Genomic DNA, 288,358 nt, shown 5'->3' with positions numbered 1-288,358 from the left:
AAGTCAAAGCACAGACATCTGCCTCTGTGTGTATGATACTTGCAGTACAAAAGCAGCGATGATATCCAGAAAGATCACAGGCATGTTAAGCCAGCTCAAACAGCTTGATGCCATTATTTCAACATCATATGTTTAAAGAGCAGATATTCTTTCCCACACATAGTCTTGTGAATGTTAAATAGTATTTATAATTATAGACTCCCCAAATACATACTCTCTTTCCTTTTCACATCCTTCATGGTGGAGCTAACACAAACACAAAGTGAAAGATCAGGGCAGATGAGGTTTGACTTCACCTTAGCTTTAGCAGCTGGAAAGCAGCAGACGGAAAGCAAACTAAGGCGAAGGGTCAGTTATGAAGATGCCATAGATTTCTGGGATGATTTCATGAAGATTTTGCCCACCTGGGAAATCCTGTGATATCAAACATTACTGGACTCCTTTCATGCATGGTTAGGCCTTTCAACTTCCAAGATACCTAATGATTTTAAAATCAGCAGTTTGCTTTCCATGTCATCTTCACCTAGAGTTCTCAATGCACTCTCTAAACAGCCAGGGTAGAATAAGCAGAGTCTAACCCCTAGAAGGAGAAAATACTTTAACTCCTCTTCAAGCTGTTGATTCAATATGGGTCCATCTTGTATTTTCATTAAAAGTAAAGTTCCTGTGGCCTCTAGCAAAGAAGAGCATGTTTGTGTTAGTTTTTCATGCTGAAAGATGGCCAGGTAAGATGGTGACTAAAGGTGAGAGACCTGAACTCAGCCTTCTCATCACTTCTCAGTATTCTTCTGTGTATGTAATGAAGAGGGTTTTATGGTCCAGCCAAATATTTGATGAATAAGCTGTCTGAGTGCAGTGCTAATGTGTGACCTGGCTCTGGCTTTGTATCCTGCTTTCCAAAAGGCCACACACAACTATCGCTGCCTGTAAAATGCCACAGAAATCTTCCAGTTGTAAGAGCAAGGACTTTGTTTTAGCTAGTCATATTATTCAGGTCACCAGAGTATGTCATATTTTGAAAGCACAATCTCCAAGCTATGTATGGAAATGGGAAATGTTAAAAGCTGTAATTTTCACTCTCTGACTCAGGGTTTCACCACTGAGAATTTGCATGCTTTTTATTGTTGTTGCGGTTTTACCTTACTTGGGTTTTGCTTTTTTCTTGTCCTTCAAGTAGCAAAGACAACAAATCTCTATTTAGGAACATATCTACCTAACACACTGAAAAGGGGAAGATGACATCCATTTTCTAGCGTGTGCCTTCCCTGCATTCTCCTCTGCTCCCTGAAGAATCATTCCCACTGGCGTTCGATACATTTGTGCTAAGGCATACTTCGAGCAACAAGGAAAAGCCCCAGACAGCAGAGGCTGTTGAGGCACGTTCATGTCATACATTGTTCCAGCCTGGTTCTTTAGCAGGGAGAGCTGCTTCAGTGAGAAGGAAGCCACAAGACCTGCACGCGTGTCTGAACTGGCCGTACCAGCTGCCAGAGGACCAGGACCGTCTTTGTTCTGCCTCCTCCAGTAACTATAAGCTCACCAACCTTCAACAGCTTGCTTCACGGGAGAGGATCTTAGATACGTCCCGGTGGGCAGCTTGAAGAGGCATAAAAATGCTTCTGTCTTTTAAAACTAACAACAGCTTGGATGGGCAGACATTTCCTTACTTGTCATTATTTTATGTTCTTCTGGCAAGAATTCTACAGTTTATGTTATCATATATAGCCTATTTCTCTTATTAATGCAGCATGGGTTTTTTATTTATAGAACTGTACTTTGCAGTGAGCTCCAATAAATATTTGTGGCAGTGAGTTCCCAGAGTTAATCACATGTTGCGCAACAAGCATTTATTTTTATGTTTCCATTTTAAATTCAGTTAACATTTAATTCCATTGACTGTCCTGTGGCTGTCTGGCCATTTTTATGTTGCTGATTTCTGTAAAAATATACACTTCTATGATTTTTAATTCCTTCTCCTAAAGAAATTTGTTCTGTCCTCCCCTTCCAACTGCTGCAGAGCTCAGACAAAGACAGCAAGAGGAATGGTCTGCAATTAAATGCCAGGGAACAGACCTCTGTTGGAAGAGCCAGACTCTCTGGGGATAGTTTCTCAGGAAAAAAAATTCAAAAATTGCTGCACTGAGCTACCTTTTCCCTTTGTTTCATAAAATGTAAGGTAAAATCAACAAGTACCATTGCAAGTCATTTTCTATGGGTGGGAACCCTCTTGCCTCCTTAACCATTAGCATTAGATTTCCAACCTAAGCTGATTGATTTGCTGAAAAGAAAAAGTATGTCTATCCTTGATTAAAACAATACTAGGACTTGACGCTTCGTGCCACATTTTCCCTCTTTGTCATATGGAGGATATAGATGTTGCGCTATAAGGGCTACCTCCAGGAAAGGCTACTGTAGGTCTGGAAGCTTTAAGTAAGAGTGTATGCAGTCTGCTGCTTTGTGATACCTTTGTATATAAGCAAAATGCAGAGCCTAGTGAGACTATAAATTCATTAATGTTTGTGAAGTGCTGCAAAAACTTAAATAGAAAGTGCTTTTGAAATCAGCATCACTCAGGAAGATATTCACCTAACCCTTTGATTTTATTGGTCAATAAACTGGCAATCACCCTCCCACACTGCCAAATAGATCTTTGCTTTTCTTCACTCATGTTTCTAGTTTAACAGCAATATGCCCCAGAGCAGTAACTATGCTCTTCCTTGTCAGAGCTTGGATTGTTTTTCTCCAAAGTAATATTCCAGGAAGATCATTCCGTCATAACTGGATTTTGAAGGCAGTTAAGAAGCTTTGGTTGATTCCCATTTCTTATTACCAATAAATGCAAAAGCAGATACAGAATAACATTATCATATTGTTTTCCACAGCAGTGAAAGGTAAAATCAGGCAATCAGAATAGGAATTAGGGTTCCCAACCTGAACTTTGTACCATTTATTATTATTAACTTCTGCAGTTGCTTGAGAGTTGCTTTCTCACCCCACAACAGCTGGAAGAAAGTTGTCACATGAATCCATCTCTAGTTCCTGCTGTGACCACACCAGTAATGAAATCTCATGTATTATCAGTGTTGATTTGAGATCCATGGAAGGATTTTCTCCAGTCATAAACATCTTAGAGTTTGCAAGAGTGTTTTGACTGATTTTTCAAAGGCAGTCACAACTCTGTCTCCACCTTTATTTTAAATAATTTATAATGATTTTTAAGTTTTTTGTGAACTAACTTGAGGAAGGGGGAAAAGAGAAGTAAGCACAGCTATATGGCAATAAATTATATTTAGCCAGAAACTGACTTTGAAAGTTGTTATTTTGTAACCTGATGCTACAGTTGCTACAGTTGTTGAATATGTCTGGCTAAGTCAGACTGCGATCATAGTTAAGTCAGAGTTAGCATCTTCCAGCTGAATACTATTGTTATTACTATTATTAATTCCAAAAGTTTTGCTTTTAAAAATTAAAACCCTCAAATGTGTAGCAAAGCAAATGCAGCATTGCTTCAAACGATATGTATCTGTTGTAAGAACATTCTGTAGTTCGTAACAACATCCCTAATCTATTACGAGTTGTGCCTGTAAAACCCACGTTGGAGCTGGGAGGAGAGGACAGACGGGGAAGCTCTAGGCTACAGTCACTAGTCAGCAACTGTTCTGACAGGACCAACTTCAAAGTTCCTGAGCATGACAAAAACCAGCTGGCTTGCATCTACGTGTGTGTTTGTCTGAGAAATCAATGACAAAAGCTTCTACAGGTGAGAGCCAGAACTACCACATTTACCAACAGTCCCTGCAGCCTGCACTACCTACAAGGACAAGCAGACAAGGAACCAGAATGTTACTTCTAGATTGTCATTAAGGTTTAAATTTTTTTAAAAAAAAAAGAGGGAAAAAAAAAAAAGAATGGTCTACATTGTCCTCTCAGTGCTGCTGCCCAGCTAGTGATCACAGATAGCTCTTTTATCAGTCCTTCATTTAGCTAGAAAGGACTGAAAGGAGAAAGCAGCATATTACATTGACCAAGCTCCCATAGGTCCTCAACAACTTTGCTCCCTCTAGCATCTTTCAATCTCTTTATGCAAAAAGAGAAGGTACAGTTCCTTCTACCATAGCAGCAACCATAAGGACTCAATGCTGGGAAATGAAGAAGAGAATACTCTGCATTCACAGATCTATGGAGAAACTGCATCAGCCTCAGAAATGCTACGATGCTATTATCCAGTTTCCCCAGGAACTTCTCATAAGATATGATTTTTGGCTCACACAGACTTTTCATGGATTTACCAGGCACAGTCCAGCTAGGCAGCAGTTACAATATTAAGTATGAATTTATTCAACTCTTTGGTTTGCTAGAAAGTCCTTCAGAAACTGTCAGGAAAGAACACTGAAAAGTAGACCTGAGCCTTCTGCCCAGGGAGAATAAACCTGAACATTACTGGCTTAGGGAGGCAGGTGATGTTAAAGCAGTTTGAAGCCAGTTCTGCTGCCCAATTGCTCTTCTAAATGCCAAATAGAACTTACTCAACAGCAGAAATTAAATTTCCACCAGGCATTTCATTTATTAGAAGACTGTAAACCAAGAAAAGCTTCGAGAAATTATTTTTTCAAATTATCTTAATGTTAAAAAAAAAAAAGAAGGAAAAAATAAATAAAAAGAAAATCTGTTTTGCTGGTCCAATAGTTTTCCTTGCAGAGTATACCTGCTAAGCTGCAAGAATTCACAGCTTCTGACTACAGGTATCAACACCACTGAAAGTCTGCTGTAAAGAGCTAATAATGTGTCTTAGTCTGCCAGCAGCATCTGTCCTCAGAACAAATCAAACCAATTGGACCAAAAATTATAATGCATAACAGCTTAATTAAGTTGCAGATCCTAATTAGGCACATTTAAAGACATTTCTGGCCACAATGCCTGCTCTCTTTTTCCCTTTGAAACCTAATGCTGCACAGTGAAGTGCTTTTCCAGTTCTCTGAGCCCTCAGCGCTCCACCACTGTAATTAACACCTTTATAGCTTGTTGTTGATGGTTTTGTCACTTAGTATGGAGAGTGTGTGGTTCACAAACAGTACAATAAGGACACTGTTGCCAGACCTGTTTTTTTGCAATTGAAGGGAATTGTCAGATATTCCAGTATAATTTTTCCCACAATTTTTTAGGCCAATGCTTAGAAAATCCTACTTGCTGGCTTCACTGCATTAAACTTTATCTAGGTGTCCTTATTTGTCTAATTTCTTTTGTCAGTTTTCATCAAGTGAAGTACCTTTGGTGGCTGGATCTTCTTAAATTGCCATCGGCAGACTGTGGAGCTTTGTGAGGTGTGCATTACAGGTGGGCTAAAAAATCAAAGTGAGGTAGCCTGCATATAGCTGAGAAAATGACATTTTCCTGCTTCCTGTGAAAAATGGGATATGAAGAAAACTTGTTACCTTGAAACAATAAACAAGTAGTGACTGGATAAACACAATAAACCAGATGCTAGGGTTTTCCTTGGTTTTGCTTCTCATGCAGTAACAGCTTCTCAGAAAAGCTGTATGCAATTCCTTTAGTCAAAGTACTAGAAAATAGTATTAATGCCTGCATATCTTGATGAAAGCTAAGCCTAGCCCTTGCACAGGAAACTATGTAAAGCAAGGATTTGCATTTACATTCTCCATGTAGTGACCTGAAAAATCTGCCATCACACTTCACTTAGGTATTCATACATTACAAAGCCAAAAGCGGCACTGCAGGGTCTCAGTAAAAATTCGTATCACAGATGCGAGTGAGTTTTGTTTCTCTGAATATAATACTTTTAAAGAAAAGTAGATCCATATTGATTTGATAATTGCTAAGAATATAAAATCTGCTATAGCCATCAATGTTTTCCTCATGTTACAGACCTGTTTGTTACTTCCAGTTGGAATTTATCAAGCTTCAACTTCTAGGTAACAGATCATGGACTATCTCTGTCTTCCTACAAAAAGGAAGCATCAAAGTTGGTTTTACCTGCGGTTGATGTTTTTTTCTTGACATTGCTGTTTGTAGCACAAGATCCAGTCACACTTTGACACAATTAATAAAGGTAGCTGGAGTTTTATTTAGCCTTTTAGAAATGGTAAGGGATATTTTTTCAGGCTTCTTCACTTTTTGCATGTATTTTCCTGAACTTTCTGGCTTTGTTGATGTTTTGTTCCTGTGTAGAGGTTCCTGGTAGGGCTGTTTTGCAATTTGCCTTACAACATATGTTTATGAACTTGCCTGCTGCATAAACAATTTATTACGCCTTGAGTTAAATGTCTCTGCCAACGTGCAGCCCCCTAAGGTAACCTACCACATGGTGGAAAGAAGAAATGTTAAAGAGCTTTGGAATTCATCATGGACTGTCCACTGGCATATACTGCTTACATTTATACAAATGAAAGTACAGTTTAACTTAGCAAGAGCTTAGACGCCCTTTGTCCTCACTCTTCATGTCAGTGCAAGATGAACACAGTCAGGAATCCAAGCACTGTGAATGTGTTGACTTGTTCAGTACAGGGATTACTGAGGGAGGTCATCTGTCCTCAAAGAACCATACTTTAAGAAAAGACGTTTGAAGGCAAAGACCTTTAATGCCAGTTCTTTTAAATTTAACATCAATTCTCTTATTTGTAATAACTTCCTTCAGCTAGCTTCTTTTCTTCTGCGTGTTTAAAGAAATCACAGTTTGTATAACACGAAAGAGCTGAGAATGCAGAAAGATTATGTTCCTTGTCAGATGCCTATTAAGTTAGCAGTATGACCACATCTGCCTTGATGTCAGTCACAGTTTTATCATCAGCTGCAATGGGATCACTGCAGATCCAGGACCATCTGTTCTGGGCCAGTGCAGCTCTCATGGCTAGCAACAGACTGACTTTGAGGGGAGCTGGCTTGTACCCCATTGGAAAGAGTCTCAGTTGGCGTTAATCTCAGCTGATCCTATATTGCTCAAACCACCAGGAAATCTGACTCCGTTCTCATCCCATACTTGGTATTCATTGCTATCAATTTTAAGCATAGCATCATAGTATCAGAGAATAGTTTGGGTTACATTACCAGGGGGTGACGAAAGTGCTCATTTCTGTTTATCCTTCCTGCAATGCCTTAGAAAGACAGACGCTGGGAGCCATGCTCTTCTAAGTAGCTCATTGTGATCCACACAGCCATCTTGAGTTGTGTGGATTGCAATGAGCTAGACACTAGAGGCATGTGTCATTCCTCTAGGTCCTGGTTCAACTTTGACCCAGATCAATTCAAATTTGGCTTTGTAGAACCCAGATTACTGCAGTGCCCTGGGGTGGACAGAAGAGTTTTTATATGGTTCTGTGGAGCTCTAAGAGTGTTCCTTAGAAAATACTTCAGCCAACTCTTAGATCTAATACAAAACTAACTCTATTGTATAGCTTGTTAGGTTTTTGTTTTAATTATTCTGGAGAATTCCAAAGCATTTTTTTGTACAAGATAAGGCCCTTTGAGAAAGGGATACTTATTACATACTGTGCTTTTACCCCATAACCAACCTCTGGTCACTTTGAAGATTAAGAGGACTGCTAGCGCAGGAGAAATTCCTCTTTCAGGAAGAGCTTTGGACAGAGAAAGGCCATGGTTAAGGCCTGAGCCACTGGAGACCACTGCGTCAAACTGTGGTTGCTTTCTGAAAGTGCTATACAGATGTTACCTCTCTTCAGTAAGCTGGCAGCTTCTCCATCTATTGGGGTTCAAAAAGCTGAGCATGGTTTTGCACAGTATTTAGTGTGTAACTGTTTGTGGAATTTCAAAAAAAACTTAAAGCTGACGTTCCTTTGTGCTATTCATGGAAAACATATTTTCCTTGTTTTCTAATACAATTTATGATCTTAACACATGGTTGGAAAGGATATTCTTGTCATTCTGCTTTTTCAAGATCTGATTTGATCCTTGACCAGAACATATTATCTGATGAAATTTTACAGGATACAATAAATGATGAATCAGTGCAAGTTTTGTTGATTGGACTGGGAAAAGTCAACAGGGTACCAGTCAAATGAGGGATGAATATCAGCAATGACACTCAAATTCCATACAGCTCTCAATGCAAACCCACTGCAGTCGGTGGGATATTCAACTCAAACTTGTATCAAGTTGCTAGATCACAGAGGAGAATAAATTCCTGCTGGCTCTGCCAAATTACTCATCGGCTTCCCAGTGAAACTGAATGCTATAATGACAACCAAGAGAAACACAAACGTTTGGAAACATAGGGCTTAATGCAAAACCTGCTTTCAGCTGGTTAGAGTTCATTTATATCATACTAGGATTCCCCTCAGCCATAACTGCCAAAGAAACAAACCATAGCCAGTGACTGGCTCAGAAAAACCAGGACTGAGCACCAGCTCCACATGGTTAAGTAGTTTGCACCATACTCTGATATGTAGTCATCTCTCCTCACCGTTATAAAAACATTTCCAAGTGTTTTGACAGAAGGAGGCAACATGGAACAGATATAAAGAATGAAGGATGGAACCTCCACTCTCAGGAAGTCAAACATGCTGTTAAATATTAACCAAAGTATGAAACATTGGAACATAGGAACAAAAACTATTAAGGTTCAATTAAAACTTGGTTAATATTTTGCAACCGTTTTGTTTTTCATTTTATGTGCCCTAATTGTCTGGAACAAGAAAGCCCTGAATTCTAATCTTAGGCACATAATGGTATACAATTAGGGGTACATATATTGTCAGTGTACAGATTTTGCAGTCCTGCTGTATCTGATCCAAACTATTTACTGCGTTTCAGCCCAGAAGATAAGCAATAGTATTGCCATGGAACTGGTCCTGGCATATAAACACAGCTTTAACCTCTGCAAAACTTGGGCACTGCAGAGTACCACAAAGGGGGACAGCTGACTGTGGTACTCCAGTTCCCTCTCAGCGTTCCACTGCAGAAGCTGACTTTTGCATTCAGTTGTGATACGTAGACAACCAAATGTGGGATTGGAGCCACTGATCACAGCTAATTAGAGAGCAGAAAAATTACCAGGAACACAACACCATGTGTTAAGTTATACAGAACTGCTCTGGTCTGAGTTTGTCTAATTCAAGGCAGATCCTTGATGACTCAGAATCTGGAGTTAAAAAAGAAAACATCTGTTCCAGCCAAAGGAAAAACCTCAGTATTGTTTATGCCGTGAAGTATACTGGAAACAGACCCAAGACCTCCTTTTTGCCATGAGGAAGTGGTATTAATGCTAGTGCATTACCAGAATTACAGTACCATTCATGTCCCTACTGCCCCACGCAATCCTAGTCACTGTTACACTACAAAAATTGAACAAATTAGCACATTCAAATCTAATTTTCCAGGTTCCTAGCCAACTTGGGCATAGCGCTGCTGACTTTTTTCACAAATGGCAGGTGTTTTGCCTTAGACTGTGGTAGTGGGAGGGCTAATTCCAGAACCATCTGGTTGAATCTGGCAAATTTATTTGAAAACACTGATCTGGCTACAAGTCAAGATATTTGGCTCCACCTATTGGACCAAAGACTTAATCTGAATGTGTTTATTTTTAAAAAATAAATTATGTGTAGGCTCCTGCCATTGCAAATCTTGACTTATATATTTTGTAAGTAAAACCTAAAAGCTTTTATAAAGTTAGGCTGGCAGATCTATACTTTCATATCTAAGTATGAATTTAAAAGCCAGTTTCAGATCTGTTTCAATGGAAAAGCAGACAGAGAGGTCTAGAGTAGAATAACCAGCCTTGCTTACAGGCAGACACCATATCAGAGGCTTGTACATCCAGTTGCTTCCCCCTCGCTCCTACTTCTCTAACCTCAGGAGCCCACTCACTCGTGTGTCAAGGAAAGACAGGAAGGGAAAAAATTAGCTTTACCCAAACAGTAAGCATCTGTTTTGCTTATTGCCTTAGCAATTCTTACTAACATTATACAGCAACACAGTTCCCATGAGATTAAGATGTAAAATGTTTTGCTTCCTAATAGTCTTTTATTTTCCACATAAACATTGTGTTAATGGATTAAAGCCTAATAAATAAGTTCTTCTGAATGTGATGATTAATTAGTTATGAGTTACTTGGACCTTTTGGTTGAGCAACGTTTGCTGAAGTAAAAGGTCATCAAAATGCTGTGCTATCTGTACTGATCTCTCCTCCAGGACCTGTGTTATGAGAGGCAGCACTGTCAGTGGCAGTCTGCAGTTTCAACAGTGGTAAAGCCGCAAAGTTCTCCCTAGCAAAGTCCAGTATTTTTCTCATTTCTTCTCTGCAGAGTGGCTCAGCATCAGTCTGAGTAAGCTGAATTTATAATTTCTATTCAAATCATGATCACTTATCAATAGCTTTCCTGATCTCTACCACACCTGGGATATGGTCATGAAAAAGCAAGCTATTTCTATGTGGGAATTATAGTCCCTGGTTAGAAAAAGGTGGGAACAAGCTTCTGGCACTGGTCCATGCAGGCCAGCTAACTTGTGAAGGCACTCTGGAGCCAGTATTGCTCATGCTGGGGCTGAAGAATTCTACAACTGGATCACATTGGACCATTTTTCTTAACTTAAGAGTTGCAAGCAGAATGCGACACATCTCTTCCATTCTGTCATGAGTCGAGTGTCTCCAAATCTGAATCAGTGTTGACCCTCAGCTTTACTACCTCTAGCAGACCTTTTTGTCTCAATCCCTTCTTGTCTACCACATAACCTTCTCATGATGCTGCTTATAACAGCTGTCAGTATTTTGGGCTGGCAAAATTACATGAGGACAGTCAGGCTGCCCCAAAATGCATCAGGAAGAAACTCATACAAGTCTACTTTCAAAGGCGTAAGTTCTGAAAGATAAGCATCACACAATTTTTGAGAGGTATGGGGTGGGTGCAGGTACTCAGGGTTTGGGATCTCTCAGAGAAAAGCCATTTGGATAGGCAAAGCACATGACTTAGTACATATGTGAAGCCTTAGCAATATATGGCTGCCCATCTCTCAGTATAAACATATCCTAAATATCAGGAGAATTCCACAGTCATTTGTCAAAAAAAAAAAAAAAAAAAAAAAAAGGCAAGCTCGTTTTCTAAATCATTGTATTCCTTTTCTGATCAACAGTGAAAGGGATCGATTCAAGTTATTGAACAGGATATATCAGACAAATGCACTAAGTTCTGCCAAAGCCAGAATGATTAACGTATTACGCATGTTGGCTCAGACTTACAATTTGTTTTACAAGATAAATACCCATGACTTTAGGATTTTACCCTCTGTTTTTCATTCAGCACAGGAGTCAGAGTAGTTATACATTTTATATTGCTTATAGATGTTTTGCTACTATAGAGCTAAGCATATCCACTGAATATAAGCATTACTTTGAACAAAAAGAAGCATTTAATCACTAAAGACAATAAAAATGCAGTTTTCTTGAAGTGTTATCTGTCACTCAGTGCATAGAAATCAGAGCTGCAAAGAACTTTCAAGCCAATGAGCTTCTCTTTACATCAATTAATCTAGATTCCTGCCCTTGCAAGATTTTTTCTATGTTATATTTACTACCATTTTATCGAAAATGAGATAAAGACATCATAAATTACAAATCTCTAGCAATTAGTCTGGCAGATAATTCCTGAAGTCTCCTATTGTCGGAATGCTTTTTACACATATTCTGCCAAAACGTCTGTGTTACTGATCATTAATCAGAACAGTAAACACTAAAAAATGAAACATACCTAGCAAGCTTTTTTCCTTCTTTTACTATTTCTGTTGATATTGCCAACGAATTGAGATGAAACTATTTTACAGACACCGGTTCTTCCATAATCACTTGGGAGTTGTGGATCACAATTTTATGATCACACAATATTATGCTCCTAGTCAATAGCTCCAAGACACCTATCAAAGCAGGCTCTCTTAGTGAAGGGTTTACCGAGCCCCAGGACAGCTGGCTTTTCAGGTTGCCAGCACTTTTTATGCTTCGCTCATTATCACCTTCATGTTATGGATATATCTACAGAGCACTTCTGGCATTGGCAGCCTGATGTATAGGATGGCACAGGGTGATGTGATGGACAGGCACCAGCACTTGGGACTGAATGGTGTGCATGCCTCAGCACGTGAGTCCGTAAGACGGCTAAGGGCCACAGTGCTTACAACATCCCACTGCCCAGGGTACAGGATTCAGTGGGCCAGGTGTCAACTACAGGGTCCTGGAGGGGGACATATGATGAATACAGGGTGGAAGTCAGAAAACTGACTGCCACGCTGAGAGCAGGCAATCAGACAGATCTGCACATGAGCAGGGTAGCTTGACATCTGAGTTACTCAAGCAATTCTGCTTGAGAAACCCAAGAAAGACAAAAAATTGAGTTTATGCCCTTTTATGAATACTACCCCTGTAGCCATAGCAGGAGTACAAAACAACAAAACAATTTATTTAGTAGCTGAGAAAGCAGATCTAGATGCAAATACTAGCAAATTATTTGAGTGAGAAATTCCCATATCAAAACTCTTTCAAAGGTAGCATGGCCCTTGACACTTATTAGTTAATTACTTAGTTTTTTCATATTGGCCTGTGCAGCTATTTCTGCAGATCCCCTGGCTTTTACTGAATGTGTTTAGTCTTTCCTTGTTGATAAATTCTTGGTCTGATAATCATCCTGCCCACTTGTTGCTACCCTTTCCCTACCCACATCAGTAGTAAATATATTCAATTTCCTTATTGTATGCTGAAAATAAACAAGCCTGGGATTTAAAAAGACCATTTGATTTCTGCTTTATGGTCCCAACATCCAAACACTCTATTGAAAAACTCAGTGTACAAGAACTTTTTACTGATCCAGCCTAAAATGGGAAGGGGTGGAATATGAGGGAGAAATATTTAGCAGAAAAGTTAGAAAACTGCAGAATACTGGTTTGTGAAAATTACAGTGAAGTTTATTTCTTATTGTTCCATTTAAAATCTTTGCTTTTTACTAATAAAAACTGAAAAAACAAATTCTTTAGAGAAAGGTGGATGAAGATGATTCCACAGAAAGCTATTTTTTTTTAAGAAAAATTCAGGCACACTGTTGTATTTTGTTATCCATCTAAACGGTACTGACAAAGACACAGCTTACTCCTTTTACTGCCCTGTCATCACTGTGCCACAATCACAATCACACTTACTCAGAGTGCTAAAATCTTACTACAGCCATTTAAAACACGAATGACCTTCTGGGCTTTCCTTCCTAGTGAGAAGAGTGTGGCCCAAATCATTACAGCTCTGAGCTTTTCCTGTCAGATCCTCAGCAGACTCATGGCCTCAGGAATAAGAGAGCAAATCTTTATCGGAAGACCTACAGTAACTTCAGAAGATCTTATTCAGCCTCAGCTACACAGCCATCTGCTATATTTATGTCAGGTCAAAACAACATCAGCCCTAACCCTCCTTGAGCAGTGAAGGCTCCCTGTCACGCTTCCAAACATTACACATTTGGCCAAGCTTTACTCTTTGCTATGCTGCTAAAACCTCAAGTTTTATCTCTTTTTATTGAAGTAGCAAAAGAGAGCTATCAGATGGAGGGCAGGGGCTGATGGAAAGCTGGGGCTTCAGAGAGCACTTTCTGGTGGATATTGTTTACAGCTTTCAGGCCAGTTCGGTATCGTCTCATTGAAGCAGGAAACAACCTCCGAGACAAAGATCTCACTGCTGTCCTGGCAACGTGGTGACAGCACCAGAGCACTGAACAGAGGCCCATGGAAATGTAACTCTATAGGAAAAGGTTCATCATAACACATAGTGTGTAATTACACCACTCTGGAAAAAGCAGATATTTATGTTTGAGTAAAATGCATAATCAATAATCAACAGGTCGTTTCAGCTCATAGCTCTCCACCCACAGTGTACTGTGTACCACTCAGTGGTACTGAATAACAATGATGTTTCGATGCAATAGCTCCAGGCAACACTCTGAAATGCAGTTTGTTAACATAAAGTCTTCTGTTAATCTTATTTTTCTGAGGATTAATATATTTGCAGGTTTTCCTTGATATGAAATTAACTATACTTATGGTCTGTACTCAGGTTTCACATACAGGGTCTTCCAAGTATTAAATCTTGGAACGTTTATGCATGTAAAAACAGCAACAAAAAGGCAAAAATTCCAATAGGCACTTTTTGTACTAAATTAGATTAGTCATTACTAGTTCTCATAAACCAGGATTATTTCAATGCTAGGAAATTTAAACCATCCCTCTAGTTAGTAAAAGGTCATTTATTTGCTGATTTTTCAAGGTGAACAGTACCTTTTCTTTTCATCAATAAAAAAAATCAAAATTTAAAATTTGATCAGTTATAATCTTGACTATTAAAGCACAGCTAACATTGATTGGCATCAATTGTCTGATGAACTGTTGTACAGTCAAGTTGATTTAAAGCCTGGACCCAGTACTGCTGGCAGCAACTTTTGAAATTCACATCTTGTATTTTGTATATCCATTTCTGTACTGCTCCAGGCACAAAAAGATCTATAAAACTGATTATTTAACTTTTACCTCACTCCTGCTTCTTTTGTCATTTTTATCATTAATTTCACATCAAATAAAAATTAAGATAAATTAAGCACACTAAATAGTTTAAAACTAGTTGAAAGTTGATGCACATTACCTTTGTTTAGTAAAAAATAGAACCTGTTGAAGCATATGCATCCTATGTGCATGAAAGGAATAAGAAAAAAAAATGCCTGAATAATATATCTGTTCAAATAAATGCAAAATAGTCCTCACTGATTTTGCAAATTCCTGACAGGAACATACACTCCCTGGGGTTTCTCAATTCAAATTTCTCAAGTCAAATCCTGACTCAGTGGTTCCACAATAGTCCACCTATCTTTTTCATTGCACCACTTTAGAAAATGAATGGACTCAGTGCTTGAGCAATACGTTACCTAGACATTCTCCAGAAGAAATCTTGCTTTGATTGCAAGGCACAAAGCTTTTATAGCTCACACAGCTATTCATAGCAATTGCATAGCAATTTCCATCTGCAGGTCGCCATAGAGATTAACAACTGATCTGTATCAATTTTCTCCATCCAAGCCTCCTCATGATTCATTGCTTCACGAAGCTTCCTCAGCATTCTCTGTGATCACAATCCAAGACACCTGGGCCAGAGGGTTCCCTTACAGCATGCCTCCCAGTGCTGAGCAGTTTTTCTGTCAGCATCAGGAGGTGAGCCCCTGAGACCAGCATCCCAGCACACCCCTCATCAAGTCTTCAGTGCTCTGAAACAGGACCTCACACTGGGCAGCTACATCCCCCAGTACTGCCTGTGTTGCCTGACTGACTGCCCCAAGTTTTATGAACATGAATCTTTTTTACTTTCCCTCCATAATTTATACATAAACATACTGCACATGAAATAAAAGAGCTCATCTGGGTGCCTATGCTCATAATTCATAACCAGAACAGTATTAGTGCCAGGTTTGCTTTTTTGAGCATTCACGCATGTAGGCAGTTCACTAGCAATGAAAAGAAGAGATCAGGACACCCAATAAAAGGAGTTGAATCAGATCATTTTTCTTGTATTGACCCAGCGTATTGGATCGAGTGACCAAACCTCCTTTACAGAGACAGTTCATTATCACACTACCGTGCAGCTCCAGAGGGAGCATTATGCGGTCTGCTCCCACAGTCTCTTCCAGCTCATGCTTGAAAGCTTTAAAGTTTTAAACCTATGTTAAATGTGTTACAAAATGTCACTGGTTGCAGAGTACAGCTAATCCCACCCCTCCAGTAAAGCAAGGTGAAAGACCCCAGAGTTAGCTGGGCTCTCAGCAATGGACTCTGGCATGATGACTAAGAATAAAACCTGCACATACTGTCTCATCTCTAGGCTGAAACAAAGATCTAATGCATCAAGAGAAATTACATCTTTTTTTCTTTAAAGGTGCATATTCACTCTGTTAATTGAAGAGCAGACACTGGAAATAATCAGGTAATTGGGTCTAGCTGTAAATGATTTATTGGGCATTGTAATAAATATAGCAGCTCTTTCTGCTCTCAGTCCACAGCTTTACCTTGCTGCGCTAGCTGTCTTTGCATGCAAATATATTTGTATTATATGAGTCTTTCCGTTAATGCTCTGACATTAAACGTCATAAAATCAGATGTTTTTTCCAGTAACACTTGAAAATGTAGTACTAGAATTACAGCAATGACTGCAATGATGCAGATGTAAACATGATATACTGCCCTGAAGAGAGAAGCTGGAATTTTTTATTGATCTTAAAAGCTTCCACATGGTTTAAAGTTAGTGTTACAATAGCAATAACAAGATTCAGCAAAGAATTTAACCCAAAATCACTTCAGCATCTACAGCTAGTGCCAGAAAATGACCATAGTGTATATAGTTACCTAGATCAAGGTGAACCATATTGCACATATAAATATACGTACATATAAATGCACACACATAACAGCTTTCAGTTTTTAAATTGCTGCTCTGAGGAGAAGGACCTGGAGGTGCTGATGGATGAGAAGCTCAACATGGCCCAACAATGTGCACTTGCAGCCCAGAAAGCCAAATGAATCCTTGGCCATGTCAAAAGAAGCGTGGCCAGCAGGTTGAGGGAGATGATTCTGCCCCTCTACTCAGCTCTGGTGAGACCCCACCTGCAGTGCTGCATCCAGCTCTGGGGCCCCCAGCACAAGGACATGGACCTGTTGGCGCAAGTCCAGAGGAGGCCAGGAGGATGCTCAGAGGACCGGAGCACCTCTCCTGTGCAGACAGGCTGAGAGAGTTGGGGTTGTTCAGCCTGGAGAAGAGAAGGATCCAGGGAGACCTTACAGCGGCCTTATGCCTAAAGGGGGCTTATAAGAAAGATGGGGACAGACCTTTTGTTAGGGCCTTTTAAGGACAGGACAAGGTGAATGGCTTTAAACTAAAAGAGGGTAGATTTTGATTAGATATTAGGAAGAAATGCTTTACTGTGGGCATGGTAAGATGCTGGAGCAGGTTGCCCAGAGCAGCTGTGTGTGCCCCATCCCTGGAAGTGTTTAAGGCCAGGCTGGTGGAAGGTGTCCCTGCCCATGGTAGGAAGGTAGGAACTAGATGATCTTTAAGGTCCTGTCCAACTCAAACCATTCTGTGATTCTATGAACTGAGCTACTTTGTACCCTCTTAAGAAAACACACGAGAGATGAAACAGTACCATATCTCCAGGATGCATTTAGAAAATCCCTTTGCAGCTGAAAAAATGCAGTGCTATCTGCTAAATTAAGTGTGGCTCTTTCAAGGAGGCAGCTGACTTCCAGCTGCTGGAGAAAAGGAACACTTATTTAGGAGACAAAAGAACAGGTGAAAATATATTTATTGTATTACCTAGAGCCTTTTTCACACATCTTTTGATGTGTTTTCATGAGATCCTAGTAAACTATTAGGAACCAGGGCACAGGGTGAAATCAGGAGCCCATCCAGCCCAGGACACAGTGCCTCAAAGAAAACCATGAAAGAGGAGACTGAGTCTCCACGGGCCAATATTCCTTGCAGTACCTTGATATTCAACCAGGTTGTTTTTCTTGCTTCCTGTTTTATTGAGGGCTACAAATACCATCTGCAATCGAAATCATAGGGCTCATCATGAACTGAAGGACCCCGAGCCCTTGCCATAGACTCAGAGGCTGTCTGACCATGCTCCCCTACGTGGTGCCTCCCTGAATGAGCTTCCCTGCTCACTGCTTGATCATGACTCTCCAGCCATTGTTCTCCAACAGTTCTGACAATTTTTTCGTTGTGTAACTTCAGGAACAAAACCAACAATCATTGTTGAAAAAGGAAAGAGTAGGAAAGTCACAAATACTACTATGAAACAGTAGTTCTGTAAAGAGCAATCTGAGCATTCAACGTCACCAACCACAAGCCCAAATCAAACCTCTGTTGGAGTACAACCCTGCCTCTCAGCCTAGAAAACTGGTTTTCATCAGCTGAACTATTTCATAGAAAACACGAATGCAAATATGACATTAGGTAGGGAAGCAGATGTATTGGGTGACAGCCTTGCAGCTGTGAACAAGAGTCATGTAACGTAACATCCTTTCAATTATTGTTCTAATTATCACTTCCAGATACTGAAAACCAGTGTTTTTCACCTGGAAAATAACCAGAGCTGGAAGACATGACTGTTACCATACTGCCTTTCTTTCTCATTTTTAGAATAGAGTTAAGAATTTAATCACAGTGGAAACCAAATCCTTGTGTGTGTCCCAAAAGCTACACATCTATCAACAGTACTCAAGGACACGTATGCACCCTGGGTGAATAAAATGCTTTACCCTAGTCTGTGGGCTCATGCTAATGAAGACTGCTTCAGGATCCTTGAGCGCTGCTCTGCTAATATTCCCAAAAGAGATACTAACTTTGGTACTTTTTCATGGACTAAATCACACAAATCATCTTTTCCTTCTCTTTCTCTGTCATCTATAGAAAAATCCTTGAATCCATCTATCCTTAATCACACTGATTATAATTCAGTTCCAAATTAGTGAATAAAAAACAATGCAAGGACTGGAACAGGACAGAACGTTGGCCCAGAAAACTAAAAATCTATGACAAATATCACTGTTCAACAGCTGTCCAGATTTAATTTTAGGATAAACATTAGAACACACCTCCTCTTGTTCTGCCTAGCACTGATTTAATACTTGCAGTACTAATTTAAATCATTTAATTTGCAGAACTTTTAGGTCCATCATCTGTTCCCACAGCTCAGTCAATAGAGTGGCTCAGCTCACACAAGAAATTGATCTGCAGACCACTCTTCACAAGACAGATTAATTTTTGTCGATAGATTGATTGGCTTCTGTCTGCTACACATACTAATTTTGGAGCATTTAAAGCTCATAAGGCTTTATATTGAGATTCATTGATTTCAGAGTAACAAAATGATGAATGGGTGTTCAGCCAAGAGCAGGCAACTGATGCAGGCTTGAGGAGAGAGGCCAAAATAACCCTCACAGAGTGGAAAGTGCAGAATTGCAATGCCATCTCTGTTTCTGCTCAGATTTTTCCCAGGTGGCTGGCAGTTCACTCTTCCAACCCATGCACACCGAAGCAATATTTAGGGCAACTTCAGGCACTTTTACCAGATCTGTACCTCAGGGGGTGCTCTGCTGCCCCCCCAGCCCTAATGTTCAGATAAAGATCTCCTTGGTTAAACACAGCTGGAAGAGCCAGCCTGTCCCTGGCTCATAGAGGGTGACAATGGACACACACTTTTTACAGCCTTTGCTTCTGTCTCTTTTATCTCCTAGTGGGGAATATTGAGAATTCTGATCATTCTTTGTTAATGCTCTAAAATCACATACCTTCCCTGGAGATCAATTTAAGCATTACCGTTATTGACCTATGATTTCATATACACATGCAGTACACATGCCCAAAGGTAACCAAAATAACATGCTTTCCTGATAACATTTCATATATTTACAAGTATTTTCATGTGAAGAAATTAAGACATTTGCTAATGTTTGAGAAGGTTTTGTATTCATTCAGTTATCTCCTAAATTTTCCCAGTTAACTGAAGAACTGATCTCACCATCCATTTATATGTGGTCAGCCCCATCACAACGCAGCTGGGCAACACAAATCTGAACATTTACTCCGTGTTTTTTCCAGGTAGGGTTTAAGGTATTAACAAAATCTCTAGCACATATAGGACTGCTGAGGATCTAGTTACTGCAGGATACTAGCTGAGACTGCCTTCCTTCTGCAACTGCATTCAGTTTTCCGGTATGGATGGAGGGCTGTTTTCCAGAGGGGGAGCCTCATTTGGATCTTGTTTCTCTTAGCAGTCTGATGTATTCAATGTCCTTCAGCTTACAATGTTAAGATGTGTAAATTATGTCTTCAGTTTGGACTTTGTAGCTTGGCAGTATTAATAACAATGAATCTCTCTTCAGCATTCCACAGTATTTTTTATTACAAAATCTGGATGCTTAGAAAATAAGCACTATCACAATTAAATAATAAACATATGAATCTGAAATATCAAGCAGCACCTGGACATATAAAGTATATGTCAACCAGAGGAAAATCATCCAGCTCATTCTCTGTTGGAATCTGCAGAATTATTTTGGTTCAAGGAACCTGAACTGAAGCCTCTTTCCTTCTGCTGGTTATAGTGTCAGAGTTTATTTTCAGACAATCTGTTAAGTATTTTGTATGCTCCCCACAGAAATATCCTTGGAAAGAGATTTCTATATATATAGCTTCTATAAGCACGACTGATTCATGCAGGTCTCCACAACATGCTGCTTCAATTTTATGTTGTTGCCATACCATATGTTTTTTGAACTACCGCTTCAGCCCACTCCAAATTCCATCAAATAGCTTCAAAGTAGATGACAAATGGCCAAGGAGGAAAGCATTTCTTTTCTAAGCTACACTTTGTAAATGAGCAGTAACTCTTTTGATTTCATTGCAATTACTCTGATTTCTACACCAGCGTAACTATCTGGGCTCTTCATTTTCCTCTGACATCAGAGACATATGTATACATTTTGTATTTAGAGATTCTGTCATGCGGAAAAATAAATCTTCCACACAACTTCCTGCTGGTTTCATTTGAAATGGAACTTATTAATGGGCATATCATTGGACTATAGCCTTTCCAATTAGACAATGTTTGCAACTCCAACTAAACTGTTGATTGATATTACCACCCCCAAATTACCAGATTTTTGTAGATACAAATAAAAGGCAAAAATACAGAAGATCCAGAATTAATAAAAAAATAGCAGCAGGTTTTCATTTTCAGACTGGTGTTTGTATCCTTTAAGGACAATTATACTATACTGGCTGACTGTCCCAAGAATATATACAGTTATTTACTTTATTATTATTATTACATTGTCTTTGTGTCCTCTGAAATTAGGATACTGTCTCAAACAAAAGGTATACAACCAAGTATTAACAGGACTCCTGGGTCTGCCTCAGAACCTGGAGCTAGAATTTCTTAAAGCCTGCCAAAAAGGAATGTTCCTCAACCTCTTCCTATTAAAAAAAGTCTCTGAAGAAAAAAAATAATCTATCACTTGTCTTGTGCAGCACCAGCACCACGGTACTCATTTATAAACAAGTAAAAATAGATCTTCTGTTCTAGCTTATCAGATCTTGTTTATTTGCTGGTCGCATGCATAGGAATGTGTGTATGCAGTTGCCACTGCACATTTTCAAATATTTCACAGGCTGTTTCTCCACATCTTACATGTTGCTAGTCCTGCTTAGTTCTGTGTTCTTCAGAAGGCCAGAAGGTAAGGCTGGGACCCAGCAGGACGAGCCCAGCAGGTTGACCTGCCTGCTCTTACCACTGCTCATGCTGGAGGAATTCTTTCCCTGGGTGGCAGGCTGGCACTCCTGCCCCAAACAGGCTGCAACGTACACAGGTGCCCACTACTCTGGCTTTGGTCTGCTCGGGTATCTGGTACAGAGCAGGAAGAGGTTTTGCTAGGGTGCCATAATCATGCATTTACCCAGGCCCTTCCTGCTCACTTCCAGAATCTGACAGCCTCTAGCTAGGAGGGGGAAGAGATTATGAGCTGTAGTTAGAACTCTTACAACTCACACCTAATTTAAGTGCAACCACAGGATCTAAAGTCAGGAAAACAGTAAGATCTGTACAGTCCAAGGAGAGAAAACAGAGTGGTATCTAAACTATACCTTTCTAAAAGGTAATCTGCTTCTCACTAGAATGCTTGTCAAGTTCTAGAGAGGGAGACTGACATACACATAACAGACCTGAAGCATCAGCCTGGCTCAAGGTCCCATTGCAAGAGCCTTTATCCTTCAACACATCAAATGGTGGAGATCTGCTGTGTGATGGCTGCGCTCTGCCTCCCCTGTCAGAAAGCAGCAGTGACCACCGGCAGGGAAATCCCCCTGTGCAGCATGGTGGCCAAAGGAGGAATTCTGGGGTGCCCACTGCAAAGCATGAGCGAGCCGAGAACTCTGAAGAAACCATCCCCTTTTGCACAGGGAGAAAAGCACCAGCCCTGTCAGAATCCTTGATGTACAGGAGTCACAGGAGACAGTCATTTAATCCTTCCTCTTTATAAGACAGCAGCAAAAGAAAAGAGTGGGGGATTTAGAGAAAACCAAGGAGGTAGACAGTGGATATGGGTCATAAAATAAGATCCAAGGTAGTGAAGACCTCTTTACTTGCATATATCTGATTTTAAATTAAGTTTATAGGCTATGTTAGAATTATTTTAGCATATAGAGTCTAGCTGTGCATCAGGGTATATTCAAATAGCTCACTACCCTGCTGGGAAACTGTCTGAAGACATTGGAGCAAAGGTAATATTGTGGCTCCCACCACAGAGCTCGGAGAAAGCTATGCTCTCCCATCTTGGCTTTGCCTCTTGGCCTCTCCAATCTTGTGAATGTAGTTCCCTACTTTAAAAGGAGGATATTTAATTATAGCTGGATATTTTAAGTTCAGGAGAGAGAAAGCAGGGGAGAAGCAAACAGTTTTAAAGATAAAACAATACCTTTTTTTTTTCTTTTATATGGGAATTTTACTGCCTTGCTCTTATTTACTCTTACTTTAATTTAACATGATATTTATATGTAAAACAAACAAGCAAAAATAATCTGCATGTACTATCAAACACTGAGAAAATAGAAAAAATGCTGACTAATAAGACCTTCTCAAAATACTGTCACAGACAGGATAGTTGCCTGGGACCCAAAGATTCTGTATTTTGCATCTACTCATACAACTGTTTTGCCACTGGGACACATGGAAGTTGAAGTAGTATTACTAGCCTATTTCATTAATTGCTTGGAGACCAATGGATAAAAAGCAGATGAGAGCAGGAATATAATTAAACAAGGATCCAGCATTTTTCTTGTTCCTTTCCCCAGCTCTCACACCAGTACGATTTGGCATCAGGCAAATGGAGAGGTTTATTCACTCTAAATCCTTAGTTAGACAGAATAAATCAACAGCTACAAGCCATATGATAGAGCCACATCCCCTGTCACAAGCAGTACCCTTGAGACAGATGAACTTTCTGGCTGGAGACCTGCTGCACGCAGCCCATTCCTCAGCAGGCTGGGTTGCCTTCACACCGTGTAAGGCAGCAATTAGTAGCATATAGCCTGCAGAGAGCATCTGGGACATCCTCCAGGCTTGCTCATGCCATGGGAAATACTGTATTGAAACTGAGGCTGACAGAAAGAAAAAACACTATATCACCTGTGGTATGCTATGGATTAGGTGCTGGTGATCACACATGTCGGGTGTGTGGGATGGGAAGGGCAAAACAAATGCTCTCCATGGAAAGCTCTGCTATTCAGTGTCAAAGTGAAGAACACGAGTCTGTGCTGGTCTACTGCATCAGTCCCAAAATAACCATCCTTCACACAGGCACATGCAGAAAAACCTGGAATGGGGCTGGGGGTTTCTTTCTAGTAGGGACAGAAGTTCAAATTCAGCATTTTAATTTCAAAATCTCTAAAACTGCTATTAATGGGAATCTTTGTAGTATAGTATGGCCAGCAAGTAGAAATCATGTAGAAAAGTTCACTGCTTTTCTCCTTCTTTTTTTCTAATGAAATTACTGCAGGTAGTTGACTGTTTGAAACCTTCCTTAATCATTACAATAGCATCCCGCAACAGAAGTTACTCTGCTGAAATCCACAAAACTGTTAATGGATTTGGATACTGCTTAATAAATAGCACGACCTGAGGTTAGGTAACTTTGAAAGTGGCAAAAATGCTTTTCTTGGGTACAAACCTGTAGTATTGGGGAGTTACAGGCTGGGAGTGTAACAAAGACCGTTTCACAAGCCTCATCATATAGTCACTGTTGCAGAACCATAAAACTATATATTAAAATTTTATCTGAATGGCTTTATTTTACTTTCCTTTCACCTCTCCTATAAATGTATCAGAAGCAAGTACAATAAACAAGGAGGAAAATTTATCACCTTCATTCCTTTAACAAGATCTTTACATTAGCCTTTTCTAATAAAATTACAATATAAATGTGATTAAGTCCCAAGGTATAAAATTATGGAAAAAGTGCTGAGGTTCAAAGCTATGTCATTAATGAGTGATATTTGTGCAGTGCAGGACCAGAGAAGATGGGGAGAACTTAAGGTCCAAGAACATAAACCTGCATTTTATCCAGAATTAATTTCCTCTAATCACATTCTCAGCAACTAGATGACTATTTCTCTACAGCTGAGAAGCTTTGTTAGCCAAGCTAAAAGTCTCTTAGATTGAAAGAGTGAAAATGGGCAGCTTTCCATACTACTACCAGTAAAGAACTGAAAAAGCTGTAGAACAGATTTTATATTGTCAGAGGTGTTACCAGGTTAACGTGAAAAGTTGCTCTGAATTAAAACTACAATTAAGGAAAGAGGAGAACCAAAATACACTGTTATTGTTACTAAAGAACACCTTCACTAATACAATTTTCAAAGACATATCAAAGATATAAAGGATTGTGGGCTGGCAGCTAATTTTGAAGTTACAGTGTTAACTAGGAGCAGTAATAAAAGAGTTGGCTTTTTGATTTTATTTTTGTTTAGAAAAAGAATACAGTATGACTAATCACTAGATTGTTATCTATTTCTCCTGAAATACAGTATGTCTGGCTTATCACTTAACCTCTAAAAATTAGATGTAACAGAGACTAAATACATTTAAACATGCTGGGAAGATACCACAAAAACATATAATGGAATGTTTTTTTTCAGACACTCAGGTAATTTCATGTCCAAATGTGATAATGCTTTTTCTGATAGGATTTTTTATATGTATAGCCTACAAAGCTATAATAGACCTCAAAATTTAAAGGAAGGTTAAATTCTTGGGCATCTTTAGTTCTGGCAGTAACAGCTGGTATATCCCCACACTGGAAGCCCATTTGTCTGGTACATATTTAGAAGCTAACATGCAGATATCAACATCTGAGTTAGTTATTTAGACTCCCTTCAATATTAGAGGGAAAAAACTGGCATTCCTAAAGGACAATTCATTCAGTATTTTAAACTTCTACTCTAGGAGGAGAGGAATCATCCCATAAAGATGCTGCTTTGCCAGTGAGGATAACATGGACAAAGAGCTGATGAACACATGACAGATATCTGAAGTTAGGGGATATGAATTCCACTATAAACCTCTATGTCCAACATCTTCCTAGTACAGGAGGTTTATGATTAATTCTTCTTAATATGAACATTTGCAGCTGGCAAGGAGTCCAACACACAGTGTTTACGTACAGATATTATTCTCCCAGAGAGAGAAAAGTAAGCAGGCCAAAGATCGGCTATGTGCATTACACATTTTGCTGTACTGTGCTATTCCTATCTAACATTTTACAAAACTTCTATCAAAGTCTTCTGGGACTACAGTTTTCATTCTGGGCTGAAATAGCTGTTCAATAAAGATAGGAGGCATCTGTGATTCTGAGCAAATATATGCTTTGGCTCAGAGGCACCAGAGTTCTGAGATGCTGCAAAGTGGCACATCATTGCCTTCTGGATCTGACAGGTGTCACTTATGAAGGGAGCTAAAAGAAATGCTGAGAGCCTGCTGACATTGACAGGCAGAGGTTCACAGGTGCAGTAATGCTGCCTCTGGAGTTCAGCTTATAGGAGGTGACAGACAATGAGGTGTAGCCTGAGAAAGGCCTCCTTTGGGAAAAGCCTTCTGAGAGAGCTTTCATCAACACAGAGCATGGTTCTTCTCTACGTTTCAATCCCACTGCTTATTATTCTATGCGACTTTCTTGCCAAAAATAACCACAAAAGGGTCAGAAGCTAAGCCAAAGGTCCATCTAAGCACGGCTAACATTTACTTGTTCACAAAGTTTTCGAAAACATGCACATTACCAGCCGGGCTCTGACAGCAGAACTTCAGCATATGGAAAAGAAAATCCACTTTTTCAAACTAAAAATAAACACAAGATGTTCTGCTGCTTACTTTAACTGCCAGCATTTCTGATTCTTCCTTTTGCATTCTGTAAATTCGTATCTTAAATTTAGAATAAGGGTGACAGACAAATCAGGCTGGAAAAAAGGGAGGTCCCACATCTCAGCTTCAACTTTGCTTCACATAGTTTCAGAAAGCAGGCGTCAGCCAGTACTTGTCCTGTGTGTAAATATGGGAGATAGGCGACACTGAATACAAAGTATCCCTGCAGTCATAGAATCACAGAATGGTCAGGGTTGGAAAGGACCTCTGGAGATCACCTAGTCCAACTCCCTACTCAAGTGGGTTCCTCTCAAGCAGGCTGCACAGGGTCATGTCCAGGTGGGTTTTGAATGTCTCCAGAGAAGGAGACCCCACAGCCTCCCTGAGCAGCCTGTTCCTGTGCTCTGTCACCCTCAAGGTGAAGAAGTTCTTCCTCATACTCAGAAGGAACTTCTTGTGTTTCAGTTTGTGCCCATTGCCCCTGGTCCTGTCACTGGGCACCACTGAACAGAGCCTGGCCCCATCCTCCTGGCACTCGCCCTGAAGATATTTGTAGCCCTTGGTAAGAACCCCTCTCAGTCTGCTCTTCTCCAGGCTACACAGGCCCAGCTCTCCCAGCCTTTCATCCTTCCAGCCATGTGGCCAGCTTCGGGCACTTTAAGGAGAGAGCTCATACTGCTCTAGAAAGTGCTAACAAAATAACAGATGTTCCCTTAGCTTCTCCCCAGTAAAGCCCAGCTTTGTGAACACAGCTGAAGACACGGGACCTTCATAAACATCACCTAAAGTGCAAGGGATGAGTATGGTACGAGCCCTCTCTCACACTCTCTATCCTTGCCACACACTCTTCCAGCAGAAAAAAAGCCATATAGGAGGGCAACAGGAAAATGTAAAGCTGTTGATTTTGAACCAATCTGTATGGAAAAGGACACTTCTCTCATGTTGCAGTTTCTGCCGGAATGGTTATTTTACAGAGGGATGCACTTACTGAGCTGGGCCACCCAGAAACTCATAAAAGATGACAAAGAAGCCAAAAGCCGTGACTAATTTCTCTATGCTGACCACCACCTTCACAAAGCAGAGGTAGCACACTTGTGAGGAGTGGAAGGGCTTCCTTCTGCGAGTGTGCAGCCGTTGGTTTTCCTTCCAGAGGCTGCACAAGTCACACTCCAAAGGACAGTACAAATGTGGAGCTAAACACCACAACCAAGAGGACAGGATATTCCACGTTTTTATACAGCAAAGGACATACTCTATTTACATTTTTCATCATCTCACTGCTTGGAAGATGCAAGTAAGTTTTCTGATAGCGTTTCTTTGAGTGATGCCATTTTTTACCTCATGAAGTCTGGAGCAGCACTGCCCATCATGGAATTACAAAAGAGGAAAATTTGGAGACGTAACATTCAATTCAAAATATTAGTCAGATTTGAGCAGCAAAAATAAAATGGAAAAGAAGCAGTACTCTCTGAAACATTATATATACTTAAAACATTCATCCCATTGTGACAGGACTGTGGCCAAAGCATTTTTTATAGCAAATCCTGTTGCCTCAGAGACAGTAACATCAGAAAAGTAGATTTAGATCTCTATAATATTCATGAAATTATTTTATTTCTTAGTCCATTAAAATGATCTCTAGCTACTTAAACAGTAAACGTCTCTGAAAAGAGCTAGAAAATGTGTTTACATATTTGACAATGTAATTATGTTCATATCTAAAAGTCTTAATTAATGTTTCTGATTGTTTAAGTATTATGTTAAATGAAGAAACTGAACTATTGTAGAGTATTTCAGTTTTAACAAATTAAGAAAAATGCAATATCTCTAAGTAGTAATTCAGGAAATAATTCTAGCAATTAAAAAAAATTGCTTCCTTAATTGTCACAGATTGCCTTCATCAACTTTAAAGTAGCCTGCTTCTGCCATAGTAGATTATTTTATGTTAAACACACACATACACACAACTAATTCCAACATAAAAATTATTTTCAGCCTTTCTCTGTGTGCAGATTAATACATCATTTCTCCAGAAACATTTGAAGTATGTCAAGAATAGCAGGACATACTTTGTTTTTATCCAAAACATTTTAAAACTGTCATTTGTGAATATTTAAAATCATTCTGAGAGTGGGAGGGGAAAATTCTTTCACTGGCTGTAATGGTGGATGAAAAATGTACGTGCTTCAGGGAAAAGGAAATTGTTCTAATATGAACTAAGGCATCTGAGGACAAGGGCAGAGGAGAGCAGGGGGCTGTTTGTTTTTGAACATTTCCTAAAAGACAGCATCTATAAACAAGCTATGTCTACTAATAACTAAAAGAGATTGCAAAGTTGGAAAGAGTGGAAAAAAACTCTACAGTATTCAGATACAGAGTTCATCTGGTATTTGGCAAAAGCAATCAACTGTGAATTTTGTGCCAGTGATATATTTGCTAAAATCCAGCACATGGCATTGCTTGCAGTGAATCCACGCTCCTCAAAACCTATAAAAGGCCTTTCTTCCAAAACACAGATAACGTATTTCAAAGACATGTAAGACTACCCAGAAGAAAACACGTTGTTTAAAGCAGCAGTGATTCATCTAGAAATGAAATCCTGGTACCCAGAACAAATACAGAAGTGCCACTGCTAGAGAATCACTAACGGTTGGATACAAGCTCTGCATGCCTCTGGTCCAGCCCCTCACTCATGTTACATCTGGCTTCAAGGTCAGAACACAGTTCTCAGGGCTGTGCCTCTTCCAGGTGTGGCCATTGCCAAGGATAGAGGTTCTCCTTCCTCTCTGGGCAAACAGTTCTAGTCTAAATGTCAGTTACGTAGAGCTGTATGTTTGTGCACATCTTGGTAAAAGAGAAAATACAATGTTCCTGTAAGAGCGGAGCAGTATGGAGGTTGTAACTATAAACAGGGAGAAGCTCAGGTGCTGGGATGTCTTGGCAAGAATCTGTAGGAAGCTGAACTGCCAGCTGTGGCTTACCTTGGCAATGAAAGTCTCTGGCTTTATTCAGTCTTCTGCCTTTCCCAAGAGCACTGCATGTTCCAGATACATCCGTGTTAGAAGACCTGGGAAAAATAGACATCTATCAGATGAGCAGACAGCATTTAATGAGGGGTTTGATGGGCAGCAACCTTCTTTTAATTAATGTAGTATTAATATGCAAATTAGCAAAGTGCTTAGCAGAAGGAAATCCAAATAAAGCTTAATCATCTTGTGCATGTAAATTATTTCATATTACATGGACTACTCAGTCCTTGCAGGCTCACATTAAACAAAAGGGAGAGCTTTCTGCAATGTCTCTAAAATGACAGGTGCTTCCAGTTCCCTCTAGTTATTATGTTATGCTCCCCCTGGGCTGAAAACCAGCAACATTAATCCAGAGAGTAAATGGGAATATTTATGACAACTAGCTAAATAAAAAAACTTTTATCAGAAGAGCAGGTAAAGAAATAGTTACAATGACCGGCAAGACTGTTCATTGGACAATAGGATAGTAGAATAAACAGCGTGTAAATTAAGTACACTTATTTTAGAAAATTAATTACAAAAATCACTTTCAAATGGGGCTATAGGTATGTGGAGACCTATCTGACTGAGACAGCAGAGATAAAAGCCCTGGGATCATTCATGAATCCCATTAGATTTAATTCATTAAGACTGTGAACAAATATGCAGGAAGAATGTAGAGATTTTGGCTTCTGTCCCAGTTATTTTCTTGGGGGCTTTCCTCTAAGGCAATATTTATGTATCACAAATACTGTTGACTGAACTTTTTCAAAGTCAAGTTTTCTGGTGACCCTATGCCCTAATATTTACTATAAAAGAAAGAACAAGCTTATGTGCAACTGATAAAAATGATAAAGCTGCAATATTTATTTTTGTGGCTTGACTTTAGAGGTTAACAGAAAATAGTTAATCCTGAGACAGATGGTGGGAGGATGAAGGAATGCTTTAGAGTGAAACACAGTTTTTGGTGGCCTCTTCTTCCAGTGCCAATTATCTTTTATTCCACCCTTTAAGGGTTATCCCTCACTGGTTGTGAAACACCTCCAGTGGTAATCTTGTTAATATGTAAACCTCCTTTGGGTACATATTGCCTCAGAAATTTTAGAAATAGGAAATACTATTCAGATCATAGACTCATACTCCAGCCCAGCCTAGTTCATTGTATTTTATCCAGTAATTTCTGAAGAGAGCTCAACAGTCTTGAGCTGAATTTAAGACTATAGACAGACATCAGTTCGGAATCAATTGCCTTTTAAGACAAAGAAACTACCAGATCTGCGGTTGCAGGGTCTCATTACTCTCACTGATAACATTATTTGCATTTCTTTACTTCTTGATCCTTTATTTATTACACAATTTAGGAGTGGAAAAACAACATTTTATTTGAGCCAAAGGTTACACAAGTTGTCCTGGAATCACTGGCAAAGTTATATCTCAGCTTTCTGTCATGCTTGTAGAGAGTGAATCATGGGACTGTAAGCCTTCAGCTAGCTTTTACTTTCAAGATAATACTTACCGTCTGACACAGCAATCCAAGAAGTGGTGAGGAAGAATGCTTAGTTACAAAAATATTTTTTTAATATTACGTGAGCTGATAAAACTCATGTTACTACAGAGAAAGGGGCAAGAAATCTTAAAAAGGGAAATTTTCTTCTTCCCAAAAGATAATTTATACTGTGAAGCATGAGGGTTAACTGATTTTTCAAACTTGTATTAATTTGGTTTCTTATGATGGTAGCATTATTCATATAAAATATATTAATAAGTCACAACTTCAGATGATGTATCTGACAGAGCTAAAATTCTAAGACAGCTGTATGGGCTGTGGGGAATAAAGCAAGCCATCAGCTCCAAACCTTTTCCATTAGATAACCAGAATAATATGTGCACAATATGCTTCCTTTATCAAAAACGATGATGTGATGATCTTGTTTTTAATTCCACGCTGACCCAGATGTGAGTACACAATAAAGGATGATATGGAAAACTCTTTACATTCTCTTTTATGAGCTCAGCTTTGTATCTAATTGAGTGATGCCATCACAAGGGTAATGAGGATACAAACATCATCAGACATCCTGAAAATCCCAGAGTGCAGTTGTTTACTTGATAGTAGCTTACTTTGGTTTTACTAGGTTGTAAAAAAATAGCAGTACCAAAAAGGTACCAAAATACCCAAAAGGCTGTCCTAATTAAGATACAATGAGTTTCAGTTCAATTAAGAAGAGTTAGCATTCCTTGATTTTTAGATTACCCTGAAAACAACTTTTGAATGAAGAATCTATGCAGCTACATAAGATATGTAAAATGTGCTGGGGATCTGTACAACAATGAGATGTACCCATTTCTCTTAACCTGTGTCTGGTATGGTTTCTGTGTGACACTCAATCAAAGCAACGCAGCACAGTGACCCAAGAGTCCTAACTCCCCTGCTCCCTCAGAAGAGGTGGAGCTTCTCTTTGAAAAAAATTTTATTAGAAATGGCCATGATGAGGTGGCAGAGGTTTCCATGACACCGGCTGTTACCACTTAGTATCTTTAAAGATCAATAAGAACACCAATAAATATTTCATAATGCTTAATTTACAAAGGCATTTTCATGGAAAGTGGTCATATTTGAGTATCTTCCTCCGCAATTTTGTAAACAGTTCAAGGTACAATCAGATTAACTTGATAGGACACATGTAATTCCATTTGTGCTTACACAGCAACATTTTTTGCCTTCAAAATGTGTGTTCTTTCTCTCTCATTGATTGCTGCCCTGAAACAATCTGGAATATTCTCAGAATCTTTCTCTGCCAGGAAGCACAAGTCTTTAGTAAAAGTTGATTTATTCTTCCACCTTTGATCTAATTCTGTAGATCACTTTTCTATGTTTGTTCTGTGCTCCTGATAAAAACAAGTAATTTTCCTATCTAGTGCGCAGCGGAACAATGACATTAGGCCAGTGCAGACCCTGCACACTGGCAATCACGCTCGGCAAAGCAGAATATTCAAAGGGTGTTTCAGTCAATCTTGTCTTATGCAGGTGGTTGGGAAATAAAAGAAGTGAAAATGAGAAGTGGACTAGGATTTGATTAGTGCCAGCATCCAATATTTGAATACAGAATATTTCTATTAGATAAAACACCTGAGCTCAGGTAAGGCTAGTATTTCACAAGACAAATTTACTCTTGCCTAGTGTCCACATGAGGCCTAACAGAAACAGGTTCGTGACTGCAGGCAGGATGGAGGGAGACAACTTCAAAAACAGAGGGTACAGGAATCCATCCTACTGCCCCTTCACAATGACAATGAACAGAAGGTGTAGCTCAGTGTCCCATTTGGGGTCACGGGACCTTCTGTTACAGCTGACATTAGGAAATTGCACTCTGAAATGGCTTAGCAATGTGGTAAAATAGTCACCACTTTCATTATGTGGGAAAGTACTGGTGTGTTCTGAGCACAAAACTGGGGAAACCATATTTATCAGTACCCTTGTAAACAGCCAGTAAAGAACAAGGTCCGTACCTGCATGGAGAAGCATGTTCAGCACAAGCAGTTCCTAACTATCAGATTATGGAATTTCTGATTCTGATTCTCTGTAACTTTTAGCTTCACAGTAAAAACTGATGTATGGCTACAGCCTTTGCAATACCTGTTTTCTCTTGTTGCTGTTTAATTCAAGTCCACATATACAGCGTTCAGCTTGCCAAAAATGCCACAAAAATTGGTACTTTAATTTTCCTTATAAAACATAGCGTAGACTACAATTTGCAAGTTTTATGTATTTCTGTGACTACAGCAGAAGACGCATTCAACAAAGCAGTATTAGAACTTCATAAAGATCAGGTTGATTTTAATGGCAGAAAATCTTTCCCTGTCACCAGCAGAGGACTGAGCTCCAAATACTCGAAAACCTCCTCATAGGAAAGGAAAATGTTAGATGCTTTCTCAAGAGCAGCACTTGAGCATTCACTGTTCACAACTCTGAATATTTATGATTTTTGAAAGATTTGCTGGAAAAATAATAGTTGTTGGCCTGACTTTAAATTGGACTTTAAATAGAGGATTGCTTCATAAATCACTAGTTTATGTTTGAAGCACGTTGGTAAAGCACTGAACGTGATTTGTCAGCCAGTCTATGGTTCTCTAGCGATATAAAACTGACTGAAGAGGTGCTGAAAGAAAGCGATTAAGAAGCAAAAAGTAATGTTTGGTCCTGCATGTTCACAAGTTGTCAGTGAGCTGCTGTATCAGCACAAGCAGGGCTTACCCAGCACGGAGAGCAGCACACAGTTCCAGCTGTTCTACAGCACACAGCCTCTTAAGTGCCTGGTCTTACTGCTCCAGCACAGATATGCCTGAAAACAGCAGTGAAAAAACACCATTATCCTATTTTGCACCGTTAACTCTCTTTTGCCATAGCATTTAATTGCAAACGACCTTTTTCAAAAAGCAAAGAACTCACTCATCAGTATTTTAGCACTAGAGAACATGCTGGGATTGGGCCACGGCAGGATGAAAATAAAGCAAAGAGATTGCTTTTTAAAAAATACATTATTAATGCTATAAATTTAAATACCCTGCACACTGGAATGAGAGTGGAAACAGCACTGATTAACATTAAAATAATTGGGAATTAAAAGAGCTATTAATTTACCATGAAATCAAGAACTGTAGTGTTATTTTATTTCTATAGTTCATCTTTTGCCTCTTTTTAAATATAGTTCATTTGTATTATTGTATTCAGTTTTGAGGTTGTAAACATTTTTCAGCTAAACTTTATTAATAATTTATTATTAGAAAGAGACATCTAAAATATCCAAAGCCACCTCAACAGCCGAGATGCCTAGTGACACTAATTTTAATGAAAAAAAAAAAAAAAAAAAAAAAAATCAGAAAAATCCAGCCTTTCAAAGTACAGCTTTACATTGCAAAATTAGATTGTGGGTTTGGACATAATGTTAAATTAAGCTGTAGCTTTGTGGAAATGTTAATAGGCTGCAGCAATATTTTCATCCTAAATAATTTTTATTAACAGTACCAGTGCATAGCTGTAGCTAAGGTTGAAGTGGCACTAGCATATGAAATCCCTGGGGCATTTCACTTTATGAAGTCAATTTTTTTTTCCTGCAAATTTTCCACCAAAATCAAGTTTTTTAATCATTTTGAGTGCTGTGCATTTTAACAGATTGGCATTTTCTGATAGGCTATGTCACTTGTGCCAGTTATTTCTCATCCAGGGAAATAAAATAAGAACAATTACCATGAATTGGGGCAGCTTTAAACTGAAGGTATGGTGAGTGCTCATACTGAAGAATCAAGTGTAACCATTTTTGCATAGAAACTCCAAACCCACCCCTTGGCTGGGACCCTGTTATGGACTAAATCTTCTTGAGCAATCCCCCTCTTGCCCTTTTGGCAAGACAGCTGCTGCTGAAAGTTATGGATCTTCCGTAGAGGAAACATTTACAGAGACTAGGAGCCCTCAGCCTGGAAAAGCTCAGGGAATGGGCTATAAAGACCTGGTCACCACGAGTGGTACAGAGGGAGCAAAGCAGGAATGAGTATACGCTGGACTTTCCAAAACAGGAACAAGGGAGCATCTAGCAAAACTAGCAGTGGACAGATTCAAAATAACTATACTTCTTTGTATCATGAGCTTGAATTCCTTGCATGGGATGCAACAGATGACAGATTTTTACACGGATCAAAATGTCATTGAAAAACTCCTGGGAGAAAATCCATTAAAGGTTCACGTCAGATGTGAATGCAATGTCTGTTACTTTTTCTCATTTCTTTTCCCCATGAATGATCCCTAAGCAAAGTTAGATATAAACTTCACTCTTTCTTTTTCCTTTGTTGTGTACATGCAGATTTTACATCACTTCACAAGATAGCGTTTTACTTGTCTTCAAGGCCTGAAGCTAAACCCAGTGGAATGGCCAAGAAGGGCAAAGACAGGCTGCTGCAGAACCGCACAGGGAATTGGATCCATCCCTTCTCTTTAGAAAATTTAGAATTAAGGAAATCAAGTTCCTTCTAAGAATGCAAACTAACCTTTTTCTGGATAAAATCCTACACCATGTCTGCTCCGACAGACAGAGAAGAAAGGACCACCACGAGAAGAAACACTGGCAAAAGAGAAATGGCTTTGAATTGCTGGATTGCTCCCCCAGAGAAACAGGCACAGGCAGATCTGGCAGGCTGAGGAGAGGTGTTTAAACAAGTCAAAAATCAGGAATTGTAAGTGAGGATGGAATCAAAACCCAACAAGCAGGAAAGCAGAGTTCATACATTATCAGTGTTTCATTTGCATTATAGGAACCACACGTAGTGAATAGCAGCTATGGATTTATTTGACAACCTTTGTAAATCTAAGAAAATGTGATTTGTTATTAAATATCTCTAGAAGATGAACCTCAATTCCATTTCTTTCCAATCCCTTTCAGTCCCTGATTTCATTTCTTTCTAATAGCTGCTGCCCTCAATAACCTAACTGATGCCTTTCTAAGCCAAGAAAGTTTTTTTCATGCCTGAGCCTGTAGCTTCCACAGAACCATCAGCTCCGACTGAAGGATTAAGGCTCTTGCCAATATTTGCAGTTGTAAAAGGAAACACTGCCAAGGTTTAAAAGTTGCCATCATCACCCTCATCAGGGAGAATTTCTGAAGGACTGTGAAATGCAGATTGAACAAAATCTGCGGTGGGCAGGCCATGAGGAAAGCTCGCTCATAAACGTCCCCGCTTAAAAATGCACAAGTATAGGTGACGACTGCCTGATTGGGGCAGAAACATCCACGTGTAATTCATATTCCACGTCACTCCCTATGCTATACCTCTGCCACAACGGTATTTCAATTAATATTAGTGATAGTGGTACAAGACAAAACCAGTAGCAAGTGAGGAAGCTTCTCCATATTTGAAACATCTGGGGCACTTATGAAAGACACATTTCTTTTCTGAGTTACTGGACTAAAGTTGAGGCCAGCTTGTACTCGGCAGTGCAGCCAGCATGGCAAATGTTTCTCTGAGCAGGCAGTGCCAGGAGCAAGCTCCAACAGAAGGGATCCAGCAGGACACAATCGCTATGTAATTCCTAGCAAAGCATTTTAAGAACATTCTTTTCTTCCGACACCGTAAGGTACTACTTCCAGCCAGCTTCCTGCTGCTTAGTAAGCAGTAAAGATTGAAAATGGTTGAAGTAGGTTTTTTGACACTATTCTTTGTGTTGACTGTTATCATGGGTCACGAGCTGCCATTCAATGTCGCAACCTTTTTCCTTTCATCAGATGAGAAGCAGTACTGTTTCCCAAAACACTGTCTAACCAAAGAGTTCCTGGAAAAAACTTGTAGCTCATATGGCTGCAAAGGGATGTTGTGCAGCTTGAACTTAAAAAACACCAAAATCAAGCTGCTGCCCATACTGTCATGGACATTTCTTTAACTCTGTTTACACAGTTCAGCGGCTCAGTATATAAACTAATCAACTTGAAAGAAGTTGTGCTATTGGGATTATTTTTAGCCAGCAGACACAAAAGGGTAAACGAGCAGACACTATTCTTTTTGAAGATGTTTTGTGACTAAGCAGCAGTCCTGTTTTCTTGCACTGGATATTTACTAGGTAACATTGAATAATTAAAGTATACTGTAAAAGACACTTCAGGACACTCTCATCATGCTATCTCATTGAAAAGCCACCTTTACATATCACCCAGAAGAATGTCAGTGTAACCAGCTGATGAGTTCCCCTTTCCAAACTCCCTTAATTTATGAAAAGCTGCCACAGAAACAGAGCAGGTTTAGCTTGGCCTTGATTAACGGGTCCATTGTGAAAAACAAAGTAGAAACCTGATCTTGCTATTGATTCAGCAGGAACAATTTTCAGGCTGCCAGCTTTACACATCAAAGTATTTCTGCAATAATGAAAGTTTCCAGGTGTTAGGCAGATGTAGTATAAAACAGGACAGAAATAACAGTATCTAAGAGTATTCAAGCCATCACGTTTCCAGCACATAGCTTCCACTTCACAAGCCACAGAACTCTATTTGTCCAGGATTTCTAAAACTGACACAGATTACCAGGCATTATTATAAAATAAATGTAATATTTTTTACCAATTATGGTGCTGTCTTGAAAGAAATTTGCATGACAAGGTTAGACTTTATTGCTTTTTGTTGCTGTTGTTCCATCACTTATATACACACTTTTCCTTTAAATGTAGACTGAATTTGCCATTACGAGCATCTTACATAGTTGACCTGAAAATATTGTACCTTAGAGTACAAGTACATGTATTTAAACACATATTAAATACATGTATTAAAACACGTAGAACTGTATTTTCTGGATTCCCTACAAATGCTTGTTAGTTTATGTGCTTGAAAAAAGCTGCTAAACTGCAATTACCAAAAGTCACTAATTCTTCTCTGGAAAAGGCCAATGTACTTAAAATTCTGCTCTTGAAAAATGCCTGGTGCTCACGGACAACTCTCTCAAGCATGTGCCAAAAAACATGTAATGTCAAACTTCTTAGCAGTCTCCTGTGTGGTGTGTAAGTTAAGTGGAACCCAACAGCATGCAATTAAAGTAGGATTTTCTATTCTAATTAAGCCATCAAATTATTTTCATTATTAAATATAATTTAGTTATTTCCCTATGCTTGCAGGTTTTCAAAATTCCACTTTGTAAAATTTCACTTTCTGGAGTGAGTGAATCTGATCCATGTCCCCATTCTGTACATCCTGCTGTGGATGTGCCCAAACCTCCTTGTGCAACCTAAATTTTAAAATGAAGTAGATTGAGTATCTGATTTACCCTTTCAAAATGCATCTTCTGTCCATCATAGCCAAGATGAACTCACCTAGTAAAAGGAACATTTTCCAAAATAGTGTTTAAGCAAACAGAAGTGCCACAGAAAACTTATTTTGAATATGCAGTTCTGTGTATCGACGCTGATTTCAGAAGTCCTGCCAACCTCACAGGGGCTCTTGCTCCCAAGCTATGCACATCAGGCCTGAGGACAGGAAAGTCAGCAACAACCTCCCAGCACTTTTAGACATATTCAAAGAATAGGAAGTAAAAAAGAAAGCCACATAACAACTTTCTGAATAAGATAAACTTCTATATGGTCAGCAGGAAAAGCAACTGTGAACAGAATCCAGTTGTTTTCATTTGGGGGATTTACCTTTAAAGCAATGAGACTATTAAAATACTTTAATGAAAGCATGCTACCTTTTGACAAAACATGCTGGTGGCTGAGAAGTGGTTACTGACATTTTATTGACTGTACAATTTATGCTTAAAGGTACTTTCTTTTTAGTTATGTTAAAAATTTGTGCACATGTACACAGTACAAAAAATATTACAGAAAATATTAAATTAACTGTTTATCACATGACCCCATACTGACAAAGATAACTGGCTAATTATACAACTACGGAAATTTTAATAGTTATATTTTCTGATAAACTTCTGCTATCTTGGATGACTTTATATGCCCCATGTCTAACATTTGCTCAATATGAAATTTTAATGACATGTCTGTTTACATACTATAATCTGCCGGAAAATGTGCGTTTTCTCTCAGGTTTTGGGAGTATTTGTTTTCCCCTGAAAGAATGCAAAAGAAAAGACAGAAAGTCTTCTACAATTTTCTATCTGTGTTCAGCCTCAAATTCATGCATTATTTAAACAATATTTGCCAGGTCTTTCTCAAGTGTCTTGTAGTTCATGTGTCTCTGCTCTCCTGGCCCTTGAATCTGTTGTCATAATGTTTTGGTAGGTTTCTATTCCTGCTTCTGGGCAGGCTCACAGTGCTGTATGAATTTTTTCCCCCATGATTTATTTTATGTCCTAAGAAAAGCCAGTACCTTAGAAGCACAAACAGGAAAACACAGTAAGGGAAGAAACTAATCCATGTGTTCAAAAAAACCCACTTATCAATAACTATTGTATCTAAACTATCACTCACACAAACTTTGCCATACGTTTGAGGAATGAAAATGAAATTCTGGGGTGGGTGTCAGGCAAGACTGCTCTGACAGGACAGGAATGCGTTACTGAGCGATCAGAAGGGTGTGTTGCCTGATGGCACATACAGCTATCCTTCACAATACCTCTCGGCCAAGCTGACATTCAAAGCACCTGTCCAAGTACTTCATGGGTTATTTTTCATCATCCTTAATGTCCGTATTTGTGCTCCCTCCAACCTCCCCCTCTGCCATGTCCTGGCACTGGGCAGCCTGTACTCAGACCCTGTCCATGCCCAGTTAGCTAATGCCGTGACTGGGCTGCCTCCAGCTTGGCAGCAGGCTATCACTTAGAAAGCTGATTTCACAGCTGTCTTGTCTCCTTATCCCACGTCCTTTCTGGTCTGGCCCCACGATGTTTAAAAGGAAACTAAAAATAATACAGTTGGGCTCTGGATGTTATTGACACAACCAGTTCTCAGCTTCCTTGGATTGATGATGATGATGGATGTGTCTGCCTTGACTCTGGTGCCAGATCTAGTTATTTTCTTGCAAGTTGCATAGTACCTCCTTAAGGCCCCAGCTGTGTAATTATGTGAGAAAGCCAGCAGCAGTTGAAAAGAAAGTTTCTAGGCTACATGTTTGTGGTGAAAGGTTTGAAAACACAAGGAGCTTTATACCCTAAGGCTCCAAAAAAGGCAAAGCAAAAAAAAATTCCTGTGTTTTCTTTTTTCTTCATTACTTAGAAATTCATTTTGTGAATTTTCTGGGCTCTGAACTCACTTTTCAGGGCATGGATTTGGCATTGCTAATGTAAATAGTAATTAGCACAAAGTGTCCTTTTATTTTGGAATCTAGTAAGTCAGTTATGAAAAGTATTTCCAAATGTGAAAGAGTCTTCAAGTATTATAGCACTACGTACTATATCAGTACTCAAATAACAAGATCAATCTTATAAATTGTCATTTCAAGACTCTATATTATAATAATGTGCTTAAGACAGATAATGCTTAAGGATCCATTGTGGCTAAGTGGTTTCTCCAGATTCCTAGAAACCAATCTCAAACACTGATACGTTGTTGGTTTTCATATTTTGTTTGTTATATTGCATTAATAAGGAGAGAAACTACAATTCACATTACCATGTAATTGTAATTCTAAGGTATGAACTGCTTTTTATTGTAGACTGAGCTGAAGTAATTGAACTAATTCCACTTAGGCTGGCCTTTTCCAAGCTGCAAAAGGTGGTTTTCTACTGTATCTCCCCTTCATGGTAGAATGGATGCTTCTGCAGTTATCTAACTAAACACCGCTCTTTAATCATTCTCTCCTCTTCTGCCTACTAGCTGATACCATACGAGCGAAGCCTTACAGAGAAATCTCTCAAATTATACTCCACATTATCTTACATCTACCAACAGTATCCTTTCTGGAATTATCATGAGAAATGCATAATAATTCACATCAAAATTTTGAGGCTGCCTTTTGGTGCTGGGTACGTAATTTTGTATAGGTATTTGAGCAAAAAATCCAACCCTGTGTACATATTCATGTCTAGAAGTTTCCTTCCAGTTGGTGGACACTGCACTGACTGGGAATCCAGCAGTGTCCAAAACTGAATCTGTTTTGTTGCGTTTGACCATATCAGTTCCTTTGTACATAGCCACCATTCCTGTCCCACTGAACATTGTGCTTAAGCATAGCTACAGATGGAAGTACACTGAGCACTGCCAGTACACAAAGCCCTTCTAAGCAGGGATTCTGAACCATAAACCATAATGGCAAGTGAAATCCCACTAACACACATCTGAATGATGTGAAAAATTAATGCTTTGGCCTGCTTGAATGTTAATTACATGTTTCTGAAATCACAGAAGATCAAGGTTAAACGAAGCTTGCAAGTTACCACATCAAAACAGCCTGATGTGACACACAGGAGCACTCTGAAGAGACTGGCTAAATTGATTTGTCCCTAGGAATTTCCACATAGTACACAAGACTCGCATCACCTTGCTGTGTAGAGCACATCCCGGGCATGCCCAGGAGATGTTCATCAAGTTGCACATAATAACAGATTTTAGCAACTACCACCTTAGTTAGACTTTCTTAACTAGTTATTTATTAGTTTACTATTTGTGCCCTAAGATACAGCTAATTTTGGCTGTAATACAAGCCTTCCTATAAAATCTATTGTCATGCTGAAATTTAAGGGTGGCTCTTGCAACATGACAGACCGACAACAGAAAACAGGTATGGTTAAAAGCAAGCCTACAGCTTTATACTTTGAAAGTCAGATTTGTTAATTTAATGTCGGTTATCTCAAGTTATACATCTAGTTCATTGTCTGGGCACTCTCGACAAGCAATGAGGAGACACATTGTAAAGGCCACCTCTATCCCTGCAGGTCAGGATGTGGTGAGTCTCCCCTCAGGGTGGCTCTTGGGTAGGACCACTCCCAAGACATGCTATGCAACCACATTGAAAGGTCACTCTGATTTCATTTTAATTCTGTTCACTAAAAGCAAAACAAAAAAACCCACAACAAAAAAAAAAAAATTCAGCTGAGACAGTAATTTGGGTTAAGTATATCACTTCATACTTAAATTGAAATCACTCTGCTTCCACAGGTATTAAGTTGAATTATGAGCTCCAAGTGAAAGTTGATAAAAAGATTCCTTTGCATTCAGAAGGGTGATTAAATTTAATCCATTAACTTCCTATTACATATTCACTAGCTATTCCCCTCCTTCGGGCATCTTTCACTAAGACATGCTAGCTGGCACAGTCCAGATGGAGGCCTGGGCAGGATGTCAGAGGTGTGACAAGCTGTCTCAGATGAGGGTACTAGAATCTGTTCTGGGACATTTCAACCTGCTAGTACAGATCCAGCCTAGTAGCAATAGAGTTGTGCTCATTGCAGAATGCAGGAAAACACAGAGAAGGAAATTTACCTAGGCATACTGAACTCAGCTGTGGTTAGTCAGCGTGCCAAGAGGAGCATCTTTTATTCTATCATTACAAAAGCACTTACAGAAGCTATTATGATTAATATAGGAACTTATGGAAGAAGCCTATTTCTATTTATAGTATGTATATATGAACAGTAGAACTTCAGTTCTTGACCTTTTTCAGTGGCAATTTCTTGCCTGGCTCCCTAGAATTTATAGAAAGGAAAATGTGCACCCATCTAAATGTACAAAAGCACACTACTTGCTTCTTAATAAAATCATGACTCTGACAGTCATCCAAAAGCAAAATGTGACCCTCAGTATATTAACAGTATTTACAAGGCACTAGGTAACTCCAAGACAAGCTGTGTTTGCCAAAAACATAAAACAATAAGCTGTCAGGAAAGGTTGGTGAAGGTCTTTTACATGGCGTGGCATAACAGCGTTAAGCATTTTCAAAGCAATTTGCATCACTTAAAGAAGTTAACTTATGTTGCTGTAAACAGAGCTTTTTCCTGCATTACAGGAGGTGGTACATACAAGCAGATAGGCTGAAGACAGTTTTCCTAAAGTTTTTTCCTTCGCAGAAGTACATAATAATCTCTCTGCTGTATGCCAACGACAGTAAAATATTCCACTCATTTCTAAGAGTCCTCCACTCCAATGCACCCTCCCTCCTTCCTTATGTGCAGCTGCCACTCAGTTCAAATGACATTGTTGTTATTCTAGTTGTCAAGGTTTTAGAAGGGCAATACCAAAAAAGGTATTTGGTTTGGAAAATATGTGTTCTTGGAACTGCATGTAATTAGTGACCTCATGACTTTAAATATAAACTCTGAAACCTAAGAATTTATCTGAAGAAATAGTAAGATTTCATGCACATTTTGTTAATGTTAACATGCTCATTCAGAGCGACTTGAGGAAATTTCTCGGTTTGTCCCTTTTTTCTTAGAATTTGTTCCTGAGTAGTTGACAGCACCGGCCAGTGCAGAAGGTAGCGGGAAAGCATCTACATGCTTCCCTGCCGAGGCTCTGATCCAGACCCCTATGCTATCCAGTCCTACCTGAGAGCACCTCTGCCAATATGCTTCAATCTCCATCCACACTCCTAACTCCAATGCTCTCCTCTTCCACCTGTCCTTTGTAGGCTTTGTCATTTACTTTGCTATTGGGATGCTGTCCAGGACCAGGACACAGATGACTTCTCCAGAGGGATGGCTATAACAAGTGAGACCAAAGGCCACATTCAGCATCTTTTAAGCACAGCAGATGCTTAGAAAAGGAACATTAGTAGGGCAGGATGGGCAAAGGAAGACTCTTCCCTGTCCCGGAAGCACTATCATCATGTCTTCAGTTCATGTGCACGTACACATACCCTTATTTCTATATATTCTCAGTGCAATTTGGATCAGGTTGGCTTTCCATTACATTATGAACATTATTGTCTAGTAAAAAATGCCTCAAGTACAGCTACCATTCTCAAAGCCCCATTTACTTATAGAATGCGCAGACCAAATCTCAGGATGTTTACAGAGACACAAACAAGAGACAGGTTCCAATGACTGAAGCCATTATCTGTGTTTTGGGAGAATATGAGGCAGGACAGGACAAGTCTGTCAGGCCTCTTCTGCTCAAGCCCTTTGGAAGAGGAGGTGATGTTGCTGTCCCTGTGCAGCAGAAGGGCTCTGTGCACACACTCACCGAAGGAAAAGAAGTGAGAACTGGCACCGAACACGTACTCCTCTTGCAGAGACTTCCCTGGCAGCCTGCAGACAGGGCAAGCAAGAGGCAATATCATCTTAATTATAGACCACTGCATGGACAGCACTGCATGCTGAGGGAACGGCAGGGTTTAGTGTAAAAGCTCCTCCTGCTCCCAGTTTGGCTGCATCCCATGCCTGACTGTAGCCCCAAGGAAGACTGTTACTACTTACATAAGCATACATGGATAGGAGGAGAAACAGGTTTCACTTTACCCTTTATTTGAATTGAGCTGGGCAGATTTTCTTGTCTCATCAGCACTGGATGGGATAAATACCTCTTGTCAGTGTACTAACACAGACCATACTGTACATCACGATTAAGGTTTCCCTGCTACTTCTAGTAACCACCGTGTGGGTTTAGCTCTAAATACTTAATGGCTTTTTGTGTTTCCTAACTGGACTATTCTCTCTGTTTTCATTCTGTAAGGTTGCAGTTGTTCAGTAAGTGTAATATGGTCACTCAAAAAAACTGACTAATTATAGAAACTGCACACAGGCACACTTTTTTTTTTGTTAAATTGCTTTGTCTCTTTGGTTCCTGGATTGTGGTCTTATAGTTTTTTAACTTGTAATTTTAATTCCCATTTCTTACTCACGTTGTTTAGTACACAGTATCTGAACTATGCTTTGCCTTTTGATGAACATTCCCTCTGGTAAAAACAGCAGTACAAGAGGCCAAACAGCCACTGTCAGCTGAACCAACTCCTGCAGTTGGAAGCAGAGCCACTCTTATTAGTATAATTAAGTTTTGCAGCTTAAAAGAACATGCACCCTCACTGATCTACAGTACACAGCTGGTGATTAAATTCCAAAAAATTCATTTCACCAAGACATTTTGTTCTATTCCAGTTCTCCTGGGAAGATCACATGGTCATTCAAAAATTGTTGATATGCACCATTCTGTCATTTTAAGGAGCTGAGAAAGCTCCTGATACAGAGACATGGATTATTTCTTTTGAATCGGACTACAACAGACATTCTAAAAATAGCCAAGGAGAAAACAACATCTTAAAAGCCAAAAAAAGTAAAGTAAACAATAGATAAACCTAGCCAAGCAGCAAAAACAACACATGCCAAAAAAAACTCAAAAAAACAAATAACCCCTCCAAACAATAAAAAAAACCCTGAGTAATGACTGGAAAAAAAAAAAAGTTGTAAAGTGTCACTGGAGACAGTTGCAAGGGATGGTGAAGTCAGAAGTGCACTACAACATGAACAGAATAATAACTTCAGCTGTCTGCAGAGTAGCTGGTGGGGAAAGGGAAATCTGGCTGGGAAGACCACCTATCTGTGTGTATCTGTTGTGGCTACAGAGGCACCACTTAAAGCCAACTCTCTCCCTGTAATTTCTATACCTTGTGGGCCCTGGATGTGCAATAGATGTTCAGATATTTCTTTTTAAACTATCAAACAGGTAGGATTTTCTATGGCATTCCCGGACATATCACTACTGCTTCATTGAACTGTATTCATTATACATTTCTTCAATGAAAGAAATAGTCACTGTCCTGCAGAAAAAGACAGAGATCATTGACAGGCACTTCTGTGTAATAACTAATGATTAGAAGGGGCTCTGAGTCTCATCTGATTGTTAAATAAAAAAGGAGAAAGGTAAGCCTTTGAAAGTCTGTTGAAGCTTTAGCAGAGATGACTTAAAAATCAGGTTGAAGGAAATTATATTCCTGGATATTCATAAATCAAGGAGCTCTTCTCCAAAAGCATCTACTCTATATGAAAAATATGGCTTTTACTGCCATTGAAAAACTGCCTGAAAAGCAAGTAATTTTCTCCTGGAAGCTAATTTTGTCAAACACAAGTCAGTAATTTTCACTCAGGTTCATCACCAGCATCACACTGAAGCTTAAGTTGAGTAGCATTCACCCTTTCTCATGGATGCAGGCTTTCCTCCTGGATGTCTTGGGAGCAGCAAGTTCCACCACACGCTGCCTCCTCTCACCCAGAACCCCAGCTTGGGCAGCATGCTGCCACAGGGAGGTAATCAGGCTGCATCCATCCCATTTAATTCAGACTGCCCTTCTAGCTTCTACCCTACCTTGCTCCCTGCAGGTCAGATAAGCATCCAAATGTAAATAGTTTTGTAATGCCAAGGGCTCACCAAAGACTAGTATCTTTCTTTTGCACCATATGTGTGTGTATCGTGCAAATTCCTTGCCACTCTGTCATCCTATCCTTTCAGCTCTTCCCTCTTGTCTATTTTTTTCTTGGTTTTTTGTTTTTTTTTTTTTTTTTTTTAAAATAGAGCCCTTGGAATAAGCTTCAGTTTCTTGTCTGAGGCTGCTGCTTCAGTCCCATACACCCTGTTTTATTAGTCTTTTGCTACAGGCATTTTCTTGACAGTTCACTCCTGGTCTTCTGCTACAAATATTTGTTTTGTCTCCTTATCTCTTTGACTGTAAGTTTTTTAGTGCAGGAACTCACTGATTTTTTTCCATTAAATAACTCTCTTACTCCATCCACTGCAGACTTCTATGCATATATTGTACATATGGATTTATAGCACAGAGATACTGAACAACTTTAAATCTTAAATAGAACTCATGGTATATTCCCTGTTTTGTAATCACATTACGTTATTAATCAAATAATACCTGTCTTGCTGAAATTAAATAATAGATTTATTTTTTTTTAAAGTCTCACCTATAGCCACATGTCAGTCACTGCGGAATGCTTGCTTGGAAGGGAGAAAGACCAGAGAAGCCAACAGAAACATTCTACCCATTGGTGAGAGGTAAAATAAAAGACCCGGTTGCCTTAAACTGAAACAAGCAAATAAATTCTGTACTGCCCCAAACTCTGTCTAAACCTTAAAAAAATGTTAACATCTTACACATGTCAAGAGGGTTATTTATGAAACTATTTTCTTGTCAGTCGCTGCAGTACATTCCGTCCCTTTCCTAAGATACTGTAAATTCATGAATGATGAGTAAAAGTCTTACTTTGGCAGAAATATTTATATTTATCTAAAAAAGAAAATTATCAACTTGCTTCAATGCAGAGATAGTCTTTCAGTGACTAGTGGTATGCAATCATACCATGCTCTCTTCCCTGCACTAGGGCTCTAATTGGCAGCAGAGGGTGTTTGTTAGTTCAATAAAGGATTTCAGTTTGACTGAAGCAGATTTTCTTCCCCAACAGCTTCACATTTTTCTTCTACTATTAAATTTCCAGGCTTTGTGCTCGTGCTTTCTATTGTGTCAACTGTTTCTATTGAGCAACTGTTCATATCCCCCCTGCAGGGAGAGCTGGGTGCTAAAAGCACGGTGATTGCCAGCCTGCCCCACGGCTTCTGTGCATGGGTGCCCAAGCTGGGGAAAGCAGTGCGCTCTGCTTGTAGAGCTGCGCTTGTAGCTCACTTGCTGCAGTTCCGGCTGAGGCACTCAAAGCTGAAACATTACCAACAGGTTTTCAAGTAACAGCCAAACCACACTCTTACCAGCTGAGATCAAAGAAAGCTTCCTGCCCAAAATGATGGTTTTCAGTGGACCACGACGATATATACCAAATTTTTGCCTCTCCATAGTATCATGAGCTAGAAGAAGGCTGGTGTCTGGGAGACAACTGTAAGTGTAAATAGGCTCCATAAACCAGTCTTACAAATAAGCCAGTCTCACAGATGCTTTCACTAAAGCAAAGTATGTTTTGTTTCCTCCTCCAAGTCATAAAACAAGCTTTTTATTGTTTAGGGGGCTGAAACCGGATGAATTTCTGCAGCCAGTGTTAGTCTGGAGGATGAACACAATGATCTAATTGTCCATCTGCCCATTAAAACTATGATTCTATGAAACACAAGATGTTTTTCAAAGAGTGAGCTAAACAGCCGCTATTTGAGAATGGCTCTACAGGGCTCTCCCCCTATCACTCTGAAGAGATTAAACAAACACAAGGGACACAGAGACCACCTTTTATGCTGCATCCCAAACACCTCCCTAGGTGAAAAGTCCAGAGCTGGCTCCTCTGAAACTAATCTTTGCATTTCAGAGATACCAGAAGTGGACACTAATTTTCTCTGGTTTTGTTTCAAACCATAGCATAATAGTATTTGCTGTTAATAAAAACCAAATCGCTAAAAGCTTCAGCATTTCATTGCAATAATTAATCCTGAATGGTAGATGCTCCTAGTCTAGCACAGACACGGCAGTATTACAAAATGAGCCCAACACTCCCTGTCCCAGAAAGCGAGGTCCAATCAGGAGCGGTGGTCCCTTCCCTTAAAACTTGTTAGCAGACTGGTATACACTTGAGAATGGAATGGGAAAGATTGATATAATTAAGTTTCCATTAATGGAATCTTAACCTCCTTGTTCATCAGAAAGAATGCAGATCATGACTTTATAAATACATGTCTGCAATTACAATCATAATGCTTTATAAAAAAGAACAACTGTTCTGGCTGGAAATTGGCTGTAAATTTCCACACAAACCTGAAATCTATTTTAAGTGCAGTATGTGATCTAACAAATCTCAATTCAGTACATGCTTGCAAGAAGTCAAATATAAATGCGGGTGATGCTTTCAAGTAGTCATTTACTAGCAATGAATTGAATATAAAAAAACGGGGGGGGGTGTGTGTGGAGATTTCCCTGGGACCAAACACAATTCCAGCTCATTAAATCCTCTTTTTTTTTTAATGCAATGTTTGTTCTCATTATTTATCTTCATTTCATAACAGAGCACTTGTTCTCATGAAAACATAACTTTGTTCTCACACCCTTTCACACTGCATGCCAAACTTTGTTTCTGACATATTTAGTTTTGTTGGTATTCCACTACAACTCGGAAAAAGTAGTTACTGAATGACATGAGGGAGCCATAAACTTTAGCAAAAGATGATCACAATGCCAACAAGTTATCTGTAAGATCTGTTACAAAGTTAGCTGAGCTTCTGACCATTTGAAAAACAAACACTGATGAAACTAACACACACACAGACAGCATATGTTTACTGTTATCAGAAAATCTTCAGTATTTAGACAGGGAAACAATCTCAGATTTATAAGCATTTTCTCACAGAGCAGATCTTTCATTTTTACCAGATTCAGTAACCAGGTAAATGCATGTTTGTAAATTAGCACAGATATTTGTATTCACAATTTATACCAACTAGAACAGTTATTGTTTCATGGAACCACCACGAAAAGATGATGTGCTTTGGGAAAGAAGAAGTTGAAACCTATCTGATAATTTCCAAAAAGAAAAATTCAGCTCCGCTTAGCAAACTCAGTTCTATAAGTTAGTATGAAGAGCACCATTTTCAATACTCCCAAAGCCAAAAGCTAAGAAGGTATCTCCGAGAACCTGTTTTTACTACTCTTCCCACTGTTGTTGGTTCTTCTCTTTCCAGTTTGACCAATTCAGACTCTTTTTACTTATTTACAGATTTTAAACAAACAAAACTTTGCCCACACAATATGCAATACCCATGAGATATAATTGAGGCTAGTGATTAAGATAAGAAAATCTAACAAATATATAATTCCTGACCTCCCATATATTTAAAAAAAACAAACAAACCAACACCAAACCTAAATCAAAATTACCATAAACCAAAACAAACTCCAGCAACTTCTAGAGATACTAATAGAGGCTTACTTTGCCACTTCAGGGTTCTTTCAAAATATAGATTTAGATCACTTCATAGCACCAAAAGGAAAAAGCAGCAATGAATGTACCTTGAGAATTATCTTGTGTACTTATGTACACTGAAGTACATATAGCTGTATCCCAATTCACACAAAATAATGATGCAGAACAGTTGTGCAACTGGGGAAACAAATTATTGTTTCGATTCAGAAATAAACATGGAGGTCTGAGCCAAGCTGTCATTGCCAAGTACCTCTGATCCATACTCAAATCTGAGTTCCTCACTCTGTTTTTTCCTCCCCCTCTTTATCTGAATCCAGAAGATGAATAAAAACTATTCATTTCCCTAAAAGTTTATATGTTTAAAATTCAAGTCTCATTCTTGTGTCTCGGCCCATTTCTAATTAATATCGGGTTTACTGTTTTCATGTTTTCCATTTCACTGAGCAAAACAGATTGCTGATCAATCCATCTTATTCCTGAAACAGATACGAAGCCAAAAAACAGATAGTCTTTTCGTTTATTCAATCATCCAAGAAATTATAGCCCTGCACTCAGTCTTTAAGATATCATTCAATTTTATTCTAGTTGGAATATGTTAATAATAAAATATATTGATATTCCTATAATCAGTGAATATTCATTAATGCAAAATCACACAGCAATTCCTTATATTAATATGAAGTGTCCAAAGCATTGACCATTGAAGGAAATTACAATTAAAGTTACTAAAATGAATTCGAAAAGGAGATAGTAATTAAATCCCAGTTGCTGGATCATAAAACTGCTCTGAAATCAAATAATACAGATGGCTCCTCCAGAAAGAGGAAAGTTGGTAACATTTCTTTCCTTACAGTTATTCAAAATTTAAGCTGATTTTTATGGTAAGTAAAGGATAACATTCTTTACCCAACAAAGTTTTTCTAAGATTATTACACTGATGATTTCTGTGAAATGCATATTGTTCAAGTCTTTCCTTTACAGGAGAGACCACCGCACTAACAGGCATGGTAAAACTCCACGGTCTTACCACCGGCTGCAAAAATAACAACATGGTGGTAAAGTTAATGCCAGAAGCAAAGCAATTCCTCCAAGAACTACTCTTTTTCAAATGTAAGTCATAACAACTAATACTCTTCCTTATCTTCATCTCGTCAGATTTACTGCAGCGAAGATCTGTTTCCATTTTCCCAGTAAACACTCACAGTAATAGGCTCTCTTCGCTAGTCTCCCTCTGGCTCAGTAAATAAATTCTCTCGGAGCACACACAAGCTCAGGCCACAGCAGTGAACGAAGAGCTTTCCACACTGAAGGGAGGGAAGGGCAAGCAGTTTGCTGCTTTGCTGAGAAAGCAAGCTAGAATTTGCTGGCTTTTAGTGAATACCCTCAGTTCACTGAGGCAGATCTCTCACGTTCTCCATGTCAGGCACCATTTGCTCTTCTGAATGTTTTTCCAGGAAACAGTTGCCTTTTCGCATTCAATCTGCTCAACGGAAGATTCAGTCCTGTATATAAGAAAATGAATTTCAGATCCCTACTTCCATAAAACATGAGCGCATCCTTGTTTGTGTTTCCAACTGACAAGTTAATCCTAGCTATCAGAAAACTCAGTGCTCCAATCTGAACCTCTGAGATGAAAGGGGTTTATACACAGAAACTAAGTAAAACATTTTATTTTCCTGGGTATAACAAAGTCAGCCTGTCATTTTTCAAGAAAAGTCATACCATAGTTGCATAGACTAGAAACGGTAAATTACATATAAAAACAGGAATTAACTGTCTTCCAAGACTTCCCACATTGTTGTTAACTACCTGGAATATAAACACAAAAATGTGAAACTGGTTACGCTGCAGAGCCATGGAAGACTAAAAGTGTATCTTTAGGAGTAACAAAATCACTTCAATGTTATCGCATCAGTTGTGACTACTGATGGAAATATTGATTCATTGTCCGTTGTTCAAATAACATTTGAAGAACATTCATGTTCAGGGGAAGAAAAAAACCCTTCCCCCCTACAATGTCTTTCTCAGCCATGAATAAAAGTATAACAAGTAATACAACCCCTGATTAAACATGTTGTGCAACAAAGCTTAGATTTATGTTTAGCTCCTGCATCAATACACCAGAGGATCTGGTGTCTGCTATTGATAATTCAGAAGCTAGAAAACTCACCAATCAAAGAGACAAGAAACAAATACGCATTGATAGAGAAATTAGCACAGGTCTGTTATGAAGATTTTTGTTGTAATTTCTTGAGGAATAGGACTCTTGAGTAACACAACTTTTGGAATAAACCGATGCAAGCATGTCTGCAGTCCTGGCAAGACAATAATGTTTTAAGGAGAACGCTGCATGTCAGCACTTTGAATTTATTCCATGAGAACACGAGGAGTGCCACTGTCCAAAAGACACTGGGAGTGGGCGGAGAGTATTGCCCCACTTCGGTACTATGTGTGTTGCTCTTCTACTGACCCAGAAGTGCACACAGCTGAGGCAGAACCTAATTCTTTAAAAAGCCAAAGGTGTTCATGGGAGACCGCCATGAGTGGTTGGCCTTCTGAACTCTTACACACTCTAAGAGTGTGGTATCTCAGGTTTTGTTCCTCAGTCTGATTGGCAAATGTGCAGGCAAAAGCAGTAAAATGGAGCCTGGGCTGATGAGGACCAACCAACAGGTTTGGACAGCTACAGAGAAGTTTGCAGAACAGCTTTGTCTATTCTGTGCTCGCATCCTTATCTGTTTGTTATCTCCATCTCCTCACTTGAGCTTTAGATTTTGCACTCACATCTTCCCACCACTTCTCATCTTCCAGAGCTTTCTCCTTCCTCATCCCCTGCTCCCCAAAACAAGCAATGCTGTCCTTCTGTCTAGCATCCCCTCACTTGGAGCACGGTGGAAGCAAAGCAGAGCTCTGCTGCCTTGAAGGAATCAGGCACAACCAACCTGTGTGTAGGGTGCTCCTGAGGAGAAGCACAAGTCAAACCGCAACAGCATTATTATAGCTGTTCTGGGAATGATTTTGTGACACACACAACCATTATTCCTGCTGTCATGCTCACCAGCTGACCAATGGCTCCTGAAAGCCTGGAACAAAATGCTAAGGCTAACCTTGTTCATAAGGAATTCATTTTAGTGGGGTTTATGTTCACAAAGGCCTCTAGAAGAGGCCCGGTGCTGACCGAATTATGCTTGTTTTGTTGGGATTTCTTCAATAGGTCTAGCTGTCTTTTAAACTTTCTTACTTCAGCTAGATTTGAATATATTCCCAAGACTGACTCTCTCTTAGTAATGCTATAATTTCAGAAAAAATATCAGGAAAGAAAAGCAGCCCTTTTGTTGGATAGATTATACACAATATTTTAAGTACGAGGCAGAAGAAATTGCTCCTTTTGAAACAAGAAATCCCTACCACTTTTTTTTGAGGCAAGACTACTATTCTTTGTGAGTGTACATGGCCATGTTTATAGATCTTCACCAACAAATCAGCCTGACATAAGCCTGAAATAACACATCTGAAAGTACGTCCCCTCTTCACAGTAACCACTATCACCTTGCAGCCAGTGAAAAGGCATTCAAACACTATAGGTAGTCATTGGTTACCTTTCCCTGAAATACCAGCTCAAGGAACAAAATGGTGAGAAGTTTTCTTGGCTTTTGGATGCTAATCCAAGTCCTTTGGAAGCTCAGCTGTCATCTTACTGTTTTGGAAGAAACACAGATTGCTCTCATACTACCTTACTGAAACTGGATTCTGACCACTTTGTAGTACACTCTCTGCTAAATTAGACTGTGAAAAACAACTGATTTTTTTGACAGCTAAATGCACACAACAGAAATCAGAAATTCTGAATTCTGTGACTGGCATATGTTGAAACTCCACAGTTTTTGCTTTGAAGTCAGTAAAACACGTTTAATAATTTCACTGGCAGATGACACTGCCATCTTTAACACTAAACAATGGAATATAAAATACGGAAAACTTTAATCATCACTAAAGATGGATTTCCCATAGCCTGATATTGACAACAGCTTAGCTACAGGAACCAAGTAATTTCTAGTGCTATTACAAACATTTTGGTAGTATCTCTTTTCTCCCGAGAGAAGAGAGGTTGATTACTTTATACTCTTCCCTTTTGAAAAAATACGTGTAACTCAATTTATGGAAAATATCTTCAGTGAAACTCAGTGGCTCCTATAGCTGTAGAAACATTCTTGCTTGAAAGAAGACACGTCTGAATGATAATACACTCTTACAATAGACTAAGGACCCTAAAGCTGTTGTAACAATGGCATAAGAAAAGCAGTCTGGCTAGTAATACATCATAATAAACTCTCATGTTTTGAGCCTATTAACTTATATTGTTCCAACTGGCTTAAACAGTTTCATTCTTTGGAGAAGATAAATTAGTGTCTTTAAAGACAAAAGCAAATGCATGCTCATGTGGTACTTACTTTGCCAGTAAGCCTTTTCTACTAGATTTTGTATTTCTGCAAGTAGCTTATTTAGAAAATCTAGCATAGTCATAATACATCTGACTCAGAATATTGAAAAACATAACTTGATTAGTTTGAAAACCAAACTAATTCTTTCTGCGATGTTTTCCCCCCATCCAGTCTCATGACCTCATCCTGATATTCAAAATAATATTTTCCCACAGGTCAGGGGATACAAAAATAAATATATTTCCACAGACGCAAGTTGAAACTATTTCAACGACTATACCTCACTTTAGAGACATGCTCCAACAGAAGCTTGTACTGATCAGTAAAACAAAGCAAAGACACTCTAGCTAAGCTCAGCTGTTAGAACAGACACAAACTCATACTTCGGGTTAACTGTAGCAGCAGGTACAGCCACAGGGAAATACCTAGTGAAATGATGGTTTAAAAAAGCTTTTGACTCTTCAGGTGACTTTCTTATGATCCCAGAATTATTTCTGGCAGCTAACCCTCTAATACATTATTCAAGTTTAAGTAAAGAAAAGGCTAAGATTACTCGCTATCTCCTTGTAACGACCAGAAGAGTTTCAGATACAGCTAAGTTTTAAAAGCAGGTATTTTACTCTTGGGCTTATTTGTTAGACACAATATAGTTTGCACATGGTATAACTGAAAAGTTTCTTAGCAACATTTGCATTGAATCCGATTGTTTTACCAAGCTAACAGATGGCTTTCCTGTTCAGCTCTGTCAAAAGCACAATGATGTGAAAAATAAAATGAAATTAGGTTTCCTACCATAACCAGTGAACCCTCTCTCTGCCAGGGGGTGAAAGTTTGGAAGCAGCAGACCACAGAAACATATCATCAGCAAAGCTTCTGTAGGTCCCTTGATGCCACTAGGTCCAAGAAATAGCTTTTAGGCAATGAACTTCCACAAAGGTCATGAGATATCTGTGGGTTTACAGGCCAAAGCCAGCTTCTCTTCCTATTCAGCAAGGGTCAAGCAGATCCCAAAGGAAATGACTGACATGTGTTGCCAGGAGCTATTTACTTGTACTATTAATCCACCTCTATCTGTATCCTTTCTCCCACATAGCCTCCCCATTTTATAGAATTTTTACAGTATTTTAAACTCTAAGGATTTAATTCATTCAAATAAAGCCAGCCTGAGGGCAGACAGCTCTGCTGGATAAGCAAGAAACATCCTGTAACTCCTAACCACAAACAGGAACAGTTAGGAGTTTTACTTTCTTGCACTTAGATTTCTTTTAAAAACTTAAGGACTGCTGTTTCCTGGGATTTTGTCATTTTAGACACAGTTTTTGAGACTCACGGCAAACATGCAGAGGAAAGGCAGAGACTACAGAAAAGGTTCTAGCAGAGCAGCAACAGATTAGACAAAAGAAACGCCCATTGCACTGCTTGATTGCTTGCTTTGAGAACTAGCAAGTTTTCCCGCAGCATGCTTGTCCTGTCCACACTAGCTCAGGCCCACCAAAGCCGGTAAGTCTCTCTGCTACCTGCAGTAAACATTACAGTAGCCCCTAATCATCTCCAGCATCCATTATCCCAGGGAAGAATCTTTCTGAACACAGCATCAACATAAAGTGAAATTAGCTTTGTAAGACCTACATCTATAACACGTAAAATACTTCAAACACACACAGTGCTCTCAAAACAGAATACCAAAAGAAGACAAAACTTACCCTTCCCCAAGCAGGGAGAACATCCACCCAACCCCAAATTCAGCCTGATAACAGCTAACACCACCTCAGGTGCCAGGCTGTTAATTGATTCCTCAGGTGGAGTGAATTTGAGGAAAATCTTTCCTAATCCCTGATTGCTGGGCTGCAGTGTGTGCCACAAGGTTTTATAGCCTTCCAAATCTCTGCTTTTTCCCTCCAGTGTTTACTATCACTTTTTCATTTCATATTTTCATTATATTCCATTTACAAACATTGGCTAAAGTTTCATCCATGCTGCTCTTACACATTTTGAAGAAGCGAAAACTGCATATGGGAACAACAGTGAATGCCTGCTCTCAGCCTTCTCTTCAGTTTCGTGTTACATGTAGAAGAGAATCCCATTTCTTGCTGTCACTCTCAGCCCTTTATTTTGGTTGCCAGCAGTGTCAGTACAAAAAATGAGGATGTCCTTGCACTCTGCAGAGCTTCACTTCACATCCTTTGACATGGATGCTATCGTACCACTATGAAAATCTTAACATCTACTACTCTGAAGTACAGAGAAATGCGGTGACTTCCCTCACAGCTGCAAACAGTTTCATAGTTTAGGCTACAGGTTTGATCCCAGACCTGACTCCAAGTCCTTCATGATAATTAGTAGTCTACTTTTCCTCATCTTATCATACATACACTGAAAATCAAATTTAAATGAAATTAATTTCAATTCCGAAGTCATCCTGAAGGATAGAAATGCTACATGTATTCAAGCTGGAGCTAACTTTTTCTTTATTCATTCATTTTGAAAATTGAAGGAGACAAGGGTATATGCTAAAAAGTAAATGTAATTGCTGCCACATGATTATGATAGACTGATAACTCCTACTATGACTGCCTGAACTGCATGTGTGATGCAGACACATTAAAAGGAAAATTCATCCCACCTCCTCTCCTTAATTCATTGTTCCTAGGATCCCCTATTGCAGGTGTTGTGCCAAAGCGCAAAAGTGGGAGGCTGGGAAAATAGTGTGTGTATGCTGTTGTAAGACTACTTAAATCAGGTTTGGGCTTTGTCCTTACAGCCCTCACTGCAATTCATACTGCTGCTGATCTCAGGGGAGGAGGATCCAAGTCTGTGTCTAGCTGCAGTGTTTGTAGTTATCAGCCTGCCAATATTTTCCTGGAAACCTTAAGTGAGAGAAGAAAACTAATGAGTTTTTTAGTGTTAGTAAAACAGCTAAACCAGAACTGCCTAGAAGGTGGAAGGGTGCAAAGGCTTTTCACCCTGCTCAATGTCAAGCCTCCTCTGCAAACAATGGAGATGTTAGAAAACCTTTAAAAAAAAAAAACCAGTTTGCGAGAATACTTCTATTATCAAAACTGTCAGACGCTTAGATGCTGAGAGCATGCTGTAGCACTGCCTCAGGAGTATGGCTGCAGAGCATTGGTCAGTAACTGTACAGCACAGATTGGTCACCCAGCCTGTCCTGAAGGTGTCTGGGGATGCACATGAACACATGCAACAGTGTAAACCACTCCACTGACAGATACAGATCTAGTTACCTGCTAGAGGCAGCGCCGTGGGCCCTCAGCGAACGAGCCAGCACTGAAAAACTTGTAGGACACTAAAGGAGTTTCCATGGGTTACTCTTTCCCATGCCCCCATTCCAGGCCTGCTCTGGAGAGTCCTCTAGATGAAGGGCAGCCAGCAGCATAGCTGTCCCTTGGCTCAGTTGCTTTGGGAGACTCAGTCCAGGACAGACACTAGATAGTCTTGAGTGTAACCCAGGCACTTCTGTTTAGAGAGAGAAAAATACACCCTCTCCCCCGAACTGCAGTCCCGCATCACCAATACAATGTCTGCCTGTAACACTGACTCTTACTTGTGTAATTTTCTGAAAGTCCCAAAATCTTGGAATCTTACTCACTTTTCCCAGATACTGTCTTGGCATCAGCACAAGGTTTCAGTGTGCTGAGACTTCATTTATCATTCTTAACTGATCAACAGTAGATAATAAATGTTATTCCTCACAACTGGCTAAAATTGTGCACTATATTCTCACTTTCAGAACAAACATTTCACTGCATTTGTATCCTTCTGGCCTTACGTCATGGTGCTCAGAAAGAAGATCCTATTCTAGAAGAGGAAATTTGCAATGCACTTTAAGCTATCCTTACCACAAATTTGTAGATTATTACTGCTCCTTGCAACCACAAAACATTAACTAAGTTTATTTTAATAAAATTTTCATTAAATTGCTTTTAGATACAACCCAGAACATCCATACGTCCGTTAAAGTATCTGCCATAAGTCTGCTGAAAACTCATCTAAGTAAAAACCCATCATACTCATTATTCAACCCACAAATGTCTGAATAAAAAGTGGAGGAGAATGATGAATCAGAAACAGAAGTCTGTGGAAAAAGCAGTCTCAAGCTGTGAGTCGCACCAGCAGTCTCCTCATCAAACGTAAATCACTGCTGTGTTAAACCAGCTTGATGTAGCCATGACTTGAATAAAGCGATAGGAAAGAAAACAGTAGTCATTACAGTACAGAATGGGTAAAACACAGGAATGAAACAATGTCTGGAGAAGTTCAACCTCAGGGGGGTAATAAACTTGGACTAATTTCATTAAATAGAATTTGAAGCTTTAGGAAAGCAAGCAAGAGACAGTTTACAAGTTACAAGAACAGAGGGTTGAAATGACACTGTCAGGTTTTTTTGCTGGCACCAGTTCTTAAATAAACTCAGTTTCTGTCAGCCTTTCCGCATGAGCTCAGAAAGATGTCATGGCCTCGTGACTCCATACTCTAATACAAGCACTACTAGCTCTCCTAGTTCTAGGATTTGTTGAGTCTTTTTGATGATTTTATTCAAAGTGTATCTGATTTTGTTGGCTGCCACAACATCAGTGTGCTCACAGACTCACACTGAGAGGTCTAGGGCTGCTATTTTTCCCTCAGTAGCTGTGGTTTTGGCACACCCTGATCTGGCCTAGACATATACAGGCAGGTCGTGGTGGGAATGGGTACTACTCAGGATGAGACACAGGTGACATTTTCAGAGGTTCATGTCCTTCAGGGCACTGACCTATGCAGATACCAAAGTCTTCATCATCCAGATGTTCTGCATCAGAAGTGCTGCTTTTGTATCTTACAAGCCTATGAATTAGAAATCCCAATGCCTTTGCAGGGCACCTCTCCCAGCAGCACTGGCAAAGTTCTTGAAAATAATTCTCAATTTTGGCTGTCCTTTCCCAGAAGCTCTACGTGTCAATCAGCTGAAATCCCCAGCTAGACTGAAGTAGCATGCTTAGCAAAACCCTCTGAAATGTGGGACAGCTCATAAACAAAAAAAGCAAAAAGCAGTCTGCATCATATCCTTTGGATGAACAGACCATTTTGGATGAAGCAGACCAGTTTGGAGATATCTAGTCGGGTATAATTTCTGTTTCTGTCAAACCAAGTAAGTCAACATCATGTCTACAGATGACACAGCATGTTATCATTGCTTAAACCTCCATAAAACATGGGACAGCTGGCATAATGCTTAAAAAAATAAATATTATGACATGAAAGGCTAACATTGCTCCTTATCTAAGAACATTAATAATGCTTTGTATCTATTCATCCGTGTCTAGGAGCCAGGAAATACATATGTATATCTATTAGAGGATGGAAGGATAAACAGTAACAAAAACTTCGCAGGAATGATGGAACAGAGTGACAGGATAGGAAACAGGCTTTCAGTATTCATTAAATACTGCACTGCAAATTTAAACTGAAAGCATTTTGAGATACAGAAAAGAAGCTACCATATATATGGTGTAGTATAATGTTACATTGAATGCTGCTTGCAATCCTCTACAGTCATTACCATATCTACCTTCACATAGAGGAATCCCATTTCCTTGACATCTATAAGAACAGGAGCAATGAGGAGCACTGGTTCATTCATTCACACAGTTTCTTTTTTGCTTGTAACCTATCTACGCAGTATTTAGAGGCAATATTGAAATCATTGTATACAAATAAAACATTGCATCTGTGTATTGATGGGCACAGAGAGACGAACAACCCAGGTTCCAAAACCAAAACCATTCCTATTCAGAACGCTGTAGAGAAGGTGACCCTAGTCAGAATGTGAGGTTTGTGTATAATAAACATTATAGCATCAAGTTATTTAATTTCTAATGCAGTTTTTTTAAAGATTTTATTGGTAGGAACTGTACCTGCTATATTTAATATATATTTCAGCTAGCCAATTGTACTCACATAGGTGGCAATAAAGAATAAAGGAATAAAGCAGGCTGGTATGACATGAACGATAGTCATAAGAAAATAGCTTTATTATTTGCTATCAGTTGTTCAAAGACTCTGCCATTTACGATTATTAATTTTGTGAAGCTTACCCTCATTCTACTTAACTAAACTTGTTTTTTTCTAGATGAAGCAACAAGAAAAGCAGTTAACAAGTAAAAATTACACCTTTCTCCTTAAAATGCATTTTTGTAACAGTTATACTCAAGTATTTTTAAGGTATGCAGAGATAACATTTGTAAGTAGAACATTAACAAATGCAGGCCAATTATTTAGTTGAAGATAGTGTGTTCAGTTAACTAAGTTCATATATATAGGACTAAATCCACTGTTTTCAAAAAATAGGAAAAATCCATTTACTATAGAAAACCTCTTTCTAAGACATATAAGATCCATTTTCCTACAAAAGTGTTTTCATCTAACATACAAAAGATCAAAGAAAGCTTTGTGTCTTCTGAAAGGAAAGTTGAGACTAATTTACGGGAAGTGTGGCTACATATAAAAGGAAAAAAACCCACTGAAATGAGTGTAATGACAACATCACAGCAAAAATAAAATAGGTGATAAAAATGTTCTACAGTGAAACATTTTATTTCTGACACCTTTATTTCCTTTTGTTGAATAAATTAAAACATTATTTCCATTACATTTCCACTTACTTACAGGGCCAAAATTTACCTGGAAAACTAGAATTAGATTATGCACTTAGAAGAGTCCTAAGAAAGACAAAGAATATATTTTATAATGAGTGTCCATGATGCCAAGATTAAGGAATACCCAGGCTCTGGCATAAATTCTCTAAATACAACTCTACCTCTCAAAGCAAAATTAACACTATGTAATTGTACTGCTGTTTGTGAGAATACCAGGAATAAAAGTCACACCTTGTCATTTTGAGAAGATTGTTGTGGGTCAGACTGTTCTAAATGATCATGCCAGAGTTCCGGATCTCCATGTCTAGGTGGACAGCTGCTAAGCAAACAGCTTCAGCCTTTCTGCTGAACTCTCACTCACCTAACAGTGAATTGTAACTAGACTGAGAACTCCAGCATTCATCTGAGCAGTTTAATCAGTTCAATTCTGAATAAATGCCAACAAGGAGAATTTTACCAAAGTATTGTTACTTTTAATTTCACTTGAACAGAACAAATAACAAGCCAATCAAAATAAGTCCATAATGCTATTCTATGAGCTTCTGTTCTGTCTGTGTCCCTGCATATTACCTCCTTTCTAAACCTGTAATAACTTCAGGCTAATGTAGTCCCATGTATTCAGAATATGCTTAATTTATCTTTGTTCACTTGCATGAATAAAAACCCCCAATCTCAAAGATATTTATTGAAGATATATGTTTTGTTAATATAGTCTTTTCAATGTTTGCAAACTACTTTCTGACTTTTGGCCAATAATGGCAAATAAGAACTTGGGAGATGCAAAGCTTTGGAAAATTGGAATATGCCTTAGGTCATGAAAATTTAATGAGGTTCCTTATTACCACTTACAAAAAATCTCAAAATTAATCAGGTTCATTGTACAGTATTTAATGATCTTTTATGTTACTGTTTTTTAATGTAAGTTCAGACATGGATCTGCAAATTATACATTGTTTCTGCTCTCTACTTCTCCTTTTATAATAAGGAACATTTTAGACAATACTCTGCTGCTCTTAATTTGCCAAACACATGATCACAGTCGCTTGCTCTGGGGCTTCCCTTGCTACTGCAAAAATAGTGCCTGGGCAATCATTTAGTGGATGATGGAAGATCACACTGGAGATACTAGAAGAATAGATCTTTAACTTCCAGCAACAGCAAAACACATTAACTGTCCATCTGATGTTTCCCACCAGAGGAGTAAGAATTACTGTCAAACACTACCTGGCAGTGGGAGTTTCTAAGCTTCCCTCCCACTAGGCTTCACCATTACAGTACCCCCCACCCCAGTGCCTCCCTTCAATGCCCTCCACAGCCTGTGGCTTTGCCTCACCTGCAGGCAGCAGCTCCTTCTCAAAATACAGCAGATAAATTAGGACAATTCCGGCAACCTTATGGCAAACCTATCTGGGCACTAGCAGTGACCTCCACACCAACCTCCGCATGATCACAGATCAGCAGCCTCCACCACCTTTGGAAGTCTCCAACAGCTCCCTTCCAGTACATATCTTCCCATATTCCTGGGGACATCTAGCTATTAACAAGCTCTACGATTTCTTCAGTCTAAAAGAAAAAAAAATGCCCTTGTTTTCACCCTGCTCCAGGTACAGCTAAATGTTGAGCTACCCCTTATCTGCTCGCTGCTCCAACGTTTCTCCAATCTTTCTGCAGCCATGGTGGGGAGCGCATCTACTAGCCAGGTAGAATGGTGCCAGCCAGGAACAGGCAGGCAAAAAGGAGAAAACTGATGGAAGGAAAATCTCTTGACAACCACAGGAAAGTGAAATATGAGCACCATATGGGTGAGCAGTTGGATGTCCCACTCTGAGACAGGTAGAAGAGGAATTTGAATGCTGGCTTAGCCATAATTCAGATGAATAACATTGTCACAGAGCTAGCTCATGATGGGCCTTTATTTCTCTGATACTAATCAGAACTTCTACACTGCCACATAACAGTAAGTGAATGTTTAGCAAAATACCCTTGTTTCTATGGCAAGTTTGGATTACAAAGAACTTGAAAGAATTTGTAAAGATTTCAAAGAATTTGTGATGAAAACTGTTTCACTGGAAAATTCCAATCAGCATCTCTAAAACATTTGTTTACCAGACACATAGTTTATGTTTCCAACATATGGAAACCTCTTATGGTACAATCCAGCAATAAGCAGGGAAAAAAATAGCTATTCCCCCCTACTTTGGAGTTACCTTCATTTCTTCTACTAGCAGTTTACATTCATCATGCAGCTGCTGCAAGTGAGACTTGCAGTTTGAGACGCATCATATATTCGGCAGCACTGAGATCACAGTGACGTGCAAAGCAAGGCGAGAGAATCACCCCTTCATCCATTCCAAAAATACTCCTGTTACAGCCAGCAAGAGCACGCGCTGCAGCCGATCCATCCACCACCAAAAAGACCCAAGTTGTATTTCCAACCGCTCCATTTTTCCAAGAATGAAGGACATCACAGAGACAGGTACATCGCTAAAGTTCTCAGTTGCTCATTTATTTTTAAACATTGATGTTATTTCTCTCTGTAATAGCCTCAGAGTCACACCACAGACGAACAGGCACTCACCCTGTTAGTATGCGTAAAAGGCTACAGAGGCTCTGTGAAAAATTCACTCTAGCAGAAGGAGAGACACAGGAATCATGACTGTAAGTATAAACAGAAGAAAATCCCACTTGTAATAGAGTATGAATATATATTTGCAATATATACTTTATATATATACATATATGCATGTGGGAAGGGGGAAAGCTTGGGTGTTCACAAAATTATATTTTCCTCCCAGCTAGTAATAGTATCTTTCTGATATATTGCTTTTCAGCTAAATGTCAAGGTATTTTACTTACAAGACAGGCATCATCATTTCCTTGTGAAAGGTAGAGAAACTCGGGCACTGGGAGAGTGCGTGACTTGTTTGAATTCACCCAGCAACCCATTAGAAGAGCTCAGACAACAATTACTACCTCCTCATGCTCAGGACCGTGCCCTGTTTAGTAGCAACATTGCTTCTCCACACCAGACCCCAGAGGTGGGTTGTATCAGACAACTAGTCCGATCAGAGGACATCGCAGCCCAAAGGCTGAGGAATGCTGGTGTGACATTTGTGATATTCTTAACGTACATTGTACCGCTATTAACTTCAGAGTGCTTTTCTGTTACATATATACACAGGCAAATAATTCACATAAAATCATGCAAGTCTTTGTTTTCATTAAATAACATGCATGACCGAACTTTTCTCTCACCATCAGCTCTGGAGAAGTCCAGGATCTATTTTCTGGCTGCAGTTACTCTATGATCACAGTCAAGATGACAGTGACAGATATGTTACACTGAGGCAGTCTGATTTTATCCTTGCAATAGTAAATACTTTTTGTCCCTTAATATATCCCTTAATATATTTCATTACATCTATGGTAATAGCACACTCTGAGGTGGTAGGACTGAAGAAAACAGACACAAAGATGAGATGCAGACCATAGTATTTGTAGCTTCAGATTTGTAGCTGTTTCTATTATAGACATCTCCTGCACCGCTTAGATGGGGGTAAAGACAACAAGTGAAACCTTTTCTCCAACATATATGCCAAAAATTCTTGCAGGGCTCTACAGAATTAAAACTGTCTTAGCTTTTTTGCAGTTTTGAGCACTACCATAATGTGCTCATTTAATTTGTGATGGAAATAGCATGTTCAAGTTATCATTATTTGTAACTTCAGCTTCTTCTACAGTTTCATTTGTCCTCCTGCAACTCTCCATTGAGTTTGCTTAGGCTATAAATAAAGATCTCCTGGGATCCTGGATCTTGCCTTCTGAACAAAAATTTCAGTGAGTCATTCTCATACATATTTTCTTCCATTATCTTCATCACGGACAAATGTTCATGCTCGTTTTAAAAGGTCAGAAGGAATGAAGCTGTGACTAGCTTCCTGTCAGAAGTAGGTCAAAATGCTCTTTCCTTAGATGTCCTTAAACAAAGGTGAGTTATTTTTTAACCAACTACTGTTGGAGTAGTTTCTGGTTGCACCTAAACCTCCTTAAGCCCCAGAGATGTTGGGTGATTCCTTAGCAAAAAGGGAAAGTTGCTAATCAGAAGAGTGGTGCCAGACAGACTGACAAGTCTAATGACTTCATTTGGCATCACTAACTTGTAAGCTAGTTGACGCCTTACTGAACTGTTTTTTCTAATGGATATGTGTGGTGCTGGAGTCCAGAATGTCATTCTTAATTACAACAAATATTAACCTGAGTAATAGACTTGGAATGGACAAAGTCTGCAGAAGCACTGCCTAGTGGGGACAAAAGTTATCCAAACAACACTCATATATCAGCTCATCAACAGACTGTTTCTAAAGATTAATTTCCTATTTGTTGGAAACATGTATTTTGTATAATTAAAAAAACCTCAGGGACCAGAAATCATTGGCAATATCTGAAAGCATGAATTTCTGAAGGTGCCATCCAGTGCCTAGTCCTTTTTCACACATTGCAATGTACCTTTGCATTGCGTACTTTGGTGCATTCAGCTTTTCCAAAAGACTCGTATTGTATATCCCTCCACATGCTGCTGACAGATGCATGCAGACAGTTTCACTCACAGATCTCTCAGGTATTTATCTGATCTTTCCCCAGACAGAGTTATAGTCCTCCTTCATCATTTACCTCTTTACACCAAACACTATAAGATAATGAGATGTTCTCCAGGACAGGTGGTTATGACTGGCTGTGGATCATGTATTGCCTGATGATGGTGGGGGGCAGCTTGTAGACTGATCTTGTGAAAACTCTCTGAAAGTGAAATTATTCCCGATGGGTCAAAACTGCTGCCTTTAGCTCACTTTTATTTCTGACTCACAGGGACTTCTGACACTTTCAAGAGTAGCTCCTGTAATGAGCATGTAAAAAATGCTTTGCTTTGGGTAAATAAATCCAAGAGTAGATATTTGTGCGGTTATAGGACTTTTCAGGAAAAGGCCCGTATCTTGTATGCCTGATGTTACAGCTATATTGTTTATGTAAGAAAATGACAAATCGATAACTCTGTTTAATAAATTATTGATAACTTTGTGAGGAATTTAGAGTACTACTGAACTGCGCAATCCCTGCTCTACACTAACCTCTACAGTGCCGCCAGTAAACCTCCAGTTATAGTCAAGGTGCTGGCTACAGACTATGAAGTACTTAATAGCTTGAATTCCATCAGCTTTCCTTCCCTGTCCTGCTGTAAATCTGCATCTAGCACTAGAATGCTTAAGGCAACTGTCCCAGTGATGAGACTTCAGAGGGTCTGGGACATGGGGTCAAGCTGCTGGCTGGCAGCGTTAGCCAGAGTTGGCAATAGGAGCCACGGTTCTTGATAATGTTCACAACATTTTTCTCCTATTGAAGAGTATTTCTTGTTGCTGCCTAGTTTTAGTTGCTGATGCTGAAAAGGATTATAGAACATAAATTCTGTATAATGGTAAATGTTTCCAACTCCAAATTATGCATAACAAACCTGGGCACTGCACTGGTAGCACAGCATTCCTGTGCAATCCCTAGTAGGCATTTAGACTGCTCAGGTACCTGTCAAAGTAGTTAAATAATCAAAATGAGACCTGCAAAGGTGGGTTGCAGGTTTTCTTCTTTCTCTCCTTTGCAATATGGAGAGATCAGGTGATTTCCCTGGCTTGAACCAATTTATTCAATGATTCTAACACCATCTGCACTCTCCTGATTTGCAAGGCCACAGGACATGCGTGGATAAGCAGCAGCCAGATCTCGCATGTCCCCCTGTTAAACCACAGGAATATGAAAGCAGTTTATTTTAGTTTATTTTAGAAAGTGATTATTTTAGTTCTACAAAATAAAGCTGTTCTCATTGTTCTCTTACACTGCCATCAACTATTAGACAACACACAATGCAGCTCACTTTCATATCTAATGCACACTTAATTAGAATTAAATAGCATTAGGCCTTTTCCCAGTTCCTTTAATAGTAGATATAATTATTCCAAATCTTGACAGGAAAAAGACAAGAAATGGATGCTCCCTTTCACCTGATTTTTCTCCAGAGAAATAAAGGGTGGTTATAGATTTTTATGGCTTCTCACAAGAACAGAATGTGGAAAAAGTATCAGATTCATGAGTATTTGACATTAATACAAAGAAGAGCTCAGTGCTCATTTCAGCAGAAGATACAAGCCAAACTCACAGTTCCACCCATTAGTATGTGCTCTAGCTACTGAATGCTCAACTGTCACTGATGCACTGGGTAATACTGAAAAATTCATTTATTTCTCCTCCTACACTCATCTCTAAAAGATGGAGTAGCATGCAGTTCTTTTATTTACTCTGAGGGGTGTGAAGCCACTAGTGCATATTTTAAAGTATTATGAGATATTTATAGGCATTCAAAATACTATTGTGAAGGAGGAGAATCTGTAACACTTAAATACCTGGCTCACAAGCTGAGTCTTAATGAAGTACTATGAAAGAGGGAATATCTTGATTCACTACTTAAGCAGGAGTCTCTAATTGTCCTTATAAGAAAAGACACAAAAGAGACAGTTTCTCTCAGCAAGTTGCAGACTACAGAAGGGTGCAAAACTTTATTCCTCCTGCTTAGATTAACAGACTATCAGGAGTGGCACGTTTGAGGATGTGAAAGAAGTCACTGTTGCAGTTCTTTTTGCTCTTTGCTAGAAAGTTCTCTTTCTTTCATTCCCTCTTTACTTCTGTATTATCTTAATGTTTTCAACACTGGACCAAAGAAGCTTTCTATCCATTTGCAATCACTTCTCCAAGCAATTCTGCCATTTAACATTTTTGTTATTGCTTCAATGAGTTCAGCAAAGGAAAAACTAGATAATTATTGAGATATAGAGGAGAAATATAAGTTTCCAGCTTCTCTAGGATTTTTAGCTGAAGCAGGGAACCAATGAGACAGGAAGCCTAGACGTGCTTCCTTTTCTCAGAGATACCCATATTTTAACAAAACTAGAAGTCAAAAATACTTCAAGAATAAAAAAATGGCTTGATTACAATGAAGATATCCTGGAATATATCTAAATACTGATTTATGAAAAGGAACAGATCAAATTAGATGATAAATTGACATAGATTCCTTTGAATGAAGATCTAGGGTCAATATTTTAAGGCCTGCATTACTGCACACATAAAACTCAGCCACTGACTCTCCCAGGCATTTTCATCAAGGCAAAATATCACAATGGATTGGTATAACACCACAGCAAGATGAATTTCAGTGTCTATCAGCAGTGAGTCCCCATCCACTTACTGGCAGTAAGATATGCTGCAAGTGCAAATTCTGAATGTCATAAAGATATAATGAAGTACTGTGCAAACCATGATCAGAACTTCAAGAAATGGAGAGAGACAAAAAATAAGTTTAAGTTTTTTAAAAAAAAGGAAATATTGGTCTTTCACAAAATTGTCCCAACCTGTAAAATTCAAGTTTAGATTTCAAATAGCCCAGTACCTTGGGACCCAAATTGCTATGACCTGCTAAAGGCAGACTAAATCCATCTAGCTATTTAAAAACAAAGGGAGGCCTATCATAAGGCTCAGAAGTAATCCTGGCTCTTGTGCACAGCTCGGGGGGAAAGTTTTCAGAAGTTTCTAAAGGCCAATAAGGTATTCTGGTGCATAAAGATGAAGGAAGCTTAAAAATATCAAGACAGGATAATTCCCCCTCAGTGCAACCACAGCACTGAGCCAGCCTAGATATCTTTGAAAAATCTCTTTCCCAGCCACATTTCTGTGTTGTTAAAGATATTACTCTAGGCTCAGCACCTAATTATTAGAATGAGGAAATGGTTCACAGGAAGGCACAGAAATGAGACTAATTACATATGACATAATCTGCCAGTATGAAAAGCTTCTATCCAGCCTGAATTTACCTTCGAGTTTATTTCTTGAGGCACGGAGATTTATAACGCTGCAGTCATCTTAGCTAGTTTATCAGCGATTTTTTTGTAGGCCACATAAATGTCTAATCTACTTCTAACTCTCACAGCTCTTGGCACAATATTACTTTATGACAGTGAGTAACATGAGTTATGTGTTGTGTTTAAAATGTTTTTCTTTTTTTAACATTTAATTACTGTCCTTTTAATGTCACGTTAAGTATTTTAAATGAAGACTAGTTTATTTAATGTAAATAAATATATCCAGCCATGTGCCTTTTTAAAAAAAGACTGTGCCATCCGTATTAATTTCAATTTTTATGATCTAGAACAAACTGTAATATGGAGATTAAAACCTCAAGTTCATTCCATTGTAATTCTATTCTAAGAGTCCAGTTATGAGATCGCTTAAATGCATAGGAAAGGAGGAGAGCCTGGTATCCCTCTCCTGTCTCACCACACAATTCAACTGCTTTACCTAGGAAGCCCAGGCCAGCATCTGACAAGCCCTGTTGTTCACCAGTAGGACTTAACGAGAGGTGAAGGTGCTCAGAGCCTTGCAAAACAGTTCATATAAAGTGTGGCAACTTTCTAAATGAATCATGATGGCATTTAGCATGGTGACTTCTGGACAGACATGGACAGACCTATCTCACTCCATTCATTCTTCTTCACCTCAGCCAGGCTGTAGGCACCTCTGGCTGAGAAGCCACATGCCATCTCCCGGAGGTCAGCATTCAGGCTAAAAAGCCTTTCTGGGAGAAACCGTGAGCTAGCTCAGCTATTATGGCTGTTCCGTTGCTAACAATCAGCCCACACAAAACATGAGCACTGATACTCATCTGGTTCCCGTAAGTGTCCCCTTATTGGATTAAAATTCTAAAAGATTGCACATGTCAAAAATTTCACCAAGCTTTAGGACTCATCTCCAGCTGGGATCAGGAAAAAATCCTCTTTCCTCAGTGCAGTTTAGCACAGCACTGTAAGGGATTTACACTTTCTTTTGAACAGCTTCTGTCCACTTTATCACTGCAGATGGGACGCAGGCCAGCCATGATAAACCAGCACACTTTTGCTGCAGGTCTATTTTATTACACTCAACAAAGACAAAATCATTCTTTTTGTAATAACTTTCTCCTATAATACTTATTCTGTGTCCTGCTGTGTTTTATTTAAAGTGTGAGTTCTCCAAATGGCCCAAGCTCTTCAGTCACTTGCACACCAAATTACGCCTGTCATGAGGTGGCACCTGACTCACAGCCAGTGTTTCTTTCAGGCACCTGAGCCATGCCAGACTTCATAGGATATACTGTTTAGACTGCTGGAGCTTAGATTCATTCTCAGCTTACAAATCAATAAGTTTTTGAAAGAATCTAAATGTACTTTAAATGCAGCTAGGAATCTGACTATTAAGGAAGGATGAAAGATAAGAAGGAAATAAAATAGGACTTCTGATTAACCAAAGCATCAACGATTATCAGAAATCCATCACAGGCAGCACTGTGTACTCTGCACTGCCAATTAACCAGCATTTGCCATGGCAAGTCCATGGCCTTAAATAAAGTTATTTAGTTTATATAAGAACCCAGAGTTTGACCCCTGTGAAAATGGCTCCTGAAGACTAAGCGAACTCCCTTTCACCTCCCACTGCCCAGCTGACAATTCTTAAGATTATCTCCATGGTTTGAGAAGGCAAATAAACTCCTAACTAATAGAGTCTCATGGAATTAGAGAGAGATTCCTGAATCTAACACACATTTTCCTTTCATCCCTTTTAATTTCAAGGCATAGTTAATAAGGAATATGACCTCTGTTTTGGGATGGAAGTGGTTTTTCTAGAAGGCATGCATATTTCAAGCAACAATTGAGAGGGCGCAAGAAAACCCTTTGAAAAATTTCCCTTTCTCCTCCTGCATTTATGGCTTTAATCCATGTTGTTGTGGTTAGCCACACTGCAGTATAATAGCAACTAAATGACCAGATTTCTAGATAGAGGAAACCAGTCAAGACTGCACATTGTACAACTAGAGCAGCAGCTCATACAGTGCAGGGGCAGTGCTATCACACCAGCTCACTAAGCGCAGGGATTTTTTGCAAGCACCTTTACGTTGATATTCTATGACAGATTTTCACTATTTTGCATTCACACAAGAAATGAGTACAATATTATAAACTACACCTGTCAAACACAGCTTCATGGGTTTTTCTTATTTTAGAAAAGATATCCTATGCTTTATATGAGTAACTTAGTAAGATTTTTTTACTGCATTATGGTTTTTCAGAACATCTTGTCAGCTAATATTATCTTCCAATAATAGCTCTGTGATCTCCCCATAGTTTGCAATCAGCTCCAAGCCAGCATGACTTCCTGGGAAAAGTCAAAGGAGACAATAAAATTAAATTTTCTTCCACCACAAGAATTTCTTTTTATGCTCCCAGAAATGTGCTATTGTTCAATGTCAGTAAGTGGACATGCTTAAAAAAGAGACCTGCCATTTGTAAAAAACACGAGTGACTGTTCCTGTAGAAAGATTTTGGGTTTTGGTTTGGGGTTTTTTGGCAATAGGGAATGTTACAGGATAGAACCATGTGCTTTGTTTCACTGATAGTCCCAGTGCAACCACAAGCAGAAAATAAGTTGTCTGCATGAACTGATAAAAGTGTCATGAATAATAAGAAAATTATATCCTGCACACCAGCCTGCCAGCAGATGATGAAGAAAAATCAGGATTTCATGAGTTTTCTTTTTTCCTCATGCTCTGGTGATATTTGTCTGATATTTATCTAGCTGTGTGATAGTTACTTCAGCAGTTTTAGTTCTTTCCTGGGAAAATACCAACAATGTTACCTTGGAGCAGGGAGGAGCATTGAGGGGTTGGGATTTTTGAAGATCAGCAACCCAATGACCTTGTTCAAGCAGCCTGCAAGCACCAGTTTATAGCTGTTCATTGGTGCTACTGGTTAAGTGATGCTTTGTTTTCATAGCAGGAGAGTGTACAGGCAAGAGTTGCTACTGGAGCTTCATGAAGATGGTAAGTGAATCTCCTGAATAGTAATGCTCTGCCCACCTCTTTCTCCCCAACTCCAGGGAGCAGAGGACAGGTGGCAAAAGAGAGCAAATGGTCATGGACCACATGATCACAACATGAAGGCAGACAAACAGAAAAAATGCATAGTTTAGATAAAAGTTAAAGAAAAGGCAGAGAGACTTGGATGTAGCACCTCATTACTCTTATTTTCTCTTGTTTTGAGGAGGATGAAACAGCTTTCAGTCATCTGTGCTTCCTGGATGCTACAGTGATACTATGTCGTGACGCATAGGGAAGGAAAAAGAGATGCTAGTGCCTGCTGAGATTAGCAGGTCCTCCCCCTGCCTTTGCTCTTTGTGGGTCTGTTTACTGCAGCGTTTGGTTGCAAACTGTGCACTTTGTGAAAGACAGGTAGGAGTCTCAGAGCAGAAGACAAAGCAGCATCTTCTCCCTTCAGTGCACTTGCAGAATGATGGTAGGGTGAGCCATGCCACAGGGACGGCAGCCCGAGGGGAACCTCTGCACCAGACTGGCCCCATGGTTTCTGATAAAGTGCAGTTTGCATTAAAAGAGCAGCATCCCTCAAAACTGTTTCAGAGACTTGTAACACCTAGGTTTGTCTTTAGAGAGGATGTAATTCAACTTTTTCTTTTTTTTCCTTTTTTTTTTTTTAAATTCAATTGCTCAGTGTTAAGTTTATAAAGGCTGACAGCATCAAGTGGGTCCATCAGCTTCCCAAGCATTTTTAAGCTGAAAACAACACACACAGACATGCACCCACTCCCACTGGAAGGAGAGAGAAGCTGTGTTATTTTCACTCTCTTTAAAGCAGGGACATACTTTATCCAGATTTCCAAATACTGGTTTTTTACCAATCCTCGTGAAGTCTGTTTCTGACATGGAGCCTATGTCAGTAACTGGTAATTTGGGGAGCCTTTAGCACAGCTCTGGCAGAAATGCACAGCTAAAGGAGTGTGAGAAAAATGTTTTAGTGTGGGAAATGGGCCTGCAAAACCTAAGTCTGGAAAAAGAATTTAAGAGCCAATGACAACACAAAAAGCATAGTATTTTAGTTAATCGAATGCATTTCACTTAGAAAACTCTCTCTACATTCTATTTACATAAAAATGACAACCACTAAATCGCCACGGAAAAAAAAAGATTATTCAAAATTGCAAACGTTTGCAATCTTCTTTTGGCAAGTTCAAGCTAATAACCTTAGCTTTTAATACAATCCCACGAAACAGTTTTTCTTACTCCAAAAATAAAACCACAAATTTTTAAATATCATTACTGGACAACTGAAAACTAGCATTTTAAATGCATTTTTTCTCTTGCCATCATGGAAATTGACACTTTCCTGAGGCTCAGGGTTTGTGTGCACACATTTAAAGGAAACTGTCTTCTGCCTAATGATTAAATGTAAGGAAACTATAGTCACCTGTATTTCAATTGTCCATGGAAATTTTTCACCACTCTGGCTAAGCCAAAGAGGTTTTCTATGAAGGACAAAGATCTGCTAATCAGCAGTAATGGAAATGAAAGAAATTTTGTGCATCACACTGTCTGTGGATTTTAAGTGTTGTCCGGTTGTCCTTATAGAAAGAAGATTTCAGAAAGAACACTTGTACCAAAACAGTCATAACATTTTGTACCATCTGTAATTAAAAAAAAACAAGCAATAAAATAAGTGTAGCTATGTAATGAACACTGAAGTTTCTGACAAAACCAAACAAGAGTTTCATCTTGTAGCATACCTTTCACGACTGACACCATCTACAAAGAAGCTGTATTATGAAGAAATAATCTAGTGCCAAACAGTGTCTCACATTTTCTCTGAGCTGTGCATACATTTTATGCACCCCAGAAGCCTACATATCCATCCACAGTCATACAAAAAACTTTCCCCAAGGCCACCTCCTCACTCTACTTCTTGGGAACATTTTAGTATCAGAGACAGTGGCAGAGAAGTTTCTACAGCTGCATCCAATGCCCTCCTCATTGCTGCTTGCTTTTCATACTTCTTTCATGGGAGGAATTATTTCTGGTTTGTACTGGTATGATGAGAACACTTGGCATCAAATATGACTGCATGTTCATACCGTTCAAATCAAGGTGAATAAGCTAAACAACTTCTGACCTACAGCCTTGGTTTTCTTTGGTCATATCTGTTTATTTCTGTGAGTTATCAGGATTTCTTATTAAATCAAAGAATTAAGAGGAATTCTATAGAACTATGTGTAGATACACTAATTTAAATTCTGTATTAGCTCATACTTTTATGTCCAATTAGAAGCAGGCTGTATTGTTATTCACTAGTGTTGCAAAAGTACTCTGGAAGTGCTTCTGCTGTATTTCTGAAATCAGATCAAAATGCCAATACATATTTTTAATATCAGTTTGTAAAAGAAGAACAAAAGGAACACAGCTCTTTACAAAACTGAGCCATGACTATAGGACTCTTTTTGCATCATTTCTCTGAGACAACAAAATAAATTTTAAAAGTTCAGCATATTTCAAATTTTGAGCTAGTCTAAGAACATATGAAGCTGTTATCAATGTTTCCTCAAAATGTATGTTCTGTATCCAGTCTTTTGCTGCTTCAGCAAGCGCTCAGCAGAAGTACATTGAATAGCTAAAGGGCAACCTGTCTTGCTGTACATCATTATTGAAATAATATTGAGTAGAATCTCCAGACTATTAAAATTACTTTTTCATAGAAAACTATGATTTATCTGAATGAAAGCAACTCTGCAGTGAACACTATCTGCACTTCTCTGATCAGATGTTTTTGATTGCACTAGCTTGAAATGCTACCTTGAACTTGGCAGAAAAAGTAGCCTATTTTTCACAGTACCTATTCTACCATTCATCCGAAGGTAGGTAAACAGTTAACATTCATGTCTGAGTTTCAATACACCCTATTATAGCACCTGCCACTGAAGATCTCAAAGCAATCTGTGAACATTAATCAGCTGAGCCTCATGACTATTCAGCCAGTATGTTATTACACAGACTGGTAAACAGAGATGTGAAAACATCAGACTTCACAGCAGGGTTGTAAAAGATGAGCAGTAGCTTTGTCTTCCTCTTTGCCACCTAGAAAAGGACTTTTCTGTCTGCTGTTTCATCTAGAGGGGCACAGAAAGCAGGACTAGTAAGGGAAGCTGAGTGGTCCCAGTACTCCTGCCATCAAAAGTTACCGAGCAAAGAAACCCATGGTTTAGTCCAATCACTACCAGTTAGAATACTTATTCCCACCCCTTCCGCCCTTTCTTGTCACTGCTGTTGGCACCGTGCCCTGGACCTTGCCAGTAAGCTGTAATCAGCTGACTCCTGGAAGTGCCTGTTGAAAGGCTATTGAAAGATCTGGTTCCGGAGGGCTACAAAATCTTAATGTAGCGCGACTAAAGCCAGGGAGCAGTTACAGGCCACTCATTATTCTTTGCAGGCTGGGCATACCCCACATGGTGCCAGCTAAAAAAGTGAAGTAGACCAGTTTACCCCCTCACCGATTCTCCACATTTTGCAGTGATTGTATTTTCTTACATGCCAAAGGCTGAAACACCATTACGTCTGGACCTAATGATCTAATCAAACTTGCTTTAATTAATGTAGCTCAAGCACCAAGAGTGGGAAAATGCAGGCTTCACTGCAGGCTATGCAATCCTACCAGGATGACCAGGCAAGCAGCTACTCCTGCTGTCCTCTGCTACCACAACTCTACTGGGAGTGGCACCGAGCCAGATGCCCTGGCCATGCACAGCTGTAATCACACCTCCTGACAGCTGTGTCTGCACCTTCAGGACAGGAGAGAGCCCCTAGCCTGAGGAATTCATGGTTTAAACAGACAAGGCAGAGAAACAAAATGAGAAATCACAAACAAAACTAAGAGTGGTTACGTGGAGTCCAGCAAGAATGGTAAGTGTGAAAGATATATGTCCAAAACCAAAGGCCACTAATTGCTTTTATTAGCAATGAAAGCTCTGTCTTGGAGACAGCAGAGGCAGAAGAGCTGAGGCTAAGCTCGTAAATTGAGTGTTTGTTCTTCTTCCCTTCAGTGATTCCATGACATGCTATCATGTCATTCTTGTAAATGTTTCAAAGAAAAGTTTTTGAATGATAGTGCTTTGCTATAGTCCCTGCTGTTGGGAAGGGCTATACAAACATCTGCCATACACTCCTAAAATAAAATTCACCCAGAGATTTTGTTTACATGTTTTGTCCTTAAAACCAGCACTCTGCTGCAACTTTCGGCCATATCTGCCTTATTAAAATTGAACCTTTTATTTTAAACACAGTACATTTTGTAACAGGAAAATCAATATACAGTAACCCCGAGTACTGCAGACAACAGCTGTAGGGCATAATCTGATGACAGAAAGTTGAGAACAGTATTTTGGCAGTTATGTGTTCAGCTCATATTTCACTTTTTGTTTGTAATGTTACTGAGCAATAAATATCTGATATTTCTCCCTACCTGGTGACTGACAAAGCTACGCAAAATGAAGAAATCAGTGTTTTCAGCATTAAAGACTATTATCTAAAAAATTAATCAGTTCTTACTTATTTTTTCCTCTATGGGATACTGTAAGAGGATAGCTCTTCCCAGAGCTACAATGAGTTAACAACAGTCTCACAGCTCTTAGCAAAGATATAGGAAGATACTTAAGCATAAAGAGTACCTTGAAAAGACTGCTAAATACTTTTCACTGCCTTCAATTTGGCTGTGGTAAGGCTGCTCAGCTCTGTTCCAAGGCTGGGATTCATGATGCACCTACGCTTGGAAAAGCTACCTAGGTAGAAAAGAGATGAAGGCACAGGTATGCCTGGTACACAGGAGTATAAAAAAACCATAAAGATCTTAATAGAGATTTTGATTTTGATCATCTGTTACTTTTTCTTTATTAAGTAAAAGTTTACAAATAGAAACAAACTGCTCCATGTCTGTTTTTATGCCATCATTAAATACTGAATCTGTGAATAAACTAGGGATTTTTGGAACCTACCTATTTGTCCTTAGAAGGTGGAATATTATTAGTTCTCTAAAATGGCTTGTGATTCACTTCGATTACAAAATAAACTCAAACACATTTCCTTGGTGAGCAAAAGGCAAAGCGCGCTAGATCATTTTGTACTCAAATTGCTTTTTTTACCACATCCCACCAAGCATATTTTTCTCAGATAATGAAACCGGTATTTTAAAGGCTTCCAATCCAGATTTCTGTGGCAAATGCTTTAATTAAGATTGATATATTCCATTTGTTTAGCTTTCAGACTTTGATACGGAAGTTTTAACTTGAACTGCATTGCCCTCTAGCGCTGCGCCGGGGCCGGCCGCAGTGATGTCACCAGCACATGCAGTGTGAGCACAGGCAGCCAGCTCATGCAGAGCTGCCTAAATGCTGACAAACCCTTCTTGGAGACGCATGTCACAGCAGCTAGACAGAGGCATCCTTCCAACAGAACCACAAATGCACAAGGGAAAACAGTAAACCTGTCTTTTATTTCAGGGACGTCATGATCAAAACAGCTACTTTTGAGCTCCAGCCAAGACTTCTGCCTTCTAATTTCTGTTTAAACGAGTTCGTATGAGAAATTAAGCAAGTTTGAACAGCCTATTATTTCTGACAGGCTTCAGAGGACTTCACGCTCTGCAAGTTTTACGGGCTCATAGCTGACAGCTTGCTGGAGAGATGAGTTCTCAATCTAAAACCGGCCGGGGCTTCGCAGCAACTTCTTGGGTAGAGAGATAACTTTCAGCTGAACTCAAACCATCTGCGTGTTTTGCAAGGGATCCAACCATAACTTGCTATGGAGGATGATTTTTAAGATGAATACCTACCTTGGTGATAAATCCAATTCATCGATACCTGGATACTTGAAAGTGCCTCCACTAAATAATGGCAATCTTTCTGCAAACAGCTCCAACGAGACAGCAAGCAATCTGGATTCACCTGCCTTGGATATAAGTAGGGCGATAATTGTGGGGCTTATTCTAGGTGCCTTTATACTCTTTGCTATTATAGGTAACATCTTGGTAATTCTCTCTGTTGCTTGCAATAAACATTTAAGAATCCCTACAAACTATTTCATAATTAACCTCGCAATAGCAGATTTGTTGCTGAGTTTCACTGTCCTTCCATTCTCTGCTACACTGGAAATCCTTGGTTATTGGGTTTTGGGGAGGATATTTTGTGATATCTGGGCAGCAGTTGATGTGCTATGCTGTACAGCTTCTATTTTAAGTCTGTGTGCAATTTCTATAGATAGATATATAGGAGTACGTTATTCTCTCCAGTATCCAACTTTGGTAACAAGAAGAAGGGCAATTTTAGCTCTCCTAGGTGTCTGGGTCCTTTCCATGGTGATTTCTATTGGGCCTCTTTTGGGCTGGAAAGAACCAGCACCCAAGGACGACAAAGAGTGCCGTATCACTGAAGAACCATTCTATGCTTTGTTTTCTTCCTTGGGCTCGTTTTACATTCCTTTAATTGTCATCCTCGTGATGTACTGTCGGGTCTACATAGTGGCAAAAAGGACTACTAAAAACCTGGAAGCTGGGGTTATGAAAGAAATGTCTAACTCCAAGGAGCTGACTTTACGGATTCATTACAGGAACATTCATGAGGACACATTAAACAGCACGAAATCCAAGAGTCACAATCCCAGGAATTCCTTAGCTTTCAAACTTTTTAAATTCTCTAGAGAAAAGAAGGCAGCCAAGACATTGGGAATTGTGGTTGGCATGTTCATCTTGTGCTGGCTACCTTTCTTCATTGTTCTGCCACTAGGTAAGTGGGTAATCAAGGGGCTGTGTGGGAAGGGGGGGGGAAGAGGGTTGGTTAGTTGTTTACTACAAAAACATCATGGAAAAAAATCAGATGAATGGTAAGTAGATATCATTTTGAGAACTGCAGCAAACAGATGAAGGGAAGTGAAAGTAATGTACTTCTGACGTTGAGTCATGCTCAAACTTTGTAAAGTGTGCAGCCTGCAGAAAGTCTGGGGCAGATGTCAAATCAGGGGACAACATCTTCAGAGTTTATATATTAAGTACCCCTTTATGGTCTTTGTTAGAATTGAATTAGGTTTCAGAAACATTTTTATAGGATGCTTTAACAAAAATCCTAGGTAAGAACACAGAGAAGAAGTTTCAGCACTGAAATGTTCTTGGTTTAGTTTACTGTTTGATGTTTCTACTGTAATACAGTAGGTCCTCTGGCATTATTAGGTGTCTTAAATGGAAATGAGTCTGATCTAATGATGAAGTGCAAAACTCCCCTGGGCTTTGGGAAGCTGAAAAAGTTCTAGTTCTCAGTTCAAAGGTCATTGATCAAAGGTCATTGATCAAATCCCAAAAGCAAACACACAAAGCCCACCGATCCCCACAGGAAGTTTCTTGTTGGTTTCAGTAAGCTTTAGGACAGGCATTTCAGGAGAATGCCATGTGAGCTTTTGGCAGTCACTTTGTTCACTTTTAACTTTATTATTAAAGTATTTGATGTAGCCTTAATACATTGTTCTGTGTTCCCAAATCCTTGTGAAATTTGCTTATATTGTCTTTAATACTAGCGCTACCCGTGAAGTGAAATATCTCAAGACGTTGAATTACTAAGCTCTCAAAAATATCTGTCCAAAATTCATTTCTCTGAGACAGAGACAATCTGGCAGCCTAAATATGGAAAGAGGTGGAAAAAGAAAAGGGAGACAAAGCCTTTATTAATGTTCTGTATTCATGTTTACTTAGTTACCCTACCAAAACATTTCTAATTGAGTGGTAAGTGAATATTTTTAGTAAGTGAATATTTTTATTCTGTTGTAGAAAACTAAATTGAGTTCAGCAACGTGGTACTGGTAAAGTGTTATAAAACTATCATTTCAGTGAATGTGTAATATCATATAGACTAGATTCTTTACTGCAAGATAACTACTTAAGCTACTGCAGGGCAACTGTATAATCTCTAGCTTATTGTATTATAAACTTGAAAATTTTTATGATTCAGAATCTGCATAAAGCTAATGTTAAGGATGTCAAAAACTCCAAACAGAATAAAAATTGTGAGCAAAGTTCTCTTTGGCTACTGAAATTTAAGTCCTTGTGCTGGCTCTTAAAGAAAGTTTATAATATAGAGGAAGTTTTCAACTACTGCAAAAATAGATACCAGTGGGTAGGACATATATTTTCACCATATGGTACCAGTAGTAGTACTAGATATGTAGCTACTAGGTCATAATCCCCTGATAAAGTAGATTCCCTCCTTGATTTTGAACTATTGAAGGAACTTTGAAGAAAAAAAAAAATGTGAATGCAGTAGAGCATATCCATAGCTAGCAGAAGCCAGTATAGCTACTGACGCTGTTCAATAAACAGAGATGCAGACCAGTCCATTAAAAACATTATGGTCACAGGGCACAAGCAACATGAGAAATAATTAAATTTCTTGAAAGATTGTCAGTTTTCCCTTTGAGAAGTTATTTCATAACTCCTGATCTTTCCTGGGAGGTTTAATGAGTCATTGCTCTAGACACCTAAGTGGAGAATTTCTCTCTTGTCACAATATGATTTTCTCTCTCATATAAACTGTGTCCAAGGCATCAGTGAGGTGACAGGCTGAGAGCCTCCACCACAGCACACCATGTTCTGGCAGAGGGGCTGAATGGGCTCAAGAGCTAAACCCACTGCTGTGAGCTCTGACCTGACACAGACTGAGTGCCTATAACCCCCAATACACTCACATCAGTGCTGTGAGCACTTGGTATCTCACAGAGCCAAGGTTCAGAAAAAGTTGCCGGTGTCAGTTAAAAGAGTGAAAAAATCAGTATTTTGGTGTTGCAATACAGACTGCTGGCTCTCCTGTCCTCTTGAGACCCTTTCAGGGGCCCAACTCTTAACTGACAGCCTTTAGTCTAAGAAAGGGGTGAAAAAAAGTATTCATAGTATCCAATATGCTTTCAAATAGTAAGTGCTTTCCCTTTGATTTTCTAACTAGGAATAGGGCTGGGTTTGTTCCTTGTACCTGATCTCTTTTTTAAATTTATTTAGCACACTCCGGAATGTTGTACTTTTTTATCTCTGTATATCAGTGCAAAGTTAATTAATGCTGTTAGGCATGACTAAAGCATTGCTCACTAAAACAGGTGGGGAAAAGACCTTTTCCTGATATGCATAATGCAACCATTAACTGGAGGAGATAGCAGAAGAGTGGAGAAAGACTTTTTAAGGAGCTTCTTGTGTGCTGCACTCTTGGTACTAGAAATCTTTTGCTTTGTGTCTTGAAGTCACAAAATTAACTGAAATGCTATTAAGAACCCTTACAAAAAGCACACAATGGTATGAAATCAGTTTCAGTGATAGGCAAACCATAGAATCCAAAAGGTACTGATGATGTACAAAACTCTCCATAGGTGACCTGGGCTGCTTTGATCACAACCCACTCGCTCATCAGTGCAGGGCTGCGAACTACAATACCTCTTCTGCTACTGAGTCCAGACTAGATACTTACATTTGCTGTACTGGAAGGATAGGCTTCTTCCTTAGCTTGTGTTTTTTATACCTTATATTTGCACCATTAACCCAAAACACAACCTCACATCCACATCTTCACTGGTTTTTGTTGCTCCCTGTTTCACTCAGTAATGCCATGGTACTGCAGAATGGAGTCGACAGAGAAGCTCTGGATTTCAGAGGATCCAATCACAAAACATTTGGCAAGTTGGTAGACGTTATTTCTGCAACATGCCAAAACCATGTCTTAACAAATCTGCTTAAAAGTAGAGGAGCTTCCTTCTTCTTAGCTCTTCTACTAGTTTCTCAGACAAAATTATAATTCTTCCACTCTGGCATTTCAATGTATTTCACAGCTACCTATTTTGATATTCCAGACAAAGGATTATTGCATCAGGTGGCAGATATATACTGGGAACTGATGCAGTGCTGAAAGCAGGGATATTGCTTGAATAAATATTCTATGACAGAGGCAAAGAAATAATATTAACACTTACAGAGTGTTTTTCAAGAACCAAAAGGCTTTGCAAGGAAAGCTCTCTGACAGAGCCCTGTATACAGCTACAGAGAGGACTTACAGCAGTGACACAATGATGCACTGAGCATCATGAAACGATCAGCGTGAAGAATGACCCACAATCTCTTTTTGTAGGACTGAACCATGCTGCCTTTAGTGTTAAGCTCCTGATGATGCAGCAAAACTGGTATCAAAGCGAATCATGTGAGAAATTTGGTTTTATTCCAGTAGCTACCAGATATTCTTTCCAGAATAGAGCTACAGAATATCCCTGTGGTACACATTCATAAATGCTCCATGGCTTTCTCTTGCCACTCAAATTTTTGTGGTACAGCATAAAAAATAAAATTAAGACATACGTGTCTTTAAGACAACTTCTTGTGCCATAAATTCAGTGACTCATCTTTGAAAAGTAAGTATGTTGCTTCTTTAAAATAAATGTTTCTTTTATCCTCCCTCATACAAATCCTTTCTTAGGCATCAAGACTATATTAAATATGCATTGCTGAAAAAACGCTGAGTAAAATAAACGATTTTTATCTAAAGACTAGAGCCCTGCAGAAATAAGGTACTCATTAAAATTCACTCCTTTAAACAAAGGAATATTAAATTTTATGCCAATACCTTCATTAAAAAAATGAATACAAAATGAAGGATCATATGTATCCCCCATGGCTACTATGTAAAGTTTAGTCTCATTCCTGTTAATTGAGATATCAGAGCTGGCTTGCCAGTCTTCTCCCAGACACACACACACACAAACCCCACAAAGGCAAAACTCACCACCTCCACTACTTTAATGAAAGCATATTCACTTCCCCAGCCTATTGCTTAACTCCAGCGGAGATCAGCAGAGCATTATTCACATCCCAGTTCAGAGACTAACTCTCCTTGCTCCCATAAAACCTGTGATCTTATCCACTAAAGTCAGAAACAAAATTCTTGTAACTTAACTGGCAGTTGGATAAGGTCTCAAGAGCCTCATAATGAATATACTACTCCTTTGACTACCATTATATATTAAGCTTTTGAAACCACTCTATAAAATAACAAAAAAGAAGACAAAAATATTCTGCATGTGACAGGTCAGCCAATACAAAATTATTCTTAAAATAAAATGTTATTCAAGTACAGTATGTAGATTTATGTTACATCAGGCCAACCTCTGCACCTCTGCACTAAGAATCCCAAATTAGGCCACTTAGTTTCCCATGGGAAACACTTCAAGGCATTAGGTCCAGTGCTGTCAATGCTACTGGGTTCTGCTTTCTGCAAGGCTTTAGGCCTGGTTTGCCTTTCATCTCATTTTAGTCGTGCCTCCTCTCCCCCTCTCTACCTGGCCTAGTTCTGTAGATTTGATGCCCCCAAGTTAATAGTTACACAGAATTTGTACAAATTAATTATATATGGGGCAATCTGACCTCTGCCCCCTTACAGGTCAATCTTTGGTACAATGTTCAATTGCACAGGTGATAGCAGGAACCTGCTCCTCCTATTTTCTAGCCAATTCCTGTAAAACAAAACATAAGGGCATTTCCTGACAAGTACAGCATGTTTTATCACATGTGGAAGACTAGATTACTTAAACATTTCATTTTACTGCTAAAATAGCGTCCCTTAAGCTGGTTCTGGTTTAAACCTTTTGGTTTGCAAGGGATGCCAATTAGCAGTTCCTTACAGACTTCTATTTTTTAGAACAAAGTTGTTATCAAAGCAGATGAAACTGCACAAATTCTGAGGTACTCCCTATGTAGGCTTTTGACTTGCAGGTCAGAGGAACAAAGGGAAATCTTAAAGTGTACAGTCTTATAAAAACAAATACACAAAGCAATACAGAAAAAATACAAAGAAATCAACTCATGTTGATTATTCAACCTCAGGGATGGCAGTAAATCCCATCTCAGGTGATGAGAAATCTCCAAAAATAAAAAATCAGGACTGAGCCACTGGGCAGCAATAGGAAATCTCAAAACTATTGAAATCTAAGAACAGAGAGAAGCATAATTTTAGAGGAAAGACTGCTTTCAGCATCCAGCATGCAGCAAGGCAGTGGATACAAGGTACTTATGCCAAAGGCATTTGCAAGCACATGCTATTGCTCAGTTAGTAGTCATGATGAAAGCACTGAGTAATGTTATACAAGTGCATATGGTTCTAGAGGCCATACCTCAGGATCTCAGCTGCACATTCTTTAGTGTACCTATCTGTGAAATACAGACATGAAAAAACATGTGATGATTCTTTTAGTATCTTCACAGAAGTCCTCCCGCATAACCCACTGCAAGATTTTGTGCTATTTTGACAGGCTTCCAAGTGATACCTAGAAACTGAAAAGCAATAACCATCAGTCTCTAACAAAAGAGATACAATATAATGGAAGTACATACAATATCTTTGTAGCTGTGTTATTCAATTCCATGGCAGAGTCCTATTATTTACCAACGACGCCCAAGGCAGATTGCCTCAGAATATGTCAGAAGTGAGAAGGGGAGAAGACACCAAAGCATGCTCAGCAATTGAAGATATTTAAGTATAATAAATGAAATGTCAGCAGACTGAGATTAGCTTTTCTAGACTCCTTTAATCAGCTAATCCTTTGTAAAACAAGAATAAGCTTGGCGCATATTCTTTCTAGTTAGCAAGCTGCAAAACTCTAACTCTTTTGGACAAAAGAGTAATAACAATAATAACATGTTTCTGTCCCTATCTACTGTCAGTTTTAGAGTACCCAACAGAATTGTAACTAAAATTGATCTGAATTTTATCATATTTATATGAGGGCAATACAATTCAAGCACAAGTGAATTCTCTCCATGGTGTAAGTCATCATCGCTATTCTGGACTGAGAGGTAGAGTTTGTGTCAAAAATGTAAGTGCTTGATGGAATTTTTCCACATCTCATGTATTTTCCATATCTTGTATCTCCATGTTTTGTTATTCAAAATATACTCAGAATTTTTGCTAATGTGACAACTATGGATGAGGCATGAAAAACCTTAATCCTATTGCTCTTTTTTATTGCTTTTTAAAAAAACTACAGCTTTCCTTTTTTTCTTTCTGGGCTGGGCAAATAAAGCTCCTATTTGTTTTTTCTATTGCACTTCTAAGTAACAACTTGCAAATGGTGTGTTGTACCATACGTTTTTAAAAACATTTTTCAGCTCTCAATTATTTAAGAATCAACACCATCTTTTGTATGATGCTGTAGGAAGGACAGTCATGGACCGCAGACCAGAGCAGGATCTCTGGAACAGATAATTATCTCTTAACTTCTGTCTATCAGAGACAATTTTACCATGCTAGGAATGCCAGTTTAGTAGCTCTGTGGTCACATATGTAGGCAATGTCCCTTTAAAAAAGCAAACATAGCTACTCTGCTTTGCAATTGCTTGTACCATAAGAAAGTTAGCAACTCTGGGTTTTAGTAAAAAGATCTGATCCCTATCTGCACTACAACTTCCATAACCAAAGCTTCAAGGAAGGTAAAGTTGTGGTTTTATTTTGGCCATTCTTGGTACATCTCCTTTTGGAGCCTTTAAAATGCTCTCAAACTTGAGCCATTGTGAATGAAGTTCATACAGGTCTCATAGAAGTGATTTGTTCATCTGAAATATAAGGTACCCTTTATCAGAGATAGATAGTGTGGATGATAAGAACTTGTGAATTTCAATTAGGATTAGAAATAGAAACAATAATTTTTTTCAGCCTACCAGACAGCAAGGAAAATGTTTTCCTTAGGTTTTGCTCTTACTCATGAGCATATCCATAGGGGGGTGTACTCTTTATGGTCAGATTCTGCATTTGTGCACGTCTGCTACTTTCATCTGCCTCCTTAAGAACTTGTCTAAACAGCATCAGGCCTTAGATTGGTATGAGTTACTGAGTTTAGTTAATACCAGTAATGTACTGGTTTGCAGACATTTATTTCCTTTTTTGAATGGGATGGAGGAAAAAGTATGAACCACTTTTACCCTGTCAGAACAGTTAGGTGAGATTTCTGTGTGACTTCCTTGACTCAGCTGGAAAACAGAGAAATTAAAGACTCAAGGGTTGATGACTGGTTGAATGATACCTTCACCACCTCTCACAAGTGTTTGCTCACTGTAGGGCCAGAAGGTTCCAGCAAAGCTAATCCAGCAACTGCTATACATAGTCAGTTCTAGGACATAAATTACTCACAACAGGACACTCTTCTTGATAGCTGACCTAGATCCTTGGACATGTATGCCATTTGCCTATTAACACAATGAAGAATGAGAACCGCTGTACTTGCAACAGCATTGTATTTGTATTTCTATATCTCCCACATTATCTTCTGCAATATCATTGTCTAGTCAGTTAGTCCTTATTTATTATATCTCCTTCCTCAACAGCAAAGTGCTCTCCCCCAACACACACACACAAGTTACCCACAAACTCGGGAGAGCAGCTCTGCAGCATGTTGGTGACTGCAAGGTTACTGGGATTCCCATGGTGTCCCCCAGCCTGGCAGCCTGGGCACTGCTGGGATATGCAGCCCAAGGCATCCCACAGAGACACAAACATGCTTGAAAACCATAACCGAATGCTAGCCATCATTACTTGTTTGTAGTAGTTACAATTTAACCATCCTTCCTTTAATTTTCTTTATTGAATTTTACCCTGTTGCTTTTGGATGCTCTTTTTTCACCATTACCCTAACCCTCTTCTCCAGAAGGCCTGCAGTCCCTCCCAGCTTGATCAATTCTTAATTTTATAACCATACTCTCTATTTCATCCTCTACTGTTCGTAAACTGTGGCTTTTTTCCTACATTAAATAAGTCCAGGGGAATGTAAACAAACATTGAATGCTGGAAGGAAAGAAATCAGAAGCTGTAGAAATCCAATTAGCTTTAAAACCTTGGCATGCTGACTTGGCTAAGCATGGGGTAAAAAGGACCGCAGAAAACTTAATAAAAGACAAACACATCCTTTCTGCATTCTCTAAACTCATAACATTCTGTTCAGAGGCAGCTTATTACTTTTACAGGGAGAATTTTACTAGCTATACACACATAGTATCTGAGCTTTCCCTGTTTATTAGGAAGTGGCCATAACTCAGCCATAAGCAGCTACCAGCAGTTACAGCTGCAGCAGGAGTCAAAGCATGAACTGCAGGAGATGCGGCGGTTCCCAGCCAGGCCATCAGCAGCCACCTACTGCCTAGCACGGGGCTCTCGCTGATCACATTACAAATTTGATCAAGTAACTTCTCATAGAAGACTGAGTTCCATCATTCCACAAATTTCTTGCAAAACAATAGTCATTTTTGGAAAAATTGTCTTCTCAGGAACAGATTGTTGGGTTTGATATTGTTGAAGCTTCCTGTTTTTCGTGTTTCAGAACTCATCTGTTATCATTTCGTATTTTGCAATGCTTTTCATCACTAGAGCAGTTTTTAAAACATTCGAATTTTCTTTTGTGGAGAATGTTGAAAAGTTCAGATTAAACTCCAGCCAGAATGACTCCAATCTGCACTAAAACGGAATGATTCTCTCCTCTGAACAAAGGAGGGTATGTTTGCCTTCCAAGGTTATCTTAACTAGATTTGACCAGACAAAACTTCCAAATACTAATTACCAATTCTCTATTTCCATGTTATAGTATTCAAACAAGAAGGTGGTTTACTCTCCAGAATACTCCCAAATCAGTGTTTCAAGTTTTGAAACACTTCATTTTCTACTTGTTATGAATGGAGACAAGTAGTTTCAAATTTTATGGCTTTTCTTTAACCTTAAGACAATGACAAAACCCTGTGCAGTGAAACTCTCTAGTTTTCTACTACTGGAATATCAACTGACAAACAGCAAAGCACTTAAACAACTCTAGACCATTTTATTTCAATAAAAGCAAATGTTGTATTTGTTCCAGTAAACAGGAACATACACTCACCCTAGGTTGGCTCTCATCTTAGCAAAACAGGATTTAGAAGATTTTGAAATGTGATTTTTTTTGTAATGGGCAGAAAACATAGCACCTGACAATGCAAAACTTATCCACAGAGACTTTTTCTCCTTAAATCCAGGAAATTTACAGTTCTCCTGCCCAACTATTATCTAATCCACATATCAAATGCTTGATTGTGAACAGAACTGATGATTCTATAGTAATGTATATACTTAATTGATAACAAATACACAACTTATTAAAAAGGAGGTTTAATTAATAAAAGACAATTGTCACAACATAAAATTAGAGAAGAGATTAGCAGTTGGAGTTAAGAACTAAGTAAGACATAAGCAGAGTAGAAATAAATATTTAAAAATTAAGAGGAAGACAGGAAATTACTGGAGAGTGAACATGCCTGGATGGAAAAAGAAAAAGCAGAGATATTAAAGAGAAAGCAGGCAGTAAAGGAGAATATGGTTAATTTTATGTTAAAAAATCATTAACAGCTTAAAATTTTCCTCCCATTGGGTACAAATAATAAATACAGGGCATTCTTGAAAATACATACACAGAGAATACCCTCTCCCATGAAGATGGCTCACACAAACATTAACATAGGATGTAAAACCATTCAAATGCCTGTCAGATGCAAACTGCAGCATACTGGGCTCTGTAACAGGAATGGAGCCAGCAGATGGAGCAAAGTGATTATGGCCTTTTACTCAACACTCAGACCGTGCCTGGAGTACTGCATCCATGCAGGGGAAGACAGCGATCAACTGGAATGAGTCCAGTGCAGGCAACAAAAACAATCACAAGGCTGGAGCACATTGTGTGAGGAGAGTTGAAGGAACAGGTCTCCTTCAGCCTGGAGAAGGGAAAGCTTCAGGGGACCTAATGCAGTGTTGACCCTGCTTTGAGCAGGGGGCTAGACAAGAGACTCCATAACTTCCCTTCCCACTGCAATAATTCTGTAGTTCTATTATGTTCTTGGCTTTCAGCCCCATCACGTATAAATATATATACATTCCATGCACAAAGGATGAAGGGAGGAAATACAACCACACAATGGAACCCAGTGATATTTCACAAATGACTGTTGTCACAAACTATTTGTTTCTTATACATTGTTATTTCCTCTGTGTGGCTTAAAATAGCACACAGAACAGAATGGCACAGAGATATCAAAGACAATTTCAAAAGTTCTAACTCATAAAGATTATCTTACAGGTTATTTTTCAGTTATAAACTCCAGCTAATCACTGTAGTATCTGATCACCTTGTATATGCACACAATTGGAGTAGCAAGTTTGCTCCCTTCTCCTGGAAGTAGTTTGGGGTGTTTTGTCTGGTTGGTTGGTTGCATTGGCAGGTCTAATTTTGATGCTAAGTTCTTCCTTCCATAAAGTGGAAATAGAAACTCATATATGTCCTGTGTATTACACTTTCGTCAAGAAGCTCGCCAACTACTACATTAAGAATCCTTAAATAGAAGTCTTAACTTTCCCATCCTCCTTTCTCTACAAATACAGCGGTCAGTTGCGAGAGGTAGCAAAGGAGCAGATATTTAGATGGAAGAAAAATAGACCAGGAAAGAATATGAGGGGTGGGTGGGTGTGCAGGTATGTGTATGCATGCATGCGTGCATGTGTGTGTTTCTCCTCTGCAGAGGGCCACATCAAAACCTCCTTCAGTGAAGAGTTTTCCTTAGTTAAGAGTATTGGGATTAAGCCAGTTCAGAAGATTTTCCTGCTGCTTACCCTGATATTTTAAGGACTCTTCCAAAGTCCACTGAAGTTCTTATGAGCCTTTACAAAGGCTTTCAAAGACTCCCACTGACTCCACTGGACTCTGAATTTTAATCTCAGTGATGTTCTGGACAGATATTCTGCAGAATATGTGAAAAAATTAATATGGCAAATTGCTTCCCACAACGCTCCTTAATTTCATTGAGGATGCTTTACTTACTTTCTGTGTAATAAAGAATTCATTGTAAAGAACCAGACTCTAATCAAAATTAGCTGTTACTAAATAAAATACTTATTGATTCCTTTTCATGATATTTGCTGCTGCTCAGTGTATTCCCAAACTGAATAGCTCTATCAACTCTGTGAGCATGGTCAAAAACAATGAAAACCGATCAATCTGATTGAGTTTCTGAAATATTTCCTGTTCTCCATTTGTTCTGGACACAGGCTTTGCAAAAGCTTCATTGGTGTCAATGGTGCAATCAGAGGATTGTGGGGCTATGTTTAATAAATCACAGGGTTTAGTGCAGAAAAGTAAGAAAGAATAGAAAATACACATTCTCTTAGAGTGAAGATGTTAAACATGAAGCATCAGGAAAGTGATCAGTTTGAGTAGGGAAGTCACTCTGGCTACCCTTGTCACAAACAAATCACTGAGGAGATAATCATATGCAAAATTTTCTAGCCATTTTGAAAAGCAATCTAAATCAGTACAGGGAAATATTTAATCTGTTTATCAGACTGCGATGGGAAAGTAGTTGGAGATTAGGGGAGGAAATATTAGTCTGATGTTTAGAGAGTGTGTCTAGTAGGCTTAGTTTTATCATTTTATCAAGGTACCAAAATAGCCTGCAGTTGTTTGCTCCTGACAGGTTAATGATGAGGTAAGGCATGTCTGCAGCTAAATAAAAGGTAATGTTGTTAATTCCAAGAACAAGGTAGGGAAAAGGGTGATGTTAAAAATATACAAGGCAATCAAAATATTTTGTATATCTTTATATGGTGAGAGGCAGTGGAGCTTTGCATAATAGTCACCAAATTAAACTATATTTAGAAGTACATGGCATGTATGGCAACATCTATCTAAACCACCTTCTGAATAATAAAGAACAGCTTCTCTCTGTAGAAAACTCAGGCTGGGATTCCACCCAGTGAAGAGGGACTGAAGACAAAAACTTAGAAACTTTCTGAAGCCCTGAAGAGAGTAAGTGCCCAAATAAGTATCTCTCTCGGACATTCCAGTTTTCTAACAGTTAATCCTCAACCTAAATAATGGATATATTTACCAAGGGGATCTAAGCCTACAGTATCTGGTAGGCTGCCAAAACTTAAGCCATTAAAGTTTTCCTGATGAAAACAGTTATATTCTGCAGAGTTAATTGGAGAAAAAAGGGACTAGAAGGGATCTGAAGAGGTCATTCAGGGCACCCTCCAACCCAAAGGTTGGATCAGCTATACATATATCAGTAGATGTGTGTCTACTCTGTTTTTAAAAGACTCCAGGGGTGGATTTTTACATCCTTCTTAGGTAGTATATTCCAGAATTTTCCTTTCTTGGAAGACAGAAAGTGTTTCCGAATCCATAATCTCAGTTTGCCTTGCCGCGATTCAAATCACTGTGCTTCATATATTTGCCACTGTGGACCTGGAAAACAATTTCATTTCCTTCTTAGCAGATAACTTATGTTTTTAAAGATGAATTGTCATGTCTGTCCTTAGTCCCTTTTCCTTCACCATGATGCAAGTCATATTACAAAACTACTACATTTCAGAGCATCTGTAGCTTTTGGTGGTAGAGGATCTCTTCATTAGCCACGGATTCCATCACAGGTGGTTTTGCTATGATCATGCAGTATAGCCTCTGCACAGCCAGCAATGTATCTGATCATGTGCATCAACCAGTTTCTGTTAATCCCAGGAAATATTCTTGAATTCTGCTTTTTCTTGGGTGGTGACAAACGTAGCACAACCCACTGAACACACTACTTGGATGTGCTGTACTACCCACTGTGAGTTCTAGTGGTTGAGAGTTGTGCCAGGTCTCCTGGTTCTCTTCCTGGTAAAACAAACTTTCTTACTTGTGAAAATTAGTTGGCACATGACCTTCAACTGATTGCTTCTACTCTCCCCCAGCTCAGATTGCCCACTGGTAAAATCAGGATGGCACAAAGTCAGGATGACAGACAGATGAAAAGTGCTACCTGAGAGCAAATGAATGGTGCTTCTGTATATGAACTTATTCTCACTGGGACTGTGGTGACCCCTTTTATTGCTAGGGCCCTCTTGGAATAATCACCTACCACTTGATTTTTGAAAAAAAATGAGAAAGTAATAGAACATTATACGATAGACAAAATTCATAAGATGAAATCCATCTCCCTTCAGAGCAGCTGCAGATAGATATATAGATGCATATATATATATATATATAAGGAAGGGTAGAGGAGTTAAGAATTCTATCCAGTTTTATTACATCAGTCTGAAATAAGATCAATTAACAAACCAGTCTATAAATCAATGGCTTATTTATCAAATTAATATTCCTTGTTCAGAAAAGCATGCTTCCTCGCCTTCTTGTGAAAACTTAATCTACTAGTTCATGTATAATTAAGAGTCAAGTAACACTTGAATTGTGCTATTTGCAGAAACAGGAAAAAGTGGAGAATGAAGTAGTGTGTAATGATCAGTGTTTTCATTAACTCCTTGAAACTTATTCCTGAATTTCTTAGTTTCAAAACTTTTCTACTATTGTAGCTAAATGTTAACATTTATTTTTAAATCACACCACCACATAGCTTTTCAAACTTATATATTTCCAAATTTTCTGGTAATGACTCAGCTAAGGTCATGATATCTTTTAAATGATTGATCCCAGTTCAGTGATTTTTCTAGATTCAGGTCTGAACACAAGGTGCCTCTGTCAGTCAGGGTTGCTATGAGGAAAATCTCTGCTCTTTTGTGCTGCTGCCCTTTAATATAAAAAAGACCTTTGAAAATGCCTTCTGCATCTGCTGAAAATGGCCTGCTGTCATTTTTTCAAATGGCATTTGAAAAATAGATTATCATGAAAGATAAGCATAAACTCCTCACCTTTTTTCCCTAGGGAATACATACTTCTTGAAGCAGTTTTAAAAGGTTAGCCATTTTGCAGCACTCAGCTTCTTACCTTTTTCCCTGCTTGGTCTTTTATTCTTTACTGTATATAGTTAAATTCAGTTCATGTGCAATATAGATTATATAAGCACAACTCTTTCATCTGCATTGGTTCCCAGTTATCTTCTTTATAGCTTAGCTCATTTTATTTCTTAGGGAATTTCACAAAATTTGTCAGTAAATGTCCTTAATATTTTTTTCTTATTTTATTAAAAACTATACCACAGCATTTACTTTGTCCATATTTAACCTGCCTAAAAATATTTTAACCTGGTAGAGGAACGTCCTGTAGATTACCAATTGTTAGAGTATGAGAGAAAGGCAAACTCATTGATCTGGAAAAATTCACCACTGCTCATTCAACATTCACACATAAGAAAAAATGGGACCTCTTTAGCCACTTCAAGAGGTTTACTGGGTTTTAAGAGCTAAAATGTATATTTTAAGGCAGTTCCATAAAAAATTAAGAATTTATCAGCGTGAGCTCCAAAAAAATCCTTGTTGTACATAATAAAGCTTTATACTTGTTCCCTGTTCCCTAAACTCAAGGGAAAATATTAGCAAATATTATTTACAGAACGAAACCTGAAAAGGTTTGCAACTGTGCATGTAGGAGATTTTGGAGCATCTTCCTCATCTTGGCTGTAATTATAAACTTATACCAACTTTTCCTGAAGCTTTGTAAAAATTTGACACCTATTTAATGGCTTATACCATAGAATCATATGAGTTATCGCTGAATCTTTCATCAACGAGTATGTAACACAAGACAGTTTTAAGTGTTTTCATTGATTTGATTTATCTGTTGGAAATTTATCAAATACAATGCATAGTTTCTCTGATGTTAGACATGTTGTTCTCTACTTTCTGTATTATCAGTCAGGACAGATGGAGGATCTCCATCAGATAGACAAAAGCATTGGTGAAACCTGGCAGATCATTTGCAGCAACAAAGCAGTAAGGGACATGGGTTCAACTTACAAGAGTCTTGTACATGGAGTAAAAGTCAGTAAAGTGCAGGAGTCATGAAAGAAATACTATAAATCTTGTAATTTAAAACCTCCATTTTAACTTTAAGGGCTAGCATGTTGCTTATTTGCGAGGCAACAGGTAGAGCTAGTGTTAGCTGGCATCATCCCAAAACACTGCCAGGGAAGAAATCTATTATTCTGGATTCACAGGATCTGTCCTGACTCCTGTTGCCCCGGTGAGCAGGAAGAAGAGATAGCTGATGCCATCTCAGCATCTTAATTTCTCTTCTTAGCCAGCTCAAGGACTAGTTGACACACTGAGGAGCACAGTGGATATGTGAGGAACGAAACATACTTACTTCCCTTTGGATTTCTTGTGAGTTAAGAAGGCTCAGACCCCTATAGTCAGCACCAGGCCAGCATTGCCATCTAAATAAACAGCAGTATCTGCTGTGGCACGAGAGCTATTTACCCACAAAGCTAGGAAGAGCTTTTGCATAGTTTTGAGGCCCAAGCCATGGCCTCTACATTGCTATGAGATGGGAAATACGCCTAGAATCATATCCCTCCCCACTAAGGCATCCTGACAGTCACAACTGACTCAGCTGCCTTCACAGGCCAGGGACTCTGAAACCACTCCAGTGTAAAAGGTCACTCTTCACAGAGATGTGACATTGAGGCTTAAGTGTCACCTTCCATTTGAAAAACTCTTTAAAATCTAACACCAGTTCTTGAAATAAGAATTCTCTCCTGCATCCCCACTCTTTGATTACTTAAGCCAGACACAAAGGTGTTTGCCCACCTGGATAACTGTTGAATGCCTAAATACTAAAAGTACATGAAATGGATTTCCCAGGATGAGTTTTTCATTTGGGCAGCCTCTGTAGGGAAATTATTTTGTGTTAACAGAAGAGGAAGTATTCATAAAATAACTTCTTTGTTCAGGTTACACCATTTTTATGAATGCCTGAGATATGGGAAGTATCATAATTAACTTCAGGTTTCAAGAGGTTTGTACTATCATAATAATCTAGATAAATGGGGTGATGTTTAGGAGCTTCCAGAGAAAGTATTAGAAGTTATAAGGTATGTCTGAACACACTCCTTCCAAGAAGCCTAGGAACAGTTAGGCCTCTTTCTTCAAAAATTACATTTAAAAGCGCTTTGAAGAAGGCACAACCTTATTCCATGTGTGCATTGTGCAACAGCTTGGACAATGGAGGTTTGATCTTTCACTGGAATCAATAGATGTTAGTGTAATAGATGTGTACATATAAACACAAGGACTGCTTTTTATTTTTTAATTCTACATTAATTATGTGCTTCCTTAGCTTTGAGATGGTGGAAAGCATTTCCTTATTAGCTGTAAAAATCACAAAAATAACATTTTATTGCCAAAAGACTGAAAATGAAAGCAACATGCATTAAAGATTTTGAATAAACAGATTATAACAGTGATCTGATGGCACATTTACCCTTCTCAAAGGCAGACAAACCAGTTATCTCAGATGTTGTCTCTGCTTGTTTCTTCTGGACAGGATCTCTGTTTTCGGCTCTGAAGCCCCCTGAAACGATCTTCAAGGTGATTTTTTGGCTTGGCTACTTTAACAGCTGCTTGAATCCAATCATCTATCCTTGCTCAAGCAAAGAATTCAAGAGGGCTTTCATACAGATCCTAAAATGCCAGTGCCACCGTCGAAAGCAGCTGGGGTGGTGGGCCTATAGCTACAGAAACTGGAATCGGTGCTCCTTTGAACACCCTAGGAAAGACTCTCTGGAAGACAGCGGGAGTTTCCTTAGTGGCAGTCAGAGGACATTATCTTCAGCATCTCCCAGCCCTGGCTACCTGAGCAAAATCACTCACCCACATATGGAGATGTGCACATTCCAGGAATGGAAAAACTCCAGCTCTTTCCTGAGCCCCTTACAGGAAGGCAGCAGACAAAAGGACCCATGCCAGTTCTTTACCTTCAATCTCTTAACAGAGCGCAATGGACATGTTCCTGCTGGCAGCCAAGTTTCCAGTAATAGAGACCATGAGGACCTCTGTGACACACTGAATGGCAAAACCGACTGTAGAGCAAACATGACGCTGGAATGAACAGATTCTAAATTGTCTGTTCTCTTTGTACACTAACCTGATTGACATTTAGTCCCAGTGAAGAAATGGACCTTTGCACAGTTTCTCAGTATAGCACTGAAAGGAAGCCAGTGAGGAACGGGCAGATTTATGTCGAACAGGCAGATTTATGTCACAAGCGCAGCACAAAATTGGGGCTAACCATATTCTGCCAGAGGCTACTGAAGCAAAAACAGAATGCAGGAAAGATGCCGCATAAACCCAGGGAAGTGCACACTGAACTATTTAGCTGTCACGGAAGTGCTGTGGAACAGCCAAATACATGTGTATATAGAAAGAATGTATAAATATGGGGTGGGCAGGAGAAATGTGTATGAATGTGTGTGTGTACATGTGTGCTAGTCGCATGTATGGGTGGCTGAGAGTGGAAGTAAGCAATGCAGTGTTGTTTGTACTCCTGCAGGGTACTAACAACCACTGATCTTGCCTGTGATTTCCTATTGTTGCTGTACTTCACTGTACATTAGCACTTTAGAAATGGAAAACAATTACAAAGATTAAAGTAATTTCGAAACAATTTAAATACTTGCACAGATTACTACAGGACTGGAATTCAGCCAAGTTCCCCCATCACAATTTTCACTTCAAAATAAAACACTCAGTGGTTAAGTTTGCCATTGTAACTCCTAGGATGCTCCTGAATCTCTCTGCAGTTGCTTCCCTTCCATGATTCCCTTATCAGCAACATATGTAACTCCTCTATCCTTCACCATGTTCTTTTTTGAAAGTTTGAAAATATCAGCAATGACGAGAGCTCATAATCTACATTTCAGCACATTAGTAAGTGTCCTGTAAACATACAGGCTACCAGAGGATTTGATTACTACAAGCAACACTCATAAATCACTCCAAATACCTCATAAACAGTGTCATGAACACAGCACAAAAGAGCAGTGACCGATGAAGGCCCAAAACCCAGCCTTAAGACAAACACACTGGGGCCCTGGTTCTTTCAGCGCACTGTGAAAATAGTACTGCACATTTAAAGGCTTTTACTTTGCCACTTGGATAAGAAGAGAAAGAGTCAAAACAATGGAGTAGTGTAAGTTTCACTGTCATTAATATTTTTCACCTCAGTAATATAGTACTCTAACAGAACTCCTGAGAATACCTTCTAGGACATTTTAGGTTATGTTTGGAAATTATTTTCATCTCTTCCAATTAAGTGTGAATCACTAAACTGATTTTTTTACATAAAGTGGTACAAACTGTGGAAAGTGGTATTTACTCTTTCCTCCAACCAAGACTTTCCTTATTAGGAATTACAGTGACATTTTTTAAAGCTTGAAATGGAGAATGAACCATAAACAGATGCACTAAAAACACTTAGGGACAATTTAACAATGCTAGGTCCCAAAGGAGAGCCATTTCCTTTTGTTTCCTTAAATGTATATTCTTTCATTAAGTAGACAGGGATGGATGTGGATTGTGGTTAGATGAAATATCCCCCAGCTCAGTGAGCAATGATAGGAAAGTCATGTTCCAAGGTGTTCCCATGGTCTTATGCTATAGTAAGAATCTCACAAATATATTTTAAGTCTTACCTTGGTTGAAGTTATGGCCAATCTCCTATTTTAATAATTCAATTTTTATTGGGGTAAGTCTGTAATTTCCTCTTAAAGGAAAAATGCTTATAAAATTAGAAGTATTATAAAACAGAAGAACAAACTCTTATTGTTCATATATTGAGGCTGCCATAAAGAATATTCTATCTAGCTATGATATACTAGTATGAAGCTATCCCCATTGGGCCCCTAAATGGCAGAGGGCTGTATTTCTAATCTATTGTTACAATTTTTGGAAGGAACCAACAGTAGTCTGTCAAACACTTTTGGGTTTTATAAAGCTTCTTCAAAATTACTGTTAATTGAAAATAGATTTGTTTAACCTAACCACCTGACAGCACAATTCAGCTAGATTTTGAGTCACACATGACTTGTACACTATAAAGTAAATCCAAGTAATGCTATCCATATTTGAAAATTTCTAAGTGATACTATGAGGTTTCAGAATAAATAGCATTCCATTACTCTAAAGCCTTTAACTATGTAGCTTTAAGAGACTGACAGTTCTTTTAATTAGTTTCTAGTCCTAACAAAGACTGTGTGATCTCCACATTATCATTTAAGCTCCTTAAACAATGTCATAATTCTCTAATTACCTATGAAATCAGATAGGCTTTTATCCCATACTGCAGTGACGTACGAGTACTTATAATCTTTGTACATTTTTACACAGAATGTAACAAAAACTGCAAGGAAAGTTCCCTTACTGCTTTTTTGAGATCTATAAAAAGAGATTTTCAGCCATTTCAGTACTGAAAAAACAGCTTTCTCTAGACACTGTAATTGATCAGGAGGAGAAGATATGCATTCACACCATGCTAGTCCATGCCATTTACAATATCCAGTGCCTCTAACCTTATGAATCATATACCAAAATCCTCAGAGAGCTAAAACCTCCAAAAACGTGCCATAAGCCTTAAAGACTGGAGAAAAGAAGGCATTCCACAGGCACAATATTATTTTTTCCCAAGAGTTACACTGCTCTTCTGTAAATTTGAGCTGGGAAGGCTGCTGGACTCTGCAGGGACAGCAACACGAACTCATCCACCCCTGCTAGCTTGCTTTCTCTCACAGCCAGCCACAGCGCTGCTGCTCTTCCCATGCCCTACCTAGCGTGGGAGACAGTTTGAACTGCATGCAAAACATATGTGGCTTAAGATGCACAGGATCTCTACCCTGTAGTGCTTCCCTTCCTCAAACCCAAGTCCAGCAAGTATATTGGGGCAACCTCCCTGGAGACATGACTTGGTTATGCTGCCTTGCCAGGAAAACAGGAAACTAAGAGAAGCTTTGCTTTGGGATTTCTGATACTAGGGAAAACAAGAAGGGGGAAAAAGTTTTTTCAACATCTTATGTTGAAGATGGAAAACAAGAAATTGGAAATAATTACAGGCAATCAAAACAAATACATTCTGGCATTTCTAAGACAGACATTTACATCAGGCTGAGTTTTCATAGCTATTCATTAGGCCACATCTTAAGGGATCATCTCATACAATCCCTAGCATCACACAGATGAAGGAATGACAAACTGTGGGCTCCAGCACAGCAAACAGTGATAACAGAAATAAGTAGGAAATTCAGGCAATACCCGATACATACTTCAGATACCACTTTAAAAGTTTGTCATTCTTAATCACTACCCAATTAAATTTTAAGATTGGAGAGCCTACAATTTGTAGCTGTAACAATTATAAGATGGAAATAATATTTCTCCAAAATACATTTCTTTTCTCCAAGCTTTTTTCCAGGTCATGTATACATCTTGCTCTGCTAGGCTCTCCATAGCCGTGCATATTACACGACTTCCCCAAAACAAATAGATGACTGCTGATCTTCCAAGCTCTTTACTTTTTGTCTTAGGAATTCCCATTTTTGTAGGGTCACATAACAGCCTGTTCTTATACACAGCAACACTGTACCAGTGGGGTGTCATTCACGCAAATGTGTTAAATTATGGAAGACTTCAAAAAAGTCATGTCACATCTGCTCATAAGCTGCCAACAACACCTACTTCACCTCCAGCCACAGCTTCAATGAAGGTACAGGCAATAAAACTGATCATAAACATGGGAAAAAAAATACATGGATCTGAGGGAGGGATCACAAAAATTAAAGAGGAGGAAGTCTGATATGCCACCTTAAAAAATGAAACCCTTGCAAAGCCACCTGACTTCTCTAGAACAAATCTATTCTAAATACCTTTATTTTCACCATTGGAATCTTCTACAACCTCCACCAGGCAAAGTCAGCCCAAATGAGGCTGTAGCAATCACCCTCTTCCCTTTGTTAGTCCTTCAGTTGTTGCAATGTTTTCCTTTAAAGGAAAAACTACTTGGGTCAGGGCATCATCATCAAACCTTGTGGGACAAGTCCATATTAGCCCATTTTTTAGTACAGACAAAATTAATTTGACAAGCAGAACATCCACAATCTAGTGAAATGGCAATTGGAACACAATGGTGATCTATCACATGCAACTATACTCCATTATGCATATTTTGATGCCTATTAACAGACCTTATGATGAACCCATTTTGTGGGCAAATAGATTTGCCTCCAAAGAGGAGTTGCTGCCATTTAGCACAGAAGGTGTTCATAAAACACTGTGAATTTCTCCAGGTTAAGCTACTATGTGGAGCTTAATCACTAACTAGGGGCTTGTACAAAGCCATTCAGCTGAGGCACAGCTGTAATGGCTCACGGAGTATTGTTACAGTCCAGCTGCACATAAATTAAACCCATTAGGTTTCAATGCACTCAGCTATCACAAAAGTGCTTCTTATTTTTTAAAAGAGTTATGGTAAAATCAATCCAACTGAATGAGACCGAAACTCTAGAGCATTCTACATTCTTTACTCTTTGGAAAAGCAGTTTTCTATTATCTTTCTAAATGTGAAAGGGAGAGAAGAGGGGACATTAATATTATAAAGTGCAGTACTAGTTTGGAAAATGTAAAAATAGCAGCTTTCTACTCAACACATGTGCCCTCTGCTCTCAGTTTCTGTGCATGACTTTCACCTGATACAAATGAGCATAAAATTGCACAACACAGGAAAAGATAATCTGCAGCAGCTATGGTATGGAAGTATTGGTATACCAACAACTGCTTATTCCTGTTAGTGGCCACAAACTAACCAGCTCATTCCCACAACAATAAACTGGATTCTGTTTTGATACACTCAACAACAGATACGCCTACCTTTTTCCAAACCATGCTTTGGATCACACACTTCATAGGGCCGAAGACAGTATCACAGGGATGGTGCATCAGACAGAGAAACACCATATTTAACCTGAAGTGGTCAAAAAGAAATACTTCAGAATATGAAGACACATCATGCTAGTTGAAGTCACTTTAATGGAACCAAAAAATGTTTCCAACCATTATGATTTTTTGGGGACTGGAAGGGGTACTAGTTACCTTCCTCATAAAACATGTTATTTGTGCAAAATGTAAGTCATGATTCCCAAGTTCAGTAAAGAACACTCGAAGCAGTAACATAGTGGTCAGGTTACTAACTTAGCAGTCCCTAGAGTGAAGAGAAAATTGAACACACAAGTCCCTCTTACAAAATGACTGCTATGTCAGCTGCCATTCTGTAACTGTTGGGCCTCTGTTTTTTTTAAAAAGACTGAGATTTGCTTTTCCCTCCAAAGAACAGCTGAAAGGGTTCACTCTCAGCAGATACATCTAGACTGTAGATCTCGAGTGTTTGGAGATACCTTCCTGCAGCATACAGCAAGGTCTTTGGACAGGTCCTTGGTTTCAGGATGCCTTCTGTCCTCCCAGCAACATCATAGCACATGCCAGCAGCTTAGGTTCTCCCAGGCAGTCTGTATTAGGTCCCACTGTCAAACACCTACTTCTCTCCATGCATTGAACACAATCCATAGACAACAGTATTTTGTTGTCTTTTGTTATCATCCTAGATAACCCTCATCTATGCAGGCATATTTTTATTTTATCAAATATTTTTCCATGTATTTGTCTTACAAGAGTTTAACCCTTTCTTGCAAACCTGTGGATAGCATTCAGCTAATATGTGAAGTATAAAATAAAACCTCCAAAGGCTCACAGAAGAAAGGGGAATGGGTATTTTACATATAAGTGTTGCATTGGAGCCTTCTGCTCAGCTGACATTACAAGCAGACAGAAAAGATATATATTCTTAAGCTCTCTCTATCCATTACTTACTATTTTAGGTTTGTATACTTCTACGCACAAACTTTTAACTCCCTCATTATTCTCTTGGGATGTGTAATTATTCGTTTGTCTGTGAAATGGAAATTTCTCCCTGAACACAGAGTAATCAAAGCATCATTAACCATGATTTCTGTGGTAAAGTGTACAGTATTTTTTTACTCCATTCTCCTGCCTGTGTAGAGATATTTGCGCCAGCCAGCTGAGAACAAGCATGACGTTCGAAAGGCATCAACAAAGTTAATATATATTGGACAGTGTGTAACATTGTCTGGGAAACAGAGAATGAAATCTAGATATAAAAATAGATGTGGTTTAGCCTATTCATAGAAAAATCTGGACTCAGGAACAGAAACCTTATTCCATTATGCAAAGCTGCTTCTATGTTTAATTGTAGGCGAATCTATGAATATATACAAAATTATGAAAATAACATATTGCTCATTAACTTGCATGAATCTTTACCCTGGTATTTTAAAGAAATGAGGCTCACACAATCATTTTGTCTGTCCATCCATTGGCTTCCTTTCTTGTCCTCTTATTAGTCTTTGAATCTCTTCATTGATTTCTACAAAATTGAACGAGAAGTTAAATTAAGAAAGGTAATCAATTATGTATTTTGAAAATTTGTGGCTGAATAGAGGGAAGGCACCCAAACTAGTGCCTTCTCTCAGGAGAAGACTTACTAAGTCTCTCTCTTGACCAATTTCAAAGCCTGCTGGCTTCTAAGCTTGTACATGCTGACTAGTCAGCACACACACAGCCCAGAGGCAGCTAGGCCACCTGCTCCCATTTGCCTGATAACAACAGGGTAATGTGGAACAGGGCATGCGGGAGGACAACATGGAAGACAAATGAGGGTGCTGAAAACACCAAATGAAAGGGAGAAGTTTTAAGAGATAAAGGTTGCAACACCACAAATCAGTCTTTACTCATCCTAATGGTTACAGGACAGCATTTATATCATGTTTATCTGACTGATTTATAACTAAAATGAGGAGATAAGCAAAGCCTCCCTGTAGCGAAAAGCAAGGCTATTACGTCAGTTTATGTCACTATGACACGGACAGATGTATCTGCATTCCTCTGTTCTCTTGCCTTGGTTGTAAAAGCATAAGGTTAAGTTCAAATTATACTCATTTGTAATCTACGAGTTGGCTTTTCCCTAGAATATCCATCATTTTAGAACACAACATTCAAACTTGAAAACACAGTTCTAATAAGACTAATTCGTAATATTTTTTTCTGCTTTTTAGTCATTCACAATGACATGCTTATTCGCTGCTTTTAATCAAGCACTGGCTTAATGTTAAAGTTGCATTTTTTAATTTATTCCTGTAATCAGTGAACTCCATAGACATTACAAACATGTCTCAGACACTTCACTTTTCCAGTAGCATTGTTGAGAGTGTAAGTCTGAAATCAGCGTAAGAAGCAGCATGCCCCAAAAGAAAGTCACTGGTAGGGCACACAATCCCACCAGATGAATCAGTGACTTCACTATGGCAAATGCTGCTTTAGATACTTTAATGATGTGAACTGACACAGTTTTGAGCTCAAATCAGACAAATTAATTTACACTGGCTGAACAATTAGCATTCTGCCTCTACAAAACGTGAAGAGTGATAAAGGCAAAGAACAGTCTTAATTAAGAGGTTGGACCCTTATCTTGGACCCTGTGAACTTGAGTCAAACTGATGAAAACAATGGAAGGCTTGAAAAAATATTGGAATAGGGTCATTCAGATAAGTGGAAGGTGACAGGGAAAGGAAAACCGGTTTTGTTACTGAAGATTTCTTATGTCAAAATATATTAGCTTGACCAATGAAGAACATACTCTCTATCTAAGTAATCCCCATAATCTTTATTGACTCCAGCTAAGATATGGAGAAAAAGAGAGTGGATGTTCAAAATGAGTTAAGAATCCTTCATAATTTCTTTAATAACTCAACCTAAAAAGCAGATGTAGTAAAACTTTAATTTACAGATGTAATTAAAAAGCCTTCAATTTTCTATTTCACAATTCCTTTTAAAATGTTATTTGGGAAGCAAAATAATTTGATTCCACTGAGATTTGTGTGCAAATGTTTAATTCTAGCAAAGAACTTGGACTTTATGTAACCTCTGGAAAATGGTAATTATTTTTCCTTTGCTTCATTTGCTGAGCTTTGGTTTCTTTACAGTAAAGATCAAAAAAGCTGTCCCAAAAAAGTATATTTAGCATATGCTGTGGAGCCTGAGGTAATTATGAACAGTTCATCCTCTTCTTCCAGTCACCTTAGAGTCCAGTCCTGCACGACTGCAAGACAGGGCAGCTTCCATCCCGATTTCAATACGAACTGGATCAGTTTTGCAAGGAAAGGAATGGGGACCTGGGTTTGAAAATCCAACATCGCCATCTGTTGGATTTCTATTCCGGGTGAAGTTCACAAATATTCCAATCCAGCTAACAGTTCCCTGAATTTTACACACACAAATTCAGCCTCTTTCACAGTAAATCGGGAAGACTTTTTCTTAAGGCAGTAAGAGATCTTAGATATCCTATCTTCAACTTCAATTAGGTCTCTTCCAGAAGTGATGAGTTCCCAAAGCTCGTTTTTGTTGAAACTTTTTACAGTAAAATCCAGGAAGGAAATTGGCAAGCTTACAGAGAAAGAAGTTAACTAATTAAATTCTGCAGATGCCTTTAAAAATCCTCTCCTTAAAGTACATAAAGTAGCAATTTGGTTTCAATAGAAATTCCCGTGTCTTGGAGTTTTATTCTGTTTTATATTTAAAAAGAGAGAATGCTTTTCAGGCAACTTGGAACTAGAACCTATAAAAAAAGGAAAGCTGTGAAAGGCACCTCTTCCTTTGACTGAAAACTCCCAGATATAACATGAATTCTTTCAGTAGAAACTCTTTCACTCAGTCTTAATTTCTAAAATAATTCACCTCTTGTGCAAAACACACGAGTTTACAGTAATAATAATAAAAAATAAAAGAGAAGCTTTTTTCCAGAATGCTGAGTTTTAGAAGCACTCAGGTGTACTGAGCTGCAGTACACGGCAGTCAGCCTGTCTTCACCCCAGCTGAGTGCAATACTTGGTATTAATCCTTGCAGTGCTGGTATTGCACCAGTACTGCACCCAGTGGGGCTTGAGGCACCTTTACATCCACGTTAACAAACTTGTTGTACGCCTGCCTGTTCATTTACATTATTACTGTCTTAAGCAGCACAAGGCCAATTTTTTCTCAAGAAATGCATACTTTTAAAATACATCAGAAGTTACCAGCAGCTTGAGCGTAGATTAGTCATTCTCACCCAACAGCAAAGGCTCCTGCTTTCATCACTGTGTAAAAATAGAGTCCAGCCTAGGGATCCTAGTGCAACACTTAAAACTGAGAGGAGCTGCACGCAGGTAGGCAACAGAGCAAGCCCAAAACAGGCCACAAAGAAAAGATCCTTTTAATATGCAAAATTCATAACCCCAGTTTGCTCTAGTCCTGCTGTGGTCCTCCTGCAAAGCTTAGACTGTGAAAACCGAGAAGCATGCATATACATTGCTCAGTTTGTGGGCCTCATGTTGGCTCTACCTTGTGAATCTTCTGCTGTAAATATTAGTATTTAAGAACATCTGAAGACTGCAAAATTCAAATGCATAACCTCATAGTCTCTGGCTGTTTGAATCCACAGGTTTTGTTCCATCTACTGGAAAAATTCAACTTCCCTTCAAGGCTCAGATCTGAAATACCTTAACACTTTTAATATTGTATGAAAACAGAACGGTAAGTGAGACTAAACAAGTTTAGGATCATCTCAAAGTTACACTGTAAAATCTATGTATTCCTGAGATATATAAACAGGAAATGTTCATCAGGGGAGCTCAGAACTGGAGTAATTCACAGTTCATGGAGACACTTAGAAATATAATGCAACTTTCTGGAAAGAAATATTAGAGAATTCTTACCCACAACGACAAATGAAACATGGGTATCACAAGTCTGCAGGAGGGAGTGCAAGCTTTAACAAGCAAAGAGCTGCTTCTATTTGTCACAAGACCTTGAATGTTTTAAGGATGATTTTTTTCAAAATGCAGGTACCTTTTTTCTTATACTCAGTTTTCTTGCTTTCTCATATAAGTCAAGGAAATGAGCAAACACATGAAATTCAGCAGTAAAGTGTCACCCAGCGTGTCCCTGAAATCAGTGTCATTATGCACACAGATTAGATGCCTAATTGTGTGCAGAGCCATCTTGCAAATGTGGCCATAAATATTGGAGCTACACTCCCAAGTTGCCAGGTACTGTTCTCAGGAGTTTGTTCAGCATAAAATCCACTGGCCTTCAATGTTTAAACTATTGTATACCTTTTGTTACATTTTAGGAACATTTTACACTTGGAAATACTAGAAATTGTCTTTGGTCTCATTGTCATCTTGTTAAGATATTTTAGTGAACTCAAAGCTATTAGGCTATGAGTTTTCATAACTTATATTAAAAGAGCAGAGTCATTTCACCAACTGCCAGTTCAGCATAGCTGCAAAACAGGGAACAACTATTATGAGTTTTAAAAATAAGTGTTTTTAACAATCTGAATAAAATGCTCTCCTCCTCCCAGCTGCCCTCTTGTCTTCTATAATAGTATTGTTATAAAAGGTAGGCAAAATCCAAGTTTGTCTTGAAAGCAGTAAGGAAAAAGTATTTGTATACAATCTACTAGAAAACTTTCATGCCAGAAAGAAAAGAATATACATCTTTCACATTGGCCCTCTCTATATTTCTTTCAGCACTACTGAGAAAGCAAAAGTAAACACAACATTCTTCACTTCCTGGCAGCTTTTCTTTTGGCACGCTACATTGTACTTGAGTCTGTTGATCATGCCAGATAACATCACCAACACCGCCCTATGGGTTTAGGAAGAAACAGAAAAAAATGTTAAAGGTTAAAAAAGTTCTTGATGAAGGAAAGTACTGAGATACAGCCTCTTTGTCTGACTTGACCTCTTCAACTTATGCCTGGCTTAATAAAAGTGTTGTAGTATTAAAGTTTTCCACTTGAGGTACTCCATGACCCTGCACTCTGCTGCGTACTTGCCCAGAGAGGTAAACCCATCCAAAACAGGGAGTAAATTTCAACAACCCAAGCTAAGGCTTCCATCACTGAACACTTATCCAAACATATCTGCTTTATTCAGGATTGTATGTTCTTGATTTTTTCAACAGGTGTTCACTTAAAGGAACATAAAGGCTCTGAAAAATCCCTTAGCACTAGCAAGGTTAAACAAATTATACTAAGTGTTCGTTTTTGTATATATACAGCCTTCAGCTATTCATACACTTCCACTTACAACAATGAATTAGAGATTCTAAAAGACTGATTAACTCAGTAACATGTTCTGTGTTTGAACAAGTAAGATTTAGTGGTAAAAACTGGCAACTGCCCTATAACCTCCAGGGTAAGTGCATATGTTTAAAAATACTGTGAGACAACTTGTTCTTGTCTTTTCTAAACATAAAGTAACCTATGAACACAACACTCCAAGTGTAAAGAGAAAGTGAGACATAAGTCATATACATTGACTACATTGGTACCTGATGGTGGGGTAGAAAGTCTCTACCTTTTCATTTGCCAGCTGGAGGATTGGTCCCCTGATGGCAGGCAGAGAACTCTGTTTCTCCTGGTGGCTGCTCTCTGAACACCAGTGAAGCCTTTGGGATTTTACTTCATAGGGGCACTGAGGAGCAGTTCCACAGCAGAGATATGCAGAGACATTCACTGAGCTGCAACTTGCTCAGGGCCAACCTCAGGGGAAACCAACAATCCTAAACAGCAGCCATGAGGCTCAAAGGTCTTTGCTAAAAAGGACTCCTGGGGACATCCCCATCTTTAATAAAGCAGGACCATGGGAAATCTTGCCTTTCTTGCTAGATCTAGGATAAAGATTCATAAAGGAATGACCACACCTAAATGACAGCAGGGAACTGGGATTCTGGAGAGTTGCATTTTTTCACCTATGTTGTGTTAGAAGAAACAAAACGCTGAAAAAAGTTCAAGGAGATCCAAAGTGTCTCCAGATCAGAGGAGATGCAGGCAGAAAATTTCTATGGTTAAATCTGCTCATTTTTCCTCACACTTCTTCCTATGAAGTCAGTAAGTGTGTTTCATCAAGTTGAGGAACTCTATTTAAAAATGTGATAAGGAAAAATTGTCAGTCATTTTGGAATAGAAACTCCATGGGACAGAAGCCAAAGGCAGCAGATAGATTTTGGATGGTGCACAACAAGGCTGGCCAGGGACCGGAGTTGGGAACCACAGCATTCCTGAAAAGCAAATGTTCCTAATCCTGGCTCCCATCAAGCTTCGAGCTGTGGGGAAGTAGAAGCCCCTGCCTTACATGGAGGCAAGGTAGCATCTTGTCAGGGATCAGCAGCAGCTCAAAACTTCTAAGCAGGTCCAATTCCTGTAGTTTTTGCTGGCAAATAAACTCTCTCTTGGAAAAGATAAAAATAAAGGCTAGCACACCATCCTGGATGAAGTGTTGACCTCTGACGTCCATACCAGTTCAATTCCTTCTGGGGATGAAACAGTGTCACTTTCTCAAACCCCTGTACTCTGCACAGCCAGAGATTTAAATAGCATTTCAGCAAATTCAAAACTGTATGGATTGATTTTGTACCACAGCTGTAATTTCCTTCTCCCTTTTCAAATGAGATGGTATTTAACAGGACAGTGAGAAGGTTCAGAAATATTTTCTGTAAGTCAGAATAAATTACACAGTGCTAGCAGAACAGCAGAAAGGCACATTTTTGGGGGCTAAATCATTGCAGCTGGGATGTTGCAGAATGCTGAATCTACTTTTATCCAGAGAGGGAGGAAAATCAGCCACAGAGCTCCTGTTTGCTTTCATTCTAACTAGCCATGCTCTTGCCAATTTACTGCAAAGTGTTCCAATCTCTTGTTAATACATCTATTACTAGCACCAACAGACTCAGTCATCTGAAATGTTCATTTAGAAGCAGTGATCAAAGAAATTAAGACCAAAAATGAATCTGGCATCTGAATCTTCAATTTCTACCCCAACTTTGGGTAGAGAAAGGAATACCCCGTAAGAACACTCCTTAACTGCCTCATTGCTTGGCATAGTGATTTTTAATTAAAAGGTATTGCTCCACACGCCTTTGACTTCAGAATTTGTGAAAATTCAGCTTTGTTTCAAAATTTGGGGACCAACATTAAAAGGAATGCATGTAAAAAAAGATGAAAGCAAATTTTATTCCACTGCTTGATTAGAAAGAGCTCAGTTTTCACATGTCACTGGAACAGAAAAACCAAAACTGAAGTCAGTGATGGAAACAACCAATTAATGGTGCCTTAGCAGTGATACGGCTATCACACGCACACTCATCACTCACTAAATGAGCCACTAGACTGAAGTAGCGCAGGCAACAGAGCCTGAAGCAACACCACCAATCTGCTGCTGTAGATATGATCCCTCTTTCTGTCGATCTATGAAGACTTTCCTTCTTTTTTTCTTCCGTCAGCTGATCACGTTTTCACCCCAATTTCTTTTCAAGCCAGGTGGTACTCGCCCGGGACCTCACTTCTGCTGTTCACCTGCACCATGCCTAGCTGTGCCCTTCATTTCCCAGTCCCCATAGCCTCCCCATCCCTCAACCGCTTCCTGGTGAGCCTGAGCAGTGCCCTTACCGCGAATGGGTGAACTGCAGCAGGGATCTACCACCCCAGGACTTGCCATAGCTTTAACTGCGCCTGATCCCTTGGGGACCCCCTGGCGAAGCAGCCCGCAGCTTCCCGTGTCCTCAGAGCTGCCCTGCACCCAGCCTAACAGGGGCCTGCCCCAGTGCTACCACAGGGGCGGTTTCAAGGCGTAACTTCTAACCTAGCAGTGAGCCTAAATAACTACAAGAGATACTCCTTCAGATGCGCAAAAAGGCTGTGCAAGCGGCCCAAGTAAAAAACCTCAGCATCCGGGCGCCAAGCACAGGCGAGAGCAGCCCAGCAGGGCGAGAGGCGCAGGGCACAAGGGCTTCCCCTCACTCAGCCCGGCTCCCCCCTCAGAGCGGCTCCCCACTCAGCCCGCCCCGCCTCAGCCCAGCTCTCTCCCCTCAGCACGGCCCCCCCATCAGCCCGGCTCCCTCCTCAGCACGGCTCCCCCCCCCCCAGCCCGGATACCCCCCCAGGCCGGATTCCCCCTCAGCATGGCTCCCCCCAGCCCGGATTCCCCCCCCAGCCCGGATTCCCCCTCAGCACGGCTCCCCACCCCCAGCCCGGATTCCCCCCCTCAGCACGGCCCCCCCCCCAGCCCGGATTCCCCCCCCCAGCCCGGATTCCCCCTCAGCACGGCTCCCCCCCAGCCCGGCTCCCCCCCAGCCCGGCTCCCCCCCCCCAGCCCGGATTCCCCCTCAGCACGGCCCCCCCCAGCCCGGATTCCCCCCCCAGCCCGGCTCCTCCTCAGCACGGCTCCCCCGCCTGAGGGGCGGCCGCCAGCCTCCCGCGCGCGTCACGCGCCCCCGCAGGACTACAGCTCCCAGCAGCCTGCGCGCGGCCTCCTCCTATTGGCCGGCGCCGGCAGGAAGCGCCCTGCGGGGTGAAGGGTCAGGAGCGGCCGGCGAGCGGCGGTGCAAGGGAAGGCGCAGGTCTCTGCCCGCGGCCGGGCGGGCGTTGGGGTGGGTCCAGGCCGGCCCCGGGGGCAGGTGGCGGTGTCCCGAGGGCGTTGGCTGCAGCCCGGCCACTTGTCTCAGGGAGCGGGATAGGGCTGAGATGACAGAGCCGGGAACGGCTACTGGGGGCCTGGCTCCGGGGGGTTGTGATGGGGCTGCAGGGGAGCGCGGTGCAGGCGGGGCCTGGGGCGGCGGTGAGGGGCTCGCTGCACGCAGGCGACAGGGGGCCGGGCTGGGCGAGGGGGTGCTGAGGCCTATGTGCGTGACTTCAGTCCTATTGCAAAAGCAAAGCCGCGGTAGCATAGTGCTGTGCCGTGGCGGGCCAGGGAATCGGGGCTCGTGAATTTGCTTGTTTATGGGAACAGCATACTGGCCCCATGTTGCTGTATAGTGCATAGAAGAAGCGTGTATAAATGGCTCCCTCCCCTGGGGAGCAATAGTTTCCCTCATGTGATGTCAGGAGTACTTGAGAGATTTCTTTGCTGACAAGGCATTTATATTATGCTTATTGAAGGGTTTTTTTCTCTTGTTTCTAAAAACCTAACCTCTCCAAGGAGTCCATCATGGAAGAGTTTAAAGATGAAAGTCCACCTGAAGAATTACTTGATCACTTAAAGCTTTCTGATCAGAAGTCTTCAGAGACTGGTCCCAAAGGTGCACAGAATCCTAAAAACATTGAAAGGGAGTGTACACCATGTTCAGCCAAAGATTCCACCGCTGCAGATGAGTGTTTCCATGACTGTCATGACTCCTTTGAGGCAAAAGAACCTGTGCTGGATGATGAAGGGAATTTACAGAATGATGAGAATAGCGCAAGGAAGCAGACAGAACTAGATGAAGAATACTTACTAGAACTAGAAAAAGATATGCCAGAGGAAGAAAAACAGGTAATGCAAAGTAGCTATGTTGAATATACAAAGATACATTTTCAGTGTCCTGTTTCTGAATGGTCTGTGACTGGCATGAAAATGGACCTTTAAAACTCTCTTATGTGTCTAGTTTTACTGTTCTTCTGCTTTTAAGTAACAAATATTTTTGTTAGCTTTCCTTGCTGTTCTGAATCATAGCATTCTGTTGCAGATTTTTGCCTACTTCACCAGTGTATAAGGTTACTGCGGCTTAGTGAGATTATAAGAAACAAAAATCTCCCTGTCTCATGTTACTTAGTTTGTGTGCATTCATTGTTTCACCTGATTAGCTGCAGAGTGCTTTTCCAAAGCTCAGAGTAGGTTTCAGGATAGTTCTCATTATCTGAAAGGTTAGTTTATGTAATACAACTACTTAGGATTAAATTTGAAAGTAACCCTATAGATTACTTAAGCTTTAATCAAACAGAACATATTAAATGTGTGATTCTTTTTTTCCTTTCAGTGTGGTTACAGTGGACAAAATGTTTGGGTAATAAACTGGATAATGTTGTGGGGAGTAACAAAATAGGTCGCGGGGGAAGTCCAACAGCCTCTGTAATGGTGTTTACTGCCCTGTAAGTCTGTGTGAAGCAGGTTTTTTTTGACCCTTAAGCAGTGGTGTCATTTGACTGCAGTTAGTTTTCAAGGTTCTAAGATATTATGGTCATCAAGTAGTTAGGGGAAAAAATATAACTTTATTTTTTTCTAACTTTGAGAAAACTTGTTAAATCACTTCCAGGATTAGACTCTGTTCACTTGAGTAATGTGGTGAATTTCTGTTGGTAATTGTGTTCTCACAGCAAATGGTGGAAGTCTTGCTACTGATTTAGGCTTTTTTTTTTCCCCTGATTTTTTTCAATTGTAGCTTGTAAATGGTGGGAGAGTAAAGCTATTAAATCTGTGTCCCAAAATCAGCTATTGCAATTTATTTTTTTTCCCCAAACACTATTTTTGACAAGTTACATAGCTTGAACAGGTCATGTTTCAAAGAACTGATCCAGCCTCTTAAAATCCGATTGAATTATCCAAACAAGCAGTTGGTTGTACTGAAAATTGAAATAGTGGTGTACTACTGTATTATTTGGCAGTTGGGAAGAAGATGGAATTCTGACGTGTTGTAACTTATGTGAAGGGAAGACTTCAGCAAACGTTATTTTATAGTCTTGTAGGCATGAATTAGATCTTATTTTAATAAAGGAAATGGAGCCCTTTCTGGAAGGCCAGCTGCACAATTTGGATCATGGGTAACACTGCATAACTGATTATGATGAGGCAAGAAGAGTGGAGTAGGGAATAGTAGCTGACAAAAGAAGGCAGGCAGCATCATATGAAAGCATTATTCACAGGGGGAAGATAGTGTGTTGTATAGCTGTATATTATATATATATATATAAAAAAAATATAGCTGTATAGTTTTTATACTGGAAACTCCCAAATCACCAGGAGCAAAAGAAATTACTACTGTAATGGACAAGTTCTACTAAAATGTGGCATTTGATGAAAATGAAGGGTCATATCCAATTAAATTTTTTTAAAGTCCTTAAAATATTACAAATGTTTCAGTGAATTTATAGGAGCTTATTACTCTTTTGTACAGGCAAGCTGATCTTTTCCAATTCAACTGACTCTGTAAAGCTGGACCATGCTTTCTTAACTGTTGGCTAGCTCTGTCTGTATGGTAAAAGTAAATAAATGTTGGCTTTACATTGCCCAAAAAAGTTGGAAAGAGGGGTTTGGCAGTAACTTGACTACACCATGGTCTTACTGTCAGCCTCTGTAAATAGAGAATGAGGGGCAGAAATATGCAGAGCTAAGATGCCAGAGGCAACCAAATGTCTAAATTGTTTGTTACAAACCAGTATACAGAAATTTAATCAAGTTGTGTCTCAAATAGTTTCCTTGCTGGTAGGGTGGGATTTCTGACCAAAATATATCAGTGAAGACAAAAAGGTAGTTTAAAATCTGTAGTACAGGTAATTATGTTAATATAGAAGTTCCTTGAGATGGAAAAGCAGTACAGGATTAGCGGGTAAGGGGAACATGGAATATAATCTCCTTGAAGTAGAATGACATAAAATGTAACACTTTTCTGCTGCTTGACCTTGTAGAAGTATCTCCCTCTCTGTGTCTCTCAATTTTGACATCTGTAAAATCGGCATAATGATGCTAACCAAGATCTAATGATGAATAATAAGAGGGAGAAAAAATCTCAAGAGGTAATCAGGTGTATCCTTTGCCTCAAAAGGGCCTCTGGAGGTCATCTAGTCCAACCTCCTCCTTGAAGTTAGGTCAAATCGATCAGCCTGCCTAGAGCCAGGCCCAGAGAGGCTGGAGACTACACAGCCTCTCCGGGCCCCTGTTCTAGTGTTTAACTGCCCTCATGGTGGAAACTTTTTCCTCGTATTCAATTAGAATTCCCTTTGTTGCAGCTTGTGACCATTGGCCCTTCTTTTTCTGCATGCTTACAGAAAGAGTCTGTCTCCATTTGCTCTAGCAATAAAGCTTCCCCAAGCCACCTTTTCCTAAGGCTGAACATACTCAGTTCTCCTAGGCTATCTGTTTAGGTCATGATCCCCCGCAGTGTGCTGACCATCTTGGAGACCATCCACAGGACTCCCTCTGGAAAGTTTATGTCTCTCTCTCTCTCTTGGGTTTTTGGTTTTTTGTTTTTTATTTTCCAAATGGGGAGAACAATAAAATTGAGCACTCTCCAAATGCAGCCTCCCAGGTGCTGAACAGAGGGCAATAATCACTTTGCTTGACCTACTCACTATGCAAAAAGCATCCCTTTGCCCTTGTGCCTTTTCCAGTTCAGACTAAACCCTCCCTTTTTTTTACTTGTATTTATTGCTGTACAGCAAGGAGCATTGTCATCATGACTCACGATGAAGCTTCTGCAGCAGCCTGTAACTTGAAGGCAACTTGAGAGTTTCATAGACAAAATGCTAAAAACTGGGGCAAAATTATGTAGTAGAATTAAACTCTAGAAAGAGCATCAGGCCTGGAAATTGGGTGTGTTAGTTTTCGTGCTGCTCTTGTTTCTGTTGGATTGTTAGGTAATCACTTAATTTTGCACATCAAATTTTGCCTTCTGTAAAATGAGCAAAAGAATTGTGAATGTCGAATACTTGCATTCAGCTTTCTGGAACTCCATTGAAAGGTGCAGTGGGAGTACAAAATAATAACTTGAAAGCTGAAAGCTGGACAGATGGCTTTGAGAAAGTATTGAGACAGCTCTCATCTTTCTGTAGGCTGATTTCCAGTGATATTTAACACTTGTGCCCTTCAGCTTGGTTTATGGTTATACCTAATGAAATGGATGGATTGGATCTCTTGGTACCACCATAACTATTAGATTGGCAATACTTACATTGTGAATTTTATGTTCCATGGAGAGCTTTCTGAGTGGATTATATAAGCAGTCTTTAAAATACAGCTATTTTTTTCTGCAACAAAATATTATTGGTATCTCTTATAAGTAGACCTTGAAAAATCCAGAAATTAGAGGGGAATTAGAAGCTTAGAGCTGTTGTTACAACTGTTGAAGTAGCCCATTTGCATGATCTCGCCTTACATCACCCTACATTCTCTGTGTAGTAAAACCATGGGGATGGGTCATTCCTGAATTGCCACTGCAGCTTTCCCCATAGTATTTGGAATTGATGGCTACAAATTTTATTTTTATTTTTTAAAGTGTTCGGTATATTTTGGTTATGAAAAGGCTCTGTTAAATGATGCAGCTTTTGGGAAAAAAATACTGCAATTACAGTCTGAAAACAGTTGCTGTACATCCATTTATTCAGTTTTTCACACATCTTAAACCTCCTTCCAATAACTCAAAAGGTCATTTTTGATAAGGGCAACATGATTTTTGTTTTTTGCAGCTGGAGAAAATGAGACAGAAATATTCAGAACTTACTTGACTGTTTAGGTTGTGACCAGACACTCAGCAGCAGTGCTGCATTTGCTACTTAGGCAGTCCTTGATCAGTTATTCTCAGCCCCCTGCTGCCTCCTTCATTGTGCTGGCACACCTCTCTGTGTGAATGTGCAGTGAACTAGTTACAGGGAATGATTCAGATGAAAAATAATGCTCTATTTTTAGATCAAGGGCGGTGCTGGTAAAAGTAGACATCAAATGTCAGCATCGTGATGGCATACAGGGGTAAATGGATTTTCTTCAATTAGACTGCTTGCCTAAATAATAAAAACTTCCTATGAACAGTGGTTGCAGCACCATAAACTATATACTCAAGTCATAAGGAGATCTGGATGTTAGCCCTGCTCAAATCAAATTTATGCAGCTACATCTTAATGTATTTTTTTTTAAACTAAGATCATTGTTGTGTGTTAGCAGCTTTAATAAATAAGTTCTTCTGAGTGATGTTCTCCAATAACTAGGCTGTAGAAAAGAAAATCTCTAATTTATTCTGGAGATGCAAAGATATTCTAGTCCTTGCTCTGTGTGTTTATGCATATCCTATATGTAACCTTTCATGGTAGCAGCTCTAAATCTCATCCATGCAGAAGCTGCTGCAGAGATCAAACTGAAGGAGTAAGCAGTTGTGTATTTTCTCTGCTATATTTCGAGAGTCCCATATAGCGAGATTTCTAATTTTAAGCAACAGGAATTGCTTCCAGGGAAACAGTACTGGTACCATAAGAAATCTTCTCTGCACAATAAAACAAAGTTAAGAACTTGAAGGGAGGGATATTAAGACACAAACCTGCAAGAACTATTCTTAAAAACACATGTAGTGTAGAGCCTGCTTACTTGCCTGGACTTGTAACTAAGCTTTTGAAGAATTAAGCAGCCTGTAATGAAATTCATTTTATAAATTTTTTGTTGTTGTTTCAAAAGCATGCTGATTGTTGCCTCAGAAGAGGCACTGAGCAGTAAATGGCTTTTGATGCATTACAAACAGATTTTTCTGGTTATTTGTCATTGACAGTGATGGCTTTGACGTTGGTCTAGTCTGCAGAATTAATCAGAAGACACCCAACAGCTGTTGCATGGTAATTGTTTCAGTCTGACCTGGTCCTCTTCTGGAGGGACACCCATTAATTACGAGTTTATCCAGCAACAGGATTCCGATTCCCTCATGCTCTTCCATCATGACAGATGTTGTCTTGTTCATTGGGCCTTATCTGGCAAAGACTTAAGCACCTGGCATAGTAAGCTCTTATTTTGGATACAGAACACTACTTTCTAGCTGCTAGAAGACCCTGGAATAACTATCTAATATTCCTCAAAAGCAGTTCCCTCCTTTGGGCTGTTGCGTGTGCGTTATTGCTACAGCTGGCTGTAGTCATGCTCAACTTTTGTTTTAACACTAGGAAATGTGTCAGCAAGACAAGGAATACAGCTCTAGTAGAGGAGATTCTGGGTTAGTATCTTGCTAGCAAATCTGTAAGAATTAAGTGAAACTGATCTTTGAGAAATAGTATTTTTGAGTTATACCTGAGATTTTTTCAGTTCTGGGCTAAACAGTAAAATTCCCTTTTTTCTTTCTTTTGTTTTTTTTTTTTTTTCTGTTTTCTCCAGAAGTTCTGGGCTGTGTTAAGAGGATGCTGTCTTAATCAAGAAAATTCCTTTAAACTGCTCCTCTCCTCACCATTTCTTCTCCATGCTTCAGGTTGATCCCATTGTTCTTCCATAAGTTATAGCTTCTGTGTAGAATTTGCTTTTCCAGGGGCTGAAGAACCAATCTGGGATTTCTTCTGAGGTGGTTTCTCAGGTGTCGTCATGCATTTCAGCGTTTTGTGTTTTCCTAGTTCCATCTGTCTAACATTATGTAATCACCTTGACTCTCAAAGCTCCTTTTTTTTCTATAGTATTTACAAAATCAGAGCTAAGGTACAAAATGGAAGATGGGATACAGTGAAGCAAGTCATATTTTGGAGCAGTCCTCAGGTGTTGATCATTTGGAGATGGTCTCAGAACTCTTTCCAGGAAGGTTTATGTGGTTGGACCAAAAACCCCCAGATTATTAGTACATGAGACAGTCCAACTGACTGCACAGCAGTAAAACTTACTACATAAGTTACTGACAAATATGAATAAGGAATATGCTTTTTGTTAACAGTTCTCATCAGCTTTCAAAAATTTTTGTATAGCAATAAAACTTGTAAGACAGTTGGGTTTTGAAGGCATCACAATGCAGTCTTGTGAAAAAAAGTAAAAGGTGATCCCCTTATTCAAATGACCTACTTTAATAACCTCAATCCTGTATACAGTAGAGCACCAGTACTAAATATGCTATTGTTTTTGTTCAAATTGGAGGAAAAAATGGATTGCTAGATTAAAACTGTCCTGTCTTATGGATTGCAAAACAGAGTAAAACATCATGTTGTATTTTCCGAGTTAAAGCTTGGAGAAGTGCATTTGAGAAGTGTACCTGTATCTGCTAGAGTAATTAATTCCAAGTGCTGGTGAGAAGAACCTTGATAAAATCTGGAGTTAGTCTCCCTTGTGTTTTGTAGTTCTTTGGATTATGTTTTTAAACAAACATAAAAGTCTTTTGCTGGGTGGCAGTTTAAGAGAAAGAGTGAGAAAGTATACCTTTCAGTGCTGCTATCTGATTTTAGTCTTAGGTTCGTTTTTGCATTTTTCTGGTAGATGTTGATACTGTCAAATGGAGGTAACTTGTGGTGGAGATGGGTTAAGTGGTCAGCTCCACTTTTCTGAGTGAGGTTGTTTCCTCTGGAACAGGAACAACTGAATGGCATGTATTGTCACTCGGGAATAGTCATATTTAGTCTGGTGTGTTAACTTCAACTTTTAGACTGTCTAGTATGGATGTGACCTATTGTCTCTGGAAGTGCTGCTTACGATTTCAGGAAAAAGGTGGTGATTTGGCCGTAGGAAGACTGGTAAGTCTTTACCGTGGAGTTACAATCAGCAGAGATTGGCCAAAGTCTAGTGATGCTTATTACTCTACCTCTTGAGTGTAGAGGGCAGATTTGGCACAGTTTTCAAGTGACAACTCTAGAAGTATTTGAAAAAGAAAATTTTTTGAGTGACTACAACCTTAAACTGAAATTCAAATACCTGAATGCATGATACAGCAATAGCTTCACAAAACTGCAGGGGGAAGCAGATGACTACTAATGGATGACTTGGAAATAGAATTGGTATTTAAAGCTGAAAAATGTGTTCTTTATCTGTTTAAATTCCTTGCTTCTGTGCACCCTTTGAACTGCAGTAATTTTAAATTGACTGCTACTTGGTGACCTTACAAACTGGTATATGAGATGATGCAGATGTGCATTGTCACATTGTATAAATAGCCTTGCAGAGAAGAGAGTGCGCATTTTCAGCTCTTGAAAAAACTGGAGCCAAGAACAGTTCCCTAGCAAAGTTAGATCAATTGATCACATAAAATGCATAGGAACAGCCAGAGGAAGCATAGTTGGAAGCATTACAAACTGAGGGTGTTTGTCCTTCAGCTCTCACCAGCTATATTTAAGGATTTTACTTCCAGCACTTTTAAATTGGTTACTTACAAAATAAACAGTGAAAATGTGTAGGCTCCTTTCATCTCTAATAGTAAAAACAAAAGCATTAAAGCCTTATTCTACCCTTGAATTTTTTGGCAGAGCAGCTGAGGTCCAAGGACTGTATTTGATGGCCTTTTTTTTTTTTTTTTTTTAATTGTGTACTTTATTGTCAGAAGGCCAAAACTGTCTTTTCTCATTGCTTCAGGTCAGGTCTTAATCTTCAGTATCTCTAGCTTGCCGGGCAGGTTTATGTTAAGATCCTAATTTCTTCAGAATATGGACAACTGTAATTCAGTATCCAAATCTGTAAACATTTCTTATCAGATCCTTTAAGAATCATATTACTAGTTAAATGTCATTATTTATTCTGGACTTCAAAAATTTTTTGACTTCGTACATAAAAATCTAACGCCTGCCACTTGGAATTTGTCATCTTTGTGTTAATAAAATCTGAAAAAAAACCAACCAAAACCAAACCCTTAACATTTTGAAGACTTTGAATAGCAGAAAATTGTAATGGAGTGTAAGTTGGGGAAGTTGTGCCTGACCCCGATATTGTATATGAGCTGCTTCAGGGAACGTAGTGGTTCAAGATACCATTTCCTCAGGCAGAGCATTCTAGGAGTTCAGCCTGACCTACTTCCCTCACCGAGGAAAGGGTAGCCTGCCCTGCAGCGACTTACATCTTTTTCTGAAAAATGAGTGGGTGGGGACACTGAAATGACATTGTGCAAAATTTGTCCCAAGGACAAGTCACTAACAATTTTTTCATTCTGGGGCTGATGCGATCACAGTAAACTGATGACCAGTCAATTTGCAATTGTCCATTGAAGCTGGAAATGTAGCACACTGAGTAAAGAGGTTATGTCTTCTAACAGCAGTTTAGATTCTGGTGTTTTGTTGTTTGGTTTATTTTACCCTGAATTTGACTAGAAGACAGATTCTAACAGCATCCATTGGAGCAGTCCTTTCAGGTTAAGTGTAAATTCATCCAAAATAGTTGACTTTCCACTGCTTTTGTGTTAAATTTTCTGTTAAAGAAAGGTATGTGTGTGGGAGTAAATTAAGTATTACTGCATGCATTTCATTCATATTATTTCATGCATTATTTCATAAATATCATGGTGTGCTTTAGAGGGCAGCATGTTTAGGATGTGACGTGCTAATATGTATGCTTTTACATTTTGTAGAAAAGCTGGGGAAATTTACCTTTAGGGATAGTCTCCTACTATGTATTGCTTATGGGTCATACTTCAAATACAAATCCATAATGATGCTTAAGGTACCCTATAGACTTTAGCTTTTTTAAAAATACTGTGAAAAATTGTAGTTTGGAATCTAAGGGACAGCCTGAACCCCATAATATAGGGATGTCTTGAAAACATTGGGCAAGCTGTAAGAGAAATAGTGGTTTGGAAGCAGGACTGCATTGTCGGCGTTGTTGCTTTCCAGGGAGCTGAGTAAGCTGCAAAACCATATAAGGTGGTAACAACGCTGCTGGCTTCTGAAACGTGCTTAGACACCACCTTTTCTGGTCAAATAGTCAGAAGTGACCGCAAGACTGTCGCTGACATTTGTACGTCTGTAACAGTTGGATGACTAATAGTCCTCTGTCCTTCAAGTTTGTGCAGTTTGATTCACAGGCGAGAGGACATAGCGAGGAACAGGCTTTCGGAGGAGGAGAGCTGTATGAGTCATCAGCTTCCCGGTGTGAGTCCCTAAGCTCTTTGGTTGCTCAGAACATTCAGCAGCCCATGTTTCCCCAGTGAACATGGCCATACAGCCACACTGGTCTTTATTCTATGCTGGTGAGGTTCCAGCTCACAGTCCTCTTGGCTACCTGAGAAGGAATCCCACAGTTGAAGAATTTATTATTTTTTTTGTTCCTTTTACAATTTTTTTTAAAATATAAAGCTTGTTCTCCTGAAGCCTTCTTGCAGCAAATTGCTTTTTATATTAGTATTTAATATTTAACCAGGGTAAGCACATAATACTTAGTAATAACTTTTAATAAAATTAAGCAAAATAATAATAATACAGGTAAAGCTTTTCATCCGGTATTCCTTGACTGTAGGGTTTCTGCATCAGGAGTACTGTGGCCGTGCTGCAGTTTTCATTTCATACCCCCCCAAAAAAATGGCTTTTGTTATTGTAGAGTTGTAACTCCACCTTATGCAACAGTGAATCTGTTAATGGCACTTAAAGGCCAGTTCTAAATAGGTCATGAGCAATGAAGTCAATAGGGCTAGTGTTTCAAGCATTTCTTTTCTTCAGTGAGGGTTGTCTGTGTAGATCTTTCACGTTTTCCAGTAGGATCATCATCTCTAAACCTGTTCTGTGCTGAAATCTGGCTGCTTTGTTCACTGGTATGAAAATGACTTCTGTTGTGCTAACTTTGACTTTATATGCATTCAAGAAGTTTTACCAATTTCTTTCTGTGGAGGGCCAGCTGCGATGTGCAGTGACCTTGCTGGAGCTGTTCTGCCTGGCACTTTGAAAGTTTGGGTGCAGCTTTCAAATGCAGTTAACATGCTCCTTCAGCTGAACGTGCACCATCCTGCCTATACAGGGTAATTCACAAATAAATCTGTGCTCTTAATGCAGCTTGTGTCTGAAATGCTTAAACTTGTTTGTATATTCATATTTAGAAAGCACCAACTGGCCTGCATATATTGGTGCAAGTGACATTGTGGAAGGACTTGTGTAGGTTTGTCAGTCCACCCTGGAGGAAAGCCAGTTTCTAAACAGTGGTGCATGTTTTGTCTGACCTATGGTTTGGGTTTTTTTAAATGAGAGGAGCAATGAGTTTTAGAAAACATATTTCTAAAACACAACAGGCGATAGGAAAGAATGTAGTGATCCTAGGCATGTATTGAAAGGGTCAGAGGATGTTTCACTGTGTAATTTTTTTGTGTCAACTGAATGCCATTCCGCTGAGCCTAGTTTTCAGAGCATTATGATCTGTTATTACTAAGATGGTGACAGCAGCCAGGTGAATTACTTTCCAAAACCAATAAAAGCAAGAGGAGAGAACCTCTGATTTTGTATTGTTTGTCAGTTACTTGGCAAAGCTGTGAGATGGTGCACTGCTCCACAAAGAGTACTATATTTAGCTGTTTCCAAGGAGATGTTCTGTGCGATATTGATAATTGCATTAATCCTTGATTTACACAATCTGCAGGAAAGGAAACTGCTCCTTTTCCTAGTGTTGGCTTTTTAATTGCTCAATGATCTGTAATTCATAGACATATATAAGGATGTCTATTTGTGTATGCATGTGTGTTCGGCGCAAAATCAGTGGTCAAATGATCATTTTTCTACCACAAAAATTATTCATGAACACGAGCATTGCCTCTTGATGTTACTGTCTTACTTACACTGCTTTGTTTTTACTTCTGTGAGGTATGTCTGCATGTGAAAGACTTCCATTGTAAATAGGTTGAAGAGATGGCTTGGTGACATCCTGTGCTTTCTGTGTCAAAGGCTAAGAGCATTCATGTCGACTTCACTTGTGCCAAGCGTACTGTTAAGATATTCGTGGTTGAAAACACAACTCTGCTCAGCATGTGCAATTTTCACTGTGTAACAGAACAATCTTCCTGTCTCTGGGTCTGATGGTTTAGTCACTCTCTGCATAAGAAACCTTTCAGGGCAGTATTATCCATGAACCCGTTTCTACTGCAGTCAGCTCAACATGCTTTGTACATCTCTGAAAGTAATTACCAATTTCTGAGGTGGAATTATTTCAGGCAAAACCTTTGAACTCTACATCTAACATATATTCTACATAGTTGACCTGCTCTAGTTGAATTAAACTGAGTTGGAAAGGAGAAGCAAATAGCCAGTTAAAAAGCCAACATATTAGTTTAAATATGTAATTCACTATGAATCCTCTTTCTGCATACTGTTGTCCATGAACTGGAATTCTTTAATTGCCTTGTTGTTATACTACAGTGTTTCATAGATATAAAGTGTATCATGTCAGAGTGACTACCAGAAAGTGATCTTGGTACTAGTTAGAATTCTTGTTATATTTTATTCTGATTTCCATTCATACTTCATTTGGAACTGCAGCTGACCTACTTGTTCATTTCAATTAAATACTTTGAGACATTGTCTTTTCTTTTGTAGAAAAGAAGAAAGGAGAGCACAGGGCTGAAGGAGAAAGGAAATGAGCAGTTCAAGAAAGGAGGTGGGTTGATAATGTTTTAACATCATATGGATGTTAAAGAATCTGAAATTAGTACTTAGCCATCATGGTGATGTTGCAGAAAACCCACAGGAAGATCTCACACCTATTATTGTTCAAATGTATCATCTATATCATTTTTCATCATCATTGAGAGAACAGAAAGAGATAGCAGACCTCCTTAAGAGTTAAGTTTAAATCACAAAGCCTTGTATTACTAAAGCAGGATTCTCATGAAAGGGAAGTGTTTAAATCCAAGAACATGATACAGAATTGACTGCCTTCCAAGTGCCAAGGTTTCTTTTACTAATCAAAAAAGAGTTCCACTAGGCTAGTTTTGCTAATGTGTGTGCTTAGAATTGATGCAGGACTCGGTGGCCCAGTAGCTCTCTCATACCTTTGTACATTTGCATGTTTCCTTTTATCCACTGGCTCTATCTGTTACATATTTTATTTATGTATGTGTATATACAGACATCTATATGTATGTATACACAGAGATGTAAGTACACATAGGCGTGCGTATATGTATATGGATACACATGTATATGTGTATATAGAGATGTATACACGTGTATAAATAACTGTACCAATGCCTTTAATTAAAAAACATAAAGGAGGAAGTGTTTTTGACACCTGCCTTTCATTTAATTTTCTGGTGGCTAGAGGATTCACAAGGAAATGAGGACATGCAGATTTGTACTTGCCTCAGTCAGCAGGGACACAAACAAGTAACTTCCCCTTCCCAAAAGTATACCCTGACAACCAGACAGTGGCCTTCCTGTGGGAGGTCTCTTATTGTGTGCGAAGAGAGGAGGATTCCTGGGGAATGATTTACGAGTTCAGGCAAGCTTCAGAGCAGGCAGAAGAAAGCCGCTTGGACCATGAAAGCAGCAAGCCTGTAATGTTGGCTGAATCACCCTGTGAAGTCTCATCCATAGCCTTTTTGACAAATTCTTTTGCGGATCTTTTCAGAGAGCCTGCCATAGTCCTTACTGATCAGAAGTACACGACCTCTTAAGCACCTGGATGGTCACCAGCTAATGTGCACAGGAAGAATTGCGCTGTTTTGAGGACAGTGTGTTTGTCAGCTGGCAGGACATTGTTCAGAGTCAGTACAGGGCCTTTTCACTCTTGACTCTACTTTTATTAGAAAATTAATAACTTGATAATCCCATGTGGTTTACCGCTGCTCCTTGCTTTAGATCAGACTTGATAATGGATGACCTCCGGGTGATAATGGGCTTGTGGCAACTGACCTTTGAGTCAGTCACTGAAGATGATGTGACAAAATATCTCCATAACTGCTTTAAACAGGTATCAGTGCAGTGACGTGCTTCCTTACAGATCAAGAATATGCTTAATCTAAAGAGATTCTACAACTAAGCCTGGTAACTCAAATAGAATTAAACAATTCCAGGGATGAGAATTATATTCACATCATGCTGCACTTGTTACATTAAGCTCAGAACTATATTTCTGCTTTTACAAGGGTGTTGATTTGAAAATGATTGTCTTTGATCTATGTGCTACTCAGGTACGTACTTTGTGAGCAGCTACTGATTCTGGTTTAATATTGCATCATATACTGAGAAATGTTTCTAAAGAATTCATCGTAGCCATGTGGTTCACTGATTGTACTGGCATTAGAAATAAATGTTCTGTTTTGGTTTTTTTTGCTATTGCACCTGCAGACTATGGAGAGGCAGAAGACTCTTATACGAAGGCTCTGCAGATTTGTCCAGCCTGCTTCCAGAAGGATAGGGCTATTTTATTTTCGAACAGAGCTGCTGCAAAAATGAAACAGGTGAATATTCTTTATATTTTATGAAACATCATGTATTGATTATATGACAAACGCAGTAATGAAGTCATTAGGATACATAAAGGAGGCAAAGGCATAAAGCTGTCTGCAGGTTTTGCTGCTTGCTAAGTCTGTCGTGCTCCTGGTAGAAATGCTGCAATGCTTGGTTTTACTGAGGATGAATACAAACCTGAAAGTTGCAGTTGGAACAGCTGTTGAAAGTTGCTCTGCTGCATTATGTTTGAAACACTAATTATTATTTTTTTCAATCTCCCTATTGTAATCAAATTCAAAGTTTATGTGGAACAGATGTCTTTAGGTATGTTTAATGTATACAGACCATATATTAGATTGTTTAGAATTTTAGCTAGTTAGTGTTTTTTCTAAAAGCCTGTTTGTCATATACTTGTCTTAATTTAATTGGATAAAATGCTTTGAGGCATAAGCAGGAGTTCCTAACTATGGCTTTATTAATTCAGTTAGTCTGCTTCCTTCACAGTTGCTATAGTAGGACAGACCTAGATAGCAGGGGATGGTCTGGATAGAGTGGCTGCAGCTTTCTTCATGTTTTCTATTCCTTGACAGGTGCTCAGATCATAGAACCATAGAATCACAGAATGGTTTGGGTTGGAAGGGACCTTAATCATCCAGTTCCAACCCCCCACCACAGGCAGGGACACCTTCCACCAGGGCAGGTCACTCGAGCCCCGTCCAACCTGGCCTTGAGCATCCCAGGGATGGGGCTTCCACAGCTGCTCTGGGCAGCCTGCTCCAGGGCCTCACCACCCTCATAGTAAAGAATCTCTTCCTTATACCTAACCTAAATCTCCCCTCCTTCAGTTTAAAGCCATTCACCTTGTCCTGTCCCTACAGGCCCTTGTACAGAGCCCCTCTCCAGCTTCCTTGTAGCCCCTTCAGGCACTGGCAGCCTTCTGTTACCAGAATTGGCAATATACTTAGGTAGCATGGATGGCATAGAACACGGTCTGTCTGAACAGAACTTTTCGATTCTTTAGGAGGAGGAGATGCTAAGAATTGGGGAGAAACCACTCTCTATTTTTGCCTTTGTTTTTAAGATTAAATTATTACAGAAAAATAGTACAGTAACTCCTGTCCTCAGTTTATCCTCCTGCAAAGGGAACATTCTGGCAGTTTTCCTCCAGTATTGGGACAGATGCAGCTTTGCCTAGAGATGTACCTTGCAGCCAACCATATTTAGGCATAAATAAAACCAGTTCTTACTCAGCATAGAGTATTCTTGTTTGGCTAGAATTTTCTAATTTGCTGTTGGTATACTGAATTGTTTGAGCAGACAAGTTAAAAATGGAATAAAATCTGTAATAGATGCTGGAACTTTTCAAATATGAAAGCTGTAAACCGAAAAACCTTGTAATCCAGATGTCAAGTATTTATATCACTGGGAAACTAACCCAGTAGTCTCCAAAGCAGCCCCAGATGTTAAAAGATCAGTGGAACCTGACAAAGAAATACATTACTTTGGAGATTGATTTTTATTACTAGTAACTTACCCATTAAGTTTGTTCTTCCATACCTGTTGCACCTATTTGCTTTGCACTACAGTAAAAGCTTGTGAGGCACTCTTCTCTGAGACAGCTTCTGGTTTATGGAGGAGGAAATAATTCCTTGGGTGTAGAAAGATTACTACTACTTCAATGAACAGTACAAGCACAGAACAGCCTGGTTATTTTATTAATTTTTTTTAAAAGCAGTCTTAGTTTGGGTGAAAATTGGATCTTTTTTGCTATTTTCCTTGTTTTGTTACAAGCAAATTGCTTAACTCATCTTTCAAGTATAGTTGTCTGGCTGCACTAAAATCTTGTCCTTACCACTTCTGGAAGTCTCATGCATTTTCCCTTGTAGCAAACCCTGTATTACTGCTAAAGGTAGTATCTGCTTTCCAAATGTCTTACCTCATACTGACAGGAATTCATCTGGGACTCTTGGGAACCATCTATTCCAACCCCTTAATTAATTGACAAAGGTAGAAAAGCCGTAGCTGGGTTAAGCCAAGGCCTGCAGATGTGACTCAGCCTTTTGACTGTAGCTTGCTGCCGGCTGTTCAGTGCAGACGATTAGTGGGGCAGCCGTGCAATTTGAACACTGGCAGCCTTCACCGAGAGGAAGCTAATCACTGCTAAAGAGCTTTACATCAGAAGCAACGGTACGAAAAGCCTTCATTACATGAACGTGCCAGTTCCTTGGACAAACCTTTTTGCTTGCAATTGTAAATAACCTGTTTCCCAAGAAATATGACTTAAACATAACAAAACTATTTTGTGTTCCAGGTCAAGACAGAAGCTGCCCTAAGTGACTGCAGCAAAGGTATGACTTTTTTTGTTTGGGTTTTTTTCCCCCCTCTATGTGCTGCTCTTGTGCCAGATCCTTCATGCATAAATTATGCCATTTAGTGCCTTACTGCAGAGCTGTAATTTTGAGCATAAGGGTCTTTAAAGAATTTAAAGAAAGGCTGTGATGGAATACACCTGAATCTGGAATTACTTATATTATTTATTTTGTAAAATGCCTATCAAAATTTTCCTGTTTGTAATAATTTACTTTCTATTCTCCTGTGCCAATAAGGCTGCTCTTTGTACTTCTTTTTAACAGGAAAGTCTTTTTATTATGGAAGGTGTTTCCTTACACCTACTATTTGAAACCTACTTACACCTGCCGTTTGCCCCCCCAAACCTTGGTTTAATCCCCAAGAACTGTGAAGCTTTAGAAAAGCATTATCAAGTCCCTTTTGTGCAAGTGTTTTGCTTTGTCACAAGGGCTTATGCCCTCCTGTTCTTGTCCTGCATAGTTTTCTCTCTGCAACTGCTGGTGAAACGATTTCAGCTGTGCATTGCTTTATTGCTTCCACCCACTCACTCATGCTTAAGTATTTGTTAAATTCCCCACAACAGCTGGGCAAAAAAAGTCCAAATTACCAATCCAAAAACTAATCCGATGGCTGCGTACCAGTACCGCTTGTACAGTAAATATGAGTTTGTATGTGATACAGGTATCTTGAAGGTAACAAATTTTAGCTGGCTTCTGTCACTCTGGGGGTTTGCCTTGTTTCGGTGGTGATGCATTTTGAAAAATGCTTCTGATAATTTTGAGGAGGCTGAAAGGGAATCAGGCTGCTTTGCAGCAGTGAGACTTCAACCTACCATCGCTTGATGCTCCCCAGGGACTTGGCTTACAAACTGCAATGCAACACTTGGAGCACAGCAGAGCAATTCACACTAACCTGCAGCTTGCTGACTGTAGCATTGTCTTTGTCCTTCCAGAAGAAATAAACTAGAATATTTAGCTAGATAATCTTAGATTTAATTGTCCTGAGAACCATTTTATAGGTTTAGTAATTATAAAATGGGCAGGCTTTCATACTCACTCTTCCTATGATAAAAAATGGATGAAGAAATTCTTGAGAAATTACTATTTGCAGCTTCCTGTTAAAACTGAATGCTAAACTTAACTGCATCTGTAAACACGGTCACAGCTGCCAAGGGTATAAGGAGAGGGAAAGCTTAAATTCATTCAGTATGCCCCTCTGCTAACTTGTAGAGCTAATATAACCATTTGTGGATTCCCCACCCAGTTTTGAATGTTTGGTATTAAATGGAGAAGAACACCAAAAGTTCTCCTGAAGTTTGTCTCATCTTGAAGTGAGATAAGCAGGGAAATGCTTATTTTCCCTGCTCTGTTTATTTTAGATATATTTACCTTTAGCTGTAACCTACTAAGACACGCATTAAATATACAAAAGCTGAAGAATATCTTACAGGTCCTGAAAATTTCCGAAGCATCACTTGGAATCTCTGCATATACAGTATTGCAAAACTATGTTTCCATGTTATAAATCACTTCTATCTGTGATAGATTGTAGACATTAAATGAAATTTGATTATTTGTATTAGACTTTTACAGGCAGATGCATGCCTTTCTAAATTGCGACTTAGAATCAAGCAGAGTCACAGTTTAAAAGCTAAGCTACATTGTAAACGTAACTATGAAGAATTTAATACACACTTAAGAATGCATTTGAGGGGTGTAAAAATGTTTAAGTAAAATACTGTGCTTTGTTTTTGTTTTCTAGCAGTGGAATTAGATCCTAACTATATTAGAGCTTTGCTGAGGAGAGCAGAACTATATGAAAAAACAGAAAAACTAGATGAAGCTCTGGAAGATTATAAGGCAGTCCTAGAAAAAGACCCATCAGTTCATCAAGCCAGAGAAGCTTGCATGGTAAGTCTTTTTAGTATACTTTGGCCTAACTTTAAACCAAGGTCTTTTCTTTCCTATTGTAAATATTCAATACTGTTTATGCGAGCAGCTTCATATGCAGTGATGCTAACCACTTTTTCAAGTCTGAAAGTGTAGTGGTTTTCTCATCTAGTTTTATGTAAGGAAGATTACATGAACTGCCACGACTGCCATGGCAAGTCTCAGGTCTATAAAGCATAGTCCTCTCTTTACCTTTGTAAAATGAGTGAAAGTAAACATGTGTTCTGAGCTGTAAGCATCTAATTACATGTTTAGCTCTTGAATAGTGTGCATGCATGCACATGCACACACTTCGTTCTAGTTTTCTGATGGAGGCTGTTAATTGTATTTATGCATGTGCTAGAAAAGATTACCTGAGCACTGCTGCATTTTAGCAGCCATCATTTCAATACTGATCTGCAATTTGGAGATCAGAATACAAGCACCCTATAATACAGCTCTTGCTAGCTGTTTAATTAGTAGGAATCTGGTTTTCCTTCAGTAGAATTATTTTTTGGATTGGTAAACTTGCAGTTGAATGCCTTTATGGCATCGTTATGAAATAATTACTTCTTTTGGTGAGTTGATTATATAACTTTGAGAAAGGCAGAGAGACAGGATTCTGTCAGCCTGTATCTGTGTTTGTATCTACTTTAAAATGTTGATATTTTTGTTTCTTGATTTAGCTGTTTTCTGTTCCTGTGCTTTGCTATGCCTTGTGTGTGAATTGGCCACTTCCCGTTATTTTACCAATAGTGACTGAAGTCTACTATTAATCTTCAAAACATTAGTCTTTCACTTGAAGAAGAATGCACCTCGTGCTTGCAAACAGCACTCTGTCGTGATTCAGCTGCTTTCTTCATTCTTAAGGGGAAAAAAAAATCTGCAGTTTAGTACTGTGTTCCAATGTCCACTTTCATGATTTTCAAACTACAAATACTTCAGGATTAAGCATTTCTTGCAGAATCTTTGCATTATCTCTATAAGTTTAAGGAAATGCTTTAAAAGCTTCCTTGGCCTTTAGGATATGTCAGCTTGGATGAAAAAAGGTAAACCCCTAGTACTGCCTGAAACCCCAATTTAAAATGTAAATAATCCCTACCAATGGGGATTTAAAGTCGCTGCCACAGCCTCATGAGTTGAGGTTTTAAGTAACTATTCGTGTAAAATACCGGTATGAAATGATTTTTCTAGTCATATTTAGTATGTTAATGCTCAGCGTGGGAAATAGCTGTGGATTGGACAAATTCAGAGGGTCTTTTCACAAGGATAGCAAGAAGGGAAATTTATTTTGTGCTCTTCTTACAGCCTGCTTGCTGTTCTTATTTTTGAAAACATGGTATGAAGGCTGTGTTGAAAGGACAAATGTGGTAGAGATGTAGCCACCAACAGCCTGTGGTTTTGAAGGAACATGTGCTAAGGAAAGGTAGCCACTATAAAAAGTACAGCAGTGATCCCTTTTTATCAAAGTGGGAGCTTCAGGTCATGGTAGGTAGATGGTTTGCAAGCGCCAGAGAGCCTGGAAAAAGAGCTGACCATTTTCTGCAGGGAAAACAGCAGTCGAAGTATTCTTTACTTCCATTTCAAGGTAAATGGATGCAGTTGTAAAATGTAATTCTTAGCTGGGTACCCAAATCCGTATACCAGTACTTGACTTTATTTATATCTAGTTAAATTTTCAAAGTGCATCATTATTTTAGTTCAGCTTCACATCAGTGAGCCTGCAACATATTCAGCCCCATAAAGGAAAAGAAAAAAATCCTTTGCTTCACCCACAAAATTCTCTAAACCCACGTTGAATATGTCGATGCAAAAATATTTTTTAAAGGGTTAGGTCTAATAATTTTAATACTCCACTTAGAAAATAAATCATTAGTAGTGATTCCCCCCACACACACACAATGGTGTTTTAAGTGACAAATTAGAAACTGCCTTTATAGCACATTAAACAAGAAGGCTTGCCTGAAATTACAAAAAATATGAAAATCCTTTGGGATCGGTTGTGCTGATGGCAGAAAAATACTCTCCTTAACTGTGTAACTCGTGTTAGTGTTACCACTATGGTTTCACAAAACAGCTAAACTGATGTACTAACTACCTGCTGTTTACAAAACTGTCTAGTTGCTTTCCTTGTGCTAATGCTGGTACAGCTCATATCTGACCCTAGGGGAAGGCTGGTTCTATGTATGAATATGGCAGGCAACTAACTCTGCTAAAGGGAAAAACAGCAACAAGCAAGCCCAAAAAAAAAAAAAAAAAAAAAAAACCCAACCAAAAAAAAACCCCCAGCAACCAAAAAGCCCTAAAGTAAATACTTTTATACTGCCTTGGCTTTTTGCAGTCAGGCAAGTCCTGCTGCAAGTCTAGTGAGAAGGAAAGATGTGGTCAGGGCAGTGCAGGAACTGGGGCCATCTCTTTCAGTAGCCCCCACTGACAAGGTCAGTTTACTGTACTGTGAAACAACCCCCTGATGCTTGTTGCATGCATCTAGTTGAGAACAGGAGAGCACTTCATCACCTAGCTCTTGGCAACGGCTTAATAAATGACAAGCTTGTCAAACATCATTACTGCATGGGTAGTGAATGTGATGGGTCCATCGCAGTCTAGAAAAGAGTACTTGTGTTGGCCTTGTTTATAGTCTCCTAGCTGAGACTATAGCTTATTTGATCCAGGAATTCAGCCAAAGGAGTCTGCTGACATTTCTAAAGAAAACGATGGGGTTTATTTTCTGCAGCTTGTAGTCTGTTAGCGTTAGACTAGCTCCAGAGTGAGGCCTAATATAATCTAGCCAGTTGCTTTGTAAAATAGTTAATTAAATTAACTATAATAATAATAAATATATAAATAAATAAATAATGAAATTAAAGGAGTGCATTTTAGCAGCTCATCATGCTAATAACAACTGTGAAGATCAGATGGATTGTTAGGAACCACCAGACCACCCGGTCAGGACTCCACAGATTAAGACCTGGGGAGGCTCTCAGTAGTTGGTATGAAATGTAAGGAGTTTAAAATACATATATTTTGGCGGATTGGAACTCTGTGAAAGTACAGCTACTGTCCTTTATACCACTTGCAAAAAAAGACAATTTTCATTCAGTGAATATGTCTCTAATCTCACAAAAGAGTCCTTGCTCAGTAACCGGTAGAGATTTGGACTAGCAAACAGTCATAAACAGTGCTGCTGTTCTTCCTGGCCATCTTTCAGGAATGTTTTAGCATGATCAGTAATTCATATTTCATTTTTGTGGCTGGGAAGTACAGAGGTTGACAGTCCCATATACCTTCTGCTCCTTGACCTCATTTTACTAGGTAGAGGCTTTAGGCTCACATGTGGTACAGAACACTTTGTACAAAATGCCCTTAATTTACACTGCAGTGGGATTTAGGACATTCTGCCCTGAGTTGGTCCTGTTCTTTCTCAAGTTTCAGGGTAGAAGCAACCTTTTGAAACTGAAGCTTAAAACTCCCCTCTTGAAAAATTGTTGTTTTACCCTTTTTAAAATATTCATGATAAATACCTAAATTTCGTAATAAAAACCAGTTCCAGCTGTGATGTTGACTCCACATATGTGGTTATTATATATATAGGAGACTAAGAAGCTTTGGGTTTTTGTAAGGTAAAGGGCATTGCTCTTTGCAGAAATATCACAGCATTTTTCCCCCCTCACTGGTAATGAAAATGATACGTCAAGAGAATCTTGAGTATTAGCATCATTCACTATTAGAGCAAATCTTTCTCCTTCCTGTACATAGAAAATATTTCATATACTGCTTTACAGAATGTCATGATGTTGTTAAATGGCAGGTTAAAAATATTAAGTACACAGTAGTTGTTTTCTTTGATTTCTGATTTGGTAACTCCTCCAAAATTTCAGTTTTATATTTCAGTACAGTACTAGTGTTTTGATTTAAATCCAAGCGTCACACACTTGAGTTACTTCTGACATCTTCAATGCCAAATTAAACAGTTTGAAATCATTATGTTTTATGGTCAAATAATCCCTATTGATGCTTTCCCAGAAAGTGTTTAATTATATGGTATCAGTGTATAGGTTTGGTTTTTTAGCAGGTGTGTAATAGCGTTGTGTGAATTTCAGCTTCAGCACAGTTTTTAGGGATTGGCCGGCTGGATAAACTTTTTTACCAAAAGGAGCTGTACTTTGAGATAAGTATCATAGACACCAGATAAACAGCAGTCCTTACAGACACCTTTCTATAGATAAGTAACCTTGCAAATACTTTTCTGGAGTGGCAAACACTGAGTCTTGAATAGTAGAATTCAGACAGAAAACATGGAGTATGTACTTCAGATTAAGGATTTGTGTCTTCAATTCTTGCTAAAGCCGTATGTCCAAATGGGAGAAACAGTCTATATATGCCAAACTCATCCAGGATTCAGCAAATCTCACATCACGATGCTAACTGAATTTAGGGCCTGGGGATATCCATACATGTTTTCATGCAGGCAGCTTAGGTCCAGATCTGCACCCAACTTAATAAGCCCCTCTGGGTCAGCAGGAGTCAGCTGAGGTCTGACCAGGCTAATTAGATCTGGCTCGCTGGCGGTGATGCTGGGCCTGGGCTGGTTTCAGGTTTAGCCATCCATGTGTATCTGTTCTGTTCCTTAGTACTCATTTTTCTGTTTTGTTTTTTTTTTATTTTACCATTTTTTTCTGGGGTATACCGCTTCTCTTTACAGTTCATTTTCTATAGTGACAGGGTTTGCCTGTGTTCACCAGCGTATCCAGCACTGAAGAGGAGAGGAATAGCCAGGCAGCCTCACCAGCGGGCTTTTTCTTGGGGTGAACATCTTATTTCACTCTGGCAATGATACCAGGATGATAAACCCATCCACGATGACTGGAGCTGTAAATGACAGGAAGGAACAAGATTAGGAAATGAATTCTTTAACTATGTTGAGAAGCCAATTATCACAAGGGAAGCATATTAGGAGTGAATTCCACACCTGTTACCATACCCTGCAACTGTAATTAATTTACTGATAGCACCATTACAGCAGATCTGTCTTATTTGCTATGACCTCCACAAGAAGAGACAACATAGTTATCCATATAATTGCATCCTGAACTGCCAGAATTATACAGTAATAAGCATAGTAGAAAAGCTTGAAATAGTACTTCTGAAAAATCTGAAAAATGTATAAAAAGGGACTGTCATTCAGAATAGATTTTCGTTTAATATTGCATTTGACTAATTATAGAAAATAGAAATTTTAAATGAAACAATGGTAAATTTAGTTGTGGTGAATATAAAGTTCTAATTAAAAGTGATCATTGCAGTCATATAGGAAAACACGTACTGTGTAAGGATGGCAGATGAGTCACAGCTGTCCTAGGCATAGATGAGAATCTCAAATAGTTAGGAATGCATAGACCATGCAGTTAGGTAATCCTCCTAAGAAACATGTGAGAAGTTTGTGATGGTGCAACAGATTTTAACGCTGGTGCCAGTTCTGAGAAGGGAAGAAAGCATGTTAATGAACTGTTACTTGGACTAGTACCTTGCTCAGGATGAACTGTTGGAGCTCCCTCCCCATGATGAGCTGCCAAATCAAGGCCCTCATTTGTAATGTGCTCTCCTCCTTAGAACTATGCCATACATTGTGTAGTAAGATGCTGCTCATTAAACTATGTCCTGAAGTTCATAGACGGTTAAATCGGTGATCTTCTGATAAAATATCTGTAGTTAGAAAATCATGTTTTCACGGTGTGGCTTTCCCTGAAGTGTGATGCCACTGAGAACCGACTTTATGGATATTTCCCTTACTACACCTGTGTTTGTTCAGAAGTCAAATGCCGTGCTTGCTTAGTTCTCTAGCCTCTCTTACCAAGCTTAATGCATGCAGCAGAGGAAGCAGGGCTCAAATATACTTTCATTGTAAGTCCAAATTTCCACATGCATTTCAGTTAAAATTTCAAGCAAACAGATCGGATCTGGTTTTCGGCAGTATAAACGCATGCCTGTATGAAACCTGCACTGAAAAGTTACAACTTATGGCTTAGGTAAAGTGATGTCATAGGATGCGTTACAGGTTTTCAGAATAAGATGAAAATGTGGTTTGAGGTAAGGATTCCTTTTAAGCCATAAACAGTGTATGCTGGGTATGTGTATGAAAAATCCATTCGCTTAACCTACAGTATTATTGAAAGCTTGAGTCTGATCCCAGTTTTTATCTCTCTCAACAGCGATTACCTAGACAAATTGAAGAGCGGAATGAAAAATTAAAGAAAGAAATGTTAGGTAAGTAGCATGTACCTGTAACTTGCATAATAATCTTCATAGTCTACTGGAAAAATAAAAATGCATGAGTAGAATCTCTTGTATAAAATTTGAAGAAGGTAAATCTTAAAGGAGATACTTGTGTTAAACAAAACAACAAAACTTCCGATTTCTTTGTAGTTTTCTATTGCTTGGTTTCACCTACAGCTAAGTTCTAGCCAAATACTTCTCCCATACAGAAAAGGCTGTTGGTTACATTTAAAGAAAGAATACTCAAGACCTTCTAAAACAATTTAATACCGATGCATGTAAAAGCAGGGGGAAATGGTTGAAACAAACCAGTTGCTCTGCCCTTTTTCTTTGAGTAAACCTTCAAAGGAGACATTCCCATGAAAGGGATAAAACAGGGTTTTCACTAAACCTTTATGTAAAAAGTCAGCCAGCTGTAGTAGCTGAGCATGTTTGATCTTGTGTCTGAAGAAACAAATTTGGTTCTTCTTGTAGCACTTCCAACTCATATTTACCTTGATTTATGTAGTATTTCAGTTCTGTTTGTTTGGAGGCTGAATTAGGCCTACCTAGTGTTACAAACAAGCATCTGGCCTTTCTAGGAGTGGAATTACATTTCCTGTGTAGCTCGCTGTCTCTGACTTTTTACAGTTCTGCACCAAAGGATACTATTGACTCTACTTGTTTGTAGAAGAGAATTTAATTAGTGTAACTCAGTTGAATGTATGTGCCCCCATCGTCATGTTGTATGATATTGCTTGGATAATATCTTAACTGGATTGAAGTAGTTCAAAAGGATAGCTAGTTAAATAAAATTGCCCAAGCAAGATCGGTTTTAATGTGTGATACCAAGTACAAAGCACTTCCTTGTACCACTCAGCGCTGCAGTTAAATTAACAGTTTTGGGGGAACCTCCTGCCCAGAAAGACTGCTGTCAGCATTTTCTGCTGTCTCCTAGCTAACGGGAGACAGTCATTGCTGTTAATTCTTGTAGGTTCAGACACTACATAAGCCAATCTGACATTCTGGTGCTTTTTAAAATGAGTTTTTATTTTTATATAATCTTTTCATTTGTAATATTTAGAAAATCCACACAGAAGAGCAAGGACAAAGGACAGTGTAAGATAGAGAAACTAACTGTACCTAACCTGTTTCAGAAATAGCTTTCAGTAGTTACCTGTTTACTCATTCTAGGTGTTAGAAGTAGTAGGTGAAATGCTATTTCAAGATCAGTAGGCTTAGAGGGTTTGGGTTAGGAAGGGGGAGGACTGTTTCACTGTTCAGTACAGAATCAGGCTAAATAAACAGTTTCTTGCATACTGTAACACTAATTCTTAAAATATTTGGGAAGAACAAACTGTTTCAAGGGCTTATGCTGAAACTGGTGTTTTGTTTCCCCCCCCTTTACTGTGCAGGGAGTCTGATTTGCTCTTGTTTTGCATCTGTTTTGACACAGTAAAGTTGCAGTGAGTCTTTCTAGAGCTTTCTATCATCAGATTCTGTTTCCACCATTGTACTTAGAACAAGCCATGAATAAAGAAGGTTAAGTGTGATACTGCTATAAATAAATGACAAATACAGAAAATCTCCAGAAAGATCATGCCCATTTGTAGGACATGGGATGAGTTTCAGTACACACTAATATGAAAACAATTCCTGATCTGTTTTGAACTCTCCATTTACACCATTGTTACCTCTGTCTGAAGGGCCTAACAAATCACAAGGAACTATACTGAAACAGTACATCCAGTTTTATAAACTGTCATGACAAACGTAGTTCTATACTGCTAAGTTTTGCCTAGCTTTCAGACTAGATGTGATCTTTTTAAAAAGAAGTGTTAATCCAGTGGCAGTTAGGATTTCAGAATTTTAATGGTCTTTTTGTGCAGGCTGTGATTCTTGAGAAAGGAATCCCTTCTCAATGATGTTACATACATGAAAGGAGATACACTGATGTTACTGGTGTAAACATCCAGGAGAACCAGACTAAGAGTAGGGTACTACAGCATATAACCCAATGTTTATCCACAACCTTTGCATGTGACAGGGTTCAAATAAATTGTCACATGTGTCATTAAAATGATATGGTGTCAGTTGGGCAGGTGGTATTTTATTCTTAGCACTGCTTGTGATCACTAGTCAAACATAAACTGAGCATTTTTTCTATAATGCAGTCCCTTAATGGAACACTTGAAATTAAGTTAGGAATGTGGGCAGTTACCAGACTAATTTTTAAAGTGCTGTAAAATTCTCTGTATCTTGTCGGTAAGAGAAGATAGCAGTGAAGTCATGGAAATAACTGTGGAGGCCCGGGAAGGAAATACTTCCCAGGTTTACAAAATGCTGCTGTTCTGTCTAAAGTCAAGAAAAAAAAAACAACCTTACAATTGAAGAAGGGGGATTAGACACGAGTTCTGGAAGGAGTGGAAAAAGATAAACTTCATATAGTACAGTGGTTAAGAGATTTCTTTGGGTTGTTTTTGTTGCACAGTGTGTTTGTTCTAAGCTTTTTCAGCTTTTCTTTTTCAAGAATTTTGTTAATGCTATTTGCCAAATGAGTACTGTGTCAGAATAGACAGTTGCTTATGGTAATCGGTGAAGAGATTATCTGACTACTGGTTAAACAGTGCCAGGTGTGCAAGGATTCATTCTTGCCTTCTCACAGGGGAGACAGCTCAGGTGTCTGTGTTGTATCCCAGATTTTTTTGGTTCCAGGAGAGCAAGTCAGATGCCTTATAGTAGTTCCAGGCTAGGCCTGGTCCAGGAGAACTGACACTAAACTTTTAATTAATCACCAACAAAAATCTTTAGAAAGAATGTCACAGTTCATGCTTTGGCTCCTTTGAAGTTTGGATATTGAATTTAATTCTTATTTTAGTCAGTGAATCAGCCAGTAGCATAATTTTCCTAGGCTTTTGTTCTGTCAACTAAAACTAAGTCCTGGTATATCCAACTAACTAACACTGTCATGAAAACTGGAGCTGTGTACAAACAAACCAAAATAAATGGAGTGCATCTTCCTCCTTCCCCAAGTGTGCTTCCTGCTTTCCAGGGCTACAGCTCATTACCACATAGTTTGTCAGAAGCTGAAAGCACTTCTTAAGTGATTGTGTGTAAATAAATCAGAATACACATTCTTGGCTGGGTTTTTCTTCCAGACTACCTAACTATGAGTTCTTGAGTGCAAGTGGTAGTACATGTGGTTGATGAAGTTGATGGCACCAAAAAAAGCAATTTTTGTTGCCAAACCAAGTCCATTTCTGCTGTGTTCTGCAAGGGTCTAACTTTTCCAAAGCTGACATTTGTATTTAAATCATTTTCATATTTTCCATCCAGCCTTTGCAGGTGAGCACTGCCACTCACCCCTGGAGTTTGCTCAGTACAAACTAACCTCTGAGTTTCGCATTAAAGAAAGCTTAACTTACAGCACCCTTTGAAAGCAGCTTTTAAATCTGTGTGCCTCTTCCCCTTTGAGCTTGCATAACGTGGCTGCTCTCTGCCTTAGTAACTGTGCAGGATCTGAACATATGCTGACCATTTTCAGCTCTTTTTTTATTTCTCTTCTGACTTTAAAGCCAAAGACTTCCAGCTACTGTGCAACAAGCTAGTCTTGTCCAGAGAAACTGTAACGACTGTGGTAACTGGGACCAGTTTCTTTGGGGAGAGGGGTGTGAGAAGAGGGGACGTTTGGACTGGTTTTAGCAAGGTTTAGCAGTTTGGAGGCTGTGACCACAAATACAGTTTTCTGCATGGCTGGGGGGAGCCAAGTATATTGGATATTAAAAAATGGGATGGAACATATGCCAATCTGTGTAACCCATCTTATACAGACAGGGTTCATCAAATCTAATGAAAAACTATTGGGACTCCCAGCTTAAGTTATAAATGAGCGTATTCCAAAAAACAGTGAAATGTACCTGATTATCGATGTGATTAATGAGAAGGCCTGTCAAAACCTATCACCTGGGCCTTTCTGCCAATAAGAGATTTTTCCAGCTACTTGACACCAGCAAAGATATTTATTTGGCTTAGTGTCTAAAGAATTAGTTCCCTGTTTTGTTTGGGTTTTTTTTTCCTACCGAAGCATATATTGTGTTTGCAACTAAGCTGCTAAACCGCAATACTGTATAGAGGGAGGTCACTTTAAATAATTCAAACCAGAGCTAATATACAATTAACTTTTAGTTCTGTCGTTCTGTCCTCACCATTTAGGGAACAGATTTGCCTTTGCTCTTTTAATTGCTTAAAAAATGTTGTTGGTAATACAGAAAGTTACACAAAGGTGAGGTGAGACCTCATCAGGAAATTTGTCTTTTATCCAAAAAAAATTTCTTAACACAAACAATATCTAGCTTTTTAACTTCCAGGCACCACATTAACACTAGTAGTGGCACTAGAAATATTGCCAGACAGACTGAACAGCAATTAATTTTGGCTGTTGCATCTTAATGTAGATCGTGAGAAATCTTTTCTTGCATCTGCCTTTTGCAAAAGGGTGTTAAATTGCAGTTTAGGTCAGTAATTGATTGAATCACAGACTTCTGAGCCCCGAATTGATTTTTACCAGTTAGGTTTTTTTAAACCTCAGAATATTGCTTTGCTGAAGAAATTTTAACATGCTGGAATTCCAGGTGGAAAGTAGACATGGGCTTTCTGAAATATAAAGAGCAAGATCTATGAAAACACAGTCTCAGAGAGGAGAATGTGACCCTGCTCAGGGACAAGTGAGTGTTTGATTGCTGAGAGCTCTTTGCAGCTGAGTCAGAGCTCCACATGCCTTCTTCCTTCCTTCAAGCACAGTCTCTGTTTTAAGAGAGCTTTTCTTTGCAGGGAGGGGGAGGTTGGACTTAACTGCGTATCTTAATTTAGGGATGAAAGGAGAGTGGGAGAGGAGGAAATAGCGCTTTCCTACAATGATGGGTTTATGTGCGCCAAGACAGCAGGAGCAGTGCTTTGGGCTTCAGTTCCCGGAAAAGGCAAGGCTTTCTTCTGCTTCATTAACAATTTATTAAATGTGCCTGCACCAAAAGGCATTGCTGTATGTGGGTTTAAGTGAACGAACAGGAAGGTGACCTGTGATTGTGTTGTTTGAATTATTCAGTCACAGTGAGATGAAGAATAAATATATCATACGGTCTTCAGCTTCTCCCAAAGAGCTGGCCTAGCTACAAGCAGGAATACCAGGGCAGTTGTTCTGTGTTTGTTGGCTCTAGCATGACCGGAAAAGAGCTGTCATACTAACTCTGGTTAGAAAAGACCTTTCACGGTTTCCTGAGACAGGCAAAGTCGTCTGCCTGCTCCTGAGCCAGCTGCAGTGCCTGGAGAACTTGTGAACTGCTTACAACTGACTCTGGCTGTGCCAGGATTCTTTCACCAGTAGAAAAAGACACTTCTCACCCCAAACCTGAAGCTAAGCAGCGACCAAATGTTTGTCTAGAAGTACAATAGCAACTGTTCATCCCAGTCATAGAGATGCTATGAACAACTTCATGGTTTTATAACCAAAATGCTTTTAGGATGCAGTACAAAATTAAGAACTTAATAGTTAAAACAGGCTGTAGTTTAAAACACCAGTGGTACAAAGAAGCTTGTCCTAGCTGAGCCACTTGCTGGAATGACTTTGGTCAGATCACTCAATCACCTCATCTGGTAATCCACACAGGGGGGAAAAAAAAAATCAAATTGAAGAAAAATTCTGTCTCACCAGCTACCTGCTTTTGTAGACTACAGTTGTCTTCTGTTTCTTGGGTAAGGCCCATGTTGATGCCCAAAGGCCAATCTTGCTTTAACATAATCACACAAATCTCGGAAAGGTACTCAGTTGTGAACCAGAACTTTGATGCAAGATCTTAATGACTTTGGCATATTTAGGAGTACCATAGAAATGCTGTTAAATTTCTTTATGCAGGATTGAGTTCTTCTTAGAATGAGATGTTTACATTTTCCCCCAGCTATTTTTTTTTTTTTTTTTTTTTTTTTTTGTATTTTCTGTGAATGTGTTCAAAACTGCTTCCCCTGCCCCAATTCAGTTTTGGAAATGTGATTGTGAAAATAGCATCTTTTGGTTTATGGTGATGGTGTTTAACCTGCCTTGAGCTGTTGTCGGATTGTAAGAGATAAGGGCCATACCTCCACGGGGTAGGTTCAGACTTTGGTATCATTTCTGTTCTGAACACTGTCACCTGCAGTGTCATGCAAGGCAAATGTCTTGATCTGTATGTCCTCCATTTGTGCAGCATAAACACTGCTTGTCTCTTTCTGTGAAGGACTTGCATAGGGCTTTGCTCCTTATGTTTCTGTACTTTTACTGCTTCAGTATGGCTTAGCAACAAAGCCTGAATTAAATTCTGGCTGTTGCGTTGTAGTGAGGAAACTTACACAATAGCAATAGTGATGATTGCGGTGCTGGGTAGAAACAGGGTTTTCAAACAAACAAAAGCACTTAGGAAAAGCAAAGAAACTAAGTAAGCGTTCATATGACTTTGCAGTTAGGTTCGGTTAGTTTAGAAATAGAAATACAAATGAAGATGAGTAGAATAAGATGTTTCTCATGACTTAAGATGGCTTGCTGAAACCACACACATGCAAGCAGGAATAGGTGTGGCATTTGCATGTTTTACTTGCATAGAATCATTTAGGTTGGAAAAGACCTTTAAGATCAAGTCCAGCCATTAACCCAGCACTGCCAAATTTACTGCAATGTAAGCCCGTACATTAACTGCAAAAAGTATGTAAAAAAAAAAAAAATCTGCAAATTGAGATCACATAAGATGAAACTGCTATGCAACACTAGTAGTTTAGAGATAATGTATCTTATAAAAGTCTAAAAATTACGGAAAATCAAATAAGCATGAAAATTATAATTGAACAGTAGTCTTGACTACTTCAGTTGCTCAGCTGGATTTCCTGTGTGCCAGCTATTGTCGTCACTTTCTCCCCACCGTGAGTGCACACAAAGCTCCCAGCAAAACAAAATCCATTGCCTTAGAGAGTCTAGTAAAAGTAGAAGGCTATTTGAAAGGTAGTGTGTAGTCTGTGGATGCAGACCTAGGGTAGGCTTCAACTTGTCCAAACTTCTTCTGCTTGTTCTTTGGGAAATTATTCTACAATTCTGCATTGAAGCCAGGGGGAAATAGTGTTTTTCTTGAAAAACTGACCATCATCCTCCTTTGTCTTGTCTTGCCAGGAGCTCAGTTAGCTTGTGTTTAGCCAACACCAAAGTTGTTACCTCAGCTTCTTGTTTAATTTTATGCATTTTATCTATTCTGTCACCTCTATATAAACATGGTGTTTGTTTTTTTTTAAAAAAAGTCCTTTTGTTGGCCTTCCCCTTTTATAGGTGGTAGTGAGATTCATTTTCTAGAGTCAGAACGCATGTATAATACATATGTTAATAAAGCCTTTAGATTTTCTTAACTGTTCTACTGCGTGTATATTTAACAATGCTTGTTAAATAATAGCTGCTTAGAGCTCTTAGTAGTGTGAGTCCTGAAGAACTGTGGTTTTGAAAGTGAGTTACTGATGTGACATCCCATGATATTATGCTGAGGGTGTTTGCAGGCCAAATGTAAAGGCTGTAAAGTTGTATGCTTCAGATGGAACTCCTTAGTTTGCACGTGCAGATGCAGTCACAACGATTAATTTGTTTTTCTTTGTATCTATATACAGCTCTAGAAAGGGATTTTTAATAATTACAAACGAGTAGTTTGAACGTTGGCTTTCATTGTGCCTTTTGGTAGTCTAGGAAACTGGCCAGTTATAATATTCTGGATTGTTTATAGAGCTGTAGCTGCATCAAAAATGACCAGAACTGAAACTTTTATGTTAAAAAATTGAAAGTTGGCAGCATCAGTTATATTCAAGCATTATGTACAGGGGAGACCAGTGCTTTTGTTGTGAGCTGTTAAAAACTTGGATGCTTCAAGAGCTTATAACTGAGGAAATGAGGTGCTTCTGGATAGCTGTAACCACATAGAACCATGACTGACTGCAGCCACTGGCGCTTCATCAGGGCTGCCTGAACAAACCATTCAGAACCAGCACGGTCATCTGTGTTCAACCTCAAAGCTGACAGTAACTACATCACAATTGGAATTTTAAAAATTTGTGTTCAAAGCCTAAATATTCAACAAACTGCAAAGATTCCTACAGCATTTACCTTAAATTAGTAGATGAATTTACCTTAAATTAGTAGATTAGTAAATTAGTAGAGCCGGACTCTGTTGTTGGGTATAATTCAGTGGGGATCTGCCCTCCGCTTAACATTTAACGCGTTATCTTTCCTTTTTGTTGTAGGCAAACTGAAGGATCTCGGGAATTTGGTTCTCCGCCCCTTTGGCCTGTCAACAGAAAATTTCCAGATAAAACAGGATTCATCAACTGGTTCATACTCCATCAATTTTGTTCAAAATCCAAACAACAATAGATAACATGGATTCAATCTAGTTCTGCTGGCTTTTAGGCTTCGTGACCGTGTGCTTGCACATACCAATAAAAGGATCCAGCAAACATTCTTCACACGCCCCAAGTGAAGATAAGACTCAAGCATATTCATTTCTCTGCTTGTGAAATTACTTACAACGTGGATGTAAAGCAGGTCATTTGACTTCCCTTAGTGGTTAACTGTGTCCACTGTGTGACTTTTTTGAATGTTTTTCTTTTTCTTCCCTTGCAGTGTTTGGCTTATCCAACAGTCAGGTTCATTATTTTGGCCCACTCAATGCTGGTAACAAAATTCTAGAAAGCAATTCAGTTGAATCAAAATGCTCACGCACTTGTAGCCAAGAACAAAGCCTAATGGTGTCTTGGGGAATTAATGAATCTAGCAGAAGCACTTCTCCACACTCAGCAGGTGGATATGACTGACAGCATGCATGGAAGCAAGCCAGCCTCTTCTGTGGAATAATTTCTCTTTGTAATAAAGGCTTAGTATTTCTGTTGGTTTGGTTTGTGAAGTTCTTGCCTTATTTGAATCCTTCCCGTGGTGGTGGTGTTAAAAGTGTGTATAGCCACCCACAGATAACGTACTTGCAGGACATTAATTTGAAGCATTTGATTTTTTTTTTTTTTATTCTTGCTTATAGCAATATTGGTAAGTTAACCTCAGGCCACCCTTACACCACAGTTTTACTTTTTATTCATCTTTCTGAAGGCAGCAAGGAAATTTTGTGCCTATATATATACACGCTTTGTAATGGTACCATAACATTAATTAAATTTGCCTGTCTGAGATTCATTCATATTACAGATACCCATAACTGCAACCAAATAAGTGATGTTAAAGGTGACTGTAATGATCTTCATAGTATAGTAGGCTGTGAAATGTGTGTATTTCTATACACACACATATATAGGTGATGTTGAAGTAGTTCATTCAGATTTTGGAGAAGGGGGTATCTTTTGTAATTACTACTTAGTGTTTCTTAGATTGATGCTGAAATGTTTACCTTGGAGGCAGATTTTTCAGTTGTCTCCATGCAGATTTCAATACATGATTTACTTAAATAGTTAGTGGTGGCTGTCTGTTGGCTATTGGTTGTCATCTTGAATTTATTTCAGGAAGTTTCTTTGTGTGCTTAAGGACTGAAATTAAGTAGCTCCAGTCTTTACACTAATATGCCTGAAAGGAATAGTCTCTCAAGCTGAGGTGTTCTTGGTGCTTTATTTTCATTTTTGTCTCTGTAGCTGGGGGGGGTGGGCAGTGTGTGTGTGATTTCTCTTTAACTGTGTCCTGCTGCATTTTCAGTTTTGGTTACCTGTTTGTTCGTGAACAAGTCTGCAGTGAGTGTGTATTAAGTCTATGGGAATTAAAATGTCGTTGTCAAAAGAAGAGAGAAGCCCTAATTCACAGTGAGGCCTGTGCAGCCTTTAGCATCTTCTGCATAATTAAAATCTCACTTAAGTAAATAACAGCAAACAGTCTCCAGGATCTCCAAGTGCTGAACCTGTAACTGTGCCGTGCTTTACTGGAGTAAAGTTTCTAATGTGCAAAGCTGAATTTTCTTTACTAGTCAAGTTTGGGCAGAGGGGTAGGTGGGCCGATGGGGGGGTTTAAAGAAAGATGTCGCTCCTCGGAGCGGCCACAGCGCTGCCAGGGACGGGTTTGCCAGCCAGAGGCTGCAGGATCCAGGCAGAGGGCTGAGCTCTCCCAGGGCAGGTGGTACCAGGGCGTGTGCTGGGAGAAAAGTGTGCTCACCCCCAAGGGGCTGTGCAGGTCCAGATGCGTTAATTAGCTGTAAACCCACTCTGCTTTCAGAAGAGAGTTCTTCAGATTTGGGGAAGGCTTCTGGGGTTGGGTGGACTGTTAGGAGAGATTATTAACCTCCCGAAAACTGGGATTCTACAGAGCAGAGCTTCAGAGGGCTGAAGGCTGTAAGTGGGGCTTGAGCCCAGCAGCGCGCAGGTACGCCTGGCTCCCGCGCCCCTGCAGCCCCAGGGCAGGACGGCAGAGGTGGCAGCCCAGACAACCCAGGCTGGGAGCAGCGGGTGGCCCTGGGAGCGGTGCAGTGCACCTGGAGCCAGGCGGTCCTCTGACCCTCGAGTTCCAGGAGCTAACTTCCCGCAGGGTCGGAAGGGTGGGGAAGGGAGTGCGTCAGGGCTTTTTTCTCATTTACCAACATTAGCGCTAGTCCCGTGTCGCTGGATGTGAAGCAGATCGGTCTGTGCCCTGGGTTTCACCCAACTGCAACATATATATATATATATATTATATGTCCACACCCTTGGGACATATGTAAATGGAACCACTTTGAAGCTACTATGGATACTTTAAATTTTCTATATATCTTTATTATTACCAATTAATTGCTATCTTTATGCATTCACTGTATGTATATCTGGTATTTACCAAGTGTAGGGCTGTTGTGCAAAGTTAAAAGCAGGGGCTTTTAGCAACCTGCTGTTTGTCATACAAATGAGTTCAGTGACAGATTTTCTTTTGTTCTGTTCCTGCTCCACATCTTTCAAGGGCTGGGCTGGAGAGCTGCACACATGCCTCCTTGGGTGGAGGCCGGTTAGCTTATTCTGGAAAATAAAAGCACGACAAAACTTCTGAAATTACTACCGGCTGTGCAAACACAACAGCAAGTGCAACTTCCCTGCTGGATGCCTGATGTGTACCTGTAGCTTTTAAACGAAGGGAAGAACAAATGAAGCTGAAGGATTGCAGCTCATTTGCTTTCCACACTTGGGTTTGTAATTTCATTGCCTTGTGTGAAAGGCAGGTTAGTGTCACAGGAAATTGGGCACACGGTCACTGAGGACTCAAATCTATAGGTCGTACCTACTCGAAGTGCCACTCTTTCAGATAACACATTGCAGAGGTTTCTGGTTTATCTGCCATTACAGCAAGTTCTCCTCTAGGTAAAATTCCAGTTAATTGCCTGAAAGAAGTCCTTTTGCATTGTCCAAATCCTGAACGATTGCATGTATTTTGCTTTTTATTTTTAAAAGATGTTTTTAATGTCTAAACTAGTTATTACAGCTGCCACCAGAAGGGTAATTGGTATTTCCTTCTGGTGTCATTGGCCACAGTTCCACCACGGTGCCAGGGTGTAGTCACACAAGTTGGGCTTCAACCTCTAGTAGGAACAAAATGTTTTATGAAACATAATCTTTTAAATGTAAGTGCTCTTAAACTACTACGTTCCTTACTAATTTGTTCCAACAATTACTCACCTTTATTGTAACTAGCATGTCCCTTTTTTCCACTTTGAGGTGTCTGTCCTCAGCTCCCAGCTTTTGTTCCTTCTTACTCTGCCTGCCGAATAAAAACCCTGTTAGTACCTGGGCTGTTCTCCCTGAACGTGTTTGCACAGTAACCAAGGGGCCTGTTGGTCTTCAGAAGCTGACAGACAGGGCCGCTTTCAGTCTCTCCCTACAAAGAACTTTCCAGGACTTCCGTAATGTTTGTGTCGCAGACCTTCCATTTTTTGACATTTAGGAAGGGATACGAGAACTGACAGATTTATTTCCCTTCTGCTCTCTACAGAAGGCGTCCCATTCTTACTTCATTGTTTATACCCTCCAAGATTGTCTTAACCCTTTTGGCAGCAGATGAGCACAGTTTTACACCTCCCCGGGGCTGTTTCTGGGACATGGGCTCCCCTGTCCTGTGGCTGCAGGTGACGTTTTCTGCCTTGTGCTAACGCAGCTAAATGCACCATGAGGTCCCGCTTGCTGAGCAGTGTCTGCTTCCCCGTGTTGTCCCACCCTGCTGGTGCTTACCAGCGTTTTCAGGAGTGACTTTAGATTTGCTTTTCAGTCTCTTGACGAAAGTGTCAACTAGTATGCGGGCTAGCGGGGATTTGAGCGGAATCCCTCAGGAAACATGGCTGTTTGAAGGACAGTGGCAAACAGATCTGTCAGGCGGACAAGCTTCATCCACAGGTGTATCATTTGTTTTATCTTGTAGATAGTTATCTGTAAATACTACGCATACTGCAGGGTGCCATGCCAGGTAATGCGTCTTTATAATTAGACTTACTAAGCCTGGTTGAATGACAAGGTCTATTTTTAATGGATTTTAATTGCATGTTTGCCTTTAATTCTTTATTAATGGATTTCTGATCCTGTTTTCGGATTCCTAGCCCAGGTGTCAGATTAACCAGCCTGTGTTTACCTGGGGTTTCCTCTCTGTTGCTCCACTGTCCTGTCACTGTATCCAGTGTACATTAAAGGCGAATGGGTGACCCCGCTGGCTGTTTTAGGTGAAATATCTGGGCTTATTTTCAGTCCTGCCTGGTTGCTAATAATGGCAATTTCATCATACCACTTGCTTTAACTTGAGAAATACCAAACACCACTACTTTTATGGTCTGCAACAGGCCCCCACCATGTTTTGGGCACTGCTTTTCTTCCTAATAGATTAAAATTTCTCTTGTATCATCCTCATCTTTGTTAGCCATGTTTTTTATAAGCTTTCCTTATCGAGATTATATTCTCTTACATCAAGTTTATCACAACTATTTATTCTTCCCATATGCATTAGATTTATTTTTTTAATTGCTACCTTCGTATCACTGTTGAACCTCCTGGTTATATAGCCAAGGACTACCTCATGTTGCAGTTTTAGAATAATTTTGTATTTCCTTTGTCTAGCATCTTAGAAATATACATTCTTCTTTTTCATTTGCTTATTTCTAGTCAAGTGTATCCTATTTTTCCTTCTAGTTTTATGTTTCTAAAGCAGGGATAGAAATGGAAAAAATATGTATGTTTTTATGTGGGTAGCGTGCACAGTCCAGACTCTCTGTCTATAACCACCGACTTCCAGGACACTTGACTTTTGTCCCTAGACACTGTAAAATGGCTCAAAGTAACATATCCAAGATACCGCATTAGAAGGCCCTTCTAGAAGTAATTTTCAGAAACTCCGATTGCCCAGTATGTCTCCAGCAGTTTATCTTTTCATTACAAGGGTGCCTGAAAAATAGCCCATCTGTTTTCTGGGGGCCATTAGTTCTGTTTCCTGAGCTTTGTTATCACGCTCATCCATACGCACTCGGTAGCCATTTGAGTGTACAGTATTTAAAGCTGCTGCTTCTTCCTCTCCTTACTCCGCCCCTCCTGAACAGGTAATACCCACTAATTACCAGTCCAGTCAGTTGAGTCATTCTGCTACATTACCATATCCTAAAGCTTATATCATTTTTTTCCTCATTTGTGAAACACTGCAAACCGCCTTATTTTAGAGGACTATTACAAGTAAGAATGAAGAACTAGAAACCCGTACGTGCTCTCTGATAATTCGGTATGAGATATTTACAACACTGAATTTCAGATTGTATCACTGTTGTTACCTCTACCTCTTCCTCTTCATGCGTGATAGGAGTGGGATACCCAAGGGAGATGTCTTCACCCTCCACTTCTCTGCCGCCACTCAAGCCAGCTCCACCTCCCGGATCAAACCTGGACACAGAGGAGGTTCAGAGTGGGTGTTCGGGTTAGCGTAAACCCCACGTTACTAAAACATCCAGCAGGTGAGCTGCCCCAGCAGGGCTGGACTCAGCCGCTCAAAACAACCTTCCCCACGATGGAGATCTCCATGCCAGAAATCCAAGATGTGGCGTGAAGTACAGCCCTTTCCAGCGTCTGTCTGCATTTGTTCAGGGGATTGGAAGAAACGCTAAGGTCTTATAAATAACTTCACAGGGTTCCTGTAGTGTCCCGTACTCGGTAATTCAATCTGTTCTCCTTCCTGTGGTTATCCCTGGCAGCAGATGCTGGCTGGGTCTTTGTAACCTTCCCAGGCTCAGAGCTGCAGCTTGCATTTCGGCGCTTGCAGCGCCGTGCTCGGCGGTGGCTGACCCACAGGGCTTCCAAAATCAGTCTTTTGGAAACCTCTAAGCTGTATACCCAGCTTCCTGAGAAGGCAAACACTCAGCCCCAGAAAAAGCCTTGTCTTACCGTCTCCTCAGCAAAGCACAGCTACGGAGAAGGGCTCCACAAACCTTGTCAAGAGCCTGTTTATTTGGTGTCCCTTCGCCGCAGCAGGAGGGGCAATGCCCTCGGTTCTCTTCCTCCGAACACACACGCTGTGGCGCCCTGTCACGCAGCCCTCTGAGCAAACCCGGCGCAGCATCGCAACCAGGTCAGCAGAGGAACCACCCCGGGTTGGTTCTGTCACCCTGCCAGTGGCTGCCCTTTGGCTTTTTGCTCTTTCTGCCCTTGGCAGCGTGCAAGGCCCCGTCCCCTCTTTCTACCCACCACCTTACTCCTTCCCGCCTGCTCTCGCCTCCTGGCACGGCGGCCCTGTCCCCCTCCCCTGCGTGCATGGCACAGCCGCGCTGCTACCCGCTTCTGCGTGCTCTCACCTCCCCTCAGGACCCCGGCATTAAACCACAAACTGGGGTGGGCTCCCTCGGCTGCAGCTGGCACCCCACACGGGCCGTGCCAGCCCCACACGGGCCCAACTGCGCCGCCGCCACCGCACATCCCGGGCCGCGCAGCCCCGCTCGCTTCTCGCTTCTCCTGCCCCTTCTCCCAGGTCTCCAGCAGGACCAGCCCTCCGCTAGCAAGTTCATCCAGCTCCATCGAGCAAGGAACTCGCTCAGCCCACTTGTGACTGGCAGCGGCAGCGGTGGGCTGCACTGCGCCCAGTACAGCTGCCTGCCCTGAACTGGCCTTACTGGAGCACCCAGCTGAGGCAGGTGCCATAAAACAGAGGCCAGCCCGGCCCGTGGCAGATCAGGAGTAACCAGCAAAGTCCATCAGTTTCCCCCAGGAAAAGAACAACACCAGGTCCGCCAGATGAGCTCAGCTTGCAGGGTGCTTTCAAGGGGCATAAAACATGGGTACCCTGATCCACACGGCTCTGCCGAACCCCCCGGCGCGCAGAGCTGCTGGGAAAGGTGGCTTGGGCAAAAGGAGGTTTTTGCAGCTAATTCTGCATTCTGACTGTGAGAGTCCCAAGGCCTGACCTTCAGAGGAGCTGAACACCCGTAGTTCCCTCAACCTCACCAAAGACTTGGGGGATTTAGCATCTCTTAATGAAAAAACAGCTCTCCATTGATTCATATCATAAGATCTGTCTCCCAGAACACCAGCCCCACACGAGGCAGCAGGAGGCAACGCTCTGGAGTTCAGAAAAGGGGCTGTGGGACTGGACCCACGCCGTGCCCGTGACGTACTGTACACAGCACTGCCGATCCCTCCCAGCAGCCAGTACGCAGGGATGTGAAATCTCTCTCAGCTCGTCGTGTTGGGATATTTAGGATTTGATCAAGCACCCAGCTTTGAAGCTGATTTCTTCCGTCCTTGATTAGCACATTGCAGCACAAAACTTCCTTGACATCCACCTACCTCTGATTAGCACAGACAGAGCTGGAGAGAAAGGAGAAGCTGCTGGTCACCAGTTCCCAGGCTTTAATTAGCTGTGTTATTCCCAAGAGATTATTGCAACAGCCAGGCTCTGTTGCTGGCTGCTGCAGCCAAGAACCAATTATATCAAAGTGCCGCCTCCTTTTAACAGCAGGTAAGGATGTGTTGGGCACGTTTAATGTGCAGCCTTAATAAGTTGCTCATTCACAAGCTTTCCCTGTTTAGAAGAATCCCAGCGTCTTCTTGTTCAGCAACTTAATTTTTTAAACCTGTGCAGCCTCCTGCTCAAAAGGATGTAATTGCTGGGGAGTGTCTTTTATCGGCAGAGGCTCTGGGCAGTCCGCTTGGCTGCCAGGGCACAGTAAATTGTCAGGCTCTCGGCTGCTGTGGCATTCCGCCAGAGTCATTGCAGCCTACCCTGACAAAGCAAAGTCCTTTATAGATTAAAGGTCCCAAACCAACGGAAAGCTAAAATAAACCACATTTTTCTGATTCTGCATGTTTGGTGGTAATCCCCCCAGTTGCAAACCACACCATCTGCAGCTACAACTCCAGCCTGGAATCCCCGGACCTGCCTATTTCTCGTCTGCCAGTTCTCGTGAAGAGCATTTACAAAGCCAGTATTCCCTGAGCGGCCGCAGCAGAAACAGGTTTGCCTTTCCTAACCCGACAGAGACTGATGCTCTGGTCCTGGCTCCCAGTGCAGCCTGCACCACATCTGCCAGCTCCCTGCAGTGACTGGGTGGGTGCTGGTCTCCGGGTGCACAAGTGTGGGTCCCCCGCAGCTGCTGACCAAGACCCTGACCCTCCACCAGCCACAGTAAACGAGACTTGAAGCTCCCAGGCACTGGTCGTGCCCCTTCATCTGGGATAAACACACGTTGTCGGGTGGGTTTTTCCGTTCCATTTCTAACTTTGGCACGTGAGATGCAGCCGGTCCAGAGCGCAGCGGTGCGGGAGGTGCTGAGCACCCTCCCTGCAGACTGACACATCGGTGAACTGGGATGTCAGGAGGAGGGATGGTATTATCTAGTCTAAGCAGTAGCTCTGGAATAGCTTCCTAAATGTATTCCTGCATCGGTGCTGGCGAGTGCCAAGTGATAAAACAGGTCCCTGGGGAGGCAGCGGGGGGTGGGCTCTGCTTGCCTAATTGCATTTGAGCACAGCTTCTCACAAGCGCATCTATCTTCCTTTATCTCAGTGAAGACAGACACATTTCCATTTGCTCATTTGCCTGTAGCACTCCATCATAGGGCACTTTTCCACCTGAGGAAGGAAGAATTCAGTATTTGGAAACTTTGGAAAAGAAGGAGGCTGGAAGCTGATTTACTGCCTACGGCTACAGCCCTGACCTGCCCTTGAAGCTGCAGCTCGCTCTGTGCCGCATTGTACTTTTGTGTCCCTGCTGCAAGCTCAAATACAGCTGAGGCCACGGTACTTGCAGCCAGCAGCGAGTTTACTGAGCCAAGATGGGACTGATGGCTTCCGATACGATTTTGCAGTGTTAATGAAAAGGTGTACAAAGTACGGCCACCCCAGCCCCTGGTCTCACAGCTCATTTGCCATGTTGTCTTTTTAAAAGGCAAACAGAGCAAACTGAGTGAATCACGAAGGGATTATCCATATCCACCTGAACAGTATTAGTATTTCTGGAATCTTATATTTAGCATGGACCAGCCTTCATCCTTGTGCACTCTGCAGCCCTCAGCCCCTTCCTCCGATGGCTCAGAGTGCTTCAGTGTTTGGACGAGCCCTCCAGCAGGCACAGCCTGAGTTTAGTATTTAAGGACCAAGACAACCACATTTGGAAATTCCAGTCCCTAAGATCTTGAGATGTGGAGCTCTTAGCTGAAAATCTGGATTTTGAAATTACAGCTACCCCTCCTGGGCTTTACATATTTACCCCACATTCAGGCCAACCCAAAACCACCTGCAGGAACGTCCAGCCAGCCCACCATGGAGTGCCCATGGCTTGTGCTCCAAACCCAACACAGGAGTGAAAACAAAGACCACAAAAACACTCAAGGGAAAAGCAGGAGCAGATCATAAAAGCAGGCTACAGAATGCGAATAAAAAACAGCTGTATGACCCAGCAAACAACGTCATCCTTTCCCTACTGCCACCCAGCACAGGCTGGAGCTCACAGCGCTCTGCTTTCCGAAAGCCCTGCCTCCACTCGCCCTCCCTGCACAAAGAGGGAGAATGACAAATCCACCTACCATGACTTGAGCAAGGACAAGTGAGCAAGAGAAACAAAACAAAACAAAACAAAACAAAAACATGACAGTGATCAGCAGTTGATCCCACGGCCAGTACGCACACGGGCTTGTTTCTGCCCCGGCGGCTGCTCGGAGGCCTGCGGACGCTGCCGCCGCTGCTGCACTGCGCTGCTGCCAGCCTCGATGCCCACCTTCGCATTCGGCCATTTGAGTGCTGCTTTCCCTCTGACTGCACAGAGGGATGAGCTGCTTTGCAAAGCGGCTGGGGTTCTCTGCTGCACCACAGGTGCTCCTCACAACACACCACCACGCCTCACACCACAGAATCCTTCCAGCCTGGTGGCATTCCCAACTTTCCGGGAAGCGCAAAAGCATGAGAAGGACCTCGCCATGCAAATCTCAGCAGCCCCTTCCGCTCCTCGCAGCCTGGGGAGATGCTGTCGGTCAGGGAGAGTAGCCCAGGGAACACAAAGGTAACGTGAGCATCCCTTGTGTGACTTCCTTAACCCCAGGTAAGGCTTCAGGCAGGTGACTGCTTCCATCCTCGCCCTGTGCTCCTCACCACATACTGCTTAACAATAATGAGCATGTGACAGTGTCTGAATGTACTACAACATCTCTCTGTTGCTGATCTACCCAGTTTCCTTAAGAAACCTGCCCACTGGTCTCATCCTAAAAGAAATCTCGTTTCTTTGTCCCAATCCCTCACACTTTAGCTGGCAAGCCATGACAAAACCCTCCTGCACCAGGAGCGGCACAGAGCAGCTGCTCAGTGCACTTTTGCCCTCATTAAGTATCACCCTTTTGATGCTTCAGGGCAGCAGCAAACACCATTACTGAGCGGCATTGTGTAGGACTGGCTTCATCACTGAAGGTTGGGTTACTTTTATACTTTTGTCACCGAACTACTGGAGTGAAGATTAATCAATGGAGTAATTGCAGAACTCTGAAATCTGTCTGGCTAACCTCTCTTGTGGGCTTCGCAGTCACGCAGCAAATCCAGCAGACTCCCACAGTGAGACGCTACCAACACAATGTCACAAAGGAAAAGCCATTAGCGAGCAATTACATTTCAGCAGGATTTCCCCTCTCCACCACAGCCTAATGAGGATAACCAATTCAAGGGGAACTGCTGCAAGGATGAATGAATAATGAGAGAAAGAGGATGGGAGTTCCTGTAATCCGGACAGAATAAGAAACAACTCCATGAAGGCAAAGAAAAACACGTATGTTGGAGCTCTGCTCCAAGCAACAGACAGATGTGGACGTTCACTCACAGTTACAGGAGGCACCAGCTGGTTTCAGAAGCATCACAGAGGCCCAGGGCCAAGACCGCAGTCGCTACAAACACTGTACGTGCACATGATCACATCACTCCAGAAGTTAATTCAGTTTTGGGGAAAGACTTCTGACTATCGACAACAGGTCCCTGCAACAAAACACCTTACTTACAAAAGGGTTAGTACCTCTGTACCACCCAATAGTTCCTGACACGCTGTGCACCATAAAAAAAATTAATGCTACCTTGAAATAAGAACTTCCTAGAAGTCGAGTTCACCTGAGCAGATTATTTTTTGTTTAACCTAGGAACTCAACGAAAATGAGGATATCTTTTCTTTACAGTAATAAAAATGCAAGCGGGGGAAAAAAAAATCTAGATAAATGCTACCTTCTATTTAATGGCAGAGTGCAATTCTACAGATTCTGAGGTTTGAAGAAGTATTTGCCAACGTGGCCCTCGGGCCACAGTGGCAGAGATGGAGAGCTCTGGCGCAGGAGCCAGCGGGTACAGCACAACGTGCTCCCGCTCCTGCAGGCACCATGGCCAGGTAACGCAGCTCAGCGCAGGGCATTTCTTCCCTAAATGAGAAATACCCAATTCCACTTACCTGCAACGGACAGCCTTGGCTGAACCCGTTAGCATAGGAGCAAAAAGCAGCCAAAGAAAAGATCAGCAGGCAGCACGCAGGTAGCCCACGGCAAAGCACTTGTCCTGTGTCCCGGCTTGGTGCCTCGCTGCGACAGCAAGGACCTCGTCTGCTCACATGAGCTGTGCTGTGCCCAGCAGAGCTGGGGGAGCCCTGAGCTCACCCCCAGCTCTGCAGCTCGCTCGGCCCTCACCGACTGCGCTGGAATTGCGTCTGCAAGGGGCACAAACCTCCCATGACACCCACCTTCCTCCTCTACCAGGACCTAGTGCTTCTCAGTTGCAGCCACAGAACAGAGCCATCAAGGCTTCTTTGATTCTGTCTCTACAATGTACGCATAATCTTTTCTTGCTATTTACACAAAAAAAAGTTTTTTCCTATTGCTTGTGAGAAGCATCCAGCTGGTTGAGCATCACTTGGTATCTTTTGGCTGCTGTGGTGAAAGGTAAGGTTGGATAGAGGCTTGTCCACATGATAGACTTCCAGTAGTTGACTAGTAACCTCAGTTTAATCTTCCTTTAATTCAGAGGGGTGGGCAGGGGGGATTAACTTTTGGGCTTTTGGGTCAAGGACTAATAAACCAAGAAAAGTTAAGACATCAAAGCATTATTCAACATTATTTCCCTTTAAAAGAGCACTGAAAAAAAATCAAGGCTTTATTTGAATAAATGTTACACAACATTCTTTATCATTTACTTCTCAGCAAACCTTAAAGGGTGAATCATATTTTCCTCATTCAAGTCTACAAAATGAAAGAGGCATAGTGACCATTCAATATACAGACAAGAAGGTAGCACGGAGCAAAGCTTAAATATTAAGCAACTAAAGCAAAAAAGTGAAAAGCAATACATTACTGTAATTCTCTATCACTAGAATATCCCTGACAATTTCATTTCAAAATGAAAATCTGGTTTCAAACAAAATGGCTGCAATACTTTCTGTGAAAACAAACGCAAATACAGTTAGCTACCTTGTCTATTTTTATGCTATTTGCTTATATACCCATATTCTCCAATGCAGAGACCTGCATCTCTCTTTAAGTGTATTATTTTATATTTCAGCTGCTGTGCACAAGTGCTCACAATGGTGAGGAAATAAGAGCACTGGTTAAGATGTCACACAGGCAGGCACTACTGGCTTCTACTTACAACATCAATCAGTTTTCAATCCATGTGCAATAACCCTGCTATTACAGTCCTGGGCCTTTTTCCTGAGCAGAAACTGGTTTGTGCCATGTTGTTTGGTGGTTTCTATTTTGTTTGGGGGTTTTGTTTTTTTGTTTTTTGTTTTTTTTTTGTAGGTAAAAATGTAATTTATTAGGCCAAGACCCTCATTTATTGTCAATAGAACTGGGGTTTGGTCTCCAGAGGTGAAAGGCTAGCACATACACGCCATCAAATCGCCTCCCCTTTCCTCAGCTCGGATGTCTAATTTTTCTAAGTTGTAGTCACGTCTCAGGCCACGAACAGGACCAGACTGCTGATCCTCTTCGACTGGTGAAAAGGAAAAGCACTGTAGAACAAACATTAATCTCAAATCTAAAAAAAAAAAAAAGAAGAAAAAAAAAAAGAAAAAAGCTTTAGCTTATTATGAAAATGGTACAATTTGAACCTACTGTCCAGCATTATACAGCTAGTTTTTAAGAAGTAGGCAGTAAGTATTTAACTTCTGGCTTTTTAAATAGAGAATTTACTTCTGAAAAATAGAAACTGAACCAGCACGAAGCGTGAACTGCCTCAGTATGTATCACGATACCCCTATCCTGGATGGGGATGCCTGTCCCAGCCTCTCACTTCACCCCTCTCCGATTGTTTAGCAAGCATAAACCTGTTGCCAATATGAAAGCCAAACGATAGAGCTGTCCTGACTTCAAATTCTACGTGATTAATTCAGGCTCCATACACGAAGGCTGTGAAACTGTCTTTGTGCTGATACAGATGCCTCTCAGAAAGGTATCTCTTTTTTTAAATTATCTAGACAAAGACACTGTAATTTCTCCAATTGAATCAGGATATTAGTAAGGAGGAAAGCGTTTACTACAAGTCTTTTCACTTCTATAGAACGAAAAAAATTGACTTTTATGTGCACAGTTTCATTTCTTCAAAACAAATATTTATTTTCCCAGGTTATATAATAAATGCCCTGCTAAAAAGTCTGTAAGAAATGATACTGCTGAGAAAATGTGCACACAATGTCAAATAATTAGTGACAAATAAATTAATATTTAATAAGTCAATATTTCAGCAGCGTGTCCAGCATTCACAAGCTCCACTGAAATAAGTCTTACCAAACGGCTTTGGGGGAGGGGAATAAAATGGATAAAACCCACTGGGTTTGTTTCTTTTAATTTACAGCTATTCAGAGAAGTCAATGCAACTCAGATGAACAACCATCAGAAACACTAATAAAACCTTTGTTCTACTAGTTACCTATCTGAAAAATATTTATGTCAAAAGGAAAAATTAACCCATGATTTGAAATAGAAATGCCATTCCATTTCATCACTCTCCATTCATGACTGCCATCTTGATATAGTATTATAAGCAAAATGCTGCTCTCTGCGTTGTAGCCCTTCTTAACGTTATTCCACAATCCTCAATTCCCTAAGTGTTACAATAGCATAAATAAAATGCAACCATATTCACACAGAAGGAGCTTTCCCATAATACAGAGATACATGGAATTTGTGGTCACTGTCCTTTCCATCACCTCTATGGGAAATATTGGTCTCATATAGCAGGACTGTTCATATTTTACAATACAATTGATTTTGGACATGCTTTTGATCACAGATCACAGCTCTGCTAACACCTGCACTAAATACTAACTAAGCCTCATAGAATGGAAAATTGCAATGCTAAAGTTAAGAATTAAAATAAAAGTTCAAAAGTTACAGTCAACTTCCCAGGCAATTGGCTCCATCACTGGCACCTATCAAAACATACAAACGTGACTGTCACATTACAAAAAACCCAGTTATTTGCAGTGATTCTTCATACTAATAATTCAAGTGGTTCCTTGCATGTAAGTGTCTTATAGTCTTTAATAATTTCATGCGTCATTTATTGCAAAAAAGTTTTATAAAATATTTCCTAACATCTTTTTAAATTTGAAAGAAAATGTACATTAGGTACAGGTGCCCTAACAGGGTGAGAGGGGGAGCTTTAACATATTTACCCCCTTTCCCCTTCAAAAAATGTTTACTACTTGGTGAAGATTTCAGAGGAAAAATAGGACAATTCAGTCTCAGATTTCTTTCAGTCCTGATGAGCTGGTGCTCTTCGTGGCAGTGTAGTGAGGTTCCATAAAAACAGCAGTTGACTAGTGTCTCTGAGCTGAAAAGGGGAGAGAAAGGGAAAATGGTTAAATGTCTTCCAGTATATATTGCAAAAATAGGTAAGCAAAATCTGAGGTGGTCAGAAAAGTTACCGGTTCACCTGCTTCGTGCATTGTGTGCAGAAGACAAAAAAAAAAAAAAAAATTTACATTATCACAAGACATACACAAGTGAACAAACTCCTCAGTTGACTGGAATTTTAAGAGGAGCTACCATACCAATCTATGTTATATCTCACCCCATTTCAGCATCCAGAGAGATTTTCCTTTTTTAAAGATGTTTAAAGATAGCCAACGAAAGAGGGAGATTAATATACAATGTCTGTACAACGATGTGTATGGTTCACAACGCAAAGCTAAACCTGACCTTGTAACACCTTTCCAAATGCAAGACCAACATGTGCATGGCAGCACTGAAGTATAAACCTGCTAATCGTGTTTCTTTTCCGTTATTGCTTATATTTTCCCATTTGCTCCACAGAACTGGGAAGAAATGATGATAAAGCAGATAGAAGCAGTCCAAGTAATAACTGCTGCACGAGACCACCACTTACGGCATGAGTAACCACTTAGGGTAGTGCAGAGCCCGCACCGTCTGCACTGACCTGCCTCTTGTGTTGCATGGAGGAAACATTGCTCTAGAATAATCTAAGTTGGAGGCCTCTGGAGATCATCTGCTCCAACAACGCTCAGAAGAACAAAAAAAGGTTCCAACAGGCCAGTCTTGTTGATTCCTTTTACCGTTCTGTTGAGTTTTTGACTGCTAGGATTACCCGAGAGGTACACATACATGTTCCAGTACTGACAACAGCATTGTGAAAAACACAACGGAATTTTAAGACTCATACCATGGACAGGAACATCCTAAAGTTCTTTCTAAACAGACAACTCTTCTGAATAATATTAAAAAAAATAATAAAACAATTGAGAAGTAAGAGAGAGGCGTCTGTGAAACGGTCCTGCCACAAGAGGAGGCAGGGAAGACAAAGGGGGTAACTACGGAGTTTCTCAATTGCTCTGCTGCTCACTGTCCCACAAAAGTACAACATAAAACACAGAGAAATAATTCATTTCATATCCTATACAATGCAGTAGAATTAAAATAGGAATGAAATTTTCGGAAAGTGGAAACAGAAGCAATGAGTGCTAATGACGAAATTTAACAGATCCAGGCACAGATGCACTGAGCTGCTTTACGCTGACAGCAGGCTAGTTATATCCAACAGGTCCTCATTCGGGCATAATACTGAAAACTGATACCTAATTAAACCTGTTTTAGCTATGGTCCACTCCAAGATGCATGAAATAAGCCTGCAGAGCCTCTACAAAGAGAAGGATGTGGACAAAGTTCCACTGTACTCAGTAGTACTTACTGTTGGTGCCGGTAACTGAACACCACAGTATTCCAGGCTGCAAAACAACCAACACTGGGTATTAAAGCATACCACCAATAAGAAATTCTCCAAAATAAAATTAATATTAAATTAGCATCATGCATCCATCAAGTCTTGTAAAGAGAAGCTTTTCTATTATGCCAGAGAACCAGACCCAGAAATGTCAACAAGTCGGCTAACAGTTCAGCCCGGGTGTTCCAGCACCCACACTTCCAAACTCAAGCCTCAGTGAGACTACTGCTAGCCAGCAGGCTGCTGCGATCTGCAAAGGAATAAATGAGACAAGAATTTGGTTGTTATCTGAGCGTGCACGCAGCTACTACTTGGTCTAAGGAGATGGCCAGTTCACTTCAACCTTTAACTGGTGCTCCCTCCTCTGATGGCAGGCAGTTTTACTTTTCACTCCCCATCTACCAACTTGGCAATCGATGCAGTTGTAGCGATTTTCAGAATCAACACTTGGCAAAGTCTGTTAGTAACATACCTGACACCCGTGTTCCTGCCCAAGCCGGTTCCTACAGCTCTTTTACCCTCTGATTCTTGCTGTTGAGAGACTCCAGGACACCCTTAGTGAGCACCAGGATCTTCGCTTCTCCCACTGACATTTACACATCATCAGCAGTGACTCCAGAAACATTATTAGTTTCATCCTCTATTATAGTCCAGTCTTCTGTTTTACCAGCAGAAAATCTCAAGTTTATAAAAACTAAAACCAACGGATATTGAATATCTAATCCCAGACCTAATATAGCACTAGGTCAAACTTCTTAATGTTAATAAAGTAAAAATTGTGACTTCTTCATGCAAATAAAGTTCCCTTGACAACAACTGTATGTTCTCCTCACTGCCCTATTTCCTCTCCATGTCAAAAAAAAATGATACAAGAGGTGTGCATACACCCATGGCAGATCTAAGTAGTAAATACATGTTTGGGATAGAATTCCCAATAATAATCAGTATGTGCTTGGCTTTAAACATGTACTTCAAGTTTCCTTACTGACTTTGGCACACACTAAAAGTTAAGCATGCTTGTTAAGTGTCACTCCCTCAGATCACAGCTTTGCAAAGGGGAAAAAAAAAAAAAAGGAAAAAAGAACAAAGGAAACAAACTTTATTTTCCTGGAAAAGTGGCTCCCTAACTCTGGTCCATATGTCATCTGTGAGTTTCTCATTGAGATCTTCCTGCTCACGTTTTCAGTTTTTTGTTGTTTTAGGTACTAAACTTCTTTTCAAAGATTAAAATGTTACTAAATTCCTTCCTGATTTTACTTTTACGCATCAGCAAAGGCAGAAAGCTGTGCCTACAGTCACAGCAGCAGATGAACTGCCCACATAGTACATCCTACTAAGATATGATCCACATAGCAAAAATGTTTGGGGATTGCTGGTTTAAGGAGACAAAAATCTTTATTTTTTTAATATTTTTTTTTACCTTTACATTATACCTGTCAAGTTATTTAATCCGATCATGACATGCAAACTTCAAGAAGGAAGCCTAAAGAGAAACTTAGTGTCGATCTTTCCAATAAAATACATATAGATCCTGACATCAGGTTAGGTCAGGGAAAAAAGCTGTATCTGAAGTGTTCAAATAGAAGAGGGAAATAAAATAACAGGTAGCTCATTACTATTGTCCTTAACCTGCTTTGCATATGATTAATTGATAGCATAGCACATCCTTCACTTAAGGCAGGGTTTCAACAGAATTCATGTAAAATATTGCCTTTTGTTGAGACTTATGCTAGAAAAAAAGCCAGTTAACAGGAGTAAAGAATTGACAGTGGTTTAAAAAAGAAAACAATTAACCTCCTTGCCTGCCTCAATTCTTACTGGGTGTACTACTCTTGCTTTCCAGAAAACAGTACACCATGAAAAGATGCTAAAAACTCACAGAAAATTCAAGTATCAACTTTTTTGAGCTTAAACGGGACTTTACCAGCAGAGTTTAAGGGAAATTACACATCATGTAGCAAACAGCACAACAGGGTATCTACCTGTACAAAGACCTACGCAAACACTGTACTGCTCACTGAAGAACTTGGTGCTCAAAGCCAGAGTGATATTATGAAATTTTGCTGGACCAAGTAACTACCAAGAACAAGCGGAAACTGAAGCGATGGATTAAAGTTAATGGTGTCCATGACCTTTCTGTATTTTAGAGTTAAAAAAAAAAAAAAAGCAAGCTTAGGGCACTATCTATTCCATATAGCTAGCATTTTACATCCGTTGTGCTATGCAGCCTGTAATAAACCAGATTTTTTCGTATACTGAGAAATGCAAAGTGTGACGAGGCAGACAACATGCCATTGCAGCAATACAACCCGTAGCCAAACCCAGTTAATCGTTACTTTCTTCCACGTCTTAGACTTGCTTGCTTTCTAAAATGTGAAAACCATCAGCTAATCCTCCCCTTTTCAGAACATGACCCAGATGAGATACCAATTCTTCCCTCCAGGTGAAAACCACGCAGATGAGACTGTGCCTTCTTTTGGCTATTGATCTTCACACAAAACTGCGCGTGTACACTGCATTCATTATGGTCAAACTACCAAGAACTTCTATTATAGCAATTACATTTACTTAAAAGAGAAGCAGATGACTCACAGTTGTGGAATATATCAAAGTTTCTTTGTATTTTGCTTCTCATTCTTTATTACAAGTACTATAAAAACTGTTCCCACTTGGTTGCTCACACAGCCTTTAAACTGAAATACAAAGCTGCCTTGCCAGTGGCATTATAATCTTTGTTGAAGTGATTATAGAATGGAAGAAAACTGAGACAACAGAAGGTGAAAGAGCAAATGGACCAGTTGCTTTCATGGGTGTTATGATCTGAAGGCAAACCCCCTGTTATTTTATTAATTTCCAGAGTGTTTCTAACTACTACAGAATCTCACTGTTCCTATACATACTAACATGCACTTGTTAGCTGCATGTTTGGCAAAATTAATGAATATGGGAACCTTTGCACTGTCACAGTGAAGTTGACTTCAGAGGGCTGCTTGGGCTACATTGCCATAAGGGATGAAAACTGATTAGGGGATGTCTAATCTGCTCAGTTAAAATATAATTGGGGTTACATTCTTTTATTTGGATCCATAGCAGTGTTTTGCTTAGAAAAGGTTTAAGGCAGAAGTATACAAGATTAGGCTCCACAGATATAGTGACTAAAAAATAAAGCCACGCACATGCCCTCACATATCTTACTCTCCTTGTACTGTGGAGGAACCTCTCTCACCCCGCGGATTTCCCTGTGAGAACCACACGGAGCAGGGACCGGCCACCCAGAGAACAAACGGTACAAAGAGCCGAGTTGTCACAAAAGATGAAGCGTCCCTGCGTCCTCACGGACTGCGCTTCTACACTTGCAAGCCACCCATGTCAGCCCAGTATTCATGCCCTTGAAATCCTCAGCCCTTGTGAATGCAGCAAATCATGTGTTCTAATCATTCAGTGAGTTCATTCACTTCATCGTGTAATCCACAATTTGAAGGCGAGTGATAGCAAAGCCTAATCTCAGGGTACGGCTCTCCCGTGGCGTGCAGTGCGCTCACAGCGTTCTGGACTCCGTTTTGAAACAGTTTCAACTGTTGGAGACTATGGAGTCATCATAAAAATTACCACCAGTAATCAACTTAAGTATGCGTGTTAGGACAAGTACTGATGGGGCTCACGGCTTTCACCACTGATGTCGTGAACATCTGCTCTACTCAACGGTGTTTTACACAGCCACTTTCCTGGGAGTCATCACTGTAGTGTGGATTCTGATTTTTCTAACGTGAAAATTGTCACGATCCTGTGTATTCACTAATGTCCAAAGAGAAGCACTGCCTTTGAAAGTATTTGGATTTCTCTGCAAAGGAAAAGCAGAAAGACAACAGGCAGCCATCAAGAGGAAGAAAAGGCAGCCCAGAAGGACAAGGAAAGTAAAAATAGCAGCATCTCTCATCACATACTGTGAAGAAGATACATAGCTCCTAAAGTAGAGAGCTCAAATTTAATAACATTTACAGTAGCATATATACAACTTCTTCAGGGGACTAATAATTTGTCTATATGCAAAACTACGCAACAGAAGAAACCGCACATGTTATTTTACTGCTACGGACTGACATTTTAAGTAGTTAGGAAGAGTTAAAATAGACTTCTCTTTCAGATAATGAATTACTAAAAAGCAAGCAGAACTGTTGCACTCCTCTACAGCCCAAGCCAATCTTCAACAACAGGGCCTCAACTACAAGCAAAACCAAGAGCAGTAACACATTCTTCAGTTTACATGCCTAATTCCCTGGAATATATAACACAGTATCAAGAATTTCTAAAACCTGGCTAAAAGCAGCTTTTTCATATAAACGTATCAGAAGAGATTAGGTCCCTAAATCCCTCAACACTTGAAAAATCTCAAGCGAATATTCCCCCCCCCCCAAAAAAAAAAAAAATTGCTAAATATGATATTCCAACCAAGAAGACATTCAATGCTCAAAACGTTCAGCTGTGATTTTTAACAGCAACTTGTAGACAGAAAAAACCCATATTTGTAGTTGTTTTGGGGTGGGGTTTTGTGTTTGGTTGGTTGGTTATTTTCCCTAGCAAAAATACAGAAAAACAGGTTTGCTTTTTTTCTTTTTTTGGGAGCAAAGGAAGAGGAGGGAGCTATTTTTAGTACTAAGCCTTCTCTCTCTTGTTGAAGGGCTCAGGAATGAGGATTGATTTGGGAGCTTTCACACACTCCCAGTGCCTTTCATGATGTCCAAGTTAAATGAGCATCATGAAACCAGTAAGAGTAACCTGATAATTTCCTTCTCCTATTGCTCAGGCTTCAGCCACTTGTTATTACAACCTCTAGCAAACACATTTCTCAGTAATTCTACCAAAACAAAAAAAGCTTGTGTCAATCAAAATTTCTGCCTACTAAACAAACACTACAGATGGCCGAAAGAACACAACTTTGTTGTCAGTCACTTTCCAACTGAGGTGCCACACATGTCACCAACGGGACAGCAAAAATAACTAGATCATTCCTAGTACTAGCAAACGTAAGGACATGTTCCTTACCACATTCATCTGTGCTCCTATATGAAGCACCAACTGATTTTAGGGCTGATTTTGGCAGTGACGTCTTAGAAAAGCTGAGACAATATGCCCCTTGCTAAAATCAGTAAAGATTACTTCAGTTTTAGATGACTACAGAACCAGACTACATGACACAGTCCACGATTACTTACGAAATGTCATTCATACAGACACCTGTGTCTCCACTGAGGCATTTAATCAGGCCATACAGAACAACTTGAGAATCTAACTCTAACTAAACTTCTTTGAAAAACCCGTATTTATGGGCTTAGCTCCTTTTCACCAGAGCTACTAAGTACCAAAACTGGCACCACATATTTTAAAATTCTGAAACACTGCAAAAAGTACAATTAAATAGTGTTTCCTAAAGCCAAATGAAACCCCTGAATTTTCCTAAATAAAAAATTATGCAAAATTAGCATTTAGGTAAATAATTGCTTGTGATTATATCCGTTTACTTTACTGGCAAAGCAAGTGCCCTCTTCCCCTTTATGCACCTGTTAAAACCAAGCAAGGCCAATCCTGTCACCAGAATTATGTTGTTTCTGTTGCGGAATCTTTTAGAGATGGTAAGAAGCTAGTGAACACAGCTTGCCTTCCACAGATTCACAGCACATGGCTGGCACCTCTAAGAATATTTATTATTCATACAGCATATTTGACACCAAAACCATTAGTAAGCAAACACGAAAACAGGCCTAGATTATTTTTAAAAAAACAAACCACAACACTCTAATTTAAAGGACGTTATATAAATGATGCCATCCAAAGATGATTTTGCACAGAAGAGGCCCATGGCAGGAGATGCAGTGCAGTTTTACTACAGGTAGAAGTTAAGACTCTGTTGTTAGAAGGCCGTACTTGCGTTGTACCAAGTGCGAGTCCTGCATGACTGTGAACAGGATGCATAAGGCAGAATCTTTCATTATATGCATATTTTTACAGACCCTGTTTTTCCAAAATCAGAATGCTTAATAACACAATCACAGAAAACAGAGCTGTGACAAGGTCAAGGTAGATCACCTATTTTATCCCGTACCCAAATGCAGGACGAATTTAACCCGTTCCTGACAGAGATTAGCCTAATTATTGTTTTTAAAAACCTGTAATTATAAAAACTATGCAGCTCTCCAAACACTCCAGGTTTCACTGTTAACAACTGGAATAAATACTCTAGTGGCTAATCTTAACTCCCTGTCTTATAATTTTAAATATTGTTTCCTGCCCTAGTTGCAACTAAACAGAAGCACGTTTCCCCTTTGCCTCCGCACCTATCCTGCAGGTATTTACACACCTCAGATATTCCTCAGTCCAGCGAAGGAAGAAAAGACTATTGGAACTGAGGTTAAAACCACTGGCACAGAAACTGCATTACAGTTGTTCAAAATACACATGGTCTGGATTTTGAAAGTAACTTCTCAAACACGGAGCCCAAATAAATCCCACAGATCCGTTTGCCTTCACGCACTGAATGAGCAAAGGCCAAATGTAAACTTGCAACAGGGGATCCCGATTTGCTCCCTGTGCCAAATTACACCTGCAGCCTGTGTTGTCAGCACTATCCCCTCTGACCATAGGTAGGAAGGTAGAGAGGATCAAAGACTACACATCTCCATCGGCACAAGCACCGGAAAGTTTTAGCCCTGCCCGTACAGGAACTATCTGGGAAGGTTACGGCGTGCAGGGCCATCTCTTACTTCCATTTTTCTCCTTACTGGATGTGCAAGGTGGCTCAGGTCTTCTAAGGTATAAAAGTCCTGGTCTTAATGATATTAATTTTCCAAGCTGCTGCTTATCCTACGTCATGCCTAGCACATTGATTGCTTTTTCTTGGGGAAAAAAAAATGGAGCCATGGATCTGAGTTCCATCACCATGGGTACCTGGCACTAAGCTTGCCAGCGCTGCCCCAGGGAGAGTTATCCCCACTGCCCAACGTGGTAGCAACAACAAAGCCAGGCAGGGAAAAAGCACGACAGCAAGACAGTTGCCAAATCACTGTCTCCTTAGCCATGCCTGGGAACTGCTATTTGGCCTTCTGTTCACAGAAGCACAGTTGTGTCAAGAGTTTAATTTAAGGAAAAAATTAAGAACTTTATGGATTGATATGCACACCCCAGGTATTACAGAAGACAGGCTGAAACGTATGAGTGAATCATAGGAAACTACAAGCTGCTGTTAGGACCTAACAATTAAAACCAAGAAGCAGACATATTTTGAACTTAGGGAGGAATCACCACCATTTGAAAAGAGTTTTGTAAAACCTCATCTAAACTACCATAAACAGTTTTTGCCACCGATGTCAGGGAAAGAGGAGTTCAAACTAGAACAGGTGCATTGAAATGCCAGTAAGATGAGCAGGGAATAGAAAAGCCATCTTACAAGGGGATCCTATTTTATCTAGTTAATAATCTCCACACACTATAAATACACTAACGGGGTAACACCATAGGAGGGAACTATTTACACTAAAATACAAAGTTGTCACAAAGAACAGCAGCCGAGGTATTTTAAACGTGGAATAGGAACTTGCCATCGTAATTGTTAAGGACTTGTATCAAAACAGAGGTTCTTCCTATTACAGATTAAGAGTAATTCGAAGCTGCTTACAATCACGTCACAAGCTTGAATCTAATGAATCTTTAGACAGCCTGACAGATACTACAAGAAGTTTTCAGTGCTACGGGCCTTTAGCTGTCCTGATGTTAAGCGTGAATGATCTCCGACCACTACAGCCGTGTCAGAAGAAGCTTTAAGGAAATTAGTTATGCAGAACTTTTGATACTTCATTTTATTTATAGGGACAATTTCACTGTATTATTGCAAGTATAGCCTGTCTACATCCCCAAAAGGTATGCTGCTATTTCCTACCCTAAAAAAACAAGACACGCTTTACGTAAACACAGTTTAAACTGACAAAATCCTGTGGCAAGTCACTATTTCCACAAGTGTGAAGTAGATTCTAGATGAAGTTCAGTTAACTGGGAGAATGATACTTTTCACCAAAATTCTCCTACAAGCTCTCTAAGACAGGAGAGCACCGTTCCTTTCTGCTGACCCTGCAAAGTAACATATCATTCTCAAACAGCATAGCTGTCCCTCCAGCATCCTAGCTGGCTTGACACACCAAGTTCCTCTCTTTTCCTTCATGTTCCCTATGACCTTTCTATTTATACCCTTAAAAACTGAAAAAAGAACGGAAAGCACCTCAGCCTTTAACCACTATAAACTCTGTACTGTAAAATCACTTTCAAGTTTGTTCTTAAATAGTATATATATACTTTTACCAAAAGGCTTATGCACAAAATACTGCCATCTTACTGCCCCTTTAATCGTAAGCTTACTGGACTTCACTTCCAGTTCCAGTCTTTATCTACAAGTTAGTGTAGTGATCCCACTGCATGGACTGAATTTGCTTACTCCAGTAGGCATTTATTAGAACACAATTATAAAGAAAGCAGAGATTAACTGAAATAGCCTTTCACTGAATGTTAGCGCCTCCTCTCCAGAATTCTTCAGCCAAGAAGGCAGCTCTAGTTTTTCACTGTACTTTGCAGAACATGCATGAGGATAAATGATAATGCTACTAGGGACTAAGATTTCTTTTCCAAAATTCATGTTCTTATCCTACTCTGACAACTTTAGCAAAAGCTTATAGAAGACATGAATGGAAATCAGTTTCAGGACTTCGGAGAGTTGACTGGAAACAAACCTAAGGCTAGCAATGCAAGAAGCAACTCTTACCCCTTCCTCACTTCCACTGATATGCTATTTCTTAAACCGAATCACAATTAGAAACTACTTTAGAAAAAAAGATTTTAAAGCATGCTGGAAAAAATAAGTCTTCTCAGCCTTGCACAGTCAACCTAAATTATCCCCACTAAACACACCCCTCCGGGTGAGGTAGCTGTTGGTTATGTAGGTTTGAAACTAAAGATAGCACTGTCTGAGAAAATACCATATAATCAGAGATGATTATCTCATTTAAGTGTTGACATAAAATTACAACTGATTAGAAAAATAACAAATATTTGTTCAGTTTCCTGTAGAACTCCATTTCAGAGACATATAAGCATTTTACAAGCATTTGCGTCTAACTTCACTCATGAAGCAATCATACCTTCAAACACTCCTGTTTTTTCCTTATAAAGGAAATAAATCTTACTAAGTTTTGGAATAACTACTCTCTCCCAATACATTTTACCTGAAGCTAAAGATCTTCAAAGGAGAAGTAGGCTTGTACTAGAAACTCATCGCTACCTGTCACATTTCCCCCCCTAGATTGAAAGAACATACATATTCAACAACTACACCGAGGAATTTCATTAATTCAAAAAGACATCATTTGCAATTTACTAAGCAGACAGAAAACTAAGTCACTCCTACTGAAGTTTGTCTTCACGACACAGGCTACTTGCAACAGTTGCACAGTTTAATTACACAGATGCACTATCCTGGCACCATACAGACATGCTCCTGTCATGAGTTATTTAATAGCCATTTAAACTGTCAAGCTAACTCAGAGATGGTAGATGTGCACCCAGCTGCAAGAGCAGTAGTCCACACTCACAGTGTAGGCATTGCTGGGAGCAGACAGGCACGTTAAGTGTGGGTTATGTTGCAGTTTGTAGCTAAAACAGCAATAAGCTCTGTCTGCCTTCAAAGCTAACCGACATGCAGCATCCATACTGCCACGAACAGGGTTACTTACTGCACCCAGACTTTACACAAGCCCAATATTTTCTCCACTGTAAACTGTTAATCTAGAGTGATAGCTATTTCAGAGTGAAAGGAAAATCATGCATGAGTACGAATAGGATATTTTCAACCTAACTGTTTTTTTTTTTTAAAAAAAAAAAAGAAAAAAAAGAGTCATTTCTTTCGAGACCTGTTAAGTCTGAAAGGATAATGCACATTCACTATACAACTTAGGAAAGACTTCTTAAACGCCTGATCAACTACAAATCAAAACTAAGACTCTTTAAATGCATTTCATAAACAGTTCTTTTGAACATATAACAATATAAGGAAACCCCTCTTGTTGCTCTCCCATCTTACCAGTGAACACCTGAGCAAGCTTTGACTATGTATGCTTTAGTACTATCCTAACTTAATAGTACAAAGCTTCCAGGTCTTTTAAAGAAAAAATAACAATGAAAATACTGATTTCACCACTACTTGGCTCAGAACAACTAACTTGTAACCAGTTCGCTTGAGCTCCTAAATCTCAAGGAACTAGTGCAGACATCTAAACCACGTTGTATGTGCTCTTTGACATCAAAAAGCAGCCTGCTTTAATAACAAAGTACGGCTTATTTACTTAATTAGAGCAACTGTTTCTGTTTGCAGGAAAGAATACAGAGAAGTGAAACAGGATTTTTTTTCCAATTTTTTTTTTCCACATTATAAAATTTATTGTGTGTTTATCACATTCAAAAAGCATTGACCAGTGGGGTTTTTCTTTTTGTAACTTAGAATGCCAAGGTAAAGCTGATATATTTGCAAGCTTAGTTACCACCTAACAGAGACTACCATAAACTTGAGGAAAATTTGAATGGCCATGTATTTAACACTTACAGACTTCCAATAATTCTGTGGGCACAAGAGTAATTTAAAAAGGTAAAAAGAAACTGAATGCTTCAGAAAGACCAGACAGTATCATGAATATATGAAATTTAACCTTAAATTAAAAAGATTTTAAGGGTTTGATGATTAAATCCTTACCCCATTTTCATGTCTGTTTAAAATCTGATTTCAGTCTAAACTTAGATTTTTACAGATGTCATGATTGCCTATATGGGCAATTATGGAAAAAACAGGATGAAAACTGCTTTGGGATGAGCGCTGACAGATTCTTCACAAGACATTGCAAGGCTGAAACAGGAGTGGGTTGGAGAAGAGACAGTAATTCACATGGTCAGATTAGGACCAAAACTAGGAGGGAAAAAAAAAAAAAAAAAAAAAAGTCAGTTGCATGAAAATGCCCCAACGCTGAGCAAAAGACATGCAAGAAAAGCTGAGGTAGCAGTGAAGAGTGGGTCTGATTAGGTTTTGATAGCTGGAGAAAACTGAAAACATTTCCCCACTGTATAAGTGACATTATCCACAGTCTTTACTCAAATCTATGGAACAAAATCTAATTAACGGAGAAATTTGATAAACTTTACAGAAAGCCCTCTACAGAGCTAGTTTTGAAACAAAAGGACAGATAATTGCTTAATCTCAAAATTAAGACTGAAGTATACCAATAGTACTTTACATCAAGCAGTTATCTTTAAGAATATGTGAAAAAGGACAATTTACTTTTTAAAAGGGTGTCCTCTAAATACGGCATACATATGAAGTACTCTAACATCCTGGATTTTTTTCAAAGCTTTTTGAGAAACACACACAAATAATTCAGATTTAGTCAATTTTATTTACAGTTTGTTTTTTTACATTTCAGAGCATTACACAATTACATATTCTCATTTTCTGACCTGCAAACAGATACCTTAAACGGAAATATTAAAAAAATGAAGTTAGATACATCCAAAATGCAACAATTACACATCTGACAATTCACAAAGTGTAATTTACTAGGACGTATCCTAAGAATTTAGGAACAACCAGTCAGGAGAAAATCTGACCAATTTCAGCAATCAATTATTTACACATTCAAAACAAAGCCTCTCTTAAACTAAACCTCCAGGCAAATGGCCTGAAAGATTTCTTCGGGAAGAAAGACCAGAAGTTATGATTCACACCTATGCAGCATTAACAGCCCTTGATCCCAAACACTGAGCGACTTCTCAGCTTTGTCTTAGAGCTACAGGCATCCCTCTCCGCTTCAGACCCTGAAGTGTTATATTTGTGCCCCCATGTGCATAGAAAGGTTGAGTGTTTAAGTGGTCACTACGATAAAACCCCATTTAATCTGGTCTTTCAGTTATGTGAATTCTTCTTCCTTAAAAACTTGAGCAAGCCTCCTAATGCTGTTTAAACTGGCCTGTGTGGACTGGAGCATGCCTCCCTCAGATGTTTAAGCATGCTTTGAACCAATCTGCACTGGCCAGACTAAATACATCAGAGACTATAATAATCTTTAAAGACCATTTAGACAAGGCTTACATTTCTACACTTCCCTGATGGGCCACCTAATTAAAAAAAAAAAAAAAAAAAAAAAAGTCACAGCTACTACTTTCATTCCTTGTGTTAACCCTTTGCCACACAGCAACTAGTTATATACTGGGTAGAAACTACTAAAAAAATTCCCTGCAAATAAGCTGCCTTTCAGCTCAGGCTATGGCTCCTATGCATTGGGTGTTTGAGGAGGTTTTTTTTCTTTAAAAAAAATTCTCACTTGAAAAATACTCAAGTTCTCACTTTAGGCTAATTTTGATTGCATGTTCAATTTGCTTAACTGTCAAGAAACCGCTACAAATGGAACAACTTTAGTATAAAAAGAGCAGTCAACCGAGTGCAACTTCTGACTTGACAAGTCCTTCATGGTAGTTTTCTAACTAGGCTATGAATTTTGTGGAGCCTCCAGGTTTCTTGCCTACCTTACTTTCCATGTTCACGTTTCAAACTGTGTCAGCAGGGCCCGAACTTCGGGAGTCAGCTGCTTAGCAGCCTTAGCTGCCTCTGTGACGGCCTTGCGGTAAAGACCCTTTCTCTTCTTATTAAAGCGCAACTGGAAGCTTTCTAAAAAGGGGGATAGTTGTGCAAGAGCAAGAAAAGATGTTGTTGTGGAGCCAAACCATGAGATACGAGCCTCCTGTCGAACTAAAAGGCCATTATCTTTCCGGCTCACAGTTATGGTAAGAATACGGGCTGGCCACCAAGGGAAGCCATAAATCTTGGCCCAAACAATGTCCCCTACACATACGGTCCTGCCATCTGGTGTGACACATTTAGAGACGTTTTTGGAAAAGACTTCCGTTTTCAAGGAATTACTGAGCTTTTTCTCTTCCTTTGAAGAGGAGGAGGAGGAGGAGGAGGAGGAGGAAGGTGCATGCATGCTGCCTGGAGGAAAATCAAAGCTTTCAGTAGAGCTACACTCAGAGTTGGTAGATTTCAAATCATCTGTGCTATCACTACTACAAACTGATGCACTGGAAGAGTCAGATTTCTTTTGATTAAGGGTCATGTAAACCGTTATATTGCTTTTGCTGCCTCTCTTGCCCAATGTCTGGTGTTCATCCTGATCAACAGTTACATGCACTTCACTTGTGTCCTGAACCTCACTGCTGGCCTCTTCAGGGCCTTCTGAGGGGCTCTGATTTTCTGAAGGGGCCTCACCTGCTGAGCGGGTGGAGGAGCAGCGAGACTGGGGCTTAGATGCCATCTTGCCACTCCGTATTTTCTCAAGTCCTGTCTTGAGAGAAGAGTCATTTTCTTCATTCCGATACCTTTGTGGCTTTAAACGCAATCGGGGTGGAAGGGAACCTGAGCTGGTGTTCTGAAGACGCCGTGTGAAGTGGACCTTTGAATGTGCATTTTTGGAAGAGGAGGTTGCACTCTGCTTCTTTTGTGCCTTTTCTTTGGCCATTTTCAAGACTTCCCGAGCTTTTGCATGATCCATGTTTTTGCTCTGGAGAACTTTTTTTGTATTTAACTGCGCTTTTGAAGTATTTGCTTGTGCGGAAACTTTAACTACTCTGCTTCTGCTGTGGGCAATATTTGAAACCTTGACCACAGCATTCCTTTTCTGGCTTTCAGTTTGGCTTTTTCCATCCACTTTATGGTCAGTCTTAAGTTTTTTATTCACAGTAGTCACACTCTCATTTCTTCGTTTTTTATTATCCTCATATTTTGAAGAGTCACTTGCATTGCCACCTTTTTTAATTTCCTTTTTTTCTGCAACAACACTGTTTTTGCACTTGTCACATAAGACCTGCCGGGGCCGTAGTTTGATAGCATTCATGATAGAAGTGGGCTCCTCCCTGTACATTTTACGCTTGGGCCGCTTAATTTTCCGGGGCGGAGGCTGAGGTATTGACTGGTTATACGTGTCCCTGATAAACAAAGGAGGAGGGTATGGTGCTCCCTCATGAAAGAGAGGAGGTGGTTTAGAAGTCCATAGGCTTTTAGCTATGCTAGGTTCTGATGGCTGCGCAAGAGAAGAGTCATCAGGGACTGCAGCATTAGATTCACACTTCACCTGTGCCTCATCTTGGAATGGTTTACTTTGGAGCTGCATGGCTTCAGGTTTATCCTTATATTCCCTTTTAGGAAATATGGTCACAGGGATTCCATGGGGTCCAAACCTTAAAGAGAAAAAAAAAAAGGTTACAGGTTTTGAGGGATCTTTTGCTGCATTTATTTAAAAGTATTTGAAAACCTGTCCACGTTATGTAGCCACCATAAAGACGTAAGTCCCAGGAAAATTCAGGCTTTGTATCTAGCCTTATGGTAAGCTTTGAAAAAGCAGGACAGCAAAACCAAGGCAGCAGAGAACATGAAATACGCAGCTTCACTTACTATCAGTTTATCTTGCATCAACAAGATGCCCTCAAAATGTAAACAAAAAATATCACCTAGAGACAGCAGTAAAGAATTAACTTTGTACTTTTAGAAAATGCTTATAAACATACAAACTATACACATCCCATCAACTCCAATTCTAACCCAAGAGTAAATTCCATACTAAGCCATACTTCCACACTAAGAGAACTCTGTGAAGAAGGGTGTCTTCAGGAACTTTTCCAAAATTCTTCAATTTTTAGCATAGCACAAAAGGCCAAGTATGTTTCAGATTTAATCAAGGCAAATACAGACTGCATAAATACTTGCATTTAATACTCTCTACAGAAAGTACCATCACTCTTGATCCACTAAAGATTAGCACTTGATCATCTGATGCATGACAGCCCAAAACTGGCTAGCCTGTTAGTTTGAGTTCTGGTGACACTACCTTTTTTTCAACACAGTACAAACCATTCCTCCCTGTTTTGCGAGCAAACAAAATTTAGACCTTTGCCTACTTTGCTCCAGACAGCTCTAGGTCTCTGCTGCCCTGTTTGACTCACACAGCATTTCTCACCACCCTGATCAGCTCTAAGAGAACAGAGTGAAAAATCCCAGTATGACTCAGGCATTAGCTCAACTTCCCTATAGTAACATAAGTAGCATGTTGCCTAACAGGTAACTGAGACTTTCTGCAAAGGGTTATGCTAAGGGAAACATTTTACCAGTTTGAAAGGCATTATGTTTGCCGCCTTCTGAAAGGAAATCCAACCATAAATACATCCATTTTACAACACCGTATCTTTCAATCCTCAGAACAGGGCAGGAGGGATTATAAAAGCTTGTTTAACCTTCATTCTGTTCCACTCTACAATCTGCCAGCTGAGGTAGCAGCCTTACAAAAAGCTGTCACTCGGCTGTTCACTGCTCGAGCTCTGCCCGACTCCAGCTCCCATACACACACTAGTGTTTGGCTTCTATTAGTTGGTATTTTAATAGTTGACCTTAATGCAGTAACAACATGATAGACAAGGTTGCAATTCAAATGCCAAATCATCCATTTTGAATCACTAAACTCATCACATTTATCCCACACCCCACCTGACAGGAGAATGAAGTAATTACCCAAGATTTGTCCTCAGGCTAACACTAGTTCATGTTGCACTGTAGCTGCTCAAAGGCAACATCCTCTAACTGATTGAACTGAAGTTTATTTACAATCTATGGTTGCCTCTCAACTGAAGATAAATGAATACCAGTCTATTTTCCATTCACACTCCTGCAAGAAACATGCAGTTTATACGAGTGCCTACACGTTGGCTTTATTCCTTCAAAATTGGTTTTGAAAAAACATCATAGGTGTTAGAAGACTCTTTACACCAACAAAAGCAGCCACTTGTTTGTCCTTTTGCTTATCTGTTAAGCCTCTTTTTGCACTTAAAAGTTGTAATTAAAGCAAACAACCCACCCAAGATGTAATGAAATGCAAATTGGATGGATAATTTCAAAAGGAGAACAGAAACAGCAAACAACCTAAGCAAGGGGCAACCAAATAATTTTGTCATCATAAAAAAGAAGGGAACTTGAACACACAGCAATTTACAGTTAGTACCACCATGGACACTGTTGCCGCCCTACACCTAGGTGCTGTTACATTCCTACCTTTGAACCCTGGAGACAGAAGCAGGAGCCCAGGTGGGCAGCTAGAACAGTTCTGGTTTTATCCATTGGCGGAAGAGTGCTCTTCACCACAAAATATCCCACCACCCACAAAAGTTTGTTTCTGAGGTCTGGACCCACTCCAGTTGAATTCCACATATCCCTACAGAAATGAGCAGCAATACTAAATGCAGTCTACTGCACTAGTGAAGGCTACAGTGAATTATAAACATTTAGCAGCTGATACAGGCATTTCTCCAGCCTGCAGTCGGGCATTAAACCACAAGGGACACACTCATAACTAAGTTTTAAGTTCCCTAAAGTCCCAGAAGCCCACCAAGCGCAAAGAAGTTGCTTTTCCACAAGCATTTTTCCTTCCATTAATGATTACGAGGAAGTTATTCACTTTCAAGTAGGGCTTAAAAAGAAACTATCCACTGATAATAATTAAATTGGCAATATTTTCAGTGTTACTTGCATCAAGAACTTCAGCTTCTTTAAGAGCAATACAACCCAGATCCCATCTTTCACCACCCAATAAAGATTACAGCATTTGGGACAGTTAATTTACTGTAAGAGTTGAGAACAAGGCAGGACAAAAATCTCTGCTGTGCAAGTTTCAATCCCCCAAAAAACATCACTAAAGTAGAACTAGACAGGAGCATGATATCAGACAGGCAAAACCCACACAGGAAAACATTATTTACAACTCTCTTCATTGTCTCAGGAGCCACATTTCCTAGCCCCTCACAAGACATTTCCACAGTCCAATGCACAAGTCTTGCTTAGCATTAGCAGCATCGATCAGGGAAGAACTGGATGAAGAGGACTGCAAGGAGGCTCTCCAGAAGGATCCTGTTTACCTACTTCACCTCCCTCCCCCTAAACATTCATTCTACTGCCTCACAAAGTCAGCATAATTAGCAATCCAAATGCATAAAAAAGCTTAATGGAAAGCTCGCCAGATGACTGACACCATGAAGGTATTGAAGATTAATACTGCATCTTAGACTACCTTTTCTTTCAAGCACCTGCATAATACACAGGCCAAACAGCGGAAGAACAACACAGCCAAAGTGGAATTTTTATCTAAAATGCAAACCTTCTTTAGTGAGACACAAAACCAATCCAGACAATCTCTGAAGCTGGAGTCTGTCTCACAAAAGATACTGCTTTAACAAATGAACTAAAATCTCCTGTTCCTGTCTACCTAAAAACGAATGACTTGTAGAATTGGAGAACATTCTCAGATATCATCCAGTGCCAGTTATGTAAGAACAAATGAAGGCACTATTCCTGTAAATGATGTGTCAATACATGAAGACATGACTAGTCAAAACACAGTCCACCTGAAGTACAAGAGAAATTTGTTAAGCCCAGAGACCGATTATTACTTCCAACAGCTGAGTGTATGGTGCCCTCTCTTTGCCCTCATCCAATAGCAGGTTTCATCCATAAACATTCAGGTTTTGTATGACCTTTGTTTCCTCCTTGGTGAATGAAGTTCTCCAACTATGCAACTTGGAAGAACAGTATGAAAATTAAGAGAAAACAATGGCAGAAAAACTCAGGAATGAAACTGTAAATGATACAGGAGAGAATGGTGACAAAGAACAAGGTAAGAAGAGAGTGAAGGCAAAGCAAATGGCCTGGTTTTTTTTTAAGAGAAGCAGCAGAATGAAGATGTGATCTTAAACTTAATAAAGACAAGGCACAATACAGCCCATAATTAGTTCAACAGGAAACACAAGTATTTATTGAGTATACTAGAACTTCAAGCCCTATTTTCATACATCTAGTTGGTAGACCTTGAAGACAAGCACTTCTCATACGATCACGGTAATAGTTTTGATTATACCAACTACATGTTTGAAATAGCTAGGAGTGTCATGTGTATGTAGGTTAGACATAAATGTTGCAAAAACTAGCATTTGGTTCATCTACTGCAGAGATGAAGAGGGTCTAAAAGGCTACCATACAAAAAAAACGTAAAACAACCCAAGCAACCTAACTCGGTTGTATCATCACCTTTACTGATTGACACATCAATGACTCGGCAGCAGAAAACCACCTACTAAAAGAAACAATTTCAGTTATGCTACCTCAGTGAGATGACCTACACGTTTCCTTTGTTAGATGTTGCATGTTTAAGTACTTCAAAGAACTGCCTTAACAACAAACTAAATTTCTTTAACATACCGATCCCAAGTATCGCCTGCCCCTAACAGAATATTCCTTTCCTCCAGAAAAGGCTATACTTTGAAAGGCCTACTGCAATTACGGTTTGCTTAACAAAAAAAAAAAAACACAAACCAAAAAAACCAACATTTGTGCATAAGTTCCAGTTGTCCACTGTACAGCCCACTCTCATAACATAATATAGTTCTACCTCAGACTTGAAGGAATAGAAGGATTCATTGATAGGGGATCTAAAATGAAGTGCTAGGAAAACCAAAGTAAGAAATAGGTATTTCAACCTAACTTAAGGCAGTTCTGGAAAGCAGTGCACTGCTGCTTCACACCTATTAAAAATTAGAATCAGTTTTCCATGCTGCCTGCTTCCTTCCCCGTAAAGGTGTCCTGGCTCTCTTCTGCTTTGAAAGGGCAACTCTAAAGGAGAAGACTGTTGAGACCCATCGTAAGAAACTTATCTCCAAGAAGTTTTACAAGTAACTAGAGCAATCAGTAGAGTCTAATAATGTTTCCGGTATACCTATCACTCCAATATACATATGCATTAAAGACATAAATAGCAACAGGAATATCAGGAACTATATTTAATAAAAGGCTACCGGGGTAGATGAGATCAATTCTGGCAGTCCAGTCATCTTTAGACTGAGAAAAGCTTTCAATTGGCTAGGGTACGCAGACACAAAAATATGATTAAAAAGTCAGGGTTTATTTCCATTTGTCAGCTGCAAGTTAATGAACTATGAAAAATACTAGTTAGCCGTTATGTAAAAGCTAGTTTGGGTATCAAACCTAGAAGTCTATCACTTAAGTTTACATATTAGTAACACAAATCCGTATTGCTTTAAGCAAGCAAAGTAAACCCACTTTTTTCAAATCAAAATTCTATAGCAGAATTACTGCAATGAATACATATTACTACTCAATTTGTATGCAAAAACACAGTACAGTTAAAAGTATTTTTTTAAAAAATAAACATGAGAGAGGGAAAAAATCCCATTTAAATTTGTAACTGTACATACATAAACATCTAAACAATACATCCTGGGGCAAAGTGTTTTCACACTACTACCATGTAAAGTCTTAAGCTCTCATCTTGAGGCCCCAATGTCTCTTAACTTTTGCTTCTCCATTAAAAGAAACAAAAGTGAAAAAGCACCTTGCTCTGCGAAGAGCAGTCGAAGGAGAGAACCCACTGAACTGCTTCAGAAGCATTTCACATCTGTCTACAAACACACTGAATTAAAGTCAACAAAGCACGGTAACTTCCAGTGTTGTGGTAAGTGTTAAATAAAGTCTGTTGTAAATGACTATGATCAAAACTCATCTTCACTACCATGTCAGACAACAGTAATCTCCGATTACCTTTCTATGCTTTGCTCTTGTACTCAGTATCATCCTTTGTGTTTTGCAAAAGCCAAAACAAGCAAGAACTGAAGCAATTTTTATTGCATGGATAAAAGTTCAAAGACTATAATAATATGTTGAAATAATGTAGAGCTAAGTATATATATTTCATGCATGTATCTAAACTGAGGTTTTAAATTATAATATTCAATATAAAACACATTTAGATCATAGCTATTTGAACATAAAGTACATGTATTTAAAACAGAGATTATGCAATAACCTATTTTTAATATACGATTTACTTGGTGTGATAAAGCGCAATATGGAACATATTGCTTTAAGTGGCAGGCACCTTACTGAAAAAAGCATCCACAGAAGCCAAACTATCAACTGAACGGTTTACTCACCTCCTGAGCTAAGCAGACTAGAAAATGCTTATTTCATTTAGAGCTCTAAAAACATGGCACAGGACTGCAGCATAGGTAACTCTTTGGAAATAACACATCATCAAGAATAGATGTTGCCTCTCCATCACACACTCGGCACCAAGAAAAATCTGGTTAAATATATGACAGTTCAAATTAAGTAACACGTGACAATCCACATCTAAGTGAAATATAAGAAGCTTACTACTCAAAGACTTTTGCAAATCAATGTTATGCTTGGTGTTTTTCAAAGAGGTACACTTGCCTGAAATCCAAGCTCTTGTTTCTGGGACACTTTCAAGACAGAGGAAAGACAAGGGCAGAGTATACATAGAATTGAGTTTGAAAGAATACCTCAAGAGAACTGGTTAGAATACCCCAGGCAGCAGTGATTTTTAATTTGTAACCACTGTCAACCTGGATCTACTACTGCAATCGTTACCCAAGTGGAAACCAACTAATGGATACCAAACAACATGCAAATATACCAAACATTGTATTAGCTTACAGGACACCGCTCCACAAAGTTAGAAGCCCTCTGAAAGACTTCCAACTCCCAGGAAACTGAATCACAGAAGTTTATGTAGCCAGGATGCTGATGCAGACTTTGAAGAATTACCCACTGTAGAGACAGAAGAATCTCAAAGTTGATAAGCCTAAAGAGTATACAGGTGGTCCTCCCTAATAACAGAAGTGGGAAGGTACCCCTCACCTTTTCATTGGAAAGGATTTACAAGTTAATTTGCAGAATTTCCTTCAGTTTTCTGCAACTTTGAGTTCCATCAAGGATATAAAAGCAAACTTTAAAAGATAGAATGCTTTCAGTTTAGGCTTCCTGCTGACTACCAATTCTACTGGCATGCTTATAAAACTGAAAGTCTGTTTAAGCTGAAATTACAATTATCTTTTAATTTTTACATCTGTTGGTATTATTAGTTTCAAGTGTCAATTGCATTTTAAAGTAGATGCTTTGCCAATATATTTGGAAGTGTTACACAACTGCAAAACTTCATGATTAAAGTAAAATGCCTTGAATATGGACTTCAAGATCATCCACATACCAGTCAGACCCAAGACACATGGAAAAGAATGATACTGTTAATTAATGGATGAACTTTAAGCCAATTCCACATCAAGATGGACAAGATCCATCAGTCCCATAATAGAAAAGAAAAAAAATTATTTAAAGCATACTGAAAATTTCACCTCCACCCTGTCTCTCAACACTTCAAGCCAAGTCAAGTCAAGCTACTCTGAGAAAGCAACGGTAATCCATGCTGTTGGAAGACAGAAAAGGATACTGTAAGAAGAAAGAACAGTTTAACCATCATCTGTTGTATCACAGTCTGACAAAGAACAGTAGTAGACCACAGCTACTTCAGGAAAGTTTGAGGCACAATCCACAGGCGCCCTATTTACCAGCAAGATTAGGGTTTACCAGTTTGAGAAAGGGAAGTCACACTCCTTGTACTGGCTCAAAATCAGAAGCAGATTGACGAATGTTTTCAGTATAAACAGCAGCTTTAACATGCCTTATACCCATTTCAGCAAACCCCTAAAAGCTAGTCCAGTTTTGTCAGAGATTTTCACTTTCCAAGTGGAAACCTGGGAATGAGTAAGCCTTTCAAGAAACATTTGATAAGTGACCGCAAATAACACTCAAAGGTTTGAATGTAGAGACACAAGACAAACTATTTTCATACAAACATTACAAAATCATAAAAAAAATTTTAGGATGAGAGCAATATCACGACAACTTCTGATCCAACCCTGTCCTCTAAGTAAGGCTACATTTGACACTATGTCATTCAATATATAACCTCTGTCAATCACAAGCAAAGTACCTGTAGTAATTTACTCTCTTAAACACACACACACACACACATCACACTTATGGTTCCAGTGTTCTGGGGATAAAGCAAATATCAAAAAACAAACAAATGGTTGTTACTTAAATGCTAGAATTTCACCAAGCTCCTTTACACATCTGAGAAAAACCACAAAAGAGAATAGGTGATGAACTGTAGGAACACCTTGCACAGAGTCTAAGTTAAAAAAAAATAATTATCACACCAAAACACAACCCTGAGTAACAGATATTTCTTTACTGTTGATAATGTGTATCACTGAACATCAGTACTTAGAATCTAAACCTTCTGCAGACAAGGACAACCAAATGTTGTCCCTGCTTATTAAATGAAGTTATTAGTAAAAGAGAACTTAAAAGGCAGGAGAAACGTGCCACATTTTCTCAAAACTTCTGCTATTTTCCTTCTCGCATCATGCATCTTAAATTTCTCAACTTGGGTGTACCTTCCCCCCCGCATCATTCTTGGTGTATATGGTTACAACACACTAGATTCACCCTGTGGAGTTTATACCAACAAAATGAAAGCGTACATAGACTGCAATTTTCAAGAAGTGTTAAATATAAATGATTTACAAATCTAACAGATGTTTTGCAGATTAAGACAACACAAACTAGAGAATGGATGCAACAGTCCATTATTTACCCTTATTCTTTTTGAGTAGAAAGGTCCATGAATAAATCAGGAAAAATACAGGATTCAAGAGTTGCCAAGAAAGCAAGCCATAACTGAAAACTGCTGCTAGAATTATAAGAACTTGAAGCTGTCTATAAGAGTTTATTTTCATCATATAATGCTGCAGGAAGTCTTTCCTCCTCTTCCACAACCAAATCCCAAGATATAATTTCAAACACCTGTCTACTAGCAATGTACTGGGCATCTTTTGGGTATCTAAGATCAGAAAACAACTTTTTGCTCTCCCCTTTCCCCTCAAAAGCTATTGTCACACACAAGTGGAAAGGGAAATAGCTTAGAGAAAAAGACAATAGGAAGGCACGTGTCCATCACATCTGTAGGATTAGAAGGAAAATTTTAGTCAAATGAGAAAGCAATAGAAAGTCCAAGTCCTGAATGTTGGCAAAACAACAGAACATAAATTTAATCCCCCTTGTGTCCTTAATCTTTGGGAAGGGGAAAAAAAATGCAGAAATAATTATCCTCTCTCCAGAAAAGCAAACTAAAAACTAGGACTTATTAATCCTACATTTTAAGGTTTACAAATGCTATGCTCATCAGGTATTTCCTTCCTCCAGGTGCAGAGCAAGATTTACACTAATTCGGAGCCAGCAGGTGGCATTCACATCTCACACACCCTGAGCAAACAGGGTGTTCGGCAAATGCAGGACACGGGCAAGCTCACAAGCCTTATTTAAGCCCCATACCTAACAAGTAGTTTTCAATGACAACTTGTACAAAAGCATGGGATATTAACTACAGTCGTGCATGAAGCATTCTGCTATCCGCTCTGACACAACAGGACAGGATTGCCGCCTGCTGCCTGCCTGATGGCTGCCTGCATGTCCTGCCTCTCCTCAGCACCACTCCATCAGCTATACCCAGAACTCCTCACATCAGAACTTTATCCTAACATACAATAAGGCACGTAAAAGTTTATTACTACTGTTGCCAGTAAGATCACATTTCTAGTTAATGCAACAAGCCTTTAGAGCAACAGAAGTGGGGATACGTGCCTCTTTAGATGATTATTTACTGCGTAAGAATTTTTTTTTTAACTCAGTAGACATGGGCTCCCATTCTCTGCTGACTTTCAAAACTTCCTGTTCAGCTGCTGACAGGTACACAAGACTGCCATTAAAACAGAGAAAATACTTCCTTACCTCAAATAAATGTAGTAATAAAGTCCACTGAACACTGAGGTGCTTGTGTTATCAACTCCTAAATGGACATCCTATTTACAGGGGGTAGGGTAGGAGAAGAAGTCAGACCTTTAATACAAACACCACTGACTTCATATCAAAGTCCACAAGAATAAAATGCAAAGTCAGTGCATCATTTCAACAAAGGAAACAGAATGAAATAAAAAGAAAAAACCCAAAACAAACCAAAAAAAGAAACTTTAAAACCAGAAATATATGGGGAACATTTTTGCTTTTCTTTCACCTTGAAGATCAAGTAATTCAGAACATGACTTGAGAAGGCTAAAAGAGTTCACTGGACAGGTTTTTAAAACATTGATTAAAAGAGTCTTCTTTGTACTGTACAGAAGTAGCACCCCCTCACAGCCCTGAAGGGAAAGCAGAAAGGACTAGGAATTATTTTCTTCCAAGTATATGATGAAAACTGTATTAACACATGCAGTGAACGCATCAGCTGCTTTTTGAAGCTACTGAATGAGTAAATGCCAATACAAAACTTCACTTTTGTTAAATAAGAACTGGCAGGTTTAAGATATTGATCCCCCTTCATTAGGAAAGTTTGTAAGATTGCATGAATCTTGAATGCACTTAATGAGATAGTGGAGACAGGTGGTTACTGAAAACTATCTTTCCATACTAGAAATCCCAGTGTTTTCATGTAAATGCAGGCTGAAATGTACATGGGTTTGATACAATCGTACTCCTCCTTTTTTTTTTGTTCAGTGGAAAAACTTGTTATAAGAATTCTAGGCCTGCCTCTAGATATACTAGACGCAGAAAGAAATTAAATAAAAATGCTGATGCTCTACAAGTTCACATGCTGCTACACAAAACAAACATATAGAGAAAAGCTGATACCCAATACTATCATTCAGTCACTTCCAACCGAAGTCATAAAGTCTGAAATAAAATTTAAGTCTTAGGTATTCATGTAACACCTGTTTTCTGATAATGCTTCAATTTCTTACAGGTAGTAAGTTCTTGGACTATTCCTAGAGTTCATTTACCACTGCATTTCCTGCTCTGAGATATCTGAACAGAGACTCCTATTCATCTACAAGTATTTACTTGTCACCAGCCAAGTATTACAGACCTTATGTCTAGAAACTCAATTCCTGTCCACGCACTCTGAAGAACTCTGCTTTTAGAATTTAAAATTCATCTTCTGGAATCTCATGTAAGAAGCACCTCTGAAGGAAGTCCAAGATCATTATGAATGGAGAGAAAGAAGTGGCTCCACTGCATAAGAGAATCTAGGAGTAATAGCAGAAGCCTTCATATATCACTTCTTCACAGTTCTTACTGTGAAGACTTGCCCCAGGGCCTGTGCTTAAAAACAGGGGAAACTGAGATGCATGCTTCCACTGAAGGCACAACAGAAAAGCAGCAGCTTGCCTGCTACAGATGACCTTTACTGCAAAGTGCTGCAGTAGGTCTGGCTGCATCAGGATCTTCCTCGTACAAGAAAACCTCGGGCAAACGAGGGGATGTTTGGGGTCAATGAGTGCTTAGTATGATATGACTTTTCAGGAGCAAGGGAGAAGCTGGCATCTTCCTTCTTCACATCTATAGACACCCTAAAAGTACAGAAGCACGTTTGTCACCCTACTAACCAGGGAAACAATGTGATTTTTGATTTTGCTATTACAACTTCAGACCTATAAAAGAATCTATGTTACCTAGCACTACATCTGAAGTTGTAATGCCTCCTGGCCTGCTTTGAGACATTTTAATATTTCATACTAGAAGCAAGTAGTTTGCAGATTACATTTTAGTACGCGGCTTCAAAAGGCAAGCTGGTAACATTTCAAACGACAACTGACAAACTTAAAACTTAATTCCATAACATTACCCAGAACTTGGGTTTCAGAAAACGCCTGCTGTTTCAAAAACCAACGACGAAGCTAGCTTCAGGACAAAAGTGCTGGTCCCTAATGGCTTTCCTTTTAGAAAGCATTGAGAACGCTGCTGTTACAGAAAGTTATTAAACAGCTAGTAGTAATGTAAAAGGGAGTCATAAAAGGCATATGACCACGCATGCAGCTTAAGGCGGGGGGGGGGGGGGGGGGGGGGGCGGGAGAAGCACTGCATTTTTTGCATACCAATTATTTTAAATAATAACCCCAGTCAAATTTCACTTTCCTCTCATGTACTTGTGTAGTCCTTTTATGTCTAGAAAGCAAGCAGTAAGAGGAGGAGGTATTTTCACCTGTAAATAGCAGTTAGATGGTTAACAAGATACATAAGCACCACTGGTGAGTTCCAGACTCCCAAGAACCCCTTGCTGCAGGAAGGCAATGAGAGGAGCAACCCCAGGCCTCACAGTATGGTAAGGCTTTAAGCTATTTTGTGGTAAGAAACAGTCGTCGTCGTCCCTCACCCCTCCAAAAAAAAGGTTATTTAAGAACCATTAAACTTCATTTACTGCAGACAAGGAGCAATCAGATACTAGTAACTACTTCAGGAATGTAATAGCGTGGCTTGAAAACCATTATTCTGAAAAATAAGGTTACCTAGGCAATGTAACACACAAGGCAACGAGAAAAAGAGATCCCAGGGTCTGTACGTCTGTACAAAGCCCGGGATAAATGCTAGCGTTTGCTGCTCAGGTCCTTTCCCCGCGGCAGCCAGGGATGCTGGAGGCCCGACGTGCATCCCAGCCAAGCCAAAAGGATGGGCCCACGTGCTCGCCCCCCTCCGGCTCCCCCATTTTCTCACTCCCAGGGGACAGTACTTTCGTTAGGGGCAACACCGTCCGGCGGGCGGGCGGGCGGGCGGGCAGCTGCCGGCCCCGGGCAGGGCCCGCTCCCCCCTGCCGCGCTGGGGCCGGGGGCGGGCGAGAGGGGCCGGGAGGGCCTGCCCGCCCCGCCGCGCTCCCTCCACCCCCGCTACAAGGCTCGAGGAGGCGGCTGCCCGTGAGCGGCTGCCTCCGGTCCCCGGGGAGGACGCGGGGGCAGGAGGCACTCGCTCCCGGGCGGACCCACGGCTCCGGCCCCACGGGCGAAGGCGGGGGGGGGGGGGGAGGGGGGGAAGGGAAGGGAAGGGAGGGGAGGGGGGGGGGGAGGGGATGCCCTTGCCGTCGCGCCCCCCGGCCCCTCCCCGAGGGCCGGAGAGGCGCAGGGCGCCCTCGCTGCCCCCGTCGCCGGGGCGGGGGGGGAGGGTGTCGGGACGGCTCCCCCGTGACATCTCACCTTTTAGAGAGGTCCATGAGGACCCCAGAAAAAAGCTTCTCTCCCAGCCGGAACGAGACCACCAGGGCGTCCTCGATGATGTGATCCAGGGTGACCCGCACCTCGGAGCCAGGCAGCAGCGGAGCCTCCGCCTCCCCTCCGGCCGGAGCCACGGGCACCGGGGACTTGGGCTCGACAGCGGCGGCATCAGCAGCATCCGGCTCCTCCTCCTCCGGCCGGGACGGCTCCTCCCCGGGCTCCGGCTCCGCGGAGCCCCCAGTAGCCGGCGGGCAGGGCTGCGGCTCCTCCTCGGGAAGTTCAGGGTGCCCAGCAGGCGGCGGGCAGGGCTGCGGCTCCTCCTCGGACTCCGGGCTAGGCGCTCCGCGGTGCTCGGCCAGGGGCGAGCCCTCCTCCGGGGTGGAGGGCGGCAGCTTCTCCGTCCTCTCGGCTTCCGGCTCCCGAGTCCCGGCCGGGCTCCGGGCGAGCTGCACAGGCGGCGGCTCCTCGGCCTCGCCGGGCACAACCTTCCCTCCGTCGGCCTCCTCCCCATCAGGCACCACCGACTCCACGGCCTCGGTGACGGCAGGGAGAGGGTCCGCACCGGCCTCGCTGCCTGGGATAGGCTCCATCTCAGGCTCGGCTTCGCCAGCCCCCCCATCGCCCGGCACCGCTGCAGTTGCTGCCGCCTCCGCAGCCATGGCCGCCATTTTCTCTGCTGCTTCACCGCCGCCTCCCTCCAGCAGCGGGATCGATAACCACGGCCTTCCCCGCCCGCCTGGGAGGGAGAGCCCGCCCCCTAGGCTCGCATCCGGCAGCCTATTGGCGGGCGCCGTGCATATTCCTGCTTCTACTGGAGAGCGGAGTAGTCCGTCAAGCCGAGTGGGAACTTCTCGTTGGCCAGCGGGGACTTCATTCAATGAAGAGTCGGGAAGAGGAAGAAGGGGCGTGGCTTAGCACTTTACAGGCCGTTAGAGATTAGAGGGGCCGGGCCTCCAGGGCTGCTCCGCTATCTCATTGGTGGCAGGAGGAGCCGTTCCCGTGGGAGGCCGGTAATTGGCGGCGCCAAACGTCTGTTAGGGGGGAGCGAGGCAGGAGCCGCGCGGTGGCCGGCATGCGCGCTGCGGGCAGGCGGCCGGGAGAGGGCGTGAGGGAAGATGGCGAGGGCAGGAGGGTGGCGCCGGGGGGGCAGGGTCGGTCGGTCGGTCGGTCGGTCGGTCTGTCTGTCCTGTAGTGGCATCCCCGGGGGGGAGAGGCTGTCTCTGCCTCCCGGCTGCTACTGCACCGCGCCCGTCGCCGCGCGTGTGCAGGCCGGGGGCGGGGGGGGCACTGGTCTGTGGCGCCACCTGCCCCTGTGCGGTGGCGGTGAGCGGGGCCCACGCTGAGGGGAGGGGGGTGGGTGAAAACCTGTGGTGAGAGAGAGGGAAAGCGTGAGGGAGGCAGCGGGCCTGGTGTCCTTTGTGAAGTAAATCAACACGTTAAACAGTGAATTTGGTACAGCGGATAAAGGTGAAAAGCGCAGAGCTGGGAGGAAAAGTGTTAACCTCTTCCCTGGAGATGTACTGAATCGGTTGCTACTGTGTGGGCATTTTTTCCCCGCAGGTAGGAAATCTGGTATTTCCTAAAGAAAAAATAATGAAGAAAAGAAAGGTTTCAGTCCATGTATGATTTTACATTTTGGGAGCCCGAGCCCTTTGTAGAAAGGAAGGATTTGTTGGAAGGATGGCTGGGTAAAGAAAAGTAGATCAACTGGAGGCAGAAAGACAAAAGTGATGTTAAAGCACGAATGGGTTTACTCTTCCTAGTGCTATTATCAGAGCTATACTGTGCGGCAACAAATGAAATTTTCTGAGAAGTGAAGAGTCAAATCTTACGGATTTTCTTTAAAAATAAAGTATTTTTTTCTTTCACGTTAGGGACTTTTATTGGCTGGCTTCAAAATTACTACCAACCATATGATTAGAATAAAAATGGAGCTACACTGTGGGTTGTCAGGTAGAAAACTTAAAAATAATGGGCATGAAGAAGTAAGGAAATTTTTGCAAGGTGTATGAGGAAAAAAACCTTGATCAGATTTAAGGCCTGGTACTACACACACCTTTTTTTTTTTCCTTTTTTTTTTTTTTTCTCTTCATAGTAGGAAAAGTGAGTTATATGTAGTTAAAGTACTACAGTAATGCAAAGATGATTTTTTTTAATAATATTAAATGAGGACATGGAATAAATAGTCTTCTGTAACACCAAAAAAGTAATGTATAAGTATGCAAGTAAGACATGATCTTGCAAGATTCTAGTTGTGGGCTTTTAGTAATAAAGGCATGATTAACCTACTCTGTCCTGATCATAGTTGTTTAACTTACCTAACAGACATAAAGACTCTTTCTTTTGTATCTGATACTGATTTACTTTGCATGGTGAGCATAATGTTTGCATTATTGATGGTGTAAAGTGTGTAAGGAACATGTGGGAACATCAGGAAGAACAGCTAGACACATTTCTTGGAGACAAATATATTTGAAATATAGTTAAAAGAATTTGCTAATGATTAAACTGCTTAATTTTTGTATGTTTTATTACTACATCTGTTAAATCAATGGTTTGATAGTGTGGATGGGTAGAATAGAATAGGTTTATTGGGGAGGGAGCAGTAGATACTGAATTACAAATGTATTTTTTTCCAGCCATGTTTGCAGCTTTGTCAGTCTGTATCACAGAGAAACAGCAGATGGATACAGCGTGTGATCTGTGGCTTAAAAGGAATCAGATTTGGTGAGCTTTTCCATAACTACCTACCATTAATATTACTTCCTAAGTCATTTTGTTAGACCATATTTGTAAAAGATCTGTATTCTGTATCCTGAGGCCATAATGCTTTGAAAGATGGCAGCTGTCTGAGCGCCCCTAAGGCTCAATGTGTTCTTTGGCAGAATTCTGGAGAATAACGAGAAGATTTGTGTTGCTACTGAGTTACCTTCATTTCAAAGCTATCCGTGTGGAAGGATTTCAGTTCTAATTCAGATCAGAGATTACAGGTTTTCCTGTATGTTCTGCCAAGGAGAATGCAGTAGTGGCTCTGGAAGGTTCACCGAAGCTGCAAATGATTCGTAAAGAGTTCTCAACTCAAAGAAGCCTGGTCTAAAAGAAATAGTCATAGAAGTGGAAGGAGGACTCTGCTGTTCTTCCCTCTCATTATTTTTGTTATGTGCGATTATGACAACATATGACATATAGAAAATAAACATTTGTTTCCCAGAAACCTTTTACCTTATTCAGACAAGTAGTAGGCTAGATTAAAGAAACATATTAGTGAAGATCGTTCATACATAGCACTAAAACTGTCTTTACGCTGCTCTCCTACGCAAAGAATTTCACTGTGCTTGGAGGTACTCCAGCTGTATTTCAACAGTAGACCAAACCATACTCCGCATGCACAGGATTGTTCTGTACATTAGAAGTATGGTTTTGTTGTTACTGTTTTAACACTAGTAGTAATCTATTTATTTACCCCAAGACTAATGTGAGGAAAAGGCATCACATTAGCTAGAAGGGCTCGTAGGGTACAGGGATATGTATTGTCATATATTCTGTACTATTTTTTGTAATTTTTTTTTTTTATCAGGACACCTAGTACTATATTCCAAAAGCTTACAAACACTTGCACTCAGATAAATGTTTGCAAAATTGCCAGACAGCTTTCACGCAGGGAAAGCCAGAACTGTCATGGTCCTTACTATAAAACAGCATGGCTTGTGTAGATACTAAGTGATTTTGATTGTGCTAGCCGGTCAGTTCAGTTAGCCACAGTTCATTTCTCTGGTGCTGCTGTGCCATGGCATAGAAGGGCAGCAGTAAATTCTGAGACTACAAGAAATTGCAACTAGTACAAAGAGGCTACTCACTTGAGCTGATGGGATATTGAGATCCAATAGCTCAGCTCAGCAGGCCTTTTGTTATGTTAAGTTCAGACTAACATAGAGGATGGGCATAAAATGGAAGATTTCCTCTTGTAAAACATCAGTGAGGTTAATGCTTACTGCAATCCACCTTGTTGTAGGTGTTGCTCAGGCAGACCATTACCATTAAAATGCTGTCATCTTTACATCTACTAGAGTCCCCAGCAATCCTTATGCTGGGCATGGGAGAGAAATTTGGGTGTATGGCTTGTTAATGCTCTGAATTGTTTCTTTGCAATAACAGGAGATTATGTGCTTGACCCAAGTGGTTGAAACTACTAGGGGGTCTTAAAATAGAATGTAAACAGCTCTTTTGCAGTATCATTTGCATGTTGAAAGGTGCTATATGTGCTTTTAACAAGGGCTAAATAAGGACATTTATATACTAGTGTAATGGCCAACAGAAATATGATACCAATAGGTAACCTTTAAATGGAAGTTTACCAACAGTAGGCATGTAGATGCAGGGTGAAACTTGTAAGTTTAACAAAAAAGTGCTGGCTATATAATTTTTTTTCCCTCCCAAATTCCTATGATCACCATTTAATTTCTGTTTATTTTAAATCTAGCCTTAATCTCTTTAAGATAGGGTTTGTCTTTCTGTGGCTGGTTTGCATAGTGATTGGCATAGCTGGGGTCTTGTTTCTATCCTGGAACATTTAGAAACTGCCAAAATAAAATGGATTAAGTTAATGGAACAAATTGCACTAACACACTTTCTGTAGATTAAAACAAGTCTCTGTGCATTCAGCAAGTGGTAGAAAGGACAGAAGTAGAAAGAAGAAAATATGAATTTGAGAGAGGAACTGATAGAATTGAAGGGAATAAAGTTATGAATTTCAAAGCAAGAAAAGAGCAAAGCTCTGTGAAGATGTGTTAACAGCGTATTGGTAGGCCGGATAGCTGGAGAAGTTGTAATAAGTTTGGGTTGAGTGAGTGAACAGATGCGATGTGGCTGCATGATGCCTATAAGAAGTAAATATGATTGTATCTGGATGTATGGTTATACATGGGTGAAATAATTGTTTCCATGTGTGGAAGTCAGGATGCGGTAAGGATCGGGTCTGGCAGACTTGACTGTTCAAAGGCCTGAGCTGTTCAGTATTAGTGATACTGATTTGTTTTGTTCTGTCATGACCAAAACGTGTTATTGCACTCACCTAAAGAAACTCTTGAATTTTGTGAATTGTCACAGCATGCCTGTGTTTCAATTAATAAATTCATTGGGTCTGGGTGTGTGTAGTTTAAGATGTGTAGTGGTAACATCATTCTCTGGGCACTAAGTTCCATAGAAGTGCACTGTGATGAAAGAGCCAACACAAGATGCAAGGTTGTAATGGAACAATATACATAAATCAAGTATAATCAGGGTTGCAGTGAAGCCAGAGTGCATGATTGCAGCATGTTTACAAATATCAGCTTTCTCAAACCTAATTTAGCTACGAATAGCAGCGGAACTGTGGTAGCAGTCTCTGGAATGGGCTGTACCCTGGTAATTGCCTAGTAGCTGGAATATGTGGTGTTATTGGTATCCAGGCTAGCTGGATCTGTGTAAGTTTACTATGCCTGTTCATGCTGCAACTGATCTGTCTTAGTGTAGGCATATGAAAGCTCTAAACGGGTGTGTAGATTTATAGGGAGTGTTTATAGAGTCTTGGTACGTTAGTAGGTATTTTTCCTAATATCTAGACCAGGGCATAAGAATTTTAGATTAGAGGTTTACAATTTGAAGTTCTACCAGCCTTGCTGAGACTTTGACTCCACACATTAAAGGGATTGTGTTTTATAGACTTCTAATATCTCCAGTCTTTGCTGGCACTTCAGCAACAACACTGAAAAGCATACTTTTCTCTCTGTGTCAATCTGAATCATAGTGGCAATAGCTTCCTGTGACTGCTATAGTGACAACAATTTCTTGTGACCCTGAGGAAAGTCTGAGGGTCTCAGAAAATGTCCACAAGTTAGGATTTAGTGACCACAGTTTTATGCTGTGTTAATAAATCCATTTTAACATTATTATTCAGTGTTTGCAAGGCATGATATGCTATTGTGAAATTTTCAAGGCTTTCCTATTTAAAAAGAAAACGTGTAACCAATGAAAGCCAATGTCTGTAAGTGTTGCAGAAGAATATAAACAAACAAAGTAAGGGTTAAATTACATTTAAGCTCTTTTGAAACTTCATTATTGATTTATTACAGAAAATTTATATGGGCGGAGAAAATAATGTGTCATTCCTGTAATGTTTAGTAACTGATTTTTGTAGCCATATGAATGTAGAACTCGTTTTGTTAGGTTTATGAATGATCATTAAATCTGCCCTGCAATTTGAAAACTTAATTATATGATAAATTTTTTGTGAACAAGAGATGAAGTCAACGATTGGGGCTTTACCTAATGTACATATGGATAATTGATTTAAATCAATTACCATAGTTGGGGATGTTTTAAAAAAAAATAATTGCAACTGTAAGCGAGTCCTTGGGGCAAAGCACTGGCATTAGCTCCCTGCTCACCTCTCACACTTATTTTATAGTTTTAAAGAAATGCGAGTTTAAAACTGCTTCCTGTTTTATCTTGTAAGCTGGTTTCTGCTATCTTCTGAAATTTGTATAGCTGTAGGTACTGGTGGTATCCATATTGTATCTCCACATATTTTTCTATTCAGATAAAATAAAACAACTTTGAAGATGCAATGCTATTATTGTTTCATATTTTGGCATCTAAAACCTTACCTATAGTTTTGCACGCATACATTATACTCTTATTCAAAGATCTTTCATTATTTAATACACATAAAAATAAATTCATCATGCACTGAAAACTAGGTCTATAGGGTCTTTCAAACTGTGATGGTTGTTACTAAATGGTTATCTTACTGATTGTAACTAATTCTGAGTAGATTAAGTGCCAGTCCTTTTCCCACACATACGCACTAGTCCTCTTCCACAGTTACTTATTTGCAGTATTAAAAGTTGTGGGTGTGGAATGAATTCATTCATTTACATGATACAGTTTTGTAGTGCCCAGCTAGATCAATCAATTTTGCATCTTGGAATCTCAGTAAATCAAAATTAGTCTAAAATGTGACTAAGGCATCCAAGAGCAGAATTTGCAGGGCATCCTTTTCAAAGTATTATCAGGACAATTCACCTTTCGTAGCACTGTGGTCCATAGATGAATCAGTGTACCAGAGGCTGTTGGGCTAAGGACACCACTGTGTCAGCACATGAGCTGCTTTGTGTTCCTGCCAGTTCCTTCTTGCTGAAGCTACAAACCTCATGATGGGCTGGCAGCCCATCTGGCCTCATCTTCATCAAGCATGGCAAGCAGGGAAGTACTACTTCCATTCCTCTGCTTTGATAGACCAGGTGGATTCAGTCTGGGAGATGCTAATTGGTTAACATGGACCTAAATGCCTAAGAAAGTTCATTTTCAATAGCGGTTTAGGTATAGAGGAAGGTATTCACATGACATAATTTAGTGCATAAATTGAATGGCCAGTTTAGGAGCTCTGTTAGCAGATAAAGGAATCACTCTCAGGACAGTGGTTCAGAAAGGGATACTAAACTAGCTCCGAAGTGATCTCAGAAGACCATCTGTCCTTTTGACTATATGGGTACTCTAGTTTCAGAGTTTAAACATGATGTGATTATCAGCTGTATTGCTTTATTCCAAAGAGGTAAGGAAGGTTCTACAAATGTTAACAAGTGTTTGTTTGGGCAGTAAGTGACTGCTTAATCTTTTGAGGCATCTAGCTTAATTTTGTCTTAATTTTGAGTGCTAAGCCTAAGTATTTTTGAAAGCATAAAGGCCTTAGGCTCTGTGGATAATTTTGTATCTAAAACATTTTTGTTTTCAGGGCTTGCATGAAACAGTGCAATTTCTGACTCTATTCAGGAATCAAATTACTTGTATACATTCTTTAAACAGACTTGTGAGGAAGTGTTTTTCCTCAACAATTTTTTATTAGTTTTCCTTGATGGTTTTAGGAAAGTTTAATTTTCCTGTTATAAAAGAATGTGTTTTACATTTTCTGTGTTCTGCAAAAAGCAGAACTGTAGCTAGTGTGTTCTCTTTGGATGACTGTTAGTGCCAAGAGCAGCACGCTTGGGGACTGTGTTACTAAATTTAAGTCTAGGAAAACTGAAAACTGGTTTCTTCAGATGTTAAGTCTTTTCCTTTCTTCCTGCCTGTTTAAAGATCTCCCTGTCTATGATTTGTAGTGAACAGGGTAGGATATATTATTAGTCAAGTTTTAGGTGATCTTTTAGCCAGAGTCTCACAGTGTTTTAGCATAAATATAAGGCTGTATAAAAAAATCAAATGGAAATAGTTTACTTCAAGTAATCTATACAGTGTTCTTTCCTGTGGGGATGCAAGTCTTTGTATATTTGGATATGGTCAGTTGTTTCTAATTTGTGACTTCTCTGCAATGTACACATTTAAGTTTTTCTGACTTGTCACAAATACTGGTATATGCTCCTTCCTACCATGTCTGGCTGCTGCTTTTGACCTGGGTCGTAAGTCCATTCACAATTGCATATTTTTGCAAGTAAAAACATAGCTTTCAGTTTGCAGAGGATTCATTTATAGGAAAGTCATGTGTGTTCTTGAAGTGTCTAAATAATGAAGCTCCCGAGGTTTGATACGGGGTGGAAAAGCAACTGTGTCTTGCCAGACATTTAGTTGTGTCTTCTGTAGACATTTAGTTGTGAAATTCTGCTGTAGTTCTTCAGATTCCTTTAGGTATAACTTACTGCTCTGGGATACAGTCATGGCTTTCAGCAAACCAATAAATTCTGAAAGCATTTAACTGAGAGGTTGTTTAGTTTTGTCTCCCATGTTAATTTAGCAATTTATACTGTCAATCTTTTAAAGATCTTCCCTGTGGCTGTTAGATTGCAGCTCCTTTCTTCCTTAATGATCTGGATGATAGCACCTCCTTTGACATTTGACCAGTAATTAGTTAATAGATACCTGCTCTGTATTCTCCAAATCTTTACCCCTTCAATTGTAGATTGAAGAGGAAACTTTGAGTGTATGTTTTTTCATTCCTTATTTATGTATTTTGCAGTGAAGTTTATGGCACAGTAGGTGTCAGTTACTCATTGAAATACGGTCCTGACATGGCAAGCAGGACAGGGCCTTACCTGAATTTGAGTAGGAGATCCCTACAGAATACTGAAGTGATTTACTAATTGAGTCAGTAACAGCCTTTTCCTGAATCAGTACTAAATCAGCATCCTACACCGAGTAGCGGCTCAGGTAGCAGAGGACTTGCTCACAGAAACTTTTATAGAACAATTCCCTGTTCGGATTGAGTAGGGCGTTCCTTAGGGAGGCTTTGCCATGCAACTTGCAACTTTCATAGTTCGGTTGTTAACTGTTACTGTGTTTCACAGATACTGTTGCTGCTGTGGCATAATCTTTTCAAGCTGCCCAAGCACCTGTAGAAGTGGCCTTGATGCTTATTGGTGCCACAGCTGTCAGTGTGGAGAGCTCTGCAGTTGTGCCAGTTCTACTTGCCGACTGACTTCTTTTACTTTGCAGTGCAGAAGAAACAATTCCAGGACTTGTTGTAAGGGCTTGTCGTTGCTAATACCAGTGTGTTACTTGGCCTTAGCTTGCATGGCCTCCTTTGAATGGCTCTCTTTGTACCTGAAGATTTGCTCTAGAGCAAAACTCACTTTTCTCTCTCTCTCTCTTTAAAGTAATTATCCAAGAATGAAGAAAATAATTCCTTCAAGGAAGCTGTTCCAGAATAGGGATTAGGGAGTAGTCTTTGGAGTGTCCTGGAGGTGCTGTCTTTGACTTGGAATGTAAAATAAGCAAGTGAAGTTCTCCTGGTACTTTTCCTAAGAGTTAGGTTATTAGTCTTGATGACTTGGGCATTTTTGTTTCTGTGGTGGTGTGGTTTGTGTGTTGGGTTTTGTTTTGGGTGGGGTTTTTTCCAGTTAAAATGAATGCAGTAGCCTTAGGTATTTAAGTTGCAGCTGAAATGTGTGAGGTTCTGCTCTGGAACAGAATTGGGTTTCAGTGACTTTCCCACCTGAGATGAAAGTTCAGAAGCTGCTTTTTGGCTTTAATCCCCTGCCAACATGTCCTCATAAAGCCATGATAATGATTTTCTTAGAATCACTAGGATACTTCAGGATCACCCAGAGATTCATCTATAAAAATGACAGGTTCTGCAAGATTTAATGTTGCTTTATATCTCAAGCAATATAAACCAACTTCTTAGGATCTATGTCCTCCTTCCTTAGCTCCTGAATTCCAGTCAGGAATGTCTAATTTAGTGAATTCTATGTGTTATGCATGGACATTTAGGTATTCTTTAGGATGAAAGGGGCTATTTGTAACTAAGATTGTGTAAGAATTTACATTCTAAGCTCTAGTTCTTAATACTTCAGGACACCTATGGGAGAGATTTTTAGATTTTTGTTGAAAAATATTAAGGGAATAAATGAAAATGAAGGAATGGTTAATTTATCAAAAGCCAAATGCTGTGTAGCTCTAAGTCTCAATAATTCCAGCTGGCAAAGTAAAATTGCAGTGCAATTAAATGATCAGAAATTGTATTTCAAGTAATGCAATATGTCTTATGAATATTTGATATATAAGTGAGTTTCAGAATATAATTGAGACATTTTTATGGCTAAAGGTATGAAAAATGAGTGATATGGTACTGAAAAATGCAACCAGGTACTTAAATGCTATCTATACAAATATGTATTAAGAGACAAAAGATGTGTGTGCAAACTTACTTTTGGCATTGCCTGACTTCTATTCTTACCCATGCAACTACTGTCTTTTCTTGCATTTCTTTGTTTGTAAATTAAGGTACAAATATAATTATTTTTTCTATAAATATATTATCTAGATCCATTAATTTCTGTTCAGTCTCTTTTAATTATTTTAAGAATGCTGTTTGTGAAACAGCTCCCTTGGAATGTTTGTGACAAATAAACAAGACAAGTCAAATATTTGGCAGGAATGTATTTAATATGATTTTAAAATATTAGAACTATGAATTTAAAATATTAATATGTATTTTAAGTCATAAGGAGAACAGCAAGAAAATATACTATACAAATATTTCCTGGAAATTTCCAAGTAAGCCAAATCTTTCAAATACCTTTTAACTCATCATTAGTTTATTTAACATCTTGTAGGTTTGGTTGTCTCTTATCAGATCACATCTAGGTTGATTTTCTTATGGGATGAGCACAGCAACTATATTTTTTTTGCACCAGAAAATGCGAGTTGGAAGTATTTGAGCAGCACCTCTGAAAACCATATTTATTGTTTACTGCTAGTCACCTGTGTTTTGGGAGAAGAAATGGTACAGAATGTCAGGGCACCTGAGAAAAGCAATGATCAAGTAATAGCTGATATTTGGCTGGCACATTAGACTTCCAGTTATAAGTACTAAATATTATTATTTAATGGAGGATTCTGCACATTATTATCTTTTGGTTTAAAATATCTGACAATATATTTGTTTAGGATTCTTCACAGAGTATTTTTGTTTAATAATAGTTGTTTGCAGAGTGTCAATTAGATGTTAAATAATTCTTTTGTTGCTGAAGAAGTCTGTGCTGCTGCAGGTAAAGAAATATCTAGCAGGTTCACTGTCCTTTTGAAATCTGGAGTAAATTTGTATTCAAATTTGTGTTTAATGAAATAATAAAACAGCAAAGACGGGGACAAAAAGTGTCCTATGTGGATAGGACATATAGCCAGACCTGTTGCAAGTTGGGTTATGTTTGATTTTGTGAGAGAATAGGCAGCTGGTCAATTACTTTGCATACATGTAGGGGAGGCCAGGGAAATTACTCATGGAAGCAGAAAGAAAATGTTTTCAGAAGGATGTAACTGTCACTTCGTTAGCTTGTGTAAGAATGAGCATTGAAGAAGTTTTCTTTTGTCTTAACTGAACTAAGGTGGGGAAAAAAACTACCTTGATAAGCAAGTTGAAAAGAGGATTGAGAGTTTCACTTACCTCTTTTGATTTCCATTTTTCTCTTTTACTAAGCTCTTATACTACCTAATTCACCTGGGACTGATAAACCAACTTGTAAATTATATAGGCGTATAATTAAGTAACACTGCTTTAACACATTGCCCAATGTAACCCATGTTACTGTAGCAGCCTATATGAATCTACTCCAAGGGTGAGGTTACTTGAAACATTGTTTCTTTTCTACAAGAGAAAGTCCTGCAAGTTGTCACAAGGGGATGTATTTTACTGCTGTGTCAGCTATTATTTTTCATTTCGTGACAGAGAAGGACTGAGATCCAATGGCTCATGCAGTGGTTCAGCTGACTACTTGTAATCTGTTAAGCTGCTGGAAATTGTTTGTGTTTGATCATAACCATTTTAAAATGTTTGGAAGGGATCAAATTGTGCTAAGTGAAAGTACTAGTGAAAAGTTTCTCAGGATTTCCCCTGCCATTCCTAAACCTTTCCGCAAAATTATTCTTGGTGTTGAACACATACATTACTATATATAGTATTGTGTAGTTAAAGTAAAATATATAACATTCACCTTTAAATTATATGCAATGTCCTTGTTTGCCGAGTAAAACAGGGTACACCTTCCTTTAAAGATCAGTGTTGGGTTTTTTTGTTACATGAAAAAGCAAATGAATTTCTAATTATTTTCTCGTTAGTGCATTGGGTACACAGCAGATAAACATTTTGATGTCCTTCTGTTAAAACACTGACATCAAAATACAAAATACATTCGAAAGTATGATGGAAACATGCTTCATTCCTTCAGCATAGGAATTAAACCCATTTACTAGAATGTCTTCACAGGCTTTCAGGGCCTTTTAAACCAGACCTTAAATCAGCTGGTGAAAATCCTCAATGTCCAAAGCAAATGGTAATTTTGAAAATTTAGAACTGTTTTTCCTCCATAGGCACATGGCAAATCATTGCAAGTGGTGTAAACATCACTCTGTTCCTGTAACTGTTAGAGGTAGCTGCTCAGCTGGCCTAAGAGTGGCTCTCTTAAATTGATGACTTCAGTTCATGTCTGCTGAACATCAAAGACCCAGTTCATTTCTGACAATTAAATGTAATCTTTTTATTTCTGCCATTGTACCTCTTCCTCAATAATAGCTCTTATTTCATCTAGGCTTTTGTTCTGTCTTGTTCCTTTTGTCATAAATATTTCTCTTAACCATGTGTGAATAATATAGAGGAAAATCATTGAACAATATATTTTTTTCTAAATGAAAATGATTTGACCAAGGTGTCTCAAGTATATTTAGTTCTTTTGCTTAATTCTTGAGCTGTTTATTCACACGGTCCCTTTCAAACAATTCTTTTAATTGTTTTGTGCTATTAGTAATTATCTTTCCTCCTTCAAGTACTGTGTTGAGCTGGCACAGAAATTGCTTGTTACAATCACTGGCTCTTAAAGTGCTTTACAGAACACTGACTTACATAATCTACATTCTTCAAAAGAGAAAGAAAGAAGGAAGAATAGGATGATTGTCTTTAATACTTGATTCAGCCTGCCACACTGACTTGCCCACTGGCCTTCAGTTAAGAGCTAAGACCAAAGCAAAATGATCGGTGGGTAGCTACAGTAACATCAGTACAGCAAAACTTTACGTGGGAGTGTGCGTCTCATAAACAGATCTAGGCTGAATTCAGATCCATCATCACATACCAAGATCGTGAACATTGCGTGGTTACAGAAAGTGAGTTGCAGATCGCCATCCACTTCCTTTCAGATAACTGTCTGCCTCGGAAGAGATGCCCCTTCTTCACGACGCAGAGCCAGTCAGTAGGGGACTGTTGACACAGCATGTCTATATAGACATGCTCAGATGCGGTCACATTAGCTTAACCTATGAAGCTATGTTAATTAAGGGCCTCGCAGGGGGACAGCTCTTTTCCTGCAAAGGCGGTTTTATATTAACGTGTCTAAAAGGTTGTGAATTGGCATTGGTTTATGCCCAACCGTTGCCCAGTTCAAGAAAGCAGGACAAACATGCAGCTGCATCCATCTTAATGTATGGACAGGGCTGCAGGTCAATACATTCTCTGGTAGGGATGGAACATACTAGAGCTGTAAAGGAACTTGTTTTGTGAATGTACAGATGATTTTCTTTGTAGGACTGTGAAATTAGAATATTTTATCAGATATTAAATGCACAAAAGATAGAATTATAGATACACATGCTCTTTAGGATCAGATACCTCTTACTATGAGTTAACTTACAACAGCAATGAGTTCAGTATAAATAGATACCTGAGCTTTTGTTCTGTAAAGTTGTTCCCAACAGTATTGACCTCCCAAACTGTGTTTGAGAAACTATTCTGGAAATTTCTTGATTGATTCAAGTCAAGAGATCTCCTGGTTACTGCAGCATCTTTATGAGAAATAACTTTTGTGTGTAGTGTTTCAAGAGTTGAAAGGACAAAAAATGTCTAAGGCAGGACTGGCATTTGAAGTAAAAGAGCCTGTTGGGGCTTCTGATTATTTCACAGTTCTGTTTTTTATTTGCAACCTGTTTTCTTGTCCCCTTACTTCTAGGAACATGCTGGGTAGTTAATATTACCACTGTTTGAATGAGAAGAAACTTGGGCACCAGTCTTTGCTTTATGTGTAAAATTGTTCCTGAGTCTTTTCTGCGGTATTTTCTGTGTGCTCGTTTATGAATTATGTGAACTTGATTAGCTCTTGTTTTCTGTGGAAGTGCACAGCATGAGCAGGCGGCAGCATTGCGCTCTTCCCCAGTAATGTATGGCACCTAACCCTTGAGCTCTAGGGCTGCTCCACAAATGCATCTCACTTTGATTTGACACAAGCTACCAAACAGGGGTTTGTTTGTGTTTGTTGGATTGTTTATTTTTTTGTTATTTTTATCTTTAAATTTTCCTTCTGATTGAAGTACTTTCAAAAACGGTGATTGCCAGGCACATGGATGTCTCTTTCTATGTTTATATAAAGCACAAAACAATTGGGCCCAACCCTGGCTGTAACCTTCACCTGCCACGGTAATACAAATAACTATGCAGCTTTTCCTGCAGTACCAGAAAGACTATTTGTATCACATACAAGTGTGTTGCATTTCATCTTGCAGCCCATTTTATAACTGCAGTGTTGTTCTTATCCTGATCCCTCCCTGCCTCCGTGCAAAAATACGCTTCTCAAATGAATGCATATATTGTTCAAGAATTAGTTGTTTTGGCATAGGCTGTGGGTTGAAACACATAAACTACTGACATGCCTGTAGTGCGTTGGTGACACGGTATACACAATTTCTCTCACTTGTCATTGTTTGACAACATTATCACTGCAGCTAGGATACATTGGGCGGGCTAAACTTAAGCATAGGTAAGTTAGCATGCGTAATTTATTTAGATTTTCTTGTAAAGTCTTCTAAGCAAATTACAGAAGTCTCGCCTTTAATAATATATCCAAGCATCTGTTCTGTTCCTTGGCTGTGGAAACACAGTGTTATTCTGAGGTTATTCTCCATTTGTAGACAAGCTCTATTGACCCCAGGATCAAGAGAATTTACAACTGTTGAGGTGTGGCTTTTCCTTACCTGTGGTCCCTGGAGAGAAATTTCGTGTCATATAGGAATAACAAATGGTGAAATACTGACCTTAATTACTTACAGAAATGTGAATCTTACATAGTCTATTCTCATTTAGGGTTTTGTGCTGATAAAGCTTAAGAAGATGGGACAATAGAGGAAACAGAATTGACTAGTAATCATTTGGAACTATTGTACTTCCCAAGCTGAAGCAAGCAGATGCCAACACATCTCTGACCCTGTGTCCTTTTCTTTGTCACTTGTAGCTTCAGCTTTGCTGGCTGTGAAATATGGACAATAACTTTTCATTTACAGAGGTGTAATGTGGTTTAATTATAGTGAATGTTTAAAAACAACTTGAGAATGAAAAGTGCCAGGTAAGTGCTAACTGTTGTCCTTGACAAAGACACAGTAACTAGGTAATTAGTCTTTCAGATGCATCTAGTTATTCCATAAATTACAAATTAATTTCTCCCCATCAATTGAGAGTTTTTGACACATTCAGCTTTCTTGCTAATTGGTTTACATGACCCATAGGATGTATTTCAGTAAAATGACTGGTGAAGGTAAGTATGTTTTCCAGCTAGATATTGCCTTACATACAACAATTATATATGGATGGGCTGCAAATCAGAGCTAAGCACTGCAGTAAGGTTAACAAAATAGGACAAGTTCGTATGGGGAACTTCTAGGTAGATTTCAAAAGTGTGCTTGTAATTGGCAGTGCCTCTTGAAGTCACCTTGACTTCATGGTTTACCTGAATAAGATGGAGTAACTGTTGTCTCACATCCTTGTCTTATTGTCCACATGCCATTCATAACTGGTATGTTTTGTAATTGGATCTTTCTTTGAGTTCACTATCTGCTATCTATCTGATGTTTTGAGAATTGTAAAATGGGGACACTGTGGAGCCTAGGATTCCACATTAACTGGGTTCTTTCTGTCTCTCTTGTAATAACAGTTTTGAAACTGTTCAAAGAGGAGGGGTGTGGCGTAAATGACAAGGTATCCAAATTTTTCAAGCCTTTCCCCATAGCTTAAAAAGGCCAAACAGAAGCACTGAAAGCTTAGCCGTGCCATATAGTTAAGCGCTCAGTTAAAAAAACCCAAACAACAACAAACCAAACAAAAGCAACAAAACCCCATCAGCTGTTACTGAGGTCCACAGTTGGGGGGTGGGGTGGGGGCTGTGTAGGAAGCAACTCTGAGCTGGAATCTTCCAATACCGTATAGTCACATCAGTATAAAGACATTCAGGGTAATATCTCTGATATAATTCCACCTATATTTTTTTTTTAATCCAATTACACTGAGAATGAATTTGTCCCTCATGGTGTCAGAAAACACACAGGAAAAGCACTAACAACAGTTGGAGAGGTCATGGCCCAATTGTGTATGCTAATGTCTCTGTGCCTGATGTGCACATTTCATCTCTATCAGATGCTCTGTTCTCTGACTAAAATTAGAATAAAAACTTGCAGTTAGCAATTTTCAATGCCAGACATTTTTTTACTAGATTTTTTTTGGTGACATTTTGCTAGAGGATTGGTTCGTATTCCTCCTTTGTCTATCTCTTTCTGTCTTTCAGTAGAGTTCAGTTTTATCGACCCTCTTACTTACTCAGGCCTCATCTGATGTGCATGGTTTTACCAAATCAAGAAATGCTGTCATCACAGACAAGTATTTTCAGCTCCTCTAATCTTGAAAATGTACCTCAGACTGTATGTGTTTCTCTCTACTCTGTATTTTTGCATTCTTGATAAAAATAATGAATAGTCCCTAGTGTCTAATAAAAATGACAAGTTTATTATTAATTTTAAAATATCGCAAGTTTTGAAGGGGAATATATAGGGAAATAAACTACAGAGATTCTCCCAGTCAGCCTTTTGGGAAAGGAGGCAGAAGAGGAGAGTAGTTGTGTCCTTATGTCCTTACTTTCTTTGGAAAATGGTACAAATTTTTAGCTATTCAAATTAAGGTCCTTTTTTCCCTTTCACCTCCTCCCCCAAAATGAGGATTAGCTGAGGACATTCTTACCATCTTGTCAGTAGCCTAGGGGTATGCATATAGCATTCAGCAGCTGGAGCTGAGTGCTGTCATCCCACCTCATCTTTAACAGTGACGTTAATCTTGCAAAATCTCTTTGTTCTCTGCCATGTGCTAAACAGCTTTTCATTTAGATCAAGAAGTGTGTGCTACTTGGAGTTTCAGGTGGGAAATACCTTCCTTCACCTCATTAAGGATAGCTGCGTGCCTTAATTCTATCAGCAGGCTTGGCTGGCCTAAAGTTGTAGAGACCTCTCTTTGCTAAAAACCTATGAGTGTTAGGTATGCAAGGGAGAAAAAACTGTACTGCTTTCAGGACACAGGCATTGTGCTGCACGTTGACAACAAACTATGCTTGGCGTGCAGTGACTTTCAGCACTCCCTGAAATAAGAGTGCCTAAAAGGCACAGTCTGGCCACAAGACTGCAGAGTTCCGTCATTGACACAGTGAAATGACAATGTGAACATTAGGTCCTGATTACTAAGGTATCTGCACTTCTGACTGCTTTAATTCTTTCTAGATCTTAAACCATTTGCTCTTTTCAATATATCACATTGTGTTCTCTTACAGATCTTTACTCTTGTTAGTGTCTCATGTTCTGTTTTCTTGTGGACTTTAAGTTGTAGAACCTGTTGTGCTAAGTGTATTTCAAAACAAGGGAAAGTGTATCACCTGTATTTTATGCATATCTGACACGCATGCTTTCTTACCATTACCTAATCTAATTCCAGGTAGGATCAATTTATGGAGTACTCGGGCTCAGCCTATCTTCCCATCAGAGCTCATCAGCAATACCCAGCACCGTCCTTGCCAAGTCATTTCCTTTGATAAAGTCAGGTCACTTTTAATTGCTCTTACCAAGTTAACTTCTAACTCTGAGAAAACACTATTTACAATTAGTTTGCACATCAAGGGAAAGAATCCTTCAAGCTTGCTCTGTTATCTTTTAGGGGTATGCTTGATTGTCAATAGTTGGGAAAGTGTGTGGCCCTTGTTCAGGGACTCCCTTTAACTCAAGCCTTACAGCCACAGAAAAAACATTCCATCATCTCCAAATCAAAATAGGCTGTGGTCCTGGTACTGTGATCAATAAACCACTGTGGTTTATTATGTCGGGGTAGGTGATTGGCAGCTGGTCCACAAAACCTTCTCAGAGACGATTAACATAAGAGACTCGATTGTCCTGTCAATGATAAGGACACATGGTGATCAGTGGAAAAATTTGCAAGACAGTAAATGTTGCTTGTCCAAATGTTTCTCGGGAACATAGAGTTGGGGTGATGCAGTCAAAGTGGAAACTCCAATAAATCCTTTTCCTTGGTCCTGTCACAGACAAGTCCATAAAATTGCAGATGCCAAGGTATAACAACAACTCTGTGACTGTCATTCAGCTGTGTTTAGCCATGACTTCTGAATATTTATTTATAGGCAAGTCTAAAGGCAGAAGATGAATGTGATTAGAACTAATCTTGATAATTTGGAAAACATTGTTTGTTCCTTTTAACTGCATTCCATAAGATAAGAGTGGCTGGGTCTTGTGTCTGAGCTTTCTGCGTTTGTTGTTTGTCATGATTATCAGCTGTGTTCTACTTGACAGTTGAAGCCAATGCAAGTTTTGCCAACACGTAATATGCAGAACTGGATTCTTGTTTATATTCAAAGAGGGTTGTTTTGTTAGCAGGAGTCCGTGAAGAGTTTTGACAGGTGATTTTGGGACATTGAGCAGGGTTTCAGAGCATTTCAATGAAATTTAAACTGTTGGATTGTACGGGTGGGCATTACAAGGCCCTAAGAAGGAAGGTGGTGGTGTTTCACAGAATGTTTTTACCCGCATTGTACAGTTCTCCAGAGCTGTGCACGGCCCATAGCGACTGACACCAAGGCTGAATTCAGGACTTTGTGAATGTGCCTCTGTCTGAAAACTGGAATGGGGTGGTTCAGATTTTTGCAATTCTTCTATTGGTCAAGTGACTTCTAAAGCTGCAAAAGTCCAATTTTTATATTGTTGATGTTAATCAGGAATGCTTGCATTTTTGTCATGTACCAAATCCTGTCTTTGTTTGTCTGGTTAATACCAACTCTTGGTGTGGAATCTGCTGAGGCTGTATAGTGTTTTCTTCAAACTAACTTGTGGTATCTGTAGACTAGGAGTTTAAATGTTCTAATTAAAGCATATAACTGTATTTTCTAGGCAAATGCTCAATGTCACCACACTTTTATTTTGTTTATTTTGTTTGTTTGTTTATTTTGTTACTAATTTAACTGCTAGAGATTAAGTTGTGAAGTAATATGCCTGCCTTGGGGAAGGAAACTTGAACAGTCGTGCTCAGTAGGTACTGCAGATTCTTAAATAGTAGTAGAATGCATGAAAATAGCGCAGAAAGTTTAAACACACCATGTTATTTCACTGGAGTAATAGCAGTAATGTATGATACTGAATTACATATGAGGGATGATACAGAATTAGTATCTCTTCTAACACAAATTCTCTTATTTCTAGAGTTGTCCAACTGAAACTCTCCCCTCTCACTCCCCAGCAAATAATAAAAGAAAAATGCAAGCTTTCAACAACTGTTTTGCCATCCTTGTGAGGAAATACGTTGGTGTAGCTATGCTGCATTTCTTTATAGCTGTACTAATCTAATTCCCCATGTGGAGGCTTATCACAGAATACGGGCCAAGTCTGCAGTATCAAGGATATGCTGATGTAGCTGTACAGCACAGGGTTTTTTAACAGATGGAGTTCCTTCCCCACAACAGCTAAAACCACCATGCTGAATAGTACATACTCTACTAGGAAAAGAGATACCTTCGCCAGCTTAAATTTATTTCTATTTACTGAAATGGTTGGTTAGGAGTGGGGTTGTCTTTCTTCATGCTTCTAATAGGCATAGTTAGGCAGCAAAAACACTGAGAATGGATTTAAAAATGCTTTTTTTCCTAGCATGGTTTATGTTAGTTTGAAAAATACAGAAATTAAACTGCAATAGAGATACTTAATTCTGAAAAGGATGGACATATTAAAGGACTGCTTTTTTGCAAGATTATGGGATTCCTCGATTTAGGCTCAACCTAACTAATGGAATAAAAAGAGAGGGAAAACTGTTAGAAAAACAAATGAACCGTGCTGTGTCATTCTATTTATTATGGGGGAAAGACTGAGAATTATTTAAAACTGCAACACTGCTTCTAAGCAATCTGACCTTCATACAAGGGGCTTTTTTTTTGTGTTTTTGAGATCTCTAGCCTAGATAATTAATGTTGGAGCACCACTGGCATTTAGTATTACTTTCACCCCCTTGTCATTGATTACTATGTCGGTTAGATGTTATGTTTACTGACTGTTTCATCATCAGTTCTCGTACTTCAATCTCGTATATGTCTGGGGGTGGTCAGTTTGTTCTCCTTTGGCATCCATTTGAATGACAAAAATGTTCTGAAATGCAACTTGAATTTCATGATGTATCCTGTCAAGTGACATGTTTCTGTAGTAAATAAGGTATGGTGAATTGTAAAATGCAATGTAAGGGTCTCTGTCCCAAAAGAATTAACAGAATTAAATCATGTTATCTCTTAATAGTAGTGGAGAGGTTGCAGCTAGGATTCTGCATAAAAGCTAAAACAGCCAAATATCTTAGCAGTGCAGGGGAACAAACAGAAGGAGGAAGGAGGAAATCTCTTATCCATAAAGAATCAAAGATGTAAAAATCAGTATTGATTAAATTTCAATAATTGGAATAGAATAAATTATGATGAAGCATTGTACATACCTTTGAGGAAGATGTATTTAGGAGCAACTTCTGATCTAATAAATTTTTGTTGCAACATGATTGATATAGTTAAGTCAGTTGCCTTGTGCTATCAAATTAATTTCACTGAAGCTCTCTTGCAAAACAACAGATAGTTGTATGGTTTTTTTGGATTAGATGTGTAAACTACTGATGGCTCCAAAGAAAAACAAGGTATCCAAAGCTTAGTGTAGTCTAACTTCTTTTTTTTTTCCCCAAGGGTTGCCCTCACGCAAAGATGAGGAAGTTCTTAACGTCCTTGAAATGAGTAAAGACAGAAATGATTTGACATTGACACCTTAGCTGATGAGGTGCTGCAATCAAATTGTAGACAGGTTAAATTCTGCTCCTTTAGGATTTGCATGCTAAGTTTTTCTAAACCTAAATCCAATTCATTACTGCTTTTTCAATAGAAATTTTGGTTGCGTTTTTTTAATAAAGGAATGTTGATAGCTCACATGCAACAGTAGCATCTTAGCAAATGTTGAACAGAATGGAACTAAAAAAGCTGAACACTTATTTTCACAACCTAAGCCTGGAGATTGCATAAGTCTCGCTAACTGCATAATTATAAGTAGTACATTAGACTTTAATATTGTAGCATTTTTTGTATTTTTAGTAATACCAACTTTTATGTAATACATTTTTTGTTTGCTTGCTTGTTTTTGAGTATTACGTTCCTTGTTCTCTGCTCAGGCAGAATTCCCATTGAATTTGACAGTAGTTTGCCCAGCAAAGAGCTGATCAAGTACGCAGTAAAGCGCTTGGAATTTTGCCTGATGTTTTTCACCTGACAGTGTCCCTTTATGCATATTTCATAACGTGGCCTACCCTGTGCTTGCAGGCATAGAAGAGACTTTGCAACTGTCTCATGTATGAAATATAAAAGTTTTAAATGCTTGTGTAAGCTACTCTATTAGAACAAAGTAGTATTTTATAGTTCAAAACACTGATGTCTAGTTTAATGCATTGTAATTGGGGAAATTTGGTACTGTTTCTCTGGTTTTTCATCGTGGGTTCCTATATCTATCTATATTAATGGGTTTCTTAAATTTTTATCACTGTGGTACAGTGAAATTTTTGTAATTGTTTTTTCCTCTGGCATAAATCTAATATAAAAAGTATTCATGAGACTCATTATGTTTTTCCCTCAGAATAAAATCAGATTGGCTGATTGATGCAAGCTTGGACCAGTGATTGACCAGATAAAATACTGCTTCTGCATTCAGATTGGAGGCCAGGAATTCTTTGTCACATCAGTAGAGAGACTGAATCTGACTGTTGTTTTTGCTTTTTCTACCCCAACCTCAATTTGATTCTAATTTCTGAAGTCACCCAGGGTGAGTCAGATCTGGTCAAGCCAAAATAAGCTCTTGAATCATTCCCAAATGCTGGAAAAAATGAGTCAATTCAAAGAGTTAAGCAAGTAGAGACAGTCAGTCATTAGGCGTAAAGCAACCACAAAACTTCACATGGCTGAATGGGAGAGAAGGTCCACCCAGTGAGTCAAGGTTGAATATAACTGGATTTCAGGGCTCTTCTGTTAGCAGAGCTGGTGAATGGTCAGAAGAGAAGTATGAGAGCTATGAATGGGGAGGAAAACTGGACTGATACTTCTGTTATGCATTTGTTTATAGATTAATGTAAAGCAATACACCCAGAAGGGAATAGGTTTGAGCTGTGTGTGACTTGGACTTGAACGTTCTTCTGAGGGGAGACTAGGATAATTAACAACATGGAAGTAGGCAGTAGACTTAAAACTCTCAAGGCAGTTGATGAGGCTGTGACAGGTCTTACACAGTGAGAACAAAATTCCTTGCATTCATTAGCATTTTTGTTGCCAACTGTATCAGCCTGGGTGTGCATATTGCAATTAGTAACTGTGCTTTCTCAATAGTTCTGGGAAAATCTGTGCTACTGTCATATACCACAGGGAGTAGTTAGTATTTTGCACAAAATGCTGTTAGCTGTGGGAAAACTTCTCATGCAGAGATCTGGAAAACAGGAGAACTTGATACAACACACGAACACATCAAAAATCATATTTCAATGTGCTTGCTTTTTTGATAGTGGTGCTTCCCGGCTGTTCACAGTCATAGGCAAAATACAGTGCATGTTCTGAGTCAAGAGTCAGGAAGAGTTAATACAATGTGGAGTTGGCTCTGTGAGAGTAGTTACAAAATTTGGTGAGAATTCCTTATATATAAAGGCAGGACCTCAATGGTAATTTTAGTTTACAGTCAAATATGTACCAAGACAAAATCCTTTTATTTTAGCTCTTTTCTCATTTGTAGCCTATTGCTTCTACCTCATTACTACACTGTTCTTTGCTAGTACAGTAAATCTGGAGACCTAATGCTGCACAAGCCCCTTTGAGGACAGCACTGACTTGTAAAATATTCATTTCTATGCGGATCAGGGATATCCCAGTCTGGCTGTAATCAGAGGAAGAAGGAAGGAGACAAATAATCACTGAACATGACTGTTTAGGGAGCAATTTCTGTCAAAAAACAATCAGCAGCAAAGGTGGATATGAGCTGGCCTTGCACCCCCAAGCACAAGTAAGAGTGATGTGGGCTTGTTTGATAGCCATAATAGTATAATTGCTTCTTTCTATTCCTTCATCCTCTAGCCAGCTGCTTCTCCTTCACTATGCTGAAATGCCTGTTGTTTCTCCCTGCTAACTGCTGAGTAATGTAGGGCTAGTGAAAGGTGCCAGACTGACAGCAGTGGGATCTGCACTTCTTTGTTTATACCCAGAGTGCAGGTATATCACAAGCCCTGACAGTGCCCCTTGCTATTCTGGTGAGATACAGCCCTAGCCTGCAGGGAGAAATCACAAAGCAGGAGATCCTTCGGGGCAATTCAGTTCTTGGTTAATTTTTTGTTTGTCAAAATGGTGTCAGCTGTGGCAGTGAATTGCATGTTCTGGAACAGCAGTACAGCTCTGCTTCCAGCCAGTGAACCAGGCAGAGATCAGTTCATAGCCTGAGTTATTCCAAATGCAATAGACCTTTGTGCTGTGAAATCCATTCGCAGCAAGTCTCCAGCCACTGGGAGTTGAACTGACTACCAAATTTATCTCAGCCAGACTTAATGAACAGTCATCAGGTAGTAATGATCCTACCAATCTTGATTTAAATGTAAGTTATAGCAGGGGTTGGATTCCATACCCCTAGAGTAATTTCTTGTGCCATCCAAACCTCATCAAAGTGTCTTGGTGAAAATGATTTAAGCTAACATGTTGTACTGCGTGTTAGCAAGCAGCTAAGGGAACCCATGTATCAGTTACTGTGGCTCACTGGTAACGTGTTAACTCACAGTAACTTCATTGTGTGCTTTGGTCCTGTGTTTTATTCAGAGGCATAATTCCAGGCTTTTTTTGTTTGTTTGTTACTATCAGGATAACAACACTAGCAAGGTTGTGTCCATCAATGCCACCTTCAGTGAGTAAACTAGATACTTTTTTTTGAGACAGAGTTATTTAAACATTCATTATGATAGTAAAGAAAAAAAGCAACCAACCAAAAATTATATAAACTCATATCTGACCCTGTGTGAAAAAATAATGCAGAGGCCACAGCAACTCCAGAGCTGGCCCAGCCAAGCAGTATCACATAGAGCTTTCTTTCTCTTTAATTTTTTATTTGGATCATGCCTGTATGTAGGTCACAATGACTTAAAAGAGAAGGCACTGTCCAGACAAAACCAAATCTTTCAAAAAAAATACTGTTTTTGTAGGAGAAAGAATCTTTCTCAAACAGAAGACTGAAGATTTGTACTGAAAGGATTTTACTGTGCACAGGTATTTCAGCTAGTTGTGATTCCAGTTAGTAGTGACTGAGCAGAGGGGTTGTGTTCTCAGCTTGCTTGTCTCCTGCTTGTAAGCTTATCCAGTGCACAGCATCAAGATGCTATGGAGCTGGCTCAAGCCGTTTCTCTTCCTGACTTTTTGTGCAGTGATGACCTCGTATAAATCAATTCTAGCTTGATCACCCTTCCTCAGGAATAGAGAGGTGTGAAACCTCTCACTGCAGATCCCCATACTGGTCTGTTTCTGCTTTCCTGAAAGGGTCTGGACAAAAACCTCTTGTGCTGCTTCCACCCTTGTGAACATCACTCAGTGGCCAATAGCCACCCTAGTGATTCTGTGCATCTCTGTATCCTGTATGCATAGTCTGTACATCTTTTCTGAGCAAACTACTTTTCAGCTTTGAGGAGCATGAAGAGGGGAGGGAAAGCAGATCTTCTGTCTCGCCCTCTGGTCAATCTTTGTGCAAGCACAAGAATAGCAGCATGTAACAATAATCTAATAAGCATTTCTGCTAGGAGAGGAAGCTGGAGGAAGTGATGCAGCTGTGAAGAGTTAGGGCACAGAAGGTTTAAATGCCTCTGGCCAAAGAGCTCTTAGTGACACTTGGGTTACAAATAGTAATGCTGTGTGGCAATAGTGCAAATAAAATCCCCACAAAACCAAGGCATAAACCAGGCCTAAGAGTACAAATCACTTGTAGAAAAGCTGTATGGAAGGTGCAGTCTAATGTTTTTGAAATCAACAGTCGAAACCGGTAGATTCCCCTTAGCTTTAAAAATCCATATTATGCACCCAGATTTTGTATCACAGTCCATGCATGTGTGATTAGCAAAATTGAATTATTTTTTCTGTGCCGGTCCCTGGAGATAGTAATAACTTCAAGGTATTGTGCAGCAATGGAGGTATATTTTTATAGTGAATCATCTTTTGTGAAAAGATTAGGACTTCTGAGACAAATACGCTTTCAGAGAATGAAGTTCCTCTGTAGAAGAACATATTTTAATTTTGAATGAGTGGCCTTTTGATACTTTTTGTAGGGTTCCCATTTTTTTTTATTTTGCTGCAATATTTTCAAAATATTATGTTGATTTTACCTTACCAGATTACTGTTATAAAGCCATTATTTAATTACTACATTTTCTAGTAACCGAAGTGTTTTGGTAAACTAACTTTGTCAAAATAATCAAGGTGATCGATACTATTTTGAATCCTTGGTAAAGGAATTAACTTTCTGAGTCTTTTAAAGGAACTGACTTTCTAAGTGTTTTAAAACATTTGGAAATTATTTTTCAGGTTTGTGCCAAGTATAACTTTCGAGAGAGATGGGGCAAAGAAACAGAATGTTTCATGTTTATATTTTCCTACTATGTTGTGAGTTTCATTTGTGGACAAAGGTCATTTTACACTTGGCTCAGCGGCTGAGGTAGAAATGGTTGATTATATTGTCATAGACTCATAATTTATGTTGGAAGGGACCTCCAGAGGTCATCTAGTCTGCCTCCCCACCCCCCCAAACATGTCTAGTTAAAGACATGATGGCTTACAGTTTAAATGGGCAGGGTCGTCTCTACTTGAGTCTTGACCAGTGGCAAGGATGGAGATTCCGCATCTCTGGGCTCCCTGTTCCAGTATCTCACCAGCTCATGTTTTTTTTAAAAAAAGAAAAGTATATATTTCACAATAGCCAATAGAATCTCTCATATTCCCAGTTGTGTCTGTTCTCACCATGCCTCCAAGAAGCATCTGACTCCATCTTTCTTTCCTCCAGTTGAGGTGGTTGTAGAAGGCAGTAAGATCTCCCCTTTGTTTCTATTTCTCCGAGCTGTAGACACCCAGTTCTTTCAGTCTCTCCTCATCCATCATACCCTTAAGTTTTAACATTTCCACAGGTGGCAAGAGGAAAGCTAGGCATAAAAATGTAGGCAAACCAGAGATTTAATCCTCTAAGAATGACTCTAGTTGCTGTTAATTGTGTTTTATTGTTGATTCAAGTATTGCTCAGTGGGAGACCCACTCCCATTTTGTATTAACTCTACTTTTTTCAATTTGTTAGCCTTTCTTCTCATCTTTTTTTCTCTGTTTCAGCATTTTTTTCTCCTCTGTCTACCAAAATGAAAGTAAGGAAATAGTTAATATTGGTATGTAATGCATCATAGACTTGCAATGAGCCTAACATTCAAAGGAGATTAATAGGGAGCAGGATAAATAATACTTAATTTCTCTTCAAACAGTTGTCTCAGCCTGCCTGTTTTCCAGGCTCCAGAATATAGCTGGGTAGTGATTTATATCCAGCATACCCTTGAAGAAATCCCATAATCACAACAGAAACTCAACAATCCTAAGAGAAGGTGAGAGCTAATTTTCAGATATGCTGAACAGTAGTGGACCTGCAGACATCACTGCATGACCCTAAGAAAAGTACTAGCTCAGATAGCAACACAGATATCGAAAACTTCAAGAGAAAACTAAGAATTAGCAATTAATAATCCCAAAGGTCTTAAAGAAATTTATATTTCAATCCTCGGAGACAGACCTTGCAGTTCAATTCACTATTGGAATGTTCTCAAAATTTCTCTCTGCATTAGGTCATTGAGAGAGTTTTTTTGATAAGCCTGATTTTGCTGTCATCCTGGATTTGCATGCGGGAGTTATTATCATGGCTTATTCTGCATTTTACCAGGAAGCAAAATGAAAATAACAAGCAAAATGAAAATAACGAGCAAAATGAAAGCAAAAGGCAGCCCACCTTGAACCAAGGTAACATTGTGTTGCAAGGCAGTTCTTAGCAACCTGAAGACAAAGAGAGCCCATTTTTAAACGGATAATGGTGGCTTGTTTACAGAATCTCATCAGGTGCTTCTAGCAAAGAAGAGCTTTGAAGGTGGGTGGAAGACTTGCTGTTAAACGAGTGCAGTGTAGCATTTTTAGTCAATATATTCAGTAATCTGCCTATATCTCAAATTTTGGGCAAAAGTTCCAGTATCATGCAGGAAGAGCTTAAGTATTTTGCTTTCTCTAGATCTCCTGTCTTTCGGACACAAGCAGCAACTAGCCTCATAAGCCACAGATTTTGGCACAGAAGTCCATCTGTGGCATCCTTGAATGTTTATGCAGCTAAGCAGCAGAGTGAGTGCTGCATCACTGGGTAGGGGCAGAGTGAGTGCTGCATCACTGGGTAGGGGCAGAGTGAGTGCTGCATCACTGGGTAGGGGCAGAGTGAGTGCTGCATCACTGGGTAGGGGCAGAGTGAGTGCTGCATCACTGGGTAGGGGCAGAGTGAGTGCTGCATCACTGGGTAGGGGCAGAGTGAGTGCTGCATCACTGGGTAGGGGCAGAGTGAGTGCTGCATCACTGGGTAGCGGCAGAGTGAGTGCTGCATCACTGGGTAGCGGCAGAGTGAGTGCTGCATCACTGGGTAGGGGCAGAGTGAGTGCTGCATCACTGGGTAGGGGCAGAGTGAGTGCTGCATCACTGGGTAGGGGCAGAGTGAGTGCTGCATCACTGGGTAGCGGCAGAGTGAGTGCTGCATCACTAGATGGCAGCATGGCTTGTGACACAGATGTGCCTGCCCGATGTTCAGCCTGCTCCCAAGGGCCAGGCCTTCCCCTGGAGAAGCATTCGCAGAAATTCAGACCGGTTTTAGAACCACCTCAGCATGCTCACCAGGGGAGTCATGAGGATAATCCTGGCACTAGAATCCCGCCGACTGGTTTTTAAGGTTTGTGCCAACTTTGTCAAAGCATTAAGAATTAGTGTTTTAAGAATACTGGGAAATTGGCACCCTAATCAGTCACTGACCTAAGTATGCATCCAGATTTTTAAGGATCCTGAAAATGATGTGATCTATATATGTTACAAAACAGACATTAAAAAATGCAAGTTTATGTTAAAAATGAAGTTTTAAAAAAATAATCAGTTGTCACTTTAGGGTTTTTTGTTCCCTGTTGCTTTCCCATGTTTAGGAGGGAAACAGCTGTTGTTCAGTACTACGAAGTAAAGAAACAGCATTCTAAGTGGAAGTTTAGATTTTGAAGTGTTTTCCAGATTTTCCTTATGATTCCAGAAGGCAGCTTTAAGAGAAATATGTCTTATTCTAGGGTTTAAGATAAAATTACAGCTGTTAACAATATAGTTCCATTTTCTCAGTTTTACACCAGTGTTGTGTGATTAATAATGTCAAATTTATTGCTGACCAACTGAAGGATAAATAAAACCATTGAAGAGAGACACTACGGGCTAGGTGTAATAAAAGCAGTTGATAGAACAAGCAAATGCAAATGTCTGCTTGTTTTGGAGATGATGATGAAATGACATGTGAGATGTATGTATTTTCTCTGCTACAAAAGTATATTTATTCCTCCTGTTAAATGTATCTAAGGAAATATAAACAATTTCAGATTGTTGTAAAATATGCAGTGAGATGTAACTGAATCATAGACATCAAAGCATAGCTGAAGCCCCAAAGAGTACTTATATTCAAAGAAAACTGGTTTTTCTTATATTTCAAGAAAAGAAATGCATCCTTCTCTACTTCACACTTTCAAACTCTTTCTGTTCTCTGAACATACTGATGCAGGTTAATTGTTCCATGTGGCACACTGTAAACACTTCACTAGCATAAGAAAAATTCAGTCAAATACTGGTTTCTTACATTTGCTTTTGAGATTCTTTGATACTAAATCCTTGTTTGCTTGGGTTTCTGGGGTAGCAAATAGCTTGTCACCATCACCAGGTAGCTGTCTGTTCCATCTCACTCTTCTCTTCGGGTGAGGTGCAAGAGAACAGAGGAAAAGCTTGAGAGAGTGAAGGTGATGGAACTAGTAAGGATGATTTTAAAATACAGGAAAAATTCAACTACAAAACAGATGTGCCTCCAAAAAATAACGTATCTGAATTTAATGTTCCCTTTAACAGAGATTCAGGAACTGCAGCTGAAGGATTGCTTTGGAATAGCAGAATTTAGCTGTGCGTGAGGTTTATGTGCACAAATAAAGCAGCAGGCTTTACAAGTGCAATAGATGGAGGTTAATACACTTGAGGAAAATCAGTGGTGATACAAGGCAATGTGCTGGAGAAACCATTATATCTAAAAGATGGAGGGGTGTCTATTGTTTTAACAGACAGCAGTGAATCAGGATTTCTGGCTGTTAATCCCATCTCATATGACCTCGGGCAAACTATATAATCTGTATTTAAAATACAGTACTATTGCTTTAATGATGGAGGGCTGGTGAGCAGCAGTCTGGAAAGCAGGATGCATAATAAAGTATGCTGTGTTTATTCCATGCGTACTGAACTCTGAGTAACCCTTGCAGTAGAAGGAGTTCCCCTGGCAGGCCAAGTGGGGAATTTGGCCTTTCTTTAGCTCTGCAGCTTTGAGTATTTGCTTCAGTAACCATTGATGATCCAGATACAGAGATGCTGGCATTACAGAAGTAAAGATGCATGAAAATAAGGAAGTCGTGAAATTGCAGTATCTTAAGAAAAATAAAAATAATTTTTTTTATTGTCTTCCATGTTGGAAATAAGAAAATGTTGTGTTGGCATTTTCAGTAGAAACTGTTTCAAAATCAAAAGATGTACTTCAATTTATTGGAGTGACCTAGAAGGTTTTCTTTTGAGACATAGGAAACACATATCTGTATTTGTAAATGGGGAATTGTCTTGTTGAAGTTGATAGTTAATCCCTTTCTCAGCACCTATTGCTAGCCTGCATTTTTCATTGTATGTATCACGGAGTAAACTCTCCAATATATTAAAGAAAATGCTCTGAGTATCCCAAACTAGAGGGAAAAGGTGAAAGGAGTGGGACTGCTGTCAAGGTACAGTTATTAAAAGGCACTTGTATATAATGCATTAATGGATTTGAAAACAAACATTTCAAATGTTCTAAAAATGCATTTGTTTTAAGACAAAAAAAATGTGGCTTTTCCGGTATTAACTGTGATTTTTAAAAAGAATCCAGAAGCAGCATAGTATGTAAAAATTATTCCAACAAAAGAAATCATTTTTTTTATATGTAAACTATGTATAGGCTTGCATGTTGAACAGAGATAATGTAATTCAGCATCTACACTGTAAGTTTGAAATATTTTCTGAGGAGGCAGCTTTAGTTATACGTTAGATAACACACATTGGCCATGGATATGGGAGCAATTTAGACTAGACATGGTGCTGGGGTTATTCGAGACACTTACGCGTCTCTCTGGATTGCTGTCACTGAGCACATTGATTCCTTAAAATAAAAGAAAAACAATGAAAACACAGAAGCTCTTAATGTCTTTGTTCTTCCTTGAAACAGTACTTCAAACTAAGGAGTTTTTCTTTAAACAGTGTAAGGCAGAAACAGACACAAGTGGAAAAATCTTATGTCACTGTGCTTCAAAATGTGGTTGTTTTTTTAAACAGCTCCTTACCAACATGACGAAATCTTTTGTGTTGTCAAATATGACAAAGTTCTGCAAAATCCTGAACACCTTCAATTCCTGTTAGTCTCAATTAATACAACAAAATACATTGTGTTGCAAGACTAAGTAGGTCTTTTTTTTTACATAGATAATGTTTGTTGTTAAAAGTCTCATTTTTTTCCTTATCATCCATGGGCTACATACCAGTAGCCTATGCTTAATAAGCCGATAATATGAGTAAAATAAGGGTAAATAATTTGTTAATAATTTTCTTTCTTAAAAATAACTTTCTGGTTTCAATGCACCTTATATTATTTCTCTGTAGATTTTGAAAACCTCTCTTTTCTGTGTAGCAGATGGCACTTGAAAACTGATTTATTGTTTTATAACATGATATGTTTTGGAGGAAACAGAGCAGCTCTTAGCAGAATACCTACTGAAAAACAAGTTAAAACATGGTGTTATGTGCTGTTCTTTATTGACTTCAGTAACCTTAGTTAAAGCCAAGCTCTGTGTAGCATTTCTCCAAGAAAGTCTAAATCAACATGTACTCTAAACCATCAGTTGCTTCCTTTCTTAGGTGGAGCAAAGCATTCTGTGATCTTACAGTGGAGTGAATGTAGTCTGCTAGAATGCAGTTGTAGGGTGCTGCAGAAGAGGCATGTGAGAAGTAACAAAAGCTGTAAAATATGCAAGTCAGTTCAGAGAAAATACGTATTTTATATGAAAATGCAAGCTCTAGGACTGGATTCAGCAAATTGTCCAGCTATCGTGAGAGGCCTGCTGCCAACAGAGCCCGTGCAGAACTCCAGTTTGTGCTGCAGAAGTAGGACAAGTTCCTGAAACACAGAGTCCTGGCTTCTTCCCATGTTCATCCTGCTGCTTTCTAAATCTAATTTGAATAAATTAACAATCAAATTTTGTAGGTAGCTGTAGAGAGGAGGCTTCCAAATCATGATACCTTCCCAATATATTGTGGCTAAAAAAGAATTTGATTTTTTTTTTTCCTTGGTGGTGGTGCTGGTGTGTGGTGGTGACAGTCTATTGCACTCCGTTAGTGCTATCAGTCCCCTCTAACTTTAAATGCTGGTACAGTGCACATTCGTTTTATATTGGTACACATCTTTTTCCCCTGCTCAAAGACTGAAGGTTGCTTAGAAGACCACAACCACGTGACTGAAGTCTCCCAATTAGACTAGATTACTTTGAAGATAAGCTCCCGTTTGGAGCTATGTTGTCCTGATGTGTCAGCGAGTACAATCATATAGATACAATCACATAATAAAATCTTTACAACACATCACGTGAACTATGTAGATAAAGGGGAGATAACTGTTGGGGTTTGGTCAGAAGAGTCCAAAAGAGTAGTTATAATGATTTCTATCTTTAGGGTTGTCAGTTACTAACTTTATTAGAACTAGAGTCTCTGTTAGGGACTACCAGTATAAATATATGGGACAAAGAAATAGAGAGAGGTAGTAACTAACTCAGTTTGCTTTTACCAGAAGACTCTGCAGATAAGGTTGAATTATATCTTTCATTTTAGCAAGTTTTTAAAAATAGTCTGTATTAGACTAAAGCCATTGAGGTTCAAAATGTTCTATAGTGGTTTTTAATCCAAAGGTGATGTTCCAAACAAATCTTACCAGTTTTGTATCTGCCAAATTGATAGCAGCCAAAATTAGTTTTACTATGCATTTTCAGATTACATGAGTCAAAACCGGCATAACAAAAATCACAAAGTCTTCTGTTGTAGTCATTACTAAAATTTAAAATTCAAGATAGCTTCCCATTTCTGCTATCACTCCCCATTACCACTGAACTGGATGCAATTGATAACATTTAGTAGAAGATAACTAATTAAAAGGAAGAATCCTGAAGAAAGAAAGGAACAATTAGATTCAGTAGAAGTTGCTGTTGTCAATCTTACTGTAAACCCAAAACATTTTAGTATTTCTGTAAGTGATCTTAGTTTAAGAGGTGGGGTGTGTACCAATGAAACTTGTCGTTGAGCTGGAAAACGTTATAGGTCCCAGTCACCTCTGTTCCAAAAAGGTTGTCTGAAATTGGGGTAAGTGAAGAGGAACGCTTAGATGATAAGGGGAAAAGTCTGTTATTTCTGAAGTATCTAACAGAGTTTGGCATGGCTTAGCTCAATTTATTTACCTTAGCAAAAAGGACAGTGTAACTGCTCTCTTAAGAACTTTGGGGTGAACCCAGAGAGAGAAGGGGCAATGCTGGCCCAAGTACCAACAGGCTTAAAATAACTGTGCATTAATTTAAGTCAGAAATTAAAGGAAGATTTTTACATACCAGGGAGTAAACTGGCTGTGATGGTAACAAAGGCAAGAAATTGAATAGAATGCGATCAATTCTAGAAGAGACTGAAACGATAACAGAGATGTCCCTCCCACTTCTTTGTTTTTGTGCTTCTGAGTCCAGGAGTGCTGATTTGATTTACTTGGGTGCTGGACTCTGAAGAGACAATAGGAAATAATGAGTTCAGAGAATTTGTACTGCGCCTTCAGCTTGTGGAAGATTTGTTCAGTGAACCTGAACTAGGCACACATCACTAGCTCAATTAGCATGAGCATGTTTCTGCTTTTCCTCTCCAGAGCCTTGTTTACAATTAACAGTTTGGACTTCTTTATTCTTTTAATAGAAATCATATTAAAACTCTGTCCATGTTTTTTCCAACCTGAACAATTCTGTGATTACAGTGAGCATTTTTCAGTGGCATGGCCACCTTGTGCCGATATTCCACCAGCTGCTTGTTCCCTTCTCTGTGCCAATACTTGCATTATGCCAGTACAGCTGTTTGTGTGATCAGGAGAAGAACTGGGTCAGAGCACTGATCCAGCTGAAAAATACCTTTTTATTTTATCCTTGGTGTTTTTAATTCAAATCATGCCCTCGCTCTGGTTGTTACACTGCTACATAAATAGTTATGCCAGCACAAAGCAGGAGGGGGGTTCAAGGATACTTGAGCAACTGAAGCAGCACTGTCATATCCTCAGGCTGCTCTCAGTCCCTCAGTGGTTTGCAGTCAGGGCTGGCTAGTGAAAGGGCTGCGTGGTGGTGATGGTGATGATGGTGGCTTTCATGTTCCCCTCCTCCCTCTCATACCTCCTGTTGTACCAGCAGGGCCTCACTATGCAATTGAGACATTTCAGAGAACCAAATCAGCTGAAAACTGATTAAACCACCTGAAAACTAAACGCATCTTTTTTTTTTTCCTTCCCCTTAGGTTTAGTTTTCTGTCTTTTTAGTTGCCCAAACCAGACCTTGGTAGTCCCATTGAGTAGCACTCGGAGATGGGAAAGCCAGCCAGGGGCAGCACAACCAAACACTTCTTACAGAAGCTATGCCAGCTTGTACAGCTTGAATGAATCACTTGGTTGTCTTGCTCTCTGGAAACTACCTTTCTGGAGATCTAAATGGCGTAAAGGTTTTCCTGGTAGAGTGTTTTGCCAAGAAATAATAAAATTTCTTTTTAGGGAGTCCCAGAAATACTGGATTTTTGGAAGATCTGTGTCTTCCTCCCCTGCAAATGTTTCTATCTGAGCTTTTGGTAGCATCCTTTCTGTCCTGTTTTTGTTAGGCAGATCCTACCCATCTGAGGCGAGGACCAAGTCTGTACTGTGTCACCTGTTGAAGTCCTGTAGAGCTGGCTGGTGCATTAAATATTTGGACTCTCTACAAGCATTAGCTTTTCAAGAATTCAGCCAGTCTTGTTGGTAATTGCTTTTCTACTGCTTATGGGTTTAGAATAGTAACACCTAGTACTACATTAAGTGGATACTTAATAAGGCAACCTTATAATAGGACTCCCATGGAATTACATATTACATTAACACCAGATGAGTTCTTTCTGAATTCATTATGAATGATTACCCTGAATACCAAAGGAATTATTAATCATTAGCCATTTACTATGGAGGGTTACTGAATAATTGCCAGATACAGCTGTTTTAAGAATTTACAAGCCTTCCTGATCAAGTTTCATTCTGAAAGAATCATTAAGTGTAACTTTCTTTTCACTAGAGAGTTCCTACTTTTATTTTTAATCTGTACTCCTTGTTCAATTGCATTCCAGTTCTAAAAGCACTTCAAAGATAGTCACTCAGCCTAGCTCATTCACTAATGGAATTACTTTCCTTATCTCCATTTTGTCTTTGAGTGTATCTCAGTTGGCTTTATACAACACATCTGAAAGGTTAATAAACTTTAAAGCATGCTGGGAGACATTCAAGGGCAGGGTGACTCTGACATGACAAAAAGATGCAAAAGCATTATGTTTATGACTTTGTGGCAAGTAAATTCTGAAAGTAAAGATATCCAAGGCCTTTGATTTGGTTTCTGAAAGTTCCCTCTGTTCCTACCATCGTTTGAAGACTTAGCTGTTTTGCATATCAGAGGTAGATGACTTGGGAGACAGAGGGAATTAACTACTTGCTTTAGATAAACTTTTCTTTTGGGTATAAGCATCCGCAAGAGTTTTGCTTCTTTGACAACTTATTCATGCTGACTGTCTACAACAGCACACAGTTGCAGCTCACGTCATCCTGATTAAATTCAAATAGTGTTGAGCTTTTCTGCATAATTTCTCATTGTAACTAGTAGTTTGATTCCTGCCCATGGTCCTGACAATATACACTCTAATATGAGTTTTACTGTGTGTTGATGTTAGATCAGTGACTCAGGTTTCAAAGTTAGGTAAGCACAGCTGTGAATGCATTTTTGGGTTGTTTTGGGAGGGGGTTCCCCACTCAGCAAGACAAATTCAGTGTAAAAAGCCTATGTACCTTTAGACCTTGCATAATAATGTTATGCCATTTCCTTGTATTCTGCCTGCAAACAGTGCTGCTCTGTCTAAGCGTGCACACCCTTATTTATGTTTATGACAGCTGAATCCATTCAGTGGGTTTCACAAATGCCAGACTGCCACAAATAGCATTTGCACATTAAGTTGCATTCATTAAATTGTGTTGAAGTTAGTTCAACTGTAGATGACTCCCACTGAATTCAGGGGAATTCAGTACTTGGCTTCTGATCTGTAAAGTTTAATTAAATCTGTATGAAGCAGTCCTGTGTCCTGTTGATTGCCGAGATAGCAATACAAATGTATTTGTGTTTAAGCAAAGGCTGATACTATATGCTGTGCCAGTGATGCCATAAACCAATGCTTTGGAAATCCTCTTCATTTAGAGCTGTGTCCCAAAATGAAACATATGAAGATAATTTCTTGTATAAATACTGATATATTTTTATGTGTTATATAAATGATACATTTAAGATGACTCTTTTTGAGCTAATTATAACCAGCTCAGGGTGGATTTTTTATTTTTTTTATTTTTTTTTTTTTTTTTAGTTAGAGAATGAGGGGATCAGCAGTTCATCTTGGAGATTCAGCTGTGGCATGGGGCTAGCTGCAAACCCAAGCATGCTCTCGCTGAAGTCAGGGGTTTTACACAGGTGAGGTGGGGGCTCAGTGTAGGACATGCTGCCTGGCATACAGGCCCTGACCGTTGGCCACCAGATGGCAGGCACAGTCTCCTATAGAATAATTATATGTTCTTTGACCTACATAAAGAACAGCTGCATCTTTCTCCATTAAAAATGATAGATAGTGCCAAGTACACCGAAGATAATGGCCGCTTTCCGAAAGCTGTTTTCAGGTTTTACACCTGAAACTTTTTATTCTTTTGCCTTTCTCTGTTATGATTCTCACCTTGTGCCAAGGAAATTTCTTTTTCCACTTGACTCAGTTATAGCTGTTAATTCAGTTGGATTTGAACTGAGTTCTGTTAAGCAGAAGTATTAATATAACCAAGGCTTTTTGCAGCAGTGTGCAGGCCATATGTAGTAGTAGTTGGAATGGATTAAATATACATAACGTATTTTAAATGCATGCCTAAATAGACGTATAATTTTAATTTATTCTTTTTTTTACTGGACAATTCTGGAGTTCTCTGCACCACTTAGTTTGATGACCAGCCCACCAAGGATGAAGCACTGCTGTAGAGGTACACAAGAGCAACATCACATGCTCACAGCTCTGAAGAGTCAGGGAAATCACAAATTGCAAATGCAAAATGTAAGATCACTAAATGGGTACTGGTTTTAGCAGAAACAGAAGAGATAGGGACTTGGATGACTAACCTTAGCAATTGTGCAAGTGACCATAACTTCAGTAAAGTTAGAGGGCCTCCATTCCTTTATTCTTGGAATAAACATTGTCCTTACTCAGTATTTGGAAGACTACTTAATGAAATTCTTCATTCTCCAATGCGCTATTGAGTTTCATTACATTTTATAACAAAAAAGGCAGGAATGAAAATAAGGATTTATTTCAGAGTAAGTGAGTGGAAGCATGGCTGCAAATTCAAAATGCACATTAAAAACTCCTCTGCACAGACAGGTACAGATGATGGCACGTTTGCTCAAAACTTGTTCTAAACTGAGTCTGATCCTGAGCAGCCAGGTGGAGCAAGCACATTTATTAACGCTATGTAGCCTTTCCTTTATTGTTTGGATGGATGTTTGTAACCTGCTCTGGAACTCTCATGTACAGCCTAGCGTACAGCTCCTCAGAGGTGAATAAACTCTAGTGTGTGGCAAGAGTGACCCACCCAGTGAAATAGTTATTCATTGGTAATTTACTGTACTACACACTGGCCTTATGCCCACTACATTCCCACTGCAGGCAAGCTCCAAGTATTACATAGTTGTGTAGATATCAGCATTTTTATATCACGTCACAAGAAAGCCATAAATTTAATTTGATCTTTATATAGAGAGAGAGATCATAAAACCCAAGTACTGTTCATATAATCTGATTATCTTTTTCCTGTTTCACAGAACTGAGGCATTTTTCTTATCCAGTTTGATCTATCTTTCAAGGTCCACGTAGTGTTACTACACCAGTGCTATTTCCCCAAAGAAGTTTTATGTAAACAGAAGAGTATGGCTTGAGTTCATTTACCTTCTTAGCAAGTTTGTGAATGTCTCTTTGGAACACTGAGAGCCTCGTGCAAGCCAGAGGCCTCCAGTGCTCAGCTAACCTGAGGACAGCCTCACTGGTCACCCACTCTCCAAGAGCAGCTGGAGATGGACACTAAGCCAGATGGAGAGGGCAAGGGTCTTACCTGGAGACCTGTTCAGCCGGTTGTGCTAAGCAGCTGTAAAGATGCTCACAGCCCATCAGTAGAGCAAGTGTAAAACTCCCTGGGTGACTGTTTGAAAGTAAACGGTTGCTCAGAGCTCTCATTTGCTTCTAAGCATTTGTTTATTATACGAATGTTTAAATTAATGTGCTATCCTGTGGACACTGGGTTAATGCCTGGACTTAGGATTTCTTACTGGCTGCATCATCCATTCATTCTATCATAAGCTCTGACAGGTCACTTTTTCTCAGTGTTTCAGTTTTCTCATGTATGAAATAGGCTTGATGATCCTTTCCTCTAAATGGTATTTTTGAGTCTGTGTATAACTGAAATTACTAGGGTTTGTGCTTCAATTAATGGCATGGAGTTTACACTGCTGTAGCTTAACTGGTATCTGCTTAGCTTTACCATAGCAATAAGAACTGAAGCTTCTATGTTTGTGCAACCACCTCATTGTTTTCCATGCTTAATGCAGTTTTTCTTTATATAGATAGTGCCTAAGCATCTGGGTCCAGCTGATAAAGAAAGTTTCCTTTTCAGTTGTCTGCTCCTGCACAATTGGTCATTGAGTTCAGCAATCCTGGGATTAAGCTGAAAGAGTTTTAATTAAAAAACAAAGTGTCAAATATGGTTGCAGGATGGTCAGAATCATTTTACAGACACTTTTAAATCAAAAGTGCAAAGGAAACATTGGCGGTGAAACAAGTTTCTCGGTTCCTTCCCTGAATCTTATGTATTTGTAATTGATACAGAAACCCTCAGTTTTGTCCTTTTCTCCCACACTCCTGTGTTTTGAATGCTAATCACAGGACACGGAGAACGTTCACAGAGGGAAGGTATATGGCTCTCTTCTATTTCAATATGGAGACATCCTTTTAATTGCGTGCAGACAGCAGATGGTATGGCTTTTGTGGCATCATGAACTCCAGCACAATTTTGTCAGCCCCTGCACAGCATGGTACAATTTAAAGCTGAGTAAATATGGGGAGAGTGAAGAGTTAGGGGTGGAAAGGCAGTAATTCCTAGGACGTTTGTCTCATTTTTATTTTACAAATTGACCGCGATTTTGTTATGCTTCACTCTTGTTCACTTTCTGCATCTGTTCTAGAAGACTGCTTTCCTGCCAGGAGCATCCACCCAAACAAAGAGTTTTGAAAGGATTGTTGTCAACTTCAAAAAAATGCATTGCCATTTGAAAGTTTTGTGGTTTTTTGTATAAGAGGATCTAAGATTTTGAAGTTACTTTCTCTCAGACTTCAGAAGAGGAAGTAGGTAAAACAAAAAACAAAACAGAAATAACACAAATTCCCAACTAATAAGCATAAGATAAGCTTTTTTTCCAGTCCACAGATATAATCTCTCACAAAACTGATTCAGAATTTTCTGAAGCTTTTTCTGGTCAGGAAATTCTTTTCTATTAGAAATCCCTTTCTCGCCTGATTCAGACTTCTCACCCATCAGTGAGCATATTATTCTGGAATTCTTCTTATTTTTCCATCATTTTTTGCAGTTTTGAAACTGCAAAAATATTCCTAAGGTAAGAAACATTGTCCCGCTCAAACCTCATATGCCCAGTGTATTCTGTAATTGGTTTAAAGGTGGTATGACTTACAGACAACAGAGGCCTTGTATAAAAGCAGCTTAGTAAGTAAAACAAAAAATTAGTACAAATTAGAGAGGATTTTTTTCATTGAGTTGCAACCTGACAAGTAATATGCCATTAAATATATACATATACATAGCAAATATGTTTTTCAGTTGAATAAAACCTTAACCCCCCCCCGAGAGGCACTGATTTTACACACTGGTATGCTGCTATAAAAGTTTGGGTACAGGCTGGCTTTATGTCTAGCTCCTCTTGGAGTTAATGCTGGTATGACATAATGTACATCCAAGTCCCGAATCCGTGAGGCTACAAGACACAGCCAGTCCGTGGCCGTACAAGAGAGGACCCGTAGGAGGCAGGGTTCACTGGAGGCACCAGTCTGTCTCCACTCAGTAGAGCAGTTGCAAACTGCACTGCACCTCCAACATGCAGCGTTTAGAGCACTGGCAGAGAGAGTGTACAGCTGACTGTGTGAACTCAAATAATATTGCTAATAAACTTGTTAGATGTAGCAGTGCTTCTAATTTGTATAGTGTTACAGTAACAGTATACATGATTTATGATATTGAAGATTTTTCTGGAGTTTCATCGTAATACTGAAGTTTGCCTCGTTCTCTGACAGAGCAGAGTATAGATAAGTCTATTAAGAAGAAATATAGAAACGGTTACACAGAATACGTTAATTTGAAAGTATATCAAGGAGAGCAGTGGTGAAGTTTAGTGTACCTTTGTTTCCCATGTTTTTAATCACCCAGCCTATGTTCCTGTTCTTCTGATCAGCTTCTTGACTCTAAATAGACATATTCTTGCATTAGCATGTGAGATTATGTTAATTTCACTTATGAAATTGAACCCACTTTGCATATAGCAAAACTTGTTGAACACTGTTACATGTTTCTCCAGACTTTTATAAAACTGGAGAAAAATAGATTTTTATGTTCCTTCCTAAATGTATTATTTTAATAAAATAAAATTCTAATCTATGACACCATTTCACATAAATCCTAGGAATGTTTTTGTTCGGATTAAAAATTGTTGGTCTGTATCCTCAGCTAGTGGAGCTATGCCAATACATAGCAGCTGGGAATTTCCTACCCTGCTATCTGTGTGTGGCATTGGAGTCATTAAGCATAGGACATCTCCTGTATGCATTCTAAATTACCCAGCAGACTCTTTGGCTTTTAACATATGGTTATCTTACATAAATCAGAGTTCTGCTTTTCCAAAATAAGTGTGTTTTTTAGTACTTTGTGCAAATACTTGCTAAGCAATGCAAAGCATTGTTTGTCTCTTGATATTAAATAGGGCATGGGAATATGGTGCCACAGACTAATCTAGTGTACTTTACCGTCCAAGGAGCGTGAAATATTTCAGAATTCTTTTTTCTGTGTGGAGATAAGGTAGGACATGTGCAGGTGCAGTAATTTACCCAGAATCTTGTCATGGCTCGTATCCCACCAGAATTACTTAGAATATGTACAGCTTCTTTCTTATTTTCATATTTTAACTAATATAGGGTATGCTTCCAAATAGAACAAGGCTGTGATCTCAGGACACTGTTTTGAAGTAATTTTCTCCCTGTTTCATTATAAATGTTTTACCATTATGCCATCCTGACTGCAAAATCAGTGGAATCTTGAAAGTAAAAATATATCACTTTGTTTAAATATGCACTGAAACGAAAACCGAGCTTTTGTCCTTGATTTCTGCTGATCTCCAGATTATTGTCAAGGATGTATAAGTGAATTATAACCTTGAGTTTCATACAGGTCAATGGTATCGGTGCTAGTGACTCATGTAGGTCATAAAAGTATATTTCCAAGGGGTGTGGGTATAGGTGGGCTGAACAGCTTGGGCTGGTTTATAAAAACAAGGGCCTCAAGCCATCTGCACTTATCCATTCTTCTTTGTTCCAGCTGCTATTCTGCTCTAGCAGCCACATCACCAGGGCAACATGGCATTTGCAGGCAAATACGAATTTGAAGGCGATGAGAACTACGATGACTTCGTGAAGAAGATTGGTAAGCATGTCTTGGGTTGTAAGTCTTAAAGGTTATCAATTCGTTAAAAATACTTCTTCAAAAAAAGCTTTTTTACTGAAATGTGCTGAGATCAACAGGGGCTAAGACTGGTAGGAGTGCTCTGCACTTCAGCAAGGAGATTCATTCTTGTAAAGCACTGTCAGCTGCAGGAAACGGTCCTGTTCTACAGAAGCAGTATTCCTTTTCAGTGGCAGCAGAATGAAGGGCCAAGATGTTTGCAGCATGATGATTGTGAATCGCTTTTTCTGTCCTTACTATTCATCAGTGGGAGCATAAATTTAGTATGAAGATGATTGTCAAAATCTTACAGGAACAGCTTTCTGTGAATGCTATCAGAAGACTGTGCAAACCTTTTTTCAGAGATTACCCTGTAAAAGCTCTTAGGGATGCTATGATCGGTGTGCGTAAATTCAGTGCCTGTGTTCATTTATTTAAAAAGCAATAGCAAATAGTAAATAGGTGTATGCAGCTATATATCAAAGGCACAAGTTCATATACATTTAAATTCCACACATCTGCATGTGTAGATTAAGCAGCAGGAAATATTTGTATATGCTTTACATCTATGCATTTATCCTGTGTGTCATTCCTTAGGGAAAAGAATGCAAGACCAAAACTTACTATTTCAGGAAATGCATTGGTGTGCCTATATTTTCCTTTAAACCACTGGTATAAACTCAGAGCTTTGATACTGCTGTAAAAAAAAAAAAAAAAAAGAAAAAAAAATTCAGATGCTCAGACACCAGTATTTGAGAATAAACATACCATTGGCATGCTTCCATTCAAATACAGCTGGTAGGCTATTAGATTTTATAAATTGTATGTTTGTATTGATTAAGGTCTCCCCAGTGACAAGATTGAAATGGGAAGGAATTGCAAAATAGTCACTGAGGTGGTGCAGAATGGAAATGACTTCACCTGGACACAGCATTTCCCAGGAGGCCACACCACGACCAACACATTCACAATCGGCAAGGAAGCAGACATGGAGACAATGGGTGGTAAAAAGTTCAAGGTAAATTAATTTAGCTCTTAAGTTCTACACTGTCTCAGTTATTTTTTTAATTTAGGGTGAAAATCAAATCTGTCTCAGGGACATTTTCCTTAAATGTTTTTTTTTCATCTGTCATAGCTTAGAAACATACAATTTTGCCCATATTTCTTGATGCCTCTAGCAAAATATCTAAATCTGGTTTTAAAGAGAGCTAGAGCGTCAGAACTGTACATACTAATAAAGAACAAGGATAGAGTGGCAAGCATCTACTGGTGTCGCAATTCAAGCAAACAAAATGCTCATTAAAACTCTCAAGAGCTGGTTGGCAGCTGTGTCATTGTCCAGCAACTGCAGCACATTCTGAGGGAGTGCTGTGGGCCCGAGCTCTGCCCGTGCCTACCTTGTGACGTCAGCTGTGCTTGAGCCTTAAACAAAATGCTGTGTAAAGTGAAGGGGAAAAAATAAATTTCTCCATGTCCTCCTTCCTGTTGAAAAGTACAGAGCAACTTGCAGCTTAAGCAGCCTCTAGTGAGACCTAAGATTACACCGTATCGATCTACTCCTGTCATGGACAAAATCTGGATACAAAACCTACCGTAAAATGGTTTAGTTACTTAACTTACTCATTTCTCATATATTTAAAGGGATAAGACAGTTTGGGACTGCTAAACTCTGCATTTGTGAGGTGTCCAGAACCCTACAATAGATTACTGTATAAATGCTTTATACATATTAAAGAGTCAGGAAAACCAGCAATTGCATCAAGGAGCTGTGACAAACTGAGACAGCAATAGCACTGCATGATTTCCAGAAGGCTTCTTTACTCACACCTTTCTGATTACAAGAGGAAAAAACCTCTTTGGCTTTGAGGAATCTTTGTGAAACCTAACAGACTGAATAAGACACAATCAACTTGGTCAATTTATTACAAACATAACAGTTTTGAAATACTACAAATTTGATCCTCTTCTTTTTGGCTCTGGCAGTCCAAAGCCTATTAGATAACTAAAGATGGAGGCAGAGTAGATTACTTTCAGCAGAGAAACCGCTGCATTTTATTATAGTGTCACTAAGTAATATATAAACTAGTAAGGTGGTTTTCCTTGTATCTGGTAAAAAATGTCCACTCATCTCTTCATTTTGCAAATTACTTTTTTCTCCTCTAAATAGGACTGGCTTATCTGCATTACTAAAAGTGTGGGCAAGACTGGCTTTGTGATGGAACTGCGTATCGAGTTTTGGCAGTCAGCTGAGCTGCTGCCGTATTTGTGGTCTTCATAGTAGCATCTGGCATACTTCTTCCATATAGAAGCAGCTCTTACAGCAATTGGCACATATTACAGTATGAAGGCACGGCTGCAGACTGTGCAGCCATGTTCACCTTTACTTAAATGAGCAAGATGAATTCTAGTGTAGTTAAAGGTATGAAGCTTCAGGATCTGGACTAAAGATTGGCATCACTTGTCCACAGTGAGTTTTGTAACTGCTTGCAGGCAGGTTATTAGTGTCTGAGAATGCTACTTCAAAATTAACTCCTACAATCATGCCTTTTCTTTCACTGTCAAAACAAGAGAACCACGTAAACACTGAGGACGGAATGACAAGCATAGCCTGTAGTCAGATCATTTTTAGAGCTATAGATGAATATTGTGTACGTATTGTTAGACGAACATTTTTCTATTTAAATTGTGAACATTTAAGAACTAAAGCACAAGAATTTGTCTTGTTCATGAAGCTTCATGTGTAAAGAACTTCTACTTTTAAAAAAGTAAAAACTTTAAGCATCAGGTGTACAGATCTTTACAGTGTATCTGATAATATAAATGCCAGTAACCCCAGGGAACATCAACCCTTTCTCTATTACAGGCAACTGTTAAAATGGAAGATGGCAAAATAGTAGCTGATTTTCCCAACTATCGTCATACTGCAGAGATTTGTGGAGGAAAGCTAGTAGAGGTAAGTTCTCAAATATCCAGGTTATTTTATAAAAAACAAAACAGAACCCTCAAGAGCAGCAGGCTTAAAATTCTGAGCTTAGAAAAAATCTTTAGATAAAGCAAAAGTTTTAAATAACTTTCTTCTTCACTCGATAATCTTCTAGTGCAGATTTAATCCAAAAATTAAATGAGCAAACTTTTCATCATACATTTTTTATAAACTTGAAATGTAGATCTTGCATCTTAGGCGCAGACACACAGTTTTATAGCTGAAGACTGGAATGTTCGGAGTGAAATATTCCCAAGCTGCCATGCCTGATTGTATTCACTATGCCTATGCTCCAAGAACAGAAAATAATATATAAAAAACATTTCACCTACTACTTTGTAGAAAGTTAACACTTTGTTTCATTCTTGGAAAACTATCTAGCTGCAGCTCCTCACAGAATTTCTGTAGAACTCTTATTTCCTTAGTCTTACCAAAAAAAAAAAAAAAAAAAAAAAAAGGAAAGAAAAAAAAAGAAAGAAAAAACCCCACCACAAAAGAGGCTGGATTTCAAGTAGTATCCTATTTTATGAACAAAATGGCAATATAGCTTTGGAAGATTACTGAAACTACAATACTTATAGTAAAACCTGTGAAACAGATAGGATTGCCAAACATGATGATTTCTGATTCTCAAAAATCCTCCTGAATTGACTTATGTCCATGCCAGTTACGTATGTCCGAGTGCATCTTCACCAGAGACTAACCAGAAGTGTTACTCTGTGAATCAACAAGGGACACTCACCCTTCCTGAAAGTAATAGTGTCAATTGTTTATTGCTTTTGGAGAACACTTATCTCGTTTGTCTAAAAAACTGAAAACTTGGGAGTTGGTGAAGCCATGTCTAACTCAGGATATGTTTAAGTTATCCCTAAACCCCTGTTCAGAAGTTGTGCTTTTTGTGTAAGAATATTTTTGCACTGTGTATTTCAGACTTGCCAAGGACATTCAGCTTATTTTCTAGATAGGCCTTCTACAGAAGGGTGAATGCTGCTTTGGTAAAGGACAGGTTCTGTAAGCCAGTCAGCACGTCTTTTCATTTGTAACACTGGAGCTCTAATTACACTGTTCAACCATATTTTTGTTTGTTCTTTATTCCAGATTTCTACTACTTCTGGTGTAGTCTACAAAAGGACCAGCAAAAGGATTGCTTAAGGCAGTAAAGTCAGTCTTTTCCAGTGCACTGAAAAACAAAGAACAGGACAAATAAACAAGAGTTTTGATTGTCTTTCCCTCTTTCTTTGTATTACAAACATGAAGAATTGTTTTTCAGAGTAATATTATCCTCAGCATTACTGCTTACCCCATTCCTAAAGATCTGACAAATACTCAGAAAATCAGAAGATGCCACAAATCATTTAATGATGCTGTCCAGTCTAAGTATTTCAGGATATGATACGTACTTGACATATTCAAATGTGGTCTACCACATGCTTAATAGAACCTCTATTCAGTATCTGTCTAGAGAACAGGACAATACTCTGCCCAAAGCGTACATCAAAATGCAAGACCTGATGAAAACCTTTTGCCCTATTGCTGGTTGGAGGACAGAGATTTAGGAGCTTGAAAACAAGAGAAAATTTAGTTTATCACTAATTAAAAGATATGCTTTCATACTGTTATCATGGCTTTCTCATTCTCATCAGTGTCTCTTGATGTCCCAGATTCTTAGAAGACATATAAGGTTTTACAGACAGACTTCTGTGGGAAAATGTGGAGTCTTATTTTCTCAGTGCAATCCTGTTATTTACATAGAGCGCATGTGAAAACCTGTTTTCTTGAACACAGGAGGAATTAAATATAACACAGTTTTTGCATTCACTGTTCCAAATCACCTCTGGCCAAACACAAAGCTTTTCGCTTTTCAGGCTCCTTTTTCCAGCTGTCTTGCCTTCTAGATCCACCTAGCTGCTTGCCCTCACAAGCTAATCAGAAATGAGAATTATAACTAGGGCATGTGTTTTGTGTACACAAAGGTTCACTTTCTGATGGGCCTATATACATGATTGATGATCCCAATCACTTCAGCTATCTTGCATTAAAAAAGACTTTTAATTCCTTTTTAATGTTTTCCTCAATAGAGCTTGCTAAGCTTTCCACCTGCAACAAGGCTTCATCCAGACTCCATCAGTTTACACAAAACAGGCTGCACATGTCTTATGACTAGTTGTTGCACAATATATTACTTACTCTGTGTTTCCAAGGCGAAGTGTAATGCTGAACTCTTCTTAAACACAAGTCAAATCTGAAACCTGTTCAATCTTGAGATGCTCTTTTGGTACTTGCAACAAACGTATCTACTGATTTAATAGAATTTTGTTGAAATTCAGCCTCTTCAGTTATATGAGGTCATGTTGAGAAGTAATAAGGGATCTCTTCAGGCTTACCCCTCATCTGAGTTCAAGTCAGCCAGTATATGCCTTTGCAAGTAATTATGGGACATCTTAGAACACTTGGATTTAGAATGTGCCCATCACTTTCAACACTTAACCAACTACACAGAATGACTTGTAGAGTTACACATAAGTAGATATGGGGCAAGTGTTACGTGAAACTAAAGCTCATACTAGAATTAAGGGATGGTGGTTTTGTCTGAACCATTCACACCCACAAGAACGTGCTCTGAAGGAGATGATGCTGATACCTGATGATTCCCTGCTTTGAAAACAAAATGAAACCGGCCAACACAAATTCCAGTTCTAGAAGCAACAACATTTAAGTGTTATGCAGTTGGAACACTTTGTTTTCACATTCTGCAGGTGATCAATTAACTCCCCATTATACAGACAACAATGCTTTGAAAAGAAGGGTGGGATTTTTATCTAGGCTCTCTAGAAAATATGCAAGGGGTGCTTTCACGTGGGGAAAGAAGCATTGCTGTCTTTTCAACTGGAGGACATTCTTGAAATCGCAGTACAGAGAGAAAAATAAACGCCCCTTAAACAAACAAAACAAAAAAAACCCTTAGGCAAAAATTATCACTAAGAATCCATCAGTGTTTGGCCCACATTTGCTGGAATCTAGACTTCTCAGTAAAAAATAGCACTAAGCTAAATTTTATTACACCTATACGCTTTACCAATGAGTTGATTATACTGATCAAAGAGCATTATTTCAGCTTTAAATTGTTCCCTACAGTGTGTAAAACTTGCTAAAACAAAAGGACCAAAAGTGGCTTTGACAGCTTTGCAAACAGAGGGTTGTGGCTTTCTCACAAATAGGGACACAGTAGGTAGCTTCCCTTTCCTGTCTAAAAAAGCAGCAAGCTGCAACTGTAAGATTTTTAAAAAATAAGTTCATTTTAACCTTTGATGCCTGATCAATATTAGCAGACTTCTTTCTGCCTGTGTCCCTGTTGCAGCTCTTATCAGGACTCACTAATAGAGTTTAATTTTACTGTTAGCTTTCTCATTTGTTTGGTTGTATCTGCAACATCCTCCCATGTAAGGGAGATAACTAGTGCCATACCCCTGGCCACGTTTCACTGCATTTGCTTTTGCAGCAGCCTTTCTTTGTTCCTAGTCTGCCAGGAGAGTAGGAGTTAATCAGCATATAAAAATTCTGATCTATGACTATGCTACAAGTGGCAGCATCAAAGACCACAAGGTGTGAAGTTTTACTTCCATTTGTTTAAAAATTAACTCAGCTTCACACGCACCTCTGCAGCTCCCTCCAAAAGTTGTGGCGAAGAGTCTTCAGAAAAGCATTTTTAGGTTGGCTGAACTCTTCTATGTTCACTTTTCCTGGAGGTATGTTTTCACAAAAGAAACAAAACAATTAGTGACACGAAAAAAGTATTTACCGAAAAATGAAACATGTGGAATTGCCACTAACATTTAAAACATTCTAGAGAGAACTGTCAGTCAAATCATAAGTCTTTCCCCTTTCAGAGTCTGCCGTTGGACTTAATCTGCCCCAGCTCCACCCATGATACAATGGCAAGAACAGAACCTAGAAGCCAATGGACAATTCCTGCTTAGAAGATGCAATCTGCAGAAGAAAGACTGAACATACAACTGCATTCTCCTATTCAGCCTTTCAACCTCCTCCGGTAAGACGGCACCCCCAAGACACATTGGCCATGCAAGCTGGAACATTTTCTGCCTTTCTTGTGCAGTGACTGAATTCCTGATCTGCCTAATCCTTCACAATTTATTATTTGGCAAGGTCTTTCCTACCACTCTTCTGTTCTGTGAAATATTAGGAGTGCTCAGATCAACTATTTATAAGGTATAGGCATACATTCTTTGCTAGCTCTTAAAAGCTAAGGAGAAACCACTAATTAAAAAAAAAAACAAAACCAAACCACACATAGCTGAAGTACCCTTGTTTATTGGAAGCTTTCATTGGGAACTTAGGCAGTATTTTCAAAACTGAGCACGATGGCGGTCCAAAGTATAACACTGAACATGACGCAGATTATAAGTCATAAACAAAAAAACCCACACAACAATACTGCCACGTGTTTTTTATGTCTGTTGAATGACACGAAAAAATACACTGAAGTCTTCTGAAAATAAAGTTTTAATATAAATACAAAGCCAACAGAATAGAAGATGAACTAATTTCTGTAAACTTCTAGACAAATTTCTGAAGAGTACTGCCTCTTCATTTAAGGTTTGCATATTTTTTTTAATGAAAGAAGACTCCTCTAGCCTGCTGAATGGAAGAAATTAACTTGATACCAAAAGTTGTCAGAAGAGAGTTACGCAAACACGCCTTAGCACACAGGCTAGTTTTTTCCCCCTCTACCCTAAAACACCCTTAAAAACAATTCTGAAAATATAATTTAAAAGAGCACTGTGACACATGACTTGAAAAATTTGCCCCAAGTCAGTAAAAGCATATTGCACGTTACTCTGTTACATATTGCTGTCCTGAGAACGTTCAGAGAAAAGACAAACCAAGCGTATGCCTTCAAATAAATTTACAATAGTGGTGGCGTATATCAAAACTAAAGTTTCACATTTGCAGAAGTCCATTTCTTGTAAATATCTACATTAACAAAAAAAAAAAAAAAAAGCCTATACAGTTTTTTGAACAATCATCCCTGGAATCAGTTGAGAAAGAAACCTTTGAACATGTGACAGTATGTGTGTGTCTCATTGCAAAGAAGCAAAATAATCTTCAATTTACCAGTTATGTTTTCCAAGAGAATGCTGAGATGATGTTTAAAAAACTAAGTCAGCATTGTCTAGCACTGCAACCACACTAATTTCACAGCAAAGTTAACCAGTTCCCTATCTTTGCCCCATTAACACTGCTTCCTCTGTTCTGAGCCTGAACTACTGCCACAAGTCTTTGAGCCTGAAAAATAAAATAACTGAAGGCACTGAACCTTTCAAGAGTTTTTCCAAAAGGATTTCTTCAAGTAATGTTAAATCCCTGATAAAGGTCATGAACAATTTTACTAGCAATCTCCAGTCTGAAAAGCAGCAGCATGTTAAAGGTTTAAGAGATGATTAAGGTTTTGTTTTTGTTTCTAAAATACTTGAAGGTAGAATGATGTTCTGTTCAGCAGCATGATGTTTGGATTCCAGGAGAATTTTAAGTCTTAATTTGATAGTTTTCTTTTTTTTTTCCCCTTTTATTCTGAAGTCTTACTCCTGAATTATGACTTCTGCTCAAATAAGATGGAAAGTGTTCTACACATACATTTCTGCATAAACAAAGTTTACATTAACTGATACCAATTTCAATATATTTCAGTAGAAGCTTTCAGTAGTATAAGCTGCCACTGTTTAAGTGATACATCACTGGGAGAGGAGGAGAGCACTCCATGTTTCCAACAACATCCTCTAGGTACATTGCTGCTGGGCCAAAAGTTCAACAAATGCTCCAGCCTGAAGTAACTCCTCAACACAAGCTTTCAGCCAACTCTGGCAAGTAACTAACTGAAGACTAGGAGGAAGTAAGCTCCACAGGGTTTCTGCGCAGATGCCTCTCAGAGTGACACTGAGTGACGTATATTAATTTCTATTTCTCTCTCTCTCCAAGAGCCAAACGTACAACTCCTGGCAGAAGGACACCCAGGTTCCAGTGATCAGCAGATCCAGATCAACGTCCTCTAAACGAGTCGTATGGATTCAGTTTCTTCACTGCTTTCATTCAGATACACATCTTGTATCGCACACAGGGCTTCTTCTTCAACTTCTGTTCATATCACCATCTTCTCCTGTCAATATTTATCCATCAAAACACCCAGCTGCATGTGAGTGATGACCACTGAAGTAACTACTGCCATAAACTGTGGAAATGCAGTGCCTGGGCTCCGCTCCTAACGCCACCTGCACGGCAATGGGCGCTGGGGCAGGCAGAGGCTGGGCGAACGGCTGGAGGCTGGCCTGAAGAGCCGCGGAGGAGTGCAGCGAGCCCTCGGCGCTCTGGGCAAGCAGGCTGCTGGGCCTGTGGGGCTGTAGGGAGTCACGGTAAGCAGAGCACAGGTCTTGCACTGGCGACTGGAACTGGGAAAGCGTAGCTGAATGCTGGGCTAGGGAGTAGTAACTCGCCTGCTGGAAGAGAACTTGAGTAGTGGCTTGATTGCTCAGATTTCCCACTGCTTCCTGCTCTTGCTGTGGAGTTGTTACTTGGTTTTTTTTGTTACTGGCATCTTTGATGTCATTCTCATAATATCTGAAACAAATTATAAGTAAGATTTATCAAAGAGAAAAGTTCACAGAGGTTGCATATATCCCAAAATTTCACCAGTCAGGCTACATCATCAGCTTTTTGGCCCTAGCTCGATGTAGTAATCCTCATCTGCTTTCACCATTAATTCTAATTATCCTGCCACAATATTCACACATTAGGTTTATGGATCATTTTACATCACAAGTGTGTTGTTACTGATGGACTGGTTATCTTGGAACCTTAAGTCCACAATACACAATTTCAAAATGCCTTTGTAAGTATTTGCAGAGTATCAAAGTGTGTAGCTATAAGGGAACAAGGCAAGTTCCTGTTAGGTATTAAGAAGAAATATTTTCACACTTTTGATTATCACGAGAATGATGAAGCACTGGAACAAGTTGCCCTGGAGGGTTGGGAAGTCTCTGTCCTTGGAGATAGTCAAAACTTGCCTAGATAACACCCCAGCCAGTCCAATTTAACTGCAGTTGGCCCTGCTTTAAGGAGGAACTCAGAAGGTCCACCATCACTCCCAACCTAAATCATTCTATTAAACTTTTTTTTATTTTCTATTAAGACTGTATGTGCTCAGATACCAGACCAGTATTGATGCATCACAATCATACCATTTAGTGGAGAAAAAACAAAGAACAGTTCTGAAACGGCTCCCTACAGTATTCTTGATGTTAGACACTGGTGTGTCTGCAGCAAATATATTGCAGGTACAATGAGAAAACAAAGGGGGAAAAAAGCTTTCATCAGCCCTCTGTAAAAGCTTCTATCCAGTCACATAGACAAGCAGTACAAGAAAACACAACGAACACCAAACTGTGCACTCCATTCTGCATTGCAAATATTGTTAAAATACAGTATTTAGTAAAGGGACCTGGGTTTTTTCCCTTTTATTTCTCTCCCCGAACTGAAGATAGAGAATACCAATGTATATTAATTCTAGCTAAACAATGACTTAAAAAAATGAAATAAATTAAAAACCAAACCAAAACAGAGTATTAACATCTTCTTAAGAGCACAAACAGGTTTCTTTTCTTCTGATCTTACATAAGCATCATTTCTATGCATTGGGCAAGATGTTCCCAGGAATAACATGTTAGCAATTCAAGCTGTGTTGTCCAGGCAGGAGAAATCTGCATACAGATACGTGAGGCACACACGCAAGCTGCAGCAATCAGAGATGGCCGAAAATGGAGGAAAGTGTGATCTACAGAAGAAAAAACAAAAGCGAGAATTATACTGTTACTAATCACTGCAGTAAGCCTATTATGTGCGTACATGGCAAAACAGGACAAAATTAAATCACAGCTTCGTTCCACATATCTCAGAGTATTAACTCATGAGCAGAAAAAGTCTCTCAGAACTGGATGAAGCTTTCCTGAAGATCTCTGTACTATTTCTTCATAACTACTATGAAAACTTCACTGTAGTTTCTTTCATTTCAGAACAAGCCATGAAATAAGCTATGCTAAAATTTGTAGACTGGTCTCAACTGAACCAAAGTTTGGTATTGACAATCACACACATATTTACATTAGTGCTGAATCCAGCTTATGAGGATGCTGCAGTTCGCTGCCTCGCACATGGGCAGATACTGGAAGCAATGCTGCAAACCAAATCATTAAAAGCCCCATCATTCTAAATATGTCATGCCTTGCAGCACAGGACTCTCTAAAAAATGCCGTTAAGATTCATACACTGAAGTGCATAATACTATGTCTGCAACTGACAGTACTTCATACTCTGAGGCAGATCAAAAACTAAGACTCCACTTCTGACAGTCTCACCAATTAGTGTGCTAAGCTGAAGGAAAAAATTGATGTTATCTAGAGATTTCTGAAAAGAGGCAAGAGGCTTACGTGCAAGGAAGGGACACGGTACCACTTGCCACCTGAAATAACTGCAAAGAGAAACCTTTCTGCACAGATAATTTTGTGCAATCCATATTATGAGAAGTTTTAAAACCCTTGTCTCTCAGGTTTTTGTCTTTTGCCAAATGGAAGGTCTTTCTAGCATAAAGCTAAGCCTCTTACCTTGCACTGAGAAATCAAGGAAATAATATGCATATTTCTCCAGAAAATCTTGGATTTTTGCCAGCGAGGTGATTGGCCAGCCATTGTGAAGGTCATTCTCACAGGTGGACACATGGAGGTAGTAGTCAATGTAGTGTGCTGGTGTTGGCAGGTAGAGGTTCCAGTTGAAGTTTTCCAAAAGCAGCATTTCCATTCTAAGCAAATCTTTCTTGTTCAATACCACATTCACATTGCACATGCATGCCAGGTTATTCAAGTACTCCAACTTTGGAACTTTGTCTTCTTTTTCTTCAAATTTACCTGCCAGAAGAGACAGTTTTCAGGTAAGATTTATCATCATGATTGAGTGCCCGAAAGCCAACAAAGAGCTCTCCCAAACCCAGAAAGTCTAATGATAAAAGGTGTTTTTTAAAGAAGGATGGGAAAGGACAGTGACTTAAGTAGGAAAGAAGCCAACAGACTGGTCAACATATTCCTGTATCCCTTTTATGGTTTTGTTACTTTGTTTTTAATTGTTTCTATAGTATTGATGCCAAAGCCAAGATTATAAACTCATTAGGATTACAGATAGTTTTTCTGACAGTAACTGGAAGCAGTTTGCTGAAGGGCATTCAGTCAAGTGCGAAGCAAGCAAGCAGTATGGGGAAAATACGGCAAAAGAAGATCTAATATTGAGGGGGGAAAAGCTCCTTTGGGTATGGAAGCTAAATGCACGTGCTACAAAAAGGAAGACATTGAAAACCCTTGGGCAACATCACCTTTGCCCTTGCTGCTTCAGAATTTCTCTTTGTTCCTTCCTGTCTTGGAGGGCCTCATTAGCTAAGGTCACCGAAAGGCTAGGAGAAGTACAGTGTAACCAAGTGATTAACATAAATAATTCCTATGGGGTTAGGAGAGAGCATACATTTTCAGAGTCAAGATAGCTAGGCAAAGCTGCACCTTTTTCTAAATTGTATTTACCAGCCTACTGAAACAGCAGTAGTCTCTAGAATGACTCAGTTTTCACCAGGAACTACAAAATGCTGTCATTTTTTTTTTTTTACAGAAAAACAGAATCTCACTTTATTCACTCTTCTTTCATAATATCAGATTTGATTCCCAGGATTAGATCTCTTGGAAATAAAGCAACAGCTTTACTTTGCTGCAAACTTAAGAAAGCAATGAAGTCTTCTCAAATTCACACTTTTGCTTTACAAAGCCAAAAATGACCTATCTACGAGCCACTCCTTGTTCAAGAGCCAGCAACAAACATTCACCAGTAATAAGTTTCCAGTACAGCTTAAAGAACACCCCTGCTGCAAAATCCAAACCCATAGCTACTTAAAAGTACTCTGTAGTTATTCTTCCTTTGTTCTTGAAGGCATATAATCCACAATTGATTCTTGCATCCATTGTCCTTCCCTTTCTTCTGTAAGAGTCCTCCTGTACCAACACAGACCAGCTGACAAGATACTAGCATGTCATATGGCTTCAGAGTATTCTCGTCAAATCTAAAAACAGTTAGAATGAGTATTGCCCTAGAAAATTATTTTAAAAGCAATTAAGATCTTGCTATCCATTTAGGATAGTAATTCCATCCAGAGTGTCTCTAGTGTATTAAAAAACTGACAATTTTCTGTACGATTAGCAGCTTGTCTTTTTAAAATGTCTTTTTAACACATTTAAAAATGGATTTTCCATCTTTGAGCCTGTTTAGCTATCATGGATATGAAATGCATTGAAAGTGTAATATAGCTGCCACCCACCATAAAAGAGCATAACAATAAAAAACAAAATTTGCCCATCATATGAAGTAGAATGGAAAAGGACTGTGGGCATGCTGTCAGCAAAAAAAACCCTTAAAATTCAGGAGTCTGTATACATGTTCATGAATCTCCTTGTCATCTGAATTTAGAACTTTTTAAAGAAAATGAAATTTGAGAGAAGTTAACCCTTTGGGTTTTTTCCTCACAAGGTGACATCACAGCCTGATAGAGAAATTTAAGGAGTATGCTAGCAGAAGGAGGAAAAACCACTGCATGCACTGCATTCTGCTTAGGAAACTAAGGATGAGATCTGTCATTCTGGCTTCCATAAGTTCTAGTTCCTTCTTCCTTCCCTCTGGAAAGCAGACTATCAGCAGAGCAGTGGATAGGAAGATGTTATACCAGCATAGGGCAAAGCTATTTGACTTGATCAAGAACTTCGATTTTCTTTTAAAGTTAAAAATAATTGACAACAGCTAGATTTAGCTATTTAGGTAACTAGTCATTTAAGATTTTCCCCATTCTGTTTCTCAACACACTAATTCCTAGCTTCAATGTTAGATAAGAGCAGCCACTGCAGCAGATTGGAGACACTGAGTATAAATGTAGCTAAATAAATTGAAGAAAGGCTCCAAAACTGAGTTGAGAATGGGGGAGAGTAATCAACTCAGAAGTTTTGCTTCAAATAAACTGTAAAATTTGAACATAAGCTACTTTCCAAAGCCCTATGCAAGCAACTTGATCACATTTTCTTTCCCAATTCCACCTTGACCTAAACATTTTGCTTCAAGTTTACCAAGCACTTCCTACCTATTTTTAAATTGAAATCTGAAGACGACAGCAATAGTTCATTCCATCAGAGCAAAGAGATCAGAGACAAGCTGGGAAAGAACAAGCTTAAGATGGCTTTAAAATATAGCGTGCCCTTTTCCAGTTCCCCGATTTCTCTAGTTTAAAGATACCAGGATATACTATTCTTATTTTTGTTCCTTCATTTACACCAGAAACTAAGAGTTTACGCACAACATATTTAGGCTAAGATGACCAGGACCTCCGATAAAATTACTGCAAGAGTATTTAAAAAAATCAGACAAGACAGTTGCAAGTCAAGTAGTGGCCAAACAAGTAACACTGGCTGGTTTAATCAACATTGTGCTCTGGAAAGAAAAATAAATTATCACCTCGAGTCTGTAGTTTGAAGTTCGTGAGAATTGCGTACAAGTAATTTGCATACTTTTGAAATGCCACTGTAGACACTTCAAATTAAGTTTGCTGTTGTGTTTTGGGCTCCAGTTACTGATAAAACTATTTAGTTGTCACTATTGCTCTCAAAAATAGTTTTCTTTTGAGGTAACAGAATCATAAGCCTTTAAATCAGTGCTTAATTTAGGAAGTATATGGATGCTGCAAATCTGTTATACAATGAAGCCTGCTGCAGCTTAATAGATCAACAGGATGAATAAAATGAGTATGTAACGTAGGTTCACATTGGTGACCAACCTTTTTGTTAAATCTAAATAGAGGCAGCATGGGACATTTTTAAGAGTGTGTAGTATTACTGTATTTAATGATGCAAAGATTTTTCCAAGTTACTTTAGATCACGTTCTGCCCCACTCCAAATTCTAGTTAGATGCTCCTGCAAGAAAGAAAAAGCGACTGCTGTTTATGTTACTCATTCACACTTCTGTTTTGATGAATGAAAGCCAAAGTCCTGTTGTCAAGGGGAACAGACTTAAGTTATAAAGAGTATATTTCATTAGTACATTTGTCACATTATCAAAACAGCTTATGGATCCATGCCAGCTTTTCACTAGGAAAAAATCACTCAGGGTCTCAGGGAAGCATCACTGCTGTCAAACGTACCCTGAAGAACTGACTCACCCGCTGCAGGAGGCAGGAGCTGGTACAGACACCTAGCCCAGCATGCGGTTCGGACATTGCTGGTACCTGGGGAGATGATCTTCCTGGGGTTTTGCACGGGTAGCAAAACAAAAGCAGGACATGCAGGCAATTTGTTTTATTACATTTTCAGAGTCCTTAAGAAGACCGAGTAACAAAAAGGACTGCCAGTTTAAAGAGTCATTAAGTGTAAGTACTTTCTGTCCTATAAAATCAACCCAAAAGAAGGATAAACCAGTCAATCCCATCTAGTCCAGCATAAAGAAAAGACCTATGGCCGCTTACACAGCTGAAGGACCACTTTTCTTTATTCCTATGTTGTTGCAGAAGGTGGTACAACAAACTTCTGAGACTCTCTCCCATGCCACCCTCAGATACAAGCACAGCTTCTAACTGTCCTCCAAGCGAGGCAAGAACGAGACAGGCTATTTCAGAGATAGCCTGCTTCATTCCTCTTTCTGCAGGGTCCTTCATCTGTCTGTACAATACATGCAAACCACTCAGGTCAAGGCACCTGAGTTTTTAATGCCTTACTGCAGTAAAGTTCAATTACTAAAGAAAATACTCTGTACGTGTACAGCAACAGGGAAATAACAACAACAACAAATTTAGGACTACAGACTTCAGTTTTGCACAAATTATATCCTGGACTGCCACCCACTAGTATCCTTTATTGAAAATAAGTAACTCAGCTGTCTTTGTCAGAACAGTTACCTGCTCACCAAGGTGGGACTATAAATGGAGAATGGATCGCAAAGCACAGTCCGATAGACAAGCTGCCTGATCTCTGATGACGACTCCAGATAGTCAGTGGGGAATCAGGTGATAAAGGATTACCCATGCCCTAAACTCAGCCCATTTAGGACAGACATCTTTTCTTGCTCCGATTTCTTCTGTTGTCGTGAGTTAACGCAGCTGCTGAGAATCCACTGGCAGATTAAGGAGCTGGACAAAATAAAGCCAGGAAAACCACAAGAAGTACTCAAGTACTCTGTGAAGTAACCCAGCACTGGATGTGCTGAACACTGAGCTAGCTTTGCTTGAAACAATACTCAAATTTAAAAACTGTTATCATGTCTCCATAGCAGCAGAATTCTCTTGAGGAAGAGAGTCCATAAGAACTTGAATTGCTGGAACATTCAATGCCACTGAACGGCTGAAAGAGATGTTGGTTTTATCAGGTACTGAAGCACCTGCTACTGAAGAAGGTTAGCTCTTCAGGGACGAAAGAAACAGCTTTTAAGACCCAGCTGGGATTTTACAGCAACAAGCAAAAGCTGCATTACTTTAACTACACTGATACACCGTAATGTTACGGTCTCTGCATACTGCAGTTACAAAACTCACAGAAGAAATAGCTGCAGCAGCTGAGGACGGACTGCCCAGGTACTTGCTCTCTCCCCAGTTCACTGCTCCTGCAGCTGGACCATCCAAATGATTGTGTCAGTGCATCTGATCTACTTTGGAGCAGCTGGTTTGCACAGCTTTCTGCAGGCAATTTGAGCCAAGTAGCACCACAGCAGATGGGATATCTTTACACAATCCCTTTTTTCTAACAGAGCACTTAGGGCTACAGCACCTTAAAATATCACAGTCATTTTCCATAATAAATTGCCCAATGAAGATGCAGTTTAGAACTTTACAACCTGCTGCTGCTCAACAGCGCTGCTCTACAAGGGGCTGCCTGCTCAGCTGCCGGGGAGGAGACCTGAAAGTTCCTCAGCTCCCTTCAGACCCCATGTCAGTTAAATTAGATCAGTCCACTTACTGAAAGCATCAGCCAGCTCATTCTGTCTGAAGAAACACCAGGAGCTGACTCGATGCACTGGGGTGCTTTGGCAGGGAAAAGGGAAGCAGTGATGTTTTCAGTCGCTTACCTGTTTGCAAAGTGAGCAACACCATGCCTGGTGCAGAGACAGCCGCGCTGGCTCCTGTGCACGTGTGCTGGTCACTGTCCTGCCCTAGAGCCAGCTGCCTTGCCTGAAGACCACCGGTCCCAGTTGCCCAGCATTACTTCTCACCAAAAGCCAGCATCTCCCTGACCTCACAGCAGTCCACCTGAGCAACACTAATTTCCTTCAAGCAAGGGACAGATGGATTGTCTTGAGCAATTAAAACCACTGGACTTCACTAACGATCTTGCAGCAGCAGGAACCTCTTATATTACTACAGCTGGACCTCAAAAGGAGGTCCTCTGTCTTCTGATTGTGTACCTAGCCAAAACATCCACGTGGACCTCGTCTTTCTGTATTGCAAAAACACATTTAGTTTATGATTCTGATTTAGCTCATAAAGTTTCCCTTAGTGCAAGTATGACAGACTAACTACATTCCTGTGTGACATCTGTTTTTCCAGCAACTTTTCCTTCCCTCCCCCAACAGCTTTCAGTTCACCCCTAGATTACTGTGAACAATTTTTACCATTCTTCTTCAGAACTGATTCAGAGGAAATAATAACACTGACGACATTAGTAAATCAAACCTTTTATAGCTGTTCTGAGGAGCTAAAACTATCTGGCAGGAATTTCCAGAGCTTTCTCCAGTTATCACACTGTACGTACACTGCAAAAAGACATACGTCGCCCGGCTAGCGAACAACTGGATGATTCCAGGGACACACACCCACATTCCTCCCAGCTGCGGCAAGCCCAGGCTGGATGTTACTTGGCTGCTAGCGTGATTTGTTTGGCACAGTATTATGGTCTCACTCCCTCATCTCTTCCACAATTATCACCAAAGTGGGAAGCACTATCATCACCCAGTTTCCCTATCTGGGGAAACCCATGAGCCGGTCAAAATGCATCTCTAGAATACAGTAAGAGAAATTAGCTCCAGCTAACTAAAGGACACACAGCAAAACGCTACATTCCCATCATGAAAGCACTGCTGTCCTACGCTAGTGAAAATACATGATGGCATTGGGATGGAAAGGGGAGGGGGGGGGAAGGAAAAACAAGTTTTTGAGATTCTTTACATTGGAGAGAGAAGCAACAAACTTTACAGCTAAACACAAGTTTACAACAATTTATCTGAGCTTCGAAAATTGTGCTCAACTTGTATTTAGCTTAGAAGTTTGTTGCTTCTATTTCAGAAGTTAGTGTTGAAAACCTTCTCTATTATGCCCCTCCCACCTCCAACCCCCTTACAGTAATTACTGGGAATAAGTAATCTTGCCTCTAACTACACCTCATCTTGCTTGTGGTCTGCACACTACCCTTGATCTCTTACTCTTTTCTAAGGAAGCAATCAGGAAGAAAATCTAAAGTTTCCCCAAATACTTATATAATAATGTATATTTTATATATATTATATCAATTTATAACAATAACAAAGACAGTCTGCTTTAAACATTCATCTTGATACCATGAAAACACCACAGCTATTTAAAAAAAAGACTAGCTTTTTTTCTCCCTACAGTAAAGGTATACAATTTTTTGAAAAGTGTCTTGCAACACAGCCTGAAGAGCACTTTTGCTGCAATCCTCTGGTGAAAAACTACGCAACTTCCTATGGCAATGCTTTGCGGGAAGTTCCTATTACTGCATTTGAAGTAACAGGCAAGGGACTGGTTTTATTCTTTGCTACAGTGAGAACTTTTAAGGTGACATTGGGTCGATACTTCTGGCTTACTCAGAATATTTTACTACAAGACATTTAAAAAAAAAAATATCATAGTACAAGATTTCTTCCATTTCACATAATTTTGAAGGTAACAAACTAAACACAGGAATTCCCACTTACTGTAAAGTGGCTTTTCCTGATTTGACTTACATCACTTAGAACGATACATCCCAGAACAGGATATCCTTATTGCACATTAAGATGGCCCAAACAGTAAACAGCTTACTATGCTCCTAAAAGTCACCAGACTGAGCCCTAGTATTTTAAGCCTTAGCTATACAAGTTAATTAGGCATTAACTTCACACAAAGCTACTTTGGTTCAACTTTCAATGTTTGGTTTCTACACGTTGATAGGAAAGCTGCCTTGACAATAACAGACCTTTTCCTCTTCCTGTAAGAAATTGTATCGTCCCAGATCAGGATGTATACATGCTACTGCATTGATTTAATCTTAATTTATAAAGATTTTCACACTCTAGCTCTCTAGATATAGGCTTGCTCTTTTAAGAAAATAGCCTTTTTTTTTTTAAATAGGCAGAAGTTGAAAAACATTTCCCTGCAGTCTTATCATAGGGAAGTTTGTGAACTTCCTTTTGCTTCAGTTGCAGAGAAGTGGACTGAAGTTGCATTTTACTTCAGTCATGTACATAATAAAAATCTTGAAAGCTTTTTTGCTTCTTTTTAAATCCTAGAAGCTACAGAAGTCAGCAGTCCAGCTCTCCCAGTCTCATGTAGCAAGCCTCTGCCAAGGTCTTCCCAGCATACCAGCTCTGACAGTTCATAGAACCATAGAATGGGTTGGGTTGGAAGGGACCTTAAAAACCATCCAGTTCCACCCCCCCGCCACAGGCAGGGACACCTTCCACCAGGGCAGGTCACTCAGAGCCCCGTCCAGCCTGGCCTGGAGCATCCCAGGGATGGGGCACCCACAGCTGCTCTGGGCAGCCTCACCACCCTCACAGAGAAGAATTTCTTAATACCTAACCTAAATCTACCCTCTGAGTTTAAAGCCATTCACCTTGTCCTGTCCCTACAGGCCCTTGTACAAAGCCCCGCTCCAGCTTCCTTGTAGCCCCTTCAGGCACTGGCAGGCCGCTGTAAGGTCTCCCTGGATCCTTCTCTTCTCCAGGCTGAACAACCCCAACTCTCTCAGCCTGTCTGCACAGCAGAGGTGCTCCGGTCCTCTGAGCATCCTCCTGGCCTCCTCTGGACTTGCGCCAACAGGTCCATGTCCTTGTGCTGGGGGCCCCAGAGCTGGATGCAGCACTGCAGGTGGGGTCTCACCAGAGCTGAGCAGAGGGGCAGAATCATCTCCCTCACCCTGCTGGCCATGCTGCTTTCGATGTGGCCCAGGACATGGCTGGCTGCAGCCCAGGATACAGTTGGCAAGCCATATTATTCATACAAGGCTTGAGGGTATCATTTTCACGCTGTCTGTGTAGCACTGGAAATGTAAACCAGCTATAATTTTTTCCTCTAAGTCCAAATGAAAAGTTATTAGGAGAACTGTTGAAGCATCAATTTTATGCTGGGGAAAACCAGAGTAGGAGCATAGATAAATCTGTCAACTTCAAGTAAAGAAAATCTTCTCTTTTCCTGAAGGTAATATTCATCCACGCACTGGGAAAATATTTAATAATAAATCCACAAAAAAACTAGCAATGCTGCAAGGCATTTTGTAGTTATGAGTTTACCCAAAAAAGAGAGATGGCCTGAAAGCTGAAGGAGTACACCTCTGAGCAGGCGTCAGCCTCCAGGCTACCTGAACATGGCATTTCATTCAGTCTGATGTGTTTGACATTAAGAGTACAGTTTCACAACAATTTACGAATCATCCCTAGCCCCTCTTCTCTCCATTGCACCAGCCTAAAGCTTCTCTGGCTCCTCAGGAAAAAAACTCTCTGGTAAATAAAGAAAACTGTTCTTCAGCTGGGATGGTTTTCTGCCAGTCTGCTGCTCTGAAGGAGCTTGTCAGAGGTTCAGGTCAGCAGAACTACAGCATGTGAGAGTCACTGAGGCTGCCATGAGACTGCACCTACAGCAGCCATGTACATTCTTTGTTCAGATTTTAATATTGGCCTTTTCTGCAACACGAATCAGTAACTGCTCCACATATATTAACCATCTTCACTAGAGTCAGATGAACAGCAATGCTTAAATACATTAAATGTACGGGGGGGGTTTATTATTTTACCATTATCCCTTCAATTTAAGCTCTTCAGACCACAATGAGCAAGGAAAAGCAGTAGCATCCCTTATCCTGAGGGCTAAACATAGAGTATCACCTTCTTTCCTCATTTACCTTCTAGCTTCTGGCTCTCCATATTTTATTATTTTTTTTATCTTAACCAATATGAGTACTTGCACTTTTCAGCCATCAGTGCTAGAGTTTGCATAAGTTTTGTTGTCCACAGTAGTGCATTGCTCTACATGGCTCCCACATGGCAGGATAGTTTCTCTGTAACCTACAGACTCCATAAGTCTACAGGGACAGACGGCAGTTCCTTGAGGCACCAGTCTTGCTTTCCTCCACTTGCACAGCACTAGCTGCAGGGAAGATTTCAAGAAAGCACTAATGACAAACATTCAAGATCATTTGCTAAATGGATGCCAGTGCTGAAGCTTTAGCATTAACAGCAATGCCTAGCTACTTGACAGAAGCCCAGAGCAAACGATATGCATGCCAGCATCATCAACACATCCACTAAACGCCTCAGAAGCAAATTTTCCTTTGGCCCCTGCATAAGAAGCTTCCAATTTGCAAGGAACTGATTATGCCCAGTGATCATAGCAGAGGCACACATTGTCCAAGGATGGTTCTCCAGGAGAAGCTGCGTGTTTCACAGACGTTATTCCCTACTACCAACTCTTCCTTGGAACTAACCTCCCCCAGTCCAGCCACTTCCTTCCCACTCCATCACCCTGATACACATTGTCCCTTTCCACTGACACCTTCAGCTGCCAAAACTTCCTCTGCGCATGAACACATGAAGCTGAGCAGAGTTCATTAACAGACTGCTTTATGCCTTGCCTTGGACTTCATTAGGCTTTACCCTAGGTGGGTGGAAGCTGTTAACACAGAGAAAGCAGCACATGATATATAAGGAAAACAACCATCTGCTCCAGAAGAAAAAGCCTTAATAGACAGCAGCCAACTTACTTGCTAGGAGAAGACAGGCAAATGAAATGATGTGCAGTTGCTTGACAGTGATGTCATAGTGGTCCATAAAGAGGTCCAGCAGATAGACAGCGAGATGACGGGTGGTAGGGCAGAGATCGCAGCGGTTGCAGAGGACTGTCAAGAGATCAACGAAGTATCGGCGCATCCCAATCTGCGGTGAATGAGCCTTATACATGGGCAACTTCAGCTCCTAGGGGCCGGGGGCGGGGAGAGAGGAAAAAAAGGGGTAGGAAAAAAAGAGTTACTGAGACAAATACCATTTCAGCATCTGGAATCCCAAACCAACACCTGCCACCCGCCATGGCAAATGCTCAGCAGCCACAGCACAGAGTGACACAGAAATCGGGGCTGGATTACTGCGTGTGTTGACAGTCAGTTCCCCTCTGGGACTTCGGCCATCCACACGCTTTCCTTACAAGCATGAAACACGTGGTCAAACACTGTAAATTACAGTTTAACCCAGGACCAACCTCTGTCACTTTCTACAAAACACCAAACTTCTTGGCCATAAAAATTATTCTTGAAGGATTTTTTTACATTTTGTTCACCCAATTTGGACTGTTAAGTATGGCTTCAATAGAGTGTCATAGGTAAGAAACGTTTCTCTGACACTGCCTCTTCTCAGTTGCCCAAGTTATGACATCCTGTGCCAAAAAACATGCATATCTTCAGAATAAATAACATTTATCTAACTTTTTTTTAAAAAAAAAGAAATCACATGGTGCATGACTGCAGCAAGAAACAAAAGCAGACATTAACAAAAGAAAAAAACCCAATGTGGGAGAATGATTACTTTTATAATTATAACAAATTCCAGTATTTTCTGTAGTAACCTATTACAGTATTATAAAAGCTAGTTACTGAACTGACAGACTGTATTTCAAATTTAATATATGGGTTTTCATTTTAAAGGGAGAATTATACAAGTTTGTGATTTACCTATGCTAGATCTTCACCTGCAAGGGTTTTTACTCACCAGTTGCTAGCCGCTTTGCAAAAAGCGGGTTAAGGGAAGGAGTGAAGACCCCCAGGAATACCTGCAACAAGCTAATGCCACTTAAAAGTTGACACTTTCTGACTTTAGACACTGTCATATACTAATGCAGTTACCATGGCCAGACTTGAGTTCGAATGGGCTGAACACACGTTGATAGGCACGGATTAGAAAAAGGCTCTTTCAGCAAGGTATAGCTCTCAGTAATTCATCAAGGGAATAAGTAATTTTTGGTTTACATATATTTGAAAATAAATTAGAAGTAGTGCAATGCTGCGAGATAGATGTGTTTTATAGTGGAATACAAAGCAGTGCATAGCAATTAATTCTACTAAATAAATCAGGACTTAAAAAAAAAAAAAAAGAAAAAAAAAAGTGTTCTGTGAACATAGCTGCACTGGCTCCCCCATTTACAGAAGTAGGAGGCACCACCTCGCACAGCCAGCATCACGGCTGCCCACGCTCCTTTCATCCCCTGGAAGGAGACATTCCTTGAGGAGGTTCAACTTATCGGGAAAAAAATAGCTGCACAACCAGGCTCCGAGGGGCGCACAGCAGTGGAAGCCAGGGAGGTCGCAGAGGAGAAGCGGCGCGCAAAGCCGGCCAGCTGGCCGCAGGTACGGGTGGTTCCTTCCCAGCCTGCTCAAAGAGAGTCACTGGAAAACAGCATTCCCGACCGAACAGACACACGCTGCGGACGGGCAAACAGCCCTTTGAAACCTGGGACAGCCTTTGCTGGCGGATTATAAAGAAATCGCCGACCCGTAACAATTTATAAAGGAGGAAAAGAATGGAACATGTTGCCCCCCATTGTTTTATACCCAGAAAAAGCCCATAAATTTGGTTTTTCAATTGCCTTATGTACGGAGATTTCAATCCATCAGTACGAGTGACATACCCAGGTTCAGAGCAGGAATTCATGGCATAGCCATAACATGAACGTTCTGACAGGAACAGTTGCAAGCTCAGTGCTTACATCAGTTAAAATAACTGCCCCCCCCTTTTTTTTTTTAATGTCTATACACAGTCCAAGCTATCAGAAGATCAGACGGCAATTCTACCTCCAAAATACTTTGTTCTTCTAGGTGACTGGTAGGAGCTTCGAATTTTAATTTTTGAAATGGCCATCCTGCTTCTACAGCTAAGTCTCCCAGCAAAATCATACTCTATACTCCAGGGTCAGCATACATATTTAATGTGAAGCTTGCTTTTTAGACCATAACACCAAATGCAAGAAATGAACAGTAACTCCAGTTACACACCTCGTCAAAAAATCTGATCTGTCTAAACATTACAGTTCACTGGGTGAGTAGGACAGGCTCAGAATGAAAGCAGAGATCCAGAGATTTGCACCCAAACCTCAGACACTCGGAAGCCAGAACAACCCCTACTAAGCCCATTGCACTAGAAAATTCAAAGGCCAGGCAAAGCGCTGGATTTAAACCAATAGGATTATTCTGCTACTGGTTTAACAGAGACATTTACCCCCCATATGACATCTGCTTTTTTATTTTTACTCCCCTTCTGCCCTAAATCGGTTACTAGTAAAGGGTATAAGTGAAAGGCACTCCCATTTTGCTCACCAAAAGCCCCACGTGGGCTTTGTATAACAAGACCTGACAGCACAGGCAGGGTTCAGCTTCAGGATTAATATTAGGAGGAACAGAGCCACGTACAGTAGTTTCTTACAAGATCAAGTTCCTAGGCATTAATTGATCGAGGGTAATTACCTGTGTATAGGCAAGAGCCTTGCCCTGCACCACCTAGCATGAAGCAGCTAGTAAGCAGTTCAATGCTTTTACACCGACAGATCAGTCTTAAATGAGATTTTCTTGTAGAGGAAAGCAAGTAGTACATAGCCTAACAATGCCAGAGCTGAATGGCAGGCTTACGCTTATCCTCACCTCTGTGGGTATGCACCCCTTTCCATCAGCCCCCCACTGGGGTCTTTAGCATAAATTCATCAAAGGGGAAAAAAAAAATTCCTTTGAATTCAAAAAATGCCTTTGCTGCTTTGGGAATAGGGATGCAGGATCAGCAAATACAACTCTATGGAAAAAACCTCAACTTTCAGGGAGCAAGAATAAAATGAATCCTTTCCATTGCTTAATTTTTTCCCTCTATTTTCAGTAAAGCAACAGATTAGAAAGGGGGAGTCCTGCTGCCTGCTGGAATCGCCCTTTCATATGCTGCTTCTGCTTATCTTTGACCTGTTCATCTTTATCTCCTTCAAGGACTTGGCTTTGGGCTGCTGAGCAATTGCCACATTTTTACGCTAAAAGGCAGCACAGAGGAGACTCGCAGGTGTCTTGGAAATTACTTAACAAGCTTTGCTCTACTTATTGATCAGTGTCTCTCCACAAAAAGCCTCCAGAAAGTCAGAGCACAGCATTTAAAGGGATCACCACTTCATCTCAAAACCTGGAAAGTAAGACTTGGGCGGAGAGTCAGTGTTAAAGGGTGAAGACTTATTTTAAGCTGCCACCTCCTACCAGCTGCAAGACCTGACCTTCCAAAAGGAGTGAGTCGGTGTAAACACTTTTAAGTGGTGTTAAAGACAAATCTTCCTCAGCAATCTCATCTGAAAGTCAGCCAGGCTCCAGACATCAGGCATTCCCCGCAGACAGCACAGCTCACCTGCCCGCTCCAGCCGGAGTTCATCACCTGAGCTCAAGAGACACGATGCTGGGGTGGCTTCCTAACTGGGCTGAGCAAACGCACTTCAGCATCCATCTCCCAAAGGAGACGCTAGGCAACAAGACTTAAACTAAAGCTTCTGAGCAGCCACATGAAGGTTAGGCTTTCCCCGGCCATTTGAACTAAATCAACCCAACAGCGATTGAAGTGGAGAGGGAGCAAACAGGATTATTTCCTCCAGCTCCCTTAAAGCAGGAGCAGCTGGTCCAGGCCAGTCTACCCAGCACTCACCTACATCACAGTACCATATCAAATGGTCTGCCATTCAACATGGCAAGAAATTCCATGCGTACATTTTTTCTGTCCAATTTATTTTCAGTAAACCTGTTCTTCCACTGATAGAAAGCCAGTAACGAACTGACAAGCAGCCACAAGAAAAAAGTTAGTTAGCAAGTGATGTGACATTATGGTAATCAGTCACACTATAATGATCAGTTCTTAGCACAAAAGTGGAATTCATCAAGGTATTTTAGTACAACTCACAGGCTTTTTGACAAAGAAAATGAAAGGCTGAAACAAATATGTCTTGGGTTCTGAAACTCAGGGAGGTGTTAACGGAATCTGGTTTTCTACCATGTCTAAGCGCTTGGCGCAGGCAGTCAGGATCCGTTCTGTGCCACAGGTCAAACACACAGCATCTCCTCACTCCCTGCAACAGCTTCGGTGTTTTTTACTGCCCTCCTGCCTCCCAGCACCAGCTGCCTCAGCTGCCAGCTACCCAGCTGCTGCTCACGGGCATCTCCAGAGAGCTGCATCCCCTGCGGGCAGCCAGGTAAATTACCTTCTCATTTTGTAGCAAAAAAACCCACCTAAACCAGAGCTACTCAGTAACAGTAAAGCCTATTCATCTAGAAACAGCTGTTGCAATACTCCTCTACACACACACAGGCTTCATTAACTACTATGAACTTCATACTTCTCTCATTATTATTCTTTTTTAATCTTATTATCTGTTTCTGGATATGTAAACAGAATCCAGTGTATGGCCCCTGCCACCACAGCCCACAGATGTTCACCACTGATCCTAACCCAAAATCTGAAAAAAGGTTCCAGCTGATAAACAAAGATAACCAGTGAAGTATAACAAGTTTCAGCAAGTTCTGCATGATCTTTATTAATCCAGAGGAAAAGTACAGAAACTCAAGATACCACTTGTGTGTGTCAATATAAGGCACTCAAATATAAATTAAAAAAAAAAAAACACAAAAAAAACCCACAAAAAAAACCCAAACAAAAAAACCAAAACAACAAAACAAACCAACAAAAAATCAACACCTGGGAGGGAAGGCTACTAAGTATTTAAGTCATAAAACTAGTAAAAAGCTAACTTGGACAATCATTTAGTGCTCTGCGCATTGTGTGTTCCAGAAAAATAGCACATACGTGACCTCCACCAGATTCTTATGAATTCCTACAGTAAGAATAACAGATACTGCAAAGTTGTTAGCATTAGAACAGGAAAAAGAAATGCCAGTAGGTGAAAAATAAAGGGAAAGCTTATCTAGCAGCCCATTAACAGTTGTTCTTTGAAAGAGACAAACTCCTTCCTGTTTTGTGTTCTAATCAAACAGTTTTCCAGCTGCAGAAGAAAGGTGCCAAATTGATCTCTGAGAGAATTATTGCACCCCACATGAGAAACCACTAAAAGCTAACGCCTCTATGACGCATTATTTATGCGGGCAAGATGATATAAGAAGAAAAATTTAGACTACACTATTTTTTTATAGGAGCTTGAAAATGCAGAGCACTGTGCATGCTTCTTTGCAGTAGACTAGGTAGCACGCTACCAATTTAATTTTGCTACTATTGCCACACTACTCTCTCTCGCTCAGAGAAACAATCCTCCTGCCCCTGCACAGACTGCGGCACTGTGCCTACCAGTAACAAAATCACTTGGATGAAACTTGCTGGTAAGTCTTTCTGTGCTTTGGCAGCTGCCTGCAGTTTGGTCAGGAAGCTGAAGAGTTAGCATGTTTGGCAGCAGCCTGACAGCAGAGCACAGCTGATGCATTTAGCTTTTACTAATCTTAAAGCTGGCCAGGCAAACTCAAAGGGAAGGGCAAAGATAACCGGCAGGGCAGTGCACTTCGGGTAGGGCCAGCAGGATGTGTTTCCTCACCCAGCAGAAACCCACAGTGCAATTCTCTGAAACAGCCCCGCTCGGTTTGCTGTGCAAGCACCAGCCCCGCTGTCTTGTAAGACAGAGAGACCCAGGACTCCACCTGTTCGAAGACAGAGCAGCAAGGGACAGTCCAGGATTCTCTGCGTGACCTATTACTCCTCTTCAGCCCTGCCATAACTGAATCTCTGAGAGTCCTGAAAGTGACAGCGTTTCCCGTTATTTCAGCAACCTTCAGCTGTTTCAGACCAGCCTTAACCAGCTTTCAGGAGAAGTGCCAGTCTTGCACAGCGTCTGGATTCAGTGCATAGGAGTAAAGACACAAACCTGACGGAAGCGTGCTTCAAAAAGGATTTCAGACAGTACCTCTCTATTTCCAGTGAAAATTTAAAAGCCAGTGAGTTTCTAATAAGGAAGGGCCATATAGCCCTTATTTTCCCCCTCATTTAACGGTGACCAATCAGGTAGACAGAACCAGAGCCTAAACACACTCATTACACCGCCTAGATAGCACTGCCAGCAGCTACCCTTACTGATCTACAATGCATTCCACTGACGTGCGAATGAAACAGCATAATTTCCGATTTTCTTCTGCGTTACCACTGTTCCTGCACACTCAAAAGGAACAGCATCTTCTGCAAAGGGCCCAGTCTCCGGCCACAAACAGAACCTCAGGTTCCAACCTGCTCAGTGACTCTGGCTGACACTGGGTTGGTTTCACTTTCTCTTTCAAAGAGCCTTCGGTAGTTTTCCTCCCTTTACCTAGATTAAAGGCCATCTCTGACTGCATTCTGTGCTCTTCAAGCATCACCCCATATCACCCGCTTCTGCCTTTCAAAATACCTACAGGTAAACGCAGACTCCGTTCCCGCGATCTGAATTTTGCATAGACAAATTAAGCTTCAGGCACCTACTGAGAAGTCACACAAGAAACCTGTGGCAGACCCAGACAGTATTGCAACTCTACGTAAAAGCTTTTTGTGCTTGAATCCACTCCACCCTTCTGCATCCCCACAACAGTCCCAGGCATTCAAAAGCTGCAGGAGAGTTGAACCAGTATTGTGCTTGAAAATCTACTACTTCGCATGTTCCACTGTGGTATTTTATCAAGCATTTCATAAAGTCCTTCTTAAACACTTCAAAGTATTTTGAACTTCAGCAGCTAATCTGAGAAGGATCAGAGAAAACGTGTGAAAACTGAAGTCCCAACTTTAACGAAAAAAGAAGAGAGATCATGAATAACCACGGACTTTATTAGGACACCTGCTCCTTTCAGCTTCACGCAATGCTGCCATCTATAACATAAGCAAATTACAGCTAGCAACCAGTAATGCTATTGTTGCTGATTTTCAAAAGCTAGCGGGTTTTTTATGTGTTTTCTATTAAGTGAACAGATTATGCTTTTGTTGCTGGGCTGCCAGTCTTGGATTAAAAACCTGATATTAATACACCTCAATGCCTGTTAAACCTACTTTCTTTTACAGCTGATTCAAACTGGGAAGGTGCATCAGAATGAGAGGTTAATGTTTTATCCTGTCTGTTAAATGAAATGGAAAACAGCACAAAACCTTTTGCATGTCCACAGGTATGTCGGACCCCTGAAGTTCTCATCTAGATTTTGTTTTAAAACCCCGGGAGATGCACTGCTGCAATGCCCCACCACTTTCCCTCTGCTCAGTGTAACTGTCTAGTCTGTGCCAATCTGCATTTCAGGCTGTGCCAGGCAGATCTGAATGTATCAAACTTACCATTTAATTAATTAAACTTTGAAGGGATGACCGCTTTTTAAAATAACAATGACAAGGGTGGACTTGCAGGCTAAAAGATAAAACAGGACCTGGTACATCAAGACCTTCACGCTGCCAATGGGTCAAGTAAAACAGATGCTTTGGCACAACTGCAGAAGAGAGAGGGACATAGACTGGGTGCAGGGAGAAGAAGAAGAGGTGATGTTTTTACCAAAGTTCTTACTGAATTAAGTTAATAACAGGATCCTGCACTACTTCTAACAGGATGCCTTAAGACTGCAAGAAACACATTTATGGTGACAGTACCCAGAGACCAGCGAAGAAGAGGCCCCCTCACAACAAACCCTGTACGGATCACACTCCTGCTTCAGAGACCACAGTTCGAACTGACACCATGGACCCAGCCAAGGGAGGCATTGCACATCAAAATATAATGAAACACATCGTGGTGGTTAACAGCATTTCCTCATTAAGATCTTTAAGCCAAGAGTTGGTGGGAGACGGGTGTGGAGCAGCCTTCACCTAGAGGAAATCACTCGGATTTTTTTACCGCTTAACAGCAAAGGACTGTTTGCTTTCAGCAGAAAGAGGATCAGCTCTCCTCACATGGCTGAAAGTAACTGCAGACAATAACAGGGACTGCCTTTAGAAAGATCAAGTTACAATTATTAACCTTCTAAATTCTCAAGCAACAAGTTCTGTAAAATTTGGCCCTGCTCTGAGAAGCTATGCAAGAGATAGGTAAGGGAAATGCAGGCAGATATAGTAATTCTCATTAATAGCAGGAAATGAACATATCCTGGAAGAAAACAGCCCTACATAAGCACAAAACTGGGGGAGGAATAGCAGTCATCACTTATTTCTGGGACACTCAGGCTGCTTTCTAGAGTAGAGTATTTCCTCAACTTTAAACAACAAGCAAGGGAAAAAAACCAACACTGACATGCTGCTCAGCGCTACACACTTGTGGAGTATTCGGGGCTACTGAAGCAGACAGAAGAGTTCCGTGCAGATGTTGCAGCAATCCCATTTCCATTCAGAGGTCTCTGATTTTTGCCTTGAAGCCCGGCACTGCCAGTAACGTAGGGCCACTGTAGAAGTAGCTCAAGCACCAGAAAACGCACACACACCCAGCACCTTTGTTGGCTTAGCGTGTGTTAGGCTTTTCTAGCACATGAATGCTCAAATTTTTGTTTTCCTTCCCAGCTCAGTCTTGCAACAGGTTTAAACGTTCTGGCTTAAGCCAGGGAACACTTTTAACCTTCCATTTCAAGTCTAAGGACATGTGTAGCACTTTTGGAATTTCAGCGTTTTGCTCCACTAGGTCAGCACACTCAATAACTAACACAATACAGCCCTGCTAAGCTGAGCACTACATCCCAATAATCACAGCACAGATACTTTACGAGCCGGACAATTCAGGGGCTATTAATTTCCTCCACATTGAGCTAGAGCCTTTGGGAAGTCAAAAGCCTCACAGCATCTTTCAGCCCTCTCTGAATTAGAAGCCAGGTATACCAGTGCATTCAGTATCTGCTCTCATGCAGAACATACCCATCAGATACAGCACACAACATCTGTCACAAAGGACACCGACTTTCAACGAGGTTAAGAACTCTCAGACCCAATTGGGAGCATGAGAGGGATGGGATGGCATGACATTTTTTCCAGTTGTTAACACAAAATCTGGGTTGTTTCACAGTAGCCATACATTTGTGTGTCTACATTATTGGGGGGGTGAGGGGTGTGTGTGTGAGGGGGAAGTGTTTCAAATGATCCTTCAGTTGTTTTAAGATAAGATTTATGTTCTTTAAAAAGGACATGTTATTTCTTACCTTAAACCCAGACTTTAAGCGCATTCTTCAAAAAAAAGTGGGATAGCCTGCAACATGCATTTCAACCTCCAACATGCATTTTCAACCTCCTCGACAAGCAGCTTTAAGCAATCTTCCTGCCAGTTTCACATGCTAAAACTAAGACCTGTTTATTCTCACCCAAGACCAGGGACACACGCTGTTCCAGACTAGGACTCCTCAGCAAATGTCTTAAACCAGAGAAGTCATTTAGGCTTGAGGGTACCACTGCCTGAATTTTCTGTATTCCAGTATGAACACACTAATACACTAATAACATACTGGTACTCTAGTGGTGATGCCACTATTGAAGCATATTTTATTCTATGCAACAGCCACAGGCATCCCTAAAACTGGTCCACACCCACAAAACTGACTTCAGTACCTTAAAATTACTTAGATTCCCAAACTTTGCTGAAGGATCCTTTTGAGGAGTTCCACAATGTTTTACGGTAAATTCTGACACTTCAGACACCAAAAAAGCAAACCTTGGTGATATATTTGAGAGGTGTTTCTGCAAAATATTATCTGGGAGAAAAAAAAAAAAAAATCACAGAAAGTGAACCAAAGAAGTTTTAGGGGCTGCGATTATTTTTGCTTGATGTACTTGCGCTCAGGATTCTCATGTAGCACTGCCTCCAAAAAGAAAAGTCAGCCTTACAAGGTGGGTGGAATGAAGATTAAAATTGTCTAAGCAGAAAGATTTGTAGACCTTGCTCAGAGCAGAAAAAGCAGAGCAGCCCAGAGACCCTTCTCCCTCTTTGCAGGCTCTTTGAATTCCAACAATTACTGTAATTTCAGCAGGCCCAGGTCAGCATCCATACACTGAGCAGGAGTTTTAGCACTCTAGAGCTGTCAGATGCTTCCAGAAAGCAGGCTGAAGAAAAACAGCTGATTAAAAGGTAGCGGGTACAGGGAAACAAGAATAAATAAACGATGGAAGCTTCCCCCCACCTTGTAAAACCCTGTCAATGAGATTCGCAGTTACTCCCTGCCCCTCCCCCTCCCGGGCCTGAAAACCTGCCTCAGCTGGAGGGCAGGAGAGCGAAGCAGCTGGTACCAGCCCACCGGCACCGCTGTGTGCTCAGCGGGCACACACGGGGAACGGGATCTGCAAAGATCCCACCTCGCCTTGACCCGAGTGACTCAGAAGCCGTGTGGGTGCAGGCAGCCAGTGTTTGCTGGGGGGCAGGCCCCCTCCCCTCCCCAGCTGAGGGCGTGTGGAGCCCCCCACGGCCGGGTAGGGACAGGGGCAGGGACCGGGGAGCCCCGAGCGCCTGCGGCCGCGCACCCGCAGGCACCGGCTGCCCCGCTCGGCCGGCCCTGCCCTGCGGCGCCCACCCAGGTGCAAACGCTGCACCCGCCTCGAGAAAAGCCACGGCAAGCCGTGTCTGCGCATCCCCCAGCGCCTCTACAGCCGGCCAGCGAACGGCCCCCTCCCCTTGACTCGAATGTCAGCGTTTATCTGTCGGAAAAAGCTGCGACGCTGCTTCTGCGGTTCCTCCAGCCCGCTGTTCGCGGGTCAGCATCAGCATCCTCACGGCGCTGAACGCAGCGAGTCACGGCCCCCCGGCCCGGTCACCGCTGCTGGGAAGCCGCGGGCAGGTAGTTGTGGCCAGCAGCTTGCCCAGGGCTGGCTTCAACAGGTCGCGGTCATGAAGCAGCGGGCAAGCAGGCGCCCGGGGTGACCCTGCTCCTTCGAGGCGACCCCCGCCGGGCAGCGCCCCGAGCCCCGCAGGGGAAGGGGGAAAGGAACAAGGTGGGACCCAACCTTCGTCCTCAGGGTCTGGTGGATGTCCGCGGCCAGCTCCCCCTTCCACCACTGCTGCTCCATCCTTGCCCTTCCCATCCAGACAAAGGTCTGCAGGAGAGACGGGGCCGCGCCGCTGGAGGGAGAAGGGACCGGACAAGTCGCGGGCAGCCCGCGGCAGCTTCCGCTGGCCGCCCCCCCGGCACCGGCCGCCCCGTAACGTCGTGATTTATCGGCCGCCCCCCCCGCCCCGAAGGCGCTGCAGGCCGGGGCCGGCGGCGGGGGCAGCCCTCGGGAGGCCGGCGGCAGCGCCAGCCTCGGCGGGCGGCCCGGGCCGAGCCCCGCAGCTGGCGGGGGGGAGGGGGAGGTGGAGCGCTGCTGCCCCCCCTCCGCCCTTAATTGGCGCTAATTAACAGCCGGCTGCCGCGGGCAGGGGCATTTTTCCTTCCCCGCCGTGCCCCAGCGCTCCGGCAGCACCTGTGCGCGCAGCGCCCGGCCCCCGCCGGCAGGAGCCCCCGTTCGGGACGGGCGTGTCGGGGCGCACGGCGACCCCCGGGCGCGGCTGGCTGGGCTGCAGGGGGTCGTGCCGGCGGCCACGGGACGCAGAGCTGCCCCCGGCAGTGAGGGCTCGGGGTACTCGGCACCCGCAGCGCTGGCAGGAGGGAGCGAGCGGGCCAGCATCCCCTCGGCCGGTGGCTCCCCCCCTCCCCCCGCTGCACCGGGCCGCCCGTCGGGGCCTGCACACACACACACCACCCCCCCCACCCCCCCCCCCGCCAGCAGCACGCGCTTCCCGCTGCTCTCGAGGTGCCACCCGCAGCTCGCGGCCTGGGGACGGGACAGGGCCCACCACCACCACCACCACCCCGCTCCTCAGAGTCGTCCCCCGGGTCCCCCCCCGCCACGCAGCTCCGGCCGCAGCGGGACCCCGGAGCTCCGCGGTTCGCCGTCGGGGCGCAGCCCGGCCGAAGCTCCCAGGCCCCGGGTGTCCGTCGCGGCTTGACCCCGGGACCGCGGGACCCCCCGGACGCCCCCCTTGTCAAGGGTTAATCCAAAGAGCCCCGGGGCTGCCAGGCACAGCTCCCGAGGCCGAACGGAACCTTCCAGCAAGGCTTTCTTAGCACTCCAGCAACTCCAGGAGCCAGAAAAGAGGGGAAAAAAACCCACCACACAACCTGTTTTACACCCAAACCTCATTGTTTATCCGTTAAGGATAAAGAATTCTCATGAGAAAGTTTACCAGGCCTAGCAGCGGCTTTCCTGTTTAAATAACTAAACTTCATATTTAGATGAGGACTTTTTTTTTAAAAAAAAAAAAAAATTCCCATTCTGCATTCAAATTTGCAAAGAACTTCACAAAACATTTGTCCCTCAGTTTCCTAAAAGAAAGAAACAACAGAAGTCTGGCAGCTTCAGTCAAAATAAGTATTTGTGTTGACTTTAGTGTTCCTGGGAAAATATTTTTGTGATCAAAGAAAGTTGTTAACCAAATCTTCTGGGGAAAACATACCCCCGTTGTTTATAGACTCTGTTTGCTGCCTTGTCCCCTACTATAAAGGAAAAGCAATGAAGTTAAGTGGCAAGAGCTATTAAGCTTACAGATAAAAGCTGCCACCAAGTGTCCATCAGAAATAATTTTCTTTTAAGTACATCCCAGTATCCCTTAAACAAAGTACTCGGGTGCCTTAAATTAAGGCAAAGAAAAAACTGTCTGGTCTCTTTGCTTAAAACTGAGCACGTGCATAACTATTTTGTTGAGTAACAACCAGACCTTTTCTTTACAAGTACTCTGTTCATGGTTCATACAATAATATATTGATTTCCTCTAACACTTTTTATATATGTGTATTGTAGCAATATAATTCTCAGGGTTTTTCAACTGAGTGTAAATCAAACCAATAGTATTATTTGAAAGAGAGTATCAGTTCTTTGAAATAAAGTTTCAATAACGTCAGCATGATAGGGATTTTCAGAAATCCATGTCCATAGCATCTATTGGTTTAAAACTTTTGCATTTTTTAAGAAATCTTGAGAATCCACGTGAAATAATAAACTGCTCCATATAATGTTGGTTTTTAATTTTGCAGCCAAAATATTTTATTTTTCCAGAATATGGTTCATTCGTTTCATTTGTTTCATTTGAAAATTTAGTATGATGTGTCAAAATTTTCCTTCAGCAACTGTATTAACATTAAAAATGAAAACAAGTAACGAATGAGGTTTTCCTTTCTGTAGCACAGCTGTCAGCAGGGCTCAGATAGACTGCCCTGTTGATTTAAAAAACACCCAACTGACAGCGTCTTTGATCTCATAAAATACTCACAGTAACGAATGAGTGAGAGCAGTAATTCTGGGCTTGATAAGAGCTCAGACACAGCCTTGAACCTTGGAATTGCGTTACTTTGAGGGAGGGAGTGCCAGCAAGGCCATACGCAGCCCGGGGAATCCAGTACTCTTCCATGAGATAGTCAAACGAACACACAGACATTAACTCGTTGGCATTGTAAAACTGACTCCAGCTACAGTCTGTCTTTTTCCATCCAACCGGGATCATTCAAATCCTCATCAGGTTCTGATATAATCAGAGAAGTTTGGGTTAAAATACAGGCTTTAGCCACCACTGCGTTGATTTAATTTTCAAGTGTTTTGAAAAAACAGAGAGAGATAAAAGTAAAATCCCATGGAGATTCCCAGAGTAGGTTTGCACAGAGTTTATATTAACTTTGAGAAGTTTTACGTTACCCTTTCAGCATCAGTAAGTCACGGTTAGGTAAAGCACAGGCACAGAGTCAGTAAAACCTCACTGAAGCAAGCGGAGCCTGTAACTCCATGGAATTGTTAACACCAAGGGGTTTCCCCTTAGAAATCAGTTTAACTAAGCAAGTTAACATCTTCACCGCTAGTGCTAACATTCTGAGTGCTGGGGCGATAAAATCCCTTTTTGGCAACAAAGCCATCTGCAAATAACTGAGAACATCAGCCACAAAGTGACCCAGTGGCTCAGGCAACTGGCACCTTACCTGCACCTTACTCAGTGTGGGGGCCAGGAGGGGCCAGGCTGGGCTGGGGGGCGATGCGGTGGCAGTGCTGTGGCAAATGGCAGCACCAAGCACAGGGAGGCTGTGCCTGTGTCAGCGAGGAGCTGGGCTCTCTTGGTGGAGCACAGGGGAAAAAAAGAAAAAAAGAAAAGAGGCCTTTTTAAGTCAAGTCTCAGGTACAGCACAGGCAGCACCTGTGCTCCTGCCAGGGAGGCTCCACGTGTAGGTAAGACATCAAAAAGACACTCGTTCACCCCTCAACCTCACCTGCTACTGGAGTAGGAGAGAAACATCCCTCATAGCCAGCAAGGCTAGTGCAGACAGGCACCCCCTCGTACCTGCACAGCCCCCAGCCCCAGATGAGCAGCTCAGCTTGTTGTTGCCCAGGTGCCTCCCATTTCACCAGGACCCCAAAGCCAGATTGGCTCAGCAACACCTTGAGCACCTATTTTAAGCTAATTTGAGTTCCTTTACACAATGTAAATTTTTTTTGCTGATAAGGGGAAGAGCTTTATTAGCTCTGGTTCTGAATGTCCATCTGTACCTTCTACTGCCCTTCCTGTGTGGTTCCTCTGCTAGCTCTTGTGTATTTTTGTTATCTGATCTGCCTTACCTAGTTTTTCTACTAGGTTAGTTTTCTGTGCTTTTAGGAAGTGATGCTGGTTCACAGAGCAATCTGAAGCCAGTGCAAAGCAAGCAGTGTGGAGGTACAGGCCTGAATGGCAAGAGGTAAGCAGGACCTCTTCCTTTAACTGTGCTAAACTGGGATAATGTGGCTTGTGGAGCTGTGCCCAAACATGGCTGGTCCTGCTCCATCCAAGAGCCAGCATTGGTGGGGCTGGGCAGTGGGCACGTGGTGCAGTAAAACGCGCACAGGGAAGATCCTGTGAGCTGCACGGAGCTGTGCCCTTGCTTTACTGACTTAGTGGGACGGGGTTTAACACGCAGCTGTTCAGCACACTGCTCAAAGGCTCTGTGCCCTTGCAGACGGCAGGGATGAAGGCAGGTGAGAGCAGAGCTGCCGCTTTCTCTGCGGGGCTCCTGGGGTTGGAGAGCTGCAACCTGCTTTCCTGCGCTATGGGTAGAAGCAAGCTATGAATGTTATGTTTTTTTTCTTTGTTGTTTGTTTTTTTTAAGAAACAAAGTTACAGGATTAAGACTGTCTTTAGGAACTGTAGTTATCAAGCCTGGCTGCTATGATGGGCTTTAACCCCCTTGAGCTGCTGCTGGGTGTGCATCCATCCCAGGCTAAGCCTGTGACCATACAAGAGCAGCATTACAGATGGTATCCTGGGGTTTAAGGAAAATGCTGCTGCACTTCTGTGTAGCTTGAAAAGCCTGTTTTATTCAAAGGCTTTTAAATGCTTGCAGTTCCTAACTTTCTGCTGATGCTGAGTGGATTGAGTTGGGGTGCTTGTGCCTTGCCTTGGGGCATTGAGAACCCCCAGGAGAGGCTCACTGGCCCGTCCTGCACAGCAGCCTGAAACATCTGAGCTTTGTGCCCAAGAGCTGGCAAGATGCACCAGTCAGCCACCTGCCTGAGCATCCCCTTCGGGCACACCATCCCCTCGCCCCTGCTCCTTCCTGGTCCAAGCACTCAGTTCCTCGTTCCTCCTCTCGGCCAGTGGTGTATGTGGAAATTAGAAACTCTGTGAACATGTCTTTCCTTGTAGAGGTCTTTCACTTCTCTACCTGCCTGTCAAGCACCCAGGGGACATGACTTCTCCCACACACAGTTGCTGAAAAAATGCAGGGAGAAAGGACAGGGCCATTAATGAGGTTACAGGAGTGTTGGAGTGGGGCACTGAGAGCTGTGGGGCACAGGCTTGTGCTGTCCTGATGTAACTCTGCAGTTTGTACTGTTGGACCTGGCTTGTTTCAAGTGCAGGAATGGCCCTTGGCAGTGGGAAGGGGCTGGGAGCTGCCAGAAGGTAGGACAGCGGGGATGGTGCAGAGAAGCACCAGCTGCCATGCAGCCCCCAGAGCTGTGAAACGTTACCGTGGGCCTGCCAGAACATGGTCTTCAGGGTGATGGTGTTACTTAGTGGGGCAGCATTGACAAAACCTGGAAGAACAGAAAGAAGAGACTTTTTTTTTTTTTTTTAACATTGGGGTGCTGACTATTGAGTGTTAACTGGTGTAACTGAGATGGGCTCACCTGGGGAGCAGCACAAACCAGGGTGACTGGTGAATGCGCCTGGGTCCTCCTTAGTCCCTTAATCCCCCAGAAGGAAGATACGATCAAACAGTTGAAGACAAAATTGATGGCTCCTAGGATGTACACCTGCCAAGCGGAGGGAGAAGATGGCCAGGTCTAATTTTCTTTATAGTTATACCCATTATGATTGGAGGCTTCTGAAACATGACATCATGACAGGACAAGGGGCAACAGCTTTAAACATGAAGAGACTAGATTTAGATTAGATATAAAGAAGAAATATTTTACAATGAGGGTGGTGCAACACTGGCACAGGCTGCCCAGAGCAGCTGTGAGTGCCCCATCCCTGGGATGCTCAGGGCCAGGCTGGACGGGGCTCTGAGCAACCTGCCCTGGTGGAAGGTGTCCCTGCCCGTGGTTGGGAGGGGTTGGACTTTAAGACTTGATCTTTAAGGTCCCTTCTAACCCGAACTGTTCTGTGATCTGCTGGGTCTGCTTGGGTGAGTGCTGAAGCTCAGCAGTGCCAGATCTCAGGGCAGTGTGTGGGGCACATGGCCAGGGCTGCATGGGGGAGGTGCCACCTTGTTCTGGCTCCTTTCCTTTGTTTCCAGCTGTGACACTGCATCGTTACTTTCCAGATACCCCATGTACATTGACTCCATGGTTAATGTTAATTTGCACAGTGAAAATATTTTATGTTTATTTTTTCTTTTCATTCTTAGCATTGAAATGTATGGTTTTTTTTTTAAAAAAAAACAACAAAAAACCCAAAAAAAACCACAAAAACAAAAAAACCTCAACAAAACCCCCAACAACCCACCCCTGAGGTCCTTTTGCATAGCTCAGCCCTGACGAGGAGGAAAAGGGCTTTGGGAGGCTGAGTTAAGGGGTCAGAAGCTGCACCAGGCAGGAAGAGCTGTCCTGGGGCTCACCCAGCACTGAGCACTGCCCACCCTGCTGATGTCTGTGCAGAGTGCTCAGACAGTTCGGAATCACAGCTTCGCCTGAGCTGGAAGTGTGCTGCCACGTGGCACTGGGGATGGATGTGGGGATGGCAGCGGAGACAAGATCCTGTGGCAGAAAAAGCCACCTCTGCTTCGGACGGGACCTGGGCAGCACACGTGCTGTGCTTGCAGCCGGGTCCATGCTGGTCTCTAACGAGCCATGAGCTGAGCCAGCCGAGCCTTTTCCCTGCTGCTGGCTGCACACTGAAGGTGGGAGCTCCTGCCTTTCCTTGCCTCCCTGCCCCGGCACGCCGGCTGTGCCAGAGGGACTCACTTGTGCCAAAACCTGGTGCAAAGGGCAGCTCCGATGCTTGCGGTGAAGGAAGATGCTGCAGCATAACAGGTCTTGTGCAACTGTGGCAGCTGTGGGTGGCACCCTGTTCAGCCAGGACGTTCCTCCTTCCTCCCTGGTGGCATCTGCCCACGTGCTGCCCCAGCTACCGCTGCTCCCAGCTCTTCCCCACCGTGCCCGAGGTGCAGGCAGCTCCTGGGGCGCGCAGCCTGCTGAGGAGTGGGGCTGTCTTGGGTCAGCTTGGCTGTGAAACCCAGGGCTCTTTATTTGGTGGCTTTCCAGAAACTTTGTGTTTCTGGAATAAAAAGACTTTATGTAAATCTCACTTTCAGTTTAAAACAAAAGTAAATAAATGCTTGGCTGGAGGACAATAGCAGCACAAACTAAAATGTGGCTTGAAGATGCAGAAGCGAGCCAGAATGTGTTATTTTTAAAATCCTCCAAGTCTGAGCCAGTCATTTTGAGTTTTGCGTGGCACTTGCCCCCCCCCCCCCACCTTGTAATATTTCAATGACTGGCCCTGTAGGCACCCAGACACACTTGTCCTTGGGCTGCCCTTCCCTCCCTCCTCCCCTGGGGGAGGCAGCAGGAGGGGAGCCCACAGCTGCTTCACGTGGCTCTTCTTGCAGGACTGGGCTGAGTGGAGACATCTTGTTCAGCGTGCAAGTTGCTCATCAGGCATCATAAGAGGAAATTCATCTTTTTTCAGAGGAACCTGCATGTATCACTTCAAACGCTCAGGCCTCTCTCACAGAAATACTTACGATAGCTGGCACCTTCCAATGCCTTCAGCCCCGTGGGAGGGTGCACAGTCCGGAGAAGCTGTCCCTCTCCCTCCTGCCTGCTGTACTTTGTGAGTTTGGGTTTCCATTGCTCGCACTCCTCGATGGCAGCAGATGCCCAGGGCTGGGTTTGAGCTCTGCAGCGCAGAGGGTGTCCTGGTGAGCTGGTGGGGTGGCCGGGGCAGTTCCCGTGGGAGCCAGTGGCCCAGTGCTGCTCTGGTGGGAAGGACCTCGTAGCCCCAGCTGGAAGCAAGTGCTGTCAAACTGAGCACTCAGCGGGGGTCAGTGGTTCCCTTTATAATTTGCATTTTGACATTGCAGACTCAAGACTTGTTTGCAGGTTTTCCTTGTCACTGGGATAAAAAGGATGCTTTGCCAGACAGTTAATAACCCCGTTTGCTTCTCCTCTGGGGAAACCAAGCTGTGTCCCTCTGAAAGGGCTGATGCCCAGAGGAAACGCTCCCTGCTGGGGCCTTTTCTGGGGACGAGAAGGGAAGGCTGAGCAGCTACAGGGATCTAATTGTGGATCTAATTGCTCGCTGCTGCGTCCCCCCCACCCTCCTGTTCTCGCTTACTCCCTGTGGTGCTCTCCCATCCCCTCCCAGCCCTGGTACCTGCCCGGGGCCAAGTGGGTTCAGCTCATACAAATCAGTGGGGAACTAACTTGTCTACAAATAAAACACAAACAATAATAATTAAAAAAAGCCAAACTCAAAACTACCCACTTTTGGAGCTGGGCAATGCACTGAGTACAGGGGAAAGAAGTGGGGAGGGAAGCAAGGCTCTGTCCTTAGGCAGCAGTGTGCTGGATGAACTAAAGCTGTACTGTGCTTTGGGCGCAGAGCAAGCGGCGCGGTGATGTGGGGAGGTGGCATCCTCCCGTGTGTCCCACCACCTCCCCTGAGCTGCCCCAAAGACGTGCTGTTGCTGGGGGACCTGTGTCGGGTAGAGACCTGCATGCAGCTCAGAGCAGGCATGTCCCACGCTGGGCTGCCAGGGCGGGAGTGCGGCGCTGGGCAATGGGGGAGAAATGCAGTTCTTGAACTGCTGCTGCCTTTGGGAAGCTGCCTGCAGATGCACCCCAGGACACCCCGGGTATTATTTATATTATTTCATATATATTATATTTATTAAATATATAATCTGAGCAACCACTGTCAGGAAAAGCATACCTGCCATCTGGGTGAGCAGCTGCAGGGGAACAGACAGATCCTATGCTTCTACCTTGCAGGTTTTCTTGCACAGAGAGCAGAAAACTCATTGCGTTCCTCAGTTTGCTGGGCTGGGAGGAGGGGAATCCTCCTGTTGCACCAGCCCTTGCAGAATTCATCACCAAACCCAATGGGGCCGGTGGAATCTGTAACAGTTTTGAAATACCTTCTGGGAAACCACTCTTATAAATATCAAGACTATTCCAGCAGTACTTTTGTTCAGCTTTATTTTATAAAATGTATTTGAAAAGACTTTTGTAAGATATAAAACAATTACTGTACTTCATAAACATCATGCAAATATTTGGAGCTGTGAAAGTAAGACTGAAAAAGAAAAATCTTTGTTCTTACGGGATATCCCTTCAATGCCTAAATATGAGGATTAGAGGAGCTGGAAGTTCATGAGAATTTTCATCAAGTGATAAAGGAGATGAGAAGTATGACTGGACACCAGGAAGATGCACCTGACAGTGAGGAAGAGACTCCTTCCATCTGGCTGCTGAGAGAGAGCTCTGTGTTACAGGATTGTTGGACACCCTGGGGCAAGGCAGCCAGCCTGAGTGGCTGTGTAGCACGAGAACTCCTTCCTCTGGCAATAGCAAACCATTTTGGAGCATGTCCCTGTAATAGCTGATACAGAGGAGGAAAAAAAAAAATGGCTAAACTCAGCTTAGCAAAAGCAAAAAGCTCAGCTGAGCAAAAGTTCAGCTTCTGACTTCTCAGCGTTTTTTTCCATACAGTTTAGAACCAAAACATTGCTTCTGAAGCACCTGTAATATCTGACATACAACATCAAAAAAGCAAAGCAGCAGTAAGGTAGTGTCTAGCTGCAGCATCAAGCCCTTGAGGAGGATCTCAGCAGCACCACATGTACCTCCTTCCAGCAAAAGCTGGCAGGGATGAAGGAGAGGGACTATCAATTAACCTGTTTCTGCTGGTGAAGGTTCCTGCTGTCTTTGACAGTTGAGTCTTATCTGTAAAGTTCATCCTCCACCGTGGCTCGGAAGCCCACACAGATACTTGGCTTGCACAGTCCAGTTTAGGCGCTGGTGACAGCTTGCCAACACTGGTCTAAAACCAGATACAGGACTCCAGCACTGGTGTATCGAGGCTGAAGTCTGAGAAACGCCAGTGGAGCTCAGTGCAACAGCTTGTGTCTTACGAGGAGCCTTACCTTTAACCTTCAAAAGGACAGCTCTCTTTTGTGTCATTCCCTATTTAGACCAGGTGCCTTTGCTTATTAGTACTGCTTTGATGAGGCTGAGAACTACTCTTACAGCTTCGGCTGACAACTTCCTGACTCTTAAGTAGTTGGCAAAGTGTAACTCTGTATTACCAAGGTTTATTACTATTAGGGGGGTGTCGGGGGGGAGGCGCAGGGATACACTCTCCAGCATCAATGGCACTTCTGAACTCAGCTTTCAGGACATGGTTGTTGGTTTCCATGCTTTATAGTAATATGTCATAATGAAAGCATTCTGCACCAGTATTTGAGTTACATGTCCGTGGCATGTCGGAAACGTTATGGAAAATGTCAGATGGGTGGCTTCAAGATTGAGAGATTCATGAGGCTGCTTAAAGGTGAGTCCTACTGGTCCCAGTACCCTGCGGACTAATGGATGACATCAAGTAAATATCTAAATAGCCAATGCAGGCTGTTAGCGCCAAAAATGTAGACTTGTATGGTAATTCCACACATGTCCATGTACAGGCTGCACTTTGCTGGACTGAATTCTCATTAATTTCCTCCTTTTTCCCAGAGGCTTGTTTCTCATTCTATACTTCATTGAGATAATCTTGATCAGGATATATCAGGAAGCCAGTAAATAAGCTGTCTGTCCAGTAGGGATCGTAAAAGAGCCCATTTTGTTCTGAGTAAAAGATTTGCAGCCATACCTCATCCTCCTGCTTCAGAGAAAGGATGGTTGATCCAGAGGCAACATCATGGTTCCCAGTGTTGGCATCAAAAGTCTTGATCCGGTACTGCCCGTTGTGGACCAAGCCGATAGCCAAATGTTTGTTGGCCAAAGTGATATCATAAGTGAAGTAGTAAATACCTGGGATGCTGCATATGAATTTCCCACTGGAAGCGTTGTAATGTCCTCCCTCATTCATTAGGATCCTGTCAAATTTGATGGGCAGCCTCTCCCTGGGGTAGCTCTTTGAGACCGCCACAGAGAAGGCAGATTTGGCTTTGTTGGCATTACAGGTGCAGGGTCCTGGCATCCCCGCCTCACCCTTGCTCCCTTTGGGCCCTTTCTTTCCTGGTGCCCCCGTTTTTTTCCAGGATTACCCTTTAAACCTTTGGGTCCTCGTGGGCCAGCCTTGCCAATAGCTCCTGCTTTCCCCTTCGGTCCTGGCTTGCCGGGGTTTCCTGTTCTGCCTTGTGGACCTAGAAGACAAATAACCTTGTAAATTTTTCAGTGAAAGAGATGATATGGCAAGTGGAAAGGGGTTGTATTGTTGCAGCCATACATTTTCATGTAGGAGGAAAACCTTGCTAGTGAGAATCCAAATGAAATAGCACCTGGGGCTGGACATCTGTCAGGAGTGACTAACCGTGTTAGGTGGGCAGTTGGCATAAGGACAATGGGACTTGGAGCAGGACAGTCTGTCCCTTTCAAGGACCAAAAGGCTGGTTCGATTATCTGTCTCACTTGAGAAAAAGGAGTAATTAATTATAAAGCTAGCCAAGAACAAGCTTTAAATGTTTGGGTTTTTCAGGAGTGGGGCAGGTTTGTGAAGCTTTTGGAATGTAGCTTGGAGCAGATGGAGTACTTTTCATTTTCTGTCTCTCCTTTTTTTTTTTTTTTTTTTAATTTTTTTACATTTAACATGAAACTGTTGTTTAAAAAAAATAACACAGGTGTAGTAAAAAGCTCAGCCTAGCTGGGGGATGACCTAGTCATGAACCAGAAGACACCTGGTGCTGGGATTGCCTTGAGATGAGAAGTGAGTTGGGCTGTCACAGTGATGCTGAAACTGGTGGTCAGTGCTGATTATGGTATTGCCTGATAGAGGACAAATTTGTGGGGATTTATACCCTGCCTCTTGCCCTGCTGTGGCAAAAGTAGATTTAAATACAAGCTGTGGGTAGAAACTTGTTCTCCAGATTCCCTGTTTTGGGAGTAGGAGAAGAGAGTGAGACCCAGCGTTGGCGCGCTGGTGTAATGCTGAACCAGGAGTGCACTCTAGTGTGGCAATGGGAAATCACTGTTCTCCCACCGCAGCTGGTCCTGATGCTTACCGACTGTAAGCTGGGTCTAAAGGAGAGCCCCACCTCAGGGTCAGAGAGGGTTGTTTGCTTTGATTTAGATTGAGCGTGGTCGGAGCAATGCCTGTCCCCCCGCTAGACTGCTCTGGGGAGAAAGTACTTAATTTTTTTTCTCCTGACTTTGTTTTTCTTGAGAGTAGGCATCAGAGGCCACCGCTTTGTCTCATCCAGAGGGTGTATATTAAGGCAGGGAAAATCTCACTTCGTAACGAAGTGCAGCCGTTAGCAATGGCGTACAGCAGTAAGGTGCTATCTGCAAATAGCGCTGGTCTGAACCCCCCGGCAGGAGCTGGGAAGTGTGAGATGTTGGAGGGAGGAGAGTGGAAATTTCTAGAAGAGTTTCCTATAAGATGTGCTCTGTCCTGGCGCTCAGATTTGGGGTGACAAGTTGCTGTTAACTGGGCTGTCGCACTATTGCTCTTACATTTTACCCTTGTTGTGTTAAGAAGCGCTTTTCTCTTACCTTCGTCACCGTGCTCGCCTTTATCGCCATCCCTGCCGTCCTTGCCATCTTTGCCCGGGAAGCCCATCCTGCCGACCGTCCCTGGAGCCCCGGGTGCGCCGGGGGGGCCAGGTGGCCCGGGGGGTCCCGGCAGGCTGCATGCTAGCTGTGGCCCTTCCTGCAGTGCTCCCTTGGCAAAGCCCCCAAGGATGTGGTTTGCCACGCAAGGCACAGTCCAGAGGAGGAGGACAGCAGAGATCATGGCGCAGCCTGTGAGGAGGAGACGGGACGTGGCTGTGATGTGCCGTAGCCAGCATGTGAGGGTACGGTGGTGGCCCCTCCACCGGGATGGGGTGTTGTAGAGACTTGCGTGAAAATGGGAGATAATTGAGCTTTTGTCGGTAGGGTGGGAGAGCTGTTTGTTTTGGTGTGATATGAATCCAAGGATTTGGCTCATGGAGTTTTCTAGATCTGACCAATATTTTTTTCAAACTTGCTCTTCTCTAAGTCCATACCTGTGGCCATCCCTTGTTCTGTTTTGTCCCCTGGGCCTCCTTTCCCCTGAAACACAAGCAGTGATGGCGCAGGGGTGCACAAGGAGCTGCTCGGCACTAGCGGAGTGGAGGAAGGAGAAGGGGGCTCGGTGTAAACTTCCTCAGCAAGACCTGCTGTGCGGTGGGGTCACTGGGGTTGCTTACCAAGCCCAAAACCCACCGTGGGAGGCATGGCTGAATTTAGAAGATGGGTTTGTGGAGGCTTCGGGCCAAGGCAGCCCTCGATGCGTTTTGCCTGGCAGTAGGAATGGAGCCCTTTGGCTAGCGGAGTGTCCCTGCCCTCACTGCAGCCCAGCCGCAGGGTGCTGCACAGCCCGCAGCATCGGGGGGCAGCTGCCCCCGCGGCCGTGAGCGCCCCACTGCAGCCTCCGCCACACCTCCACACCTCACACCGCACCACTGCAGAACGGTGGTGGTCCAACCTCTCGCAGGGCTTGACCTGCCTCTCGGGGGGGGGGGGGGCAGCAGCTCAGCCTTGATGTTTGCTGCTAACAGTCACCTTGGAGAGACAGGTAACTGTTAAAAACCCAGCTGCTGTTAGTCTCCAGGCTCTGAAAAGTGAGCCATTGCTTCAAGCAGAGGAAATGCCAAGGGCTTTTTTTTTGAGCTCCAGGCTCTGCCTTCATTCACGGCTTGAGGCTGAGCCTCCTGGGCTTGTCTCACTCCACTCCCAGATGGGGATGTAGCAATAGAAAATTATTTCTGGAATAAAGCTATTCCCATGAACCTGCTAATGATACAGAACAGTTATTATACAGTAAATTATCCCTCTGGATGTCTGCACATGGAGCTGTTTGTAAATCGCTGTGCTGCCTGTGCAGCTTCTGAGTAACTCCACTGCATCTTGAATGAGTGCTCAGATGCATCAGCAGCTTGGAGAAGATGCCCCAGATCAGGCTGACTGATGAGAGCCCACCTTCATGCATGACCCACCTGAGCCTCTGGGTATTACAAGCATATAAAGTAGCATTTGGGTTCTGCACGTGATTACAGATATAGTAAAAAAGGGAATTTCCCCTATGGTATCAGTTTCAGACCACCCATGGGTGAAGGTGCTCCTGCCATCCCCTCCCCACGCCCTTTGCTCTGCCAGGGAGGGAGGTTATGGCCATGGCCACCAGCTCCCCAGTAGGGCTGGTGCTCCCCACTGGGCACTGGCCATGAGGGGAGATGCTGAGGGAGTCGGGCTCTTTTCCAGTTGTAAGGAACAAGCTGGTGAGGGGATGAAAGGCACCCCCTGGCCCCATTTCTTTCTCTCAGCTTCTGTAGCTGGAGTAGCCCTTGGAGAGATGAGACACAAACTGCCCCATACGAATCTGTGGCTGGTTCACTCTTTGCTCAGTAGCTCTTTGATTAGGGGAGATCAAGCTGAAGCCAAAAGATTTTTTTTTTTAAAGGAATTAGCCACGTATCACTTTGATACAACTCCTACCCCTGGGCTAAGAGGTGCACAGTCTTATTTGATGGAAAAGAATCCTATGAAATTTGGTCTTTTCCCTTATTACAGCTACCTCTGATGGCAGGAGGTTAAACTTTTTTCAAAAATCATCTGTTTGCACGGGTTTTCTTATCACATCCCCAAGTCCTGCTAACAAAATACAGAATGTAAGGGAGGGTTGAAAAGCAAGCAAACTGCCTTTCATCTATTGCTTCAAACTTTGGTGCTGAAGCAAATCTGTAGTTAAACGCAGATGCAATAGAAGATGAGCCGGGATATCCCAGACCTTTCAGTCTGCCAGTGGCCTTTTGGCCAGGCAAAGTCCTGCCTGGCATTACATCAAATACTAGGAGGCTTCAGCATCTCTCCAGCAGTGTTATGCTTAACTCCTGCACTGAAATAAGATGATTAAAGTATTGTATAAATTTCATGTTGGCTTTAGCGCCCTTATCCTGGTATCAGCTCCTGAAGGGGGAGGAAATGCATGTTACATGCTCCAAATCCAGCGAGCAATATGCTACATATTAATGCCGAGTGGGAGCCCCCCAGTCCTGCGATATGTATAATTAAGTACATGCAGAGGAGTGGGAAATTCAAAACAGATCCCTGGGCTGGATCATCTGCTAAGATATTTTGTTCTTCAGCTCTCTTTTGCTTTTCTTACATCTAAGTTTATTTGCTGTTGGGGAAAGGTATCAATTTAATGGTCTTGTGAGGTGGAAATCACCAACCAGTATTAACACGGACAGTTGAATAAAGGCTTCTCAGTTCACAGAAAGGAACAAGGTGTTAAAATGCCTGGCAGAGTGGGGAGATCCCAAGGCAAGCTACATCCCTGCTTCCCAGAAACCACTTCAAACGGGGCAGAAGAGAAGTGAGAGGCATCTGGAGGTGGATGACACTAATAAGTTGTGGCAAGGAAAAATGTCCTTGTGGAGCACAACCTGGGAGAAAGCTGGGACTGCTTCACGTGGAGAAGAAATGGGCAAGAGGGAGCACAGGGCAAAAGGGCAGCTCCTTTTCTTATTTCCCTATCAGAAGTACTTCTGTTGCCTTCAGACAACCCAGCTAGTTGACCTGACAGGGTAAAAAGTGGCAAAGACGAAATACCCCGAGGCTGGGAGATCAGTAGTACCGGTACTTGCATAGATGGGGAAAATGCAGCTACCTGGAGCCATGCTCTGGTGCAGCTCCTGAGTCGGTGTTAATTAACGGCTCCACAAGAACGTTTCATCCCAGATCACAGCCGTGCGTGTGGGATGCAAAGCACAGTCACATTCACAAGAGGATCTATAAATAACCTCTTAAAGAAATCTCTCTGAAAGAAAACAAACCTCATGCTGCTCCACCTTAAAAGGAAAATTGCTCCTTGATACAGAATGTATGATGAGCTCCAAGAAGCAAATTGGAAACAGATCAGCATCTTTCCTCTCCGCAGTACGGGCAGCAAGCCGTGCAGCGTGCTTTCAGCTGAGGTCTCACTTTTCTAATGACATTTTAATTAATGTCTTTGCTAATAGGGTTTTGCAGACTTTTTGGCCGTGACCGATGCCTGTTGTGGAGAAGGGCGCACCGTGCCCAGGAGGTGACGGGAGCGGGCTGGTGGGGGAGGACTGCCAGGGGACGGGAGGGGACCTGCGCTGTCTGATGGGCAAGGGGGCTGTGGTGGCTGGAACGTGTACCTGCCGCTGAAGTGCAAGTGTTCAGCTCCTCAGCGTCCAGGGACAGCACGCCGGTGTCGGGCACCGACTTCAGCATGGGAAAAGGAAGCAGACCAGGTTTACTGGAAGGAGCTGGCTGAGGTGTCGGCAGGTAGGCATGGCTGGCCAGGCTCCAGCTTCCCCCCTGCAGAGCCTGGGGCAGCACCAGGACCCACTGGAGGTTATCGAGGGGTTGGTGCTGAGCTTGGGCCAGTGCAGAAGTGCTCTGGCCCTTCACGTGTGGAGTGCCTCTCCCTCGCTGACAGCGTGTTGGTGATGGGCAAGATCTCATGCGCACAGAAATGCTTTTCTTCCCAATACTTAAAAATATCCATCCATTAAGTCACTCTGAAATGATGTCTTCTCATATATTTGGCAGCAATGGTGCTTACTAGGTTGCTCGGTTGAAGAAGACTAAGCCCTTGGGCTCAGGAGATGGTACAACTCGTGGTGGACACATGATGGACAAGGGCAGCACTGAGTTGCTCTGAGGTAGAGGATCTTGGAGGAAAGACCCTCTGAGCTCCCAGGTGCTAGGTAGACTCTGGCTGAGACCTGATGTTTGGAGCATAGCTGGGTCAAACTTCCACCCAGAGAGAAAGGACAGAGGCTCCAGAATGTGCTGCAAACATCTGGGCCCTGAGATGGAAGTATGAGGCAGACAGGTGGAGTGACAGGTGTCTGTCATCTGGGTTTGAGAGACAATGGTTCCCTGTGGCCTGGTTCAGCTGAATCAGTGGAAATTGCTGCTCTGGGTCCAGGGCATCCCCTGGGATCAATGTAGTCTGTAAAACTGTGCTATGGACCTCCACTGGGTAATTTTGGGGAATGGTTGTTGGGAAGCAAACCAGGAAAGGGACAGTTTTGGAAAATGTTCTCTCCTGAGCTGGAGCACACCTTCAGAGTGCACCTCAGGGAAAATAAAGCAATAAAGACAGAGCGTCTCTGATTTGCAGGCGCAGTGCAGGCAGAGCTGAGCCTTTACTAGCGTCTCTCTTCCCAACGAGCCACATATTCAGGGGCCTTTGCTACAATTACATAGCACAATATAATAAATGACTCAAAGCAAGATTGTGTCTAAAATGGGTTGTTCTGACTCTGCCCCATGGCCTGTATGTGATCCCCTCTTTCTGTTTTAGGACATTTTGTTGTCATTGCTTGCTGCTCCGGTGGGTCCTTCTCCTCCTGCTGGAGCCCAAGCCCTCAGCAGAGGCAGCCCCGTGCCCTGGCTCTCCCTCCCACGGGGCTGGGGCTCAGCTTTCCTCAGGGATGCTGGCAGTGGGGGGGCTGCCCGCCTCCCCAGCTGTCCCGCCAGCCTGCTCCAAGCAGACACTTGTGCCCTCAGCAGGAATTGAAACCGACCCCTCCATGCTGAAACCTGAGCATCCCATGAGCTTCTGTAGCACATGGAGCATCTGTGCAGGGGGCCTGCAAACCCATGCTCTCCAAGGGCTTTTCTGTGCGTCCTCCTTGTCGCCGGAGCTATGGTGCATCCCTCTGTCACCCGAGAGCCTCCCTCCCTAGGAGCTGTGTCCCCACAGGGCTCCCATTTCTGCTGGCTGCTGTGGCGTGGGATGGAGCTGCTGCTGCTGGAGCAGCCTCAAGGGCAGGAGCCTGGGAGCACATACCTCTGTCCCTGTGTCCCCTATAGCTTTGGCTGCTGCAGCACCCTGCTCTGCACACCTCCTGCAAGCCCCTGTGCAACTCACCCCAGCCCTGCTGCAGGGAGCTTCCCAAGCTGCTTCATTAAGGAGCCAGAAGGATTGTCGAGATCTATATGCATTAAAAAGGTGTTTCTGTCAGAAAAGATTTTGCCTGTAAGCCTCACGTGCGAAGGATCAGTTGTACTTTCTGGTGCTTACAGGGCGGCTGGGCTGAAATCCCATCAGAGGGAAGGTCCCTGAGGGCTCGCCTGCCGTGGGGTGGTTTGGTGGCACGTCCAGTTGGTGGCACGTCCAGTAGCCGGAGGGTGGGTTTTGGCTGGGGAAGCCGCCCTGTGCCAGGCAGCGGGGTGTGTGCCTGCCCGTGGGGGGAAAGGTGTAGTGGGGGAAAGAAGAGGAGACAGTTTGGGGGAGATTGCTGCTTGGAGAGAGAGGGGAGCAGGATGGGAGGGGACCCAGCAGGGAATGAACAACTGTGGCTTTCTACGCCATTTCCTTTCAATACTCGAGGCTTTCTTAAATAAAACCACCATCTTGCTTCACAATTTCCCAGCTTACCTCAAGGCACCTTAATTACCCTTCAAAGTAATCATTATCCCTGTGAGCCTCCTTCTTGGTTGCCCTGGGGCTCAAGGAGCCTGTGGGCAGGTGGGGCTGGTTTAGATGAAATCAGGTGTGCTGCGGGTGACAGCAGCTGAAAGGGATGTATTTAATTTCTGATATAAGCCATTCGTTATCCCAGGTAGGAGTTTGATCTGTTATCTCCTGTTGCAGAAAGCAATGTCAAAGGAGAGCGATGTCTCACTGTCTCAGCTTTAGGCAGCCGGGGATGCCCGTGGCAAACCTTCCCCAGCCCTGAGCTAAAGCTCCACAGAAACTGCTGGATCTGTACCAAAGCGAAGACAGAGGCTGTGGCTTCAGCTGTATGAGGTGGGTGCTCCCAGCAAGAAGTCTGAGGAATGTTTCCTTCCTGGAGTATTTCTTTTGCCTGGCGACTGTTGCCTTTGCGGATTCCTGTGCAGGCACTGGAAACCTGAGCACTCAGGGACTTAGACCTTATTTGGGAAGTTTTCAAAGTTAAGGTTAAAAGGCGGGAGAAAAAAAGAAGGAAAAGTTCATCTACTCACCACAATTAATCTCTTCAGTGGGTTCTTGACAGGCGCTGGAAACCTACACAGTTTCAAGCAGATGTTTTGCTGCAGGTCGCTGTCACACGCAGAGCCCAAGCCCCGTCCTGCCACAGCGGTGTCCTTCCGAGGGGTGTGCAATAGTGACTTTGGTCTTTCTGTTTTATTACCGTTTTACTCCTTTTTGTGTGGATTGCTAGCTTCCTGCATCAGCTCCACGTTTTGGCTCAACGTTGCTAAAGGCATATTTTTATTATTGTGTAATGGGTCTGCGCCTCTTCCTCTTGTCACGTGGCACGGGAAGAAATTTTTATGCACATATGGCTGGGAAGCTCTTGGTGCTTGAGGAGTTTTTCCCTTTCTCTCTCTCCCTTGCAGTCAAGGCTCAGGAGCTGCCTCGATCATTTCTGACAGCTTCAGCCCCTCCGCGCTGTAGCTGCTGCCTGCGCAGGCGGTGTGTCGGGATGGTAACGCAGATCAAGCTGGGCAGCAACTGCGATGCTTGATCCTGGAGCATTGGCAAGGGAAGCCAGTCTTGTCCTAAGGGGGACACTTGCTTCTTCCGAAACAACTTAGACAAACCCAGGCACATCACCCCAGGCTTGAATTACAGGACATAGCAGTGAAGCAGCAGCTTTGCAAATGCAGATTTGGAGAGGAAACTGCATGTACCTCAGTGCTGCTTCAGGTGGATGCACAAGACAAACAATGGAGACATTGCCAATAGGGATGGCAGGGTGGGAATGCTTCTGTCTTTAGAAAGGGTTGGGAGTTTGTTTTAAGTTTGCAAAGCAATTACAAACACCCTAGCAATTGCTGGAGGTAAGGCAGTGACACCAGCAGTGTCAAGCTGGAGTTCAGCTTGAGCTCTGCCACCACAGAAGTGTTGGGTCGCAGTAAACCCCTGTCCCTTCCTTGCCTCTCAGCTGCAGCAAGTCACAGTGCTACAGCCCCGAGCAGGGTCAGTATCCTGGCTTACACCAGCACATTAAACCCAGAATCTGCAAATGCCTTACAGCTCTCAAAATTGACAGCGCTTCCCTGACAGCCCCTGGGGAGGTACAGAAAGGCAAACGGGGGGTGAAGAGTTTCCTGACCCTGCTCACCACTCCCTCCCTCCCTGCTTTGCAGGATGCTCTGTGGTGCTGCCAGGGTCGGTACAGACTGGAGTTGCCTTATTAAGGGAGTGATGGGGAGAGTCTACACGGGAACCGTGACATGACTCAGACATGATGGGTGCCCAGGCTGGCGGGGTGGGAGGTGATGGGGACCCGTCACCCTTCTGGCAGGGCAGTGGTGGCCCTGGGGCTCTCATCACCCACCCACAGCAGGTCGCTGGTGCTCCTGGCTGCAGCCTGCAGTCCCTGTTTCAGGTGCGTGGTTCTCGCTCTGTCCTGGCCAGGATCCTGCGTGGGCTTGGGGGACAGCGTGTACTCAGTGGCAGGGCTCCAGAGCCTGCTCTGCAGCCAGCAAATATTTTCTGCTCAGTGCAGATCATTGGCTGGTTGGGAGCACACTGCAAGTATCATTCCTTACTCTGCCAGAACTCATCCTTATCAGAGCTGTTGTGGTTTGGTTTTTTTTAAGCTTTTCCCTGAAGTTGCTGTTGGAACACGGTGGGAATGGATATAATGTAAAAATGAAGTATGTATACAGTTTGCTTTGGGAGCTGTAATCGGTTTGGCTGCTCTTGGGGGGTGGGAACGTTTGGTGGAGGAAGCACAGGGTGGTGCTGGTGGTCCTGCAGAGCTCCTCCAGAGCTGGCCCCCGGCTGCCTGATGGCTCAGCCGTGTGTCCTGCTACTGAGCAACTTCCAGAACACCCCCCCTCCCCAAACCCCTGCAGTGACCACCTTCCCTTCCACTGCCCTAAGGGCTGGTTTAGCCAAGCTGCCATGTGGCTGCAGAGCTCTGGCACGCCTGTGGGAGCTGCCCAGGGCCACACTGACCCCAGCACTGGGGTGACCGCAGGTGGGGATGCCCCCAGGCATGGGTTCTGGGACCTGCTCTCCCCTGGGAGAGCTCTGGTGGTCCGTCAAAACAGGAATTGTCACTTTTTGCTTGTTTCCATGAAGTCTGTAGGAGCCCAGCTCTCTTGGACAGCCTCTTCCAGCCAGGTGTGAGGCTGGAGTCAGCCTAAAGGCTCAAGGCATTGCACGGTGGGGGTCCTGCCTCCGGTTCCCTATGAAACCGGATGAAAATTTCCCGTGGGCTTTGCCAGGGTGCCAGTTGAATTGTCCTGGGAAGCCACAGCAGCTTCCCCAGACACTAACGTTGTTGGGAAGAAAAATCTCTGCTGGTTATCCCCAGCCTGCCCCATGGCAGCTGTGCTGGGGCACCAGCACTTTGGGATGAGCCCGAAATGGGCCAGGGATGAAACGATGCTTGAAAATAACAGCAGTTCTGCCAGGCAGGCTGAGGTGTGACTGGGGAATTTGTGGTTGCTGGTGATTTCGTGCCCAGATCCACAGCATGTGGACGCAGCGAGAGCCTGACCTAGTTTGGCAGTGCGGGGAGAGGCAGCGCTGGGAAGCTCCTGCCAGGCAGATGGAAAATATGTCTGTGCTGCAGGGCCACGCCGAGCACGCAGGGTCCCGGGCCCTGCCGGGGAGCACGTTTGGCAGCATGCTTTGTTAAATAAATAAACTGCCCGTCCACGGTGGAACAGCGCAGCTCTGAATCTCGGTTCTCTGTTCATGTTGTTGCAGCTAGATGTTGCAGGAGGCGTTGCAAGGGATCATGCCCCTCCTGTGCTGCTTTTTAGCAAAAACCTCCTTGCCGGGGCGGTGGTTTGCCCGTCGATCACGGGAAGGTGGCTCGTGCCACAGCATGGGGAGCTGCTCGGGCTGGCGCCCGCCTTGGCAGACCCTCACAGGACACGCAGAGGATGGGGGGTGCAGGTCCCTACTGTGGATGAGCCACTGGGGCTTGTGGTGCTCCCTCCTGAGCAGCAAAGCCATCCTGCCCATGCCGCCCCTCACAGTCCCCTGCCCGCGTCCCCCGCCAGCACACCCAGCACAACGCACGGCGGCTTTAAATAACGCTTGTTGGGGGGACGTGTGGCTGGTGGGGCAGGGGAAGGTGCATCATCCAGCACCTGCAGAGTAAAAAGCATAATTTTAGCTCCGGTGTTGCCTGCACAGGCGCTTTGGGTGGGCAGCGCGAGTGCCCAGAGGTGGGAGATCGTGGGCTCCTGCCCCGGGGTGGCAGAGGGGACTGTGGATGTTCCCTGTTTGCTTTCCGAGCACTGACACATTTCACCGTTACAGACACCAACCTCGCAGCAGCGACCTTGTAACCAAATAAAATGACTCTGCAAATGCTGGAGGCAGCCCGAAGTGCAGCCGTCCCATTGCACCAGGCAGTGGCAACACGAGGTACCACTCTTGAAAGTGTAGGGGCTTTGGCGTTCTTTTGGGAGAGACTAATGGGAGGGAAAAACAGTTTTTCTACCCAGCAGGCCTCCTGGCTTAGCGTGGAATGGTGATTTGAGTCATTTTTATTGCCCTGCCTAAAAGGAGTTTGGAGGTCTGTGAGCAGTCTTCAGAGAGTGATTGTCCCTCTCCAAAAGCTCCCATAAAAATGAGTCAAATCTCTGTTTAAACTTAAAGTATGCCCTCGGGACCGTTAGCTCTGCTTAGGAACTGCAGCCCTAACCCATTAAGAGCTTATTTTAGGACGAGGGCAGTGGGAACCAGCCCAGGCACCGGGGAGCCACTGCAAGCACAGTGCAGAAGGTGTGTTAAGGTTGGAGTTTTTTCCGTTGTCTCATGCCCCTTCTAACTCAAAGTGAAATTCAGCAATCTTTCTGACTTGCTGCAATCGGCTCCTGCCTAAGTGTCTAATAACGTAGTCAGATGAGAAAAGACTCTTCTGAAAGTGCCCCGTATTTCCCAAAATACAAAAAACTTCAGCCCTACTTCTGGAGTCTGTAGCGTCATCATCAGCAATCTCAGTACCTGGGGACACGGGCGGCCTTTGCCTAAGCCAGGAAAGCCAGTGACAAATGTTATTTACCTGTGTCATGGTACAGTGCCGCTATCCTTCAGGGCACAGGAGCATCCCCCAGAGACGAGTGAAAAATCACTTACGTTGTATGCAAGCAGTGACAGTCTGTGGGGATAGTAACAGCTACAGATAAAATCCCTTCTCCTGCTGCTGCTTTCCAAGCAGGGAATTTTGCATTAGAGCTGGCTTTTCTGTTCTCAGAGAATTGATAATTTGTTAAAAATGGTCTTTCAGCTATTCCTAAAATACTAAGAAAATATTAATGCATCAGCAGACTATACGTTGGGGCTGTGCCGCCTCTTGGCCGTTAAATCCTGCAGCCCAGTGCTTCTGCTCCTGCACATGCCTGGCATGAGACCTGTAAAGCCCGAAGGCACAGCTGGGCAAACCAGGGTGCCAGCCGGAGGCACCGTTTTGCTCCCCCGGCTTGGGTGTCCTGCAGCCCTGGGGGCTGATGGCATCGCCCCGTCCCAACCAGGGCGCGCAGCACCAGGAGCAATGCTGGCGGGAGGAACCTTCTCCTTCTGCCGCGCTGCTGTAACCGCTGCCTTGCTAACGGGGCACTCCAGCAGGTGACTGCATCCTCCGGCCTTGCTTCCATGGCTCCACCATCCTTCCCCCACGCGCTGTTAGCACGCGTCCCTCGCGGCGGCTCGTGGATAAAAAGTGGCGATGGGTTAAAACTCTGCTGTGAGGTGGCGTTGGAGCCAAATCTGTTGTTCTGAGCTGTATACTAAAAATGGAGAACAGATGCACGTGCAAATGTGATAAGGCCATAAACGCATCTGAAAAGAAGTCCCACTTGTAGGAGAGGTGGTGGGAGATCACAGAATGATGGGCCAGGGACTGTGCTGAGATCAAATGCCATGTGGACGAGTGGCTGGGTGGAGGCTGTTGCTAAAAGGCTTTGGAATTACTGGAATTATTTTAAGTATTATTTGTAGGTTGGTAATTTTGGGTTTGCTGATCTGCCCACTGAGCAAGGTTTTCTTAGGCAAAGTGATTTTTTTCTGTTTCACTGAGGTCTGAAACGCACTTGTATCCTGCAGAAGCCAAAATCATTGCTATCTGGTACCCTGGTGGGGTTCTGGTTGGGTCATCTAAGAGATGTGAATGAATTTGTTTCATGTAAAATAACTAGTTTTAAGTTATAATGATATTTCCACCCATTTCTTTGTTGCATCTGGCAAGATAAATGTGAACAGGAGCGCTAACAGCACAGCGGGGAGTTGTGTGCACATAGTTCAGGCCACGGGGTGCTGGCCTGGAGGAACTGGAGTTCTACCCTAAAGCAGAATGGAAAACCACCAGTACTGGGTTGTGCTGGGTGCTACTGGGCACAGCAAATCCTGTCTCATCTGTTGTTTTTTCTTTTTCCTAGAAGCTGAACTTCGTGTCATCCTTAACTACTTGCTATCATCCCTGCTTTCTTCTGACCCCTCAACAGCCTAAAACAATTACGCTGGTGTGGAACAGTGTGCCCCACTCATCAGCCCGCTCGGGAAAGCCATAAAGAACCAACTACAAAGAAATGTGGAAACAGGAGAACTACCTTCTGGAGTGCCTTGAAAAATAACAGAACGCTAAACTTTTCAACCAAAAATAGAGAGTTTTAAACTATGTGTTTTAACAAACAAATGCTGTCTGATCAGCTGGCGAGCTCAGCCTGCAGCCTGAGCATGCCTCAGCCAACCAAACTTACCGGGACAAAAAATGACGGCACTCTGAGCAGCTGTTGAAAAGGGAGTTGAGATAACTTTTGAGCTTTGCCAAGGACAAGATTCAGAGAAAGCCACCCTGGCTGCTGGGAGGGGCTGTCTTGTTGTGGTTCAAGGATCCTGACGTTTTGAGGCTGAGGAGTTTCCTCTCCCCTCGGTTGCTTGTGCATGTGAAAAGCAGTTCTCAACTTCAGCTGCCTCTGCTGGAGTACGCTCCTTTTCACTGTGTGTTTGGTTTTGTCCAGGCGAGCCTACAAACTTGTTTCAAACTCATTTGAGGAAAGAAAACATTTTTCTTGTGCAATAGGAAGCAGCCTTTGGATATGCACAGTCACATTGCATGCCAAATCCAAGGGGAAGCAGATGGAGGAAAACTAATCCTCATGATCAGATCCACAATGTTCTTTAACATTTAACCTTCACGATATAAATAGGAGAACATGTTTTCAGCTTTGTCCTTTAACTGTTGAGAATGATCCAGACAAAATCTATTCTGCATCATTCGCAAGCTCAAGGAATTGTATTTTGAGTAAAAGTCTGCTAACTGCTTTTTCCCCCCTAGAGCTGCCTTCCTGCTTCACCAGAGGGGAGACTGGTCCAGCTTCCCACCGGCTCCCTCCTAGCGGAGCCAGACAGGGCACGCCAGGAAGTCACTGGTATCGACAACCAAACCCATCCACACCGAGTTACTGTGGAATTCAGTGTGTTTATTTGTAATAAGCAAATCTCCCTATAGCACTGAACATTTTCTACTGGCTTCTAAAATACACCCATCTTTCACACTCTCCCCGTTTTTCTCTTTGATGTAAAATACTCACTAATTATGAGTTTAAATCTGAACTTTACAGGCTGCCTAGCCTGGCAAATTATTTGTTCTTCATTCTAAATTGCTCTTTTCAGTGTTAGTTCTGAACCGCCTCCTTTATAAAGAATCAAGTCTCTAGCTGCTCTTAGAAAGGAACTGATTAACACCAACCTTCTGACACCTCATCTTCCCTGAAACTGAACTTGGCCCTGACTGGCAGTTGCTGCCCCTGCAGCTGGAGGTTTGCTGGCCGGAACGTCAATGTCACAGCCCTGAGAAGAGTAATCGTTTATGGTTCAAATCAGCCAATGCAGAAAAACCATCCAAAGACAGTTTGTATTCAGGTCATATACCAGAGCATCTCTAGGAATGTAGTAAATAACCTAACAGTAAATATTCAGCCTAAAATTTTAATCATCAGTATCGGCTAGTTTTAACATGGAACTACGTTGCAGACTGATGCAGCACTTCCGTTATCAGCTATGCACGCTACATTAAAATACTCAATCCTCAAAGCGGCTGTGAAATCATGCACATGACACTTAAATGTATGTTTATTTGTATGTAATTACTTGTGCAGAAGAGCAGTTTTCCCTAGAAATTATCCATAACCTAGGAAGATCCAAGACACGAGCCAATGTGGAAACTTAGAACATGAGTCACTAGTATAGCAGAAGGAAAACCACATCCCCTAGTATTTTTCTCCCTCTGACTGTCCAGATCCACATTGTGAAAACACAAAAGCTATTCTTGCAAACACAGATTTCTACTCTTTTAAAGTTCTTCCTTCCTGGTCCTTGTTTATATTAACAATTCCATCCCCACATCTTCCATCTCACTAGTTGGTTGTATTTTTTTGCAAGTGCTAGAAGAATTTTAAATCAAGTTTTATAAAATAAAAGTCTGCAGTCAGATTTGTAAGTCTTACAAAATAAAGTATGCGTTCAGAATTAGTATTTCTGTAACAAAAATAAAGGGGAAGCAGACTTCAGGAAAACCTAATAAAAAAGGAAACCAGCTTTACAGGTAGGAATTACAGGTACAACATAGTTTCATTTTCTTCCAAGTAACTTTAACTTCCTTCATTGTTTACAAAGTGGAAGTTGTAATCAGGTTCTTAATTTCAAGAAGAAACCCCAGGATTACAGTCTTCCCTGTCCTACCATTAATATAACCACATTAAATG

General features: G+C 40.9%; 6 protein-coding genes and 1 long non-coding RNA gene across 25 annotated transcripts; 4 read left to right on the top strand and 3 right to left on the bottom strand.

Annotated features, from left to right (window-relative positions):
* The first annotated feature begins 76,611 nt into the window (after positions 1-76,611).
* Positions 76,612-95,730, top strand: ADRA1B (adrenoceptor alpha 1B). Its single transcript, XM_005231721.3, has 2 exons — positions 76,612-78,056; positions 94,606-95,730. The coding sequence occupies exons 1-2, from the start codon at positions 77,084-77,086 to the stop codon at positions 95,166-95,168; spliced, it is 1,536 nt and encodes a 511-aa protein (XP_005231778.1). The 5' UTR covers positions 76,612-77,083; the 3' UTR covers positions 95,169-95,730.
* Positions 95,731-109,544: 13,814 nt separating this feature from the next.
* TTC1 (tetratricopeptide repeat domain 1) lies at positions 109,545-143,503 on the top strand. Its single transcript, XM_005231722.4, has 8 exons — positions 109,545-109,616; positions 110,195-110,527; positions 122,179-122,239; positions 123,931-124,043; positions 126,347-126,383; positions 128,146-128,294; positions 134,522-134,576; positions 142,860-143,503. Exons 2-8 carry the CDS (start codon positions 110,204-110,206, stop codon positions 142,991-142,993), a joined length of 873 nt encoding a protein of 290 aa, XP_005231779.1. The 5' UTR covers positions 109,545-109,616; positions 110,195-110,203; the 3' UTR covers positions 142,994-143,503.
* Positions 143,216-187,052, bottom strand: PWWP2A (PWWP domain containing 2A). 8 transcript variants are annotated; one of them, XR_008748529.1, is made up of 5 exons: positions 186,342-187,052; positions 171,876-173,582; positions 148,364-148,472; positions 146,241-146,322; positions 143,216-145,586 (listed from the first exon to the last, which is right to left on the bottom strand). XR_008748529.1 is itself a non-coding variant. In XM_055812839.1 (3 exons), exons 1-3 carry the CDS (start codon positions 187,025-187,027, stop codon positions 155,908-155,910), a joined length of 1,815 nt encoding a protein of 604 aa, XP_055668814.1. In that variant the 5' UTR covers positions 187,028-187,052; the 3' UTR covers positions 155,795-155,907. The 8 variants fall into 8 exon arrangements, 4 of the variants coding, with proteins under 4 accessions (XP_055668814.1, XP_055668813.1, XP_055668815.1 ...); XR_008748530.1 differs by having other exon boundaries at positions 148,370-148,472; XR_008748531.1 differs by having other exon boundaries at positions 172,615-173,582.
* FABP6 (fatty acid binding protein 6) lies at positions 186,963-233,293 on the top strand. 12 transcript variants are annotated; one of them, XM_055812848.1, is made up of 8 exons: positions 186,963-187,369; positions 188,999-189,086; positions 195,983-196,069; positions 226,165-226,328; positions 228,579-228,683; positions 229,544-229,719; positions 231,565-231,654; positions 232,783-233,293. In XM_055812848.1, the coding sequence occupies exons 5-8, from the start codon at positions 228,617-228,619 to the stop codon at positions 232,834-232,836; spliced, it is 387 nt and encodes a 128-aa protein (XP_055668823.1). In that variant the 5' UTR covers positions 186,963-187,369; positions 188,999-189,086; positions 195,983-196,069; positions 226,165-226,328; positions 228,579-228,616; the 3' UTR covers positions 232,837-233,293. The 12 variants fall into 12 exon arrangements, with proteins under 12 accessions (XP_055668823.1, XP_055668822.1, XP_027634540.1 ...); XM_055812843.1 differs by lacking the exon at positions 186,963-187,369 and adding an exon at positions 187,539-187,919; XM_055812847.1 differs by lacking the exon at positions 195,983-196,069 and having other exon boundaries at positions 226,168-226,328.
* Positions 233,294-235,430: 2,137 nt separating this feature from the next.
* On the top strand, positions 235,431-239,311 carry LOC129785055 (uncharacterized). The gene is made up of 2 exons (XR_008748533.1): positions 235,431-235,732; positions 237,394-239,311. It is a non-coding gene; the product is annotated as an uncharacterized LOC129785055 (long non-coding RNA).
* On the bottom strand, positions 237,867-262,455 carry CCNJL (cyclin J like). Its single transcript, XM_013294653.3, has 5 exons — positions 261,983-262,455; positions 250,780-250,990; positions 240,354-240,653; positions 239,368-239,527; positions 237,867-238,314 (listed from the first exon to the last, which is right to left on the bottom strand). Exons 1-5 carry the CDS (start codon positions 262,058-262,060, stop codon positions 237,867-237,869), a joined length of 1,197 nt encoding a protein of 398 aa, XP_013150107.3. The 5' UTR covers positions 262,061-262,455.
* An 8,191-nt stretch (positions 262,456-270,646) lies between these two features.
* Positions 270,647-281,011, bottom strand: C1QTNF2 (C1q and TNF related 2). The gene is given in 4 exon segments (XM_013294661.3): positions 270,647-272,726; positions 272,729-272,838; positions 274,184-274,432; positions 280,643-281,011. Coding segments are annotated over 3 exon segments (855 nt in total). The 5' UTR covers positions 274,425-274,432; positions 280,643-281,011; the 3' UTR covers positions 270,647-272,222.
* Positions 281,012-288,358: the final 7,347 nt, after the last annotated feature.

This window comes from Falco peregrinus, chromosome 8 (assembly GCF_023634155.1).
Source record: "Falco peregrinus isolate bFalPer1 chromosome 8, bFalPer1.pri, whole genome shotgun sequence".
Classification (NCBI taxonomy): Eukaryota; Metazoa; Chordata; class Aves; order Falconiformes; family Falconidae; genus Falco; species Falco peregrinus.
This window is presented reverse-complemented; position numbering and strand designations above follow the sequence as displayed.

Bases quoted from the DNA above. Each gene is read 5' to 3' on its own strand.
- TTC1 (XM_005231722.4), top strand. From the start codon at position 110,204: ATGGAAGAGTTTAAAGATGAAAGTCCACCTGAAGAATTACTTGATCAC. The intron at 124,044-126,346 runs GTGAATATTCTT...TTTGTGTTCCAG, and splicing joins CTGCTGCAAAAATGAAACAG to GTCAAGACAGAAGCTGCCCT. The intron at 126,384-128,145 runs GTATGACTTTTT...TTTGTTTTCTAG, and splicing joins CCTAAGTGACTGCAGCAAAG to CAGTGGAATTAGATCCTAAC.
- CCNJL (XM_013294653.3), bottom strand. From the start codon at position 262,060: ATGGGAAGGGCAAGGATGGAGCAGCAGTGGTGGAAGGGGGAGCTGGCC. The intron at 250,991-261,982 runs GTTGGGTCCCAC...CCCGGCCCCTAG, and splicing joins ACCAGACCCTGAGGACGAAG to GAGCTGAAGTTGCCCATGTA. The intron at 239,528-240,353 runs GTAAGAGGCTTA...TTTCTTCTGTAG, and splicing joins CCTTGATTTCTCAGTGCAAG to ATCACACTTTCCTCCATTTT.
- PWWP2A (XM_055812838.1), bottom strand. From the start codon at position 187,027: ATGGCGGCCATGGCTGCGGAGGCGGCAGCAACTGCAGCGGTGCCGGGC. The intron at 173,583-186,341 runs GTGAGATGTCAC...TTTCTCTTTAAG, and splicing joins CTCATGGACCTCTCTAAAAG to GTTTGGACCCCATGGAATCC.
- ADRA1B (XM_005231721.3), top strand. From the start codon at position 77,084: ATGATTTTTAAGATGAATACCTACCTTGGTGATAAATCCAATTCATCG. The intron at 78,057-94,605 runs GTAAGTGGGTAA...TCTTCTGGACAG, and splicing joins CTTCATTGTTCTGCCACTAG to GATCTCTGTTTTCGGCTCTG.
- FABP6 (XM_005231723.4), top strand. From the start codon at position 228,617: ATGGCATTTGCAGGCAAATACGAATTTGAAGGCGATGAGAACTACGAT. The intron at 228,684-229,543 runs GTAAGCATGTCT...GTATTGATTAAG, and splicing joins TGACTTCGTGAAGAAGATTG to GTCTCCCCAGTGACAAGATT. The intron at 231,655-232,782 runs GTAAGTTCTCAA...TCTTTATTCCAG, and splicing joins GTGGAGGAAAGCTAGTAGAG to ATTTCTACTACTTCTGGTGT.